Source organism: Ambystoma mexicanum, chromosome 7q, assembly GCF_040938575.1.
Source record: "Ambystoma mexicanum isolate Mex_15411 chromosome 7q, UKY_AmexF1_1, whole genome shotgun sequence".
Lineage (NCBI taxonomy): Eukaryota > Metazoa > Chordata > Amphibia > Caudata > Ambystomatidae > Ambystoma > Ambystoma mexicanum.
In genome coordinates this window covers 1,152,703,129-1,152,991,486 of record NC_090941.1, presented here as the reverse complement: position 1 = coordinate 1,152,991,486, position 288,358 = coordinate 1,152,703,129, and positions in this window count along the sequence as shown.

Genomic DNA, 288,358 nt, shown 5'->3' with positions numbered 1-288,358 from the left:
TTCATGCAACATGGAGGTTATTATCTAAGATCGAAGATGGCAAAGAATCTCAAAATTTTTAGCACTTCATTAACATTAAAATCAACACCTAATAGAATTCTGTTGGTTACTACTCTGAAAAGAAAAATACGGAACCAATCACTGGACTACTGTGGGAAAAAAAACTGTGAAGGTGATATCCGTGAGTTTTGCAAAGCTAAGTTATGTCGCAATGTTCCGATAGTTAAAAGCAGTGAGAATATGATGGCTGAATTAACTTCTAAAAAGGACATTATTCCAATTAATAACTCAATAACGGATACACAGCTGCTCTCAGTTGATAGCCAGACTAAACTGAATACTGCAACAAGCTTGAAAACACAAATTGAAGATCTGACAGATACCCAGTTGCTCTCAGTTTATGGTCAGTCCAAACTGAATAGTGCAACAAGCCCGGAAATGCAAACTGAAGACTTAAGTACACCAGAGGTGCAATCAAGCCCGGAAACTTTGAATTTAACAAAGCCGGAAAGCTCGGAAAAGGAACTATTAGCAGATGAGGTTCAAGACATTCCAGCCTCGCCTATAGCTATTGATCTAGACCACCGAAATGAGGGCTCAAGTATTAATTTAGAACAAATATCGTTCATAGCTTCCTCGTCCATGATTTCATCAAGGGATAATAGTTTATACCACTCACCAAGTCTCTTTGACAATTCTGTTCAGAGGATACATATGTCATTGGCGGGTCTAGTGACGGAAGGCCAATCGTCATGCAGACAAAGTGAAATAGCGATGCAGAACATTGACGCAGCGGATAAAACCCAATCACAATGCAAATTATTGGAAATCACTTTGAACTCCATGCATATGATGGTGGTCACTTTAACAACATTTTTGAAACCCTAGACCACAAAATAACACTTCAAGCAAAACAACTGTTGTAATGGAATGGTATCAGCCAAAGGTCGTACTAGGGAAAGAGACTTTGCGAATGTTCCAGAAATAAGACATGTAATTGAAGAAATCCCTTGTGATAGTGGTTCTGACAACGCTGTGCAAAATACTGAAAACAGGGTGTCCATAGATCAAGCCGAGACTCTGGATGTTATCCACATATCACAACATGAGATGGGTGCAAATGCAGATATGAGTACTCTGGCTAATACTGACAAGGCGCAGATTGTGCCAAAGGAGATGGTGAGCTCATCTGCTGATGTACCAATGATATATGATCTATTTCAAAATGCAAATGCTAAGAAAAAAGACATTAAAAGTGTTGACACAAATAAGAAAAAGTCAAAAAATCAAGAGACCCTACCATTACGATCAAGAGCCAACATTAAGCATTTAATAAAACGGCTGATGCCTAAACTAAAAGAAACCAACAAATCCAGTACGATGCAAAAGAAAATAAAAAAAGAAGTAAAAAAACGTCAGTACTATCAGCCCAGAGTACCAAATCCACCATAGATGATTACCCACCACTAAACCAACTGATTGCAACTATTGAAGTAACAAAGGCTTCAATTAACAACCCAAGTCCAACAGAATCCAGTTTAATATGCCATACCGTTGATCAACCAGAGACACGGCAGGAAGATGCCGCATATAAAATCAGTCCCAAAATAGGGGGGCTACAGATGGTGAAACCTACTGGCATTGTAATCAACAAGTTGTCTGAAAAATCAGATGTTCAACCAGTTACCACGAGTGATTACAATATGGAGAAGTCAGATCTAAAACAAAATGGGGAGAAATTTTTGATTTTGGAGGACGTTAGAGCCCAGATTGAAAATTCAATAAAGAAATATCTTGAACTACGGGGGGCGCTGTTGAGCAGCCAGCAAGATGGCTGCCTAGCTCTTGAGCTCCGTGCACAGCCGCTCTTCACCCGATGACATCTGCGGACTAATACATCCCTGCACCTCCTCGACCGTCCCCCTGTCCTCCCTACGACGGGGGCTACGTACTGCTGCGATCCTGGCTCGAATCGGATCTTGGGTGCCGGAGATCTTCGCTGCGGGAGCCTCGGAGCTGCCGCGACGCTTGGAGGCCCATCGGGGTTTCTCTGCCCGGCTCCCGCCACTCCATTACTGCCTCCCCTGCTGCATCCTCCCACTGGCCCGCCTGCTGGGACTCATGCCGCGGTGCCCCGCGGGCCGCGCTGTGGGCGCCGTGAGGTGGGCCTAGCCCGTTCCGTGGTCGGGGCCCTCGGGCCTGGGTGGCCGGTTCTCCCGGCCGGACTTCCTCTCCTTCACGCCGCTCGACACCTGGGCGGTGCGGCCCTCCTGGAGGGGTCGTGCCCGCTGCCGGGCTTGACTGCCTGCGCCCGGCCTATATCCTGCTACCGCTGCTGGGATCTGATCCGCCCCCGGCGGACCCCGAGGACCGGAGGAACGACACTCGCTCCCGGACTGGATGACCGCGTAGCGCACACCAGGTGAGGGGTTGCTGGGGCCGCTGCGCGTCGGGGCTGCGTTGGCCCCGAATCCATTACAGGCCAATTTCTATCTGGGCCTCTCCCCCCGCGCTGCGCGGCCCCGGCTGGCCCCTGCGCCGCCTTGATTGCTTTCGGGGCCCGTGCCCTGCGGCGCTGCGGGGCCCTGCACCCCGCCGGACCCGGATTGGCCCGCTGCCGCCTTCCTCCGAGCACAGCGGTCTCCGGATCGTTGCCGAGGCCCTCACTCTGGCGCTCATCCTTGCTGGGTGCCGCCGTCACTGCCCCAGGTAACACCCGCTCCTGTACTAAGGCCCACACTCCTGCTGGTTGAGTTCTCTGTGGTGCTCACTCGGGGTCTGTTCTGGCCTCCATCCTCATTATCTAGGGCGGCCTGGTCCCTGCGACTATTCTATACCTCCCCGCTGACACGGCTCCTGCCGCCACTGTCAGGATTGTTTACATCGGCGGACCGGACCACCATCATTGGCCTTGAACCTCTCCTGCATCCCCTCACTCGTGTCTTTACTCTGCCCACTTAGGGCCCCTGCAACACTTTCCACGATGTCTAACAGATCAAGGAATATCAATAAAACCGGGGCCATGGACAAATTCGCTAAAGCCGCTCCGAGACCTGACTCGGCCCACGCACCAGGCGACCCAGCCGACGGCTCGCTATGCGATGAGGCACCCACCACTGACCTCACAGCGATAATGGAATCCATGGCCAGAAACTTTGCAGCTTTCCACGAAAAGCTTGATGACATTAATGCCAACGTGGCCTCACTCAGAGCTAAACTGGACCAACAGGGGGCTCGAATCACGGAGACTGAAAATAGGATTGGCACCAACGAGGATAATATTTCTACACTGCAGGGCACTGTGTCCACTCTGGTCTCGGATATGAAGGCGGTCAAGGCCAAGTGTGATGACCTTGAATCTAGGTCGCGTAGAAACAACATACGCATCATTGGTGTCCCTGAAAACGCGCTGAGGGGTCGACTGGAATCGGCGGTCGAGGACCTCCTGAAGGAACTACTGGGCAACCCTGACATGTCCCCCTTCTTCACCATCGAAAGGGCCCATAGAGCACTGTCATCCCGGCCTAAACCCGGTGACTTTCCGAGGCCTATTATTGCCAAGGTTCTGAGCTTCAAAGACCGTGACTTAATCCTCCGCCTCGCACGGGAAAAAGGCGAGTTACGAATGGACTCGCAGGTGATCAGGATTTTCCCCGACTTTTCCACCGGAGTTCAGCAGGAGCGTCGCCAGTTCCTCGGAGTGAAGAAACTCCTCAGGGAAAGGCACATCCTCTATGCCATACTTTTCCCTGCACGCTTGAAGTTCACGTTCAACGGCAAACTTTATTTTTTTACAGTGCCGTCTGAGGCGGTCAAATTCATCGAGGCACATGTTCCTCTCCACCCTCCGGCAGATGACACTGTGAATAATGAGTGAATTTTATGTTTGCTTTGCGATGCTTTGATACTATGCTTATTGGTAAATCGTCTCATGCCACTCTTTGTTCACACCCATGAGTGACCACACCTCTGCATTCACTGGTATACAATGTGGACCTACGTAGGTTTAATCACAGTTCCTTAGCCCTCAGATACGTACTTTCTATCTTGCATGTTGTAGGTCCACTCATAGTGATCATGTTGATTCCTGTTCTCGTCAAATGCAATACCTCTCTACTTCACATCCAGGCCGGTACGGCCATAGGTAACGGCTGTAACATACATCACTAAACCGCAAACACTGTTTATTTTCTCACGGACGCCTTTGTGTCCCAAGCGTGCTAGCACACGGCAATAGCGCACCCCATTGCGATTGCACTGCTTCCTAGTTTTTTGTTTTTGGTTTGCCCCTGTTGGGCTCTTGCACTGGCTGGATCATGTTGGGGTCGGTCCGACTGTGCACCGTTGGGGATGGGTGGGATGTACACTGCTGATCATGGGTTGGTGGTGAGGGTGGGGGGGAAACCGGGAGTTATCTACAAAAGGCACACGAGGTTGCATGTGGCCGGCACTAATGGGCCACGTTCGTAAATCTTGCCTCAACCCTTGGGGCGCACACTATTGTTGGGTCCGAGACGTTCATTGAGAACACGTGTTACATAATGAGACTCCTGGCACAGTTATGGCAACCGTCTTAATGTCATGGAATGTCCGAGGGGTAAGCAATCACACTAAGGCGCGCAAAATCATGGCATATGCCAACAGACATAACTGCAAGATACTGTTCCTGCAGGAGACACACTCCAATGGCCACATCCCCCGAACAATGTCCCCGGCATGGGGATCTGCTAGATTTTTTACCTCCTACTCCACTCAATCCAGGGGGGTTTTAACCATGATCCATAAATCCATCAAGTTCACACTGCATAAAAACTACACTGACCCTGAGGGACGCTATGTCATACTACACTGCACTTTGGCCAACAAAGAATATCTACTCGTCAATACCTATTGCCCCAATATCGATTCTCCCGATTTTTTTGATAAGATCGCCACTATACTGCTGGGATATGTGGGAACTCTGGTCATTTGGGGAGGAGATTTGAATCTTATTCTTGATGCAGCCCTAGATAGGACTGGATCCAACCCACGGCCTCTGTCCAGTGCCGCCCGCAGGTTGCACTCTCACATTAAGACCCTCGACATTTGCGATGCCTGGAGGTCGCTACACCCACATCTTAGAGACTACACTTACTATTCGTCAGTGCATGGGAGCTCTTCTAGGATAGACTTGTTTCTTGTCTCGAAGGGTGTCATGGGAGGGGCGTTGGGCTCCCAGATCCTACCCCGTACGCTTTCTGATCATGCCCCGATCACACTCACAGCCAGACTAGGGGTACCCGTCCCGACGTTCAGCACCTGGCGTTTTAAATCTGACGCCCTGCGAGATGTGGTATTTAAGGCTGAAATACTCGACGATATTCTGTCTTTCTTCGAAATGAATACTCTCCGAGATACCTCTGCCGCCGTGAGGTGGGACGCCTTTAAGGTGTATATCAGGGGTATGTCTATCTCCCGGGAAGCCGGGGTGCTGAAATCTATCAGAACAGCGCTGAGCCGTTCAGAAAGCAAACTGAAACAATTTGAACTGCAAGGCGCCTCCGGTGCCGACCCCGCCACTCTTGCCCAGATTTCTGAGGAACTCCAAGCTTTCAACAAACTCGCCGTCAGCGAGATTCATTTCCTTGGTCGCCCTCAAGCGGCCAGGAAATATGGCGAGGGAGAGAGGCCCGGGAGAACGTTAGCGACACTAACTAAATGGGAATCTGGCCGAACGCAAATCACCTCACTTAAAGATGAACAGGGTAATGCTCAATGGGCTGACCAACAAATCCTGAACACATTTACCGAATTTTACAGATCTCTCTACTCTCAGCCTGCTGAGCACACTGAACAACACATGCGGGAACTCCTTGACTCGATCCCCACCACTGAGGTCTCCTCCGCTACCCGTGACGAACTAGACTCTCCAGTCACGCTCGACGAGATAGTTACAGCCATCTCTGACCTACCCAAAGGCAAAGCCCCGGGGCCCGACGGTCTGACCGCCGATTTCTATCAAGAACACGTCGCTATACTCGCCCCCAAGCTACTCGAGGTCTGGGATGAATCGCTCCGAGTCTCTATTCTTCCCCTCTCTATGCGCGAGGCAGCCATTACAGTGCTGCTCAAGCCCGATAAGCCCGACGACGAATGTGGGTCCTATAGACCCCTCTCCCTGATGAACCTCGACACAAAGATCTTCGCAAAAATTATAGCGAACCGATTCCTGCCCATTATGACATATCTGGTCCATGATGACCAGGCCGGCTTTGTACCGGGCAGGTCCACCTCCCACAACATCAGGAGACTGTTTAACGTAATGTCCCGCATTGACCAAGAGGCACAAGCAGTGGTGGTCACACTGGACGCCCAGAAGGCCTTCGATATGGTCTCCTGGAGATACACTTGGCTGGTTCTTGAGAATATGGGTATTGGCCCGAACATGATTGGGTTTATAAAATTGCTCTACACTTCCCCTGTGGCACGGGTTAGGATCAATACACTAACTTCTGATCTTTTCACACTGTTCAGAGGTACCCGACAGGGATGCCCCTTCTCTCCAATACTGTTCGCTTTAGCAATTGAACCAATGGCAGACTATGTCCGTGCTCACCACGCCCGCAAGGGTATAAGACTGAAAGACAGCCCCGAAATTATATCTCTATATGCGGACGATGTTCTCCTATACATCAGAGACCCTGCAATACACCTTGACTCAATACTAAGGGACATTACCCGCATAGGCACTCACTCCGGCTTCACTATCAATTACTCCAAGTCGGAGATCTTCCCGCTCACTAAGTCCACCCAGCAACCTGCCTCTGAATACCCCCTCCGTTGGTCACCGACTGGTTTTAGATATTTGGGCGTGCACATATCCTTGGCCAAGTCCTCTCTTCTCGCTGACAATTACTCTGCGGTAACGCGCATTGTCGAAACTAAAATTCTCAGGTGGCGAGCCCTCCCGCTCTCCATTGCTGGACGGCTCTCCCTCATTAAAATGATTCTGCTCCCCAAACTCCTCTACACATTTAGCAACGTACCCGTGTGGCCTGGGAATGACTACTTTGCCAGACTGCATACACTGTTTGCTCAGTTTCTTTGGCACGCGGGCGCAGTACGCAAAAAGTGGACGGACATGACACTTCCATACAAACTAGGGGGACTTACCGCCCCGAATGTATCACTTTACTGGCACGCAGCTCAGGCCCAGCATGCCACCCACTGGTATCCTGGGGCACCAACACGTCCCCATGTCAAACTAGAGAGTTTGGCGACCACCGGCATTGACCTAATGTCTGCGTTACTGCATTACCAATACATACCCGACTCTCCTATTGACCCTCTCTACACTACTCTCTTGGCCTGGTCTCGCATGCTTTCCCAGACGCCTGGTGCCTTCCCGTACTACAAGTGGCTTCCCGTGTGGGCCTTTCCTGGCCTGGAACCCACACACGACGCAGCGCTGGCCCGACACTGGGGGGAGCTGGGATACCATGCACTGACGGACTTCTATCCTGAAGGCAGGTTTATTGACCCCCGATCTTGGAAACCGGGTCACACCGGGACCGCGTTGGAAACTCTCCAATATTATAGACTGCGGGCCGCGTTTAGGTCCAAATGGCCCATATTCCCGGACGAGCCCCCAGACAACCCAGCCATCGCATACATTGCCAATTCAGGGGGCGCCCGCGGCGTGGTCTCCTCACTCTACAAGATATTTCAGGCTGCTTCCCCTACTCCCACTCTCAAGGCACGGGATGGCTGGGCCGACGACCTGGGCCTGGAAATATCAGATGGGGCCTGGGAGAACATGTGCCTGCACACCCAACGAGTCTCCCTCAACTTCCGTTTTCGTGCCATGCAGTACAAACTCCTAAATAGACTTTATTATACTCCGTACAGAACCTCTAGGTTCGCTCACACTGCGACACACCCCTGCCCCCGCTGCAGAGCGACAGAGGCTGACCACCTACACATGTTCTGGTCTTGCAACAAACTGCTTGGTTTCTGGGAGGGTATCCTTGAAACTCTCTCCGCCATCATTGGAGTCGTTATTGACCCGGATCCCCTGGCCGTCCTGTTTGGCGCTTGGGCGACCGATGACACTAGATGCTCAGCTAAATTTCTGAATATTGCATGTATGGTTGCCAAGAAATGCGTTCTCCAGAATTGGAAAAATCCCTCCCCTCCGGCTCACCGGAAATGGCTCCAGATGCTTACCTGGTCACGCAATTGCGAGGAGGGGTTCATATCCATGCTCCCTGCTACATCTCGCCCCCGTAACATCTGGACGGAATTCAACACTTACCTTAACAATAGAAGTACAAGTCCCTCCAACTCTGGCTTGTCTCCCACTCCTCTGTGACTACCCCTACTATGTGCACACTTACTTGTATATATCTCATGCGACCACTGCCTTGTATTGCTGTGACCAATGTACCTTACTAAATGTAATGTAACGTCTTTTACACGTGCTGAAATTGTGACCTTGTTGCCTGCACCATGTAACCTTGTGCCGCCAAAAATAAAAGTTTAAAAAAAAAAAAAAAGAAATATCTTGAACTACAAGAACTTGCCAAGATGCCACCTCAGAGCCTCATCCAGACTTGAAACATTGCTGCAGAGTCAGCAAGAGTCATACAAATGCAGACTAATAATGAAAAAAGTAGAAAACAAAAACTACAACCTCAAAACAACAACAAGATACAGGTAGCACTGTATGAACAAGAGGTACAATGACTGCAACAAAATCACCCGCTCTCATATAAAGAACAGCAACAAAAAAACAAACCAAGACAAATGACTGTTGGAAGTCAATCTCAGCAGGAGACCTTGGAGCATATAGAACCGTCAAGAAGTAATAGCTATTGTCATCAAATTAATGAGAGAGGGAATGAAGTGTTCACATCAATACAACAAACAAAAGTTGGTGGAATGGAAGATCAAATTGCAAGGGCAATTGAAAATTATTTTAAACTCAATGTGTCCAAACAAAGTCAACCAAATAGAGACATCCCAAAGGGAAATTGTGAACTATTACTATGTTCACAAAACAGATTCAACACCTTTGACATATCACAGCAGAAAGACAAACAGCAAAAGAGCAACATCAAAGGGACATCACAAAGCAATGCTATTAGCAACAATCTAAGAAAAAAGTGGAGTATGTATCATAGACTAATCTTAAAATGTCGTCCAGCTCCATTTCCAGAATATGTCCTAAACCACACAAGTATACTGGCGATCTGTGAGGAAGTGGACACTTTACAAGACATATCCACCACTGACATTGAACAGGTTGATTTCTTCAAAGAAAATGATCATTCCATAGTAAGGCTGTGGATTCAATCTAACTTAACCAGAAATGCTTTATGGCAAGCCAGAATGGAGATATTTGCATTAGGATTCATACTGGCCAGAGATCCTTTGTGTATGGACACGGAAGGAAACATCACGATGGAAAAAAAGGACAGTTAATTCGATAATCAGGGACAAGAGCACAATGCCAACATAAATGGCAACTCAGGCAGATCAATGATATCGCACTTACAGAACCAAGAGAGAGAGTGGATCCCTAAGTCATAACCAGTCAGCGAACAAGAGAGGGATGCCATCTCCTTGATTAGCTGGAATACCTGTGGCCATTTCCATTTGCTGGGCCCTAGTGCAAAAGTCTTAGCACCCCACGATATCATCATTTTGCAAGAAACATGGCTATCAAATAGTTCAACATGGGAAGACCATACTATTCTGCTAAACCCAGCTAAGTTAGTGAATCGTGGGAGACCTTCATCGGGCCTAATGGTGATAATCAAAAATCATAGGAGGTGACACCTTTCTCCCTGGCTAACTCCAAATCCTTATTTACAACTGGTTAGGTTGGAATTTCCAGGCGGAACAATGGCTATACTTAATGTTTATATAAATCCAAAAGGTATTCCTGATCATGTTTTTTTTCTAGAGTTAGAATTGTTATTAAATATCATTGTGGATTCCCCGGAGATTACGACAGTGATTGTAGCGGGGGACATAAATTTGCAACTCTTACCAGCCCATAACACGAAATTCAATTAAACCTGTTTTAGGTGGATGCGCCTGGTTAAGGATCCGAAATTGGTTATGTGTAATGGTTCCCTAGTAGGAGATATCACACCTAATACAACTTGGGGAAGAGGTGTAGTATCCTCAATAATTGACTATGTCTTTCTTGATCCTGACACATTCAATAGAGCCGTAAGTTTTCAAATTTCTCCACAGCCATATAGTGACCATAACATCTTGAACCTAAAATGGTATTTGCCAGATATAGTCGTTCAGGAGAAGAGTCAAACTTTTTCATAATTGCTAACAGTAAACAATGCCCGTACAAGACTGAAGTGGAACATGTATACTCTGTCTGACTTCCAAAAAAAATGGAATTCAGCGTGAAAGATAGTCAACAGACATCAACCGACTACACATCATTTCTCCATCTTTATCGTGATTCATACAGGGAGCGCAATTTAGACTTTTCGAAACCATGCCACGAATATGATGCTTTTGTATAAGCAAAAAAAACACCACTAAGAAAAAACAGAAGATTGATTCTTAGTACAAATTGTTTAGATAAAAATCAGAAATTAAAAACACTAAATTGCCAATATAAAAACTGGCTAAAAGCTCACTGTATGTATATGTTACAAAAGGATGGAGAGTCCATGTTAAGGAGTAGTCTCAATAAAAATACGGGACAGATATGGGCACTGATTAATACTAGTAACCATGCCTCTCAAAAAGCAGTACAACTTAATGGGGTCAACGAAACGGATTGGGTTACACACTTTAGTAAAATCTATCAGAAGGAAGAGTCTCAAGCGAATCTACTGTCAAGAGAATGTTCAAATTGTGCTTAGACAAAATCCAGTCCAATGGTCAAAAATCCTTACTCTTATCTTTAAACAGGTCATAACTACCAACAGAATACCAGCTACATGGAAGTCAGTGATAATCACCCGATATTTAAGAAAGGGGACAGAAAGCTGCCCAATAATTACAGACCGATTTCATTGCTTGATGTGTCAGGCAAGTTGTTTTCAAGATTCATCCTTAGGAATTCTAACCAATGGACAAAACAATCAGGAGCCAGAGACCTTCTCCAAACTGGATTTGTTTCCGGGATGGGCACATGCGTCAATCTCTTCACGCTAACAGCAGTTATTCAACATCATAAAGCAATCAAACAGCCATTATATATGACCTACATAGATCTGCGAGCGGCGTTTGATTCTGTCTCACGGGAGCTATTAATAAAAAAATGTACATGTCAAGGTTTCCCGAAATATATTATACATCTCATTGATGATTTGAACACAGACAACACCGTAAAGATAAGATTAACTAATTAAGTCAAATTAACCCAAGCAGTTACAACATTTAGGGGCCTTAGACAGGGCTGTACGCTCGCGTCAGCGTTATTTAACTTTTTAATCTTTTCATTTCAGATGTGGGAGAGGCTTTGCACAGATCCGCCGAAATTACTAACCAAGGGAATCCCATTCCTAATGTATGCGGATGATTTAGTCATCATGTCAAAAATCCCAATGGGCCTACAGAAGGCCTTGGATGTGGTGGTAAATTATACCAACACTAATTATTTAAGCATAAATCTTGACAAAACGAAAATAATGATGTTCAATGTGACCCAAAGTTATTAAAAAAATCGCATGCATGGAATCTTATGGGCCAGAACCTTCAAGTGGTTCAACATTATACATATGTAGGAGTTCAAATTTTGACACAAAATCAAAATCTTGCTTTTAAACCACAGCAACAGGACAGGGTAATAACAGTCATCCATCAAACTAAGATCATACAAAGGAAATATGGGAAGTTTACCTTAGTCCCAACGTTATCATTTTACTACCAAAAAGTATCAACTGTTTTGTTGTACTCCTCAGAAACAAGACCCATTATAAATTAGATGTTTTGGGATAATCTTGAGGGGAAGTATTGGTGGTGAGTCCTTCATCTACGAATATCAACCCCATTACCCATCATTCGACATGAGCTGGGGTTGATCTCCCTTAATATGAGATACACATGCTTAATAACAGCAATGTTTAGAAAATGTTTATTAGCCTGGAACTCCGACACAGTACCGGAACCTTAGCAGCTTACATTTTTGCATCCAAAGATAACTTTATTAGTAAATGGCGAAATCGAGTTATCCACATTCTAGCATCGATAAATTCAACTCTGATAACACTTTTTCAAAACCCAATGATGACAAAAACTAGGATATTTGCTATGGACTGGGAAAATACAAGAGCGAAATGCTCCTGTTATTGTGATTTTGATCCAGCTATAATCACAATAAAAAACCATAATTACCCAGAACAATATTTGATCAGGTCCCTATCCATGCAATACCGAAACAACCTGCTTCGACTTCGACTCAATCTTTGGCCAACAAGACAAGTGATGGCTCGGCGAAAACTCATCAATAGAGATCAAAGGAATTGTCGATTTTGCAACCACCAAGAGAGAGTAGAGACATTAAAACATCTGTTGACCGCGTGCGATGCACTCCTCACCCATCGAGTGAAATATTTCAAACAAATAACGGAACCATTTGGTGTAGCTACATCTGACACATTGTGGAGAACAATCTATTCTGGTATTTCTACATTAGTATCAATATGAGCGATTGCATTTCTATATGAGTTAAAACTGGATGAAAACAAATTTGAGGCAACATTACAAGATTAGGAGGCAATGAAAAAGTTTAAGAACAAACATTTTTATTGCCATTATATGATTTATGAGATATGTTTTGTTTTTTTATTTTTCGTCACTTGATTATTCTTTATTTTTATTTGTGTTTTCTTCTTAGACCAGTTGTATTGCATTGTATTGTATTGGATTGTATTGCTTTTTAGTTTTTCTTTTATCTTATCATTGAAGTGTTTTAGATTTTACTTAATTTTGTAATTTTGTATCTCAATATTGAAAAATTGATAAAAATCAGCTATATCAATAAAAAAAAAAAAATGTCCCAAATCCTTCGTAGTGTCACCACTGCGATCAGGAGGTTCTCCTTGCTTGCTCAGTTCCCTTTTGTTGGAGTCCCAGACCCTTCTCTGTGGGTCAGTGGACTTATTACTGCCACTGCGACAAGGAAGCTATCCTCGGATGCTTGGTCTCCAATAGCTGGGGTCTCCCACCCGTTCCTGGTGGTCAGTGGGCTTATTGTCGCCACTGCATCAAGGAAGCGGTCCTTGGATACTTATTTTACAAACTTTGGGTTCTCCGACCCGTCTCTGGTGGTCAGTGGACTTGCTGTCACCACTGCGATGAGGGAACTCTCCAACTTAAGTATAAGTGAAAAAATCTAGTTGGTAGTACCAAAAATGTAATTCTGGAGTGGTGAGTATTAAAATCAAAAAGTGATAGATGCAAGGATTTCAATTAAACATTAACACTACCGTTGCTCTCCTCAACATTCAATACCATAATTCTTTAGTATGTCTGTGCCATTACAGAAGGAGACAATCCATTAGAAAATGAATCTTGGTTCTGCCACCAAAAGGGGCAGTACAGTCTCAACTGCTAGGCCATGTACCCTCTGCATTTCAACACAAGCAACCACAGACATGTTTAGACCTTGTGGTCTAGCAGTTTGGGCAGGGCTGCTCACGGTAGTGGCAGGGCCAAGGCTGATTTGCAGACAGTGGTATGGAAGGCTGGCCAGAGCAATGCCAGTAGTTATGATTGATTCAAGACGTACATCCATCCTTTTTTAGTTTTGCCTACTAGGTGTAAACCAGAACATTTGCAGTGGAACACAGGTAGGATGGAGACAGTATGTGAGGAAAAACATACATCCTATGGGCGTGTTTTGTCATTTACCCACCCAATGACTCCCCATGGCTATGTGAATGCCTATGGCATAACTATCAACTACCTGCCCCTCACCTCCAAATCGTACCCTTTGGGAACTCATTGAGCAAGCTCTATCACAAAGTAGCACCAATCTTTGCACTGTATAGGACCTGTCAGTGTTATATCTAAGCATTCTTTTGAGTATTTAATTACTTAATTGCCTCTGTAAATGGGCTCCTGGTGTAGTACACTTCTCTAAATGCGCGTCTTCTGCCAGTTGATTGTATAAGCAATATCTGTGTCAATACCTCTGTTCCTTGCTCGGGAGTCCTGTCTAAAACAGGAAATCGCAAAGCCAGCAGTTTTGTCTTGTATTAGACAGACATTTGCCAGGAAATGACATCATATGCCCAGGTACTTGCACAGTTCCCCTGCTGTTCCCATCTTATGCCTGTCCATGCCTAATCAAAAGCAGGAGCTTTTGGCTTTTCCAATGCTCTGGTCAAAAATGGAAGAAGGACTTACCTTGTTGTCAAACCCAGCCGGGAGAGGCAACAGGTGCCGAAACCAGCGGGAGCTTAAAATGCTGTGGGCAGAACGGAGTCGGAGGACGCCAGCCAAGTGTGGAAGGAGTTCTTAATGAGTCCAGCTGCCACAGTACTGAAAGCGAAGCAGGAGAGAAGTGCTGAGCAGCATACCAGAGCGTGGAGTTGCTGTGGTGCTTTCGAAACCGGAGAGAGAATCCCAGTACATTGGAAAGAAGAACCCCAGTCCCAGGAAGTCCCAGTGGCATGCCCAAATCCCACAGAAGGTAACAGGAGATGTGAGTGACCCAGGGGGGTCACGGGGTGGTAGATAGATGGGTTGGGGACTCTAACACTTGTATACCCAGCATCCGAGGAAGGTTTCCTCATTGCAGTGGCAGCAATAAGCCCACTGACCACGAGAGAGAGGTCAAAGATCCCAAACAGAACAAAACCAAGCATCTGAGGTGAGCGTCCTCATTGCAGTGGCGACATTAAGAACACTGACCACCAAAAATGGGCCCTAGACCCAAGCCAAGCATCCAAGGAGAGTTTCCTCGTTGCAGTGGTGACAGCAAGTTCACTAACCACCAGACGGGTCAGAGACATGAAAGATTGTAAAATAAGCATCCAAGGACAGCTTCCTTGATGCAGTGGTGACAATAAACCCACTAACCACCAGAAATGGGTCAGAGACCCCGGCTATTGGAGACTAAGCATCCAAGGATAGCTTCCTTGTTGCAGTCGCAGTATTAAGTCCACTGATCAACAGAGAACTGTCTGGGACTCCAAAAAAAGGGAACTGAGCAAGCAAGGAGAACATCCTGATTGCAGTGGTGACACTAATCCCAGTGATCAACAAAGACGGATTTGGGACTTTGCTAACACCAGAACAGAGTGGTAAAGTGTACATCAAGCTGAAGATTGTGAGTATGCACATTTTTGCCACCACGGGAAGGTAGTCATTCTCCTGGGGAAGAGGCTAAAGCTCTTGAGACAATCTCTAAAGAAGCCAGGGGAAGGGAGGTATTCTACTGGCTTTATTGAAAACTGTAGAGACATATACCAGTAGAAGGGAGCCATTCTCCTGGACATGGAAATGATATAAAGGCTGTGTGAAACTGGAAGCCAGGGGAAGGGAAACATTCCCCCAAGCATTCTTGTTGCAAGAGAACATTCTTTTAAAATGTTATCTGAGTATCAGATGAAGGGAGAAACTTTCCTGGAGAAGGAACTTTCCGTTCGATTATCTTTTAGTTGTAGTGTGAGGGATAGAAACAGGTTGTGACACAGGAGGATGGATTTTGATTTGACAGACATTCTGATGGACCCTTTGTATTGGAGGACCGAGCAACCTCTGAACGGGCCCATGAGATTCAGAGCTCGCCCTCCGGCACCTTAAAACAAGATAGCTGCACCTTGATGTGGATGGGGTGCTGGATTCACATACTCCAACACCAATAAATAGAGACAACTCAAGGATTTGGCAAAGAGACTGCTAAGTTCATCAAGTTTTATTTCATGCCATTGCAGGCACAGAGCACACCCAGCGTCGTGGTCAAATACACAGACTCAACCACCCCAGACTCAAAACAGAGTTCCTTCTTATAACTCTCAGAGGGAGCATTCCGCCTCCACTCTCCTTCACAAGTCTAGGCAAACTCATTGTTAAGCATTAGCTCACTGGACAATTCTTTTTTAATTGAACTAAACCTTCAAAATGAAATACAATCTTGCTTTTTCCCCGGTGCTCTGCCCAATTATGGTTGATGAAGCTGAACCTTCAGATAAGTTTCCAGACAAGGCCCAATTACATGTCTGGTTTAAGCCCATTCGTCACATTTCTGGAAACATGCTATCCTTGACTATTTCAACTTTGGAACTACCTCATTCTAACACTCTGCATTACTTAATTTCGCTCATTTTAGCCACATTTTCAGTTACATGCATTTTCAGTAAAAGGCATTGGGCCTCATTACGACCCTGGCGGAAATCGAAAAACGATGGCGGAAATGCAATACCGCCATCGAATAGCGCTCGGTGCGATTATGACCCGTCACCGCAAAGTACGATGCCATTAGCGACACCGTAGTGAACGCCAACGCTAACTGCACCAAGTACGCGCGCGCGCGCCATGCCAAACCGTAATTAGCACCATGGCGCAACGGTACGCGAATTCCGACCCTAGCGGACATGCACCTAACGCCATCAAGCACGGCGGAAAGTACCATTCCGCCATGGTGAGAAGTACGGCATCGTGAACCAACCGTAAACGGCCCTACTGAGTGCTTGTACACCGCTCCCTGGCCACATTGTACAACCCCCCGTAGGTGCAATGAAGTCACACAATGCAACCAGTGAAATGTACTAGTCATCCATGCCTGCCAACGAACAAATGAATCTCAAGAGGGCCCAATGGGAGCTGCAGGGCACAGATGGCACGAATACAGAAGCCATACAAATGGACATGACCTCAGTCTCCCACCAAGAAACGCACGCAAACACAGGCACCTGTGACCAGCAATATTCCGATAATCACATCATTCCACCTATCCAACTGGCTGACCGGCATCTGTTACACAAAAGCTAATCCCCCGCCCCTGAGCATGACATCATCAAAACAGTCATAATGGCAGCCCTCATCCCTGACCTCACTGGGCTTCGTAGGCAAACGCGCCCAGCACAGTACCACGCAACTATACCCCGAAGCTGGAACCCAATGCAGATCTCCTCACAATACATCGCTCCCCAAATAGTAATATGCCACATCACTTGCAAAGAAGAACGCTACACGGTTCATATCAGAATAGAAATTTAATGCACAACAAATTCTCCAAGCCCATACAGCCATTAGGCCATGAACTCCAAAATATATTTCATTATTGTGGGCTGCATCCGCAATAAATGACCAGCTACTTCTTGTGTGACGCCCTGTTCCTTCATGGTACACAGGGGCTACATTCCCGTACGAAAAGGCAACATGGAAGCGCCTAGAACCGCAGGGCCGTCCCAATAGGGAGGCACTAGTCCAGCTGAAAGGCCGAAATGTTGCTCCTAGCCACTAGTACTGCGTAAGGGCATGTGGCCCATTGGCGATCGTCCCATAAGATCGTAATGCTGCTCCACTGATTAACACGAAGCAGCAGGTGTCGGGAGTAAAATCCATCTGCAGGAGTGGCATACAGATGGCAGTGGCAAAAGGGGAGGAGATACCTGTCAACCAAATGAAATGAAAAAGAATAGTATGGCCATCAGAACTACATTTGAATCACTCACTTCAATGATCACACCAAATCCACAGCCATATGCATGCTAGCCCACTCCAAAGGATCATCACCACCCAAAAACCACTTGCGAATCATAACTATCTATATCGAGGTGAAAACACTATCACAAACGAGTGTACCTGTGCATGCGTCTGTTAAAACAGAATCCATCTGATGGGATTGGTAACGTGCATAGACACAAGTGTCTGAAGGCGCGTCGAGACAGGGAGGGCTCAACAAGGCCAGATAGACGATGGTCCCACTATGGCAGCCCTGCATCACATAGCGCAGGGGAGGCGGATAGATTCCAAGAAGCCCTGTACATGGCAAACTCTGTATCAAATCATCTGTCCATGCATCCATACATCATTCCCTCATCCCGTAATGAAAACGCCTGTCTCCATACTCACATAACATGTGAAATTTCCATTGAGTCTGTGCGTTATGCAGCCTGCAAAATCCACTGTGCCCCAGCCCGTAATTCCAGTGTTGTGAAGTAACATGTATTTGGGAACGTCCGGCCTCATCGCCCACGTCGCTATTGCGCAACCCAAACTATTCATATCAATCATTGCATCCTCGCCATGGCCCCTGTCCCAAGGACATTGAACAATAGAACGTTATATTTGCAGTCAGACCTGTGGGCATCTCCTCGCCGCTAGCTGAAAACCGAAAGCGCCGCCCTTCGAATTCCTCATTTGCAACATCACGTCGAAAAGGCAACTGTGGCCGCTTGAAATCACAAATTAATCCATCTAGTGCGGCTGTGTGTGAAACCGCAACTGCCTTCACTCACAAATGGGACGCCCCGCCCGTCGGTGAAGCTCGGTACAGTGTTGCATGAGGGTCCACCGTTACTCGAGTACTACGTTCCACTGACCCTTCACAAGTCTGTTCGCGACTGCAAAGATAGTATGTGAAACAATGGGACCATAGCCGAATGAACATATCAACCAATGTTACACTGCCATCGGGTACAAATACATGATTGCAATAGCAAGATGCCATTCGTCGAATTGCAGCGTTGTGTGCGGGACGTGCTCGCCCAAAGGGGAGCGCAGCTTGCACAGGTGGAATGAATCACCACAGGTGGAGGCCATACAGCCTGAAAACACATAAATTGCACACCCAGCCTCCTCCCACAACCACACCCACTCCGAAATGCTACCGGCAGGACTAGCTATGTTGGCCCTGGGGGACCTGATAGCACTGCAAGTACTCCAACTTCAAGAAGAAGACGAACACCAACTACAACCGGCCGCACGGCGGAGACGCAGGAGGAGGAGGAGGGCAAGGCAGGGCCAGCAAGGGCCGCCAGCACAGCCACTACCACCACGCAGGCAGCCCGCAATCCCACGCCTCCGAGCACATCCGTTCAACCTCACTGATGAGCAGATCCACACCCTCTACCGTTTGGACCGGGACACCATAACCGCCATTGTGGACATGACACAGGCTGACCTTGTCAGCATGATAGATAGCCCAACCGCCATCCCACCCCTACTGAAGGTGGTGTCTGTACTCCACTTCCTGGCCACAGGCACCTACCAGCACACAGTCGGACAGTTGCATGGCATATCACAGCCACTGTTCTCACGGACACTATTGCAAGTGCTCGATGCCCTCCTGAAGCACGCAGACGACTACATCTCCCTACCACGCTCGGAGCAGGAAATTACCAACACAAAAGTGGGATTCCATGCACTTGCCGGCATACCGGGTTGCATTGGTGCCATCGACTGCACCCATGTGGAATTGGTCGTCCCACATGCCATGGAGGCCCAGTACCGCAACCGAAAACAATTTCATTCTCTGAATGTACAAATGGTGTGTGACTCCAACAGGATCATTACACATTGTTGTGCCCGATTTCCTGGATCAACCCATGATTCTATGGTCTTGAGGAACTCTACTATACCACGCTACATGGAGCGACACGCAGGGAACAGATCCTGGCTACTCGGTGAGTCTCATTTCATGCATGATGATGTGGGGTATGTGATGCGGCAATGACCTGGCAGGAAGGGGGGGGTGCGTACGTAGCAATGGCATTCCTCAAAATTCCTTACTTGTCCACATACAGGTGATGCCGGGTATCCACTGAAGAGATGGCTCCTCACACCAGTCCGGAACCCACGGGACCAGCATGAGGAGGACTACAACCATGCCCACTCACGTACCCGTGTAGTCATAGAACAGGCATTCGGCCTACTGAAGACTCGTTTCCGCTGCCTCAGCAGGTCTGGCGGGGCACTCCTGTACCGCCATGTGAAGGTTGCAAAGATGGTCATGGCATGTGTCATGCTACACAACATGTGCGTACGTAGAAATGTGCCCATGCCCCCTGACGCAGAACTGCAAGCACCTGAAGATGGTCATGATGAGGGTGGGGATGTGGCAGCACCTCAAGGAGTCTGCGAGGCACAGGAGGGCCGTGACATTCGTCAGCATCTCATAGATGCATGCTTCTAGCACTCACGCCTGGTGGCTGATACATGGACACGGGACTCGTGGCACTGTGTGTGTCTGGAACATGCACAATATGGACTGTACGCCTATAATGGCCTCGTACACAAAGATCAATGTCCACACATCTCATTGCATGATCGTGCATTGTTTATGGCATATGTGATATCATGTTAAACACCCTATCGACCCGCCACCCAAGTGAGCCCAACACACCCCCTCCACCCTCCTACCTCCCCCCCGAACACCAGTGTCCATAGATGCTCATTGTCAGTGGGCAGACGCTATTGCAAGCCCCCTCTGCGGGTATCAGGGGCACCCCTGCCTGTGGAGCGCAGGTTCCTCCCAGATCTACGTTGGGGGCTGCCCTGGACGGAACTTGCAACGGATGATGTCTCTGCCTGCTCACGTCCATGCATGTCCCTAAGGGTTTGTGAGAGCTCAGTGAGCACACGGCGCACTGCGGCTAGTTCGGCACATACGTCTTTGGACGTCGCATGCAGTTCCCCCCTCAGGCTCTCGGTGCTTCTCTCCATTTGTACTCTCAGGCTCTCGGTGCTTCTCTCCATTTGTACTCTCAGGCTCTCGGTGCTACTCTCCATTTGTGCCCTTAGTGTCTCTGTACTTCTCTCCATTTCTGCCCTAAGTGTCTCAGTTGATGTTTCTATGTCTGCCTTAGTGCCCCCACATTCATCGGCATGGTCCTTGAGGAGCGTGGCCAGTTGCTGCTGTTGCACGATTACCTGGTCGAGGGACTGTTGCCTCTGCTGGGCCATGGCCATTTGCGGTGGTGTCACAGAGGGGCTGGTCACCTCATGTTGCCTTGCCACAGGGCTTGTGGGGGATGGCCAGTCGTCGTCTTGTGGGTGCCCCTGCGTGGTATCCTCATGGTGTACGGGATGGAACAGACAGGGGGATTGAGACAGGTCATGGATGGATCTAACTTCGACATCCCCGTTTTCTGTGTCGGAGCATGCTGCCATTAATGCAGTATCACCTATGGTGCTGCTGCCACCAGAAGCAGTGCCTACTGTGGCATCCATTGGGGGGACCTGTGGTGGTGGTGTTGTGGGCATGCTGGCTGCTGGGGTGCCTGTTGAAGTCCCCTCCTGTGTGCTGCCACTTGATTTGTGCTGCTGCCGTGTCTTGATCCGTGCAGCTGAGGTGGAGGGTCTTTGGCCGTTGGTCTTGGCCCTCTTTGCAGGTGTGCTGGTAGGGGTGTCCTGGTGCTCGTCGTTTGGATCGGACCCTGTGGTGGAGTAAAGGAGGGCGAGCGTTATTAATGGGTCTGTGGGAATTGGAATGGCAATGTATCACATGCATTGGGGTGGTACCTGAGGGTGATTTGGGTCGGGCCTTGGAGGTGGTTTCATTTGTGTGTGGAGTGTGGGTGCAGTTGTTTGGCAGCCTGCAGTTAGGGTGTGCCTGCTGCACGTGTAGAGGGTGTTTTTAGGATTTTTAATTATTTATGTTTTTGATGTGAGTTTTAAAGTGTGCTATCAGGCCTATGTATGTGGACGTTCTCCTGGACATGTGTTCCTGTTGCACTATGTGGGCACGTGGTACTTCACATGATTGGACGTTGTGGTTTTGGCATTGTTTTATTTGGGCCACCTACCTGAATCTTCGGATGTCTGCACTCCTTTCTCCATCCCTCCGACTCCCTCTATGCTCTCCATTCCAATGGTGGAGGCACAGATTTCTTCCCAGGGGGTCAACTTGATGGGTGATTCCGATCCTCCCCCGGTAGCTGTGGCAATGTTGCGGTTGGCAGAAAGTATGCTACGGACGCGTATCCGCAGGTCGTCCCATCGCTTTCTGCATTGCTGTGGGTTGCGGGGTGCGGTCCCCACCGCACTTACCCGCTGTGCCACCAGGGCCCATATGGCCTTCTTGTTCGCAAGTGCCGTCTTGGTCATTTGCGTGGAGAAGACGGCGGCAGCATTCTCCTGGAGGGTCTCCGTGAGCACGGTGAGTTCCTCACGGGAGAAGTGGACCTGCCGCTTGCGGTCGCACGCTTTCTTCGCTACTTTTCCCATTTTTCTTGGTTTCACTAGGGTGGATGACGGGTTGGGATGTGTCTCAGGGTAGTATTTTTAATGGTTGTGTGGAATTTGTGGTTTTATAGGTGTACGGCGGGATGTTTCCCGTTCCGGGACCATGCTTTTACTTCCGTTTCCGTATATTTACGGTCACCGTACTTTCCGGTTGGCGCTCACTGCGGTGTCCGCTGAGATGGGTGGCGGTATTGCACCTAGGGCGCCGTACGGCGGCGGTGTGGGCCGTTTTGGGGTCATTTCCGCCATCGCGGACTTTGCACTTCCGCCATGGCGTGGTGCTCGTGCCCGATGGGTCGGAATGAGCCGCACTTTGCTCCATCGTGCAATGGCGGAAACGCTATTTACGCTATGGCGGTCCGGTCGGTTGATTTCCGCAAGGGTCGTAATGAGGCCCATTGTCAGAGCCCTTTTATGTCTGTGTTCAGAAAATCTTAATTACCCATTCTGTGCCTTGCCACCTTACCACATCATTATAATTACAATTTCGACTTTATAAACTCGACGCCCTTTTGAATACTAGTATATACTTACATTATGAATCACATTTTCACATAATTACATCACCAAATTAGTCCATACAAATTTCTCTGCTTAGATTTAAGTGGGGGGGCTGCCTCCTACTGCATTCAGATGGAGGTACCCTATTTTCATCTCAGCTCCTCCATTACATTCCCCCGTATTAAAAGTGCTTTGTTTGTAAAAACAATAACTATTAACCACATCCATGTCTACTCTCCTTAATACTTATCTAAAAACACAATCTTACAATTTGGCACACACTAATGTATTTTTATCCTTAAAACAAACGTGTGCATCATCTTCTTCCATTTAAACCCCACTTCCTGTAATCATTTGCTTTAAACTAACTGTATGCCTTAGAATATTTCACAGCCATTGTGAGACTCAAGAGGTTTGGTCAAGCTTTGAGGTAACCCCGTAGGCCATTGTCTCTTCGTATGCCATACCTTGTCTGCAACTCCCACCCCAACAATATACACTCTCTCCTTGATCTTATTTTCTGCCCATGCAATAAATATTGTTCTCGCTGTGTCTCTCCCTCTTTTCCACACTCTTCCTTCTTCCATATCTTTTGTTTTACTCATCTTGAGTTTGGCGTTGTTGGACCGTCTGTGTCCTGTCGCCTTTCTCCTTTTCTTTGAGCTGTTTTCACAGTCGGTCGCCCAGATGCTTAGACCATGAGTCCATTGTTGTTTTCCTTTTCACAAGAGGTTCAATTTCACTAGAGTGTCTCTCTTTCAAAAAGGGTTCATTGTCCAATGAGTCCAAAAGAGGGGACGTTTCAGCATGGGGACGCAGGGTTGGGGGAGTCTTTTTGCAGACACAATTCAGTGTTGGGTTTCTCTATGACCTCCCTCTTTCCTCACGCGGTTCGACGTTAATTTCCTAAGGCATACAGGTCCCTCGACGCATACCTGTAATATAAAACGGAATGAGTTTCTTTTGTAAATTAAACATGTCTCTTCTATTTTAACACATTTCCTATGAACCCATTACCTTAACCTCTCTTTTTCGCATTGGCTCATATACCTTATTCCCTAGGAATTGCGAGGCATTTCCTCTTATTTGACACCCCTGTCTCCTAGACAAGCTACACACTATTTTCATTTAAATATTGCCTTTTGTGGGACATTTTCACATTACAACCAAAATACCCCCATTCCTAGCTCTGTGTCAGCCGGCTACAACCAGAATTTGTTTTCAATAATATTTGCATGCTGTTCTTCATGGGACACATTTTCTCCCTTCAGGGTGCCACATGCAACCCTAAGGAGACAAAAACACTTAAAGAAAGATGTCTTCTTCTTTTCTGGTTTTCTAGGCATGTCCGTAGTAGATGATGGAAACGTCCTTGGGGATCCCTGTCATCTGTAGAAAGTCAAAATAGAGACAAAAGTCATTCGGGCACTGGCGAGGGGTCAGGTGTTCTTCCCAACTTCAACCCCCTTCCTCCTTTTCTGCTATCAAAAAATACTCTCTGGATCATTCTCCCCTATTTGTTGGTGCACATAAACAACTATTTTCCAACCACCCCGGGGGATACTTAGTTTTGGCTTGGTTCTTTGTTCAGCTTGGCTGCACATTCTTGCTGGTTAGCTGCACATACTTCCTCAGCTCAGCAGCCATTCTTCCTATTCTTTTCTTGTTGTTAGTTGGACCATGGTCTATGCTTGTGCTTTGTGTTCATCCTATGGAGATAAAACAGAGGCGTTTTGCTGCACACCGTCCTTGTCTAACTTGATCTAGCCTACCCCTGTCTTCCAAGACTATGGCACCAATTCTTACTATGTGCCTCCATTTCTATCATTCCCATTAATGTTTGCCTCTTCTAATGATTGCATACCCCTATCATAACAATCCTTTTGACATTATGAACATGAAAATGATTACTCACCTTCAATTTTACTTCTGTTTTCTGTGGTTGTCTGAAATGGCCATGTTGTTATTTATTTTCTACACTTTCCACACCTGTTTGTACCTGTCTTGGGAAAAACAGCTAACTTTTGAAGACATTGTGTCTCTTACTACCCTTTTCCTGTTACTCACCTGGATCCTCTTACCTTTAGTGCTGATAAATTGTGTGTCCACACCCTTTTAGCGTGAACTAGTACTTACCTTCTTCTTTTTCTCCCTAATTTTAAGGCCATGCAGACAATTTCATATGCTACCACGCAAGAGGTCCACAGCTTTATCTGAAAAATAAATCAAAATTGTGTCAGGCACTCAAAAGTTGTTTTTTACTTACCTCACTATATTTTCTTAAAATGACTTGTGTGAATTTCCTTTGCTTAATTGACCCAATTTTTTGTTAGCCATACTCCTTTTCTTGGTCGTCATGGCCTCTGATTCCTTTTATTGCCCAATGCTCCTTTTTGCTGTTGGCCAGGAAACCTCATAAGTGCAATTCTTTTTCCACTTTTTTGCTTTTTTGTCCGTTTTATGCATCTGAGTTTATCCCTTATGCTTTTATTCATTTGCCTAATTGTTCCCTTTCTCAATTTTCCCTTTATTCATCTTTTATTCAAGATAACCACTCACTTTCATCCTTTCCCGATTTATTTATTTATTTATTTATTCCTCTATCCAATCCTTTTGAGCTTCCTCGCCTCTTCTCTGACCGTATCTTCTTCCTTTTCCACTTATTTCTACATTCATCTGTCCTTTGAACTTCCTCCTCCCTTCTTTCACGTACCCTTTGCCTTTCATCTAACCTTTGCTGTTTCTGTCTGTCTTGTTAATAGGCTGCTCTCTGGTTTGCGATCGAGCTGCTTTTCTTGCTCTTCGCGATATAGCTGTTCTCGCCTTAGCCTTTCTTTCCTTCTTCTCCTTCTGTCCCTTAACTTCTCCTCTTTCTTCTTTCTCTGTGCCTCATCTCACTTCTCTCTCGGTCTCACATCATCACTTCCTTTACCATCGAGTTTCAACAATATCTGTCCTCCCATCCATTCATCCTTTGCGAATGCTATCTCTGGGACTGTGGGAACAATAGCACATTGAAGTTTATAATTCCATTCCTGATAGTACTAAAGAGTATTTTAAAGACAGTGAACCTGTAAATGGGCAGGACACCCCTGCCATTAGAAACACTGGGGCCAGTATAACTGGGGTAGATGAAAGGTTATTTCAACCTGAGGAAGTTGGTTAGGCTCACAATAGGCTTATCAAGTTAGCAGGAGGTCCAGTCCAAATGTGTCCCATACTGCCAGCTCTCATTAAATGTAATGACTTGAATGTTAAAATCACTCCGAGTGTTCATTGTGAAGTGCCAGGTAGGGTACTCTTGGACAATGGGCCATATTACGAGTTTGGAGGTAGCCATGCCATTTTTAGCGGCATGGCTACCCCCAAACTCGGGACTGTGTACCGCAAAATGGGATTCACCGGGATATTCTGACATTTGCGGGTTCGGTAAATCCCATTAGCGGGACCCAGACTCGGTACGTCCCTATTCCCACTTGGGCTCCCATAGGGCTCAATGGGAATGGTAAGATGCTACCAACAGACCCGTTAATGACAGGTCCGTTTTTAGCAACCTGTTCTGCTAGCGGGTGCCGCTCTGCACGTCTGGTCTGGCCAGGCGTACAGAGCAGGACCCGCTGCAGAACTCGTAATGTGGTGGCCCGGTATGAACGGTGCTGGTCCCTTACTGGCACTGTTCATACGGTGGCCGCCACAGTCGTAATGAGGCCCAATGGCTTGAAGGCACTTAGTGTAGTTTTCAGCACCCAAATGAAGCATATAATCATGTATTACCAGGTGTTTTGTCTGAATTTGTGGCAGAGGGCCTGTGTGTTGTCATTAATCCAAGATGGCCACTGCTACAATGTATTAATTAGAATTTTGATCTATAACTCTTTTCAGAGTGATCCTATAAAATATTTTCTAAGGACTTTTTTTATTCACCAGAAAAACTGAATAATGAAGGTACTTAAAATAGTTTGATTTCTCTTATTGTTTAGAAATTTGTTTTTCATAATTTCTAACATTTCTCTTCATCCTATTTTGTTATAGGGTCTGGTAATTGGCAAGGAAATTTGAAAATTATTTTAGAACAGTTGAAGCATGAAATTTGATTCTATCTTTAAGTAAAATATTCGTTTGCAAAATGTTGTTACCTTCAGATGTTGAAAGTTATTGAAAAGTAGAACTTCCTCCATTAGTCAAAAAAAATGAATAACTGACTTTTCCTTGTGTATCTAATATTGACAAAGTAAGAAATCTCCCCTGGTTAATCCAGAATGTTATGAAGAGATTTTTGAGTGTTTTAATTAGAGAGCCGAGTGGCATAAAAACGAGTACTTGATCATAAGTCTACGATCAAGCAACTTAGGACCTGAAGAATTGAAAAATGCGAATGCATCATGGCATTCGAAATGCTACAAGTATTGTATTCATAAGGCAAACATGGATCAAAGCAATAGATTGGATAGAGAGCAGTTATGTGAGCCAAGGCCATCTATCTCCAGACATGAAGAAGAAAAAGAAGTAGAACGAAGCAACACTACAAGATCAAAAATACCTACGAATGGCAGAAAAAAATGCTTCTTTTGCAATAAAGAAGGACAAAGAAGAAATATTTCATAGCAACTAATTCAGCAGCCATCCGTTTGAAGAGAGCAGTTGCACTGTCTAACAATGACACATTGAAGATTCGTCTTAGGGATTGTACAGATCCTGGGGTCCCTCTGGCAAGGAAAATTGCATATCACAAGCTATGTTGCGAAACACATGTAGTGAATCACGATGCAAGCTTACACTAAGTGAAAAGATGCAGCCAAATTCACTGTCTTACAAAGCATCAATTGTTGAATTTATTTCTTTAATCAGTGATGTTTTCTCCTAGAAGGCAACGTAACACCAATGGGGGAATTTGAAAAGCTTTACAGGAAAACTGAAGCTAACAATACTTTAGAAGAAGGACAGATGAAAACAAGAAAATAAATTTAAAGATTCATAGAAGAGGGGCTTGAATGTATTGGCATTATTTTTAGTAATCCCAAAAGGGTAAATGAACCACAAAGAGTCTCACTGAAAGTAACAGAAGAACTGTAGAAGAAGAATGGGAGGATATTGAGGAATATATGTCAACGCTTCTTAAAGCAGCTAAGATTTTACAGAGAGACGTACTAAAATCCAAATTCACTGGAAGTTTTAACCAAGTGAATTTGGCAGATGTTGTTTCAAAGGAAGTTGTTCTTTTTTACAAGTGGTGGTGTCAATGACAGATGGATATGAAAAGTAATTCAGAAAAGCGGAATATCGCTGTAATGAAAAGGGCTCATAAATTGTCACAGATGTTTATATATGAAAGACTATCACCATGACAAGCTTCCTGCAAAAGCTTTTGTACCATACGGCATACTTGCAAAATGCAATTCCAATGGGCTCACAATGCACACAGCTACCCACAGCAAATGAATTATTCAAATTTTGCATGGTATGGCAGCTTCTATAGATTACTCCAGAGTCCTTTAGTTTAAAATACAGATAGCCACAGAGCTAATAAAATGCATGAATGAGTGTGGAGAATGTTATGTTCCCTCAGATTTGGTCAGAGGCAGGTGCTGCTGACAATATTGACTTCCTCAAGGATACTCTGTATGTTAAAGGAACTTTCCATGGTACAGTTATGGTGGTCCATCAGGAGAAGGAGGAGTCAGATGTCCTAAACCCAATTGAAAGATCAGGGCCATCATCACTTTGATCACTGTAGAAGATTCTTCAGTCCTTGTCTGTGGTCATGTCCTGCAACATTCCCAAAGGATGTAGATCACAGAATCCTGTAAGCAGTGAAATTACCGATAATACAGAGAGGAATAAGGTTGTTTTATATTCCAATAGGCTTTAGAGTTTATTAAGTACTTTTTTGCATTGATTTGATAAACTATGCAAGTATGATAGCATGGTACTTTGCAGAAATTAAACAGATTGAAAGCAATCCCCCGGATGGCCGGACTCTTGGAATAAGTTTCAGAAAGCCAGGGGGGTACTAGCACCCGTTTGTGCTTTAGTTTCAGAGGAAGCTATAGAACATCAAAACAGGGCAATGAAAGTACTTGGGGTGTGGTTAATATTACTCAAAAGAAACTCTATCACAATTCTTTTTAGCCTCTCCTGAGCTGTCAAGGCTGTCTACCGAAAAGGGTTGCCAAATGTACAACAGCTCTAAAGAAGACCGGATTGAATAAGACAGTCGTGGCCTGTGGGCACCAATGCAGAAAGAGAACCTTCAGCTGTGTAAAAGTGCACACAAAGTTGTTAAGACAAAAGTATTAGACAACATAGTGCAGTTGATCTGCAGAAATGCTTGAGTAATTATGAATTCTCTGCAGTACCTCTTTCAATGCTCACCTTAGATGGCACAATGATTTTAGCTGAAACAAAAGCAAGCTGAGGAAGATACTGAAAGAGGGACAACATACGGAAGTCTCTTAATTTGTTACTGAGGTCATATTATCTGTAATAGAGCAAACGTATTCAGCAGCTGTCCTCAACAGAATGGTAGAATTGCAAGCACTGCAGATGCCATCATATATGAAGACATGCCATGACCTTGCAATTGAATTCAACAAGAAAATAGAACCTTATCTACTCAAGTATGATGGAAATCGTTTAGTATTTGATACTTGCCTCAAAAATGCACTCAAGAACTCCATTCGAACTAATAGAGCAGGAAAAGCGACACATGCAGAGTACAAAATCATGGATTCTACAAATATTGAAATTCTTTCCATGGAAACCCTCCTATTGCATTCTGAAGCTAAAGATGAGTTGACAGCTTATCTCTCAAATAACGCAATTCTGCAAGGACAGAGGATAAAGATGAGCCTAGTAGGCAGTTGGAGAAATGAAACCAAGTCATCAGATGGAAATGAAGTTGGAGACATTGAAAGTACACATGAGGAAGCAGACACAAAAATAATTGTTCTCTCCCTTTATGTATTAAGTTCTCATGCTACTACCCTCCAGATTTTTTCACCTGATACTGATGTTTTGGTCCTTTTACTGTGGTGGTCACCGTTTTTCCCATCTGACAGCATGTTTGTCACAGGATTTGGAACTAATAGAATATTTATAGATCTCAAACGTGTGTGCTGCTGCTTAGGGCCTACAAAAGTGCATGCTTCACTAGGCCTTTGTATTCTTTCAGGGTGTGATGTTACTGGGTGCTTTACGAAGAAAGGAAAACTATCTTTCTGGAACATCTTCAAGACTTCATAAAAAGAAATACTTGCAGCTTTGGTAAGACTTGGATGCAGGAACTTGAACGATTGATAGAGTGATTCATTTATCAAGTCTACTTGCCAGGAGCTAAGATTTCGGACATTGGTCAACTGTGTTGGTGGAGTTTCACAAAAAAAGAGAAGCAAAGTGAACATCTGCCCTCAACAAGATCCTCTCTAATACCATACAATTTAAGGACTCATTACCAGGTGACGGAGAAGCGACACGCTGATCAACAACACCTGAATCTCTCAGAGCCATCACAAATCATGTAGGAGAAGGCAGATAATCAATATTATCCTACTATGTGAACGCTTCCATGCGCACAACAATCAATCATGCAGCTGGCATGGTTTGCATGTGTCAAAGGATGGTGTGCTGTGCATTGCAAATGCTGAGCTCTGTCACTAAGGTGTGCAGAACTGTGTAAGTGTGATGACGACGAAGAGCTTTGTGATAATAGTGATTTTGTAGGTGATGAAAATAAACTCTGGGACTCAGAAGATGACCTGGAAATCCTTAATTTCTCTCTTCAAATGTAAATAGCTACTGTAGTTTTAATAAATAGCATATTTCAACGAGAAAGTTGCACATCATTTCAACCTTTCTAATTTAGTGAGCATACAGCGATGAAGTAGCAATAAATTGCAAGGCTATATCTCGGAAATGGTAAAAGATATCAGAACATTCCTTAAATTAACTTTTCTTTTCCCTTGATCATGTTTAACAAAAACCCCATTTAGCACATTTCATAGAACCACCCTAAAAGCAGTTTCAGCTCAAAAACTAAATTAGCATCCGTAGTGGCAGCCATCTTGAATTCATGACATCACGCAGGCCCTCTGCAACAAATTCAAACAAAACACCGGTTAGTACATGATTGTATGCTTCATTATCAATGCATCCCCAGTAGGCAGACCTTCCCAAAGACTAGTTTATTGTGACAGATGGCTCACAACCAACACTGCACAGTTGTAATGGTTGACTTCTAGGGTGGAGAGTAAATTTGGTAGTATGTCTCACTCACTGGACAAATAAGGCTAGTGTTTAGCACATGTGTGCCTTATGTTGCCCGGTGACATCTTAGTGAATGTGTATGTTGATGTGTGGTGGGGCTGGGAGTTTTGTTTTTTGTTTAGTGGACCCTCAATTCCAGCTCCCTCGACTCACCCTTTTCTCCTGGTGTGATTCTGCTAGATCTGATGCTTAGATGGCAATGGGAAGTGATGAATTCAGGATGAATTATATTTAACAAAATGGCCACCAGTCATCTTCTCATTTCTGTGAAGACGTTATTTCTGTACAGCAGTAATTCTGCCTATTTTTGCATACAATAGTACTACTTTAGGGGCACTAACTGCAATGCTGCTGTTCTTTGTGGAATTAGCATTCATTATCTTTTTCTCAGCAATTCCATTTGGTGTATTTACTGTCATCACAAAATCTGCCAGGTGGATTTACCACCAATTTTACCAACATACTCATTGCTAGGATACAAGGGCGCAATATAGTAGTGGTGGCTTGACAAGTCGTGATGCAATTTAGGCTTTCTGACAATATACCCCTCAAGAGTACGTAAGGACAGATTGTGGTGAGTATTGCCCGAAAATATGGTACACCCTGGTACTCCAACAGCTGGCTGCAAGAAAATGAATCAGACATTAACGTGAGGCTTAAGGCAATGGACGTTCCAAAGCAAGATACTGAACTGATACTTACAAACAAGAAAATCAGACTGGGACCGAATTGTTCCAAGTTAGATTTGTGAGTACCCTGAAAGCAAGAAAAGGAACTATTACCTGGAGTACAGAAATAGGAAGAAAGGGATAAACAAATAGTCTGCAGAAGCGTTTGGGAATGAGTTGGCAGTCTGGGAAACACAATGTTTTGTTTTCCTATACCCGCCGGCACGAGGCCGCCTAAAAGAGTTAATTGACCCAGGCACCGTTGCGCTGATGTCCCTTTAATCCTGCGCTGATGCGCCAATGTCCTTTGGTCCTTGCGCCGATGCGTGGTAGTCCTGAATATCCAAAGTGTCTTTTGACAGTTCCAGAAAGAAGATATGACACAGGTAAGACTTGTGGAATTAAGTAATTGCAATCCGTGGACGTTCCGGGTTTGGCAAGAGCAGGTAAGACTTGAAGGATTAGACAAATGCAGTCCGTGGCCGTTCCGTGTCTGGTATGAGCAGGTAAGGCTTGAGGAGGTCACAAGGCAGGCCGTGGATTTATGAAGCCAAGAAAACAAGGTACAAGGTATGTAGCTTTGAATAATAGACACATTCAGAAGCGCCGCCGTGTGCGGAGGTGCGGCTTAAATACTGGTCACCTGACCGTACGCACTGGACGGTGCCGTAGGCCTGAGCATCTTCACGAATACCATGGCCAACAGCGTCTCCACAGTAACCCATAGCGTTCTGCAAAAGGACGCGCAAGAAATAATGTAGCACAGGTCTGAGGCTTAGCAGACCCCCTCAACTTGGACCCAAAAACGTTTGTTCCCCTGGGTTTACTAGATAGTTTGTTCTTATGTGAACTCCTCCTATGATTATCCGACGAGGCATACAATGTAACCCTGAAGGATTAGACGAATGTAGTCCGCGGCCGTTCCGGTTCTGGTATGAGCAGGTAAGACTTGAGGGATTAGCCGAGTGCAGTCCGTGGCCGTTGCGGGTCTGGTATGACCAGGTAAGACTTGAGGGATAAGCCGAGTGCAGTCCATGGCCGTTCCGGGTCTGTTATGAGCAGGTAAGACTTGAGGGATTAGCCGAGTGCCGTCCGTGGCCGTTCCGGGTCTGGTATGAGCAGGTAGGACTTGAGGGATTAGACGAATGCAGTCCGTGGCCGTTCTGGTTCTGGTATGAGCAGGTAAGACTTGAGAGCAATGACAAGGAGGAAGCAAGGAGGTCACAAGGCAGGCCGTTGATTCATGAAGCCAAGAAAACAAGGTACAAGGTATGTAGCTTTGAATAATAGACAAATTCAGAAGCGCCGCTGTGCGCGGAGGGGCAGCTTAAATACTGGTCACCTGACCGTATGCACAGGACGGTGCCGTAGGCCTGAGCATCTTTGCAAATACCGTGGCCGCCAGCGTCTCCATGGTAACCCATAGCGTTCTGCAAAAGGACGCGCAAGAAAGAATGTAGCACAGGTCTGAGGCTTAGCAGACCCCCTCAACTTGGAACCAAAAACGTTTGTTCCCTGGGTTTACTAGACCGTTTGTTCTTACGTGAACTCCTCCTATGATTATCCGACGAGGCATACAATGTAACCCTGACACTCATAATGAGGCCCAAGTAATTTGTAATTTTTGGTAAGTGGAAGCAGTGGAGTGAAATGTCTTGGGCTGGGATAGTGTCTACTGCTGAATAATCATAGTAGTGAGAGTTCTGTCTGTATAATATGACAAAAAGTGAAGACCCAATGAATCTTTCCCTCGCCGATTCAATTGCATGTTTCATAAGAATCTATTTATCTACACAGTGTGGAATAACACAGCATCTGTTGAATCATGTTCTCCTTTTGTATCCATAGAGAAAATTGGATTGAGAAAGAAGAAACTGTGAGAGGGAAGATAAAACAGATTATTAAATGTGAAGCCAATGAAGATCGTCCAGTTGTGCCAAGTCTTCCTACCCAAGCTGACTGCCTTCTCTTAATGTATATGTTGGAATTGCTGTGCTCAGATTTAGATGCCTTCTGCAAGGCTCTGAAAGATATGTCATCACTGCTAAAAATAGGTGGATACCTTCTGATCAATATACTCCTGGGATGCACTTTCAAGATGTCTGGAAAATTCAAGTTCCCCGTTTTATGCCTAGAAAAGGAATTTGTAGAACAAGCTGTGATTGGCGCAGGCTTTGCGATTAAAGAATCTAAAGATATTCAGAGAGTTCATGAAACCGAATTGTCTATCATAGATTGTTCTGGCATTTTGTTCCTTGTTGCATATAAAGAAAGGAGCATGTATTGTGAATGAAATGTGGATACACCTTTCTCGTAGATTCTTGTGTGTTCTCCATTCATTGGGTTATTACCCTGGGGTCACGAGTGGCCACACAGCTGTGAAATTCTGCACTTTTAGAGACATTGGGATTTTATGGTAGGGACTGCAGGTGATAATGCCTCTGTGCTAATTCTGATGATATTTCTCCCCAAAATTGAGATTTTACCTCAAGCTTTTTACTGGAAGTAATACCTACACTTCACCACCACAAAGATTGGTACAGTGGTGCAGTAATCTATAACTATGCAATTCTGTACTTATAATTGGTCCATTGACATTTGTTTTTTGATGCCACTTATAATACAATTCTTCCCACTGTGAGCAGCCTAGATCATTGTTTTAAGTCCTGTTAGTGAGGATTTAATAATCAGGTGCTAGAGGCTCCACTTAAATAAATCTAGAACAAGAAGTTATCAAAATGCATTGTTATGTTGGTTTATGTGTTCTACACATTTTTGTTTCAAATTGTTTTGAACACAATGCTTCAAGTTCTCTGCACATACCTTAATTTCCACTCAGTATCAACTTCCCATTTCACTTCTGAAATAAGCTTTTCTTCATCAGTGGTGCCTGGAACAACTCTGCACATGTCATTTAACCATTGATGTGAGGCATGGATACTGAAATGAATGTATCTGTACTCAACATTCTAAAATCAGTACAACTCTACACTTTCACAGAATTGTCCCCCCTTCAGCTTTCCCATGTTGCAATGCACACATCATATTCATCTATTTGGCTGAACACATTTTGCAAAAATGTCCATTCTCTCTTTGGGTTTTATTCCAGCTAATGGTAATACTCCATGCCTCCCTCGCAGAAGGATCATTCCCGGACACCCTCTAGACTGTTCTCATATGACCACTTTTGAAAAAAACAGCCCATGATCCATATGACCTAGCCAACTATTTGCAAGAGTGGTCTACAAACATTTTAAGCCACTGCTCCCTTGAATAGAATCATTTTGAATGTGTCCACCATCAGACATGGGGAGGCAGAGCAGGGCAGGGCAGAGGTTGGATACTTGAGAAGGATTGTGTGCATTATGGCTACGCACACAGAGTTAAAGCATATTTTCTCATATGTTTTTATTTTTTAAATCCTTCCCCTTCTCTCTCATTTTCTTGCCCAATTTCTCTCCTAGAACCCTATTTTTCATGTTACCTCCCCTGTTACCATATCAGCCTCGAATCACCCTCTCACACTGTAAGGAGATCTACGTATGAAAGATATTTATTTTTCTAATGATTCTTTTTTACAGAAGAATGACAGAAATGTAAATACTACCACTAATCCTGGTACATGGAACATGATTTTTTAATCCATTTTGTTTTATTTACAATAATGAATCAGGAAATTAAAAGTGGTCTCATAACTTTAAATTCAGAGGAATTCACAAACAATATTTTAATGAATACAGGCAGTTTGTCTACAGAAAGGAAAACACAACCTGCTAGCTACTATTTCACTTTATTTTACATTCCAGTTTGCACAAACATTCATGCATAGAAACACAAATATTAATGACCATTATGACAAGAAGAGCATACTTATACTGTGCTTTGTAAATACACATTCACATTGACTATTTCATCCAAAAATGTAAAACAGTTCTTCAAATAAATAATGTTTGAAATAAAATAATTCACTTAATTTTCTCTGAAATCATTGACAAGTATCAGCATCAGAGAAAATTATGTGCTCTATTTGCTGATAGTAAGGTCTAAGCTTCCCTTTTGTTAACGCATTTAGAAGCTTGGGTTAATAATATTGGGCAATTGAATCGGCTACAGACAGGCTTCAGGAGGGGCCATGGAACAAATTTAAATGGATCATTATTGAATACTTCTCAATACCAGGTCTGGGCAAACAGTCTCCCTGATGTTGTGTGTCGTGTCGATTGATTTGTCAGCAGCCTTCGACCAAGTTGATCGAAGGGTAATTTGGGCAGAATTGGGAAAATTGGCTTGTTTGGGGATGCCGGACGGACTTCTCCAATTAATTATTGGCCTTCATGAATTTTCAGGCATCCATATAACATTAACTAAGCAGGACTCATTAACCAAAAGAGTCGCCATTAATTCTGGTTTAAGGCAGGGATGCATACTTGGTCCTTGCCTATTTAATTTGTACATCTCTGACATTGGTGAATATCTGGGTATGGCAGCCTTTGTATCCCCAAAAATAGGTACTTTTAGAGTCCTGTGGTTGGCCTATGTGGATGGCTTCCCGCTCTTCGACCATACGCCAATAGCTTTACAAAAATTACTCCCTTATTTTGGATTATTTCACTCCAGAAATGCACTTACTATAAACCTGGAGAAAACCAAAATTCTGCAAATAGTTTTGAAGAAAAGTTGTCGAAGTCATAAGTGGAACCTGAATAAAGTTACCTTACAGGAGGTAAATTCCCTAGTCTACTTGGGTTACCCAATTTGTGGGCAGCCACAGAACATTGTAATTAGTAACATGATGAAACAAACAGCCTCTCTGCTCATTAATCAGATGTTGAAAATGAATCAACAGTTTAGAAGATTCTCAATTAAGCCCGTTTTGAATATTTATCTGGGGAAATAGTACCCCAAATTGTTTAAGTAGCTGAGCTGTTGGGGGTGTGGGCTCTCGACTGGGTAGACAAACTGTGGAAGAGAGTTTTGGATGTACCAAATGCCATTCCCGTGGCTGCTACCCGCTACGAGAACTGGATATCTCCTCTCTCCAAGTCTCCACTTGTGTATAGGTGCGTTACAAATGCCATATCATATCATATATCATAAGGTGAGGTGGTGTTAGCTTTGCTTCGCTTGTATAGGAAGTTGTGATTTCCACAGGTGGAAACTCTTTATGAGAAGTTAAACCACCAGCTAACAGTAAACAAGATTAATTATATCTCTGAATTAAAAGTCCAATGTGAGAACCTTTTGGAAGAAATTGGGAAGGGAAATATTGATTAAGAGAGGTCGCCATGGGAGGTGTAAACTGTCCTTTTACAGTGGTACTGGTGAATTACAGTGGATCTATTTCATGCTTACCCCTCATTGAATCACTTGGCGTATGAGACAAAAAACAAGGGGTTGTGGCTTCCTTTCTTAACATCTTTCCCAACTATTGCAGACACAATAATGACCTCTGAATGTTTAGATGGAATCTCTTACATACAATGGAGGTTCTACTTAGATGGAAACACATTGTTAAAGAGGATGTATATTGTAGTTTCTGCAAGGATCAGACTGAGTTGGAAACACTGAAGCACCTGGTGTAATATTGTAAGGCACTGACCTCTAACCGCGATAAATATTTTGAGAGATGAATAGCTGGTATCCCCAGTCACGACGGAGATCTACTATGAGCGAGATGTCTGGGTAGAAGGCCAACATCTGTTGGAGTCGCTCTACTTAGTGTAATAAATTCATTAAAACTGAGAGATAAGCTACGTTACGTTGGAAGGCATATCCTTACTTTTTAATGGAAATTATAGGTCCAGCTGCTAAGAAATAAATATTTTGATCGTATGAGTTTAATTGAATATATCATCGGATATTTATTGAGACATATGCATTTTGGAAAATGTTTGGTATACAGTTTAAAATATTTTGTTTTGTGTTTCATTTTTGGTTGCAATTGTAAAGGTGTTCTGCTGTAAACTGTACACAATAAAAAAAAAATTTACTCTAACATGTGGTTCTCCGAATCTTGGACTAATTCTTATCTAAAATGTTGAACACTTTGGCAAACTATTAGTTCAAAGCTTGGGCACTGATACAATTGGATATCTTTACACTGTTGGTTTGGTTGCACATTTTGTAAATTATTTTATGTATTATTTGTGTTATTTATTATTTAATGGGTTCAGAAATCCTGTTTCTCTTTGGGATGAAGGGATAGCAGAGCTTATCTCTCCCCCTTTTCTTTTTTTTTATTGTTGTATGATTAGTTTACATAAAACCTTATACAACCTTATCTCTCCCCCTTTTGTCAAGGAATCAGGGTCCTCTTTACAACTCAGCATCCCAGTTTCATGTGTTAATTAAGGAATGGATTTCAGTTACTTTATCAGCTATGGCAGACAAAAGCCACACATGCTTATCATTCTACATTTCAATTTAGGATGGCTAAACCCTCCTGATATCCCAAATTGATGAAGAAAAGTCTTATTATTGTGAAGCAACCCAGGGTATCAATTGTTTTATGAATCACAAGGCTAATGCAACTTTTAGTGAGATAGCTTGTAAACAGGGACCCCCTTCCCAAAATACATTTAATTTCTGTATGGGATTTAATGAATTCTAGAGACCTTTGTATAAATATTCTGGGATCCATGCACTCACTTTTGGTTTATCTTTCAAAGGCTCAGTATGAGAAGGAACATCAACTGGCTTCAGGCAACACTGCCAGATAAGCTCCTTCATTCAGGCAGTCCAACTGCTCCTGAAATCCCTCTCAAGAAATCTGGTTCTATCTTGGAAAATACCTCTGAATTCAGTCCCATCTGGAAATGGCCTTCTTGAGGATGTTTGCAATCACCTACTCCCAGTTGAAACCCAATCAGCTTTGTTCCTGTCAGACAGGCTCTTTTGCCCTTCTGCATTCCCAAAACTCTATTTCCTTCCTATCTGTTTGAGCGTAAATACCCAGCAAAGCCCAACAAATAAAGCATCATTTGATGTAGCATTTTTGAATTGGGCAGTGCCTGTGATAGGGTCCCTTCATTTTCACACACACACACTAGGGACCTCCACCTTACTTCCATTGGCCCTATGAATTCTATGCGGCATAAAGGGATTTTTCAGCTTGTGTTAGCCCTCCCTCCCGTCATCAGCACAGTCAGACTACAAGAAAAGGATTATTTCCTCCAAAGCCTCTTACATGCAGAATCAAATCGTGGCGGCAAGTAATAAACTGAAGGAACATTTCAGGAGCATGAAGAATGTTATTCAACCCTCTTGCTTGTCCCCTGTCCTTATTGCCTTTCAAGACTTTAGCATTTCTCTGTCTCCAAAATAAAGGGCATCCAGTTTAACTTAGCAAAGGACTTACCCTGGAGGCAGGTAGAAGTCATTTAACAGTCATAAAGGACTTGCACACAAAGAATAACTTCCCGCATTCCAATAGAATTCTATATCCATGCTCCGGGGGAAATAGACAATACCTCCCTAGGTCTCTCTCCCTTTATGTTACAACCAACTTCGACTTGTCGAGAGACAGGTGAATACATCATTCATGACAACTGCCCCTCCTCCAGCCCAATATCATAAAGGTCAGAAACGCTATTCACTAAGACAGCCGTGTTACCCATTTCCCAAGGACGTGCAGCAAATGAAGGAAACAATGTGAGCTAAAGATGTAAAAAATGACCAGACTTGTGATAAAAACATGCATGTATCTATTAGCCATGAAGCACATGTGCGTACAGCCCTATGAAAATGCAATAGGTCAATTATGCCTTCATACGCAAATAGTTTTGCTTGCAACCACACAGACACGAAAAGCATAACGTAAGCAATGTATATGCTGAAATACAACACAAGCGAGATACGTATATAACTCACTAACACAGAAGCGCGACAGTAATGGGCATCTATCTTTTTCAAAATAGAAGCAGTGTCACTATCAACATGAATGGAAGGTTTCAAGGCTTCATGAAACTCAAACTGTAGAATTCACTGAAATACAGAGTTGTGCAGGTCACAGGCACTGGCTGTGCAGCCCCTTCCAGGGTAACTGAAAGATTAGGGAGGATTTGGACAGTTCAGAAGAGAACATAACATAACAATTCCTAAGGCACAAGACATATTTCTCTAAGATTAATTAAAGAACAACCGGCCTTTGAATGCCAGGTGCCAAATAATTAGAAGCTAAAACTTCATAACTTTGACTAAGGGCTCTATCACGAGTTGGGTAGTATCCCAGAGCTAACTGCGCCGGGATACAGGCCAACTCTATTAGCATTACCACAACTCAGTCGGGCGCAATTTGTGCCGTATCCCGAGTTGTGGTGGGGAGGTACATCCCCATTCCATTGGGTCCATTGCACCCAATTGGGGTTTCTTGGCGCTATTAGCGCTGCACTAATAGCACCAAAAATGGGCAGAAAGGGGTGATTTTTACCTCCAGCAATAAACTGGAGGTAAAACTCCCACGTTCTGCCCAACTCAATATTGGGCTGAGCAGTAAATACAGCGGTAATAGCTATTACTGCCGCATTTTACTGCACTGCACCGCCCAACTCACGATCTAGTGCTTAGAAAAGTAATAATAACTGCACTCAAATTAGCAAAAATCTTAGCAAAAATCTTAGCAAATCCAGGGTAAAATAATTCAGATCATTATCTCCTCACATGTGACCCACCATTCAAGAACACTGTCCATTCATTAGCCCCAGACACAGATAAACACCTGCATTGACTCCCCACATATTCCCACATATTCCCAGACGTATAGTTCTGTAGAAGGCCATCTACAAAGATGTTACTTTAGCACAAGGCCTCGGAATATAGGCTGGTTAACTATTTTAATTGAAAAAAAGCAGTTTGCAGACCTTCCTCTCCCTACCCCCTTTTTGGCTCATGTGTTTATGATTTGTCAGTTGTTCAAGGTTGGTTAATAAGATGCCAACCAATGAAAACCCTCAATGTCATGCCACCCAGTGTACGTTGCATTAACCAATGACTAGTTTAAAGGTGACCTGTATACTCTATTATCAATTTAGAGGTGGTCCCAGGTGGTGCCATCAGATACATAAGCAATTAAAAGGCTAACCTACGTTATGCATACATAGTCTATTCCCTTAACCAATCTCTCGCCCAATACGTTTTTATAATCAAGATTGTGATGTGACGTCAATAGTGATTACGTTGCATGAGGATAGCGAGAGCTCCAAGATTGTATTGCTTGTATGCTGTCTGTGCTTTATTTGGATTGCAGGTTTTTCCATTTACTTTGACTATTTCCGTTATTGAGTCAGGGATTTCCCAGCCTACTATTTCCGCTTAAACTGAGGTTTTCCAGACCCTCATAACATATGGTAGCGGGTTGAAAGCTTCACCAAGGCACCTGGACCGTCGACGTTGCCTGCAGTGGCCTGAGGACTTCAAGGTGACGGATGTAAGTACAGATCATCAGCCTGGCAAAACACAGGAGGGAATTGTCTGTATATTGGGAAACTGTGAAAAGATAAAGGATTAATTATAGTGGAATACCTGTGACAAAGTTGCAGAAGCCAGCACACTAAACCTTGCATGATGTATTAATGGTGGGACTCGCTGGGAAAAGATCACGGAAGAGTGCGGTGAAAACCCCCTTCAGGGGTACGATTTGAGCAGACTGTTGCCTCACCAGGTGATGAGAAGATGGCCATATTGTATTTGGGGAATATTCATATGTTTAGTGATTGCTGGCACCAGCGGTTGGGTGTAAAGTGGTTTAGTTTTTTGAAAAGTGGAGTTTTGTGCCTATTGGTATATATTGTTGAGGACGTCAAGCTGTGATTTGGTCCAAAGGGGCGTGGTCCGGAGCATGGGTGGTGTTTCTGGTGCCTGCCCAGATAATAATTGTAACAAATAAGGTGTTGGAAAGTGACGTAGAAGTGTTGAAAAGAAAGGGACATATTCTTGGAGGGATAGTGTGAAGGAGTGGTGAAAGGGGAGTAAGCAGAACAAGAACAGAGGTTTGGTAAGTATCGGAAGACTAAACTGTTACGTATAATCATTATGCATTTTTGTAGAGCATTGCCCTGGCAAAAGGTCAAAATTGTACCAGGTGCAGTGGGTGACAGGAACTGTGGGCTAGTTGTTTATGCCTTTGTCGCAGGAAGGTACTCTTTCGAGGTCAGTACTGCAACACATGCAACACATGCAAACATAGGTGCATGCTGCATACAAAGGAACAAAGTTAGAAAAACAATTAGCCATTCTAGAACTGTGGAAATGTATATGGAGGAGATGAAAGAGCCACCTGCGAAGGAGTGGATGCCCAATCAGCATGAAGGGGAGGGCATAGCGTCCGCAGCTGCTACTCCTCCTCAATGCATCAATCCGTCTACCAATGCACAGGGACTGTACCCATTGCAGGAATTAAAAGTAGTGGCAGGATACACTAATCCCATATATGCACCCCCCACTTACAGCAGTGAAGATTTTTTAAATGAAGTAAAAATAAATACACACAATTCAGTGTCTGTGTGCAATGAATACAGTGAATGCTGTGAGTTGCAGGGAAAACTTGACAGAGGCTGAGGAGGAGATCCGGAGACAGAGAGGCAGGCAGGGCACTAGGGAAGAGACAGTGATTTCCCCGAATGTGTGGGTAGGAGAACAAATATTGCTCAATTTAGATGGAAGAAACATGGGTGACCAAAGAGAAAGGGAATTTAAAGACAGGAGAAATAAGAGGACGAGAAAAGAGAACCCAAACAAGGAACAAGAGAGAAGAGAACCATAGAAGAAAGAAAGAGAATGCGAAAGAGGGTGTGAAGAGGAGAAAGACAAGACGTGAGAGGTAGACAGAGAAGAAGAGAGAGAACAAAAAGAAGAACATGGACGGGAACAAGAGGAGAAGGAAATTGAGAGAAGAAATGAAGAAGCAAAGGAAAGGGTGAAGAAACAATGGGAAAATAGGAAAAGGGAGAAGAGAAGGGAAGCAGAATAGGAAAAGGAGAGAAAAAGATATAGAGAAAGAAAGTGAAAAAAGAGGAAGAAAGAGATTGAGAGATAGAACGATAAAGATAAAAGAGTGGTGAAAGGTGAAGAAAAGAAATCAATGACATTGTTAAGGGGCATATGCTCCAAGAGAAAGAGCGAGACAAGGAGCAGGAGCGGAAAGATAGGGAAAGGAGTTTAGAAAGACTTCATACGAAAATGGATGTAATATGCAAAAGGTCTAACCTGTCAGATGAAGATGAGGGGGAAGTCCTGCAAAGGAGGATTGAAAAGTTGTACAGAAGCAGGAGGGACAGCGGTGTCCGTAGAGTAAAACAGAGTATATGGGGATCTTCACAGAAGTAGGAAGGGAGTCAAGTTGAAGAAGTGATGGGTGGATTGTATAGGACGATTCCCCTGAAGAGATTAGACTTTGAGGATGATGGAAGTGATGAAGTGACGATACAACGTTTATTGATGAAGAAACAGAGGAAGATGGAGAAGAGGAGGAGGAGGAAGAGACTTCACAAGCCCCTTCTACAGGTGTATGAACAGGGGAATACAGAATGTGTTTAGGTTTGGAAGGATCAGAGAGAATGCTGGAGCCTGTTCGAAGCCCTGGGCTCCCGGAAGTATGGTCAAGAAGCCTAGAAGACAGAATAGTTTATGTGAATAGGTTGAGAAATTTGCTGGGTTGGAAGAAAATCTATTTGATAGATAAGACACCCAAGACGTTTGGACTAACTGCAGGAGGACAGGATGTAGAAGTGATGCAATTCCCATTGCTAGAAAAGGGAGGAGAGGATGACTGCAATATATGCCACAGATGGATTAGAATAATTTAATAGCTACCAACATTGACATCGGGAGTAGGCAAATGGATTTATGAATTAGAAAGAATGACAGCAGGACTTAAATAAGCAGTGGGCTATATAAAGAGCTTGCTGGCTGCCATAAAAGGGAAGAGAGCAGACAACATTTGGAAATGAGCTGGTTATTCTGGAGTGATGGCCCAAAACAACACTTACGACAGAGCACCCTTTAACAATTGTAGGGCGAATGTATGGAGAGCACTAGGGTGCAATATCGTGATTCGTCAGATATGAGCTCAATTATGACATGCAAAATGCTTGACGATGAAGACAAGGTTTCTTATATTCAGAAGATTCAAGGAAAATGGTGGGTAGAAACACGAGAACAGTGGGATAAAAACATATCTATTTTTTTATCACATAATGTGTCAAGGGCTGCCTGAGCCAGTGCAGAGACAATTATAAAAAATAAATGGAATGGAAGCGAAGCCATGGCCAGAGATGCAGTTAACCACAGTCCACGAATGTCAGTTGAAACAAGAGAAAACCAGGAAGAAACTTGAGGAAAGTAAGCTGGAAGAAGCAGTACTAGTTCCGAAAGAATTATTAAAGTGCTCAGTGGAAGGAGCAGTGTTAACCAGTGGAGATGGGGTGATTACACAGAAGACAAAGCAGGTACAGCCAATGGCTAGTGGAGAGTTTGCAGGAAGGGGAAAATATAAATATATTCAGCGAGTTAGAGCAAACACACCCAGAGGCAGAGGGTTTGAATGTCAGGCTCCACAGGTAGGAGGACTTATTGGGGGATAACCTAGATTTGAAAGACAGGCTCAGAAACGGGTAATATTTCCAGAGTGTGTAGAAGCAGGCGAGGAATGCAGAAGAATTGGCAAGACCAAAGAGGCGGGATCCTCCACCGTATGGTACAGAACCACACAAATATTATGTCCAAGATCATACACCATATCAAACAGACGCACCACAAATTCAACCTGCACAACAAAGAAGGCCAATGTAAATGCAACAAGCAGCATTGCAAACACAGCAAGCCCCTATGCAGACATGGCAAATACTGATGCAACCACAAGCACCAATACAACAGAATACAATTACATAATGGAACGCAAACATAGTGTCCCAGAAGCCTACACCCAGAATTGGGAGTGTGACTGTGGTGGGTGGGAACCCTTTCACCAGCACTGGGAAGAACTTTTACCCACAATAGGGCATCCAACAGAAAGTCTTGGGGTGTTATATCCTATCAGTTACACCAGACCCACAAGAGGAACCGAGAGTCGGGGTAACGCTAGGTGACAAAACATTTACCTTCCTTGTTGATATGGGGCAACCAGGTCCTGTGTTAGAGAGGGAAAGTACACAATGTCAGGCATTGCTATGAATGCCCAAGTTTTTTCGCAGACGACAAGTATGGTTAATTTCACTAACAACTTAACTATTACTATAGGAGAACGTGATTTATCTATGCCATTAATGGATTCCCGCAAGACACCAGTCAACATACTAGGGAGAGATTTGATGAGTAAACTGAACATGACAATATATTTCACTGACCAGGGAATAATATGTTCTACTGCAGGGATTCATTACATAAATGCACAACAACGTACATTAGAATGTTATGGCCAGAAAGCACAAAGGGGTGTGCCATTAGACCCAGAAATCTTCCTTTATGGAGTACACATATTTTTAGCATGGCTTCCAAGAATAAGAGGCACACTGTTGTGACCACCCACAGAGTTTTTATTCAGACCAGAAGTACCTATGAAGAAGGAATAAGGACAAGTGATTACAATAGAGCTAGAAGCAGCAATAGTGAGAGAAGACAGGATGATTCTACACAGTATAATTGATGAAGGAATAAACTGGAGGACAGCGATACCCCTCGATGAGGCACACAGATTGACTGATTTGACAGATGAAGACTTCTTTACAGATGATTACTCAGAAGACGAGGTAGTGTTTAATATAAGTGTTACCTATCAGCAGACAATTGACAACAGAAAATTGCTGCAGAAAATAGCATTGGTAAAAAAGATACCAACTTTTCTACAGGCAGATTTGGCAAAGGTACCAAGCATATTGCGGACCAGTAGTCCATAAGATGTTGGCCTATTAAGAGGAATAGGGGCAATCAAAATTCAATTGAAACCAGGTGCTATTTTGCTGCAGGTGAGACTGTACCCAATGTCAAGAGAAGCAGATGAAAGTATTTATGATCCATTTCTGCTCTAGTGCAACAAGTAATACGAGTGGCACCGGAATCCCCATGTAATACAGCAGTGTACCCAGTAAAAAAGGTGACTGGGAGTTGTGGCGATTTATACAGTAGTTATGCCCCTGAACATTATTGTTGAAGCAGAGTTCTGATTGGTCCTAAACCCAGACACTATATTGTGTAATATCCTATCCAGAGCTAACTATTTCACTATGATTGAATTAAAGAATGTATCCTTTTCAATCCCTTGCGTAAAGATTCTCAAGATTTGACTTAATTTTCCTACCACGGTACCAAGTGGAAAAAAACAATTGCAGTAAATGCAGTAATTTCTGGGCCTTTACAATTACTGTAGGGCATGGGTCTTTGAATATAGCACATACGTCAGACCACTCTTAAAAAGGCTCAAGGAAGCACAGAAGAATAACACTGATATAGCCTAGACAGGTAAAATGATAGACACAGTTGACTTGAGTTAAAAAAGACAAATTTGCAAGAGCTGAAAACTCAGTTTGCATGACTTGAGCAAGAATTCCAACTAATGAACGCAAAACAGAATACTCTAAGGGTGGAAGGAGGCTATAAAACTGGAGGAAATGCATTGATCTCTAAACCCACCTCACAGGAATGGAATCTACTCTATCTGGATGATACTACCCTTTCTCAGTCAACCTTGGAAGAATTCATTAGGTTGGCATAAATGGGGGGGGTCTTTCAGAAAGAAAACAAAATGTGAGGGACAGCAGTCTGGATCATGGTGAGCATGAGAGTGAAAAGGACCATGAATAATGGAATATTGAGGCAGTTCACCCTCCAGAAATTGCTCTGCCGAAAGTTATGGAGCTGCCTCATGCAAAAAATTACTCTAGGGTGTAAAGAAAAGAAGGAAAGGGGAAAATCCAAAGTTGGGAAAGGTTCCTGGCCCTGATGGAGTTAGGCCGGAAATATTCAACTGGTTCCCTGAATGGTGGGCACCTGCGTTTGTCAAAGTGTTCAATGGAATTGCATCTGCCTTGGCTCTTCCATTATCATGGACAAAGAACCATATTAAGCTGATTAATCTCTGCAATTCTGGAATACAACAGAGTGTGAAACATCTCTTAATATCGTGTGTGGCCACTAAAGAGAAAAGGGTGAAAACATTTTCTCGTTTTGTTCATACTATTGATTCACTTGACTGAGATGAATTTTGGAACAGAATGTCCACCGGGAGGGAAAAGTTCTTATACGTAAGAATGTTGAATGAATTGGAATGCATTATTGAGTAATATACATTGGGGAAGGTATATTATTGTCAATATGTTATCTATTGACGACTGATGTTTAATGGACATCGCCTGTTTTTTTTAAAATTATTTTTCTCAAAGCGTCTTCTTTCAATTGTCTTTGTTATATATATCTAGTGTATGTATATTATGTATTTTTGACTATACATTCTGAAAAGTCTCTTGTTGACTAAACACATAATAAAAAAAATAAAATAGCAGAGCCAGTAGAGGGAGGAGATAGCGGAAATGATTGCACCAAGTATATTGAATATCATGATGAGATACCACACATTAAAGAAAATGCTGTAGGTGGGGGGCGGTCCTCTTTATTGATGGGCCATCGCCAGAAGATCAAAGCACAGGTGACAGGCACACAGGGACTGCAGTGATACAAGTAAGACTGAATGGCAACTCTGCGACAGTGGTAAGTGTGAGATTGCCCAAGCAACAGAATTGGTAGTGCTGCTTTTGGCATTTCAAACTCACAAAGAAGAGGCTATAACAATAGATGGTTAGCCACTCCTGGCTCTTTCTTGCATAAGCTACATCTAACTGTTGCTTTGGATTTATTATTTTTTGTGTATATTGTATTTGACCCCCCCGGCCTGGTTTTTGCACTTCTGTCTGTATACTGCATTTAACCCCTTGGTTTGGACTGTAAAGATTTTACGCTCTTAGAGCACGAAGGGCACGCGGAAATGTACTCAGGCCTGCGAACAAGGAGTGTGAAACCACAGGGGGCAAGATGGATTATGACATCCTATCTGCCCCCCTTGTTTTCACGCCAGTTAAAGGTACGATGCGAATGGCACTAGCTATGCCACTACCACCGTCCTCTGAAGAAATTAGTGACTCTGCACTGTTGGAACAAGTGGAGAAGGAACATTATCCCATCCTTACAGAGTCTGGAGTAGAAAATCCTCTGCAGAGTGAGAAAATAAATTCAGGTTAAAAGAAGGGGTGTGGGGGGAGAAGTCATTCGTGAGATGGAACAGTCCTTTATGGACACTCCACCTGATTTCCATTCAGGAGAAATATCATTAATAGCCATAGCTTAGTACCCCATGAGCCAAGAAAGTGGGGGCTAAAACTATCCCTTCTGCACAGGTTAATCAAGAGTTGGGGGAGAAAAGTGGGTTCTCTCAGGAGGCGGAGATATCTGCTCCGATAGTGGCGGAAATAAAACTTCATGCAGTTTGTCTTTATGAGATAGTATATGTGTTGGGAAAGCTTGCTTGGGATGTTGCTTTACTAGTCAAGAAAGGCCTTGACTTTGATCAAAGATATACTCCAAGATGCCAGGAAGACAAATCAACCAAATTGGGAACCTCAAAGAAACAAATAGTATGTTCTCAGACTAAACAGACATTAGGTGACTCTCAGAACACTGCAGAGCAGGAAAATGGCATTTCCAAATTGTCAAGTGAGCAATGTACAAATAAGAATTACGAGAAAAAAAAACATGTGCCTAACTCACATCCAGTCCTGAACTAGGGCATTAAAAAGCACTTTAAGAGGAATTGGAGATCGCTGCTTAATGAGGTAGATACTTGAAATGACTGCTTCGTGTGCGGACTGGATACTGATCCCGAAGTGGAATTTGTTATTGATTCAGGGACTGGGGTGGTGGCCAAAAACATAATATCTGAAGAAATGAAACATAAGGGGAAACAAAAAAATAAAAATAAAAAAAGGCAGAAATAAAAACAAATACTCCTATGCCTATAATAGAGTAAGGTAATGATGGCACTGCTCAGACCCCATGAAAGGAAGGTCAATAGCATATAGAGGAAATATATGAACTATTCACAAAGAAGTTAGTGAAAGTACCAAATCAGTTGAACTCTCTGGCAACGTGTAAGAACCAAAGTAGGACAGGTGACAGCTTGAGGATTGGTCCAACGACTTTTCAGGAGGTCTTTAATGAGCAGATGGGTATCACCCCCTTACCATCAGAACAAAATGGCCCCCAAATAATGGAAAAAGAGGGGCCTATTCAGAGGAACAACTTAATGCAGGGCTCGGAACCTACACAGCAAAATGTGAACTTAGATAAGATGAAAGGCTTGAATAACCACTCCTTATTGGAGGACTACATTAGAGCAACTATTACTCAAATACTATCTCAGTAACTAAAATCCAATGAATCCCTGCTAGTGAAGACTCTGCTCCAGCCGCAAATAATACAGGAAGAGGGCTGTTCCAATCAGGATGTTAGGACTAGGAGGGGATCACCTCAAAAAGATGATACTCTGCAAGGAATAATACAAGAGGAACAGGAATAGATTACACCAAATGAACCCCCCCCCCCGACAGTAGTATATGAGGAAGAGGTAAAAAATGGGGAACCACAGAATTGTATACCAATTGAAACAAAGTTAGACCAGAAAGGGACCGATCCATCAGAACTCCCAATGTCCATCTAATAAGAGTGATCTAAGATACATAGAATTGCGGGCCCCTTCCATTACACATAATCCAAGTATACGCTTATACTTGCTATTTGACTATGGGGGTCTTCAATCATTAAATAGAGAACGAGTTTGGCCCTCTTAAATGTGATCCCTGCCCTTAGACAAATATCATCAGCAGACTTAAAGCTGATTGATTTTATACACCAAGTGCGCTATGATCACGTGCGATTAGGGTTTCATTCACGATTTGTGTATGATGCAGTGCTACGAGAAGGAACACAATTACATAGGCTAGGATATGACATTTTAATCTTTAGTCCGGGCCTTAAAGTAGCAAACTGGGTGGAGGAAAAGCAACAGTATCTAAAGGGAAGTCAAAAATGGAAACCCTCAGAAAAAGAGAAAAATCATCACCCAAATCTAGCGGATCAACAAGGTTGGAGGTGGCTTGCACTTTTCCTTAGGGATTCCATTGCCCAACTGAAAACAGTGAAGCCAGATCTTTAAGCATGTGAATGACACTGAGGATGTCACCCTAGTGTCATGAAATTCTCGAGGTATGGTGCATTTAACAACCTCTTATGCTATATGTGAACATTTGAAAAAAACTAATATTGTATGTATTCAAGAATCTTGTATGACAAAAAAGGTCATCCTAGGGGGCCAGAGAACATACGTCAAGGGGCCAAATATCAGCCATTACAATTAGCTCTGGATGGAAGATCCTTGAAGGTATTCCCCCAATGGTAGGTATGATGGCAGCATTGGTGGAAATAACAGGTGGTTATTGTGTATCCACCTGCTTATATTAAACATTTATTGGAATCCGCTCCAAGATTTTGTGAAATTTGTTGAATGCATCGATGACCTTCTTACAGAAAGGACGGTTAGATACTTGGGATTACATATAATGGTGGTAGGTGATCTGAATGCAGAGATTCCGACAGGATCAACATATAATCCAGAGTCAGAATCATATTTGGGGATGCTCACAACATCTAATGCTAAGGGCAGATGTAAAATAAAAGGGGGAATTGCTGGCGCTCCGAGAAAGCATCTTCAAGGTCAATTCTGGCTCAACCTTTTAACCAATTGGGGACTCCACCATGTTGATGCCACATTGAATGGGGAACGGGAACCATTTACATGGTCAGACGGTAAGTATCATGTAATTTTACAATAACAGACACGGGGCTTAGTGATCATCGTCTACTTGAAATATCAATCAAAATGGGTCGGTAGACCAATATGGAAAATGTACCTACTGTATGTTTAGAAATGAACCCCACAAAAACTAGGATAAAATGGCATGAAGGTAATGTGGCAAAAATGAACATGGTGTTTGTCGCAGATTTTCAGAATAGCCATATTAAAAAAAGATCTCTTATATTTACATATAACAGATTTACTGGTTATATAGACAGTCTTATTGATAAATCAATTAAAGTAAGCTTGGGCAACACGGTTATGGTGATTCACCAACATGCTTATGATCCAGCAATCAAACTCCGGAAAAACATATGTCGAAAGGAGATAAGTCGCTTGAGGAAAAGTAGTCTAGCATGGTAAGTAAAGATGGGAAGAATAAATACCCAAAAACAAAATCTGAGGAACTGGCTGAAAAGTCATAAAGTATATATTCTGCAGCAGGATAATGAAGCAATGTTAATGGCCATTAAAGACACTGGCGTAACAGGGGCCCCCGCAGCCCCCGCGGTGCGGGGGGGCCCACCAGCACATGTCCTGGGAGGGGCCCCACTTGAAGAAAAAAAAGAAGTTGTAGAAAAAAAAAGAAAAATATTTTTTTTCACTAAAAAATGTCTTTTCTTTTCTTTTTGAATTCACTCTGCATTCATATAGAAATTATTTCTGTAACAGAAATAATTTCTTTATGAAGGCAGAGTGACTGCAAAAAGAAACCTTCTTTTTGAAGTCCGAGGCTGCGCCCTTCCCATGGCATGGAAGACCCTAGGCTGGAGGCCTCCAGGTCATGGGGTGGGGGGAGACCTATGACTTCAAAAAGAAATAGTTTATTTTTGAAGTATCTCTGCCTTCACAAAGAAAATATTTCGGTTATGGTTCAGTCCTTAACAGAAATAATTTCTTTATAAAGTCAGTGTGACTTCAAAAAGAAACAATGGGCCTCATTACGGGTTTGGCGGTTACTGTGCCGATGCTACCAGTAGATTGCCGCCGGACCCTTAATGATTTACCAGTGCCCAAACTCCCAGTAACACCGGGGGATTACAACCCCAGCGGTCTGGGAAGTCAGGCGCCGTCAAATGGTAAAGTCCCCATTTCCATAAAGTACTATTGGACTCTATGGGAATGGAGACCACAGAAGCACTGGTACCGTTAATAACAGTGCCAGTGCTTGCGTGAAAACTATGCTGGTGGGTGCCGTTCTGCCCGGCAGGTCTGACCTGCTGGGCAGGACGGCAACCGCCTGCAGAGCTGTAATATGCCGGCCCGGAACCAACGTTGCTGGTAAGTTTATCGGCAACGTTGTTTCCAGTCCATCATAGTTGTAATGAAGCCAAATTTCTTTTTGAAGTGTTAGGGCTCCCCTCAACCCCATGACGTGTGCGAGTGTATGCTGAAAGGGTGCACACTTAAATGTACAGGTGGCTGCCTGTGTGAGTGTATGGTGAAAGGGTGCACACTTTATTGTACGGGTGGCTGCCTGGGTCTGCCTGTATGGTGAAAGGGTGCCCACTTAAATGTATGGGTGGGTGCCTGGGTGTGTTTGCCTGTATGGTGAAAGGGTGCACACGTAAATGTACGGGTGGCTGCCTGGGTGTGCCTGTATGGTGAAAGGATGCAAACTTAAATGTATGGATGGCTGGGTGTGCGTATGTGTATATGGTGAATTGTGTGTGTGCTTGCGTTCTGGGGCGCAACAGAACCTACATTTCGGGGGCTAACCCTTCAAATGTTGGGAGAGGCGCCAACTTCATGGGCGGTGGGGGAGGGGCAAACCTATTTTTTTTCGGCATCTAATTTCTTTACACATTTTAACGATACTACTCTAGTGCAGCATCATTGTTACAAGCAGTTAACTCTCTCCATTAAGGTTGAAAGCACCCACTTATGGATTGCTGTGAGAATGAGTGGTCTCCTGTTCCCTCTCTACCCTTCCAATCACTCCCCTGGCATGCAAGTATTAAAGCCACATCACGATTGAATTAGCCTAAAAAATGTGGCATTTGAATGCAGGTACTAACAGTGAAATGCTTTATGTTAGTAATTGCTGGGTTCTTGTCAACAGCGAAACCGAGGTGCCGTTTAACATCTGTGTCCTGTTCTGTCTGGCAACTACTCTGAAGATCAGCCAGGTCGGGTCAACATAGCCCAACATTTCAGGGGGGTGGGAGTGCTGAATCCCAGTCAACTCAATGGTGTTGCAATAATACTTATGTTTAATGCCTGGATTACCTATTGGTAATCTTCATTACTCCTAGCCCTATTCTTCCTCGTCCCAGTGTATGAGACAGTACTTGTGTATAATGCACTCTGCCTCATACACAAGTACTGGGATGAGGTAGAGGCCCATGTAGGTAATGCCTGATTTAGCTACCTGTAATCTTCATTACTCCTAGTCCCACTCTTCCTCATCCAGTACTTACCTATGAGGCAAGGAGCCTCAACCGTAAGGTCTGGGGCAAGGAAGAGGGACGTGGAGGTCATTCTGGTTCAAGGAGCTGATTTTGGAGGTTGGGGTGGGAGGGAGAAGGATTTGTGGGGGGGGCAAGATTGTACAAGAATCATAATGGCTGTCCATGTCCAGGCTAAGTAGGCATGATATGTGGTATTAGTGGCTAGAGAGGCATTTTGGTGCAGCCAGTCTAGTCATTCCTCAGTTTGGTAAGTCATTTATAATGAGCCTGCACACAAGTATTTCTAGGTGCAACAAGACATGGGCAGGAAGATAGAGGGAGGACAAGACAAGTGATCTTACTAGGCCTTGTGTCATTCAGATCGTGCAAGTGCGAGAACGAGAAGTGCAAGGGGAAATGGAGGAGGAAGTGCAAGGGAGAGGGGAGGGAAATAATGGGCAGCAATTCTCTGAGTAAGTGCAGCCAGGGCACCGCAGCTCTGGGTAGAGCAAGGAGAAAAAGGGACTGTAGGGTTACAGTTACAGCCCTTTAGTGCATGGTGGGGCCAGAGGCAGTGCAAGGGTGACTGATCAAGAAAGAGGCTGGACTCAGTGAGACTCTGAGGGAAGACAAACAACCAGTTGGTACAGAAGGTAGGTCAGGTAGGTCAGCATGGGAGGGAGAGAGAGAAAGCAGAGGAGAAGAGGAAAGTTTTGAGATGCTTCCGGAACTTCAGGAGGTCCCGCTCAAGTTTGAGAGGGGCAGGGAGGCTATTCCAGAGGGAGGCACCTGCAGAGGAGAGAGATCTACCCCCCACTCTGTGTCTGGAGAAGCGTCTAACCCTTAGAGAGTTGTAGGTAGCTGAGCGAAGGGCTTGAGAAGGAAGATATTTTGGAAGAAAGCGTTGGATGTAGTGCGGGCCCCGGTTCCAGAAAGCCTTGTGGACAATGCAAAGGGTCTTCAACTTGATACTTGCAGCAACTAGGAGCCGGTGGAAAGATGTCAGGGCTGGAGAGATACGATCCCTGGGCTTGAGGCCAAGGATAAGTCTTGCAGTCCTGTTCTAGATTAGTTGCAGAGGTTGGAGAGTAGAGGAAGGCAGATTGAGAAAGAGGCTGTTGCAGTAGTCCAGCCTAGAGAGAAGCATGGCTCTGGAGACAGTGAGCTTCTGGGGGAAAGTGAGAAAGGGAAGAGTCCCTTTGAGGAGGAGCAGCTGGTAGTGAGACTTCCTGGCGACATCCAAGATGTGAGGAGAGAAAGAGAGAGTGGAGTCAAAGATGACACCAGGGTTGTTTGCCTCACAGGAAGTCGAAGGAAGAGGGCCCAAGGTGGGCGGCCAGAGTGAGAGAGGGAAAGCAGGGGCAGGAGTCCAAATGAGAAGGATGTCCATCTTACTGACATTAAGGCAGAGATCGTTGGGGGCACACCAATCCTGAATCGTGGATAGACAGTCAGCAATGAGCGAGAGAGGAGAGGAGTCTGAGGGGAGCCTGAAGGAAAGCGGACTGTCATCTGCATAACACTGAAAGTTAGAGGAGAATGTAGAGATCAGGTGGGCCAAAGGGGCCACGTAGAGGTTGAAAAAGAGTGAGAGGATGGAGCGGAGCGAAAGGGACCAAGTTGGACCTGGGAGGGTCAGTCCAAGAGGAAGGAGGTCAGCCACTCAAGGGCCTGATCCGTGATGCCCAGGTTCTCATGGATTCGATTGATCAAGATTGATCAGAATGGCATGGGTGACCATGTCGAAAGCAGAGGAAAGATCAGGGAGGATGAGGACAGAAGGAATGCTGGAATCAAGGTTAGAGAGCAGATCTTCATAGGTGTTCAGGACAGCAGTTTCCGTGCCTCTGGCAGCTCTGAAGCCAGACTGATGGTCATGGAGACAACCAACAGATTCTGTGTGGAGAGTAAGCTGGGAGATGGCCAGCTTTTCCAACAGTTTGCCCCGGAAATGGGTGAAGGAGATGGGGCGATAGTTTGCCAGGCAGGCAGGATCGGCAGATGGCTTCTTGAGGAGTAGGTGCATAAGGAAGGGAGTGCTTCACAGGAGAGGGGAAAATTCCAGTGGTGAAAGAGTGATTACAGAAATCAGTCAAGGCTGGAACGAGGGTGTCAATATGGTTCTTGATGGTTCTGGTGGAGCAGGAGAGCACCTGTTTGGATGACACTTTCATAGATCGGACTTGTCTAGAAACCTTGTCAGGTGTTGTCAGAGAGAAAGAGGAGAAAGAAGGAAGAGAGGTAGAGATGCCCAAAAGGGGGCTGAGAGAGGAAGAAGGAGAGGAAGAGGAGATGGAGGACAGGATGTCCTGAGTTTTAGCAGAGAAGTGAGATGACAGAGCCATACAGAGGCCCTGGGAGGGAACAGGAGAGGTAAAGACCGCAACAGGATTGACCAGTTCTTTTCAGATTTTAAAGAGTTTGGCCGTGTTGTTAGAGGCCACAGAGACACAGGCTTGACTGTGTGTTCTCTTCTTGATGAGTGTTATTGCTTGGACTGGCATTTTGGTGCAACCAGTCTAGATATTTCTAAATGTGGCCTGGCAAGCTTTACTATATTGTTATTACGTGTCTACATTGGTCTATATTGTGCAGCCAGTTGGACATGTTTTCATTGTAGCATGGCATTTTTAATAGCAAAGCATTAATGTTCCTGTGCACTGTTAGTGACTTGCATCTATTGGATTGGTGTTACCCTACAAAACAATTGCAAACCCTCTGGCTTTTTAGCCAGTTTTTCTCAGAAAGTGTGCTGTATATTACATTAAACACATATTTATATCTTTCTCCTAGTGCAGTGTGCAGCATATCCCGTCAGCGGCGCGTTCGTGCGTATTGCGCAAGTGTGATAATCTAGGCCGGCCCAGAGGATGGCACGACCCTTGATGTGTTGCTGAGAAGGGGGGGGGGCCTCAGCATGGCTCGCAGGGGGGCCCCCACATTTTGTGTTACGCCACTGATTAAAAATGGAACTGCACAACAATTCTGGCGTCTGATAAATAACACTGAATGTTCACAGATGAGTGTACAAACTAATTCAATGTCCTAAGAATCTTGGCCAGGCCATTATGGCACCCTGTATGAGGAGAGATCACCACTACATGTATCATTGATATTAGTGAGAAATCATCCTTGGGTCTGCCAATTTACAATTGCTGATATTACAGAAATAATTCAAAAATCTAGTTCTTCTAGAGCTGCTGGGCCCAATATACTAGCTAATATTAATTTTAAGGCAAACCCAGAGCTTTGGTCAAAGTCTATAATTATGCTATTCTTGAATCTTATTCTAATGAAACAGATTCCTGCCATTATTAATATTAATATAATATAATGTATTACTATTAATTGGTGTGCCTATGCTGATGATTTTTCTATTAATTGACAGCACACCCACCGTTTTGCAGTGGAAAATTAAAGCATTTGCTGAATACCTGACCAGGAAGGGTTTGGTTGTAAATCGTAAAGAAATATGCTGGAACTATTACCAATAGATTCACAATTTATCTTAACTAAAGTAGAGGCAAAAATATGGAAAGCGGTTATCTACTGGCTACACAAAAGTGTACCAATGGAGGCTATTAGATACGAATTTGGAAAACAATCATTACCTAGTCATGTAGAATGGAGTTGAATGTCATTATATAGAAATCGAATGATGGAGACGGATCAGAGTCTATACTATGATGTTGGTACCAAATTGAGACAGGGAAAGTGTGTTTCACGATGGTTGACATCATTGCAGACAAGCAGTATAACGGCCTTGAACAAAATAGATAAAACTCTAGATGATTTATTGAAAAATCGGATGAAAGTAAAAATGCTACTACAGTACTCTGACTGGTCATGCATGAATGAACGGTTAAAGAATTCACCCATATTTAATCAAATGGTATCAGATTGGAAGTGTTTGGGGTATGCAGAGACATATCTGGTGAGATTCCTGGTCTGGTCCTTACATGAGATTTCGATTTAATGTCCTCCTTACAGGCGAAATAATAGAGATCAGAAATTATGAAGGGGGAATTAAGCCATGCCGCTTCTGTAAGAGTAAAAAGGAAAACACTCATACATCTTGTACTGGAGTGTGAAAAACTTAAATTAAAAAGATTGAGTAGTTTCGATGGATTTGTTGCAAACACCAAAAGAGTTTATCCTGAAGTATTTTTGTGGAATATGCTACATGGTAATTCAGTCGCATTGAAACTGGCACTTGTACGGTATCAGAGGTGTGGGGGTTAATCTCATTAGGACCAAACAAAGTAATTTAGACTGAAGAAAGGCCATGCAATGACCTAGATATAGCATATGTATGAACACTATATTGTACATTAGAGTAAGACGCAATAACATCAGATAGGAAGTGTTGGCATTATGAGCCCTTGTCTCGTGAAATAAAAATGTATTGTACAGGTAACCATGAAAGCTAAGAAGCTGAAGGGAATGCAATGTGAAATGAGTAAGGAAACTCCCTCTCTTTCCTGACTGTTTGCTGTTTAGACAGTTACATAAAATATTTTACTCCGGGGTTCTTATACTACAAATACAGACAATATGAAATGGAAAGAATTAGTTTTAAAACTGTGTTTTATTTCATATGAAATACGCGATTTTATCCTTTGATAGGAGTTATGTGATTCCATGCTTTATTAGAGCAAGAAGAAAGATGTCATGTAAATACATTTAAGGTGAGTAACAAGAAGAATAACTTCTAATAATAATTGGGGCAAGTTTTGCTCTATAATGTTACTGTCCCAATAGGTAATATCCTATATGTCATGTGTTTTGGATGTTTTACGTTGGTTTAAAATTAACAGGGGTAAAAACCCAGTTTTATCATTTTATTGTTATAATATGTGTTATTCTACATGTCATATGTTTTAGATCTGTTATTTGTTTCTATACTGTAGGTAAAGCTAAAACTAAAACTCAAAACTATAAATTGCAAGCTTAGAATTTTTGATGTTTTAATGAGATGTTTTGTAAAATTGTTGTTTGTGATTATTGCCTGTGATTATTTGTAACAGATAAAGACTACATTTGAAAAGTTGTAATGTTAACAACTATAACAAATAAATAAATAATAATACACTACCCATCGCCCACATTATTGAGTTGCAGGGACGAGCACCACCATAGGAGCAAGAATTGTGGAGGCGAAGGGGGAGCTCATTGCCAATGCAATATGGTGGCAGGTGTGAGACAGGCATAGTATCAAGTGAAATGACACAGACAACAGATGTATGGTTTAAACAAGGTTTTATTAATGATCATAATGGTGTAACATCTAACTAAGCCTATAATATGGCATGATTTGCCCTGCCTAAAGAAATCTAAGGAATGTCTACATCTACAATTCCAAAACAAAAGTCTGTCTATGTCAAACCTCTGCTTGTCCTGACAACTTCAACTAAATCTAGCGGGGAAATGTTCTCAACTAAATATAAATGTTCAAAAGTAAATGCTCAGTTACTTGCAGCTCAAGTTCTTCTGATCCCTCTGTCTCAAGTTCAATACAGTTCCAGTATGGCTTTGCTTCAATATAGTGCGATCAAGTTTTAAGTTCACAGGCATCACAGTTCATATCAAGTGAAGAACCTGGCCTTCCCTTCCCCAAGTTCAAATGCAATATACAGTTCACACAACACTGTGATCTTGAGACTCCCTTCCCCAAGATAACTGCTCTCCAGTTCTTTGGTTCTCAGGGTTCCGTACCCCAAGACTTGTACTGAACAGTTAACTTGCTGTGTCTGCTCAAAGGTTCATAAGAAACATGAGGTCCACTTGACCCGCCTGTAGGTGGACTTAACAAATTGCTGATAGCTTGTATTTCTTTTCCACCATTCAGTGGTTTCTGGTCTAGGCTCAGTTGTTAGACCACATGGTCCACCCATCACAGGTCACACAACCAGTAACCACATACTTTGTCTTTGGTTTGACTCTCGAAGTTAGCAATGTTTATACATTGGGCAACTTTCTGGTTTAGGCACAGTTGACAGACAGCACGCTGCACCCATCACAGGTCGCGCAACCGTATGTCTCAATAATATTCAATAAACAACTCTTCAATTTCATCATATTGCTTCCATCTTATTCTTATGATGCTTTTCTAGCAGTGTGTTACTTAATATGTTTAATTGTCCCAAAATGTTCAAGTACACTTCAGCACTTCGTAGTTTAATAAAATAACAGCTTTCTTTTGGTTCAATTTTCCTTAAGTCTTCCATTCACTTGGTTTCACTCAAAGAGCAACTTTCCTGCAATTCAATATTCAGTATTTTAATATTGCATTGTACTCATCTAAATAGCACCTCTCATTCAGTTTGGTATTCAATGAAGGCAATAATAGGTTATACTCACTTGAATAGCACCTTTTGTTCGGTTCGATAATCAATAGATGCAAGACTTTCTTCCAGTCATGGACTGTTACTGCATTCATGGTCCCTTGGAGAGCTCGAGTGTTTCCAGTGTCCTCGGACACTTACTGGGCTCTGCAACTCCTCTTGGCAGCTTCTTCCCGAGCAGGAAAACCAATTCACCAGTTTGCTGGGTGCTTCACTCAGCACACGCCGGCCTGTGTGCTCAGCTCCATCTCCAATGCACAGCAGCATCTGCTTCCCACCCTTCCTTGCAAGGGTTCCCAGTCCTGCTCAGTCCCATCGGCAGGCCCTTGTGATTTTTTTTGCCATCTCAGTGTCTCGGCTTCTCGTTCCCCAGCATGGCAAACGCTCGACTCTCTCTCCCTTCTGCTGCTGCCACAGTGTATTTCTGAACTCCACCTTTTATACTCTTTTCTGTTACTAACAGACTGCAGGTGAAACAAGTTGTACTCAATTGCCTGACCTTGGATAAGTCTATTAGTAGGATATACCTGATCTTCATTGCTGAATGCTTCCAGGCCCCTCTTCTTTGTTTCAGTACTAGAGTGGTGTTTACAGAAGGAAGTGTGCACTAATCGTTGCTGCAGCTTCTTGTTCTCAGAATTTAGAGGGAAACTACAGGGGAAAGAAGGGTTTAGATTGAAAATATCCCATAAAGGCTAGGAAGGGGGAGGGCAGGTCCGTGTTAGGAAAGGGGGGATATCATGTGTTGCGTTCAGGCATCCTCTCTCCAATCCCCAAGGACCCTCCACCCATATGATCCTGCCTGCCTTGTCCACACCCAGGGTCACGATCCAAAAGCTATGGTCCTTCCCTGGCCACCTGAACAGAAGATCCCTGGAGAGTAGATGTGAGGTTACCTTCAGGTTTCTCACACATGACAGCACCGGGAAACCAGTTATGCCCCTTGGATTACTTAAAGTAGAAGTAGGTCGACTACACCATCCAGCACATACAAATATGAGAGTGTCTTGTAGTTTCGATCTTGGAGGACTGGTTCATCCCAATCTGGCAGAGCATGTTGTCGGCTTTATTGTGAATTGCTTGACTTGTCAGCAGTATACTGCTGGGCACATGCTGTGAACAGTGAGAGGAGACACACCCATCCTGCTGCACCCTTTCAGCACTTAAATATCGACTATGTAGACATGCTCCAAGTTTGTAATGGGTGCAGATATATGCTGGTAGTCGTGCGTCCTTTTTCCAAATGGATCGAATTCAGTCCATGCACACATCCTGATGCCACATGTACTACGAAGTTCCTCATATGTGAAGTCTTCACGATGTGGGGAGTGTACAAAGTGCTCCGTTCTGACAATGGACCACATTTTGTAAATGAAGTCTTTGAGCACATAACAATCTTGTTGGATATTGAGCACAAATTCTCTTCCACTTACCAAACAGTATTTCTGAGCGCCTCAATGACCCATTTGAAGAAAATATTGCTAAACTAAAAGTGACCCTGAAAAAAGGATGTCTACATTGCCTACCCTTAGCCCTATTTACATGACGTAATCAGCCTGGTTCAGGATATCACCTGACTCCTCATGTGCTGGTGACAGCACGCAAATGTACATGGAAAAGAAATGCATGATAATTTGGCTGCTATGACGGTGAGTGTTGCTTTTATGTCTCAACAGCTTCGTGCACAGCAGGGGAGGTCAAAGAAGACTGAAGAAGACAATGAACACATTGATCCTGCAACAGTTTTAAAACCCCTATTGTTGTATCAGAGGGACAAGATACTTATTAAAAATGTTGTGCGGCACTGGCACAAGCCGCATTTTAAGGGCCGTTCGTCATGGAGGAGGTGACACCAATGGCTGTGATAGTGCAAGGAAGGAGCGCCTGGTTGCACCTTGATGACATAAAACCCAACAAAGGAGACACTCCGCTGCCACAACTCCCTGAATCCGAAGGTGAAGAAGTGACGACATGCATCCAAACGAGGTCTGCTACGAAAGCCAAGTAACAGCCAGAAGAATGAGGCAGATAGTGCTTGTTTGTTCATAAACAGCAAACAGAAGAGACTTTGTGGACATCTTTTTTTATTATACCTGCCTATGACAAAGGGTAAGCACTTTCACAAGAAGAAAATTATTATATAGACTAAATGCTTCTTCTGCAAATCATACTTCTTATGATGTACTTTTACTTAGGGAATGCGTACCCTGCTTTAGGAGTTAGAAATATAACCCTTGCTGCTATTCTAGTGAATCCCAAAATGTGTTTTATTTTTTAGAAAAATTTTCCTGCGGTATTAACACAAGTTGTCCTTTAGACACTGACATTTTAAAGAAAGGAGAAGAGACTCTCTGGGAAAAGAGAAAATGGGACTATTCAATTCTTGGTTACACAAACCTACAAGGGTGAGGGATTGTTTAAGGGAATTGTAAAAGTAGATATATCTTGCACTATAATGTTGGCCTAAGCACATACACATACACATTGAACATATACATTGTACCACCCCATTGCGTTTTCCGAAAACGCCATCTTGGCTGCGTTGCTCATTCAGTTTTCATCCTGAACGCGGTGCGAAGCTCACAAAGTTACCGCTTCTGAGGTTTCCCTTAAACCTGCCCCCTCACAGGAATGCAAAGAATCACTGAGCATGCAGAATTCTGCAACAGAAAACCTTGAAGCACTGGCACGAAAGTAGCTAATCTGTAAATTAGTTGGCATTCTGTCTTTCCTGACACTTGTTTTCCGCAGTGAATTGTGAACGTGCCATCCAGACTATTAAAGCGAAGCACGATTTACAGCATATTCTGTTGCTAAAATGAAGAAGCAACTGAGTAGACATGCAGACTGACCTTTAGCTTAGCACAACATAGATAAAGTAGCACAAGGAATGTTACCTTGTACGGAAGAACACAATATAAGTCAGTCTGTGCTTGAGTGCAAATTAACTGTTGTTTATAACTTTCTTCCTCGTGACTGGCGTGTCCTCATTGTTTTACAGTAGCCTCCTAATTTTGGATTAACAGAATGGCGCCGGAACATGGCTCTTACGACCAGGACTCATTGCTTGGCACGGACGGAGTGGACCTACTGAGATCGTAGTATCGGGGTGACCCTGCACATCTTGAGATGCGACTAGAGGATTTTTGGGAAGACGGCCAGCCACAACAAGTTGAATTGATGATGAGAGATCTCTCTTTAGAATCAGGTGATTCTCTTTCAAACCGACAGTGCCTGATGTTGATTGAACTGTGATAGATATTTGTGCGTACACAAATATTGGCCTAGAACTGCTTGTTTAGATATGCCAGGTTTTAGTAAATTGTCATCCTGTTGGGCAACGCTTTGTTGTAGGGGAAGACAATTGAATGATTTGGAACATACTCAACCGGTGCCACCGCAAGGATCGCCGGCATAGGACATGTTTGTAAAATACAGTATAGGGGCTGTAGAGTTTAATACTATTTGGCATCGTCAAACCAGACATGAACCAGAACTTCAGTGGCCGAAATTGGGGAGTTTTGAGATAGCGAGAATTGGGTATTTAGAAACTGTGCTGTTACAAAAGAAAGCGTGACTGCCAGCATTTGATGTTGTTAGGGATTGGAAGAAGGAAGCAACATAACATCTTAAAAGCAGAAACAGGCACACAAAATTACTACACAAGCTAGCAACGCATTAGGGCATGAGCAGCAAAAAGAGGAAGAGGCCATGAGGAAAATGGATAGGGGTTCCCAATTAGAAGTGCAGAAAATATATTCGTCACAGGATTTGCATGTATCCGACGAATTAATAAATACATTATTAAATGAAAGGAGAATGTCTCCTACTGCACCGCCTCCATACGTATCACCACAACCACAGCCACCAGCACCACACGTGGAACCAGCATTGCCTACCCCAGCTACACAGTCTGATAGTTTTCCTTTGCATCCCAGTGCACATGAGTTACTCGTACTTTCATTACCGACCACTTCTAGCACTCCATTACTGACACATGATGATACTATTGACGATCCAAGAATTATAACTCGTAGTACGATATTGTCTGCGTGAAAAAGGAATTACGGGATTGGGCAGAGAAATATATAGAAGGGGTGACGAGGCAGTGACTTTTCATTCCCTATCAGACCATGGGGGTATTCCTGAAAAAAAGATACTGATAGAACAGATGGGTTTATGTTTAGCCAAGGTTTGGGGTGACTTAACTGATCCGACAGTACCACAAGAATTGAAGGATTTGAATTTTCTGTCTCGTACTAGAGATACCGCACTGAAAGTGCGCAAGCCTGTGTCGAAACTATTTTTCTATAAACATGAATTAGACCACCTACATCAAATAGCGTTAGACGAAGGCAATCTATTGCCATCGTATGTGCAGAAGAAATGTTTGCTACCATCAGAAGTAGTCAGTGAAGAAACACGCATATGTACGGGAGAAGCTCTTAGATGGAATTTAGACGCTTCCATTACACCCATTGAAGTACATGACACATTCAATCAATATTCTCCATCTATGCAGAGAATGGTATTACAAGATGGTAGAATATTTACAAGATGAATATTTAAAAAGAATTTGTGTTGTCCTGCTGACATTATGGTCATTTATAAATGTGCATTTTCTGCTGACACCGCACTGACTTCATTGTCACTCGATTTGGCTTTACTCCTTAATAAACGTTTGAATATTACCACAATGCAATTGCCGATGAGAGAGGTTCCTCCAACTCTTGTCCCGAAGGTAGAGATACCTGCGGTAGGGGGAGCACCTGCCAAGACCATTCCATCCCATTACATTTCTCAATTTGTTCATGTTCCCTTTTCACGACAGGAAGTAAACACTCTTAAGCAATTGATTCCAGATAGTAGCAATCCTATGGGATTTTACAAAGAAATAGAGTCAGTCTTGAATTTGTCAGTTTTCACTTCAGGTGATATCGATTTACTGTTTCCTGTCATCTTACCGACAGACGTATGGAAGCAAATTAGGACCATAGATGATCAAGCTGCCATGGGAGATACTTGGGTTGCCCTGGAATTAGCTTATAGATCTAGAAACTCTGGCGAAAAACCGCTGCATAGCATATTAATGTTACTGAACCACATAGTGACTAAACTTCTAAAGTTAGTACCTGAGAAGATAATTATTTGGGATAAGCTCACTGCATGCATGCAAGGCAAAACAGAGGGGGCAACTGAGTTCTTTAATAGATTTGATCAAGTGTTTTCAGATTTTAATGGTTAAGACTTGAGTACGGAGCCAGGAAAGAGATTATTTGTAGACAAATTTGTGCTAGTATATTGCCGGACATTCAGTCGCAGATCACTGCTTCTCAGTCAGAAACTTTGCATATGGATCAATACTATGAAAACAGGGGGAACAATGAGAAAGAGAAGATAAAGAAGAATAAAGGGGATTTTAAAACTAGGGCACTTCTGCAACAGATTGCTATAGGAGCACAGGGCGGAAAAATGGAAATAATGGGGCCAGTACATGTGAACCAATGTGCCTATTGTAGGCAAGAAGGTCATTGTAGGGCACAATGTCCGATCCTCCAGAAAAGAGCAGCAAATGGGATGACCAGTAGAAGATCGAGAGCAAGTAATGGCATGCCCGGTCTGAATAGAAATCAATTTGCTCAGAATCAACAGATACAGCCACAGGATAATATTGCAAATAATCAGGGAAGTCAGCGACAGAATAGTGGTAATGCAAACACTTTTGACACCAATTCACATTCCTATTTTACTGCAGATTTCACATCTGATGATGTTTTGCTCCGCTAGGACAGCCTGAAGCAGAATCTGGAACCTATTCCTATTCCCCTAGATCAGAAAGGACCCTACGTTGAAATAAAAGGCGAGAATAGGGAGCATGTTTTTCTAGTAGACACAGGGGCACAGAAATGTTCCATTGACCATCTGCGAGTTCCAGATATCCCACTGTCATGGCAGAATAATGTTGTCGTAGGGTTTTCTGGTGCACCAGTAGTGAGTCCGGATTCTCAACCACTACCGATAGCTTTGGGTCCATTCACTGACTCATGACCGTTTTTATTGACTACGAATTGTGGTGGGAATCTTCTGGGATTACACATTTCACGCAGTAATTTACTGTTTGCCCGACGGAGTGTATTTGACCATTTTACCCCAGCTGAATTCAACTTCACAATTTATGACTTTACCTTTACTGAGTGAATTACAGCAAGTACCTATGCATTTATAGTCAGTAAACAACAACGATGTAGGGATACTGAATGTTGAACCTGTACGAATAGTATTAAAGTCCGGTATTACATTGCCACGTATTCCGTAGTATAAAGTATCTGTAGAAGGTGAAGAGGTGCTTAAAAATATTGTTTGAGATTTGATACATCAAGGCGTTATTGAAGAGATTCTGGTAGTATAAGTAATAGTCCGGTTCTGCCTGTCTATAAGAAAGGTGATAATGTTTTAGCCTACAGTTTTGTTATTGATTTACGCACGGTTAACAAGGTAGTAGCACCACAATTTCCCATTGTCCCTGACATCACCACCATTTTAACTATGATTCCTGCTGTGGCTACACATTTTTCTGTAATAGATTTGAAGAATGCATTTTTTAGCATACCCATTCATCCAGATAGCAGATACTTGTTTGCATTATCGCTGGGAGGACGCTCTTTTACTTTTCCACGCATACCACAGGGATACACTGAAAGTCCTAGTATCAAAAGTAGAGCACCCAAGGAACAACTCAACATGCTTGAATTACCTTCCACTTGCACATTGATACAGTACATAGATGACCTACTTATAGCAGCAGATTCCAAGGCCGCTTGCAAGGAGGGCATTGTTTTGTTATTAAAGCATCTAGCTGAACATGGGAACATGGTCATAAAGCTTCTTTGAAAAAATTCCAATATTGTCAACATGAGGTCACCTATTTAGGAGGGTAGATGGCTTGCGCCTGAATGTATACAAAGCATCTCTCTTGTAGGACTGTTCCAAATACTCAGAAAGGAATTACGGCCTTTATCAGAATGGCTTCATATTGCAGGCAATGGATTCCACATTTTTAGCTTTTGATTAAGACAATGTTGGCATTGACTAGAAAGGATGTAACTATGCTGTTACCTTGGAACACGGATTGTTAAGAAGCTTTTGATCTGCTCAAAACTGCATTATGTTCGGTGCTTCTTCTGGGCACACCAAATTACAGAAATGATTTTGTTCGGTTTGTGCATGAGAGGGATGGATGTGCCTTGGCTGTTCTGACACAGGAACATTGGGGAAGAAGTAGACTGAGCGGTTATTTTTCTTCCACATTAGACCCTGTTGCATGTGCTTTGCCTAAATGTCTAAGGGCTGCAGCTGCTGCTGCCGCCTCAGTGAAACAATGTGACGGTATGGTCTTGGGTCACTCCTTGATCGTATTCGTATCCCACTCAGTGGATGTTCTGTTAAATAGAACACAGACCAGCATCTCACATCTGCTAGACTCATGAGGAATTAATTGATTTTATTTGCACCTCACATCAAAATTAAGAGATGCTGTTCTTTGAATCTGGCTGAACTATTGCCCGCTTTAAACGAGGATTGCCCCTATAGTGCATCCCATGACTGCCTGTATGCTATTGAGCAAGATACGAAAGGCAGAATCTATCTAAGCGATAAACCATTACCATCGTCAGAAGGAGAGCTGTTTTGTGATGGTTCTTGTTTTAAACTACCTGATGGCACTTCTACTGCTACCTATGCAATTATCACTCTAGACAGCATTATTGAAAGCAAAAGTATTCCACTCACCTCCAACCAGGCTGCGGAGATAGTCGCTTTGACTAGAGCTTGTGAGATATTCCAAGGGCTCAGCGTTAACATATACACTGACAGTCAGTATGCCTTTGGAGTCGCTCACAACTTTGGTAGATTATGGGCTGAAAGAGGATTTTTAACATCTCACGGTACAAAAATTCAGCATGGTTCCTTGATAGTTCAACTGTTGTCTGCATTAGCGCTTCCCAAACAATTAGCTATATTGAAATGTGCAGCACACCAGAGAGTGACTGGCGACATTGGAAAAGGGAATGCCTTTGTAGACAAGATAGCTAAACAGACCACTATTGTCCCTCACTCACGGATGTACGTGTTAGATTCCACTTAGTGGGTTGCTGAAACTGGGGTGATGGAGGAGGGCGTTAGTAGTGTGAAAGAGATACAGGCTGAGGCCCAGAAGGAAGAGATTGAAAGTTGGGCTTCAGGACCTATAATATTGGACAAGAAGGGATATTGGGTAGATCGGGAAGAACAGAGATGGATGCTGTCCAATGCATATGTGACAGCGATAGTTACTATGGCACATGAACCAGCACATATTAATGTGAAAAGCATTTGTAAACATTTGGATGAGGTTTGGTATAATGATAGCATTCCCAAAGCTGCAGAACAACTATTTCAGAACGGCATGATTTGCTTACGGCATAATATTGGAAAGGGTACACCGGCACCTAAGGGTAGTTTTGGACCTCCCAATACGCCATTCGAAGTAATACACTTTGACTGATAGAGAGATGCCAAAACTACAAATATGTGTTGTAGTGATATGCGCCTTTAGTTAATGGGTTGAAGCCTTCCCTCTGAAGGATTACACTGCCATGTCAACTGCCAAAGTAATGTTGAAGGAGTACTTTCCAAGGTTTGGTCTGCTGAGAGTAATTTGGTCCGATAATGGACCCCATTTTATAGCGGCTATCATGCTACAAGTATGTGAGGCGCTACAAATAGATAAGAGATTCCATTCAGCCTGGCATCCACAGAGTGCCGGTTTAGTGGAACGCCACAACGTTGTCCTTAAGAATAAACTAGCAAAGATATGTGCACAAAGTAAATTGAAATGGCCCGGCGCTTTACCCTTAGCCTTATTACCAATGAGAACAGCAACGCAATCTGGAACGAACGGGACTCTCTCCTTATGAGATCATCATGGGGAGACCTGCTAATGTATGGAATGACCCCAGACCTAGGAAATTAAACAAAATTGTGTATCTGCTATTAACTGATTATTGTGACCAATCGACTCAAAACTTGCGTTTGATTCACCAACAGGTTTCAGCTGCTTTGCCTGAAAAATACGAAGGACCTGGTCATGCATTTGACCTGGGCACTTCGTTTTGGTGAAGGACTTCGGAAGGAAGTCCTGCCTAGTAGCTCGTTGGAAAGGACCCTATCAGGTGCTACTGGCTACTCAGACGGCTGTACGAGTAGATGGAAAACGTCATTGGATACATGCAGCGCACCTGAAACGAGAACCACTACCTTTACCCAGCGACAAATGGATTAAGGAGGGGGTTGTTGATAATCCGGAATGCAAAGATGTGCCCGTGGACAAGGGCCATTCTGATCAAGGGCTACATTGTGAGCCCAACCCACTTGAGAATTCTACACTTTCTTCAGATTCTGTTTCTTTATTCACCGATAACACTGTACCTGGAGTCACAAGGTACAACCTTCGACTACGGAACTAGATAGGGAATGACATTGCTGCTAGATTAGGAAAGTGTAGTTTGTATACTACACCCACAAGAAACCAACAGCTTTCCATCCAATCCCCTCAAGACACTGGAACACTGTTTTGTTTCAGAGTAACAGCAGGGCTGGGGAAACAACACTGAGACATTCATTGATCCAGAAGTAGACTACAAGCAATATAGGCCATGTGGTCAAGTGCCACTGAAGGATGAACTTATAAAGCCTGTTTTAGTGAGGCTTCTTAACGGACACTAAAAACTATGCCTATCTTTGGGGCACGTGTAAATGAGGACAGACATGAAATCGCTACTGGGGAGCCCATATCTAGAGGGCTATGGTCAACAGGGGAAAAATGTATTGTGATAACACTTGTAGCCTGTGTTATGATCATTTTAATACCTGCATTATGGTACTTGGAGAGTTCACATACGCTTAGTATACTCTTGTCTACTGCCAACCCCACTTTGGCTCCCCTTTATGTGCATTCTCACACTCTTCAACCGCATGATTTGAAACATCGAGAAGGTTACCACAATAACACACTCATACAAATTATGAATGCCACACATGTGATTTTGAATAAAACCAACTGTTGGGTATCTTCTCACCTACCACAACACAGTGAGAAAGGTTTGGGATTGTACATCTATACACTTCCACTGTCAATTTCGTGTTATGCATCCTTTAGAGCCCTATTCTTTGGTAAGTGGAACGACAGTGCCACTGGTAACTTTGATGGGACAAACATCAATGAATTTGATTGTTTGGTATTGTTACCCTTAGGATGCTCTGTCTTTGCAAATAAGAGTACAACAAATATTGCCTCCACTAGGAACTCTGAAAAACATTCTAGACGCTATCAATCTATGATCTCATTTAAAATGGCACCTGTAGGGAACCGGGATGCAGTCCCTCCCTCTTACACCATTAATCATGATCCAGATATAGTACCGTTCTGCTTGAGAAAAGAAGGATCCCGGTATATGGGCACATGTGATAAGTGTGTGAATACTGCTGTTTAATTAAATGAAAAAAGGCCCTTGTACATTGGGGGATGCATATATTTTGTTTCTGGTAGAGAAGCACATCCCTGGTTACCAAAAGATTGGAAGGGGACTTGTTATCTAGGAATATTGTTGCCTGGGGTTTATGTTACATCCACTGCAGATATACTGAAATATAGGCCTAGGAGGGGAAATGATGATGACACCTCTCTCCAGGTATTGGGAGATGTAGCAAAAGCCATGATTTCTTTTGGGGCCAAGTCCTTAACTCACGCTATTAGAAGATTGGCGAAAGTATTGGAGAACATTATTAATGAGACTACTCAAGTATTGTTCAACATGACATTGGAACAAAGAGCAATTAGGCTAGTGGCTCTTCTGCATATAATGGTGCTAGATGTAATGCTAGCTGAACATGGTGGTGTATGCAAAATGGTTGGGTCTGTGTGTTGTGTGTGCGTACCTGACTCCTCCCCCACGGTGTTCCAAGCAATAAAACGACTACACATACCTAGTACTGAAGTTCATGTTTCTGAAGGGAATTAGGACATAGGAACATGGGCTTGGAATCTGCTGAAAACCTGGGGTTGGAAAATCTTCCCAGTGCTTGTAATTTTCATTGGGATAATGCTATTTTTCTGTTGTTGTATTCAATGTCTACCCGTCTTAGGTTCTGCACTAGGTAGTTGTTGTCATGATCTCTGCTTCCAAAAGGTCAGGGTTTTCCCAACTCCCTTGGAAGCAGATTCATAACCCAGGTTCCGAGTGCCAACCAGTCCCAATTGGGACCTTTTGGACCCAGTCCTGGCGCCAGTGGCACCAGGCTCATAAATATGCCCAGTCCCAGCGCTGGAAGCGCCGGGCTCATAATGCTTGGGTGGACTTACCTGCAGCAGACCATGCTGCTTACTTGCCTGCCAGTTGAGCCTCTGATCCTCTTCTGTTTGGAACTACTTTTCCTGTTGGGTGGGGCAGGAGCCACTCCCTAGGTTCAGAACACTGGAACTCTTCTGGAAAGCAGGAACTCTTTTCTTACCTAGGCGTGGCTGTGGAAGGAGACACCTAAGCACTACAGGAGGCTATTTAAACCACACCCGATGGGTGAATCTTGCTTTGCGTTATTCTGCATCCTCTGCAGCAGAACGCTCATCGTGTCTTCTGCATCTGATCCTGGGCCTAAGGAAAAAGGCTTACCATCCTGAATCCAGTCTTCAGCAACACCTATAAAGACAAGAAAGAACAGGTTAGCATTACGGTCTTCAGTGACAGCTCTTCACTTACCTGGGCCATCGGCTGTCACCAACGCCTCGCGCTGCATTCTGAAAGACAAAGGCTTACCTACTCTTCGTGCGCTCCGGAGGTCTTCACACTGCATTCCGGCATCTGAAAGACAAAAGCTTACCAACTCTTCGCACGCTCCGGAAGCCTTCGGCGCTGCATCCCGCATCTGAAAGACAAAACAAGGTGCGTTTAAAGACATTGGGGAACTTTAATACTCACGTGCCATTACTCCTTTCCACATCTAACCCAGTGGATATTCCGGCACCCTGCAGCCGCTCCAAACTTGTACCTGCAAAATAAAAAGACAGTTAGAGCGCATCGTGAAGCAGGCAACAAGCGCTTACTTACGTGCTTCCAGTCGCTTCTATTCATCACACGGGCTCCATCTTCAACTCACTTCAGCCCGTCATCCACCATCGCCGGAACCCTGCAAAACAAGAGACATCATTACTAAAGACTTTAAAGACATTAGAATTACTCGAAACTTACCGTTCGTGCAGTAAACGACGGACAGCAGTCCTCTGAAGTCAAGAGGCCTGCTCCCCTTATCCAGTGAAGAAACTGGTTACAGCACCCTGCCCCGAGGCAGATGGAGAGCACGGCGTTCACTTACCTAAAGTGAGAGCGTTAACCTTCGGGGTTCTACAGGAGAAGAGAAAGGGAAGAAGAGAGAGACATTCAATCACCCAGTTCATTAATCCCATATTTTCTATCTGCAGACATCTTACCCTTCGAGTCAAACATACAGTGCACAGAGGTCCAGCCCAAAGAGCCAGCCGTGTGTTACACATCACCTTTGAAGATACGGTATACGCCCAGTCAAGACCGGCGCCTCTACGGGAATCAGGTGAGCGTTACAGAACGCAAAGCCTACCACAAAACTCCCGTCGAGGCGCTATGGAAACCTCGGATACCGACCAACTAGCCCAGTTACTTGGGGAACTAAGGCCAGAAGTGCATGCAGCCCGTCAGGAAACTAACGCTCTAAGAAGGGAACTGATTATTTCCAAGGAGCGAACAGATGATCTCGCTAGACAATTGCTACAGTCACAAGCCGGACAGACCCCGTTACCCACATCTAGGGGAAATCTTCCTTCTACGTCCTCTATGAATCCAGTGCAGATCAACCTACCTGGGAATGTACCTCTGGCTCCGCCCGAACGATTTTCTGGTGACCCAAAGAGGTTTGCAGTATTTATCAATCAGTGCCGGTTGCATTTCTTATGCCGGCCAGCAGTCTTTCCAACTGATCAAGCTAAAGTAGCTTTCGTGCTTTTGTACCTTAGTGGCAATGCGGCAGACTGGTCGATCCCTCTAGTAAATCAAGATGATCCGGTCCTCCATGATTTTCAAGCTTTTCAGCTCAGTATGGAAAAACTGTTCGCAAGACATTCACAGGGGCAGGCCTTGGACAATGAGCTTCTTTCGTTGCGACAAGGTAATCAAGACCTTTTGGCTTATATTGCGTCTTTCAACAGACTGATAGTGGAAACTCAATGGCCTGAGGACAAAAGGATTACGCTGTTTTATAGAGGTCTACGTGGAGAGCTCAAAGATGTGTTAGCCCAAGTAGTGAATCCCCCACAAGATTGTTCGGACTATATAGACTTAGTCGTTCAAATAGATCACAGACTGCAGAACAGGAAGGCCGATCGTTCCAAGTTTGATGCTCGAGTATTTTCCAAACCGCAAACTCCTTCCAAAGGAGTAGACTCCGGGGAACCCATGCAAATAGGGGGTCTGAAAGGTCCTCTAACACAAAAGGAGCGGGAAAGGAGAAAACAGTTGCAATTATGCCTCTATTGCGGAAACTCAGGGCACTTTCTTCGAGACTGTCCGGTGAAACCTGCTAAGAAGGCAGTAGGAGCTGCAGTTACCAAAGTTACAAACTCTGAGCAGGGAAACGACCTCGCCCGACAAGAATAGAGGTCCTCTTGCCGAGCGTGAAAACCAGTTCCGTGACCTCGCATTTCGTGATACCTATGGTCCTCATTAGCCCTGATAATCCGGATCGATTACATGCAATTGAAGCTTACGTCGACAGCGGTGCCATCGGCAATTATGTGGATCATGAAATGGTTTTGAGGATGAATCTAACTCTTTGTCCCAAGGCTGTAAAGGACGTCATTACTACGGTGGATGGTACGGAGATAGCCTCCGGGCCAGTAACGCATACCACTCAAGAAGTGACGCTAATAAGTCAAGATGGACACCATGAGAAGATCGTGTTCGATGTGATCAAGGCCCCTCAGTTTCAGATTATTCTAGGAATACCTTGGTTAGAGAAACACAATCCTCTGATCGATTGGCGAGCAAGAACGGTCCAGTTTCCAGAATGTGTCTCTACTTGTCACCCTCCACCTGGTGTTGCACTGGCAGTAATTTCTTCAGAGACTCCCCAGTTACCTCCCGAATACCTAGAATACCAAGATGTTTTCCGGAAGGATCAGGCTAACTCTCTACCTCCTTATAGGTCTTATGACTGCCAGATAGACCTGATACCTGGATCTACTCCTCCTTGTAGTAGAATTTATGCCCTCACCGAGCCTGAGAACCTTCACCTTCGACAATACCTGGATCAATACCTGGCAAATGGGTTTATTCGTCCTTCCAAGTCCCCTGCTTCTTCAGCTTTGTTCTTCGTTCCAAAAAAGGAAGGAGACCTTAGAACTTGTATAGATTATCGCTCCCTGAACCAGATCACCGTTAAGAATAGATATCCATTACCTTTGATCCCTGAACTCCTGGACCAAGTCAGAAAAGCATGCATATATACAAAGCTGGATCTTAGAGGAGCTTACCACTTGGTACGAGTAAAAGAGGGCGATGAATGGAAGACGGCCTTCCGCACCAAGTTTGGGCTATTTGAATATCAGGTCATGCCCTTCGGACTTTGCAATGCCCCGGCCGCCTTTCAATATTTTATGAACGATGTCCTCAGAGAGCTCATAGATGTGTGTGTTGTTGTTTACATTGACGACATCCTCGTTTATTCTTCATCGGAATCTGAACATCGGAAACACGTGAAAATGGTCCTCGAAAGATTGCGTCAACACAAACTTTTCGCTAAGTTGGAAAAATGTGTTTTCAACGTGACTGAAGTTGAATTCTTGGGATTCATATTATCACCTGGCGGAGTGCGTATGGATTCAAAGAAGGTCGATGCAGTTCTCAAATGGCCATCACCATCCTCCGTAAAAGGTGTGCAAAGCATGTTAGGCTTCGCTAACTTTTACCGCAGGTTTATCCCCGAATTCTCTCGAATAGTCCAGCCCATCACTGCCTTGTTAAAGAAAAACAAACGTTTTGAATGGTCTACCGAGGCGGAACAAGCTTTCCAGGATTTGAAGACTAAATTTATCTCTGCACCAATCCTAAAACACCCTCGCCCCGAACTCCCCTGCATCGTGGAAACTGATGCTTCAAGCCTTGCCATGGGGGCAGTTCTATCACAAAAGGACCCGGTAACCAATCAGTTGCATCCCGTGGCATTTTGGTCCCGCAAATTCTCGCCTCCTGAAATCAATTACACGATTACTGACAAGGAACTTCTGGCTATCAAGTCTGCCTTTAAGGCTTGGCGGCATTATCTGCTGGGGGCCCGACACACCGTTGCTGTGATTACGGATCACCGAAACCTGCAATATTTGAAAACCGCAAAAGCCCAATCCTCTAGACAACTCCGCTGGGCATTATTCTTTGCCGAGTTTGACTTCATAATTACCTATCGACCTGGTACAAAAAACGGTAAAGCTGATGCCCTTTCTCGGATGGGAGTGGAAGAACACTTGATCAACCCTAAACCTGTACCAATCATTCCCGAACAAAGAATTCTGGGTGTAATCGCCACACAATCCATAGAGGAAGTTAAGGATAAAGCCAGGCAACTTGTAACTCCAGCAGGCATACAGAATTGGCATCTGCAAGGAAAGGACTTTGCAGTAAATGACAACTTATTGTATTTCCAAGAACGATTATACCTACCCAGCACAGATTTACAGAAAGAAGTAATCTCTTGTTATCACGATTCTTTAATGGAAGGACATCCCGGTATAGCCAAGACCTCAGAAAAGATCAAGCGCTACTTCTGGTGGCCGTCTTGGAAAAAAGATATCAGAGACTTTATAATTCCTGTGGAGTATGCGCCCAAAGCAAGAGTCAAAAGGAAAGACCAGCAGGCCTCTTACGCCCTATTGACATCCCACCTCGCCCTTGGCATACGCTTTCTATGGACTTCATCACCGATCTACCTCCATGCTCCGGATACAATACGATTCTAGTAATCGTGGACTTATTCTCCAAGATGGCGCATTTCATTCCGCTCAAAGGCTTGCCAACAGCAGCCACTCTGGCCCGAGAATTTCTCGAAAACATCGTCCGACTGCACGGTTTTCCTTCGGTTCTAATTTCGGATCGAGGTAGTCAATTTATTTCTCATTTTTGGCGAAGTTGCTGTCGGTCGGCTCAAATTGATGTGAGACTATCGACCAGTCACCACCCTCAGACCGATGGACAAACCGAGAGGACCAATCAAACTCTGGAACAGTATTTACGCTGCATGCTGCAACAAACTGAAAAAACTTGGAAAGACATCCTTTGGATAGCCGAATATGCCTACAATAACTCTGTCCATTCGGGAACTGGGAAAACCCCGTTTTTTCTTTTGTACGGCAGTCACCCTCGAACCTCGGAGTTGGATCCCCTCCAAGATCTTGAAACACCAGCAGTAGACTACCTGCATTCTACAATCACCCAAGCCTTTAAGGAAGCTGTTTCTCACCTTCAAAGGGCTAAAGAACAATACAAGAAAGGAGCAGATCAACATCGGAAGGAAGCCCCTCACTATCGAGTAGGGGATCAAGTCTGGTTATCCACCAAATATCTACCTCTAAAAGGGCCACGCACATTCAACCCAAGATACCTTGGTCCCTATTCCATCACTACCATAGTAAACCCAGTAGCGGTCAAGTTGGACTTGCCCCCGCACATGAAGATACATCTGGTCTTCCACGTCTCTCTATTAAAACCCGTGCAACCTCAAACCCGACTAACTACATCTCCAAAACCTATCCTAGTTGATGGGGAACTCGAGTTTGAAGTCAAAAGCATTCTGGACGCCAAGATCTCCAAATCTAAACTATTTTACCTAATTGACTGGAACGGCTACGGCCCCCAAGAGAGATCCTGGGAACCTGCTGAATATGTCCACGCTCCTCGCCTAATCAAAAGATTTCACCGAACATTTCCTGACAAGCCAAAACCCCCGGAGAAGCCCGGTTTGGGAGGGGCCTTGAGGGGGGGTACTGTCATGATCTCTGCTTCCAAAAGGTCAGGGTTTTCCCATCTCCCTTGGAAGCAGATTCATAACCCAGGTTCCGAGTGCCAACCAGTCCCAATTGGGACCTTTTGGACACAGTCCTGGCGCCAGTGGCACCAGGCTCATAAATATGCCCAGTCCCAGCGCTGGAAGCGCCGGGCTCATAATGCTTGGGTGGACTTACCTGCAGCAGACCATGCTGCTTACTTGCCTGCCAGTTGAGCCTCTGATCCTCTTCTGTTTGGAACTACTTTTCCTGTTGGGTGGGGCAGGAGCCACTCCCTAGGTTCAGAACACTGGAACTCTTCTGGAAAGCAGGAACTCTTTTCTTACCTAGGCGTGGCTGTGGAAGGAGACACCTAAGCACTACAGGAGGCTATTTAAACCACACCCGATGGATGAATCTTGCTTTGCGTTATTCTGCATCCTCTGCAGCAGAACGCTCATCGTGTCTTCTGCATCTGATCCTGGGCCTAAGGAAAAAGGCTTACCATCCTGAATCCAGTCTTCAGCAACACCTATAAAGACAAGAAAGAACAGGTTAGCATTACGGTCTTCAGTGACAGCTCTTCACTTACCTGGGCCATCGGCTGTCACCAACGCCTCGCGCTGCATTCTGAAAGACAAAGGCTTACCTACTCTTCGTGCGCTCCGGAGGTCTTCACACTGCATTCCGGCATCTGAAAGACAAAAGCTTACCAACTCTTCGCACGCTCCGGAGGCCTTCGGCGCTGCATCCCGCATCTGAAAGACAAAACAAGGTGCGTTTAAAGACATTGGGGAACTTTAATACTCACGTGCCATTACTCCTTTCCACATCTAACCCAGTGGGTATTCCGGCACCCTGCAGCCGCTCCGAACTTGTACCTGCAAAATAAAAAGACAGTTAGAGCGCATCGTGAAGCAGGCAACAAGCGCTTACTTACGTGCTTCCAGGCGCTTCTATTCATCACACGGGCTCCATCTTCAACTCACTTCAGCCCGTCATCCACCATCGCCGGAACCCTGCAAAACAAGAGACATCATTACTAAAGACTTTAAAGACATTAGAATTACTCGAAACTTACCGTTCGTGCAGTAAACGACGGACAGCAGTCCTCTGAAGTCAAGAGGCCTGCTCCCCTTATCCAGTGAAGAAACTGGTTACAGCACCCTGCCCCGAGGCAGATGGAGAGCACGGCGTTCACTTACCTAAGGTGAGAGCGTTAACCTTCGGGGTTCTACAGGAGAAGAGAAAGGGAAGAAGAGAGAGACATTCAATCACCCAGTTCATTAATCCCATATTTTCTATCTGCAGACATCTTACCCTTCGAGTCAAACATACAGTGCACAGAGGTCCAGCCCAAAGAGCCAGCCGTGTGTTACACATCACCTTTGAAGATACGGTATACGCCCAGTCAAGACCGGCGCCTCTACGGGAATCAGGTGAGCGTTACAGTTGTTGTGTTAAATCGCTAATTAAACTTAGGCCTGGTGCCCTTCCTCCTGTAGATGTAACTAATGCCTTGATAGTGCAGGAAGCCACTATCAAACTATTTATGTCTATCAATAGAGAGGACAGTGTGACTCTGGTTGTTCTGATGATGATGATGATACATGGTCAATTGTTTCTAGCAATGTGTTGTTTAGGCCAAAAGGAGGGTTTGCAAAAGTAGATATATCTTGCACTATAATGTTGGCCTCAGCACATACACATACACATTGAACCGCGCCATCGCGGTTTCGAAAACGCCATCTTGGCTGCTTTGCTCTCATTTCTGAGTTTTCATTCTGAACGCGGTGAGAAGCTCACACAGTCACTGCTTCGGAAGTTCCCCTAAAACCTGCCCCCACACAGGAATCCTAAGAATCACTGAGCATGCTGAACTCTGCAAGATAGAACTTTACGTACTGAATAACCTATCATATCACTGGCACGAATGTAGCTAATCTGTAAATTAGGTGCCATTCTGTCTTTCCTGACTGTCTTGTTTTCCGCAGTTAATTCTGAACGTGCCATCCAGACTATTAAAGCGAAGCACGATTTACAGCATATTCTGTTTCTAAAATGAACAAGCTACTGAGTAGACATGCAGACTGACCTTTTAGCTTAGCACAACATAGATAAAGTAGCACAAGGAATGTTACCTTCTACTGAAGAACACGATATCTTCCTACATCCTTCTTGCTTTGCTTCCCAGACAGTAAATAGTCTGCAAGGTGACATGGAGTGTTCAACCACATGTTACCTTAGAGAATTGCCTACGCACATGGGTGTTTAGGTCACAAGCAATTAGCATGTGATGAGCTAGCCCAAATTCGTCATGATATTGTAAAACTGTATATAACATCTGTATGCCCCCAAGTTGGGGCTCACTTTTCCTATGCCTGTATGCTGTGCATTTGTAAAAGTCAGTCCCTGCTCGAGTGCAAATAAACTACATACCTTTGTTTCTCATGACCGGCGTGTCTTCATTGTTTTACAGTAGCATCCTTATTTTCGGATTAACAGAACTATGAACTATGGCTCATAATGAAATGTGATGTGTTGCAGTGACAGAAAAACATTCCTATAATGAATACTCAGATAAAAAGATTGAAACACAATGGGCCTCATTAGGACCCTGGCGGAGTGGGTTTCCGCCAGCGCTAATCGCGGCGGACCCGTCCGCCGTACTACGAGTTCCCTTAGCGCCATGGCGCCGTTCTCCGCCTGGTTTTACCAGGCGGAGAAAACCATGGCGCTACGGGACCTCGTTGTTAATTACGCCACCGTATTTTACGGTGGCGTAATTAACTCCTTCCCCACTCCCATTATACCCTATGGGGCAAGAATGGGAATGGGGAAGGGCAGAATGGGGATTGGGGATTTACCGCTCCGCCAAGGTCGGAATGGGGCGGTAAATCCGCCAACCCCCATGGCGCTATCGACGGCTTTCCGCCGTGCTTCGCGGTGCATTTAGCACCGCGAAATCCGCCAGGGTCCTAATGAGGCCCAATATATTGGAAGACTATAGATGTAAATAAGTATATGCCCTATGCTGATCACGTCACTAATAATTTGTGGTACAAACACATGAGCAGCATGAGGAGAGGAACATCTGACGAAAGTATGTGTTCCCTCGTACCCCACCCCTTTCAGAGTGCTTTCAGAACATTTGTAGCCACAGAAGTACGTGCACACATATCACATTGCCAAACACATCATGCAGGCCAGAAAGGCCTTGATGCTTTGGGTACAAAGGAAGATTCCGGTGGGTGGATAATTTCATAAAACAGTATCCCCAACAAGCGATGTTAATGAAGAACACAAGGTCATAAAATATATATTATCGGCCCAAGAAGAGGGGAAATAATAACTGAGCATCACCAATTTTTAAACTGCAATGACAAACAGGGAAAATAAATGTGTAGGTGTTGGGAAAGAGGTCAGGTACAAATAGAAGGACAAATATTTACTCGAGAAGAATGGATCGACGGACTGATAGGCTGTAAGGCAGAGGTGCTCATAGAGCAATCACAATCGGTTGTTCACAAAGTTACTGAGTGTCAAAAGACCCAGGATAAATACATACAAATTGTAACCTAGGTAGAGGATGAAATGGGCCTGGTACACATACTCCCAATGAAAAACACTTCCTTATGTATAAAGAATACTGGAGCAGTAAAAGTTGGAAACAACAAAGGGTGTAGAAAATGTATGATTTGCTCGGAATAAATGTAGGAACAGCTGTGTTAATGGAATATTAATGGGCTTGTGGCTCGAAAGCGTACATGAAGCTTCCTCCAAATTGGGGAAGTATATGTTCCTTAGTCACAATAGTCACACCAGCTCTAGTAGTTCCCCAAAGCAATATAAAGAAAATGCTGACTTTTCCAGGATGGATTCACATTTAAGGAAGAACAGGTACCTCACTCTTACATGCAATAAAAGGGAATATAATTTCTCAACAAAGTCAGAACAGGCCCTCGCAGACATACCAGATGGACACCTATTGTTCAGTACAACAGCAGTGATTATCTCTACTATTTTCTCCACAGATTGCAGGCTACTGTAGACGCAAATTGGCTATTAATCACAAGATGGGAGTTGTTGCAAACTATCAACACAACACTGAAAGCCTTTAACGCCATAAAATAGGAGTTGAGGGCAATAAGACTTATAACCCTCCAGAACAGGTATGTCCTTGATCTAATAGCGGACATTGAGTGTGGCGTCTGTGCACACATTTGGCCTGTCTTGCTGCACATACCCTCCCACAATGAGAATAATGGGACTCTCATAGAGGTCATTACTTTGTTAACAAAAGTACACAAAAGAATGAAAGAGGAGGTGGGGGACATTCTAAATAACGACTGGCTTTCTTATCTATTCTCATGGATCCCTACCTGGTTGGCCAATGCATTCAAGATATTAATAGCAATTTTGGTACTATTGCTAGTTACACTTTAAGTTATAAGGATAATGACAAATGGCTGCCACAAGGGTGACGGGAATGAAAATAGTAATAAACGTGGATGGTCAAGTATACAAATATACACAAACTGATAAACTACCTCATATCCACATAAGAGAAAGCCCTATCGTCCCTCCAGGTTCATAATGTACTTATCCCCAAGACCCTCATAATTACATTGGACAATGGGTATTTTGCAAACCGAATGGGAGGTACTGCTATATGATCAGGAGTGTGGACAAACACATAAGACATGCAGGTGGCTTGAGGGGAATGACTAAAGTATGGAAACCCAAGGACACCCTGTGTGGAGGAGGGCAAAAACGAGGGAGTTGTCAAAGATTCGACCAGAGGGGATAATGTCGAGAGACAGATGAATACATCATTCATGACAACTTCCCCTCCCACAGCCCAATATCGTAAAGGTCAGGAACGCAATTCATTAAGACAGATGTAACAACCATACGCCAATGAGGTGCAGAAAATGTCATAAACAATATGAGCTAAAGATGGCGAAAATTACCAGACTAGAAACACACATGCATCCATTTGCCATGAAGCACACGAACCAGGTCAATTATGCATTCAGACACAAAGAATATTGTTTGAAACCATATAGACACTAAAGCATTACATAAGCAATATATACGCTGAAATGCAACATGAACGAGATTCGTTTATAGCTCACTAAGATAGAAACACAACAGTAAAGGACAGCCATCTTTTTCAAAATGGAAGCAGTGGTACACATTCACATGAATGGAAGACTTCAAGGCTTCGTGAAACTCAAACTATTCAATTCACTGAAATGCAGATTTGTGCAGGATGAGGACAGCAGCTGCGTGGCCCCTTCCAAGATGACTGAACGATTACAGGGATTTGGATAGTTCAGAACAGAACATAAGATAACAATTCCCAAGGCAAAAGACACATTTCTCTATGATTAATTAAAGAATAACCAGCTTTTGAATGGGAGGGGCCAAATAAATAGAAGCTAAAACTTCATAAGGAACAGATCGACTATTTCTCTAGTGGTCAGAAAAGTAATAACACTCACTCAAATTACCTAAAATCTTAGTAAATCCAGGGTGAAATAATTGAGAGAATGATCCCCTCACACATCACCCAAAATTCAAGAACACTGTGCATTCATTAGCACCAGACAGAGATAAACACCTGCATTGACTCCCCACATATTCCCAGACATACCGCTCTGTGCAAAGCCGTCTACAAAGTTGTTACTTTGGCTCATGGACTGGGAATAAGGGGAGGTATCCTTTTTTAATTGAATAAAAGCTGTTTGCGTACCTTCCTCCAACCATTTCCATTTTGGCTCATGTGTTGATGATCTGACAGTTGTTCAAATTTGTTCAGTAAGATGCCAACCAATGAAACCCTCAATGTTATGCCACCCAGTATATGTTGCATTGACCAATGATCTATTTTAAAAATTACATGTATTCTCTATTACCAGTTTAGTTGTGGTCCCAGGTGGAATCATCAGATACACAATAACCAATGAAAAGACTAACCCATATACCGCCAGGGACGTAATACCCTGGTGTTACCAGAAAGTCAGGCGCCAGTAAAATGTGCAAGTCCGGTGGCACCCTACCGGGTTTACCGGCACGGTTATCGCCGGACTTGTCATGAGGTCCATAGTCTATTCCCTTAATCAATCCCTCACCCTTTTAGGTTTGTGTAACCAAGATTGTGATGTAATGTCAAGAGTGACGTATTTTTCATTTTAAATCCATTGCGTTGCACAATGAGGGTGAGAGCTCCAAGATTGTATTGCTTGTATTATGTTCCTGCTTTATCTGGATTGTTAATAAATCAGATTTTGCCATTTACTTTGATTATTTCCTTTATTGAGTCTGGGCTTTCCCGGCCTACCATTTTAGCTTAAACTGGGCGTTGCCAGACCATCATTACAGACTGAGCTTGTCTCATCTTTTTTTTTAAACTTTATTTTGGGAATTTACAAACATTTACAAACAAAGTAGCACCTAATAGCTGTGCCTCAATGATCACCCCATTCCCCCACCACCAACGTTCAATATTTAAATTGTTGGTTCCTCGTCTCAGTTCTGTGATTTGAGTTTGATTGCCCCTCGGCTTGGTTGATGACCACTTTAGTTCACTTTGGTTCGTTTATTGAGTTTGTGTTTGTGAAGCGGTATCGTTGGGTGATAAGAGCAGATATTCTATGTATGGGCCCCATATATTAGGGGGGCGTACATGCAGAGGTATTGTTCTCACAAATTCTGTTTCCACGTGTTGGCAGTATAGTATGTCCTTTCGCCAGGTTGCCAAGGTGGGGACCGGTCCTCGACCCCATGATATGGCAATTCTCCTACGTGATAGTACCAGGAGGAGAGCTGAAAGTTTCCTTGTCGAGGGTGACAGGTGTTTGGTTAGACCAAGGAGGGCTACAGTGGGAATAGGTGATAGGTCTTCTCCGATTATCGCAGCTGTTGTCTGCAAGACTTGAGTCCAGAATCGGGACACCTCGGGGCAATCCCAGGCGAGATGGAAAAAGTCTGCTGCCAAGGTGCCACACACCTCGCACGTTGCCGCTGATTCCGGTTGCTGTCTGCATTTTTTGGCCGGGGTATAGTATGTTTGGTGCACAAAATTGAAGTGGATTTGTTTGAAACGGGTATTCATTGCCAATTTTTGAGTGTGTCGGAGGATATATGCCCAGTCTTCTTCGGGTATTGTGGCTTGAATGGATTTTTCCCACTGTGTGTTTGCTCGGGTGTCTGTGGCTATAGTGTCTGTTAGGAGGGATCTGCATATCAGTGAGACTAGTCTGCCTTCACCTTTCGCTTGGATTGTATTGTGCAGGAGGTCCCATGTGGTTGGTTGATGGGGGAATGTCAGGAAAGGTGTCTGTAGAGTATAGCGAAGACTGAAATAGATGAATGTATCGAGGGTGTGTCACTACCACTTTCTCTAGCCAGCTGGGGTGTTATGAATAGGCCCTTGGTGAACAGGTCACCGATGGTCTGTATGTTTAGCTTGTCAACCCATTGGTGGAAGACCTTCTCTGCAGTTAAGGGTACTCCTGGGATGAATTTGATTGGCACTAATGGGGGAGAATCTGATTTGAACATCATATTTCTGTGCCATTTTTTTCCAGATTGTATACATGGACAGGACAGTGTTCATTGTGTTGTGTGGTACTGGAAGGTGACCAATAATGACTGCTCTTAGTAGGTTGGGAGATGCAAGAGCTTGTTCTCTCTTGACATGTGGTCGGATAAAATGCGTGGCATCCCAATAGCTGAGAAATTGTGCCTGGGCCACCCAGTAGTACCTCTCTAGGTCGGGGAGTATGAGGCCTCCAAGAGACATTGGTACTATGAGTGTTGCCTAAGCCACTCTTGCTGGTTTACCTGCCCATAAAAGACCAAGGATTAAGCTCCTGACTCTTTAAAAAAAAAAGGACTGTGGAAGGAGCAGTGGTATGTTAGCAAATAAGCAGAGGAGTTTGGGGAGAACCACTATCTTGATCAATGAGGCTCTGCCCCACAGTGTCAATGGGAGTGCTTTCCATCTGTGTATGAGATCTTGAAGTGACCCTAGTGCTGCCTCGTAGTTATCTTTGTATATATCACGGTGGTCGAGGGACAGGCAAATAACCAGGTAGCAAACGTGGGAGATTTCCCACTTGAACCCGTGATCGTCTACAAATGTATGGGTACTTTGTGTCAGGGGGAATAACACTGATTTAGAATGGTTGGTCTTCAGAGCGGATATGGTGCCAAACTTAATCACCTCGCGCATTGTGGAATTGAGGTTATTTTGTGGCTCTTGGACAAATAGGACCACGTCGTCGGCGTAGAGGGAGATCACTAGCCTATGGGGCCCGAGGGTGAGGCATCTGTAGAGTTGTTGGAAGCGTAGCCGTTAAGCTAGAGGTTCCAATATCAAGGCAAAAATTAGAGCCGATAGTGGGCAGCCTTGTCTGGTACCTTGTTGTAGACTTATATTTGCCGATTTTTTATTGCCTAGTATGGTGGAGGATTGGGGTCATTTTATAAGAGGGAGACCATCTTGATAGTAGTTCCAAAGGCCCATTTGTTTAAGTACTGTAAAGAGATAGGGCCATTCGACTGAGTCGAAGACCTTCTCTGCGTTGAGTAGTACAGCGATCGCTTGACACGTAGGGTCGAACGCTTCCATGACGCTAAATAGCCTTCTGATACCGAATGCTGTGCTTCGCCCAGGGATGAATCCTGACTGATCACCCAGTACTAATGCCGGCATGAGGGGCAGTAGACGTGCTGTCAGAATCTTTCCCAGTATTTTGTTGTCCAGGTTGATCAGTGAAATTGGCCTGTAAGAAGCACAGTCTTCAGGGGGTTTGCCTGCCTTATGTAGGATAACGTTGGACTCGCGGAGTGTCATCGGTAGTATTCCTCGTTCTAGGGCTTCTTCGTAGAAGGAGTGGTCCACAGTGGCTGTGAAGGCCTTATAGAATTCATCGGTGCGGCCATCTGGGCCTAGGGCTTTGGAGTTGGGTAGGTTTTTTATGGCTAATACAATTTCTTCTGTCGAGATCAGTGTGTTTAGGGGTTCACGAAGCTCGCTTTCTACTCAGTAGAGTTCAGTGTCATTTAGGAAATTTTGCAGTGTTTTGGGTTGCGTGGTGTGTTTGGAGCTGTACATATCTTGATAGAAAGAGCAAAATGTGGTAACAATTTCTTCCTCTGTGTGAACTAGTATCCCTTGTGTGATGCGCATTCCTTCCACACGGGTGGGTTTCTTGTTGGCTGCTATTAAGCGGGCTAAGAGGGCTCCAGGCTTCTGACCCTCGCAGTATTGATGGATTTGGTGTCTGCGCCCTGAGAACTTCAGCTCCCGGTCTGATGTGTCCCTAAATTTTAGTAGCTCTTCTTTGAGTTCGGCTTGGGTGTGCGAGTCATTCAAGTTCAAGTTTTTTAAGTTGGTTTTCACTGGTGGACAGTTCGCGTCTGATCAGTTTTAGGATTCCATTCTCTTTTGCTATGCACACCCCTCGTATGTAGCATTTTAGTGTCTCTCGAAGAGTGCCAGCTGGGTTGACCGGATCTTGATTAGCTTCTAGAAAAGTTGTGATTTCATGCTGCAGCTATCCCTACAGTGTCCTTCTCGGATTCTATTAAACTGAATTTAGCTTTTTTATCGATCAGAATGGCCACCCCTCTAGCATAGGACGAGTATGACGAGAAGTACCTGTGGCAGCCCCAGTCTCGAGCCCAGCGGTGTTCCGACTCCGGGAGGAGATGGGTCTCTTGTATCATGGCTATGTCAATTTTGTGTCTTTTGAGGTACTGAAGGATTCTCTGATTTTCTGCTGGTTAATTGCCCCATCTAATATTCCAATTGGATACTTTGAATTTGCCTGGTAGGTGTTGTTATGGTGCCCATCTGTGGTCGAGTGGTAGGCGGTGAGTCTCTATGACGTTGAGGTGGTGCACGAGGAACCTTTGGTTTTTCATGACTGGTGAGGCGAGGAAGCAAGATTTTGTCAGGTTAGTGGGTGGACGAGTCGTTATAGGAGCATTCTCTTAACTGTTTCTGTTTACCATCCCTTGATGGGCAACCCCCAACTGGCCCAAGACAGTATCCCACCCGGTGAATGAGAACATTAACAGTGCTGTGCTTGGGGCGCTATTGGCCTTCCAAGGGGAAGGGCTCCTTCACATTATAGGACTGTGAGTCTGTGGTGGTGGTTTTGGCGGTGTCCAGTCATACTTTCGAAAAAAAAGTTTCGACATAAAAAAGTTCCTAATACAAAGTTTCGAATAAAAAAGTTTCAAATGCATTTTTGTATGTTTTTTTTTTTTAGTTTCCTGTACAAAAGAAAGTTTGTTTTAAAAAGAAAACAAAACTACTGAAAATCCTACACAAAGTAGCTTACCTACAAATTCAGCACCACCTGGAACTAAACCATCTCCTGGGAGTTCGACAGTCCGGCTTCAGACCACAGCATGGGACTGAGACTGCACTCCTAGAACTTAAGGCCCAAATAGACACACTAAGAGATAAAGGTACAACCTCACTCCTACTACTCCTCGACCTCTCTGCTGCATTCGACCTGATAAACCATGCAATACTTTGCAATCACCTGGTCATGGCAGTCTGCTTCTCCCATGAGGCGGTTGCATGGATCCAGTACTTCTTAGATAACAGGACAATGCAAGTCTTCTCTCCTCTAGCAGCTGCAGACCACGCACCTATTTCATGCGGTGTACCCCAAGGATCATGTGTATCCCCTACCCTTTACAATATTTTCACAAAGCCCCTTTTCGATGATCTAGACGATCTAGGTATCACCTACACTAACTATGCAGATGATACACAGAGCCTCATCCCGTTGACGGGAGATTATGACAAGGATTTGGCCTTTGTGAACAGAATCTACCTCATCATCCGGGCATGGATGGCCTCCCACGGTCTATGCCTGAATGATGACAAAACTGAACTCCTCATTCTAGGCACCTCCTCTAACATCAAAAAACTAGGTCCCAACTATGATTCCTTCATAATTGACAACAACACCATTACGGTGACCAAAGTAGTTAAAACCCTCGGCTTCTATTTAGACTCCACACTCACCTTTGGTAAACAAGTGAGTGACATGGCCTCAGCCACTTCCTACACCTGCAAGTTAATCAGAGCAGCAAAACCCTTCCTCTCTCCTAATAAGTGCGTCACACTAGCAAGAGCATTAATCCTGTCGAAACTTGATTACTGCAACGCCTTCTACGTAGGTAGCAACAAATACATCACCGTCAAAATACAGACGCTTCAAAATAATGCCATTAGAGCTGCCCTAAACTTCCCTAAAAACGCCCATATTTCAGACCTCAGGAGATCTACTAACTGGCTTTCCACTAAAGACAAAATCCTCCTCAAAACAGCATCCCTTACACACAAATGCCTTAGCCAAGCAGCCCCACAATTCCTTATAGACAGATTCACCAGACAAACAGCCTCTCGCCCCTTAAGAAAAGCCAACTCCGACCTGTTACTAGTACCCAGATTCAAACTCACTAAATCTGGTGGGTGCAGCTTCGCTGTTAAAGCAACACAATACTGGAACTCCCTTCCCCCTGCTCTAAGGGAAGATCTCCCCTACTGGCAATTTAGATCCAATCTGATTCAACTGCTAAAAGAACATGATGCCTAACTTCACAACAATGTCATCTGGGATCTCATGTATATTTTGTATATTTGACCTGATTTATTTATGTTACACCTGTATTCTTGTAAACTTACTGTATATATTTCTGTGATTCCTTGTCTACAGCATTGTAACCGTAGCTGTACCACTATGTCTAATCTACAACCTGTAACCTAAGCTGAACAACCCTCTTGCTGCCTTCGCGCCCGAATACCCTTGGGTCTGGTGCGCTGTATAAATAATAAAACAATAAATAATAAAACAAACAAACAATACAGGGAGTTGGGGGGAACCCCTCCATTAAAAAAAAATGCATTTGAAACTTTTTTTCGATGCTTTTTTGTCAGAACTTTTGTATATCAAAACTTTGACTGTCGAAACAATCACTGTGAACTGTTTTGGCCTTGGTCGTTCTTGTTCCTGTGGTCTGATGTTGTTTCATGGCCGATTTCTCCTCATCCTGTCTCTGTGTGGAAGTCGTGGGTTATTATTAGCAGGTCTGCACCGGTTCTGTCTAGGTAATTGCTGGCCTCTTCAGATGAGTTGAAAAATTGGACCTTCCCGTTGTCTTGGATGCGCAATTTTGTGGGAAAAAGCATTGAGTACTATATCTTGTTGTCTTGTAGTCCACGTTTGACGGCTGTATAGGATATTCTTTGTGCTTGGATGGCTGGTGAGAAATCTGGATATAATTGAATGTTGTCCCCATCAAACTGTAGGTCTCCCTTTTCTCTGGCTAGATTCAGAATTGTATCTCGGTCCTTGTAGTTAAGCAGTTTCGCTATGATTGGGCGTGGGTTTACTCCTGGAATTGGTTTGGTATTTGGAATTCTGTGCGCTCTCTCTATCATGAATAGCTGGGACAGTGCCTCGGTTCCAAAGAGTTCTGTGCATATCTTTTCAACATGGTCCTCCATTTTTGTTCGTAGCTGTTCTCTAGATCTGACCTCCTTCATTTGGTCTTCCAATGTTGAAACCCTGGTTATCAGTGATGCTGCGTTGTCGTCATGGTCCGAGACTCTTTGTTCAACTGTGTCCAATATGTCCGCGTGTTTGTCCAGGCAGTGTTGCAGTTGGTCTACCTTGGAGGACAGTGTGTCGATTTGGAGGACTGTCTATTCAGGCCTTTAGATCTAATACGATCTCTCTAATGTCTGAGGCTTGGGAGCATTCCTCCTCTTGGGTTGCATCCTGTATGGGTGATCCAGTCTGCTGTTGTGCCTAGCTGACTTGGTACAGGTGCTGGGCTCATAATTCAGTTTACACTGAGATTTGTCGGTCTTTCCTATGGTAAGATTCAGGAGGTTGGGAGCTGGGCTGTGTTGGGACCTCAGTGGGCTGCCTGTGCTTGGGTTGCCGGAGGTGAGAGAGAGCTGGATCCGATTGTGCTAAGTTTGCCGCTCTGGTATTGTGAGTGTCTTGATAAGCAATGCTAAAGTATAGCGGGTGCTCTGGTAGGGTTATACCCGGGGGGCACAGACATTTGTAGGGTTCAGTGACCACAGTTTGTCGCTGGTGCTTGGCGGGGTGATCTTGCTGTAGCCTTTGCTTCTGCTTTATGGGATTGGCAGGAGGTGCTGGGAAAACTAGGACACGATTAGCCTGTGATGTCTGTTAGTTTAACTTGGCTGGATCTGTGGTAGATCTGTGGTGTCGTTGGTGGGTCAGGATGGTTTTTGCAAGTTTTGAGCTGGGTCTCGGCCTGTCCTGCTTGGTTGTCCGTATGGCTCTTATTTGCAGCGTGCAGCATGTTGGGGTTGTTCTCCAACACAGCCTCAGACGTGTGGGCGGTTGGGAAAGGTGCTACGTTTTGTTGATCTGGGTCCGAGGCGCTTGGTATGAAGGTTGCTGTTTTTTAGGGCAGTGGTTATACGGGCACCGGGGCTACTGTTAGTGAAGATGTCAGGGTCTGTAATTCCTGCAGGTCACACTGTGCGCCGTAGATGCGTGCTTCCCACCATAGTTACTCCTTCATTGTGACTTTATGGAAGTTCTAAGGACTTGTGGGCCAGGTAGTACTTCTTAGTTATTGGGATTCCCAGTTGTTTAGGAGGTCTGATTATGGGAGATCGGAGGGGGCTGTGTATTGGTGCCTGTTCGTAGTCTGGGAGGATAAGGGGTGGTCGACTTTGGGATCTGTCGCCTTCACTCCCCGTTCGTCGTTCCCAATGTTTGGAATAAGCAGGTTGCGTGTTTCCTCGGGGGAGACCTGGCCCTCTGGAGTGTGATATGGGGCGCCGCTATTAGGAGATTGTCCTTGTCATGCGGGAGAGCTGAGGCACTGATGCTGTTAGCCTGCATTGGTTGAACACCGGTAAAGGGAGCGAGTGCTTCTTCTATGCAGCGCTTTTGCTAGAACGCTCTTACCGCTTGACCGTGTCACTGGCCTCATGAACGGCAGTTACGCTGTCCCTCGCTCTACCAGGCTGGATAGGGAGAAGCTGAGGACGAGGAGCCTTGGGAGACTCCTTCGTTCCAGCAGTGCTGGGTCCGCCTGTACCCCTCGTGAGCATGCAGGTCTGCCCCGCTCCTGGGCGTCTCGCACCTGGCCGAGGTTGCTGGGCGAATCTTCCACAGCAGCCGTTGATGGCCTCTCGATTTTCCAATGCCCCGCCCGCTATGGTGCAGGCGCAGAGCGCCGCTGGTTCCCCATGTGGCCCTCGCTTGTCGCGGCTGGGAAGACGTCAGACCATGGAGGCCTGATCAGGGCTGCGACCTTTCCACGTTGCCCCGTTGGTGCAGCTGTACTGGCAAGGGGAGCTCTCTCTGCAGAAATTTTAGGCGCGATGCAGGCGCTGTTACTCGCTGATGTTTTCTGTCAGTGTTATGGGAAGATTAGCCACCACGGAAGCGAAGATTGATCAGGATTCATATGGAGCTACACAGAGCTCTTTAGGGAGCCACCATCTTGGTCAGCCCTCTTGCGCCCTCCTCGAGCTTGTCTTATCTTTACTTCTGCATCTAAAACCTACTCAACTCAAATTAGACCTTATACCGGCCACTGTAGCAAGCAATTTTGCTCCCCAACTCGTGTCAATATTCTCCCATGTGTTTAATCTTTCCTTTTCTCAAGGTACAGTATCTATTTAATATAAGAAGCTTTTCATTTTGCCATTATTAAATAAAATGTCCTTGGACCCTACTAGTTTTAATAAATTTAGCCCTATAGCCAACTCACCATGGATAGCAAATGTTCTGGAGAAAACCATTACAGTGGATTACAGGACTATACAGACCTCTCAGCTGTTTTGGATGACATCTTGGCCACAGCTGACAATGGACAGATGTCGTTATTAATTACGTTGGAACATGGTCTGGCCTTGGACACTGTGAATCATGACATTCTCCTGTCTCGGCTCCATAGTCCAACAGGTATGACCAATTTGACCTTTAATTGGTGTAACAGTTTTCTCTCTGACCACGAACAAATGGCCAACATTAGTTTGTATTTGTCGGAGCGCATTAGGCTAGGTTGTGGCATTCCTCAGGGTTCACCTCTTTCACCTTTACTGTTCAATCTCTATTTGCAACCTTTGAAGAGGATTTTACAAAGGTGTCAGCTAAAATATTTCACTTATGCAGATGGTACGCAGATCTTTGTCCATGTGTCTGGCCCATCTGACACATTTCCAGCCTTCGTAGAAGGTGTAGCCAAAGTTCATGAGTGGCTTACTAACAATGTCCTACAGATTAACCTGAGTAAAACGGAGGTCTTATTGCTGCACCCAAGATTGTTTCTAGATAACCCACGCTGTATCCCTAGTCCTCCTTCACTCTTTGAGCTCCCTTCCTCATATGCATCAAAAGTGAGAAACCTAGGGATTGTATGGGATCGGGATCTTTTTCAGATTAATGAAGTTTCCGTAGCTGTCTGGTTCCCTTTCGGCTATTGAAAAGAACTTTGCCGTTCATCCACAAAGCATATTGGCAACTGGTTACCGGTACCCTTATGCTTGTTTTCTGAATGATCAAATTTCAAGTCTTCAAAAGGTTCAAAATACAGCAGTGCACCTAAATCTTCAACTTCATAAAAGATGCCTAGCATGCCTTATCAGTGAGAACTTCATTGGCTTCCGGTCCAGCATAGGACACAGTTTAAAATCCTCTTTAGTGCTAGCTTGGCCAGGCCCCACCTCCCCTGATCATTCTGCTGAATTAGTATCAACCAGTAAGGGGTTTGAGGCCATGCACAGCAACCTCTTGGTTATCCCTTGTACTCGCTGTTGTGCTAGGGGATACCGCTTCACAGTAACTGAATCTACACTGTGGAACAAGCTCCCCTTGGAGCTCCGCAAGTCTGATACATTAATTACTTTTTGGAAAAAACTCAAAACCTTTCTCTTCTGCTGATTGATTCATAGTTGTTCTGTCTGGTTCATGTATTTTAAAATCTGCACCCACATGCAGGTTCTCCTGTCGAGTTCACTTGGGATTAGCATCTGATTAATATACAAATACAAAACAAATACAAAATTGGACTGGATGGAATATTCATTTTTCTCATAATTTTTAGAGCCTCATTACGAGTTGAGCTATATACGGTAAAAGTGTCAAAATTACCGCCACATTTACTGTACCGCAGAAACACAAGTCAATGGTAATACTGTGAGCAGTATTACCATTGATGGTAATACAGTCAGCTGAAAATCTGTTGACGGTGTTACCATCAACAGTAATACTGTCGAGATTCTAGAACAGTATTACTGTTTTATCATGAGTTGGGATCCAACTAAATTGGGCAGTAATACCGTCCAAAACACAGTGCAGTGTAATGCAAACTGATGCCATAAATGAAGCCACAGGTGCACCCACTCTACCCAAGAAGGCTACATAAGGCACACACCTTCCCCAAACACACTTCCAAACACCATTCTGCCACTCGCTATCAGTGGCGCCCCCAGACATTTTTCCTAGGGGTGGCCTCATGAGGCCAGAGGAAATCTTGGGGTGGCACACCAAAACAAACACATAACTGAATTTCAGGAAATCTATTTTGCCGATGTAGTTTATAGTCCAGTTGAAAACTACATATATATGAGAGTTAAGGAATTGCATATTGATATAGTTCCATTTATTATTTAACAGTTAACTAATTAATTGATCTGATTCACATAGACTAATGCCAGCATGGTTAACTTTTTGAGTTCCACAATCCTGTTTGTGCTATGTAAGGAATATGTGATGTGTACATGCATGTTAGGCAATTTATTGTTCTTCAAACAGAATAGTTGTTCAACTTTGACTTGAAAAGACAAATATACAGCTTTAATTTAAAAGAGCACAACAAACCGCACGGAATTCACTACACTGCAACAACAAAACCACACATAGCCTTGCTCAACAGCACATGACAAATACAGAGGGAAAACCACACCTACGCTCATAGAACTGTGTAAACCAAACTGAAGCTGCCAACAGCACATCACAGCTCTCTTGCGCTTTCTCCCTCTTAGTCCTACCAACTTATCCTACCCTCTTGCGTTTCAGATCCACCAGAGAACCACTCAGGTGGTGACAGTGTGTGGTAAGAATATCCTATAACATAACATTAACCAAGTGATCCTTCAGCCACTTGAATTATAAGCAGACTAATGTGTCCTTGCATCTGTTCCTTTCACTGCATTCCTGTTAAAAAGAAGTGCTGGAACATCCAACAGATGTGGCTCTTGTATGGCCATTATCAAGGCTTTCTCCAGGCACTATCATAATATGTCCAGGTAATAACCCCCATGCCAGCTGTTGTAATCTTCTGGACCAGTCGTATGGCCATTATAGTAGCGTCTGGCAAATGCTGATCCCATGACAACACAAAAAACAAATTGCTTTGTGTTTTCAATGCTTATTATCATTTGCATTCTTTTCCTGTTATAGAAGTACTCTACAATTAAAAGAATGCAAAGAAAACAACACACCTGGATGAGCTATACCCAGCTAACATGGGCATATCACAAGCTTACAGATCCCATAATAGATCTGGCATGTTGCGCTATATATCGTTGAAGGATTTCTTCTGTGCAGAAATGCTGAGCCCGAGGGGCGTTGCTAGGGGGGGGGCCAAGGGGGCTATAGCCCCTGATCTTTTGGTTGTAGCCCCGGATAGAATCTCAGGAGCTACAGCCAAAAGACTAGCTAGCCCCCAGTCCCAACAGTTCCGACATCAGCGTAGCCCCGGGTCTTTTCCAGACCTAGCAACTCCCCTGCTGAGCCCTGACTAGAGGAGAGATCCTAAACAACTGTTCATCTCTAACTCCCAGCTTGCTATGATCGGTCGGTCTGCTAATATATGCACTTTTTCTGGAGAGGCAGAAGGTTTCCCTCCAAACCAGGACTGCAAATGCCCGAGTGAAATTCTCTGCTTGCACAAGCCCCAAAACCCTAATTCCAGGTCCCCCCTTACATGTGGCGCAGGCAATTCTCTTGCTGTCTGGATTCTTAGTTAAGTAACACAGGTCAGGCAGGTGGCTCCACTTGAGGATGTCACCAGGTGGGGAGCCAACGGGCGTTTGTGGCAGTAGGTGGGGGGGCAACGGGCGTTTGTGGCAGTAGAAGGCAATAGGGCCGATATATTTTACTGTAAATAGGGGGCTCGTAGCAGGTGGCTCTTTTAGGCGGACCTGGTAGGAAGATACACATTAGCTTCGGCATGCTAAAACCCCTTCCGGCCTTGCCATGCAAGCGTCACACCCTATTGGTCCGCATTGGGCCACGCCTTTTTACTTGCAACAGCTGCCTTTCGTGTGTAACCAAGTAGCATAGAGTTTGTGTTGCAGTTGAAAGCCGCTCATTAAAAGAGCTTGTTCTTCAGTTTTAGAAAATAAACCGAACGTCCATACAACCGCAGGCAACTATGGTGACCTGGAGGTGAAGGGAGGGTGCACACTCTGGCATCCCCCCGCCTCAGAATGTGATTATAGCCAAATTAACCAGACCCAGAGTTTTTGATGCATCAGCAAAAGTAGCATTTTCTGAGAGGTTGCTAGCCACACAAAGGGAAACGCTGAACTTCTCAGCACCTCCGCACACCCACAAGTGAGAAGCAGCACCTTTAAAACACCAGCTGCGTTCGTAGTCCTGTACGTCTGGTGATTGCGCATTTTTTTAACGCATTACCACCCGAAATTACGCATGATTTGCACCATTTGTGGTCGCCTGTGCTAAAGGTAATTGGCAAGGCGTGATTTTGAGGACTCTTTAGTGCAGTTGGACTCCATGAAACAGCCTGATGTCATGAAACAGCCCCAGGCCAGAGACTAAGCTGAGGACCATAAACAGTCATTCCTTAAGGTTATAAATCAATCAACCACATTGAAATGTGAAAGGTCATGTTCATAACATTATCACTTATCAGTGCAAACTTGGAAAGACACAGCTGACCAATCGGAATGCGACTTGGATTCCAAGCTGTATATATCATGGGATAATCTGACTTCCAAAGTCAGCAGTATACAGCTCACTTACTGGGTACAGCGAGATAAGTTAGCCGCACAGTCCACTCGACCCTTTCCACCGGTTAACCGCGTATCGCTAATAGCTATGGGGGAATTGTGTCTCGTTTGCTTTGCTGCTCTGCCACGGTTTATAATCTGATTCTGGGTTTCCGGTTTTGTAATTTTCTCTATGCACGGGGAACTTTTTCTTTTTGTGCTGTTTTTGTTTATTTAGTTTCGATGTACAATGTCAAACCGTTAGGGAGGGTTACAGATATTTAATGAAATGTTACCCAAACCTGGATCGGGTCAGCTGGAGCGTGATTTTATGCAATCGACAGGTGAGTGGATAGCGGGGGTTGCCTCCATAGGCTGGTTGTGAACTCAACTTGGGGTTGGGGAGGGCTAAGATTTCTTTGATCCTCTGGGAATCGGAGGCCTCGCACTCATACCACTGATAGTTGTATATCGTGGAGGTAAGGGCAGCCGGGACTAAGCTTTCCTACAAGGTGGATGCGGTTGCGGGGAGAAAAAATGGTGGTGGTCTTTGAAGGGTTCGGTTGTTAGGCGCGAAGGTCACGATCACAACATTCTGCTCGCAAGCGGGTGCCGTTTGGCTTTCGGTTGACTGTTCAGGTTCCCACTTGTCCAGTGGTTACATTGGGCCACCATAATATGTTGCTCTCTGGCTCCAGTCCAACGCGTGCAGCGGCAAAAAAGCAACCAAAAAAAGCCTTTTTTTCCACACTGAGATGGGCATGTTATTGTCCATGCACAGTTCAGTGCGGAATTTTTTTTTGCTGTTTTGCTGGGTGGCCAATGGAGGGGCTAGCATGGGAGCCAGCATTTTTATAAGGCTGGCTGTGGCCCCCACTTGCCCCCCCCGTGGTGGCGCCCCTGCCCGCTATTGAGGAATGGGATATGCAGTTGCTCAGGGTGCACATCCATATACAGAAACAGGGAGAACAGCACAGGGCACAGGGAGTAGAGAAGAGAAGATGACAGGCCAGCACTCATACCCAGTGACAGGGCACTCCCTGGACCTACACAGACACCCAGCTGTTAACCCTCTACCGGCTGAACCAGAACACCGTAGGTGAGCTGCACACCCTAATTCAGGCAGACCTAGAGAGCAGAATTAACATCAAAACAGCTGTGCCCCCACTGCTCAAGCTAGTGTCTGTCCTGCTATTTCTGCGTAGCGGCACCTTCCAACACACTGTGGCCATGCTGCATGGCATTGCACATCCCACATTCTCTGTCATGCTTGGACTGGTGCTGAATGACCTCCTGCCCACCACTCCGGCACAGGTGCATGCCATGAAGGCACAGTTCTATGCTGTGGCGCACATGCCAAATGTCATTGGTGCAGTAGACTGTACCCACATGGTGCTGGTGGCCCAGGGGCACATGAGGAGGTATACCAAAAGCACTTCCACTCCATCAACATCCAGATCACCTGTGATCCCAACCTCCACATTACACAATGCTGTCCCTGCTTCCTGGGATCCACCCACTATGGCATGGTTCTGCGCAACAGTACACTGCCAGGATATGTGGGGAGGCACAGAGGGCAAAGGATGTGGATTGTGGGTGAGTACAAGTGCTAATACACAATTGCAATTTTGCTGCATAACACAATAGTTACACTCTTAACCTACCTATCATCTGTCTGCTAGCAAAAATGTTTCTCTCACCTATATCCTGCCTCTGCCCCTTACTTCCTCTGCCTCCACTGTAGCACTTCACCCATCATGTCATATCCCGAGCACAGCTGGCCATACCACGCACTTGCAATTAATAATGTCCAGTGTTGCTTGTACTTAATAATGTCCAATGTTGGTTGACTTTAATCTATGTATGTCCACTTATTTATTGGCCCCGGTGACTGTTGCATTTACTCCCCTCCACAACCCGGTCAGAATGTCCCTCAAACTCACCCCATTGTAAGAAGCTCACTGCTCCACGTCAAATCTGATTTCGTATCTATTGTAAGTTCTTTTGTGATCAAAGGAATAGCTTTCCTCCTGTATATAAACATAAATAAATACTTTGGATTTCTATGCTTGTAAAATAAATATCCTCTTTTCTTGAATGTTTTTTCTTTTTTTTCATTTATTGTCTTGTATATGCTCTGTGGGAATACGGTTGTTTTTGACTTGAAAAAGACAATGATCGGTCGAAACACTTGTCAGCAACTACAATTCAAGATTAAAATACTTTGCAATCATCAATATTATTTGTACTTTACTCTTGGCACCAATTGAACCTATATTTAAACATAGTGAATATGGTTTATATGTATACACAGGGAATTTGTGCGAGCAACACTCACTTGCAAACTTCTACACTCGATTTATAGTGTAGTCAGTGTGCTTTATTTAAAGTACGGATATGTAGAAAAATATGCAATGGAAAACAGCTCATTATTCACTGCGCAGCAGGCAGCCAAGTATCATTTCGAGTGTGTGCCACCTTCAGCCAGTTGTGGTCTTTCCCATTTCATGCCTGGACTTGTAGTTTCATGTTTTCCATTGTACATGTTTCTGTACAAGTCAAAGGATGTAATGGTAAAATCAGGGCTGTCCAAAGGTTGACACAGGACTACTTAAGCAGCTACTAAATAGTGATGAGGGATGTGTTTCATTTGTTGAGAGGGTGCGGTAAGGAGAGGTTACATGGGGTAAATGCGGTTATTCTATTGTCTTCGACAGATACTGAACTCAGACTTGCATGAGCAACTCTATTGCCCACAGGGTTATTCAGGAACTGTTGGGTGGCATTCTTCCCAAATAGCCAAATGCTGGTAGTAATGATGTTCAACTCACGAACATTTATTTGGCCTCATATACTTGCCTTTATTTACAGCGACACAATACTATATCCGCTTGGAAATGTAGATGAGAAATGTACTGTTGTAAGTAGAAAAACATTGAAAAAATGTCACATCCTGCTGTCAGAGTTGCTGTACTAATAATTGTACATTTGTAAAACCTTGATTCGAAATGAAACAAAACATATCATCATGATTGACATCTGGAATGTAAAACAACTTTAATTTATTCAGAGACATATAGCACAACACAAAGCAGACTTTTCTTTTCACAGAAATGTGGTTGAATACTACAAAGAAAGATGTAAAAATTAGTTCATTTTCTTAATGTGCATAATGATCCCTCTCTGGAGACAGGTTTTTAATAACAGTGGTGTATTTCTACAGTGACATGTTAATACAAATCCATAAATTAAGTTAGAGTGTTGGCAGATGTCATTATTTTAGAAATAATATTATTGAAATAAAAAGAGTTGGAAAAAGGCAATTTTCATATGCCTTACTATGTCATTTCATTAATGTATTTAGACTACGTTCTTCTCCAGTCATTGCAGAAGTCTGCAGAAGTCTCCAGGAGACTCCGGGAAGGGCATTTGCTCAGGTTTGTGCCAGCAGAGCAGATGTTTTTTGCATGACCTCCTTGGCGATAGTACGCAGCAAATGATGGAGATGTGACACACCCTAGAAACATTCCTTTGAACTACAAAGGTGAAAATGTGCTGAAGGTGAAAAGGCTGGGTTTTTAACCAACTTGAAGGGATGTGTATTCTGACCTCAGGTGAATCTCGGCCCCTTGCCACAAAAGGAAAGGAACTTAATTCAGAGTTAAAGTTACAGAAATCGTTGTTATCACCAGAGGACTTAGTTATTTATTCACCCAGCCTCTCTGACTAATCTGAGAGCTTTACTCAGAGAAAGGACCTTCAGGGATTTAACGTAAAATGTTGCTAATAAGCGTGTTAAAAAATAGAAATGTTATTTTCCTGAATCATTGATATAATTGTGATTTTTTACATCATTCCCTCATGGCATGCTCCAAAGCTCTTCATTCTGTGACTAGGAAGGGGTTTTCTAAATCAGTCTGTTAATGGACTTTCTTACATTTGCATAGCTATTGAGAGAAAGAGAGATTTTATCTCAGACACTGGTCTTTCTGAAAGATTGCAGCGATATTAAATGGGTGTATATTTTCAAGTTTTTAATTAAAAACATTTTTGCAGGTGTTCTTCACCCACCCAAACAAAAAAAAGTCGTATCAATTTGATTTCTTCGACTTGAGTCACAAAAGCAATGACATAAAAAGACATCAAACACAGTGCTTTAATAACAAGAAGACTAGAAACTTTCATACACATTTCAAAATCATTCATGATGTGCCTCTCCACCAAAAATCCCAACCTTTATAAATCCATTCTTTACTAAAACCATCAAGCACCAGAATTTGCAAATGTATTCCTAATGACTTCAATTCATTTTGACACATTTCTGCTTGTTGTACATAATTTTTCCTGTTGCAATGTTCAGACGCTGCTAATAAAAGCTCCTCAACGTCATTCTATGCACTAATTATTTATACTGAGTAATCAAATAAATTCAATTTATATGCTCTGCTTCTGCACTAGTTAAGTTTACAAGGTCATGAAAAGAATGCAGGTCTCTTCCTGTGCCTGTGCACTAATTTAGTTTATCGGACATCCTGATGAACAAGACTAAATGCCTATTTTGTCTCTGCACTAACACAGTTTACATGGCAATTAAACACTGAATGCTTCATTCTCTCTGTGAAAAAATGTAAAATCTTAATTAGCTCATAGATGATAATGGCGTCGTGCCCATCGCATATTTGCCGCATTGCATCATGACTGGTGAGGATTCAACTTTCTGCTTCCATGATCTGATTCGCTGATGTTCAGTGCCCTGCTCCCATCTCCTGCATGACTTGCAGTCAATAAGCCACGGGATTGTGTTTGCTGGCTGAGCCTACACCAGGCCAGATTGTATGGTTATATATAAAGATTTTAGGTGGCTGCTTAATCTAAACTTTAGATGCAAGATGCTGCATTAAAAAAAAATTATGTCGGCTCAACAATCCTGGGCTTGCTGATGGTACTCCTCTTCGGACGAGAATTGCCTACCATTTTGGTGATGAACTGCCCTTGTTGGTGGGACTAGACTGATATTCAATTGAATAATTCTCCTCTGTGAAGGGTGGAGTGAGCTAAGGCAGGGCTGTAGACCCTCCTGAGTGACATAGAACAAATTATTGGAACCATGTTCATCGCAGTAGAGGAGCTCCCATACTCTTGTTAATTTGTATAAACATTTGTTTAAGGGACTTCTTCCAAAGAAAGTTGACGACAATTTCCCAAAATACAACAATAGTTACATAGAGTCAAACCCAAATATATGTTTTCAAAATGGGAGTATATGTATCCAGAGTTGTGTAGATGAGAAAGCTAGGAGTATTTCAATATGTCTAAAGATGAATAAGAAATACTTTTCTTCAGAGAAATGAGCATGGGATAGGGATATACTGATTCTATGATGCTGCTGTGCACAGATACAACATGCCAGGGTCTAGGCCAAAGAGCAATATGAGTATAATGGAGTCAGACATCACTGATGAAGGAAAAGGTATTGCAGTATTGAAATGTGAAGATGAAGCCCTGTTGTTATATATGTGAATTCAGTGCATTGTAATACATTTGATCTAAAGTGAGGAGATGTTTCAAATTATAGATTTTATAAAGGCAAAACTTGTCGGAAATAAAATAGAGTGCAGAAAATAAACATGGACAAAAAAATATTTATGGCTTCCTGTTCTCAATGTAAGTGGAGAGTGTGACAGTGTGACAGTGTTACTGGTTATGACAAGCACTAGTCAATACAATTTAAAAACAATGAGATATGGAATCATGACATCCAGGCATTAAAGCATTTCCTGGCTGACCACATTGGAAGAAATATTTACTTAGGTTTTGATTAAAAGAAGAAATTACATTTCAGAACTAAAGCAAACTCTTTGCAAAGATAGAGAGTGCCCTTTCAAAAATGCACAGCCAAATATTTGCAATCCAACAACCCACTGTAGCACGGACGAGTACCAAATACAAAATGCAATACAAGCATGATAGATGACCAGTGAAAACCCAAGATTCAGCGTGCAGCTTTTTCCACTTTTCGTTCATATTACCCAAATATGAATTTATTGCACATTTCCTTCTTTACATGCAGCAATGCACACAATACTAGAATAATCAGTAACAGAATATTGAGCGTTATTAGTTCTCAGAGTATGCCTTGATTCTTTAATCACCAAGCCTGCATCACACAAAGCTTGGTTCACACATTCCTCGTCTAGGCATAAAAGGGGGAACTTGAATGTGTCAACCATAAAGAAGGTACCCCCAAGTGCGACAAACAGCATAAGGGTGCCACCTGTTTTTAACTGGCATGATATATCTTTCAGACCCTTGCAGAAGGCATCTAATCCTGGTGACAACAATTCCAAGAACTGTCCTACGAGAATGCAGTCAACTTGAGTCGGAAGACTTGGCAGAACTAGATGACCTTCTTTGGCTTCACACTTTAGAAACTGCGTCATCTTTCTTCTCAGCGTTTCTTCTTTCTCAGTCCACGTTTCTCTATGGATGCAAACAGAGCATATAATTCAACAGAGCATACATTGTACAATATGCAGACAATTAGATGTTTACTTTAGATGCAGGTTCATGAACATTTATTAGGCAGCATTTTCTGTTATATTACATTGATGGACCACTCACTACTATGGTGATCCAGCAGTAGAAGCTACCTCTGCACCAGACACATTTCACTCCACTGGTTCCACATCTAGCGCTACAAGATACCAAACCCTGTGTGTGCCTGTGTGTGTGCTCATGGAAACTCCTCCGAATGTCTGCGAGAATCAGACCAATAAATGATGCCAGAAGCAATTGCACCTTGTTTTGTGCAATGGGAATTGGGGTTCAGGCGGCTGCTCATGTTCAGAAAACAATCCATGTTACAAATCCTGTTATCAACCACATCTGAGTGCTGAGAATTGAAAGGATTAATGCATAATATTCATCTTTCCACAAAACTTAAACTCTACTATTAACAAAGAAGCGGCAGACCCAAGACTGTCTCAGGTCCCCATTGTTTCTCTTTCAGCAATTTCGCTTAGCACAATGCTTCGACCTGCAAAAACAACATAGTTATACAAAAACAAGAACACAATGCAACATTGAGAGATTTAAAATAATATTGCGCCCAACTGAGGTATACAAGTGTCATGTGGGCAACTACTGAATCACCTTAACGTGTTTGAGAGTGTAATTCCAAAAATTCCAGGAAGAGAGAAGTCCATGCACATCCGGTCCAGCATCTATCACCTGATCACCAGAACCAAACTCACAAAACAAAGTGAGTAAATGCACATGTAGCACCACACACTTACAATCCCAGGCACCAAACTCTGATCATGCCCAAAGCATGTACACCACACTAACACACCCACAGACACAATCCAACTGCCAGAGACAAATACAGAACTCACTCAATGAACACAACACAAAAGAAATAAGCAATATAAATCCTTTAATACAAGAGGAGATACATGCATACCTAGAATGAATGCATTGACATGTGAAGCCAATGGTGCGCATCTTGGATTAACTCAATGACAAGTCAAAACAGTAGCACTGACCATGTCTGATTCCGTACATTAAAATGTTAGTGGAAATGCACAACGGGGCTGTCAAGGCATCAAGAATCCCCGCACCTGATGCTTATACAACAAAGACTCATGAGCTACTCATGGTAATCACCCCCCAGCCATCTCAGTAAAAAATCGACTTAAATCATCCAGCCGCCAACTAATGTGCAGCTGCCATAACCATGTTCAACTCGCAGCAAACATCAACAGCAGGTACAGATGGACCTGATGAATAAGCTTTCTGTGGCACTAGTCAACACTGTTTGCCCCCAGGCTGTTGGCATACAGGCAGTGAACATACAGCTTGCAGAAAACACTGGCATGAAACACCCAATGCCTAAAAATAGAGAGACACCTGCTCAGCAACTTCCTCCAGCAAAACTGAAAGCACACCCGTTTCCTTGTCCCATGTAGACACCACATGCTCAACAATGCCGCATACCCTCATATCACTAGGTATTATCATGGGGTGCTATGGTAAGCATCGACATGTATCCCTTTGTCTAACAGGATAGTTTATTGCCTAGCCCAGCAAAGGGAAAGGGACCTGGACCATCATTTCCAATGCCTAATGTGAGTGGCGGTGACTGAAGTGCAGGTGTGCCAGTTGTGGGTGTAGATATCTGTGATATGGACAACATGGATCCTCCATCGGTTGATTCACAACTGCAAGGCATAGAGTTCTGTACTCCCCTGTTGCAGATGGAGGATGTTCCTCCTGACTACCCAAGGGACAGGAATGGCACCCATGTACCCATATATGGCTTCCAACATACATAAAAGTACTCAGTGGTGTCATTTCTGCATACCTTAAGTGCCACACATCCACCAACACGAACAGATGTTGGCTCTATGCAGACAAGACGTGGCACATGGCCAAAGCTTTGCTTGTCATAGTGTGTCTTTCTGGTGCATTTCTAACATGAATGTCAATGGGCCCTTTACTTCATTAGCTCATAATGTCAGTATCACTTACCTTGCCTCGCAACCCAACAGCGATGCTGTCTACATGAAACGTTCTCTGACCTCCCTAGGCCAAAACATTGCCCGGTATATCGAGAGGGATGTGGTTAGCAATGTTGGCACCATCGCCATATCCCAAGGCTGTTGCCATTGCCTCAGATTTAGTCTCCATACTTTGAGTGACTGAGTGACTCCTCTACCCGTCCTTTCTGACTTCTACCTAATCACAGGGACACCTCTCCCTTGGGTTGGGGTGCATGCTGCAGTGAAATGTGTGGGGTTTCAGCTCTGCTTTGCAGATATTCTATATTCTTCCATAGTCATGTGCGACACCATGGCTGCTCCAATGGCTAAGTGAGTATGCATGGCCCACATTCCTAATGCTGAAAATGAAGGTATGATTAGTAAAGGACCACAATAATGGGCAAAGAAGTGATACCATGTGTGGCAGAGGCAGCACGTAATGTGGCAGCAAGGGGGCAGAGGGGCTGGGTGATTCTCAGGGCATGTATTGCACTACTAGCACATGTTGATGTGTTAAGTGATTGTATGGGCACATATTCTGTGCTGCACAAAGTGTACACTGAATTTCCATGTAAAGTCCTGGATACATACAAATGGATTCAGGCCAGGAATGCATGAAGAACGTGGCAAAGTCCCTGCCTGACCTCCACCTCTGCCTTCTCTTCTGCACACAACACCACAATATGTAATTCTTTGGTGTCATAGGAGCCCCTAAATGAGTGTTTGCTTCTTACCATGCACTCCTATGTAGGAGCTGCTCAAAGACATTTACTGAGTCCATTAGTGTCCGTGTGTCCCATTCTGGACAGCTGCTCTTGGTTAGGACGCTGTCAATATCATCCATTGGGTGCATTTGATGATAACCAGGGTCGATCCACCACTTGTAGACGTGTGTGCTCCTGTTCAGCACCCAGTGCTGAATAGATAGACCCATGTGACAGTATTTATTATTATTTTGTTTCTCAATACCCCTCTAGACCTGGGTCTTTTCATATAAGGGCTTACAAATGCACGCCAGTGTTTGCTCTTGTTGTACACAATTGGAATTTGCTCTGTGACAGGTCTCTGTATGGCTTACGCCAGTAGCAACATTTCATCTACCCTCACCTCTGCTAATTTCCAAAACATCAACAAGCTGATGCAAGCAAGTAGTGTGTCTCAACATTTCTTTGGGGTGGGCTGCTCTCAGAGGTGTCTTCCGATGCTGTGGTTTATGCTGTGTCTCTTGTATCTGCTGTCTCTCAAATTGGAATGGTTGATGGTCTGGTTTGCTTGGTGTCATTGGCAGGGCTGAAGGGGATTTTGGTGTGGGCTTCCTCTGTTAATATCATGGCCACACAGGGCCTCCAGTACTGAACTTCTAGTGAGTTACTCTCAGCGTGGAATGATCTCTTCAGCAAGGATTGTCAGTGTGTCTCTGAATGGTGCATGAAATGCTGGCCTGGATCAGGGATGGGATAGACCTCATGGAGCTCTTGACATTACCTGATGGGCCTCTGCAACAGAGGGACTCTTTTGTGTGGGTACCCTTGTTGTCTGATTCTGTTATCCTCATTCCTTCCATCTCTCCTCATCCCCAACATTCCTTGTCGTGTTTAACACTTTGCTCTTATTGCCCAACCCTCTGCCGGGAGGGGAAAGCCGGCCCACATCCCTGGAAGGCCCACCCTTCCAAGGCAGATGTCTGTCTTGAGTCTGTCCTGAATTGGCCAGAGGTCAGAGCCCAGAACCCTACAACGTGCTCCTGCTTTACACTGGACATCCCCCAAGGTAATCTGATTTGCACTACTTCAGCAACCTCCAGCCATTTTACTGTGAACCTCCCGCGCTAATAACAATGTAAACATATACTCCGACAGGAGACGCTCTGCCCCTCACTGCTTACGGTAGAGGTGCATAAATCATCCAGCCCAGATAAGCCACACTGTATCCCAGTTGTATCTGCCATCTGTCTGCGTTTGTTATTCTACGCCTACACTGGTTACCACTACCGTCCTCGACTGTATGGGCCTCATTACGACCCTGGCGGTAATCGCCCGTCATTACCGCCATGGCGTAATGAGCGTTTACGCCATGGGACGATGGCGTAAAGAGCGCCACATTACGACCCATCGCGCACGAGCATTACGCCATGGCGGTAATGCAATTAACGCCATGGCGGAAAAGGCCCCTACCGGCATCGTTAAGCGAGCAAGGTGCACTTACGCCACCGTAAGTAGCGGCCACCGTAAGTAGCGGCCACCGTAAGTAGCGGCGGCCGTAATTAGCGGCGGCCGTAAAAAGTCGAACCGGAAATAGCGTCATCGCGCCGGAACGGGAAACAGCCCGTCGGCCATCTTGAAAAACACAATCCATCGCCATCCTACCAAACAACACCAGACCCAACCCTGACACCTGTCCCAACCAATCACCCACCCTACCAAGTACCCGAAAATGCCTAAATGTGTGAAAAAGGCATGTGACCGCCAGCGCCAGGAGAGATTCAGCCGGGAGGAACTCTGCATGCTTGCGGAGACCCTGCAAGACAACGCAGGTGTCGTTTTCTCCCCGGACATGACCAGGACAGCGATCGGGAAAAAGAAGGCCATCTGGGCCCTGGTGGCTGAGCGCGTCAGCGCGGTGGGGACCGTACCCCGCACCCCACAGCAGTGCAGGAAGCGCTGGGATGACCTACGCATACGGGTCAGAGCCGTCATCTCAGCAAACCGCAACCTTGCCCTGGGTACCGGTGGAGGGTCGGAATCCCCCCTGAAACTCCAACCGTGGGAGGAGATCTGTGCAACCACGATTGGCATGGAGTCCATTAAAGGCGTCGGAGGGATGGAAAGGGGAGCTCCGACATCAGGCGATGAAGGTAGGTGCCTCAAACAAGACATGCCATAGTCACAGCAGTCCAATCATGTGTAGCACAAGGTTGCCCTAGAGTGTAAATGCAACACATATCAACACTGCCCATAGCCACATGCGAGCACCACCCTGCATACACTGCTGGCACCCGCATACCTGCATCCACATTCCACACTAAAAGGAGACAACCTGCATGGCACTGCCTGAAATCTTCCTCCCACAATAATGTCAAACATTTCATTCCAAAGTCCGCAGACCCATCAATAACGCCCTCCCTCCTTTGCTCCACCACAGGCACAGATTCACACCCAGAGGACCAGGACACCCCTGCGCCAAAGAGGGCCAAGAAGGCCATCAACAACGTCCCTGCACCCTCAACCTCAGCTGCAGTGAGGCAGACCCCACAACAAGCAGGTCCCACTGCAGGCATACCGGAGGTCCCACCGGCAAGCACCCCTGTCGGCAGCAGGCCAGCAGCAGCTGCTCCACCTCCACCGACATTGCCTGCCACAGGAGGCAGGGGGTCAGCGGCCAGCAGCAACATCGGGGAGACAGCTGCAACAGCTGCATGTTCAGACTCGGACATGGAGCACGAGGTCAGAAGCCCCACTGACCTGCTACATTCCCCCTGTTTCTCAGACGCCAGCCCCCATGAGGGTCACTCACAGGGGCACACAGAGGTAGAGGAGTGGCCATCCACCCCATGCCCTGTCCACACTCCACAGGAGGGGAGCAGCCCCTCCATCACTCCACCAGCACTGGCCATGGGCCAGCACGGCCAGCAGTCCCTCCAGGACATCACTCAACGGCAGCATCAACTGTCCGCAATGCTGGATGAGCATGCCGCGGAATGTGTGGGGGCTAGGTCTAGCATTGAACAGGCCACGGAGACCCTAAGGGCCGAAGTGGCGCAGAGCACTGCCACCCTGAGGGATGCCATGCAGGCCATGTCCAGGGACATCTGTGCAGAACTTGCGGCCTTGCGTCGTGCGGTCACTGGCCTCACCCACACACAACAGGACGTGCATGCACAGGGGCAGCCAGGGACATCCTCCACTGCCAGTTCTGCGCAGAGCAGCCCCGTGCGACGTTCCGGTCGTAACCTGCGCTCCACAGCCAGGGGTGCCCCGGGGGCCGGGAGAGGGGGCTTGTGACGGCCTGTGGCCACTGTCACAGGCATCTGTTGACACCTGCATGGGGTGTGTTGGGGTGTGCAGGGGGGAGGTGGGAGGGGGTGTGTTGGGGTGTGCAGGGGGGAGGTGGGAGGGGGTGTGTTGGGGTGTGCAGGGGGGAGGTGGGAGGGGGTGTGTTGGGGTGTGCAGGGGGGAGGTGGGAGGGGATGTGACACGACAGTTCATAGTTTCAATACACTTTTTTCTTTCCAAAAAAGAAATGTGTGGACATTTTCATTGCGTATGTGTGCTTTATTGGTGTACAGTCCACAGTGTGCATGTCCTAGGGACACACAGTTCCCCAAGTGCAGTCTCCATGCGATAAACACCAGCCGTGTGTGCTAGAAGCAGTGGTCGATGATACTTTGGCGCATGGCACGCCCCTCCTGTGCTTCGCCTCCTCCATGGGGTGCCGCCCCATCTGCACCCTCCTCATCCTCATCGTCAGGTGGTTGCAGTTCTGCGTCAGGGGGCAGGGGCACATTCCGTCTGACGCACATATTGTGTAGCATGACACATGCCATGACGATCTTTGCCACCTTCTCATGGCCATACAGGAGTGCCACACCAGACCTGCTGAGGCTTCGGAACCGTGCCTTCAAGAGGCCGAATGTCTGCTCTATGACCACACGAGTACGTGTATGTGCACGGTTGAAGTCCTCCTCGTGCTGGTTCTGCGGGTTCCGGACTGGTGTGAGGAGCCACCTCTTCAGGGGATAGGCTGCATCACCTGTATGTAGGCGAGAATGTATGTGTCAGTCATGTTGTCTGATCAGGAACATGATGTTCCACCATGGCTCGCATCCAACTGTTACTTTGGCTCACTTCTACATGCACTAATTGATTCACACAATGCAACCAGTATGTGCTCATGGCTCCCATGGCCTGTTTTGCATGCCATCACCCAATGTATGCAGAGGGGTTGTGTGCATTGTGAGTGCCCTTCCTCTGTCTCCGTTCCCTGTGTTACTCACAGCCAGGTGGATTATGCATCATCCCCCCCCTTTCTGCCAGGTGGAGTATGCATCATCCCCCCCCCCCTTTCTGCCAGGTGGAGTATGCATCATCCCCCCCCCCTTTCTGCCAGGTGGAGTATGCATCACCCCCCCCCTTTCTGCCAGGTGGAGTATGCATCACCCCCCCCTTTCTGCCAGGTGGAGTATGCATCATCCCCCCCCTTTCTGCCAGGTGGAGTATGCATCACCCCCCCCTTTCTGCCAGGTGGAGTATGCATCACCCCCCCCCTTTCTGCCAGGTGGAGTATGCATCACCCCCCCCCCTGGTACGTCATTCACCTGCCCACTTCCATGACATTGCACTCACCGAGTAGCCAGGATCTTGGCCCTGCATGTCGCTCCATGTAGCGTGGTATTGTGGAGTTCCTCAGGACCATGGAATCATGGGTTGATCCGGGGAATCGGGCACAACAATGTGTGATGATCTTGTTGGAGTCACAGACCATTTGCACGTTGATTGAGTGGAACTGTTTCCGGTTGCGGTACGGTACCTCCATGGCACGTGGAACCACCAATTCCACATGGGTGCAGTCGATGGCACCAATGCAACCGGGTATGCTGGCTAGTGCATGGAAACCCACTTTGGTGTTTGCAATCTCCTGGGCAGTCCGTGGTAATGAGATGTGGTCGTCTGTGTGCTTGAGGAGGGCATCGAGCACTTGGATGAGTGTTCGTGAGAATAATGGTTGTGAGATGCCATGCAGGTGCCCCACTGTGTGCTGGTAGGTGCCTGTGGCCAGGAAGTGGAGTACGGCCACTACCTTCAGTAGGGGGGGGATGGCGGTTGGACTTTCTATCATGCTGACGATGTCGTTGTGTGTCATGTCTACGATGGCGGTGATGGTGTCCCGGTCCAAACGGTACAGGGTGTGGATCTGCTCAGCAGTGAGGTTGAATGGATTGGCTCTGATACGTGGGATTGGGGGCTGCCTGCGTGGTGGCACTGGCTGTGCTGGTGGGGCTTGCTGGGCCTGCCTTGCCCTCCTTCTCCTCCTGCGTCTCCTCTGTGCTGCCTGTTGTTGTTGTTGCTGTTGTAGCACATGCATTGCTATCAGGTCCTCCAGCCCCAACATTGCTAGTCGTATTGGTATCATTGTGGAGTGTGACTGGGTGTGGGAAGGGGTGGGGTGTGCTCTTTTTGTACTCCCCTGAGTCTGTATTGCCTTCACCTGTGCTGTTTCTGTGCACCTGTGGCAGCTGCATTCACTTAACATGGCCCTTTACGGTTGGTTCGCGATGGCGTTATTTGCACCATGGCGGTAAGGTACTTAACGGCCTGGGTGATGGCGTTAGGTGCATGTCCGCTTGGGTCGGCATTTGCGTACCTTTCCGCCATGGCGCTAAGTACGGTGTGGGCGGTCGCGTGCGTGCACCCTTAGCGCAGTTAGCGGCAGCGTTAACTACGATGCCGCTATTGGCTTCGTAGTTAACGGTCACGGGTCATGATCGGACCTGGCGGAAAACAATGGCGGTAACCATTTACCGCCATCGTTTTTCACTTAGCGCCAGGGTCGTAATGAGGCCCTATGTCACCTTACCCCATTTGCCAGTACTCCTTACTGGAACGCCTTGTACTTGTCGCAAGGCTCTCTGCTGTTCATTGTACATTGGTGTGCTGTTACATGCATGATATGTTACATGCATGATAAGCAGAATTGGTCACACTACTAGTTTATTTCATCGATGGCCCCTTGATAAGTCATAACAGATTATTTTACTACTGTGATTATTTAGCTTGCCCTGAAGTTAAAACAGCTTTTTTCTCTATTGTGCTTATTTAGATTGCCCTGAAGTTAAAACAGCTTTTTGCTCTATTGTGCTTATTTAGATTGCCCTGAAGTTAACACAGCTTTTTTCTCTAGTGTGCTTATTTAGATTGCCCTGATGTTAAAACTGCTTTTTGCTCTAATGTGCTTATTTAGATTGCCCTGAAGTTAAAACAGCTTTTTTCTCTATTGTGCTTATTTAGCTTGCCCTGAAGTTAAAACAGCTTTTTTCTCTATTGTGCTTATTTAGATTGCCCTGAAGTTAAAACAGCTTTTTTCTCTAGTGTGCTTATTTAGATTGCCCTGAAGTTAAAACAGCTTTTTTTGAATTGTGCTTATTTAGCTTGCCCTGAAGTTAAAACAGCTTTTTTCTCTTTAAAACAGCTTTTTTCTCTATTGTACTTATTTAGATTGCCCTGAAGTTAAAACAGCTTTTTTCTCTATTGTGCTTATTTAGCTTGCCCTGAAGTTAAAACAGCTTTTTTCTCTATTATGATTATTCAGCTTGCCCGATCAAGTTAAAACAGCCTATTCTCGAGTGTTTTACTGGGTCTGCCCTGAGGTTCAAACAGCCTACAGCCTATTCTCGAGTGTTTTACTGGGTCTGCCCTGAGGTTCACACAGCCTACAGCCTATTCTCGAGTGTTTTACTGGATCTGCCCTGAGGTTCAAACAGCCTATTTTCTTTCGTGCTTACCTAGTGTGTACTGTTAAGCTAAAACCGACTATTCTCTATTGTGTTTATTTAGCTTGTGTTAACTAAGTGTGCTCTGAAGTCAAAATAGCCTATATTCTAGTGTGTTTATTGATTCTGTACTGACGTTAAAACTGCATATTCTCTAATATGTTTATTTAGCTTGTTCTCACAAGTCAAATAGCCTGCTCGACAAACTTGTCACTGATCATACCAGGACTAGGCGTAACAGCCCACGCTATTAAGTTATATACCGGCACTACCATCCCAGAGGCCCTATTTCTTGTATCAGCCTACTAGAGTCTATAGGCCTCATTATGAGGCTGGCAGTAGCCAAAGGCACGGCTGCCGCCGTTAATGAAAATTTACCGGGTCCATGGAATGGCCAATTACTGGGTCATGCCAATCTTGGCGGACCCGGTAATTGTCCATTCCATGGACCCGGTAAAATGTAATCCCCATTCCCATTTGAGCCCCATAGGGCTCAATAGGAATGGGAAGGGAGCCTATTAATAATGGGCCTGTTGTTAGCTCCCTGGTACCCTCATGGGACCTGGAAAGGACGTCTGGTCTTGCCAGACGTCCTTTCCAGGTCCGCGAGGAAACTTTGTAATAGGGCGGAGTGGGTTTAACGGCACCGGCACCATTACCACCTGTCCTAGGAAGTTAGACAGTCCCGCCTAAGGGCACGAACCCAGCACCAAGGGAATTATCATACCACCCACATCACTCTACCAACTATCCTACCCATCAACCCACCCCTAAGAGGACAACAAATCACTTCTACAACCATACCCAAAGCAAGCACAAACGCTAGACCAGTGACCACGAAACCTGCTGGAAAAACCTCACCAATTCCTCCTTCCACCATCCAATGCGCTCTCATAAACACCCGTTCTTTAGGAGCACATGCCATCGAAATACACAACCTCATCATAGAATCTCAACTAGACATTCTATTTGTCACTGAATCTTGGCTTCAACAAGCATCGGGCCCTCTCCTCACATTAGCCATCCTGCCAGACTACACTATCCTCAGAACGGATAGGACCCACGCACATGGAGGTGGTGTGGCAATCATCGCAAGGACTACTCTCCAACTAAGATCATGCCAAATTGAAAGTATACTAGGTTACGAATTACTGCTAGCTAAACTCCCCATAAATGGCAAAATCATCATTAAGCTACTAGTCGTTTACAGAGCCGATAATACCAACAACCAACCAGAGATTGATATCCCACTACTACTAGCTCCCTACATCAAACCTAAAACCAAATGCCTTATCCTGGGAGATTTGAACTTAGGATTCAACGATAGCCATGACCATAAAGCGGAAGCGCTTCACTCCTCCTTGAAGGATATGAGTTTTACTCAGTTAGTAAACTCACCTACCCATACCAAAGGACGCATTCTTGATTGGGTCCTCTCTACCAACTTGGAGGTCTCCAATGACGCGATAACCCCACTTGACTGGTCAGACCATCATAGTATCTGGTTCACTATTAACACCTCTGAACCACCTGTATCCGCCTCTAAAATGTCCAATTCTTACGAAACTAGAAACCTTCGCAAACTCACACCAGAAAGCCTAGAGCCTCTGCTGCCCAAGGCATTTAACACCCTACCTATCAATGTTGACAGCCCAAGCACTCTAGCAGAGGCCTACCATAATTCTCTCACAACCATCATCAACGCAGTAGCCCCACTGACCACTTTAAACCAAACACTCAGAAAAACATTTGTGCTTCTGTTTAGTGAGGATCTTGTTGCACTCAGGAGATCGAAACGTGCCTTAGAACACACCCACAGGAAATACCCATCAACAGCAACTGAAACAGCTTAGCAGGAAGCAAACAGAACCCATAAAAAAGCTATCATTACCTATAAAGCTAATGCTCTCAATACCCGGATCAGTAACGCTGCATCCGATTCTAAAGAACTTTTCTCAATCCTAAAAGAATTGGAGAACCCAACACATAACACGAGCTGTACTAATTCCAGCAAAGAGTGGTGCAACACGATCCAAGACGCTCTCGCTGCAAAGATTAACCTCTTACAAAACAAAATCTTAGATAAAAAACAAATTCTTAGTGAGATACATGCCACCAACAATCACCTACCCACCCTCAATGATAACACTAAACCTACCTTTCAATTCACCCCAGTCTCTCAAGAATTAGTGCTCAATACCATATCCAAGCATAAAGCTTCCAACTGCTAAAATTGTGAAATACCTGTGCACGTACCTCAATGATAACACTAAACCTACCTTTCAATTCACCCCAGTCTCTCAAGAATTAGTGCTCAATACCATATCCAAGCATAAAGCTTCCAACTGCTAAAATTGTGAAATACCTGTGCACGTACACTGACACCCATTATAACCAAATTCATAAATGCCTCATTTGACAAAAACGTGGTGCCAGCTAGCATTAAGGAAGCCTGGGTTATCCCTTTGCTAAAAAAAAAAACAACCTTGACCCCGCTGTGCCCACCAATTACATGCCTATAACCATGGTCCCCTTTCATTTTGAAAATCCTCGACAAAATAGCGTTCAATCAAGTTCAAGCACACCTGGAACAGAACCAACTCCTTGGCACCAGGCAATCTGGCTTCCGCCCCAACCACAGCGCTCCTGGATCTCAAAATACAAATGGACGCCATTAGAGATACAGGAAAACTCTGCATCCTACTCTTATTAGACCTATCGGCAGCGTTCGATTTGGTCGACCACAATAAACTCTGTGCAACACTAGCCAAAGACTTCAATTTTTCCAAGAATGCCACCACGTGGATTAAATCTTTCCTGGCAGAACGCACTTCGAGAGTGTCCATAGGCAAAGACGCTGCTGATCCCATACCTGTCCTCATAGGCGTACCGCAAAGTTCTTGCCTATCACCCACACTCTACAACGCCTACACCAAGCTCCTGTTCTCAGCCCTGGACGATATGGGTGTCATCTACACTCATTTTGGAGATGACACCCAGATCCTCATCCCACTATCAGGGAACTACGACCAAGACACACTAACCATTAACAAAATCTACTCCATTATCCAAAACTGGATGGCCCTAAATAGTCTTGGCCTTAACGATGATAAGACAGAGATTCTGATTGTGGGCTCCCAACCTAAAATTAGTGCCCTTCATCCTGACTTGGGCTCTATCAACATAGACGGTACCATCAACCCTGTTCCCAAACACGTTAAAACTTTAGGAGTTTTCTTAGATTCCAACCTATCCTTAACTAAACGTATCAGCACACTTTCATCCTCCACTTCCCACACTTCAAAACGTATCTCCCTCAGCCGCCAAATCTTGACACCTTCGAACTGCATTACATTGGCCAGAGCGCTGATTCTGTCAAGACTTGATTATTGTAATGTATTACTCCTAGGCACCGCCACCACCAACCACAGCAAAATGCAGCTGATACGAAACAAAGCTCTGAGGGCTTCCCTCGGAATAAGAAAATCGGATCATATATCAAAACCAGAAGAGAGCACCATTGGTTGCCTATCAAAGCTAGAGTTATCGTCAAATCATTATGCATTACGTTCAAATGCCTCCACGAAAAAGCTCCCATCTACCTAAATCAGACAATTTCTAGAAAACGAATACCAGATCCTTAAGATCTAACAAGCAGTCACTACTGTCATTACTGCGATTCAAGAAGTCTAGAGCAGGGGGCACTAGCTTCCGATACCTAGCCCCTAAACATTGGAACTCTCTTCCAATCACCATTAAAAATTAGGAAACCCTTTCGGGGTTCAAAAAGATGCTGAAAACGTGGTTATTTAACCAATACTAATAACCTAGCCACCTCTACACTCGGCAAACCTGGCTTCTGACCCTCGTCTACTATATATATTGCTATGATTTCTCGTTCTCTTGCTTTTTTCCATATTATATACCGTACTGCCAATTTAACTACGCCCCATTCATTGCATGCATTTTTTGTAAGCTGTCTGTAACTTCGCTGTGATACCTAAGGGTATGGGCGAGTAACAAATGTAATAAATAAATAAAAATAAATAAAACTATTTTTTGATCCCATGATAGTAATTAATATTCTTTAAAATGCAGTATGTGGATGTAGGTTTGTGGGGAACTCCCCAGTCCAAACTCAAAGGGGTTGGATTTTCTTGCATACTATAAAATGGGTCCCTTTGAAAAACCGTTCCAGGATTGTCAGGTTCTGCTACACACGTTGTCAATGTGTATGTTTTGTCCATTTTCAGAGAATTAGGAGTCAAAGTGATGGTTTGCCATTGTTACTGGATGCTGTCTTCACAAATGATTAAGAGCTTGTGTTTGGTGCTTGTACACTGATCTCTTTGGTGGACTAGGGATTTGGAAGCTGGTCCAGATCAGTAGTCAAGTGTGGGCATCCATGAGTGTGTTTGTGTGCAGCCCATTGTTTATTGCCACGTACTGGCCATCTGTTGCTGCAATCGTTTATTGTGGCTTGGGTAGGGTGCACACCATATACACACACATAAAGTGATGTGTGCATATGGTTCTGTGCTCTCAGGAGGGCCAAGCTGGTGGTTACTGTTGGATTGATGGACTGAGTCCATAGTGATAATGAAAATTGGAAGGCCATTCCAAAAAGGTGCAAGTACCAGAAACTACAACTTGCCCTGATTCCTCAGGTTGTGCCTGGAAACAGAATAAAATACATAATTAGAAGAATGAAAGATATTGATATTTTATTTCTATCACGTTTGTAGACAAGTGTTTCAGAGAGTGACAAGGCAAGGGAGGGGAACAGGGAAGAACAAAACAACAATCGTACTAGGCCCAGTGTCACTGAGAACGTGCAAGTGCATGGGAAAGGGAGAAGGGAAAAGTGCATGGAAGGGGGGAGAACTGGTAAGTGCGGCGCAAAGGAGAAACAGATACATAATAATAAACAAATAAATAAATAAATAAATAATAAAGGCAACAAACAGTGATAGTGCAGCCAGCAAGTGGCAAGTGCTGGGTTTAGGCAGCAGACAGGGTATGTCTGATAGATAAGTGCTGGAAGAAGAGGGGGGACTATATGGGTACAGATACAGACCCCAGTGCAAGCAGTGGCCCGGAGGCCATGCGGGAGGGTGGCAGGGTGAGCAGGTACCAGGGCCCGGAAGACAGGGGGTAGGACAGGTACACGGTGCCGAGAGAAAACAGATCAGCAGAGGGGAGGGGACAAAGGCAGAAGCAAAGAGAAAGGTCTTGAAGTGCTTCCGGAACCGGAGATGGTTCTCCTCAAGTTTGAGAGTGGCAGGGAGGCTGTTCGAGAGGGAGTCATTTTAGTCCTGTCTTTACTTTACTTTATATATTTGTAATGCGCAAACAATGGACCCGAAGGCATTACAATAGTACTGGCCTATTATGTTTTCCTCCAAAGCTAGAAAATCCATGTGCTTATTCAAACAAACAACATTGTTTTTAGCTTCGTCTTGAAGAGATTTATGGATTTCTGGCATCTAAGATCCAGAGGCAGACTGTTCTAAGCCTTTGGAGCTGCGATATAAAAAGCCCCCTTTTCGGCCTTCATGGTCCTACCTCTGGGAATCATCAACTGTTCCTGGTTACTTGATATGAGATTCCTCCTATGGACTTTCTCGGTGAGCAGATCTTACAAAAAGAGGGACATTATACTCTGTCTGCATTTGAATGTGATGACTAATGGGCGGAAAAGCAACCTAGCCTCCACCGGAAGCCAATGCAGTGCTCCTCTCCTGGCAGAAACATGGTCTCTACTCGTCTAATCCCATGACCACACACACTGCCCCATTTTGAACCACTTGTAGCCTGTTACAATCTGTTTTACTCAACCCAGCAAGCAGGCTACAACAGTGGTCTATTTTAGACCCAACTATTGCTCTAGCAATTGTTTCAGCATTGGTTTGAGCGATAAATTGTTTGAGGTGGGCTAGGAGCTTGATATAGTAAACAGACCCAGACACAAGGCACCCAACATGAGCCTTCGTGTTGAGATGTTGATCGAAAATAACGCCTACAGTTTTTACCTTCTTTAAAGGAGTAATCTTGACTTCACCTGTTTGAAAGCTCTCATAGGATGGACCAAGCTTAGATACCATGGAGTGGGTTCCAACAACCAGCAGCTCCGTCTTTTCTATAGTCAGAACCAGATTGTTCTGCACCATCCAACTCTCAATTAGGGCATAAGTCCTGTTCAGCTCAGCTTCGTCCTGTACATGTTCCAGAGATGGGGATGACACACTGTGTGTCATCCACATAGTTTGTGAAAACAAACCTTACTTGATCTGAGAGGGCAAAGAAGGGGGCCATGAATATATTATATAAGCAGGGAGAAATACACGCGCCCTGTGCACTCCATAGTTTACAATAACAGGCAGGAAGTCAGCCTCCTCGTGAAATACTCTACTCTCCCTGTTATCTAAGAAAGAAGATATCCAGCGAGCTGCTGTCGGAGAGAAATGTGCCACTTCCCCCAACCTGGTGACCAGAATAGAATGGTTCACAAGGTGGAAGTCGGCCGACAAGTCAAGCAGCATCAGCATAGATCATTTGTTTTTATCCAGGCGTTCCAAAAGCATGGACTTCAGTTCAAGTAGTGCAGTCTCCGTTCCGAACCCCTGCCTAAAACCGGATTGATGGCGATCAAGAATGGAATACTTATTCAAGTGATCAGCAATTTGCCCATATGCAACACGATTCAATATTTCTAACACAAAAGGTGTTTTGGTGATTGGCCTTTAGTTGAGCAGCTCATCAGATGGTAAGCCTGTTGTTCTCAGAATAGGAGTGACCAACGCCTTTTTTAGATCCAACGGCATCAACCCTTCTGTAAGGAAGGAATTCACAAACTTGCAGATGGCTTCAAGCAAGGTGGGAGGATATGTTTTGAATATAATGGCTGAGCATGGGTCGCCTTTGCATTTTGTAGCCTTTAGCTGTTCCACTACTACAGACAACTCATCAACCGTTATGGTGGAGAAGTTGAATTGAGGAATGTATGAGCAACTATCATAAGCCTCCTGCGTGGCTTCATTGGCGGGCGTAGATTGGTTTTCTTTTTACGGTTTATGTTTAACCTAATACCATTGAACTTGCCCTGCATGGCTTCCTGAATTTCCAAACACCATGCTGCTGTTCAAGGAGTTTGTCTTTGCGTAAATGATCGCTAATCTATATGTTTTGGCTCCTCCTTTATAGGCTGCCAGTGCTCCTAGGGTGGGGTTAGATTTCTACAAGTAGAACAGTTTCAGAGTGAGGGATTTGAGTTTTTTCAGCTCCGGCAACAACCATGATTTGGTTTTTTTCCCTTCCTTAAACTTTCTCTGTTTAAGTGGAACGAATGAATTTGCAATATGATCTATATTTAATATAAGGGATTTTGACATCTCCTCAGAAGACTTTTGAGGGAATGAACTACTCATTGGACACAGCAGGGGTTTAATGTGTTCCTGTGTCAGCATCTTGTGATTTCTTCCAAGGATAACATGCGTCTTCCCACCCTTCATTTTCCTCGGGAAGTCCGCCTGTATAGTAAAAAGTATAAAATAATGATCCAACCACGGACATGATGATACTTGAAAGTCCTTATGTCTCTGGCCATACCTGCAGGGCTTAGCTGCCAGAGAACTTGGCTCATGCATACACATATGAATGTGCTGGTGCAGTGCACATTATCACAAAATGGCTTTATTTTCCTAATGCATTCAAACAGCGTGTCTTAAATGTTAATTAGTGCATTGCCCATATGCTGCTGGTTCATGAATTTTGTATGGTGTGACATCGCAGATTGTCTTTTATTAATACAGCATTCATCTGGAGGTATCTGTGTTTCCCACTATCTCTTGAAAGCCTGTGCTGCCACTAAGAGTTTCTGCATAATAATTTGTTAGAAAAGATTGCTTGGACATGCTTATTTAGTCCAAAGATGGTGGTGTGGTACTGTGCTCATTCTATCCCTATGAACATGGCTGGCCGTTTCTTTTTCTGCCAGAACACGTTGTTCAGGTTTGTTGCCTGAGAACACAATTTGTTATAGTTCCTCTTACATTTGGCTGTGTGACTTGATAAGGTTGAGTCAACTCAGCTATTCAGTGCACCATGTCTTGTCCTCGCCTCCAGGGTGACTCTCTTTTTAAAATTGCATTTATCATTCACTGCTGAAAGCTAAATTCCGGTGGGAAAGGGCTGTGTTTGTGCTGCCAATTCCTATGCAATGTTGCAACCTTTAGAATGAATTGCCTAGTATCTTGCTCTGAGAGGAGGATTTTGTGCTTGAAGAGAAGCTGACTCAACTCAAGTGAAATAATGAATGTTCTTCCTATAGACTATTCTAACTAAAATGATACGATGCTAATCGAGCTAAAAAACATATGATTATATTTTATATGCAATATACAATTTATATATTGTGTGTGTGTGTTTCCATAACAGCCTGCCTGCTATTCCATTCTCAGAGTTGGGCAGTCTTTCTCTCTGAGAAAGACTGATTACATTTGGAGCTCTCATGTAATGTGCTTAGCTTATGTAAACTGGCAGCACTCCTGGTTTCTATTATTCTGAAACCCTCTTCTATATTTCTTAAACTGGTGCAAACTATGGCAGTTTTAGGTTAAATATACATTTGTGTTTGCCTAAAAAAGGTGGTTGCCAGGCTATATTGGGCCCACATGCAATGATTTACTCTAAATGAGCGGTGTATGTGTATTTTGGCCTAATTGAAGTATGAATTCTGGTTCTTCACAGTGGCTTCTGCAATGTATATATTCAGTGCTGAATGGATGTGCCATTATTTAAGTATTCCCCTACAGTTTCATTCTACCTCACAAAACAAAGTGGGATTCTAGATTGGCAATGTCCTCTCTTTAGCCCATCACCTTAATTAGGACACTTTGTCATTTCATTAATTTTATCACAGTCTTCATTAGCCTTGTCCATTTCTATTTCATCACAACCTCTGCTGCTTTGGCACTAATCCATCCCCAGAATTATTATGCTAATTCACTCTATCTTGGACTTGCAGCTCACCATTACGTTAACACCAATTTACTTGTATTTCATTGTTAAAATCTACAGGCTCCCTAATAAACAAAGTTATTTTCAGAACTCTAGCTATTGTTGATCCCAAAGTTACATCCGTGGGTTGCCGTTTTAGGGGCCCCAAATTTAAATTGTACACTTCTTGATATCTCTTTCATTCTTTAATTATGTATTGTATTCTTTTTCCATCAGGGCGAGCAGTAGTTTCTTGTACTTGCACCCTTCTAGAATTACCTTCCAATGTCTAATAACACTATGGAGCCAGTCCATTAATCCAACATTAACTGCCAGTTGGCCTTCCAGAGCGCACAGAACCATATGGACACATAACATTGGGTGTGTGTATATGGTGTGCATCCTACCCAAGCAACCAAAAAGCTATTGCAGCAACAGATGGCCAGTACATGCCAATAAACAAACACACTCATGCATGCCCACACTTGACTACTGATAGGGTCCAGCTTCCAAATCATTGCCCACCAAAGAGATCAGTGTACAAGCACCAAACCCAACCTCTTTATCAGTTGTGAAGACAGCACCCACTAACACCGGCAAACCATCACTTTGACTCCTAATGCGCTGCAAATGGCAAACAACATACACATTGACAATGGCAATCCAAACCAAAAGTGGTCCTGGAAAGGTTTTTCAAAGGGTCCCCATGTTACAGCATAGAAGCAAACCCAGCCCCTTTAGGTTTGAGATTGGGAGTTCTCGCACAAAACGCACATCCACATAATGCATTTGAAGTCATATTGGTTACTATCTTGGGATTATAAACTAGTTAAACACAGCAATTAATGATGGGGTTGAGGAGAGATGGAAGAGGACAAGTGGATCAGACAACAAGCGTACCCACAAAAGAGTCCCATGTTGCAGAGGCCCATCAGGTAATCTGCAGAGCTCCATGTAGTCTAGCCCATCCCTGATCCAGGCCAGCATTTCATGCAACATTAGAGACACGATGAACATCCTTGCTGAGGAGATCATTCCAACCTGACAGTAGCTCAATGTAAGTTGTGTATTGGAGGCCCTGTGTGGAAATGATATTAAGAGAGGAAGCCCACACCAAAACCCCCTTCAGCCCTGCCAACGACACCAAGCAAACTGGACCATCAACCAATCCAATTTGAGAGACAGCAGGTACAGGAGACACAACATAAACAACTGCCCCAAAAGACACCTCTGACAGCAGTCCACCCAGCAATCATTTTGAGACACACTACTTGCTTGCATCACCTTGTTTATGGTTTGGAAACTGGCAGAAATTGGGGCCCTTTGTCGAATGATATTAAAAGAGAAAGCCCACACCAAAAACCCCATCAGCCCTGCTCATGACACCATCCAAACTGATATTCTTTGAGAATGCTATTCTATGTTAAAAGACGTGCTCTGTGAACCGTTGTTTTGTGTTACAATGGAAGGAAAAACAAATTAAGCTGTTTCAGCTTTACATTTTCTCCCCTGTGCTTTTGCAACCATGCAAACTGGACCATCAGCCAACTCAATTTGAGGGACAGCAGGTACAAGAGACACAACATAAACAACTGCCCCAAAGGACCCCTCTGACTGCAGACCCACCCCGTACTCATTTTGAGACACACTACTTGCTTGCATCAGCTTGTTTATGGTTTGGACATTGGCAGAAATCAGGGCTGCTTCAGCCAAATACAGAGACCTGCCACTTTGCTGCATCTCAGAGGAAACACCAATTGCGTGCAACAAAAAGAGACCAGTGAATACATTTGTAAGCCCTTATGTGTAAAGACCCAGGCCTCTAGTGGTGTTGAGAAATAACATGTTAATAAATACTGTAATTTATTGGGTCTATCTATTCAGAATTGAACACACACGCCTGTAGGTGGTGGACATACAGTGGTTTTGATCAAACGTACCCAATGGATTACAGACAGTGTCCTGACAGAGCATGTGTCCAGAGTGGGAAATACCAACATTAATTGACTCTTTAAATGTCTTTGTGCAGCTCATATGTTGTATTGCATGATAATAAACAAATACAAATTTGACTCCTATGACACCAAGAAAGAACTAATCCATATGTTATGTTACGTTACTTTGCATTTATATAGCGCCTTATGTACTATTGGTATGGTCTGAAGGCGATGGTAGGTGAAAAGGATATGTGTGCAGCTGGTGTGGTAATCGTGTAATCGCTGCTTCTAAGTGGTAGGTGTGGTGGTTGAGAGAACAAGAGTATGTGTACGTTCTGGCATGATTTATCCAGACCGATTGTGGCTGTGTTAGGCCTGAGGAGAACACCTGGCTGGGGGGGGGGTGTAACCAGCAGTGTTTAGTTAGAGTGATGGGGAGTATGAGGCAGATGTTGGTATGAGAACAGTTATACCGAATGGTGTTATAGTATCTCTGTGTTCTAGTTGAATGGTGGTGTAAAGAAGAGAGAAAGCGTGGTGATGTGATATGATGGGTTAGATGCTCTTTCGAGCGTTCCATGCACTCCAGATGATTCCATGTAAGTCGCGCAGTTCTATGCATTCCAGTCCGCTCCATGCACTCCAGTCTGCTCCGTGCACTCCTGTCCGCTCCGTGCACTCCTGTCCACTCCACGCACTCCATTCCGCTCCACGCACTCCAATCCGTTCCACGCACTTGAATCCATTCCATGCATTCAAATCTGTTCTATGTACTCCAATCATTCTGTGTATTTCCACTCCCTTCACGTATTTCACTCGTACCATCCACATACTTCCCATACCTTTCACATATTACACCAGATCCTTCCATATACGTCACCCGTTCCATCCAACATACGTCATCCATTCCATCTACATACGTCACCCGTTCCATCCACATACGTCTCCCGTTCCATCCACATACGTCACCTTTTCAATTGACATACATCACTCGTTCTGTCCACATACGTCACCATTCCATCCACATACTTCTCCCATTCCGTCCGCTCTACTCACTCAACAGCTCTATGTACTCATCCGCTCTACGCACTCATCCGCTCTAGGCACTCATCCGATCTATGCACTCATCCGCTCTAGGCACTCATCCACTCTAGGCACTCATCCACTCTAGGCACTCATCCGCTCCACACGCTCTACGCATTCATCCGCTCTACGCACACATCCGCTCTATGCTCACATCCGCTCTATGCACTCATCTGCTCTACACACTCAACAGCTCTGTGCACTCATCCGCTCCATGTGCTCCTCCGCTCTAGGCACTCATCCGCTCTACGCACTCATCCACTCTACCTGCTCTACGCACTCATCCGCTCTATGCACACATCTGCTCTACGCACTCATCCGCTCTACGCACTCATCCACTCTACGTACTCATCTGATCTACGCACTCATCTGCCCTATGCAGTTATCCGCCCTACGCTCTAGGCACCCCTCCACTCTTACGCATTCACACGCTCTATGCACTCACCCGCTCTAAGCACTCGCCCACTCTACGTTCTCACCCGCACTACGTTCTCACCCGCTCTTACGCACACCTCCACTCCAACGCACCCCTCCGCTCTTACACACTCATTCGTTCTTATGTACTCATCTGCTTCATACACTCGTCCGCTCTACCCACTAGTCTGTTCTAGGCATTCATCCATGCTACACACTCCTCCGTTCTTACACACACTTCCACTCTACACACTCTTCCGCTCTGGGCACTCTTCTGCTCTGCGAACTCATCATGCTCTGCACACTCATCCGCTCTGCGCACCCATATGCTCTGCGCACCCATCCGCTCTGTGCACTCAACTGGTCCCCACACTCATCCGCTCTATGCACTCTTTCTTTCCATACACTTATCTGCTATATGCCCTCATCTGCTCTACAAAGTCGTTCACTCATACGCACTCATCTGCTCTATACACTCATCCGCTCTATTCTCTCATCCGCTCTACACACTAATCCGCTCTGCACACTAATCTGCTCTGCACATTCATCTGCTCTATGCACTCCTGCGTTCTACACACTCATCCGTTCTACACACTCGTCCGATCTACACACTCGTCCGCTCTACACACTCATCCGCTCAACCCACTCATCCGCTCAACATTCTCATCCGTTCTATACACTCATCCGATCTACACACTCATCTGCTCAACGCATTCTTCTGCTCAGCGCATTCATCGTTCCATGCGCTTCATCCATTCTAATGATTTCAACCACTCTATTCACTTCGTTCATTCATCATGCATTATCGATTCAGGCCATGTCACTTGTCATATGCACTGGATCTGTTCTGTGCTCTCTATCTGTTTCATGCACTACACCCGTCTCATGTACTTCAATCGTCTATTCTGTACTTCAGAAAGTCGGTGTCATCTGTCTGTGTACTCATCAGTCTCTTGTATTCATCTTTCCATCCTCTTCTCTTTATTCACTTCGCCCATTTTGTTCATTTTGACCATTGCACTCGTTACATCCATTTCATTAATTTAAACCTCATTACTGTTTTCGTACAATTTATTCTTTTTATCTACTTCACTGCTTTGATATACTTTTACTCGTTCTATTCTGTTTGTCCTTTTAGTTTACATTAGTGGTTATTAGTTGTCGATTTCTCGCATGGATCTTGATGTTGTATTGTTATGTGTCTTATTGTTATTCAAGATATAGTAGTTTGTTGGGTTGGTGTTATTGAGATGCAGTTATTCAGTTTGGGTTAGTTTACGTGCGGTTGGTTTTAGGGGAAGAGCCAAGTTTTCAGTAGTTTGCGGAAGGACATTAGATCTTCAGTTAGGCGGATGTGGGGTGGGAGTGCGTTCCACAGCGTTGGGGCCAAGGCTGAGAATGATGATGGGCCGAGCCTGACTGAGTTTGTTTTAGGTATGACTAGGAGGCCGGCTGAGCTTGATCTTATAGTGTGAGGAGGGTGATTGGGTTTTAGCTTGTCTTGAAGATATTGAGGTCCGGTTTTATGCAATGCTCGCAGAGAAATGCATAAGGTTTTGAAAGTCACCCTTCGGGCCACTGGAAGCCAGTGTAGAGTTTTAAGGGCTGGGGAGATGTGGTCTCTCGGGCCAAGCGCTAGTAGCAGTTTCACTGCAGCGTTTTGTGCTGTTTGAAGTTTATTCAGTTGGTAAGCGTGGACTCCGAGGTAGAGGGTTTTAGCGTAGTCCAGTCTTGATATAACAATTGATTGGACCGCGGCGAGTCTGTTGGGAAAGGAGAGATATGTAGATGAGATGGGTCTAATTGTTTTAAGGTGGTAGTGGCAGGACTTTGCGATGTTGTTGACTTGGCGCAAGAGTGTTAGGTCTGAGTCAAGGGTGCATCCAAGGTTTTTTACTGAGTTAGAGGGCGTCGGTGAGTTGCCCATGGCTGATGGCCAGGGTAGTGGGTGTGGAAGAAGTTCGGAGTTGCCACATACCATGATTTCAGTTTTGGACTGGTTTAACAAGAGGTAGCTTTGGGCCATCCAAAGCTCTATGTCGAGGAGGCAGGAGGCGAGGTCTGGTCGGCAGTTGAGTTTTGAGTTGAGTTGAGTGTCATCAGCGTAGTTGTAACACAGGAAGTTGTGTATATGAATTATGGGTGGGAGGGTGATCAAGTAGAGATTAAACAGGAGGGCAGATAGGCATGCTCCTTGTGGAACTCCTGTGTTGACTGGTCGGGCTTAGGAGGAGTAGGTGGATAATAGCGTTATTTGGTGCCTATCTTTGAGGAATTAAGCTATCCATTTGAGAGCAGTTCCACGGATTCCTAGGGAGTGGAGGCGGTCAAGGAGGATTGAGTGATTGATTGCGTTGAAGGCAGCGGATAGGTCAAGAAGGATTAATGAGGCGCATCCCGTGGAGTCTGCCGTGATTTTAAGGTCATCCCAGATTGAGGTTAGGGTGGTTTCTGTTCCGTGTCGGGCTATGAAACCTGATTGTGCGGGGTCTAGGAGATTGTTGGCTTCAACAAAGGCATTTAATTGGGAGTAGGCGGTTTGGTCAATGAGTTTGGCAAGGAACCTGGTGTTTGAGATGGGGCAGTAGTTTTTGGGCGCAAGGTTTTTTTATTAGATGTTTGACATGGACCGTTTTGAATGCGTCGGGAAAAATACCTGAGGAAAGGGAGTCATTTATGATGGATATTGCATGCTCTCCTGCGCAGGTAGAAGCGAACATTTATTTGAGGGTTGTGGCCGGGCAACGGTCTAGCAGAGAGCCGAATGGTTTGCGGGCAGAGAGACGTTTGGGAAATTGGTCGGATGATATTGGGCCAAAAGAGTTGAACGTTGGTTGCGCAGTGGTCGCAGGCGGTGGGCTGGCCGGTATGGGTGGAGGGTTGCCTGGTGGATGTAAGAGAGCCAGTTTGGTGGTTAGCGCATTTGTTCTTTCGAGAGCTGTGGTGTAAAAGTGGAGAGAGAGTGAGTCGCACAGTGATTTAGAGGGGGTCGGGACGGGACGGTGGTAGTGCATGCCGGTTTGGTGAATTCAGTGATTATTTTGTGAAGTTCTTTGCTTGGGTTTTTGCAGTTTAGGTTTCGGGAGTTGTAGTGGGCTTTTTTGCTTTCCAGATTTCGGCCTTGTACTGATGTACTGATGAAGGTGATGGACCAAGGTGGCTCTGCTCTCTTAGGTTGTGTCTTTCTGCCATTTGCGTTCTAGGGATTTATATAGTTGTTTAGTGGTCTTCAAATCAGGTGTGAACCATCTAGGGAACAGGCCACGGCGGGCTGATGGTTTGCAAGAGGGTGTAAGCCACATTAGTGAGGTGTTGAGCCATGAATCAAAGGCGTCGGGGGTTAGTTGTTCATTGATTTGGCAGGTAGGTGGAGGAGATTGAAGGAGTGTGTCAGCTAGGTCAGGAACGACAATCAGTTTTTTCCAGCATTTTAGTAGATTCGGAGGTTCAGGTTCAGGAAGCGGGTCGGGTGAGCGAATGGCGAAAGAGACAATTAAGTGATCGGACCAGATGATAGGGGTGGGTGGGTTTAGATGTATCCAGCTGTGTGAGCTAAAGATGGCATTGAGAGTGTGTCCTGTATAGTGAGTCAGGCCGTTTATGCGGGGTTGGAGGTTAATCGCGTCTAGACCGTCAACTAGAGAGTGTGTCATAGGGTTGGTGGGGATGTCGAGCCATATGTTGAAATCTCCAAGAAGGGTGAGGTTGGGATGGTTTAGTTGCAGGGTGGCAATAGAGTCACAGTGGTTGTTTGAGAATTGTCTATCGTAGCCAGGGGGTCTGTAGATTATTAGGAAGCTGTGTGATAATAACAGGGAGAGGGATAGTTTAATGAGGAGTGATTCGCAGGAAGGAATGGAAGTTTGAATGTCGATGATTGAGGCATGGAAGTGAGACTTGAAGACGAATGCTATTCCCCCTCCTCTAGAGGGACGGTTCAGTGCGATGAGGGAGTAGTTGGGGGAAGGCTTCATTGGCGATTGGGGCAAAGTCGTCAGAGAGCCAAGTTTTGGTGATGAAAACCAGGTCTGGTTTGTCAGAGGCGAGGAAGTCAAAGATGCTGTATCTGTTTTTTGCTACAGATCGGGCATTAAATAGGATGCAGTTCACTTGGGTAGGCGAGATTGGTGTCGGAGCTGCAGCGGTGGGGGGAGGGAGGAGAGAGGGTGGAAACTGGAGAGGGAGAGGGGTTGGGTGGTTGATGATTGATGGGAAAAGTGGGTGAGCAGAAAGGTTGGCGGGTTTAAGCTGGGAGTGGATGGATGAGTGTGTTAGGGTGATTGAGTTTGGCATGGGGGATTTGAAGGTGGGGTGTGGGCGGTTAGGAGTTTTATTTGCAGTCGGTGAGAAATCGAGGGAGAATGGTTTTAGGAAGGGTGAAGCAAGCAGGGATGGTGGTGATTGGGGGAATGAGGTGGTGGGTCGAGACAGGGGAGGCAATGAGTTCTGAGAGATTGAGGGGGACCAGGTACGTTTCCTCTTTAGTGTCTTTGTTGCGATTGGTGTGTGCGAGAGGGTAAGGGGATAGGAGGGGGAGAGGGATGAGGCTTCTGTTCTTGCTAGGGCTAGGTGTGCGGTTTTTAGGGAGGGGAAGGGGTGTGGTCGGGGGGATGACGGTGGGGGTTAGTAGGAGAAGTGGGGGTGCATGATTGCAGGGCAGGGTGTGCCCGGTGTGATAGTGGGGGGAGCGGGCGTGATCAACGTAGGCAGGTCGGTGGTGGAGTTCGAGGGAGCAGTGGTCTTAGGGTGGTTGGCTCACCATCCTGCCCCTCTGGCTTGGTGTTTGGAAAGGGGAAGGGTAGGGGATGTGAAGGAGGGTGGGATGATTTGGGAAGGGGGGGACGGGAGGCAAGGCTGACCAGAGAGTGGGGGCAGTCCACGGTGGTCGTTTCCGGCCGACCCTGGTGGATTGGGTGCACTCATGGCTAGTATTTGCTATTAGGTGTAGATTCGGGTGCAACTTACACTTTATGTTGGACTTTATAAGTTTGGCTATATCACTGGGTGAGATTAGTCTTGGTTTCTGGGTTACACTAGGCAGGGTGATATTATTCACTTATTCTAGGTTTTAGTGTGCTAATTGTAACTAGGCTGCAGATATTAGGCCGTTTTGAAGTGTAGCTACACTTTAGGATATGCTGTTAGGCCGCCTATTTAATTGCAACTACAGCACAGTTACGCTGTTGGGTAGACTTTCTTCTAGCGGGCTGGAATACAGATACGCTATTAGGGAGAAATTGAATGTAGCAACGCACAGGTATGCTTTTATGTGGACTTTAAGAGTCGCTATTAGGACTACTTCTAAATTTGGCTTTCCATAGAGAGGATATTAGGGACACTTCTTAGGGACACTTCTAAACACAATTGTTTATATAGGGGATATTTAGCCAATTCAATTTTATGCAGAGGGGATATTAGACTATTATGCACACTTCTAAATTCTACATTACACAGAGATGATATTGGGCACACTTCTAAATTAAACTTTGCACAGAAGGGATATTTAGGCACGCTTCAAACTTCAAGTTTTGCACAGAGAGGCTATTAGGTACACTTTTAAATTCTACTTTACACAGATCGGAAATTCGGCACTGTTCTAAATTCAACCTGGGTGGACTATTGGGCGCCCTTCTAAGTTCAACCAGGGCATGCTATTAGGCACACTTCTAAATTCAACTTTATACAGAGAGGCAATTAGGGAATACTAGTCAGTCGAACTAGTGCACGCTATTAGGTACGCTTCTAAATTAAACTTTGCACAGAGAGGATATTAGGGACACTTTGTCAGTTCAACTAGGGCACGCTATTAGACACACTTCTAACTTCAACTTTGCACCGAGAGGGTATTAGGGACACTTTGTCAGTTCAACTAGGGCACGCTATTAGACACACTTCTAACTTCAACTTTGCACCGAGAGGGTATTAGGGACACTTTGTCAGTTCAACTAGGGCACGCTATTAGACACACTTCTAACTTCAACTTTGCACAGAGAGGATATTAGGCACAATTCTAAATTCATCAGGGCACGTTATTAGGCACACTTCTAAATTCAACTAGGACACGCTATATTACCTACAATCATTTTTAAGAAGGCCAATACGCTGAAACCAATAATTTGCCCATCACTGTTACCAGATCCACACAAGGAGAAACCAGTTACCTGGCTCACTAATAATGAGCCATGTTTCCGGAAATGTGGATTTTGTGATCTTGCTCACACTCGATCGTACGCTAATACAATTAACGTGTTGCATTGAAATGCCTGATTCAGTGAGCCACGTGCATCAGATTTTACGTTTCTACGAATATACAGGATCAACCATGGGTCCAATTAATTAATGTTTTGTGATAACGCGAGGACTACAAACGTTCTCACTCTATTTTGTAACAAGACCTATGTATTAAGCAACTTAACATGATACAGGCGACAATCATGACTAATGGTTAGTTCTTTTTAATCATTATGATAACAGTTTCAAGGTATATGGGAACAATCCCAAGAACTTTTTGAGATGAATAGGTTAATTCCCGAAGAGGGTAAGCTTTATAGCATGCGACATGGTTTCAATTGACAATATTGAATCAGAATTATGGTTACTAACAAGATATTTCTCTTGTCTTGTGTTTTTGTTTCTTTCATTTCTCCCCCTTTTCTTTTCCCGACCCTCAGTTTGCATTGCATATCTTTTACTTATATATTCCTTCATTTATGTAAACATTTTCTGGAATCATTTGACGATATGTTTTTCACGTACCCCATTGTATCCTTCCCACTGCCAATCCCTATTTTTCTGTCTGACGCACAAACTAATTTTGTTTTGATTTGATACATGAACATGTGACATTTTCAATGTCGATTTTGATGTCTTTCTCATTTGTTGAATTGTATTTGAATTGGATACCTATACGACCTAAATTACTATGATCTTACAATTGTTGCTAATCCTATGACCATACAAGGAATGCACTAAGCCCTGATTTGAAAAAGACTGATTTGGGGCTGAAACACGTGTCAACAACTAAGGGCCAATCTGCCATTAAATACTTTTTGCACTTCATTGGGCGCACTGTCCTGGATGTTTTACTTTTTCTCCTGATCGGACATGCTATTAGGCACACTTCAAAATTCAACTATGCATAGAGAGGCTATTAGGGACACTGGTCGGTTCAACGTGGGCACGCTGTTAGGCACAATTCTAAATTCGACTTTACACAGAGAGGATATTAGGCACAATTCTAAATTCAGCTTTATAGAGGGCAGATATTAGGCACACTTCTAAATTCAACTTTACACAGAGAGGATAACAGGCATAATTCTAAAATCAGCTTTACACAGAGAGGATATTAGGCACACTTCTAATTCAATTCTAAATTCACACTTCTAACCTCAAATTTTGCACAGAGAGGATATTAGGCACAATTCTAAGTTCACCAGCGTAGGCTATTAGGCACACTTTTAAATTCAACTAGGGCACGCTATTAGGCACACCTCTAAGTTAAACTATGCACAGAGAGACTATTAGGGACACTAGTCAATTCAACTAGGGCACGTTAGGTGCATTTCTAAATTCAACTTTACACAGAGAGGCTATTAGGCACAGTTCTAAATTCAACTTTACACAGAGAGGAAATTAGTCACAGTTCTAAATTCAGCCGGGGCATGCTATTAGGCACAATTCTAAATTCAACTTTACACAGAGAGAAAATTAGGCACAGTTCTAAATTCATCCAGGGCATGCTATTAGGGACACTTCTAAATGCAACTTTGCACAGAGAGGCTATTAGCACAGTTCTAAATTCAACTTTGCACGGAGAGGAAATTAGGCACAGTTCTAAATTCAGCCAGGGCACGCTGTTAGGCACAATTCTAAATTCAACTTTACACAGGTAGGAAATTAGGCACAGTTCTGAATTCAGCCAGGGCACGCTATTAGGCACAGTTCTAAATTCAACTTTGCATAGAGGGGATATTTAGGTGCACTTCTAGATTCAAGTCTTGTACAGAGAGGCTATTAGGCACACTTCTAAATTCAACTTTACACAGAGAGGAAAGTAGGGACAATTCTAAATTCAGCCAGGGCACGCTATTAGGCACACTTATATATTCAACTTTGTGCAGAGAGGCTATTAGGCACACTTCTAAATTCAACTTTGCACAGAGAGGCTATTAGGCACATTTCTAAATTCAACTTTACACAGAGAGGCTATTAGGCACACTTCTAAATTCAACTTTGCACAGAGAGGCTATTAGGCACACTTCTAAATTCAACGTTGCACAGAGAGGCTATTAGGCACACTTCTAAATTCAACTTTGCACAGAGAGGCTATTAGGCACACTTCTAAATTCAACTTTGTACAGAGAAGCTATTAGGCACACTTCTAAATTCAACTATGCACAGAGAGGCTATTCGGCACACTTCTAAATTGAACTTTGCACAGAGAGGCTATTGGGCACACTTCTAAATTCAACTTTGCACAGAGAGGCTATTAGGCACACTTCTATATGCAATTAAACTACAGATGGAAGAGATTACAACGGTTTAGCTTTCGGCGGATGAGTGGTAGGGTAGTATGGCGTGAAGTAGTTGCTTCAGTGCCCGCCCTTGCCACACTTACTTACTGTTGGCTTCTTGCTTCTCCTGCGGATACCTGCTAATACGACCTGGAGCCGTCTCTGTATGAGCTGTCATTTGCCTTGGGGTCCATAGCCAATGGGGCTGCCCTGCAGTGGCCAGTGATGTCCTTGTTGAAGGGCCAATCATGTCATGGGGCGGGCTCGGGAGGCGGGCTTCAGGCGATTCAGGAAGCGGGGAGTGGGAAGGTATGAGGGGATGCGGGCGGATGGTGCAGGGAGATTTCAGGCAAATTTGGACCAGAATTGGGGTCGCAGGACAAGGCACTATTCAGCAGGCAATCTTCGATGGAAAGGCTCAGATGGCGTGGATGGAGCAGGACACTCACCTTATTCCTCATGAGGAAAGAGGGGCCCGGACACTGGACGAGTCGTTAGACTCGAATGCTATGGTGATACAGCCAATCACGGCAGGGTGGGCGGAGTGGGAGGCGGGAGGTCGAAGGGAACCAGGAAGGGCAGCGGTATGCGTAGCAGAGGGGTCACAGGCCTTGGTAGGCCAAAATTCGCCAACAATTCAGGTCAGGTGGCGTGGATGGAGCAGGACACTCACCTTATTCCTCACGAGGAAAGAGGAGCCCGGACACTGCACGAGTCGTTAGACTTGAATGCTATGGAGATACAGCCAATCACGGCAGGGTGGGTGGAGTGGGAGGTGGGAGGGAGAAGGGAACCAGGAAGGGGAGCGGAATGGGCAGAAGAGGGATCACGGGCCTTGGTGGGCCCAAATTCGCCAACAATTCAGGTCAGTTGGCGTGGATGGAGCAGGACACTCACCTTATTCCTCACTAGGAAAGAGGGGACCCGGACACTGCACGAGTCGTTAGATTCATATGCTATGGTGATACAGCCAATCACGGCAGGGTGGGCGGAGTGGGAGGCGGGAGTTAGAAGGGAACCAGGAAGGGGAGCGGAATGGGCAGTAAGGGGATCACGGGCCTTGGTAGGCCAAAATTCACCAACAATTCAGGTCAGGTGGCGTGGATGGAACAGGACACTCACCTTATTCCTCACAATTAGGTGCTGTGTGCAGAGGAAAGCAGGAAGGGGGAGGTCAGGAACCGACTTTTCTCATGAGCTTCATGCATTGCTGCCCTGAATCCATATGTATGTATGCAGGACTTTACATGCACATTCAGAGTGCACTTTCAGCAGCATGAACTATATGCCCATCCAATCACATAACACATCAACATGTGCTAGTAGTGCAAATAATCCCCTGAGTATCACACAAACCGCCTTTGCTGCCACATTACTTGCTGCCTTTGCCACACATTCTATCAGAAGAAATGTTTCATTACTTGTCCATTATTGTGGTCCTTTACGAATCGTACCTTCATTTTCAGTATTAAGAATGTGGGCCACATATACTCACTCGGCCATAGGAACAGCCATGGTGTCCGATATGAATATGGAAGATCTGCAAAGCAGAGCTGAAACACCACACATTTCACTGCAGCATGCATCCCAACCCAAGGGAAAGGTGTCCCTGTGACACTCAACCAGCAACTCTGATTAGGTAGAAGTCAGAAAGGAAGGCAAAGGCAACATCCTTGGGATAGGGTGATGGTGCCAACATTGCTAACCACATCCATCTCGATATGCCGTGCAATGTTTTGCCCTAGGGAGGCCAGAGCACTTTTCATGTAGACAGCATTGCTGTTGGGTTGTGAGGCAAGGAAAGTGATATGGACATTATGAGCTAATGAGGCAATACCACGGCAAGAGGGCAGAAAAATAAAGAGCCCATTGAAAACCATGTCAGAAATGCACCAGAAAGAGACACTGTGACAACCAAAGCTTTGGCCATGTGCCACTTCCTGTCTGCACAGAGCCAACATCTGTTTGTGTTGGTAGATGTGTGGCACTTAAGGTATGCAGAAATGACACCACCCAGGTCTTGTATGTATGTTGGAAGCCATATATGGGTACATAGGTGCCATTCCTGTCCCTTGGGTAGTCAGAAGGAACATCCTGCATCTGCAACAGGGGAGTACAGAGCTCAATGCCTTGCAGTTGTGACTCAACCGATCAAGGATCCATGTTGTCCATATCACAGTTATCTTCACCAACAACAGGCACACCTGTACTTCAGTCACCTTCACTCACATCAGGCATTGGAACTGATGGTCCCGGTCCAGCTCCCTTTCACTTTACAGGGCCAGGCGATAAACTATCATGTCAGTCGAAGGGATACATGTCGATGCTTACCATAGCACCCCATGAGAATACCTAGTGATATGAGAGTACGCGCAATTGTTGAGCATGTGTTGTCTACATAGGAAAGTAAAATGTGTGTTCTTTCAGTTTTGCTTGATGCCCTTGCTGAGCTGCTGTCTCTCTATTCGTTGACCTTGGGTGTTTCATGCAAGTGTTTTCTGCAAGTTTGATTTTCACCACCTTTGTGGCAACAACAAGAGGCAAACAGTGTTGACTAGTGCCACAGAAAGCAGCTGCATTGAGTTTTTGTTGTATAAGCATCAGGTGAGGGGATTCTTGATGCCTTGACAGCCCTGTTGTGCATTTCTGCTAACATGTTAATGGACGGAATCACACATGATCAGGGTCACTTGTTTTAACTGTTCTTTGAGTTAATCCAAGATGTGCACTAATGGCTTGACATGTCAATGTATTCACTCCTAGTTATACATGTATTGTCTCTTGTATTAAAGCATTGGTATTGTTGATATCTTTTGTGTTGTGTTCAATGAGTGGGGTTTTTATTTGTCTGTAACAGTTGGGTTGTGTCTGTGTGTGTGTTAGTTTGGTGAACATGCTTGGAGCATGATCACAGTTTGGTGCCTGGGATTGTAAGTATGTGGTGCTACATGTTCATGTACACACTGTTTGTGAGTTTGGTTATGGGGATGAGGAGATAGATACTGGACTCTGAGCCCCATGCACGTGTATGTGTTTGCTGGGACCTTTTCTAGTCATGGAATTTTTGGAATTACGCTCACACACAGACGTTTAGTTGCACACATGACAACTATCTTTTCCTCTATTTGGCCCTACATTTTCTTCTTAATAATTGTGCATTGTGTTTTTGTTTCTGGCCTCCTGTGTTGCTTTTGCAGGTTGAAGCCTTGAGCTAAGCAAAACTACTGAAAGAAAAGCAAAGGGTACCTGAAGGCGCCTGGGGAGCGCCTCTTTTTTGGGAATAGTAGAGTTTAGGTTTTGTGGAAAGTTGGATTTGCTCATCAATCCTTTATGTTCTCAGCTGTCAGATGCAGTTGATAACAGGATTTGTAACAGGGATTGTTTTCTGAACATGAGCTGCTGTCTGAAACCCAATTTATTTCCACTACACAAAATGTGGTACAATTGCTTCCAGCATCATTTATTGGTCTGATTCCCGCAATCAGGGGAGTTTCCATGAGCACAGTACACACATGCACACACACCGGACAAGCACAGGGTTTGGTATATTGCAGCAGTAGATGTCGAGCCAGTGGAGTGAAATGTGTCTGGTGCAGAAGTAGCTTCTACTGCTGGATCACCATAGTAGTGAGCATTCACTCAATGTAATATGACAGAAAGCGTTGACCCAATAAATGTTCACTTGGTGCAAGCCAATGAACCGTCATCAAAAGTAAACATCTACTTGATGCAAAGTAAATAAATGCGCTATATAAATGCAAAGTAACATAACATAACATAACTTGTCTGCATATTGCACAAAGTATGATCTGTTGAATTATATGCTATGTTTGCATCCATAGAGAAACGTGGACTCAGAAAGAAGAAACTCTGAGAAGAAAGATGACACAGTTTCTAAAGTGTGAAGCCAAAGAAGGTTGTCTAGTTCTGCCAAGTCTTCCGACTCAAGTTGACTGCATTCTCGTAATACATTTCTTGGAATTCTATTCCCCACGATTAGATGTTTTCCGCAAGACTCTAAGAGATATGGCATCCCAGTTAAAAATAGGTGGCCACCTTCTCCTGAATTTAATCCTTGGGTGCACCTTCTTAATGGTTGGCACGTTCAAGTTCCCCGTTTTATGCTTAGACAAGGAATGTGTGAACCAAGCTTTGGGTGATGCAGGCTTTGAGATTAAAGAATCACAGAATAATGTGAGAGCTAATAACACCCTATATTCTGTTGTTGATGGTTCTAGTACTATGTGCCTTTTTGCATGTAAAGAAAGAAATGTGTAATATATTCATACTTCGGCAATATGAAAGAAAAGTGGATATATCTGCGTGTTGATTCTTGGGTGTTTACTGGTCATCTATCATGCTTGTATTGCATTATGTGTTTGGTACTGGGACGGGCTACAGTGGGTTTGTCGGAATGCAACTATCTGGCTCTCCATTTCTGAAAAGGCAATCTCTATCTTTGCAAAGTGTTGGCTTTTGTTATGAAGTGTAATGCCTTCTTTTAGACAAAACTAAGTACATACTAAGTACATACTAAGTATAGTAAAATTATAACTATATGTTTTCCAATGTGGTCAGCCAGGAAATGCCTAAATGCCTGGATATCATGATTCCATATCTCATTGTTTTTACATTGTATTGACTAGCACTTGCAATAACCAGCAACATTGTCAGACTCTCCACTTAAATCAAGAACAGGAAGCAATAAACATGTTTTTGTCCATGTCTGTTGTCTGGACTATTTTATTTCAAACCAGTTTATTCTTATTTAATGTCATAGTATCAACTATCTTCTCACCTTTCAACAAATGTATTACGATGTACTGAATTCACATCTATTAATGCAAAGTGTTGGCTTTTGTTATGAAGTGTAATGTCTTCTTTTATGTCATCTTCACATATCAGTACTGCAATACCTTTTCCTTCATCAGTGCTGGCTGACTCCGTTGTACTCATATTGCAGTTTGCCCTGGATCCTGGCATGATGCATCTGTGCACGGCATCCTAGAATCAGTGGATCTCCTCTCTGCCAGGTTCATTTCTCTGAAGAACAGTATTTCTTATTCACCTTTACCCATACTGCAATACTCACATCTTTCTCTTCTACATAGTTCTGGAAATAACATCCTTCTATTTTGAAATATTGAAAATAAATACTTACGTTTGACTCGTTGTTCTATTTCGAACAATTGTCGTCAACTTTCTTTGGAAGAAGCCCCTTAAACAAAATGTTTTACAAATTTAACAAGGATATGGGAGCTCCTCTACTGAGAATGAACATGGTTCTAATAACCTGTTCTATGTAATTTCTCCCAGTCGGGAGGGTATGGAACCATGCTTTATCTGCATGCACCCTTTAGAGAGGAGAAATATTAATTTGCAGATCAGTCTGGTCCCACTCACAAGGGCAATCGAGCACTGAAATGGTAGGCAATTCTTCTCTGAACATCAGCAACCCCAAACATGTTGAGCGAATGTATTTGTATGTAAATGCAGCAACGTGCACTTAAAGATTAGAATAAGCAGACACCTAAAATATATATACATCACCACAGAAATCTGTCTCGAAGTAAGCTCAGGCAACAAACGCAATCCCTTGTCTTATTGATGGCAAGTCACACAGGAGAGAGGAGCATGGCCCTGAAATTCAGCAAATCAAATAATGGAAGCAGAGAGTTGAATCCTCACCAGCCATTATGCAATGCCAGCGACAATGAGAATGTCATGGAACCATTATCAAGAGCCATTACTTAGAGCACCAATGTGCTCATTACGATTTTACATTTTTCCAGAGAGCGACAGAAGCATTCAGTATTTAATTGCCATGTAAACTGTGTTAGTGCAGAGACAAAATAAGCATTTTGCATTTTTTATTTGGTTGTCCCATTAACTAAATTAGTGCAGAGCCACAGGAAGAGACAAGCATTCTTTTGATGATCTTGTAAATTGAAGTAGTGCAGAAGCACAGAAAATAGGCTGAATTTATTTGATTACACAGTACACAAAATGAGTGCAAAGAATGATGTGGAGGAGTTTTCTAGCAGCACTGATTCAGGTTTAACCTGTCAGTTACATTATGCCTGAACATTGCATCAGGAAGAATAAAGAAGAACAAGCTGAAATGTCTCGAAATGAATTGAAGTAATTAGCAGAACAATTGGAAATGCTAGTGCAGGATGGTTTTGGTACAGAACAGATTTATAAAAGTTGAGATCTTTGTTGGAGAGGCACATCCTTGATGCAGTTTCAGCTTTGTATGAATGTTTGTATTCTTCTTTTTTAAAGCATGCTGCTTTTTAAGTATTTTGTATTTTTTTTTACCAGCTTTATTTTCATTACATGGTCTCAAGTTACAGGCATGCTTGTGAGAAACAGTATAAAAGATCTTATAGTTGTTCCTCTTTTCAGTCCTCTTTTCAATCTACAGGACGTCCGTGAGTTTTACCATTTATAACTTCCCCCCTCCTTTGTCTACAATAATACAAATAACATTTATCCCCTGTCGATCTTCCCTCCCCCCAACTGGGCTGATTCCGCTTTTCTGTATTTTGTATTGTTATGCTGTTGCTTTTGTGACTGAAGTGTAATAAAGAAAATATATTTATTTTTTAATTTTTAATTTTGATTGGCGAAGAACACTTGCAAAACTGTTTTTAATAAATAACTTGAAAATATACACCAATTTAATATCCCTGCAATCTTTCAGAAAGACTGGTGTCTGGGATACAATGGATGTTCTTTGTTCTCAATAGATATGGAAATGTGAATATATCCAATAACAGGCTGATTTAGAAAACCACTTCCCATTCACAGAATGAAGAGCTGGGAGCATTGCATGCGAGAATGGATGTAGACAACCCCAATTACATCAATGATCCTTGAAAATACATGTTCTATTTTTTGACGGCTAGATTACCAACATTTTACATTAAATTCCTGAAGAACCTTTCTCTGAGTAAAGCTCTCAGATTAGTCAGAGAGGCTGGATGAATACATAGCTAAACCCTCTGTAAATAACAATGATTTCTGTAACTTTCACTCAAAATGAAGTTCCTTTCTTTTTGTGGCAAGAGGCCAAGATTCACCAGAGGTTAGACTACACATCCTGTAAAGTTGGTTAAAAACCTTGTCTTTTCACCTTTGGGACATTTTCACTGATTGTGGTATGTCAGAAGGAGGAGCCAGACAAAGTGGTGGCATTTTAACCATAAGCTTGTATTTAAACAAAAAGGAAAGAACCTAACTCTCCCTATCACAGGAGGGGTTGCCCTACCTAACTGAATAATAACTCGGGTGCTCATCATCAATGTGGTTGCCAAACTGAAGAGTCTGTACTCTGTCCAACTCTATCCTATTCTGACCCTACCACTAATCAAAGATGTTTTAACCAACAGAAATAATGCCAGGGGAATGGCTCCCTTCTCCAGGTGGATCAGCCTCAGGGCTGCTTCTAATAGACCTGTAAACAGTTCTGAACAAACAAAGATGAAACCTGGAGAATGAATCCCTTCTCCTGGTCAAACTGGGTCAGGCTTAGGGATGCCTTCTGATAATCTTATGCAAATGCTTCTTATTCAACACAAGATGAAGCCAGGAGAATGACTCCATCCTCCTGCCCAGATAGGACAGCTTTAAGGGCTGTCCTTGGATAGTTTCTTGTACCAATCCTTGTAGGCCCTTGTAGTTCCTCCCAGGGGTTTTCTTTGGCTTGCCCAAATGTCCAACCATTCTTCCTTCTTAGCACTATGTATACATTGCAGGACTTCCTTTGTCTTCTTCTTGGTTAATTAAACAAGGGAGAACACTCCTGAGTTGTCCTTGGCTTCTTCCAGTAATCTCACCAACACTATTGTTGGAGAGACCACTCTAGTAACTTTCTTTATTCGGAAAGTCTCTCTTCTGTTTATTGTGATTAAGGAGACTTCTTGCGAGGCACTCTTCACTTTTGAGTTAGTTCTTATCATTATTCTGACTAGGGAAATGACTCCTGATCCACTCTTCACTTCTGGTATCTTTAACACTGTTTCTTTGATGAGGGAGATTACTCTCTATGCACTCTTGAATATCGGTATCCTTAAAACTTTTACTGTGATAAGGGAGATTACTCCCGATGCTCTCTTCAATCTTGGTATCTTAACACTGTTACAGCGACAAGGGAGAATACTCCCAATGCACTCTTCAGTCTTCCCCAAGCATCTACCAGGTCTCCTGTAGCACCTGTTACTGTCTGTTTTCTGGGGTCACATTGCCGGCTCATTCTAGGGTGTTGGGTTGACTTGTTCCATTCGTGCCTTCATCATGACACTCTCTCCACTCCACCACTGAACTGCTTTGGCTTTGCAGGGTCGCGGGCTATCAGTATCTGCATTGTTCAAGGATCACAAGGTTCACCAACCTGAGGTTGTGCCGCTGTTGACCTTTTATCTGGCTTGTGCTCAGGTTGGGCCTCACTTTCCATGGTCTCCTCACAACCGGAGAATTGCTCCTTCTGCTGACTTCCCTTTTCCCAGGTTTGAACTTCCCGGGGCTGACAGGCTTCATGCGGGCTTCCTCCTTGATGAAATCCTTCCTTGCTTTATATTTCCTGTAGCTTGGCCTCCTCAGCAGAATGCTACAGTCCTCCTTTTGTGTCCATGTAGTATTCTTCATGCCTGCTCGGGGCCACCTCTTCCCAGTAGTGTATAGAGCTGGAATAGGAGTAGTTTGCATAACTCCTTAAATCTTCCTCTTCTCAGTAGTTTTGGGAGAATACTTTGTATCACTTTTTATGTTCCTTTCATTCTTCCTTGTTTTAGTTGTGTCAAGTCTTAAGTGAGGTAAGTAGGGAACATTACATAATAAACAGTAGTGCGTTTGTGTTGGTCCTCTAGGGGCCTTAGGGATTTCATGGTAGTAAGAGGGTTAAGGAGTACCATCATGGAATGGGAGTCCTTGTCCTCATGAGGGGAGTGTCTCCCTGTGAGGTCCCACTTTATGCCACATCAATGAGGAATATTGCATAGTGGGATCACCTCCCTAGCTCACATGCAAGGGTTCCCGTGAGGGGAGAAGTGACGAGATCCAGCGAATCGTAACACTATGTAGTTCAAAGGAATGTTCCTAGTATGTGGCAAATCTGCCTCATTTGCTGTGTGCTATTCAGGAACTGTTGGGTGACATTCCTCCCAAGTAGCCAAATGCTGTAATTAATGATGACCAACCTGCGAACGGTGGTTTGGCCTCACATTCTTAACTTTATTTACAGTGACACAATATAAATCCGCTGTGAAATGCAAATGAACAATTTGCCATTCTAAGTAGAAAGACACTTAAAAAATGTCACACCCTGTGATCAGAGATGCTGTACTATTTATTGCAAATGTGTAAAACCTTCATTCGAAATGAAACAAAACATATGATCATGACTGACATTTGGAATGTAAAACAACTTAAATTTATTCAGAGACATATACGACTGCACAACACAGACTTTTCTTTTTAATTAGACAATGCTATTCACAAAAACGTGGTTGAAGACTAGAGTACAGGTGCATTATCGATATCAATGGACTGTCCATTGATTGACCATTAACACCAGATGAGACACAAACTCAAATTGCATTTCTTAGAAAATAGCCTTGAGTATCAACTTTTCAGTGGAGGCCAATCCACAGCACAATACCCCACTTCATGCTTTTACAATATCATAACCACCAGCTTGTGTCTGTTTATCCACTCACACTTTCATTGTGTGTTAACACTGCTAAGCATATCGTCATCTCCATGCCGCTGATGCACAAATGCAAACTTTCTGGATGATATTTGAGACGCATGTAATGGAACACTTCTGAATCACCAGTATGGCAAAAGTCTGTAAGGCCGTTCAAATCTGTGGCCACCCCCTGTCACATACACTCTTCACGAGGGCTCTGTGAGGCTGTGAGCTAGGATCCTGCCAGTTCTGCTGCCTCTCCTCATTCATTGGCGGATATGTGCAGGTAGGATAGTGTGTGTTAGCTTCCCATGCAGATTTGTTGGCAGTGTGATGCAAAAGGTGTTGCTACTTTTCGAACAATATGTCTTCTCATGTTTTGCAATTGTGAGAACTCACCAGAAATGATGACTTAAGGACTGTGAACATTTTATCAGTTCTTAATAAACTTTTGTCCACTGCAGCATGTATTTTCTTGTCCGCAGTCATTGACGGATGCCAAACAGTCACTTGATGCTGAATATATGGGAACCTCTGTCACATGATTTTGCGAAGCTCAGGTGTCTCCAGGTGTCTCTCAGTTCACCTTCCAAACAAAAAGAAACTCCTTCAATAAAACAAACTTTGCAAAACAGTCCTTCTCCTTAACAACAGAGTAAGTACATTCTGTAACCTGGAACACCATCGAGCTTAGCAAGTCCTGAAAATGATTAGTTCAACAAATCCAGTGCAGTCATAGTGACCATCACTTGCCAACCAAAGACTCCTTCCTGTGAGAGTGGTGTCCTGTGCTGCCAGCTCGTGTCTCCAGGCCTCATTTATTGCAACCGAGAGGTGTTTTTCTCAAGTATATGAAGCCATAACTCTGTGTCGGGTAGAATTTGGGTTCGCCCCCCCCCCTTGGAGCCTCAAAATATTATTTCATGGTAAGTGAATTTAAATTAGAAGGTTGCAATGGCATGGTAATAGAGAGCTCACAGGTGAATTTTCAGTACTCTTAGTGTTTCCTTTGCAAAGAAAAACACACAAGGCAGATCTTTGAAACAGAATTACTTTTTGGCAAAGCGGCACATATGGCGCTTTTGCCAAGAAATAACTCACTTTCACGTCAAGGCATAATACAGTTGTTGAGTTTCTGACGGCGTTTGTACAACTCAGTACCCACCACTGGTGTCGATGGAGTGTCCCGCATATGCATCTAACCTATTTATATAACTTTTTTTTCGTTGAAAACTTGACATTTCCAGTCTGAGGCCTTATTGCTCAGTCCACTGTTGGAGGCTGATTCTGACACCGGCATCTGTTGACACAAGTACACTTTGACTTTGCATATCTACAGCTTAACCAAGCATGGCAGCTTTTTTTGAAAAAGTGACATTGTCGGCCTTACAGCCTCAAAATGTTATTTCATGGTAAGTGAATTTAAACTAGGCTGCTGCAATGGCATGGTAATATTGAGCTCACAGATGGATTTTCAGCATTCTAAGTGTTTCCTTTACCAAGAAAAACACCTTTTAATTTCTGTATCAGCAGTGATAAAAAGTGTGAAAATGTTCATAATTGTTATGAGAAACACAATAAAAGACAGTATTCAGGGGAATTAGAACAAGCTGCAGTGAATGTTTATATACAAATGTTTAAAATATGCAGAGGAAAAAAATCAACATTTTGTGTCGAAAGGCTTTTTCGGTCTGATACCATGGAACTCTGTGTCGGGTAAAATTTTGGGTTTGTCTCCCTTGGAGACTCAAATGTTTATTTCATGGTAAGTGAAATTAAATTAAAAGGTTGCAATGGCATGGTAATAGAGAGCTCACAGGTGAATTTTCAGTACTCTTAGTGTTTCCTCTGCAAAGAAAAACACGCAAGGCAGCTTTTTGAAACAGAATGACTTTTTGGCAAAGCGCCATATATGGCGTTTTTGCCAAGAAGTAACTCACTTTCATTTCAAGGCAAAATACAGTTTTTGTGTTTCTGACAGCGTTTGTACAAAACAGAACCCACCACTGGTGTTGATGGAGTGTCCCGCATATGCATCTAACCTATTTATATAACTTTTTTTTCGTTGAAAACTTGACATTTCCAGTCTGAGGCCTTATTGATCAGTCCGCTGTTGGATACTGATTCTGACACTGACATCTGTTGATACCAGTACACCTTTACTTTGCATATCTGCAGCTTACCCCAAGCATGCTAGCCAATATATTTATTACTTGGGATCTTGTGAAGAAGATTTGACAGGCAATGCAGCTTTTTTAAAAAAGTGACATTGTCTGCCTTATAGCCTCAAAATGTTATTTCATGGTAAGTGAATTTAAACTAGGTTGCGGCAATGGCATGGTAATAGTGAGCACACAGATGGATTTTCAGCATTCTAAGTGTTTCGTTCGCCAAGAAAAACACATTTGAATTTCTGTGTCAGCAGTGATAAAAAGTGTGAAAATGTTCAAAATTGTTATGAGAAACACATTAAAAGACTGTATTCAGGGGAATTAGAACAAGGTGCATTGAATGTATAGCTACAAATGTTAAACATGTGCAGAGGAAAGAAATCTACTTTTTGTGTCGAAGGGTTTTTTCGGTCCGATGCCATGGAACTCTGTGTCATGTAAAATCTTGGGTTCGTCCCCCTTGGAGCCTCAACATTTCATTTCATGGTAAGTGAACTTAAACTTGAAGGTTGCAATGGCCTGGTAATAGTGAGCTCAGAGGTGAATTTTCATTACTCGTAGTGTTTCATTCACCAAGAAAAACATGCAAGGCAGCTTTTTGAAACTGAATTACTTTTGGCAAGAAGTAACTCACTTTCATGTCAAGGCAAAATACAGTTTTTGTGTTTGTGACAGTGTATGTACAACCCAGAACCCACCATTGGTATTGATGGAGTGTCCCGCATATGTATCTAACCTATTTATATAACTTTTTTTGTTGAAAACTTGACATTTCCAATCTGAGGCCATATTGATCAATCCACTGTTGGAGACTGATTCTGACACCGACATCTGTTGACTCCAGTACACCTTTACCTTGCATATCTGCAGTTTAACCCGAGCATGCTAGCCAATATATTTATCACTTGGGATCTTGTGAAGAAGATTTGACAGGCAAGGCAGCTTTTAAAAAAAAGTGACATTGTTGGCCTTATAGCCTCAAAATTTTATTTCATGGTAAGTGAATTTAAACTAGGTGTCTGCAATGGCATGGTAATAGTGAGCTCACAGATGGATTTTCAGCATTCTAAGTGTTTCCTTCGCCAAGAAAAACACATTTTAATTTCCGTGTCAGCGGTGATAAAAAGTGTGAAAATGTTCATAATTGTTATGAGAAACACAAAAAATAACGGTATTCAGGTGAATTAGAACAAGCTACATTGAATGTATATCTACAAATGTTAAAAATGTGCAGAGGAAAAAAATCCAATTTTTATGTCCAAGGGCTTTTTTGGTCCGATGCCATGGAACTCTGTGTCGGGTAAAATTTTGGGTTCGTCCCCCTTGGAGCCTCAACATTTTATTTCATGGTAAGTGCATTTAAATTAGAAGGTTGCAATGGCATGGTAATAGAGGGCTCACAGGTGAATCTTCAGTACTCTTAGTGTTTCCTTTGCAAGGAAAAACACGCAAGGCAGCTTTTTGAAACAGAATTACTTTTTGGCAAAGCACGATATATGGCACTTTTGCCAAGAAGTAACTCACTTTCATGTCAAGGCCAAATACAGTTTTTGTGTTTCTGACGGCGTTTGTACAACTCAGAACCCACCACTGGTGTTGATGGAGTGTCCCGCATATGTATCTAGCCCATTTATATAACTTTTTTTTGTTGAAAACTTAACATTTCCAGTCTGAGGCCTTATTGATCAGTCCACTATTGGAGACTGATTCTGACACCGACATCTGTTGAAACCAGTACACCTTTACTTTGTATATCTGCAGCTTAACCGAGCATGCTAGCCAATATATTTATCACTTGGGATCTTGTGAAGAAGATTTCACAGGCAAGACAGCTTTTTAAAAAAATGACATTACAGCCTCAAAATTTTATTTCATGGAAAGTGAATTTAAACTACGTGGCTGCAATGATTTGGTAATAGTGAGCTCACAGATGGGCTTTCAGCATTCTAAGTGTTTCCTTCACCAAGAAAAACACATTTTAATTTCTGTCAGCAGTGACAAAAAGTGTGAAAATGTTCAAAATTGTTATGAGAAACACAAAAAAAGACTGTATTCAGGGGAATTAGAACAATCTGCATTGAATGTATATCTACAAATGTTAAAAATGTACAGAGAAAAATAAAACAACTTTTTGTGTCAAAGGGCTTTTTCAGTCTGATGCCATGGAACTCTATGTCGAGTTAAATTTTGGGTTCGTCCCCCTTGGAGTCTCAACATTTTATTTCATGGTAAGTGAATTTAAACTAGAAGGTTGCAATGGCATGTTAATAATGAGCTCAAAGATGCATTTTCAGTACTCTTATTGTTTCCTTCACCAAGAAGAACACTCAAACAGCTTTTTGAAACAGAATGACTTTTTGTCAAAGTGCCGCTTTTGCCAAGAAGTAACTCACTTTCATGTCAAGGCAAAATACAGTTTTTGTGTTTGTGACAGTGTTTGTACAACTCAGAACCCACCATTGGTGTTGATTGAGTGTCCCGCATATGTATCTAACCTATTTATACAACTTTTTTTGTTGAAAACTTAACATTTCCAGTCTGAGGCCTTATTGATTAGTCCACTGTTGGAGACTGATTCTGACACAGACATCTGTTGACACCAGTACACCTTTACCTTGCATATCTGCATTTTAACCCGAGCATGCTAGCCAATATATTTAGCACTTGGGATTTTGTGAAGAAGATTTGACAGGCAAGGCAGCTATTTAAAAAAAAAGTGACATTGTTGGCCTTATAGCCTGAAATTTTTATTTCATGGAAACTGAATTTAAACTAGACGGCTGCAATGGCATGGTAATAGTGAGCTCACAGATGGATTTTCAGCATTCTAAGTGTTTCCTTCGCTAAGAAAAACACATTTAAATTTCCGTGTCAGCAGTGATAAAAAGGGTGAAAATGTTCATAATTGTTATGAGAAACACAAAAAAACTGTATGCAGGTGAATTAGAACAAGCTGCATTGAATGTACATCTGCAAATGTTAAAAATGTGCAGAGGAAAAAAAATCAACTTTTTGTGTCAAAGGGCTTTTTCGGTCCGATGCCATGGAACTCTGTGTCGGGTAAAATTTGGGTTCGCCCCCCCTCGGAGCCTCAAAATATTATTTCATGGTAAGTGAATTTAAATTAGAAGGTTGCAATGGCATGGTAATAGAGAGCTCACAGGTGAATTTTCAGTACTCTTAGTGTTTCCTTTGCAAAGAAAAACACACAAGGCAGATCTTTGAAACAGAAGGACTTTTTGGCAAAGCGCCATATATGGCGCTTTTGCCCAGAAGTAACTCACTTTCATGTCAAGGCATAATACAGTTTTTGAGTTTTTGACGGCGTTTGTACAACTCAGTACACACCACTGTTGTCGATGGAATGTCCCGCATATGCATCTAACCTATTTATATAACTTTTTTTTCGTTGAAAACTTGACATTTCCAATCTGAGGCCTTATTGCTCAGTCCACTTTTGGAGACTGATTCTGACACCGGCATCTGTTGACACCAGTACACTTTGACTTTGAATATCTACAGCTTAACCAAGCATTGCAGTTTTTTTTTAAAAAGTGACATTGTCAGCCTTACAGCCTCAAAATGTTATTTCATGGTAAGTGAATTTAAACTAGGCTGCTACAATGGCATGGTAATATTGAGCTCACAGATGAATTGTCAGCATTCTAAGTGTTTCCTTTACCAAGAAAAACACCCTTTTAATTTCTGTATCAGCAGTGATAAAAAGTATGAAAATGTTCATAATTGTTATGAGAAACACAAAAAAAGACTGTATTCAGGGGAATTAGAACAAGCTGCATTGAAAGTTTATATACAAATGTTTAAAATATGCAGAGGAAAAAAATCAACTTTTTGTGTCGAAAGGCTTTTTTGGTCCGATGCCATGGAACTCTGTGTCGGGTAAAATTTTGGGTTCGTCCCCCTTCGAGCCTCAAAAGTTTATTTCATGGTAAGTGAATTTAAATTAAAAGGTTGCAATGGCATGGTAATAGAGAGCTCACAGGTGAATGTTCAGTACTCTTAGTGTTTCCTCTGCAAAGAAAAACACGCAAGGCAGCTTTTTCAAACAGAATGACTTTTTGGCAAAGCGCCATATATGGCGCTTTTGCCAAGAAGTAACTCACTTTCATTTCAAGGCAAAATACAGTTTTTGTGTTTCTGACAGCGTTTGTACAAAACAGAACCCACCACTGGTGTTGATGGAGTGTCCCGCATATGCATCTAACCTATTGATATAACTTTTTTTCGTTGAAAACTTGACATTTCCAGTCTGAGGCCTTATTGATCAGTCCGCTGTTGGATACTGATTCTGACACCGACATCTGTTGACACCAGTACACCTTTACTTTGCATATCTGCAGCATACCCCAAGCATGCTAGCCAATATATTTATCACTTGGGATCTTGTAAAGAAGATTTGACAATCAAGGCAGCTTTTTTAAAAAAGTGACATTGTCTGCCTTATAGCCTCAAAATGTTATTTCATAGTAAGTGAATTTAAACTAGGTTGCGGCAATGGCATGGTAATAGTGAGCTCACAGATGGATTTTCAGCATTCTAAGTGTTTCCTTCGCCAAGAAAAACACATTTAAAATTTCTGTGTCAGCAGTGATAAAAAGTGTGAAAATGTTCATAATTGTTATGAGAAACACAATAAAAGACTGTATTCAGGTGAATTAGAACAAGGTGCATTGAATGTATAGCTACAAATGTTAAACATGTGCAGAGGAAAGAAATCTACTTTTTGTGTCGAAGGTTTTTTTTCGGTCCAATGCCATGGAACTCTGTGTCATGCAAAATCTTGGGTTCGTCCCCCTTGGAGCCTCAAAATTTCATTTCATGATAAGTGAACTTAAACTTGAAGGTTGCAATGGCCTGGTAATAGAGAGCTCACAGGTGAATTTTCAGTACTCGTAGTGTTTCCTTCACCAAGAAAAACATGCAAGGCAGCTTTTTGAAACTGAATTACTTTTTGGCAAGAAGTAACTCACTTTCATGTCAAGGAGAAATACAGTTTGTGTGTTTATGATGGCGTTTTTTCACCTCAGAACCCACCACTGGTGTTGATGGAGTGTCCCGAATATGTATCTAACCTATCTATATAACTTTTATTGTTGAAAACTTGACATTCCAGTCTGAGGCTTTATTGATCAGTCCACTGTTGGAGACTGATTCTGACACTGACATCTGTTGACACCAGTACACCTTTACTTTGCATATCTGCAGCTTAACCCGAGCATGCTAGCCAATATATTTATCACTTGGGATCTTGTGAAGAAGATTTGACAGGCAAGGCAGCTTTCTTTAAAAAAAGTGACATTGTCCGCCTTACAGCCTCAAAATTTTCTTTCATGGTAAGTGAATTTAAACTAGGCGGCTGCAATAGCATGGTAATAGTGAGCTCACGGATGGATTGTCAGCATTTGCCAAGAAAAACACATTTTAATTTCTGTGTCAGCAGTGACAAAAAGTGTGAAAATGTTTAAAATTGTTATGAGAAACACAAAAAAGACTGTATTCAGAGGAATTAGAACAAGCTGCATTGAATGTATATCTACAAATGTAAAAAATGTGCAGAGAAAAAAAAACTTTTTGTGTGGAAAGGCTTTTTCGGTCCGATGATATGGAACTCTGTGTCGCATAAAATTTTGGGTTTGTCCCCCTTGGAGCCTCAAAATTTTATTTCATGGTAAGTGAATTTAAACTTGAGGGTTGCAATGGCATGGTAATAGTGAGCTCACAGATGAAATTTCAGCACTCTTAGGGGCCGATTCATGGAACAAACGTGCGCCGAAAATCCATGCGCAAACAGGCGCAAGGGAGCGCAAGCATGAGAAACGCAGCGCACGCGTGCGAGTCAAGGAAGACCCTGCGTGTGTTTCCCCCTGTCCGTGCGCCCAATCCAGCCATGGCGCACGCAGGCATACACGGCGTGCGCTACGCGCACAGCAAAAGCGCACATAGCGCGGCGCACACAACCAAAGTGGGCGGAACAGTGGGCGTAACACGCGGAATCAGGAACAACGCGTGAAAAAGAAGGCGTAACTGGGGAAGTACTGCAGGGAACTACACGGAACGCCCAAACGCACGCGAACAACCCGAATACGAGAAACCCGTGCACGGCAAAAGACACACACAGGCGTCAACGCGTCCGCCACACGAAGGCAGGCGGAAGTGTCCCCACGCACAGTACAAAAGTTCACGCAAACAACAAACACGTATATACAGCTACGATGAATGTCCCATTTGTCGCAGCACTGATCGTGGGACACCGCAGGAGGAGGAGAATAGCCAGGGCATGCATTTTCGCACCACGAGCAAGCCTTTTTGGATGCCTGACGACCAGGTCTATGGCAGGTATAGGTTTCTACCCCACATCATCCTAGACCTGGTCAGGGAGTGGGAAGATGACCTTACATCCCCCACCCTTTGCTCCCAAGCATTGAGCCCCTTGGAGAAGGTGCTCAATGTCCTGTATTTTTTGTGGCCACTGGGTCATTTCAGCGGACTACTGCCATAGTGGGGGCGGTCTCACAGGCCACGCAGTCACGCTGCCTACACCAGGTACTGGCAATCATGACAGCGCGCCCCTCAGTCCGCAGGCACATATACATGCGCAGAACACCCGCAGAAAGGCAGGCCGTTGTCCTGGATTTTTTCAGGGTGGCACACTTCCCCAAAGTGCTTGGTGCCATAGATTGCACCCATGTGGCCCTACGTCCACCTAGGGCCACTGAGCACATCTACCGAAACCGCAAGCACTGGCATTCCATCAATGTACAGGTGGTATGCGATGCAAAGGGAATCATCACCTCTGTCTATGCAAACTACCCTGGCTCCACCCATGACAGTTTCATATACAGAATGTCCGCCCTGAGCCAGGCCCTGGAAGCTGGGCAGCATGGCGACACATGGCTCCTAGGTGAGTACAAATGCCCTTGCACATGCATGCAAGTCACACACAGACAAATACACAAACCCTAATAATCTCAACTATTATCACCTCCCCGGGGGACAGTGCCTACCCTCTGAGCAACCACATGATGACGCCAATCCGGAACCCCACCACACCACCCCAGGTAAGATACAACGCCGCCCATATTGCAACCAGGGCCATAGTGGAGCGCACATTCGGAGTGCTCAAGTCACGTTTCCGGTCCCCTGACCGCTCTGGAGGGCAACTACTCTATGTACCACCAGTAGTGTGCAGGATCATTGTGGCAGCATGTGTCCTGCACAATGTTGCAACACGGCAGGGCGTCCCGGTGGACATGGTGGTGCCCCCACATCCCCAACCACAGGCACAGGCGCTGCCCATGGGAGGGGACAGGGCACGTGGCGAGGAAGCCCGGACCCAGCTTGTGGCCACATTTTTCACCTAAACTCCCACCCCTGCGGAGTGCACACAGGCCTGGCACATACCAGGTGACAATCGATGATGACAAAGAGACAGTCAACTGTCACAACCCTACCACCCTGAGATAGTTGCCATGGAAGTGCCACATCATCTGCATCCCTAGCTACTTAAACACAAGCTATCCTGTGTGACCAAAAGGCACACATATGACATATGACATGATATGGCCTATACACAAGTATTTCAAGGTGCGATGAGGCAGGGAGGGGGAACAAGGGAAGACAGACAACGGTACAACTAGGCCAGGTGTCATTCAGATTGTGCAAGTGCAGGGGTAGGGGGAAGGGGAAAATGCAAGGGGAAGGGGGGGGAGTGCAGTACAGGGGAAGTAGACCAAAAAACAAATACACAGGTCAGCTGGTGGCAACTGCAAAGGTAAGTGCAGACAAGTGCTGGGAAGGGGGGGCTGTAGGGATAGAGAGACAGTACCGCAGTGCAGGGGTTGCCAGGGAGCCAGTGCAAGTGGAGAGTGGCTGGGCCAGGGACCGAGGTCAGTGAGAGTGGCCCAGTTGCAGATCCAGTGCAGTTCCAGTGAAGAATTCCGCAAGGGAGAGGCAGAGAGAAAGCAGAAGCAAAGAGGAAGGTCTTGAGGTGCTTCCCGAACCGGAGATGGTTCCCCTCAAGTTCAAGTGAGGCAGGAAGGCTGTTCCAGAGGGAGGGCCCTGCCACAGAGAGATATCTACCCCCAGCTAGTTGCTCTGAGAAGCGGATGACCCTGACATGCAAGGTGTGCATCACACACACCTGCAAAACAGGCCATGGCCATCACTGTTATGTCACTCAAACTCTCCCAAACCACAACATGACATGGCAAGCAATACCCATACACCAACACAGCAACAACAAGGTACACATTTCCATGTCCAAAATGTACAGTGGCATCAGACAATGATGCCTGACCAGGAATCAGATGAAATGACAGACCAACAACCTGCCACTAAAAATAAGTCATTTCCAAATGCATTACAAGAGTTGTAGACGTAACATAACAATGAATGCCTGTCTACATGCACATTGTGCATTGCAAAATCAACACTGCAGCTTCTGTGTGCTGTGTCCTACTCCTGCAACACACTGCTCAGCGCACAGCACAGTGAACAGCCATTGTGTGTGATGCACACCCTGAGCATCACATCTAAGCGACAGACCACATCAAAAAGCAAATTAGGCATGTACAGGATCCATAATTGGTCACAGAACATGTGCTGCAGGGACACAGTGGCCACCAGAAGGCAAACAGTGTACACGTGGATATTCAAGGGTGGGAGTACATGTAGTGCATCAGAGTGCAAGTGTTCGGGTCTGCAAGGACATGCACTCAACATATGCATGTGCACTCAAGTGACCATCAGTGTTCTCTACACATCACATGTGAACATTCACCATGTGTACACCCCAGCATGTCAAACCACAACTATCCCCTCGCACCTGAAAGGTAAACACAACACATGAACAGGCATTGATCAGCAGAACACAACATGTACATAGGATACCACCATTACAATGTCAGAGTTCCCATCACACTGCAGGGCAAGGCAACTATCAACAACAACCCCCCCCTCCCTCACAAATGACCATGACCCACTGAACAACTGCACCTGGGTCATGGAGCCTTCAACCCTCAATTCCACCTGGCCACAGGATCACCTTTACCCTTCGTCACCATCTCCCAGCTTGTGTGTAAAAAGATGCCTGCACCCTCAGAATCCACACTCATTTCCAAAATCACAAAATCCAAGGCATAAAAACAAACCCGAACACCCTCCAGTAGATGACTTGACGTAGCAGTACCTCACAAAGGCCAAGTACTACCACAATGATGCAACAACCAAGGTAGCACAGTAAAACAATGTCACAACAGGATGTGAACCATGTGTGGTACATAACATAGGATGATGCATCATGAACGGATGTGTATTGTCACAGGTCCCGTGTACAGGCGCGGGAGTGTCACGAAACAACCACCCCCACCGTGTCCCGGGTGCCTGCAAGGTCAAACTCACACAGGCCCCTGAGACCCTGGTGGGGAAGGAGGTTCAGGGATATGCAGTCGGGACAGGTGTTGGCACACTGCATAACTGGAATGAGTGGCAGGAGAGGGGAGGAGGAATGACACGTGAAAGTAGGGAATGCATGAAAATGTACTACCTGCATGAACACATACACAATCCAAACAAACTTGGACATCATTGTCATGGCCTTCTGTAGTCCAGGCTTAGGAGTGGTACGAACCAACAACCCCCTCTAGGGTTTTGGCGCCTGCAAGTTCGGGGCTTACACAGGCATCCGCAACTCCAGCGGGGGACGAGGGTTAGGGAACGTTGCTTGGATAGGTACGGGAAGCAGGAACACCGGGTAGAGGGTACAGGGTTCAAAATTGCATAGGATTCCGGGTGATTAGGGGGAAAAAACATACCAAATTGAATCACACATACATCCATGCATTAGTGCACCCCCCAGCAAGCCTATGCAGAGCAGTTTGAAAGAAAAACAACAAGACACTTAGCTCTGTTTTTGAGTGCTGGCCTCCTGCCTGCGCACTCTCAGGTCCGGTTACAGGAGCACTGCAATGCTGCAAAGAGAGCCACAGTCAACAACCTGTACGTGGCAATTACACAAAAACACACCACTAAACATGCCCCATAGCAACAAACTACTCTACAAACAGACTATCTGGTGTAGATGCTTCGTACCCATATATAACATAACCCCTGTGACGGGTCATACACAGTCAATGCAGTAAGTAAGCTGCCGGGGGTGCGTGGCAAATGGAACACCAATGTGTCACAATTCACACAACATGCAATGTTCCCTGGGTAAGCAGACAGACCCATATAGCAAGCCATGACTTCAGAGCAAGTTGCGTACCACCATGACCGAAACAAAGTTGGCAGTGCATGTATCAAAATGTACATGGAATTGAAATGCACTGCACCCGAGTATGTCCCTTGCTGTATGTCCCTGTGAGCTGCCCCTTTCCATGTCTCGGAAGGCTCCATGGTTGATACAAGTGCCTCAATGGACCTTGGTGTACCAGAGGGTATGTGCCACTGCCACTGCAGGTGTCCCAGACAACCTTACAATCAACAGCCATCAGTCCACCAACACATCTGAGCTGCATTGTGTGCTTCAACACCAATATTCGTCCAAGCTCACCCTCAGTGCTGTGACTAAGCCTGCATGTGCAACTCGCCTGGTGCAAGCTTTGCTGTGTTGTGGCCCCCCTGTGCTGCTCACCTTGCCTGGAGTTCCTTGGAACATGTCAGCAGTTCTAGGATGTAGGTCTGCAATCCCTGTGCCTCTGCTTGTGCACACATGTGCATGTGGGCACCAACAACGTGTCCAGAATTCAGACGTCCAATGGGCCATGTCTGCTGGCAAAGGTGCTCTGGAGGCTCATCCCCCTGCAGAAAGGGCATGAAACACATGATTAATGCTTCAAAGTCATCTGTGTGTGTCTCTTCAGGCATCCCATTAATTGATCATGTCAGAGAGTCACATCATAAATCACACCATCAGTCCGTCTTTCACATCCAAAGTGTGGAACACTATCTACAGCATGAATTGCAACAAGCACGTGTACAGTAAAGATAAGAAACATACTACACAATGCATAGCAATTAATGTACACATTAATCATGAAACACCCCATCTAGCAAAAGCTGAACAGTGGACAATAACACCAAAATCATCCCCACTAGGGGTGTAAACACAAGTCACACAGCACCAGACATGCCACAGATATGACAGTCCAAAGCCCTTGTGTAAATGTTTGTGACACCGAACCATCCTTGCGAGCCCATGGATAAGGGAGGCAGCAGTGGCATATGTGAGTCAAGGAACCCAAGCAGCAAACACATACACAAGACAAGCCTGAGGGGCCCAGCTGGAACAGACAGTGGATGCCTTCAAAAGCCACAAAGCACCGCACCGTCACATGAAAGCACAATAGACAAGCAATTTTAAACTATATTAACTATTAACTAATTACACTAACTATGGAAAACCTGCATTACTTAATTAAACTAACTATCAAACAGAAACTTAACTAACTAAACTAAAAGAAAAATCAAAAATGGCCACATACGACCCGGGGGGGAGGGGAGGCACCCAGTAGAGGGGAGGAACAGGGTGCTGCTCAACATCCACATGCGATGAAGCTGAGCCAAAAAAAAAAAACCTCCATGGGCTCAACGCCTGCACAGCCCAACCTATGTGGGAGATAGATGGTCGTCCGAGTCTGGCTCATCCTGGAAAGGAGGACGTGGCACAGTAGCCTGGCCATGCCTAGCCGCAGCTTGCCCCTCATCAGCAGCAAGTTTGCCGGACGGGTGAGCCTGGTTCTGTGTGGCGATGTGACATAGGTCTGCATGCAGAACCTCACGTGATACACGTGCTTCCTCTTGCAAGGTAGCACGTGTAACACGGAGTTCCTCCTGCAAGGCCTGGCTGGACAACCGCTGCACCTCCCGGCAAGCCTGTAGCCCAGCCGAGATGGTACGCTCAAGCTGTGCAAACCTCTCCTCTGCTTGCTGCCTCTGGGACATTATAAGGACACCCAGCGTGGATCTGAGGGAAGCATACTCCTCCCTCAGGGCATCCATGTGCGCCTCTGCGTGAGCAGCAATTGCTTGAAGCAGAGACGACATTTCAGCCTGGTGTGCCCTGTCTGAGGCTGCCATGCCCAGCCTGAGCGAGCGGGCCATGGACCGTGCCGCCTGCTGCTGGAGAAGCACCTGCCTAGCAGGGGGGAGCACAGATCGGGCCACACGCTCCATGCTCTCAGCGATGTTCTCCATTGCTGCCCCCTGCCGTTCTGAATTGGCAGTCATGTCTTGCTCCCACTCAGTATACTGCGGTTGCGTGCTGCGACCGCGTTGCCGGGCTTGACCCCTGCGGGACCCAAGGACCGGGGGTCCTCACTGTGTTGGCACCGCCCGCGGCTGCACGACTACTTGCCCCCGTCGACGTGATGTCCCAGGCACATCATTGACTGGTGTGGAGGGTGACCCTGCGTCCCGATCCGCCACGGGCGGAGGAACCAAGACTGTCTGATTCCTCAGTGCAGGTGTCGCAGACAGAGGAGTGTCCACATCAGAATCACTCACCCTGACACATGGACTTGATGCTCATCCAACTCAACATGGACGTCAGAGTCGTCATCAAGACTCATAGGCAGCCAGAGACAAGATGGACTGTAGCACTTGGGGTTTTCGTGGCCTACCACCCCACGACCCCCACTAGTGCCGGGTTGATGTAGCGGTACCAACCCTGTGTCTGGCATGACAACACCATCCTCCGCCTCCATTGCGTCATCACCTGAAAAATAGAGAGAAAAAAGGTCACTACACATGTCAGAAGCACACAACACACACACACCGACAGCAAACGCATCAGGCAGACATGTTACACACAACATATAACCTGCCATGCATGCTGGGTCAACTTTGATTTGCTTCTGTGATCAGATCTGTTGAAAGGTGGCAGTTTCCATGGAAGTGGGTCTATGCAGTGCAGAAAATGTGTACGCCACTCACTACCTACATGTACAAGGACTCCATGGTGTGTGCCAGGAAATGTGAACGCAGTGCAATGTCAAAATCAGACATCACGTGCATTGTGCATTCAATGTGTACCATATCTAGAAGCCAAGCACCCCTCCACCCCAGTACCAAAGCAGGGATGCCTAGCATGGTATCAAAGGGCTGACCATACACCTGTGTATTGACAGGCAGTGTTGACTGGCATCAACAGCTGAATGTGATTCAAGTGACACCACTGCAAATGATGCTGGGACAGTAAGCATGACACATGATGAAAACTCTGGATTCCGCACATGTGTTAAGAAGACACAACAACAGTTGGACAGAGTCATTGGCCATTGAACAGGCTGAGGCCTGTGAGCCACACAGATTGTCAGACCCTAAACATGTGTGCAACGCAGGACTGAGCCACAGTTGACATGGGAAGGCTGATGAGATGGCAGGCAATGTATGTAACCAAGGACTTGTATTACAGTGATCATCCAGTCAAGGACACATAGGGGCATGCGTGCAATGCACATGGAGCATGAATGGGCACTCATGTCCCTGAGGGACATCTGACCTATGCACAGTACAAGTGAGATACCCTGCAACAAGTACTAAGGCTGTACCACACGGCATATGTTTGGCAGATTCTACGCTGGAAGTTAGCATCTACACAGGACGCATGAACAAGAAAGTACACATTGGCAAGATTGAAGAACACCAGTGCAAAGGTGGAACTGGGGTGCAGAGTGGCGGAGGAGGGGCAAGGGAGCATGCCTACATGGAGTCCCCGCATGCAGGCAGAGGAGACATGCATGACGGAAGCATTGCATTACTTACACATCAGAACCATGTACACGTCACATGTAGCGGCAATCATGCACAACACATCCCACAAGTGAAACACACACGTCCTCAACAAACACGCATCAACACTCACTGGACTGGGCATCAAAGTCCAGCATCTCTCCCACTCCTTCGACCAATTCAGGTGGTATGAACTCCGCAACGAGTGCCTCATGCGGAGTGAGCTCTTCCTCCTCTGGTGCAGGCTCACCGCCAGTCACCAGAGTCAAGTTGTAATTAAAGGCACGCTTAGCCTTAGTGCTGCGTTTGATGTCATTCCAACGCTTTTTGCACTCTTGCGCCGTGCGCACCTCATGGCCGAATGAACTGACATGTTCCGCAACATGCTTCCAGTGGGTGTCACGTTGGGCAGCCGTAGTCTGACTATTGGCACCCACTAGCATGTCACGGCTGTGGCCCCGCACGTAGTCCACGAGGAAGTCCAGTTCCTGCTTACAGAAAGGCTTCTTCCTCGACGTGCAGGAGGTCGTGGCTGTGTGTGGGGTCCCAGCCTGTGCTGCAGGTGCAACCTTCCTCCTCTTGGACTGTGGCGCAGACCCTGACTGGCTAATGCCGCCCTGACCAGTATGGCCAGTGGGTTCGGTGGATTGAGCCAAGGGAGTGGCAGGTGGAGGGATGACCAAAGGCCTGACTTGTGTCAGTGGCAGCTGAGTGCCCACTAATGGACCCTGCGCAGCAACATCAGCTGTGGCAGGGTCATTGACCGCAACGGTCCTGGTTGGCAGACTCACAACCGGGGTGCTATTGGGTGCATCTGCCCCTTCACTTGCCAACACCCGGCTGTTCGGGGCAGCAGATGACATGACTGCCCCAGGGACACGTGTCTTGGTCTGAGCAGCCTGGCATGCCCCTATGGTTTCCCCCTGGCCTGTTGGAGATCTACCAAGGGCTCTTCAAGTGCCAACGCAGCCTGCGCTGGCAGACCCCGAGCCTGGGTGGCGGTGTCCACAGCTGCACCTGCAGCTACCACTACCCTTGGGCCCGTGGCAGTCGATGGAACGGACTGCCGGGTCACACGGGCGCCAGTGCCAGATGCAGAAGCTGCATCCCCCGGAACCACAGGGGGTGGTGGCATGAGTGCACCGACAAATGGCACAACATTGTGCTCAAGTGGCGCACCCTTGCCTCTTCCCCCTCTGTGGCTGCCCTGGACACCCTGGAGTCCCCCTACTCCCTGGTCACCACGGCCACGTCCCCGACCACGCCCGCCACGAGGAGGACGCCCAGCTGAGGAGCCCCTCACCTTTGGTGTCCTCCCAACCATGGCACAGATGTAGTAGTGCCGGCACAGATGGAGTTGTGCCAATGGGAGGTGTACACCACAATTGACCTGGGCAATTGGGGTGAAGGGAGTGGGAAGCAAGATGTTAACAGCCCCCCTGCACCTGCAAGGCTGTATGTGACCCCGGTGATGTAGTGACGGGTCACGCAATGCTCAGAAACCACAAAACTGCAGTTAAACCGTGCACGCAACCCTGCAGCCTACGTGCGTGGATTCAACCTCCCGCAGTACGCGGTGGCACCCAGTAACACGAATAACGCGTACGCGTGGGACACGCAGGCTACTATGACATCGAAAATGGGTGCGATACACAGGGGCACCCGCAGTGGGAAAAAGAGCGTGTGCGACTCACCGTCTGACTAGCGCAATGCACAAAAACACGCGTAGCCAATACCCCCGCCAAAAGAAGAGATACGTCCTTGATAGCTGTGAAGTTGTGATGGCGCACGAAACAACAGGGTGCAGCAACACACGTCGGTCTCCACGAAAGGCACGTACAGCGAACTGCTGGGCCCGCTCACCTTTAATCCGTGCTGAGGGAAACGCACGCGCGCGTCAAGTCACTTACGCGCATGGGCCCTTTCCTCGTATTACACACGGACGTGCAGTTTTCCACACGCGCTGAAATGCCCATGCACGCCTGTGCGCGTCACGTCACAGGGGCGCTTGCGCTTGAGGGGCCTTCTGTCCAATGAAATTGCGTATGCGTGCAGACGCGCTTACGCGCTAAGGGCCTTTCTTCGAATTACACGCTGACGTGCCGAATTTTCACGTGCCAAATCACTCCGTATCAAGCTGGGCACGTGTAAGCACACGGAAGACCATGCTCCTGTCCAGAAGGCTGAACTACTGCCCCCCAGAGCCCCGAGCACGCTCCCACCTGCCATCTGCTGCTGCCTGACTGCCTGCTGCGCACGTGCCCTGCCATTTGCTGCCTGCACATCAGCCAGGGGTGCTGATGCTGTGACCACCCATGCTGGAACAGAAGACTCCCGACTGGGATTCCATCGCTCCACAGCCCAGCCCCAGGACCCAGTTGCCCACCCACTCCTGCCTCTGGGGTTGTCATGTCGGGCACTGCAACATCTGGCACCACTGACAACCCCCGGCCAGAGAGGCAGAGGGGCACCAGCTTCAGTGCCACCGAAGTTGGTGTCCTGGTGGAGCAAGTCCTGGGGCAGTATGATGCCCTCTTCGGAAGTTCCCGCGCCGACAAGGAAGGACGGACTCGGATCTGGACTGACATTGTGACTGCCATCAAAGCGGAGGGGGTGGCAGTCCGCGACTTCCAACATGTCAAGAAGCGCTGGGAGGACTTCAGGTCCAGGACCCTGAACAAGGCCCGGCGCCTGTTGAAGGCAGCGGATGCCAAGGGGCGCCGGGGCCACTTGTCAGAAGAGCAGATGAGGGTCCTGGAACGCATATCCCCAGCGCTCCACATCCAGGTCCTTGAGAGGCAGACCAGTCTGGAGTCAAGCGGTAAGTGTACATGCATCCTGATTGTGAGCTGTGCGTGTGGTGATGTTTCAGTAGTGTGCAGGTTGCACATCTGTTTGTATGGGGTCGGGTATGGGTGGGGGTGTACAGGGCTGTGGGGCTAACACATGCGAGGGCTGTAATGTGTGAGACATGGATGGTGCTTGTGTGTGTAGGCTTGCATGCCAAATGCAGTTGTGTGGGCACACATGTTTGGATGAATGTGTATGTAAGTAGACATGTCCGTGATGTCACACATGTATGTTATTTTCAGCTGCATGTATCAGCACTGTGTACATGTGCATTTGTGTGTATTTGACAAGGGTGCAACAGTGATGCAACATGGATGCATGTGACAGCGGGATGTGGAAGCCTGATTGGCAGATGTGACATGGATGCCCATCTGAACACTGCGACACTTGGCAGAGGTGTACACATGCATGCAAGTGTGGTGGTGTGTGTACATGTGTGGTGCACTTCCTGTGTTGCATGTCAGGTCTGGCTCAGCTTTGCCTGCTCATGCTGTTGTATGTGTATGGATGGGGCTGGCAGTTGCGATATGGCTGTGGTATGGCTCATGTGTGCGAGTTGAAATGACATGTGTGTTGGGGATTGTGATGGCATGTCTGAGGTTTGCCAATGCCACTCATGTACAACTGTCATGTGTGTATGTGTCCATTGTACAGTGCCCTGATGCCTGTGTTTTATTTCTCCCTGTCTGCAGCGTCAACTGATGAAGAGGGCGGAGAAGGTGCTGTGGAGCACAGCGGCGGGGATCCCACCGCCAGCCGGAGACGCAAGGCCCGGGTCCCCTCCCATGTTGTCATCTCGTCGGGGAGTGAGGAGTCCGGTGCCGCGTCCCAGGCCGCAGCTGCCGGGGGGAGGTCCAAGAGGCGGAGGTTGGAGTTGGACTCCTCGGCCGCAGAAGGGGCAGCTGGGACCCCACAGGGCCCAACGGGGGAAGATGGCACGGAGTCATCCAGGTTGGTGGGGGGTTTGGTGGAGGAGGAGGCCATGCAAGCAACAGAGACGGGGTCTGGAGGTGGGGATCCCACTGGTGCTAGTGGTGCAGTGCAGGACCAGGGACAGGAGGCAGCACGGCCGCCGCGGAGGTGCCTGTGTGCAATCCTGTCCCTGCATCATCTTGCACCAGCATGGATGCCTACGTCCAGACCCGTTTTCAGGCAGGGGATGAGCAAACAACAACTGGCCTTCCTCTGCCTGAGGACGTGGCTATCCGGGTCCGGGTTGAGCCTGTCCTGACTGGTGTGGCGTTGCGTCAACGGGCCATGCGAGGTGACCGGCAGTCTTTTCATGAGGAGACTGCACGTCATCTCGAATGGCTGGTTCACCACATCAGCCTGCTGGGACAGGTCAACCAGGCCAGATTACTCCGTTTGATGGGGCTTGCTACGACCCCCTCCTCAACTGAACCCCCTACGCGCCAGTCGTCCTCCGTGCCATCTTCCCACCCATCAGTCACCTAGGTGCCCTGTGGAGCTGCCTCTGACGGTGCGGCCAGGCTGGTGGAGGAGGCATCCCTGTCACAGTCGGGAGTCGGACGTCCAGCAGGGGTGGCCACATCAACGACTGCACCCCAGCTGGCGGAGGATGTGCAGGCAGCAGGAGGCAGTGCACGGGCAGAGGCACAGCAGCAACGTGGTGGGAGCCAAGAAAGGCTCGGGGCCTTCAACATCGGAGGGGCAGGCATCGGCCAGAGGGCAGGGGGACCCAGGACAGAGAGTGTCTTCTGTGTGGCAGCGGTTGGGCCACGCCATAGATGCGGAGCGGCAGTGGGCGGAAGAGGCACGGCTCACAATGGTCAGGGCAGAGAACTCCATGCGGAGGGCCCTGAGGCGGGCCGAGTGCTTCGAGGCAATCCGCAGGGGGTTGGAGGTGGACACGTCGACGGCCCTGCGGACCCTCGGGGCCATGGAGGAGGACAGCCTCCGGGACATTGAGCAGGAGTTCGATGATTGTTAGGGAGAATTCTCTGTTAAGGCTGAATTTCCTAACCTAGTGAGTCCCCCAGCACCTTTGCTGGATTTCTGGAGTTTGTTTTTTTCCATCCTGCCAAGAGTGAGACTCTTTTCTCCCACTCTTGGACATGTATGTGTGTAATTCCTTTGAAATGTCAATGTGTTCGATGGGCTATGGGGTCTTTTACTCCATAGGGTCTCATATGTTTTTCTATGTGTGTTACACCGCACCCTACGTGCCGTAACACTGGGGCGTCCTAGCGGATCCCCACCATAGACTCCATACCCGGGGACTGACTACTGTCTCCCCGGGCATGTAAATTCACCATTGGCTTTACTAGACCTAAATTTACTAACAGAACTAGTACAAACCATCTTATTATGGACGTACTAGTAGGGGTAATTCGATTACTCCTAGATCTGTTACTCGAAAGGGCACTGTCCCGTCCCCCCTCGTCGAGTTTTGGCTGGTGGCAGTGGAAACTACTTGTTATGTTCGACCCCGAACATAACCCTATGGGATTCGTCCCATTGTTGGAGATTGATACTTTTTCTCGTTAATCTCTAACGTACCACTTATCTTAAATAGGTTTATCGGATGGTATTTTCTGCCAGAACTCGGTTTGTAAAATGGCGTCTGTGTTCGTCTCTGTGACTCCTAAACCAAAGGTTGAGCCCTTTGTTCCACTTTTGGCGGGCCTCTGGACAGAGACCCTCCAAAGTGGTGCCATTCTGTCTGGGTTACCACAGAGGTGTGGGAGGGGGTTTAGGCACCCTGGACCGAGTTGCCTTGCCAACTCCGGTCGCACTCTGGAGTGATTGGCCCAAGTGGTGAGCCTTCCCGCTCACCACTTAGCATGTGTTGTTTGACAGCTAGGCTGAATGAATGGGGTTTTCTGCATAAAAGCAGGGCTTTTGGGACTGGATCTTCAGAAGTCGCCACAGGACCTAAGAATCCGATGAGGGTAACGCTGAGCCGACCTGCACGACGACACCTCTGGTGGAGCCCTGCAGAACCGACCCACCACTTCCCGACGACAGGGGAGATCTCCCTGCCGGAGAGTCTCTTCCCCTGGCTGGTGGGAGCAACCAGCCCCCTTTGCTTTTTATTCGCCTCAGGGCGCAGTGGTCGAATTGCCCGTGCAGAGCACCTCGGCAACCGGATATCCACTACCCCTGTACCGCGACCAAAAGGTGGTGCCTGTGACGGAGCACTCCGCGCCCGATCTCTTCCCTGGTGGTGCACCGGACTTCACTTTTCTTCGACGACGAGATCATCTCTACTCTTGGCAAAGACCCGACGTGCATCCACCACCAGGAACTATTGCCCCCGCGGGAGCTGCCCTCCACAACAAGGTACCGTGTCCGCATGGCTTCCCTTTCGATCGGTTCGAGTGAGGTGTCTTAATCCTCTCCGTTCCGTTGGGACACCTCCAAGCTTTTCTCATTCATTGTTCTGAACTGGTTCAATCTGCCGATAACAATTCGCTACAAAGACGTGAATGCATCTCCACTAGAGACTTTTGGGACATTGCGCCTTGCCTCTCTCCGAGTGGGCCTGGCCTCTGAACTTTATGACCTATCGTGATTCTTGCCTTCTTGCCTTGCATTTTATCTGCGTAGGATTGAACTGTGTTGATTTCATAACCTGCCTATCTTTTTCTCTCCCGTCCTAACTAATATTCGAGTGTCATCTAGGTTGAGGTATACACCTCTGTCTGAAAATAAGTGGTACCAGTAGAACCTAGAGTTGTTGAAGTATTGCTAGGGGGATTGATCGTTTTCTGCTTCGTAGAGTAATTGTGTTTGATTTGTTTGCCGTGAATTTGCTATAGTGTTTTTCGTAGATGTTTTGTTATAAATAAATACCTTAATATCTTTACACTAAGCCTCATTGCGTGTTTGCTTGTCTTGCTGTGAAGGATTGCCCTATTTTGTATACTCCACATACTGCTCAACTTTTCTTGAGAGAGGTCTGACTGCTCAGCCACAGCTACCAAGTGAATCTGTGTGGTGCAGACTGCTACCAAGTGGGTTCACCGCCAAACGCCTGTAGTCCTAAATCTTTTGCAGTGGTCCCAGAGGGAACTGCACAGGTTTCCGCCTAACACTGGTGTACAGCGGTGGGATTTGTATCGAGTATACAGTTTAGAGTGCTTATCGACACTGTAGGATAACTAACCACAAAACTTTGCACAAAAAGCAACTTTCAAAAAACATGTCTACGATGGAAACTTACAGTCAAGAGTCCTTGTCAGGTGAAAATACTGAGAGTTTGCGAGCTCTCTGTAGGCAAGCAAATCTTTCTGTAAGAGGCAAGAAGTTAGAACTAATCGAGAGATTGCTGGTGAACCAAAGTCTGGGTACTGGTTCAGAGGAACCAATCTCCCCAGCCACTGTAGATAACAGTGATGGTGTTGATCTGAATCGTAATTCTGACGATAGCGATGAAGAGGCTGACGAGGACGGCGAGGCTAACGAAACTGTCTCCCCTGCTCCTCTACCCGCCTTACTAGCTGTGCCTACGGGGCCCATACCAGGTCCCACAAGTAACCCTGCTTATTTTGAACTTGAAAAAATGAAGCTCGAACTAGAATACAAACGGTTCTTGGCTCAATCTGAACGAAACCAAGAGCTCGAGTTCAGACGGATGAATGCCCAGGCTGAGCAAAAGCAAGCTGAGTTAAGACTCAGAGAAATAGAACTTAATCACGAGTTAGAGATGAAAAAGTTGTCTATGGAAAATGCTTCTCTCTCCTCTGGTTCCTCTAGGAGCTCCAGTCCCAAAAGACCCCGGATGCCGAAGGAATTAGTGGGTATGTATGAACCGAGATTGGATGTGTTGGATTGGTTGAAACTGTTTGAATACAATCATGGGCTCCAGGACATCACCGGGAATGCTTTGCTTCCATGGTTGTTCTCTAGGCTCCCTCCTGTTGCGACTGATGTGGTAATGGAGTTGGGGGAGGCGGATAAGACGGATTACGAAAGTGTGAAACTAGCTTTAATAGCTAGATTCGGGAAGACCCCTTCCCAGTATCTTAAGAGGTTTAGTACCCTCAAGCCCCCCTTGGGCTACCTGGGTGAGTGAAGGGTTGAAAAACATAGAGGGATGGATTAAGGGTTACAAAGTGAACACTTATGAGGGTATGAGAAATCTTTTTATGTTGGAGTCTATTTATGATGCCTGTTCTCCCGAGCTCAGACAGCACTTGGCTGATTCGAAGGAATTGGATTCCAGGGAGCTAGCTAAGGCTGCTGACTTGTGGGTTGCCAACAGGGCTACTCATAAGGATTCTGGGACAACTCAGAAAAAGGATGAAGGAAAACAGCCTAAAAAAGACTCAAAAGAGAATTCTAATAACTCACATTCCAAAGAGGGCCCCAAACAAAACCAGAAGGGTAAGCCACCAGGAAAACCACAGCAGAATAGTGTGCCTTCTGGTGCCAAACCGGAAGGAGGTCAGAACAAGCCACCATTCCAGAAAGCATTTGGTAAATGCTTTGTTTGTGGCTCGACTGACCACGTGAAAGGAGATCCCAGGTGTAAGGGTAAACCTTCAGGGGTCCAGCTTGTCTCCTTAGCCTTCGCTCCAGAGGAGGAAGTCCAAATGGCAAGTGGAAACTTTCTACTGCTAGCTGACGAACCCATTGAGTCTCAGCCAGCGTTTCTTTAGTATCTCTGGGGTTGTGGGAACAACAGAATTTAGATGTCTATAATTCTATCCCCGATAATACTAAAGAGTATTATAAGAACAGTGTCCAGGTGAATGGTCAAGAGACTCCTGCCATTAGGGACACTGGGGCCAGCATAACTGTGGTGGATAAATCGTTTTTTCAGGCTGAGGATGTTGCTAAGGCACCCAAACGCCTCACCAAGTTAGCTGGAGGGCCTGTGCAGATGCTTCCCCAATTACCAGTTCTCATCCAGTGTAACGACATGACTGTGAAGATACCTGTCAGCATACAGAGTGAGGTACCAGGACGCGTACTGTTGGGTAACGATTTAAAAACTCTCGGAGTTGTATCGCATACTCCCAGACCTCCCAGTAAACGGTTACAGGAGCTAACCAGACCTGCAAGAGAGAGGACCATGCGCGGTACTCTCCAGGAGATGATGACGAAAGATATCACTCTTGCTCCACTGGAATTGTCGGCCGCTGTCTCCAAGAAATCAGAAGCGAAAGGGAAACCTAAGACTTCTACCCCGAAACCAGCAGCCCGCATTCCAGTGCAGCCAACACAGACTTCCCCGCGGTTGTCCACAGTTACACCCGTAACTCAACCTCCAGCCGAGGCTGAGAGGGAGGTACAGCCCTGTGTGGTAGAATTAGACTCTGAGGAAGAGCTAATGGAAGGCCAGGAACTCATTGGAGATCTGGATCCTGTTGACCATCCTGAACTGCAGTCTTTACTGGCAGAAGGTGGACCCAGCAGGGCAGACTTCAGTAAGGGACAGAGAGAATGTCCAACTCTGGAACGTCTTCGCCACCAGGCAGAAGCTCAGGCTGAAGGGCAAGAGCCTGGGAAATACAGGTTGCACTGGGAAGATGGCCTCTTCTACAGTGAACCGACCGAGTCTGCACCTGGAGACTACAAACGACTTCTAGTACCCCAAGAGAACAGACCACAGTTCTTGCAGTTAGCCCACGAGATTCCTTTGGCTGGTCACTTGAGTTTCAAGAAGACTAAGGAAAGGCTCTCTCTCTACGTCTATTGGCCGAAGATGTGGGCCGAAGTAGAAAAACACTGCAGGAGCTGCCACACCTGCCAGATCTCTGGTAAGGTTGGCTCCAAGAATGTGGCACCCTTAGTGCCTCTCCCAGTCGTGGGAGTCCCATTTGAGAGAGTAGGGATTGACATTGTTGGTCCCCTTGATCCTCCAACCTCCTCAGGCAACAGGTTCATACTTGTTGTAGTAGACCATGCTACTAGGTATCCTGAGGCAATTCCTATGAGGACTGTTACAGCTCCGGCTGTGGCTAAGGCCCTCCTTGGTATTTTTACTAGGGTCGGGTTTCCGAAGGAAGTTATCTCTGACAGGGGGTCAAACTTTATGTCCCACTACATGAAAGCCATGTGGAAAACCTGTGGAGTTACTTACAAGTTCTCAAAGGCTTACCACCCACAAACCAATGGGTTGGTAGAACGGTTCAACCGAACCATGAAGAGCATGATAGGTGCTTTAGAGGAACCCCTTAAGCGCAAGTGGGACCTTCTACTGCCATGCCTTCTCTTTGCTTATAGAGAAGTCCCTCAGGAGGGCGTAGGTTACTCGCCCTTCGAACTCCTCTATGGTCATCCCGTCAGAGGTCCATTGGCCCTGATTAAGGAGGGGTTGGAGAGTGCTCCTTCCCCCAAACCAGTCAGAGTGACTGACTATGTGATAGGTCTCCGGAGGAGAATGTCGCACATGATGACGGAAGCAAGCGATAACTTGAAAGCTGGACAAGCATTGGTCAAGCACTGGCACGATCAAAAGGCTAACATGGTTGAGTTTGCTCAAGACCAGCTCGTTCTCGTTATGATCCCAACAAGGCAGAGGGCCTTGCAAGATAAGTGGATGGGACCCTTCCGAGTAGTGGGTAAACTCGGAGAGGTTAACTATCTGATGGACTTGGGCAATCCCAAGGAGGCTCCGACAGTCTTTCACACCAACCGACTTAAAGTGTATGTCTCACGACCTGATGTAGGAGCGTTGCTTCTAGCATCATCTGAGGAAGAAGAGGAGAGTGAAGCTCTTCCGGATCTCCTCAGAGGCTTGCCTTTAGACGAAAAAATTGAAGGAGTAAATCTCTCCTCCAATCTGACACCGAGCAACAAGAAGAGTGCAAATCTATGTTGAATCAGTTTGCCTCTCTGTTCTCGCTTTCACCAGGCTTGACCCCTTGGGGCCAGCACGACATACTCACTGGTGACTGTCTGCCAGTCAAAAGCAGAGGATACCGCATGTCAGAAAACGTACGAACCCACATCAAAGGGGAGGTCAGCAAGATGCTTGATCTCGGGGTAATAGAACCCTCTACTAGTCCATGGTCTAGCCCAGTTGTGTTAGTACCAAAGGCCGGATCTATAGAACTTAGATTCTGCGTGGATTATAGAGCTCTTAATGCAGTCACCAAGACTGATGCCCACCCTTTGCCAAGAACAGATGAGTTGGTGGATAAACTTGGCGCCGCCAAGTTCCTCAGCACATTTGACTTGACGTCAGGCTATTGACAAATAGCCCTGACAGACCATGCCAAGGAGAAAACTGCATTTTCTACCCCCGTTGGCTTATACCAGTTTAAGGTAATGCCTTTCGGATTGAAAAATGCACCTGCTACGTTTCAAGAGATGGTAAACCAGGTTCTGAATGGGATGGAGGACTTCTGCATGGCATACTTGGATGACATCGCAGTGTTCAGCAATTCCTGGGAAGAACATGTAACCCACCTAAGAGATGTTTTGCAGGCTCTTGGACGAGCCAATCTGACCATAAAGGCGAGTAAATGCCAAATTGGACAGAGTAAGGTAGTCTATCTTGGGCATGAGGTAGGCGGTGGAGAAATAAGGCCTTTGCTCAGTAAAATTGAAGCTGTGCAAAATTGGACAACGCCTACTACTCAAACCAAGGTGAGAGCCTTCCTAGGCCTCACTGGGTATTACAGGAATTTCATAGAGAACTATGGGACCATAGCTTCTCCACTGAATGTCATCTCCTCGCCCAAATTTCCTAAAAATGTTAAATGGAACGAGGAGGGCAATCCGCTTTTGAAAACCTGAAAAAGGCTCTTTGCCAAGCCCCAGTACTCAGAGCTCCTGATTACCGCCAACACTTCATTGTGCAGACAGATGCTTCAAATGTAGGAATAGGTGCCGTACTCAGTCAACTGGATGGGAAAGGTAGGGAGCACCCCGTTTGCTTCATCAGCCGCAAGCTGAAGGATCCTGAAACAAGGTGGGCAACAATCTAAAGAGAGTGCTTTGCCTTTGTGTGGGCTCTGAAGAAATTTAGGCCGTACTTGTATGGTTCTACTTTTGTCATTCAGACTGACCACCAACCCTTGAGATGGTTAATGCAAATGAAAGGGGAAAACCCAAAACTATTGAGATGGTCGATCTGCCTGCAAGGGTTTGATTTCACCATTGAGCACAGGTCAGGATGTCACCACCAAAATGCTGATGGTCTCTCTAGGATGTATGTCATCGACTAGAGGTATGAGATTCATCCAGGAGTGGATTAAATCCTCCTGTCCCTTAGTCTGGGGGGGGTGAGTGTTAGGGAGAATTCTCTGTTTAGGCTGAATTTCCTAACCTAGTGAGTCCCCCAGCAGCTTTGCTGGATTTCTGGAGTTTGTTTTTTTCCATCCTGCCAAGAGTGAGACTCTTTTCTCCCACTCTTGGACATGTATGTGTGTAATTCCTTTGAAATGTCAATGTGTTTGATGGGCTATGGGGTCTTTTACTCCATAGGGTCTCATATGTTTTTCTATGTGCGTTACACCGCACCCTAGGTGCCGTAACACTGGGGCGTCCTAGCGGACCCCCACCATAGACTCCATACCCGGGGACTGACTACTGTCTCCCCGGGCATGTAAAGTCACCATTGGCTTTACTAGACCTAAATTTACTAACAGAACTAGTACAAACCATCTTATTATGGACGTACTAGTAGGGGTAATTCGATTACTCCTAGATCTGTTACTCGAGGGGGCACTGTCCCATCCCCCCTCGTCGAGTTTTGGCTGGTGGCAGTGGAAACTACTTGTTATGTTCGACTCCGAACATAACCCTATGGGATTCGTCCCATTGTTGGAGATTGATACTTTTTCTCGTTAATCTCTAACGTACCACCGATCTACTTATCTTAAATAGGTTTATCGGATGGTATTTTCTGCCTGAACTCGGTTTGTAAAATGGCATCTGTGTTCGTCTCTGTGACTCCTAAACCAAAGGTTGAGCCCTTTGTTCCACTTTTTGCGGGCCTCTGGACAGAGACCCTCCAAAGTGGTGCCATTCTGTCTGGGTTACCACAGGGATGTGGGAGGGGGTTTAGGCACCCTGGACCGCGTTGCCTTGCCAACTCCGGTCGCACTCTGGAGTGATTGGCCCAAGTGGTGAGCCTTCCCGCTCACCACTTAGCATGTGTTGATTGACAGCTAGGCTGAATGAATGGGGGTTTTCTGCATAAAAGCAGGGCTTTTGGGACTGGATCTTCAGAAGTCGCCACAGGACCTTAGAATCCGACGAGGGTAACGCTGTAAGAGGATTCAATCCCGCACTACAGCCAAGTCAACGCCTAGTCTAGAATACTGAATGAAAACCCTTATTGATATATCTTTATGTCCAGTTCATGCGTTCTGGATGACTACCCCTATATAACACCCCTCTCTCAGAATCCCCCTGACCCCACTGAGCCAAGAAGTAGTTCTGTTTTGCAAGTTTAAAGGTTTATTTGATAACTTAAACAATATATTTTATATCACGCTTTATAATAAATTAATAATTGGGTATCACACTTAATCTGGTATGATAAAGATTAACAACGGAGAATCTGGCACTAGCACACTTCTTGATAATCACTAAGGAGTTGACATGAAATGGATAAGATAGCAACAATACTTTTATGGTTTCCAATGGATGCAATGTGGAATGAAATGCAGTACAGAAAATAACTTGATAGGATTTCAGCAAAAGACAATGTAATCACTTTCTTGGACAATTCACCCCCCCCTTTATGCAATGCAAGGAAATGGAAGGAAGCACACAGTTCTCAGAAATGCAATTAAATGTGATTCAGTTCACCCAGCAACTTAGACTACAGAAGTTGAAAACACAGGCCCAAATGCTTTTAAATGTGCTGGAAATGAAGAAAAAAAATATGCTAAAATGCTTTTAATTCCCTCTAGAGGTTCAGGGTGAGTGAAATCAAGTTAATATTAGTCCAGGCTCACTTTAGCAAGGATCTAGGAGTAATTGGTAGGTTAAACGAATTTTTGGCAAATGAAAGCAAAAACAAACTGCTGTTTTCACACGTGGAGAAATTTGCAAATCGCGGTAAAATGTCAAATCGCGGTTAAATTTGCGAATGCGCCGGGCGCTATTACAGAAGAACTACAAGGGCTATCAATATCGTTTTGGGGTCCTATGACAGCCTAGGATCTCAGCTTCCAGATGAAAGTTACTGCAAGTCTCTAGCGCAAACGGTCGCGGAGATATGAGCGATTGAATAAAGGTCGTTTTTCAGATTGAAATTTTAAAGTTCAAAAAGACACGTGCAGCTTGCAACTAGAAAATGACAAGTGACAGCTTTACAAATGACAGGTGACAGTTAGGAGGCAGTTCTACTTAGATTAAAATAGGATTGAATTATATTATTTTAACTAGGAGATTGGTGCTGCACAGTTTTCTATGTACTCACACTATATTCTTGAGTGAAATGGGCCTCGCAATGGATCTGGTCAGGTTTTAGACGGGACTCTGGTCTCTGCACTTCACAGTGATCTGGGTCTGCTCTCTCTCTGGATTCTGAAGATTGAGGGATTTAAAGTCTGGATCTTTCTGCACAGCTTTCTCTGGAGATTGATGGAGGTAAAGTATGGATTTTCCAGGCAGAGCTTCCAGCTGCAAATGGATTTGAAGGTCCCTATCTGTCCTGTCTGTCTGCTTTTATGTGTTTTTAAAATGGGTGTGTGTGAGCAGCATCACTAGCCAGCCCCTCTCCACTTATCATTGGCCAAGCTTTCATTTCTCCCCTGATTGGGGAACTAAGTTGTGTCAGAGTGATGTCATTTTACAGCCTGCAGAAAGTCCACTCCTCCTGTCAACTTACACACAAATCTAGATTTGAACCAAATATATATTTGCAGAGGTACATATTGTTTTAAAATCATATGCACCTCTCACATATCACAGGAGGTATCTCCTGTTCAAACTCTGCTCTTCCTGGGAGCTTGCATTCAGAAATGGCAATATTTTGCACTTTTTAACTGATTTGCAATACCGGACATTACCCCAAATTTACACACATGTGCGCAAGGAGTATGGACATTAGTTGATGAAGTGTCAGATTTTTCACATGCACACATTTTGAGTAATATCCTCTTTTCCGCCAAAACCCCCCTGAACATACCACCGGGTCCTAGCACGTCTTAAAATGTGGGCAGAAAAATCACAAGAATTATGGTATCATTTAAATAATTTTCACAAGTCCGTACTATGAGTTATTCATCTTTTTAGAGTTATGTTCTGGCCCCAAAGGGGGTTTTCCTCCAGCACAAGGTTGAATTTCTGGTTTTTCCAGTTCTGCCAAGCCAGCTTGCTCTCACAGGCAGTGCCCCTCCTCTGTGCTTCCAGGAGAAATCTCCATTTACGACTCCCGCCATAAAACATTTGCCTGAGTCAAGACAGGGCTTTGTTCAATTTCCTGCAGAGCCCAGGTAATTCAATCAGGGAAGTGTCATATCCCTTTTGGTGTGAGCAGCAAAAGGGCAGCTAGGCCTGGGAACACAGCTGTGACTCAAGTTTCACTCCTGATGGGGGTAGTTGCCAGGCAAATTGGAATCTCTTTAAGCCAGTTTTTAGCTACATGTCATTTCTGTTCCCCAGTTTCTGCATTCAAATAAACTAACAATTTCACATATGCAGCTAGAATGCTGATTCTAAGTTTAAAACTATGACATTTAAACAATTGCAACCTATGTGACACTCAAAAGTAGGTCACTCATTTCTCTTAAACATTGAGATTTTTAATGTCTTTCAGTCCAAATTTACTTAAACTGCTGAAATCCACAGCTCAGCCAGTCTTGTTATAAACCTTCAAGTCACTTCAGAATATAACTTTACATTGGATCCACCTCTCAGTAAGTCTTTCTTTGGCATGTTGTGGGTTCATTTATTCAGTTTTCTACAAAAAAGTAAAATCTGGTGGTTTTAAAACGCCGGCTTTTGGATAGTGGTGAGTACTGGTACTGCACCCCTTTTGGGATTTAAGAAAATGAATTCTCCACAGTTATGGGTTTGCTTTTGGCAATCAGCATTGCCACTCCCAATGGTTTCAGACTACTGTGTGGGTAGTCCAATGGTGGTTTTAGGCAGTGTCCTTCTGTGCCCATAACATCGGCAAAAATGAGTGGCAGCCTATTCTTCATGCATTTCCCTGTGCATTTTCTGGGAAGCTCTGGCCATCATGATGTTTTCCATGTCAGTACTGCACAGTTTTGAGGTAGGGCTCGGATGCATGGGTAAATACATCCCACAAGCCCCCCTTCTTGCGGTGGCCATCTGATCCTTCACTGGTGGGAACCGCAAGATCTGGGATGTAGTTCTCATCTTCTTCCGGTGGATGGCCAGTTCAGCATCTCTTCCTCCATCCGGTACTGGTCGATCGGTTCTCCTCGCCGGTCCTGATGGGAATATTGGGCGGTACCCCGGGCCCCCTTGCGTCATCCTCCCAGTCTCCGGATCATCCTCCTTGGCCCGTCTCCAGGTTTTCTTTCTCCTAGGACGACAAAGGAAGAGCGGCAATACCTATTCATAGACATTTTTCCACCACTGTTGAGATAGTGGGGCAGCATATGCATTTCATCATAACAAACATTACATTCTTATTTTGAAAAAAAAAACAGTATAACTAAGAGACAGTTTCATGCAAATCACAATATTTTAGAGACTAGATGTGGTATGTTTTATGGTTGGAACTGAATTAATCTGAGACAGTACCCGCTAGGATTCCAGAGGATTCCTCCAGTTGTTGCAGAGTGTGCCTGGGATGGCAACATTTCAACTGGTTTATGTGGACCCACTTGTCTTCCCCCGCTGCCAAAGGACCTTTGGGGATGTGGATTTTGTAGGCCACAGGGGAGATCTTGTCGATGATCTCAAAGGGTCCCTTCCATGTAGGCAAAAATTTGCGCTGCGTGGCCTGGTTCCTTTGGAAGTTGTATAGATAGACTCGGTCCCCCACCTGATATTCCTTTCTGGAAGTCTTCAGGTCATAGTGGGTCTTCATGCTATCAGCCGATCTTTCTAGATTCCGCTGAGCGTAAGCAAAAGCATATTGGAGGTGTTTCCTTAAATTCTCCACATACTCATGAGTAGTGGAGGCATTAATCAGTGTCTGCTCTTGGGTCCTATAGAGCAAATGCTGTGGAAGCACCATCTTGCGTCCAGTCATCAACTCAAATGGTGACATTTTGGTTGCAGATGAAGGGGTAGATCTGATGGCCATTAGGACCAGAGGTAATCGGATATCCCAACTTGGCCCAGAATCTGCCACAAACTTTTTTAAGATGCTCACAATTGTCCGGTTGTAGCGTTCTACTGCTCCAGAAGAAGCTGGACTGTAAGCAATATGTAACTTCCTTTTGACCCCCAGTATCTCCCACATCTTTGTCATTACTTCACTGGTGAAGTGGCTACCCCTGTCTGACTCAATCCTTTGAGGTAGACCGAAACGGGAAAAGATGTGGTTAATCATCAAGGCAGCTGCGGTTTCTGCCTTGCAATTTGGGGCTGGGAGACATTCCACCCACTTGGTAAACAAGCATGTCACAGTCAACATGTACTTATTCCCCCTAGCAGAGCGAATCACGGGGCCTACAAAGTCGATTTGTAAATCTGACCATGGCAGTGTCATCCCCCGCTTTTGGAGAGGCGCACGGTGCGTGAGGGATGATGGCTGAAATTGTGCACACACAAGACACCCCTTCAAGTATTGGTCGAGGTCCTGCCCCATGTGTGGCCAGTATGCAACCTCTCTTAAGATTTCCAATGTTGTGTGGAACCCCCTATGACCGGCGGTGGCCGCATCATGGGCGTGACTTAACATCAGGCTTCGGAATGAGGTAGGAACCACCCACTGATCGTGGCCAGCTTTGGATTTCCTTACCAGCAAACCGTCTTGGATTCGGAACATTTTTGGACATTTCATCAACACTCTTAGGTCCTCTTTCCCAATGTAATCGGTATCCGTCAGGGGAAAGTTCTCAGGGTCCTCAATGTGCTGGTAAAATTTACCAATTGTTGGATCCCCCTTCTGAGCGGTAATCAAATCAGCATCAGGGGTCTCCTTACTCCATTGTGCAATTGAAAGGTCGTTGTGAGCATTTGTCTGGGACCTAGTGATAGCAGTGACCTGGATTTCCCCCAACAGGGACTCAATCTCAATTAGATCCCCTTGGATGGCCCCAGTTTTGGCCAGCTGACCAGCTAAGTCATTTCCAGTTTTGTCTGGTCCCTCTACTTTGGAATGACCCTTGATCTTCTTCCAATAGATGGTCATCTCTTTCGAGGTGACCAGATCATCAATGCTTTGGATCAACTTCCCATGTTTCAAGGGTTTGTTGTTAGCACATAACATGCCTCTGGTTTTCCAATTAACCAGGTGCTCCACGAACCCGTTCCGTACATAATCCGAATCTGTGATTATGACCAGTTCGTGGAGTTGATGCTGGACAGCAGTGAGGATGGCCTGATGCACAGCCATCAATTCTGCCACCTGACTACTTCGTGGACCAATTTTGTATCCAGCGGAGGGTTCTGGGGACTCATTCACCCATGCATTCCCTACGCCAGCCACCAGTTCTTTCTCCCCGTCGTTGTCAACATGGTAAGAGCATCCATCCACATAGACAGTGGGCATTCCCTCACACTTGTCCTCTTCAAAGACTTTGTGTGGGGAATTAAGGTATGCCTCCGTGTTGTCCTTGATTTTTAGACTTTCGTCCTCGAGACAGTTTTCTCTAGCACAATCATGCAAGTCAGCCAGACCTTGCGCGAGGGGACTCTTCTTGTTTTGGCCATATCTGACCTCCACAGGAAAGCCTTGCATTGACAGAATCCAGGAAGTAATTCGGGAATTACTCACATTTCCGGTCCGGATTCTATCACTTTGGAGATATTGCAGAGGCTGGTGTGGAGTCTCCACTATGATGTGTTCCCCCTGGATAAACGGGCGGTAATTCTTCAATGCCCACACCGTTGCCAGGAGTGCCTTCTCACAATCGTTGAATTTTTCCTCCACAGAGGATAAAGTTTTGCTCGCATAGGAGATTACTTTATTGACCTTGTCATGCTTTTGGTATAATACTGCCGTCAAGCACGTATTAGAGAACCCCGTCTCCAGGAAGAACTCCTTGTTTCTGACAGGGTAAGCTAGGCAAGGCGCTTGTGAGAGGCTTCTCTTGAGTTGTCTTACTGCCTCGGCTTGTTCTGGACCCCATTTCCACTTGACCCCCCCCCTTCAGGAGATGAATCAGGGGTCTGGTAATCTCTGCGTAGCCCTCAATGAACTTTCTGCTGTAATTAGTCAGTCCAAGGAGGCTCCTTAGTTCTCGCAGAGTTGTGGGGTCTTTCAGTTTCTGAAGTGCTTCCACTTTCTTTTCCTGGGGACAGAGACCCTGAGGAGTAATCTCATGCCCCAAGAAATTAACACGGGTTCTACACCACTGTGCTTTCTGAAAGGAAAGTTTTGCTCCGGCGGCCCTCAACTGTGTCAGAACATAACGGATCTCTGCTATGTGTTCCTCCACAGTTGAGCTTTTAATGAGGACATCATCTACATAAGCCAGGTTACCCCTCGCACCCAAGTCGGGCATGGCCTTGTGTAGGAAAATGTTGAATTCATTGCCGGAGTTGAGGTATCCGAAGGGAGTCCGGGTCCATGTATACTGCTGGCCCCCAAAGGTAAAAGCCAGTTTGTATTGGTCCTCCCTGCTGACAGGCACGGTCCAGTATCCATTGGTCAGGTCTATTGCAGTGAATACCTGTGACCCCTGGATCTGGGCCAGCCCTTGGTCAATATAGGCCAGAGGCCATCGGGAAGTATGGACCCGTTTGCTGAGCTCCCTGAGGTTGGCGCAGAGTCTCCACTGGCCGTTTGGCTTTAATATTCCCAGCACCGGATTATTGAAGGTGCTGTGGATGGGACGGATTATTCCCCTGGACTCAAGGTTCTTAATTATTTCAGTAAGGGACTCCATTGATGCGAGAGGCAAGCGATATTGCTTCACAAACACAGGAGTCATGCCAGGGTCCGTGGGGATTGTGGTTGTGTGGATGTCGGTGCGACCACAGTCATATGAGTCTACCGCAAAGAGATCTTGGAAATCCAAGAAAATTTGTTTCAACTTTTGCTTTTGTTCCAGAGTCACACAGGCATCAGCTAGGTTGACTCTCTCTTCCACCATCTGCCGGAAGCCTGGAAAGACTTCTGGTTTGGCTATTTCAGCAGCCTCCTCCAGCTGGGTGGAGAAGTCCCTGGTCAGAGTGCTGATTTGGACTGGAGGCTTCAGGTGGAAAAGGCAGCCCTCATGGACTTGGAAAATCACCTCATCCCTCCTGAAGTCACAAGTCACATCTTCCTTACCATAGGGGCAGGAAGTGTACACCAGGAAGTTCCCCCCATGCCGGGTAAAAATCCTGTATGGTGTTGTATTGTCCTCACTGTCACTGTCAAAGCAGTCCTTGGGGATTGGCCCTAACAGTTCATTTCCAAGATCAATGGAGAAATGTCGGTCATCAACCGCCATTCCAATAATGGTGCCTGCGGCTAGAGTAATACTCTTTAAGTCGCTGTTATCCACCTCTATTAGAATGGTGTCATGTTCTATGTTGACTAATGGTGTTGGGTTTACCCCCAACCCTTGCTGTTGGATAGCAGCGTTTAGATGTATGTAAGCATCAGGGTTTTTCAAATGTTGTCCTCTTTTAACTTTCACTTCCAGGGAGAATTGTCGGGTCCTTTCCGGGATGGTGACTTCCTCTTTGATCTGAATTTCAACTGCATAAGGTAGTAATTGAGCTGACCTAAATGCTTTTTCTGGATCATCAAAGCCCATGGGATTATCCGCTAATCGGGACCAAGCTTTGAGGTTTATTAGGTCCAAACTAATGGCAAAGCGATTGAGAATGTCACTGCCTAAGTAAAAGGCGGCAGTGACGTCTCGCACGACCCAACAATTATGGACTATGCTCTTGTTGCCAATGGAGATTTTGAGCATACACCTGCTTGGCAGGAGATGTTTGGAATTAGGTGCTTCCAGGTCCATTTCCCATTTGTCTATCAGTTTGAAGGTGGGAATGGCTGGATCTTTTGGGAGTTGGCAAAACATGGCTTCGCTGATGAAGCTCTTACCGTTGTTCACACACACTCGAGCGAGAACAGAGTCCTTCCCATCATTTAATTGGGCAGGGATGAACAACTGCTCTCCAATTTGCTGAATATCAGCCAGGCTCTGAGCTGATTTCACATCTTTTTGGACTATAGGAGTGGGAGTTTCTGATTGTGGATTAGTAAAGAATTTCAGGGTGTTTCCTTCCAGTGTGGAATACCACCTTAAACTGGAAGGAAGGTTGATTTTCAGAAATAGAGAGGACCCCCCATCACCAGTCTGTTGTCCTACTGCTATTACTGTCACGTCAGGAATTTGGTTATTCTGGAAGTGGAATTCTACTTGGCCAGATTTTTGTTCAACCATGTGGCAGGTGCCGTTTAAACTAACATGGTTGACACTCTGTTTTAATTTTATTGGTCGGCTAGTCTGGGTCCAGAGGACCTTGTTTACACAATCTATTAGGGGTGACAACCTTCTCAGGAGGTCATTCCCCAGTAAACAAGGGGTGCCCTCTGGAGTCACTACTATGACCGGGTGTTTCAACTTGTGTCACCCAATTTTAATGTCCAAGTCTGCAGTCCCCTCAACTGGAATTTCCTTCCCGTCAAAGTTCTGGAGTTGTCCAGGAAGAGAGGTGAGAGGAATTTGGTAATTCCCTCCCCTTCCTGCATTCAGTTCGTCAAAGGCCCTTCTGGACAGAAGGGTAGCTTGAGATCCAGTGTCCACCGGTGCCAAAATTGTACCCTGTCCCTGTACTTGTACCGGGGCATAATATCTTCCCTCCTTCTCCTCAAGGGGGAACAGATAATGCACATTTTTGGACAACTGGTGTGCTAACTTTCTGGTTTTGGACATCGCTAGCGAAGAGATTTGGGCGGAATTCTGCGGAGAGCCTTGGGAATCTGAAAGAAAAAGTTGGCAACTGGAGACCAGAGCCATTGTGGGTTCCCCTGGCTCCGGTTCTGGGCCGCCCCCCCCTTTTTGGAGGCAGTCACCAGGATGGGTTTGAACCAGGGGATTTTCTTGCTGTTGGTTCTGGGATGAGATGGTGGGCGGCGGTAGCTCAGTCTCCACATCTCCCCAGTCTGGATTTGCATCCCCAGGGACCCATTTTTCTTTGGGAGGAGTTCCCCCCTCTCTGAAGGAGAAGATCCTTTTCCCAGGATCCCTCTCCCTCAAATTGGAATATCTGTACCTCCTCCTCAAACTGAGTCTGTTTGGGTCTTTTGTTTCTCCTACCCCCCCTCTGCTCCTTAGGAGGCAGACTTTCAGGGGCAAGAGATTTTGTTTCCGGTTCCTGGGTTTCCAGGGGCTGTTTACAAGTGAGGAAGGAAGCTTCCTCCAAGGCTTTACACCCCCCTTCCCCTTGTGCCTCCTCCCTGGGAACCGGTGTGTTATCGGGGTGCTGCCCCCGTCATTGTTCTGGAGCACCAGGTCCAGAGTTGGGTGCGTTCTGCGCCGGCACGCCCATCTGAGGGTTCTGCTGAGCCCTCAGTATGTGACCCAGATCCCGCGCCATGTTTTGAACCTGGCGCTCTAACTGGGAAACCCGCTCAGGCTGATACGGGGCCCTGTTTTCTCCCCTGGGCTGATCCCGGGAAGGGTAGCTGTCCCTCCTCTGGTAATACCCCGGATTGGGAAGATTTGGGTACCCCTCCACCCTTGGCCTCCCCTCTCCCGGATTAGGTTGTCTGGGCTCAGGGAATTGGGGAAAGAAGGGTGGAGGATTTTGGGGCTGGAAATTGGGTGGATACCTGGGGAAAAAGTTCTGCCCAGGGTTTGGAGAATTTCTGCCCTCCTGTGGGAAGTTAGGAGGGAAGTTCCCTGGGTTAGGTGCTTGGCTGGATCCCCCCCCTTGGGCTGGAGGAGTCCACACATAACCCAGGATGGGTCGATTTCCCTTGTAACGGGGACTTACATAATCAGGAGAGCGAGGGACCCCATTTGTGGGGCTGCCTCCCTGTCTCCCTGTCTGTGACTGGCCCGAGGACCTTCTGGGCCTAGCATTATTAGGTGCAGGTAGGTTTTTAGGCCCCCCCATCTCCAAATCCAAAACGGGGGTGACCTTTACCTCTGCCACCTTGGCAGCAGCAGGGGTGCTGTTGGCTTTGGGGTTTTTCGGGGCATTACTTTTGCTATCTACCGGTTTCTGCACCTCATAGATCCGGGTAGCCTGTTCAATGACCCAGTCTAAAGATCTTTTCTCGTGAAAATCCCTCACGAGCTGGGTCATTATGTATTTGGGCAAGGCATGAAAAAATGTATTAATGAATTCTCTACTGTCTGTGCGCACCCTTCTGGTGGTCTGCGCAAAAGCACGTTTCAGTTCCTGCACAAATTCTTGTGGGGCCTGATCCTCCCCACATTGTAAATTGTAGGCTGCCTTGCGAGCCTCTTGAGGATTTCTATGAATGGAAAAATGTTTCAAGATGGCCGCCTTATAGGTGGACCATCTTAAATGATTTTGGTCCTCCAGCCCCGCAAAGAAACTGGAGTATTCCGGGGAGAAGGTCCACTTTACATATTGAATACAGCTTTGGCTGTCCTTCAAATGGAAAGTCTCCATCATTTGCTCAAACAACTCTAAGTGCTCCCAAACAGAATACTTAGCTTTCTTATGGTAAGGCGTGATGACGCTCCTGATCGCCTTAATCTGCTTTAAGGGGTCCTTAAGCAAGGCCCTTTTTGCCTTATTGGCCTTTTTCGTTCGGGTAACCCTTGTCCATTCGTCCTCGGACTCAGAGGCACTGCTCCCAGAGGTTCCCGTCTGTTCTTCCAGGTTTTCCCGGATTCTGTGAGCCTGGGAATGGCTGGCAGAATGTGGGGACCTGGTCTCCTGTGTCCTGAGCAGTTCAGAGGAGTCTTCAGATTCCTCCTTGCTGCCAGGATTTGATGGGTACCCCCTCCACTGACCTAACTGGGCAGAGGTTTTCAGGATGCCCTTAATGGGCCTACTCTCCTGGGGTTCCCCATTGAACTGTACTGTACTTGGGTGCCCATACCCGGATGCCCACCCCTCCATTCCTGAGTGGTACTGGCCTATGAGCCCCATACTCTTAGCTGGATAGTAATATGCCATCCCTGTGGCCCTGTGCTCATGTGCGCCAGGGGACATGGGGGTGGTAGAATCCAGGGACTGGGGGAGATGAAGGCCCCTGGTGTTAGGGCTCCTGCGGTTATGGTCAGGAATCTCTCTTTCCCAGCGGACCTCATCTCTATCCGCCCCTGCTCCCTGTTGCAATGCAAGAGCCTGCATTTGTGCTTTCAGTTCCTCTGTTAAGGCCTTACTCGACTCTATCAGTTTCTCCTGCATCGCTACCTGCTGCTGGAGCCTCTCATTGTGCTGGCAGAGAGCCTCATTTTCCCTCCGTGCTTCCTGGTTGGTCCTGGAGAACTGGGCCAGTCTTTGCTGCAGGAGGGTTACCTCCTGAGCTGTGTCCCTATTGGCCTGCTACTTTCTTGCTAGAGCATCCTCCACCCTCCTGGTGTGCTCTAGCAAGTTCTGGTGTTCTTTTTGGAGGTCACCCAGTCCCTGGTGGGCCAGGTGATTTTCTTCCATTTTTCTTTTTAAGTGGCAGACTTCCTGGCCTAAGGTGTCCCTTTCCTGACTAAGAGTCTGCATCTGTACCGTCAGGTCGTCCCTTTGCCTTTAGAAGGCACCAGCTTTCTGGCGCTCCTGATCAAACTCTGCCTGGGTATCCAGGTCTTTCAGAATCAGTTTATTGCTCTCTGCCTTCTCCCTATCTAGGTGGCTTTGCAGGGTGACTACCTGCTCAGCACATGCCCTATTGAAGTCTAGCTGTTGCTCCAGCTTTTTCTGGCTTTGCAGTAGGGAGTCCAAACCTTCTTGGTGTTCCTTCTGCAAGGCCAGAAATCTGGTATCCTGTTCTGACTTTTCCTTTTGCAGCACATCCATATCCTCCTTTATTTTAGTGATGTACTGTCTGGTCTCATTTTCTGACTCCTGGCTTCTGTGCAGCCTTTGCTCAGAAGAGTCCAGATCAGATTGGGCCTTCTCTAACGCCATCTGTTGCCTTTTTGCCAGATCATGGCCTTCAGCACATTTATTCTGTATGGCTCCCATATATAAATATAAATATGCCGCTATCCTAACAATCTTGTCGTGTTCATCTTTGGCCTTAGGAGCCATATATAGTTCACTCAGGGCCACATGTAATGGACCCTGATCCCTCCATAAGTCTGACCCTGTTTCAGTGGCCTGTCGCGTGATGGCCTGCAACCAGGCCTCCTGGCCCTGCTCAGCCCATTCACCTCTCACAAATAGTTTTCATATCTACCAAGGTCGTCATTCTAGAGATTGGTCTCTGTCCTGACTTACAGAAGTTTGTATTTTATTTTTGCAGAACAGAACTTTTCTTGGAGTGTCCCTTTTGAGGAATGCTTTACAGCGTAACACAGCGTGGTGATCCGACCGGATATGTGTATCTGGTCAGCTGGCACACTGTATTAAGCTGCACAAGTGGTATTCTAACCCAGAATCCCGGCTACGAGCCCCCAATTTGTAAGAGGATTCAATCCCGCACTACAGCCAAGTCAACGCCTAGTCTAGAATACTGAATGAAAACCCTTATTGATATATCTTTATGTCCAGTTCATGCGTTCTGGATGACTACCCCTATATAACACCCCTCTCTCAGAATCCCCCTGACCCCACTGAGCCAAGAAGTAGTTCTGTTTTGCAAGTTTAAAGGTTTATTTGATAACTTAAACAATATATATTATATCACGCTTTATAATAAATTAATAATTGGGTATCACACTTAATCTGGTATGATAAAGATTAACAACGGAGAATCTGGCACCAGCACACTTCTTGATAATCACTAAGGAGTTGACATGAAATGGATAAGATAGCAACAATACTTTTATGGTTTCCAATGGATGCAATGTGGAATGAAATGCAGTACAGAAAATAACTTGATAGGATTTCAGCAAAAGACAATGTAATCACTTTCTTGGACAATTCACCCCCCCCCCTTTATGCAATGCAAGGAAATGGAAGGAAGCACACAGTTCTCAGAAATGCAATTAAATGTGATTCAGTTCACCCAGCAACTTAAACTACAGAAGTTGAAAACACAGGCCCAAATGCTTTTAAATGTGCTGGAAAAGAAGAAAAAAAATATGCTAAAATGCTTTTAATTCCCTCTAGAGGTTCAGGGTGAGTGAAATCAAGTTAATATTAGTCCAGGCTCACTTTAGCAAGGATCTAGGAGTAATTGGTAGGTTAAACGAATTTTTGGCAAATGAAAGCAAAAACAAACTGCTGTTTTCACACGTGGAGAAATTTGCAAATCGCGGTAAAATGTCAAATTGCGGCTAAATTTGCAAATGCGCCGGGCGCTATTACAGAAGAACTACAAGGGCTATCAATATCGTTTTGGGGTCCTATGAAAGCCTAGGATCTCAGCTTCCAGATGAAAGTTACTGCAAGTCTCTAGCGCAAACGGTCGCGGAGATATGAGCGATTGAATAAAGGTCGTTTTTCAGATTGAAATTTTAAAGTTCAAAAAGACACGTGCAGCTTGCAACTAGAAAATGACAAGTGACAGCTTTACAAATGACAGGTGACAGTTAGGAGGCAGTTCTACTTAGATTAAAATAGGATTGAATTATATTATTTTAACTAGGAGATTGGTTCTGCACAGTTTTCTAGGTACTCACACTATATTCTTGAGTGAAATGGGCCTCGCCATGGATCTGGTCAGGTTTTAGATGGGACTCTGGTCTCTGCACTTCACAGGGATCTGGGTCTGCTCTCTCTCTGGATTCTGAAGATTGAGGGATTTAAAGTCTGGATCTTTCTGCACAGCTTTCTCTGGAGATTGATGGAGGTAAAGTATGGATTTTCCCGGCAGAGCTTCCAGCTGCAAATGGATTTGAAGGTCCCTATCTGTCCTGTCTGTCTGCTTTTATGTGTTTTTAAAATGGGTGTGTGTGAGCAGCATCACTAGCCAGCCCCTCTCCACTTATCATTGGCCAAGCTTTCATTTCTCCCCTGATTGGGGAACTAAGTTGTGTCAGAGTGATGTCATTTTACAGCCTGCAGAAAGTCCACTCCTCCTGTCAACTTACACACAAATCTAGATGTGAACCAAATACATATTTGCAGAGGTACATATTGTTTTAAAATCATATGCACCCCTCACATATCACAGGAGGTATCTCCTGTTCAAACTCTGCTCTTCCTGGGAGCTTGCATTCAGAAATGGCAATATTTTGCACTTTTTAACTGATTTGCAATACCGGACATTACCCCAAATTTACACACATGTGCGCAAGGAGTATGGACATTAGTTGATGAAGTGTCAGATTTTTCACATGCACACATTTTGAGTAATATCCTCTTTTCCGCCAAAACCCCCCTGAACATACCACCGGGTCCTAGCACGTCTTAAAATGTGGGCAGAAAAATCACAAGAATTATGGTATCATTTAAATAATTTTCACAAGTCCGTACTATGAGTTATTCATCTTTTTAGAGTTATGTTCTGGCCCCAAAGGGGTGTGGTTTTCCTCCAGCACAAGGTTGAATTTCTGGTTTTTCCAGTTCTGCCAAGCCAGCTTGCTCTCACAGGCAGTGCCCCTCCTCTGTGATTCCAGGAGAAATCTCCATTTACGACTCCCGCCATAAAACATTTGCCTGAGTCAAGACAGGGCTTTGTTCAATTTCCTGCAGAGCCCAGGTAATTCAATCAGGGAAGTGTCATATCCCTTTTGGTGTGAGCAGCAAAAGGGCAGCTAGGCCTGGGAACACAGCTGTGACTCAAGTTTCACTCCTGATGGGGGTAGTTGCCAGGCAAATTGGAATCTCTTTAAGCCAGTTTTTAGCTACATGTCATTTCTGTTCCCCAGTTTCTGCATTCAAATAAACTAACAATTTCACATATGCAGCTAGAATGCTGATTCTAAGTTTAAAACTATGACATTTAAACAATTGCAACCTATGTGACACTCAAAAGTAGGTCACTCATTTCTCTTAAACATTGAGATTTTTAATGTCTTTCAGTCCAAATTTACTTAAACTGCTGAAATCCACAGCTCAGCCAGTCTTGTTATAAACCTTCAAGTCACTTCAGAATATAACTTTACATTGGATCCACCTCTCAGTAAGTCTTTCTTTGGCATGTTTTGGGTTCATTTATTCAGTTTTCTACAAAAAAGTAAAATCTGGTGGTTTTAAAACGCCGGCTTTTGGATAGTGGTGAGTACTGGTACTGCACCCCTTTTGGGATTTAAGAAAATGAATTCTCCACAGTTATGGGTTTGCTTTTGGCAATCAGCATTGCCACTCCCAATGGTTTCAGACTACTGTGTGGGTAGTCCAATGGTGGTTTTAGGCAGTGTCCTTCTGTGCCCATAACATCGGCAAAAATGAGTGGCAGCCTATTCTTCATGCATTTCCCTGTGCATTTTCTGGGAAGCTCTGGCCATCATGATGTTTTCCATGTCAGTACTGCACAGTTTTGAGGTAGGGCTCGGATGCATGGGTAAATACATCCCACAACGCTGAGCCGACCTGCACGACGGCACCTCCGGTGGAGCCCTGCGGAACCGACTCACCACTTCCCGACGACAGAGGAGATCTCCCTGCTGGAGAGTCTCTTCCCCTGGCTGGTGGGAACAACCAGCCCCCTTTGCTTTTTATTTGCCTCAGGACGCAGTGATCGAATTGCCCGTGCAGAGCACCTCGGCAACCGGATAGCCACTACCCCTGTACCGCGACCAAAAGGTGGTGCCTGTGACGGAGCACTCCGCGGCCGGTCTCTTCCCTGGTGGTGCACCGGACTTCACTTTTCTTCGACGACGAGATCATCTCTACTCTTGGCAAAGACCCGACGTGCATCCACCACCAGGAACTACTGCCCCAGCCGGAGCTGCCCTCCACAACAAGGTACCGTGTCCGCCTGGCTTCCCTTTCGATCGGTTCGAGTGAGGTGTCTTAATCCTCTCCGTTCCGTTGGGTCGCCTCCAAGCTTTTCTCATTCATTGTTCTGAACTGGTTCAATCTGCCGATAAAAATTCGCTACAAAGACTTGAATGCATCTCCGCTAGAGACTTTTGGGACATCGCGCCTTGCCTCTCTCCGAGTGGGCCTGGCCTCTGAACTTTATGACCTATCGTGATTCTTGCCTTCTTGCCTTGCATTTTATCCACGTAGGATTGAACTGTGTTGATTTCATAACCTGCCTATCTTTTTCTCTCCCGTCCTAACTAATATTCGAGTGTCATCTAGGTTGAGGTATACACCTCTGTCTGAAAATAAGTGGTACCAGTAGAACCTAGTGTTGTCGAAGTATTGCTAGGGGGATTGATCGTTTTCTGCTTCGTAGAGTAATTGTGTTTGATTTGTTTGCCGTGAATTTGCTATAGTGTTTTTCGTAGATGTTTTGTTATAAATAAATACCTTAATATCTTTACACTAAGCCTTGTTGCGTGTTTGCTTGTCTTGCTGTGAAGGATTGCCCTATTTTGTATACTCCACATACTGCTCAACTTTTCTTGAGAGAGGTCTGACTGCTCAGCCACAGCTACCAAGTGAATCTGTGTGGTGCAGACTGCTACCAAGTGGGTTCACCGCCAAACGCCTGTAGTCCTAAATCTTTTGCAGTGGTCCCAGAGGGAACTGCACAGGTTTCCACCTAACAATGATGCCCTGGCCCGGGACATCCAAAAGTGAGCCGTCAGACTAGCCCGCTGCCCTTGTACATAGTTATGTAGGTAGTGTTAGGTTTCCTTTGTTTTTTAATTTATTTTGGACCTTTTGGACATTGGCCACATTTTTGTATATAGTTTATTTTATTAGTTAGTGTTGTTAGATAGGTTTCATTTCTTTTGTTGGGATAATGGACCCTGGCTTGTTCGTCTGTACATAGTTCACTGTTGGATTTTATTTTTCTTTCACAATTTACCCATGGAGCAATGGCTTTCAATTATTATTTCCCATTGGATTTTCTTTTGTGGACAGTGACTTTGGACACCATTACTTTGGATTCTGATTTTTGGTTTTGCTTTTTTTCACGGACATGCTTCTTTTCATTTTTGTACATTCCCATTTCTGTTTCTTTATTTTTTAATCTATTTATGTTTCCTTTAATACATATTTTTTATCGAACTTCAATGTGTAGTATCATCTCATTGGTTTCATGCATATCATGATATGGGTTTTGAGATTCACTGACACCCATTGGGTGTATGTGAGGGACATATGTTTGTTTCGAAACTTGCAATTGGTGTTCTGTCATGTAATTGCCATTTCTGAGTGGGTGGATGCAATACTCGGGTGGGTGTTTTGCATTTGGAGGCTGACCATAGGGACCAGGGATCTAGATTGTGATGACATGTTGGCTGGGGAACATGAGTTGGGGCCTGCTGGCAGGTGCCCCACAGTGCTGGGGGGTGGGGGTGGTGGGAGACATGGGTTGGGGCCTGGTGGAGGCTGCCCCTGCACTGCTGGGGGGTGCGGGTGGTGGGAGACATGGGTGGGGGCCTGGTGGAGGGTGCTCCTGCACTGCTGGGGGGTGGGGGTGGTGGGAGACATGGGTGGGGGCCTGGTGGAGGCTGCCCCTGCACTGCTGGGGGGTGGGGGTGGTGGGAGACATGGGTGGGGGCCTGGTGGAGGTTGCCCCTGCACTGCTGGGGGGTGGGGGTGGTAGGAGACATGGGTGGGGGCCTGGTGGAGGCTGCCCCTGCACTGCTGGGGGGTGGGGGTGGTGGGGACATGAGTTGGACATGGGTGGGTGCCTGCTGGCAGGTGCCCCACAGTGCTGGAGGGTGGGGGTGGTGGGGACATGAGTTGGACATGGGTGGGGGCCTGCTGGCAGGTACCCCACAGTGCTGGGGGGTGGGGGTGGTGGGGACATGAGTTGGACATGGGTGGGGGCCTGCTGGCAGGTGCCCCACAGTGCTGGGGGGTGGGGGTGGTGGGGACATGAGTTGGACATGGGTGGGGGCCTGCTGGCAGGTGCCCAACAGTGCAGGGGGGTGGGGGTGGTGGGGACATGAGTTGGACATGGGTGGGGGCCTGCTGGCAGGTGCCCCACAGTGCTGGGGGGTGGGGGTGGTGGGTGACATGGGTGGGGGCCTGGTGGTGGGTGCCCCTGCACTGCTGGGGGGTGGGGGTGGTGGGTACATTAGTTGGACATGGGTGGGGGCCTGCTGGCAGGTGCCCCACAGTGCTGGAGGGTGGGGGTGGTGGGGACATGAGTTGGACATGGGTGGGGGCCTGCTGACAGGTGCCCCACAGTGCTGGGGGGTGGGGGTGGTGGGGACTTGAGTTGGACATAGGTGGGGGCCTGGTGGAGGGTGCCCCTGCACTGCTGGGGGGTGGGGGTGGTGGGGAGTCGGGGACATGAGTTGGACATGGGTGGGGGCCTGGTGGAGGGTGCCCCTGCACTGCTGGGGGGTGGGGGTGGTGGGGACATGAGTTGGACATGGGTGGGGGCCTGGTGGAGGGTGCCCCTGCACTGCTGGGGGGTGGGGTGGTGGGAGACATGGGTGGGGGCCTGGTGGAGGGTGCCCCTGCACTGCTGGGGGGTGGGGGTGGTGGGAGACATGGGTGGGGGCCTGGTGGAGGGTGCCCCTGCACTGCTGGGGGGTGGGGGTGGTTGGGACATGAGTTGGACATGGGTGGGGGCCTGCTGGCAGGTGCCCCACAGTGCTGGGGGGTGGGGGTGGTGGGGACATGAGTTGGACATGGGTGGGGGCCCGCTGGCAGGTGCCCCACAGTGCTGGGGGGTGGGGGTGGTGGCAGACATGGGTGGGGGCCTGGTGGAGGGTGCCCCTGCACTGCTGGGGGTGGGGGGGTGGGAGACATGGGTGGGGGCCTGGTGGAGGCTGCCCCTGCACTTCTGGGGGGTGGGGGTGGTGGGATACATGGGTGGGGGCCTGGTGGAGGCTGCCCCTGTACTGCTGGGGGGTGGGGTGGGTGGGGACATGAGTTGGACATGGGTGGGGGCCTGCTGGCAGATGCCCCACAGTGCTGGGGGGTGGGGGTGGTGGGGACATAGGTTGGACATGGGTGGGGGCCTGCTGGCAGGTGCCCCACAGTGCTGGGGGTGGGGGTGGTGGGAGACATGGGTGGGGGCCTGGTGGAGGGTGCCCCTGCACTGCTAGGGGTTGGGGGTGGTGGGATACATGGGTGGGGGCCTGGTGGAGGTTTCCCCTGCACTGCTGGGGGTGGGGGTGGTGGGGACATGAGTTGGACATGGGTGGGGGCCTGCTGGCAGGTGCCCCACAGTGCTGGGAGGTGGGGGTGGTGGGGACATGAGTTGGACATGGTTGGGGGCCTGCTGGCAGGTGCCCCACAGTGCTGGGGGGTGGGGGTGGTGGGAGACATGTGTCGGGGCCTGGTGGAGGGTGCCCCTGCACTGCTGGGAGTGTGGGTGGTGGGGACATGAGTTGGACATGGGTAGGGGCCTGCTGACAGGTGCCCCACAGTGCTGGGGGGTGGAGGTGGTGGGGACTTGAGTTGGACATAGGTGGGGCCGTGCTGGCAGGTTCCCCACAGTGCTGGGGGGTGGAGGTAGTGGGAGACATGGGTGGGGGCCTGGTGGAGGGTGCCCCTGCACTGCTGGGGGGTGGGGGTGGTGGGGACATGAGTTGGACATGGGTGGGGGCCTGGTGGAGGGTGCCCCTGCACTGCTGGGGGGTGGGGGTGGTGGGGACATGAGTTGGACATGGGTGGGGGCCTGGTGGAGGGTGCCCCTGCACTGCTGGGGGGTGGGGGGGTGGGAGACATCAGTGGGGGCCTCGAGGGTGCCCCTGCACTGCTGGGGGGTGGGGGTGGTGGGAGACATGGGTGGGGGCCTGGTGGAGGGTGCCCCTGCACTGCTGGGGGGTGGGGGTGGTTGGGACATGAGTTGGACATGGGTGGGGGCCTGCTGGCAGGTGCCCCACAGTGCTGGGGGGTGGGGGTGGTGGGGACATGAGTTGGACATGGGTGGGGGCCCGCTGGCAGGTGCCCCACAGTGCTGAGGGGTGGGGGTGGTGGCAGACATGGGTGGGGGCCTGGTGGAGGGTGCCCCTGCACTGCTGGGGGGTGGGGGGGTGGGAGACATGGGTGGGGGCCTGGTGGAGGCTGCCCCTGCACTTCTGGGGGGTGGGGGTGGTGGGAGACATTGGTGGGGGCCTGGTGGAGGCTGCCCCTGCACTGCTGGGGGGTGGGGGTGGTGGGGACATGAGTTGGACATGGGTGGGGGCCTGCTGGCAGATGCCCCACAGTGCTGGGGGGTGGGGGTGGTGGGGACATAGGTTGGACATGGGTGGGGGCCTGCTGGCAGGTGCCCCACAGTGCTGGGGGTGGGGGTGGTGGGAGACATGGGTGGGGGCCTGGTGGAGGGTGCCCCTGCACTGCTAGGGGGTGGGGGTGGTGGGATACATGGGTGGGGCCTGGTGGAGGTTTCCCCTGCACTGCTGGGGGGTGGGGGTGGTGGGGACATGAGTTGGACATGGGTGGGGGCCTGCTGGCAGGTGCCCCACAGTGCTGGGGGGTGGGGGTGGTGGGGACATGAGTTGGACATGGGTGGGGGCCTGCTGGCAGGTGCCCCACAGTGCTGGGGGGTGGGGGTGGTGGGAGACATGAGTTGGACATGGGTGGGGGCCTGCTGGCAGGTGCCCCACAGTGCTGGGGGGTGGGGGTGGTGGGGACATGAGTTGGACATGGGTGGGGGCCTGCTGGCAGGTGCCCCACAGTGCTGGGGGGTGGGGGTGGTGGGAGACATGGGTGGGGGCCAGGTGGAGGGTGCCCCTGCACTTCTGGGGGGTGGGGACATGAGTTGGACATGGGTGGGGGCCTGGTGGAGGGTGCCCCTGCACTGCTGGGGAGTGGGGGTGGTGGGGACATGAGTTGGACATGGGTGGGGGCCTGGTGGAGGGTGCCCCTGCACTGCTGGGGGGTGGGGGTGGTGGGAGACATGGGTGGGGGCCTGGTGAAGGGTGCCCCTGCAATTCTGCGGGGTGGGGGTGGTGGGAGAAATGGGTGGGGGCCTGGTGGAGGGTGCCCCTGCACTGCTGGGGGGTGGGGGTGGTGGGGACATGAGTTGGGGCCTGCTGGCAGGTGCCCCACAGTGCTGGGGGGTGGGGGTGGTGGGGACATGAGTTGGACATGGGCGGGGGCCTGCTGGCAGGCGCCCCACAGTGCTGGGGGGTGGGGGTGGTGGGGACATGAGTTGGACATGGGTGGGGGCCCGCTGGCAGGTGCCCCACAGTGCTGAGGGGTGGGGGTGGTGGCAGACATGGGTGGGGGTCTGGTGGAGGGTGCCCCTGCACTGCTGGGGGGTGGGGGGGTGGGAGACATGGGTGGGGGCCTGGTGGAGGCTGCCCCTGCACTTCTGGGGGGTGGGGGTGGTGGGAGACATTGGTGGGGGCCTGGTGGAGGCTGCCCCTGCACTGCTGGGGGGTGGGGGTGGTGGGGACATGAGTTGGACATTGGTGGGGGCCTGCTGGCAGATGCCCCACAGTGCTGGGGGGTGGGGGTGGTGGGGACATAGGTTGGCCATGGGTGGGGGCCTGCTGGCAGGTGCCCCACAGTGCTGGGGGTGGGGGTGGTGGGAGACATGGGTGGGGGCCTGGTGGAGGGTGCCCCTGCACTGCTAGGGGGTGGGGGTGGTGGGATACATGGGTGGGGCCTGGTGGAGGTTTCCCCTGCACTGCTGGGGGGTGGGGGTGGTGGGGACATGAGTTGGACATGGGTGGGGGCCTGCTGGCAGGTGCCCCACAGTGCTGGGGGGTGGGGGTGGTGGGGACATGAGTTGGACATGGGTGGGGGCCTGCTGGCAGGTGCCCCACAGTGCTGGGGGGTGGGGGTGGTGGGAGACATGAGTTGGACATGGGTGGGGGCCTGCTGGCAGGTGCCCCACAGTGCTGGGGGGTGGGGGTGGTGGGGACATGAGTTGGACATGGGTGGGGGCCTGCTGGCAGGTGCCCCACAGTGCTGGGGGGTGGGGGTGGTGGGAGACATGGGTGGGGGCCAGGTGGAGGGTGCCCCTGCACTTCTGGGGGGTGGGGGTGGTGGGGACATGAGTTGGACATGGGTGGGGGCCTGGTGGAGGGTGCCCCTGCACTGCTGGGGAGTGGGGGTGGTGGGGACATGAGTTGGACATGGGTGGGGGCCTGGTGGAGGGTGCCCCTGCACTGCTGGGGGGTGGGGGTGGTGGGAGACATGGGTGGGGGCCTGGTGAAGGGTGCCCCTGCAATTCTGCGGGGTGGGGGTGGTGGGAGAAATGGGTGGGGGCCTGGTGGAGGGTGCCCCTGCACTGCTGGGGGGTGGGGGTGGTGGGGACATGAGTTGGGGCCTGCTGGCAGGTGCCCCACAGTGCTGGGGGGTGGGGGTGGTGGGGACATGAGTTGGACATGGGCGGGGGCCTGCTGGCAGGCGCCCCACAGTGCTGGGGGGTGGGGGTGGTGGGGACATGAGTTGGACATGGGTGGGGGCCCGCTGGCAGGTGCCCCACAGTGCTGAGGGGTGGGGGTGGTGGCAGACATGGGTGGGGGTCTGGTGGAGGGTGCCCCTGCACTGCTGGGGGGTGGGGGGGTGGGAGACATGGGTGGGGGCCTGGTGGAGGCTGCCCCTGCACTTCTGGGGGGTGGGGGTGGTGGGAGACATTGGTGGGGGCCTGGTGGAGGCTGCCCCTGCACTGCTGGGGGGTGGGGGTGGTGGGGACATGAGTTGGACATGGGTGGGGGCCTGCTGGCAGGCGCCCCACAGTGCTGGGGGGTGGGGGTGGTGGGAGACATGGGTGGCGGCCTGTTGGAGGGTGCCCCTGCACTGCTGGGGGGTGGGGGTGGTGGGAGACATGGGTGGGGGCCTGGTGGAGACTGCCCCTGCACTGCTGGGGGGCGGGGGTAGTGGGAGACATGGGTGGGGGCCTGGTGGAGGGTGCCCCTGCACTGCTGGGGGTGCAGGGGGACATGCATTGGTGGGCAGTAGTGCAAGTTGACATGTGGGTTGGCTGGGGGGCATGGCCATGGTGGATGGGGTGCCTGCAGGACATGTGCAGGGTAGGCCCCTGTGGTGTGAGCCACCTGGAGGGGCCATGGCGGGTGTAGAGGGAACACCTGGGAGGACCCACACGTGCAATTCACGTGTGGTGCTCCCTGCGCACCCCTGTAATACACATACCCTGATGGAATCGCGTGTGATACTTTCCGCGCACCCCTGATATGCACGTACCCTGCTGACTTCGCGTGTGTGACTTCCCACGCACCCCTGGAATACACGTACCCTGCTGATATCACGTGTGAAACTTTCCGCACACCCCGAAATACACGTAGCCAGGACATTCGCGTGTGGAACTTCCCGCGCACCCCTGATATACATGTACCCTGCTGATTTCACGTGTGAAAATTCCCACGCACCCCTGATGTACACGTACCCTGATGGAATTGCGTGTGGAAGTTCAAGCGCACCCCTGTAATACACGTACCCTGCTGAAATCGCGTGTGGAAGTTCAGGCACACCCCTGGAATACACGTACCCTGCTGAAATCGCGTGTGGAACTTCCCGCGCACCCCTGGAATACACGTACCCTGCTGATATCGCGTGTGAAACTTCCCGCGCACCCCGAAATACACGTAGCCTGGACATTCGCGTGTGGAACTTCCTGCGCACCCCTGGAATACACGTACCCTGCTGATATCGTGTGTGAAACTTCCCACGCAGCCCGAAATACACGTAGCCTGGACATTCGTGTGTGGAACTTCCCGCGCACCCCTGGAATACACGTACCCTGCTGATATCACGTGTGAAACTTCCCGCGCACCCCGAAATACACGTAGCCTGGACATTCGCGTGTGGAACTTCCCGCGCACCCCTGGAATACACGTACCCTGCTGATATCGCGTGTGAAACTTCCCGCGCACCCCGAAATACACGTAGCCTGGACAGTTGCGTGTGGAACTTCCCACGCACCCCTGGAATACACGTACCCTGCTGAATTCACGTGTGAAAATTCCCACGCACCCCTGATGTACACGTACCCTGATGGAATCGCGTGTGGAACTTCAAGCGCACCCCTGTAATACACGTACCCTGCTGAAATCACGTGTGGAACTTCCCGTGCACCCCTGAAATACACGTACCCTGATGAAATCGCGTGTGGAACCTCCCGCGCACCCCTGAAATACACGTACCCTGATGGAATCGCGTGTGAAACTTCCCGCGCACCCTTGAAATGCACGTACCCAGCTGAAATGACGTGAGGTACTTCCCGCGCACCCCAGTGATACACGAAGCCCGCTTGCCGTGCTGGTACAGGGTTAGCGCAGCCCTTTGCGCTGGATTGGGGATTTTGATGGCTTTTCCCTGCGCGAGAGGCGTTCTTGGGGGCGTAACTGGCGCTGCTGCAGGGTCGCTGCACCACTGTGCGCCACGGCTGGTTTTGGTAGCTGGAATCCATGAATACGCTGTGCGCGGAAATGGGTTTTGGCGCCCGCGGCTGGCACAGGGATTCGCACGCGCACACTGTGCGCAAGCCGCGTGCGCCACTTGTGCGCTGAATTCTATGAATTACCCCCTTAGTGTTTCCTTCTCCAAGAAAACACACAAGACAGCTATTTGAAACAGAATTATTTTTTGGCAAGAAGTAACTCACTTTCATGTCAAGGAAAAATACAGTTTTTGTGTTTCTGATGGCGTTTTTACAACTCAGAACCCACCACTGGTGTTGATGGACTGTCCCGCATATGTATCTAACCTATTTATACAACTTTTTTTTTGTTGAAAACTTAACATTTCCAGTCTGAGGCCTTATTGATTAGTCCACTGTTGGAGACTGATTCTGACACAGACATCTGTTGACACCAGTACACCTTTACCTTGCATATCTGCAGTTTAAACCGAGCATGCTAGCCAATATATTTAGCACTTGAGATTTTGTGAAGAAGATTTGACAGGCAAGGCAGCTTTTTTAAAAAAAGTGACATTGTTGGCCTTATAGCCTCAAAATTTTATTTCATGGTAACTGAATTCAAACTAGACGGCTCCAATGACATGGTAATAGTGAGCTGACAGATGGATTTTCAGCATTCTAAGTGTTTCCTTCGCTAAGAAAAACACATTTAAATTTCCGTGTCAGCAGTGATAAAAAGGGTGAAAATGTTCATAATTGTTATGAGAAACACAAAAAAACGGTATTCTGGTGTATTAGAATAAGCTGCATTGAATGTACATCTGCAAATGTAAAAACTGTGCAGAGGAAAAAAAATCAACTTTTTGTGTCAAAGGGCTTTTTCGGTCCGATTCCATGGAACTCTGTGTCGGGTAAAATTTGGGTTCGCCCCCCCTTGGAGCCTCAAAATATTATTTCATGGTAAGTGAATTTAAATTAGAAGGTTGCAATGGCATGGTAATAGAGAGCTCACAGGTGAATTTGCAGTACTCTTAGTGTTTCCTTTGCAAAGAAAAACACACAAGGCAGATCTTTGAAACAGAATGACTTTTTGGCAAAGCGCCATATATGGCGCTTTTGCCAAGAAGTAACTAACTTTCATGTCAAGGCATAATACAGTTTTGAGTTTCTGACAGCGTTTGTACAACTCAGTACCCACCACTGGTGTCGATGGAGTGTCCCGCATATGCACCTAACCTATTTATATAACTTTTTTTTCGTTGAAAACTTGACATTTCCAGTCTGAGGCCTTAATGCTCAGTCCACTGTTGGAGACTGATTCTGACACCGGCATCTGTTGACACCAGTACACTTTGACTTTGCATATCTACAGCTTAACCAAGCATGGCAGCTTTTTTTTAAAAAGTGACATTGTCGGCCTTACAGCCTCAAAATGTTATTTCATGGTAAGTGAATTTAAACTAGGCTGGTGCAATGGCATGGTAATATTGAGCTCACGGATGGATTTTCAGCATTCTAAGTGTTTCCTATACCAAGAAAAACCCCTTTTAATTTCTGTATCAGCAGTGATAAAAAGTGTGAAAATGTTCATAATTGTTATGAGAAACATAAAAAAAAGACTGTATTCAGGGGAATTAGAACAAGCTGCATTGAACGTTTATATACAAATGTTTAAAATATGGAGAGGAAAAAAATCAACTTTTTGTGTCAAAGGGCTTTTTCGGTCCGATGCCATGGAACTCTGTGTCGGGTAAAATTTGGGTTCACCCCCCTCGGAGCCTCAAAATATTATTTCATGGTAAGTGAATTTAAATTAGAAGGTTGCAATGGCATGGTAATAGAGAGCTCACAGGTGAATTTTCAGTACTCTTAGTGTTTCCTTTGCAAAGAAAAGAAAAGGCAGATCTTTGAAACAGAATGACTTTTTGGCAAAGCGCCATATATGGCGCTTTTGCCAAGAAGTAGCTCACTTTCATGTCAAGGCATAATACAGTTTTTGAGTTTTTGACGGCGTTTGTACAACTCAGTACCCACCACTGTTGTCGATGGAGTGTCCCGCATATGCATCTAACCTATTTATATAACTTTTTTTCGTTGAAAACTTGACATTTCCAGTCTGAGGCCTTATTGATCAGTCCGCTGTTGGATACTGATTCTGACACCGACATCTGTTGACACCAGTACACCTTTACTTTGCATATATTTATCACTTGGGATCTTGTGAAGAAGATTTGACAGGCAAGGCAGCTTTTTTTTAAAAGTGACATTGTCTGCCTTATAGCCTCAAAATGTTATTTCATGGTAAGTGAATTTAAACTACGTGGCTGCAATGACTTGGTAATAGTGAGCTCACAGATGGACTTTCAGCATTCTAAGTGTTTCCTTCGCAAAGAAAAACACATTTTAATTTATGTGTCAGCAGTGACAAAAAGTGTGAAAATGTTCAAAATTGTTATGACAAACACAAAAAAGACCGTATTCAGGGGAATTAGAACAATCTGCATTGAATGTGTATCTACAAATGTTAAAAATGTGCAGAGGAAAATAAAACAACTTTTTGTGTCAAAGGGCTTTTTCGGTCTGATGCCATGGAACTCTATGTCGAGTTAAATTTTGGGTTCGTCCCCCTTGGAGTCTCAACATTTTATTTCATGGTAAGTGAATTGAAACTAGAAGGTTGCAATGGCATGTTAACAATGAGCTCAAAGGTGCATTTTCAGTACTCTTATTGTTTCCTTCACCAAGATAAACACGCAAACAGATTTTTGAAACAGAATGACTTTTTGTCAAAGTGCCGCTTTTGCCAAGAAGTAACTCTTTCATCTCAAGGCAAAATACAGTTTTTGTGTTTCTGATGGCGTTAGTACAACTCAGAACCCACCACTGGTGTTGTCAGAGTGTCCCGCATATTTATCTAACCTATTTATACAACTTTTTTTATTTTTTTGGGAAATCTTGAAATTTCCAGTCTGAGGCCTTATTGCTCAGTCCACTGTTGGAGACTGATTCTGACACTGACATCTGTTGACACCAGTACACCTTTACCTTGCATATCTGCATTTTAACCCAAGCATGCTAGCCAATATATTTAGCACTTGGGATTTTGTGAAGAAGATTTGACAGGCAAGGCAGCTTTTTAAAAAAAGTGACATTGTCGGCCTTATAGCCTCAAAACTTTTTTTTCATTGAAAACTTGACATTTCCAGTCTGAGGCCTAACTCAGGAGATCGACATGGTAGTGGTGTTTTCAGCCTCCTCTTATTCTAAGTTCCCTTCGCGCCAAAACGGAGAGGACCCAATGGGAGATCTGCTCACAAACACTCACACCATACGTGGACCTATCACGGACCACGGTGGTCCCAAGCATTCAGGACACTCCAGACCCAGGATGTGTATTGGGAACAGACATCCCAGCCCACATCCTGGAGGCACACACAAGGCATGCAGAAGCCCACGAAAGCTTTGAGTTTTGTGGGAAAGTGCATGACCAAATAAGGACTGACCCGGGTCGGCTCGACCTGGGGAAGGTGAAGGAGCAAGACGGTCAGTGGACAAGATAAAGAACCTCGTGGCATGGCCATTTTGGAGCCAGGCCACTCATTTCTGCCAAACGCGGTAAGAGCGGATAACATGGCGAAAATGGGTTCAAAACAGAAGAGAAACAATAGCTGCCACCAGTCCTGTCCGTGACACACCTGCATAGTTCATAATAAGTCCAGCAAGAGTTTCTAGGGCCTTTGGAATGACTAGAGACCCAAGAGCGCGGTGAAGTAAGTTACAGTGCACTCTTGTTTCATGTTACACAAAAGCTGCAAGATGAGGAAAGGACTAAGGGAAATGAAGTCTCCCAGTACTGACTGTCTTAAAGGCATGTCAGTTTCCCCATAAGAATTGAGCGAAAGCCCACAGGAGTGACAGTTGATTGTGTCTTGAGCATGAGTGTGCACATCCCATGATGGTCCCAAATTTACAAACCGATTGATAAGAACCCACCAATAATATACCTGGGTTTGACAGTGATGATGTAGGTGACTACGTGTCTAGGGGATTGAGGGTAGTGTAGTGTAAAACACCCTTGCTATCGGAACCACCAACTTGAGCCCTAGCCCCAACTGTGAATCGCTTGCCACCAAGCTCGTCATTTCACCAACATGCACCATTAATCGCCACCTCATCTACCGACCCACTTGCCCCATCGCCTCGTTTGAGTAAGATCACTTACATGTCATCAATCCCTCATTAAAACCAAGCTCCAAACTCATCATCTTATGTCAACCTGGGCCTCAACGATGCCTCTGACATACATGCCAAAAGTGTAGCCATGTCTCTCGATCGCGCAGGCTTCCTTCAGCAAATCAGTGACCCTTCCCACAGCCATGGCCGCACCCTTGATTGAATTGCTGATCTAAACTGCAACATCTCCTGCCCGACCATCATGACCTGCCCATGGTCAGATTACCACACCATCACCTTTGACATCCCTATGAGCAAACAGCCTCCCTCCTGCCACACAATGAAACCTAGTGGCCTAGCCCGCTGCACCAAGAACCTAGACAAGGACCACCTCCTACCATTCCTCTTAGACCGCAAGAACCCAATCAACAAACAACAAACCCTGTGGCCCTAGTTGATCTCTATAATGCCTCGATTAGTCAAGTAGTTGACATACTCGCCCTACTCAAACAGCGCAAAGCCAAACCTGCTCTAAAGAAAAACTCATGGTTCACCCCTGAGCTCCTTGCTTCGCTCACTCTGAAACGTGCTGCAGAAACTACTTCAGCTACCAAATTCCAATTCACTTCTTTCGCCAAAGAGTACAAAAAGGCCGTACGCACCGCCAAAGTAGACAGCTACAACAAGAGACTAGAAAGCGTCAATTCTAAATCTCATTAACTCTTCAGTAACTTACGCAAACTTGACTCTCCAGTCACTCATCCCACCGTTCATACAGTAGACGATGACTAGTACTCCAAGGTGCAAAAAGCGCTTACAGGAAAAATCGGCACACTCTGGAATAAAATCTGCTCCAAGCAACAAGCCATAAGAGTCAAACCACCATCCTCCTCTCACCTTGTGGCACCACATTCCCCATTCTCCATGCCTTTTAAATTTCACGCTGTCTCAGAACTGGAAGTAGCCAACATAATCAAAAGCCTCAAGCCACCCAATGCAAAGGAGACATTTGCCAGGCCCCAATCATCAATGACTGCGCAGAGTCACTCACACCATTCATCACAGCCATAATCAATGCCTCCTTCTCCACAAAAATGGTTCCAGGATCCCTGCAAATATGACAGTTCCTCCTGCTACTAAAAAGACCCTCCCTGAACCCCTCCATCCCCACCAACTATCGTCCCATCACAACAGTGCCCTTCATCCTTAAGATCCCGTCCATGCAGCCCACATCCAAGTTCAACACATTTTCTTTTATTGCATTCAAATTGAGACCATTTTTTTGAAATACAGCACATTTCCAAGCCTAGTACCTCTAAAAATACAAATACAAAAAAAGAAAGAAGAAGAGGTCCTCCACAAAAGGTTTAGCAAAGCCTTGTCCATAAATGACTTGCAGTGGTTCAATTAAGTGTTTCAGAAAAGATGTCAGATAGAAATGTAACCACTGCAATTACATATTTAGGCTTGCGTCCTTCCATCAAAGACCTCCACCAGATTTCCGAATCTAAAATCTGAAACTCGGACCAAAGGGATCCAAAGTACTTTGTTCGTGCCTCCCTAAGCGCTGGGTTATAAGAGGTTTCAATGTTTCAACCTCAGAATCCTCTTTACAGTAGCAACATTTGTTCCCTTGTGATAGACCACAAATTGCCCATATCTCATTCGTGGGATGGCGGTTCAGGCGAGTTCTCAAAAATGGATCCCTGACCTTCCTGTCATTTAGCTTCTGAGGGTCTGGAGGCAGAGAGGCAACACATTGGTAGCTGCCAGATGCCTCCAGAGTAGAAATCCAGTCCTGCTCTGAGTATTTTCTTATTCCATGTTGGGTTGGTCACTAATTGATCAAGTGAGCCTCCAATCCTCCAGTTGATTCAGTGTTTTCAGTCTCCAACTGTTCAATATTGGATTCCGAGCGACCATGAATTCTTTATGCAGCATTTCCAAAATGACAGGACATGAGGGCATAACACATTTCCTAAAGAGGGCTAGTCTGTTACATTCTACAATCATTTTCAATGATGAAAGCCCGAGTTCTCTCTGGATGACCACAATAGGTGTAGATAGGGGAACACCCAACACCTTCTTCCAGAATATACCTTTGAGGCCTGACCATAAGGACTCAGAAACATAGAACAGGGCTTCGGCTCCATATGACACAGCTGGGACCACTTCTGATTTATTGAACAGAAGTACCAGCATTATCGAGAAGCGGAAAAATGTATGATTTAGGGCACATGCTTGACTAGTGAGGCCTTTAGTCTTTGTTCTTAAATGTAGTACCATCGGAGCTTCTGATCTCAAATCACTTAGCCATACGCCAAGGTATTTGAAAGAGTGCACTTGCTCAATCCCCTCTCCATCTAAATAGCAAGAAAAATGATTGTTCCCTTTATTTGAGTTGCCAAAACTCAAAATATTGGGTTTATCCTTGTTTATTTCAACAACATCATCCATGTACATTAAGCGTGGTAACTGGACACCCCCGACCTTTGGTGGGAGAGATCTTGTTGACTCAAAAGACTCTTTCATATCTCCCAGAAAAATTTGAAAATCTGAAAATTGGGCACCACTGTTTAACGCCCCTCGAGGTGCTGATTTCATTGGATAGAAGGCCAGCTTTGTTCAGTTCCATGTCATTTCATCGCAGGATATTTTTCCGCTGTTTTTTTACTGCAGATTTTTTTATGAACAAACTCAACTAATTTTTTATTTTTTTATTTTTCGGGGGGTTCCCCCCCACCAATTCCCCCCACACCCTTTCATTTTTAATATATTCCTGAACACCCACACCCAATTTATATATTTTTCTAACCCCCCAAAAAAAAGTTTTTCAGAAAAAAATCCACAGTAAAACACCCCACGAAAAAACATCCCACGATGAAAGGACGTCGTACCATTTGTTCAACCGCACTCTCAGTGTAGTGTTAACATGCATTGCCTTGATAGGTTCTAGTAAGGATGTGGGGCAATGTTTTGCTTCAAGTTTGACCCATACTTTACGCCAGCCAATTTGATCAAAAGCCTGGACCAGATTTACCTTGGGTGCCAGATATGGACGGGATGTCCACACCATACTTTGGCAAGCGCTACGATACCAATGGGTCAACGTGCGCTATTCAAGTCACCATAACATAACATACACTGTCTCGACCCACACCTCCATGTAATTGGCCACTAATGGTCTTTGTATAGCCAATCTTATGAAGGCGTGGGTGGAGTTACTGGACTGGCCGGAAATCCCAGAGAATACATGAACTTCCCCCGAGGCCCAGAGATGAGCGCAGAAACCCAGATTCTCTAGGCTAAACCCGGAGACTAGGCAGATCTGGGCACACAGTCAAGACCAGACTAGCCCAAAGGGTGAAAGGGAAATGCCCACAGGGCTTGCTGGATTGGCCATTGAGGGCCAGTTTTTTTTGCCGGTGTAGGCCAACACCTTAACGAATTTATTGCACTGTGCAGTGACGGAACACATAATTGAGAGGGTTCATTGAAAAATGTGGTTACAAGCAGCTACGATTCCTGCCATTCTGACCCATACAGACTAGACTACCCATATATACACGGCAGGGACTCCTAAATATTGGTGCCTACGTGCAATGCTAGAGTTGCAGGTGTGTCTGTTACACCTGTGTTTAGCCTGTAGTTTTATCCATTGGCCTAAAGAGTTTTAAAGGTACTCATTCGTAGGGGAGGGTGAAATTGGCAAATGTTGGCTTATATTTGGTGGCCTTGGACCTTATGTGTCCTTCCGTGGTCCCGGCCTTCCGCCCACTCGCCCTCAGCTATCCGCTCCATCCCAGCACTTGCATTTGTGCACCACTGGCTTATGTTCTCACAGGCCAGATGATCACTCTGTACCATGCAATGTCTGCCAGGCACTTACTGTTGCACACAACTTACTCCTTGGCACTTCCCTCTGTGGAAGTCCTAGCACTTACCCCCTTCATTGTCCCTTCTCCCTCTCCCTGCACTTGCACGCTCTGAATGCTCACAAGGCCTAGTAGGACCACCCCTTTCCTGTTCATCTGTTTATTTTATTTGCTTTTGTTGCCATCTTCCCTCCCCTTGGCCCTGTGGGTGCATTGGAACACCATTTCTAGACATATAAGCCACTTTAGAACTCAAGGACACTTTTTGATGCTCTGTTTGTAAGTTGCTTTAACACTAGCTCGGGGCTAATGCTCCATTGTGCCACTTAGAAAAGGATCATATGTCTACATTTTCTCCATGGGAGATTGGTAGAAACCATAAGTAACCTGACTTGGTTTCTCCTAATGCTTAATCTGTGTAGGACTGACATTAACTATTTTAGATAACATTTTTCAGTGGGGCAAAATGAATCAAGTCTTACAAGACCTTTTTACTACTTGCAAATCAGGGAATGTTGCAAATTGGTTTTGCTCCAAACTTACTCTGCACAAAATACATTACAATTTAAGGCCGGCAAAATTGGAGCACACTGATTGTGTCCTTTTTCTGCTGCTTATAAAATACAAACACACAGAGCGCATGTCCCAGGTTTATGCAAGTAAGAAAATTGAGAAATCTTGCCACGATACTAAACAGCTAAATAAATAAACAGAAATGTCTTAATTTCTTCCTCTGTAGTAAAAGATGCCAGAGCCATTCCTTAGCATAAATGAGATAAAGGTAGGCCTGTGAACTTCTGAAGTTTCAGTGTAATACAGGTGTTTATAACAGGATCATAAAAACATTTCTGAGTCTCAGGAACGAAGAGAGAGAAACCGGGTGGGATGGATTCTTTCATTCCTTCCTGGTAACATTGTTGTTAATGTTTCCCAGTGTGTATTACTTTTCCGTGGATTCTATAATATGGCACCTCCATGCCATCTGTGACAACTCTTCTAGTTCACTTTATCCAATACACCTCCTGCTTGCTCAGAACCGCAGGGCCATCCAAAAACTACAAGGCCCACAATGCAAAGCGCTTTTCTCCAAACTGCCCAGAGGACAGTAGGTATTAGACGTGGCATGAGGCCAGTTGGCAGCCATGGTTTAATATTTCAAAATTATTTCAATGTTTAAAGTGGCAGAAGAAACTAAAACTACATTTCATTCTTTTTAAAAATCATTTTGTAGACAGCCTTTTGGTAACTTGAAAGTATTTCAAGAATGATTTAAATTTCAGGTGTCATTGCATCAAGTGGCACAGCGAGTAGAGCGCTCGCTTTGACATAGGTTTGAATCCCGGCAGGGCCAAACTCAGCCTTTCATCCTTCCGAGGTCGATAAATGAGCACCACACACTGTGGGTAATAATAAGCAGCGCTCAGATATCTGAGGGTGGTTCGTAGCGCTATATAAATGCCAAATTATTATTCTTATTATTCTTATTATTAATAATAAAAGTAAAATAAAATGCAATTGGTGCAGCACCCAAATTAATGTAAGCCTGTCAAGTTTACCTCATGAAAGTGGGCTGCAAAACATGGATCAGACTATGCCAAGGAGCTTAGAGAAAAGAGGTGCATCTTTCATATCAGAGAAGCTTCGTGCTTTGGGTCCCTAGAGGGATTGCCCTTTGTGTTAAGTCTCTCTGCAGCAGCATCTTTCTACCTTCTGGCAGTATTCACAGATGGTAGCATTTGTTTACAATATACATCACTGGTACAGTCACCATGCCAAGTGTGGAATAGCAGACTGGAGTCCATCAAGGCGCTTATAAAAAGAATTGGGGAGGAAAGTCCTTCCTACTAAGCAACATGTTGCCATTGCCTGGGGCGGGGCTCCAGAGCAGTACTTGTGTTCCTGCCACTGTGCCATGTTGCCATTGCCTGGGCGGGGCTCCAGAACAGTACTCGTGTTCCTGCCACTGTGCCATGTGCCATTGCCTGGGGCGGGGCTCCAGAACAGTACTCGTGTTCCTGCCACTGTGCCATGTTGCCATTGCCTGGGGCGGGGCTCCAGAACAGTACTCGTGTTCCTGCCACTGTGCCATGTTGCCATTGCCTGGGGCGGGGCTCCAGAACAGTACTCGTGTTCCTGCCACTGTGCCATGTTGCCATTGCCTGGGGCGGGGCTCCAGAACAGCACTCGTGTACTCGTGTTCCTGCCACTGTGCCATGTTGCCAGTGCCTGGGGCGGGGCTCCAGAACAGTACTCGTGTTCCTGCCACTGTGCCATGTTGCCATTGCCTGGGGCGGGGCTCCAGAACAGTACTCGTGTTCCTGCCACTGTGCCATGTTGCCATTGCCTGGGGCGGGGCTCCAGAACAGTACTCGTGTTCCTGCCACTGTGCCATGTGCCATTGCCTGGGGCGGGGCTCCTGAACAGTACTCGTGTTCCTGCCACTGTGCCATGTTGCCATTGCCTGGGGCGGGGCTCCAGAACAGTACTCGTGTTCCTGCCACTGTGCCATGTTGCCATTGCCTGGGGCGGGGCTCCAGAACAGTACTCGTGTTCCTGCCACTGTGCCATGTTGCCATTGCCTGGGGCGGGGCTCCAGAACAGTACTCGTGCTCCTGCCACTGTGCCATGTTGCCAGTGCCTGGGGCGGGGCTCCAGAACAGTACTCGTGTTCCTGCCACTGTGCCATGTTGCCAGTGCCTGGGGCGGGGCTCCAGAACAGTACTCGTGTTCCTGCCACTGTGCCATGTTGCCAGTGCCTGGGGCGGGGCTCCAGAACAGTACTCGTGTTCCTGCCACTGTGCCATGTTGCCATTGCCTGGGGCGGGGCTCCAGAACAGTACTCGTGTTCCTGCCACTGTGCCATGTTGCCATTGCCTGGGGCGAGGCTCCAGAACAGTACTCGTGTTCCTGCCACTGTGCCATGTTGCCATTGCCTGGGGCAGGGCTCCAGAACAGTACTCGTGTTCCTGCCACTGTGCTAGAGAATTTTTATTAGCAATTATGAGCACAGTGTGGGCTCATTAAATATAGAAGTTATATCAAGTCACACCAAATGATGCATGGCTCTTAATTTATTCTGTCCCCAGGGCGGGTGAAAACAGAAGATTTCTTTCTTGCTGGAGGAGGGCCCATTGAAGCGTATGGGCAGGGTTGGGGCATGGCGGATGAGTGCACAGATTCCATGGTGGGTGACACCCACAGAACGTATGTGAGCTGTGAGATCTGAATCATGGCTGCCTAGCCAGAGCCACTACGTATGCAGCTTGGTATTATGTACATGACCTGCTCCTACGTGGCTCCCACAAAATAAATGTATCAGATGTAGTTTGAGGACATGGGGTGATCTGCGGAAACTGCTTATGCCCATACATTCCATAGGAACACAATCCAGGACAGAGTGGGCCACAAGTTCCCAGGCCAACTTTTTTTTGAATTGTCAAGAAGGGCATTTTTCAAGACTATCCAATTATTTGCTTTGCCCAGCAGCCTGCATTCAAGTGAGGGATATTGCATGAGGAAGGCTACAAAAGAAAGATCAACACTGTTGGTTTAAAAGGAAAGGGGGGAGTCGCCGTTCTTTTTAGGGGGGTTTGCATTTATAATCATCTTTAGACTGCATGCATTCTTCACCGCTTGATTGCTGTCCTTTTCCAGTCATTAAAGATGGCTTGTATAGACACAAGCCATGTGTATTCCCTCATGACACACTTTATCGCTGCTAGGACGGCTTCAGGGCGCTGTGTAATGGTATCATACGCACAGTGTATTTTCTCAACAGAGGCTGAAATATACGTCTATGTAAGTATTTCTGTGAGATACAGAAGCCTAGTGGAAAATAAAATACCCCACTCCTTTGAACAGTTTCTTTTTCTGATGGCAAAGAGACGTGTACAAGTGCTTTCAGTAGAGGGGGAAGGTTGTTAGAACTCAGTGCGGCACCAGGCGTTCCCCCTCCTCCACAGAAGCAGGTACTCAAAGTACAAGGCAGCGTTTATGAGGTGCGACCCCTCCTTGGCATGACAATAGCGCTGACTGTCAGGAGTGGGACCCCCCAGCCAGAAGCCCTTGCCATTCATTAAGCGCCAAATCTCTGGGAACGGATTTCCATCCAGGAATCATTTCAAAATGCAGAGTTCCCTTTCACATGTAAACACAATTACAGCACACATACTATAAGAATGCACTTCACTCTGGAATTAAATCCTAACAACATACATATATGGAAATGAAAATAGAAACGCATGACCGTGGAAGGAAAACTTGCATGGTTCCAAATGTGTGTGAGGAGCATGTATTTGTGTCTTTGTGTTGCGACCTAGTTACTACTGACCAGACTCATAGGCAAACTAGAACTGCAATGCACTGTGACATGTACTCAAAATACCCTGCCTGCACTTTCAAATAAATGCTCACACTCCAAAGACAGAAAGCACAGGCATTAAGCTCACACATTCTCAGAGAAACCTGCGCTTGCCTCACATGCTATTATCTTTCAGTCTCTCGCCATTTCCCTATCAAATGAAGGTGGTTCACAAAGCAGACCCCTGCTGTCCAACACCCCCTACCTCCCCAGTCTACCTCTCCAGACAGGACAAAGCAGACCCCTGCTGTCCAACACCCCCACCTCCCCAGTCTACCTCTCCAGAGAGGACAAAGCAGACCCCTGCTGTCCAACACCCCCCACCTCCCAAGTCTACCTTTCCAGAGAGGACAAAGCAGACCCCTGCTGTCCAACACCCCCCACCTCCCCAGTCTACCTCTCCAGAGAGGACAAAGCAGACCCCTGCTGTCCAACACCCCCTACCTCCCCAGTCTACCTCTCCAGAGAGGACAAAGTAGACCCCTGCTGTCCAACACCCCCCACCTCCCCAGTCTACCTCTCCAGAGAGGACAAAGCAGACCCCTGCTGTCCAACACCCCCACCTCCCCAGTCTACCTCTCCAGAGAGGTCAAAGTAGACCCCTGCTGTCCAACACCCCCCACCTCCCCAGTCTTCCTCACCAGAGAGGACAAAGCAGACCCCTGCTGTCCAACACCCCCCACCTCCCCAGTCTACCTCTCCAGAGAGGACAAAGCAGACCCCTGCTGTCCAACACCTCCCCAGTCTACCTCTCACGAGAGGAGAGGGGTGTCAAAGGAAAAAGGGGCAGTCACCACTTAACTATAGCCCTGGGGTTTAGAATAGCATGGGTTTGAGGTGGCGTGCGTGGATGGCGGGAAGAAATGAAGGCCAAGATTCGTTGCCCAGTTGCGCTTTCCTGTGCCATGTGGGAGAATTGTGTTCTGAGGCATCGGTACCGTTTCGGTCGGTTGGTAACCCCAATAACATATACGGCATGCATTAGGCTTAATAGCTTGTGGGGGGGAGGGGCGGGAGGGAAATGCGAAATGTACACGGTATAGTAGGATGGACAGGGCGTTGCAGGGAGACAATGCTCGCTTTCGCTCCCCAAAGCGTATTTCCTTATACACTTGATTCGCGGTTGCGGGGGCGGGGGGCTAGAGGGGGGTGAAGGGTTGGCTTTGCAAATGTTTACTTTAGTAGGCGTCTTAAGTAGGGGTGGCGACTGCACCGCACTGTGGACTGCTGATCGTGATGGTTTTCTCAAAAGCAATTTAAATTACGTTTTCACAGGTTAAGCCGAGCAGCCACGGGGCATTACTGCTTTGTGGGCGGGGAGGGGGCAGAATGCCGGGGTTTTACCACGTTTGATTGCAGTATGCACAGGGTTTTACAGGCCGTTGTCTAAGTTGTACACAGCTGTCGGAGGCAAGTGCTTAACGCGCTGAGCTACCTCAGTGCCTTGTAATCCTGATGGATGCACCACCAGTGTGGCAGCTGTGAGGCCAAGCAGCCTGATTGAGGCCCAGTTACTAGTACTACTAAGCACCAAGCCCTGCATGCAGTGTGTGTTATGCAAGACATGGAATACAATCACTCATTCATCCAGTGAGTGCATGAGTAGCGCACACTATCTAGCTGCACAACATTACACTTTACATAAACCATTTAGGAGACAGGTAATTGTTTGTGAGTGTGGGGGGCGTGTTGCCCGCTATTCGGGCACGGGCAATGGTTTGGCATGATTTTCGTGGGTCTAGTGTGGTGCCATGCCGTGGGATTGCGGGGGGGGGCTTTGTGGTAGCTGCAGGTAGAGGCGCATTACTGGCATCAGTGTGGCACGCACCTAGCCATTGAAACATGGAGAGACACTGTGGATGGATGGCCGCAGTGAACATGGCTGGCGATTCGCCACGTGTGGAGCGGTGCATGCCATGGCATACAATGGCATGTTTTGCAAACTTGGATAGAGGCCGAGTTGAGCGAGTGTCTTTAATGCTCAGGGTGCGAGTATATATTATTGGGTATCACTTAGCATGAGGAGCCCCCCTGCTTCATGCGCAATGATTCTGTTATTGGTTCAGAGACCTGCATTTTCCTCCTCTTCCACTGGCTCAGAACGTGTGTGGCAAAGGGGCGGAAAGTTACAGTGGCATTGCGGCAACATGGCGTAGAAACGCCACAGCTATCTGGCAACACTGGCCTTTCACAGACTCTCCATGTGACCCAAGAGAACGTGGCCCCAGTGCTTTAGTAACAGCCCCTCTTATTATTCAGCGGTCCCCCAAGAATGATGAAAGGCCGTTCTGCCAGCGCGACACTTTCCACATGTTCCATTGCCTGCCGTGGGCCGGCCCCCATGTTGGGAAGACGGCCCGTGCACTTTAGGAGCTACGGAGGGGCCAAGGGTGGTGGCGGGGCTTGGGGTCACTTTTGAGCCTCATGCCCTGAGGGTGTGATCACCGAGTGGGAGCATAAGAGCACTGCCTCTCGGATTGGAGACTTTAGAAAGCTCACTCCAGCAAGTTATTTAAAAAAATAAATCTGCTTGCTCGTGAAGTTTGAGTGGGGGCTTAAGACATACCTGCCTACATTTGAAAATCAAAATTCCTGAGATTTATGCCCCGCTCACAGCCACACAAGACTCCGCCCATTTGGACATGGCTCCGCCCACACGCCCAACAGGTAAACTCGGTTGTTGTATGCTTCAGTTTGCTTACTATAGCATTGAAAATAATTCATTCGATGCTGTAGTAAGCAAACTGAAGGCGCCGCCGAAATAATGCTGCTTTCAATCCATGTCATTGGATAAGCACCATTTTTGCGGCGGCGGCTTCTGTTTGCTTACTATAGCACTGAAAATCATTCATTCAATGCTATAGTAAGCAAACTGAAGGCGCCGCCGCCGCCGAAATAATGCTGCTTTCAATCCATGTCATTGGATAAGCACCATTTTTGCGGCGGCGGCTTCTGTTTGCTTACTATAGCACTGAAAATCATTCATTCAATGCTATAGTAAGCAAACTGAAGGCGGCGCCGCCGCCGAAATAATGCTGCTTTCAATCCATGTCATTGGATAAGCACCATTTTTGCGGCGGCGGCTTCTGTTTGCTTACTATAGCATTGAATGAATGATTTTGGTAAGCAAATGAAGGTGGCACCGCCGCCGTAATAATACTGCTTTCAATCCAATTATATGGATTGAAAGCACTATTACAGGGGTCGGGGGTCGCATTGAGCGCAGTTTCCGGGTCCCGACCACTTCTCCACCCGATTGGCTACCGGCGGCAGCCAATCAGGTGGAGAATATGACGGGACCCGGAAAGAATCTCAAAATTCCTGAGATACACGGGACTTTTCCGGAGACCCGGAGAAATGCTTAAAATTTCGGAGTCTCCGAAAAAATTCCGGAGGTTAGGCAGGTATGGCTTAAGAGCTTCCCTCAAACACGTGTCTAGAAATGTGGAACATGCCTGGCTGCTCCAGTTGGGAGAGTTTGAGAGTGGGTTATGGGATGTGCACATTTACTGTGCATGTTCTGTGTGATCTATTAGAAGCGCTGCTCTGTGTCCAGTTTTGAGACGGGCTCTCGGGTTGAATGGAGTTTTAAACTAGATGGAGTGGAATCGCTAATGCAAGGCGCTGGCTGCCTTTAACCCCCAGCCGCTCTTACTTTTTTCGCACCTAAGAAGTTAACCTGACTTTTGCGACAGTAATGCGGCAGCAGCACCTTTGAAGTGCATGACCAGAGGTTGAAGTGGGTGGGAACCCAATGGTACGAGGTTACTCAATTCGGAACAGAACCACGTTTCTCACTTGATGTGTGTTGCCGCCTCTAGTAACGGACGTAAGGGGAGTAAATGGAGTAATGGGATGTAAACTGAAGGTAGGCGTAAGGTGGAAGTAAAGGAGGTAACCCCCCTTGGTATTAGGCAACCCATCTTGCTATAGGCATGCATTACACAAGTGGTTAGGGTGGCGGGCAGCCACTTTTATCTCAAGAGGGGTAAATGTGAGCTGCAGAGCTGTGGCATCAAAGCCACTAAAATAAGTATCACCTAAACCGATGGCCCAGCTTTGTGAGGGTCCGGTTCATACAACCTCACCATAATTCGCAAGGGACAATATTAGACTAACCACATGAAATATATTCTGTGGGTCGGCCATCATTCCAAGATGTACAGGCTACTTTACTAGTAGTGCACTAGAGTGGGAAGGGGACAAATGGCACCAATGAGGATTCCTGGATGCTTGGCATTAAAGTGAAAAAACATCTCGGGCCTATAACAGTGATCAGAAATCCCCACATGTGATAAACCCACCTTTTGGTATAGGCCTGTATTACACAAGTTACACATAGACTTACATTCAAGGATATAGTATTTAAAAAAATACATTTGTTCATGGGCCATTTAGGCGGAAAGGGCTATAAGAAACCACAAAGGACTGGCAGTCACAGAATATGATGGCGGCTGGGCATAACCTCCGGTGCCCCACAGGGGCATTTGGGGTGTGGGAGAGGAGGGATAAAAAAGTAAAGTGATAATTAAAGTGAAAAGTGAAAGTAAGTAAAAAGTAAAGTTGATCAATATAACTAGACTAACCATATGAATTTGATGCTGAGGGATGGTAAGCTTTCCAAAATGTACAGGCGGGTACTCCAGTATAGTACTAAAGGGGACAAAGGGCACCAATGAGGATTCCTGGATGCTTGGCTAGTGCATAACATCCCAGGACTATGATAGGGATCAGAAACCCCCACGTGTCATAAACTTGAACTAAGTAAGCCTTCCTGGTAACAGCACCACAATGCCTGAGGTCTGCTTTGTGCGCTTTCTAAATGTAAAAACACACATATATATATATATATATATACATATATATATATATATATATATATATATATATATATATATATATATATATATATATGAAAAAGAGGAGAGGGGCGCACTCCAGTTCCCTGCACAGTAAACCTTTTCAGCTACAGGTGTTCTCCTCCGACCGGTTTCTGTGCCAATACACATCAGGGAGGCTGTCTTAACCTGCAGCTCACAGCAAGTGCAGGTGTTAACACTTAGTGATGATTCTGCTGCAAGGACTTCTGGTAGCTGTAGTCATCAGGTTTGCAAGGAACAAACTCACATCCAATCCCATAAATGGGGAAAGGGGGGAATCTTCAGAAATCTTATAGGGTGCTGCACTGAGGTAACATATGCCCAACTTTGGAGTGCCTCACTGTAGGCCACTCCCACCCCTTTCCCCATTTATGGGATTGGGTGTGAGTTAAGACAGCCTCCCTGATGACGTGTATTGGCACAGAAACCGGTCGGAGAACACCTGTAGCTGAGAAGGTTTACTGTGCAGGGAACTGGAGTGCGCCCCTCTCCTCTTTTTCATCTTTTTAATATATATATATATATATATATATATATATATATATATATATATATATATATATACCAGCTTGGGATAAGGAAGTGTAGGTTGGAGCTAGAGAGGTGAATCGCAAAGTAAAACGATAGCAGGACAGATGCCTCACCTGTAGTGTCCCCCAACGGAGTGTTTATGTATTCTGGTATTGTGGTTGTGTAGTGTACTCAAATAGATAAGGCAGTGAGCAGGTTTGCCACCTCAGGCATCGCCCAAAGCAGACTAGGTCTGGGCAAACAATGTTAAGGCAGGGCGTGCAAGTTGGATCCCCCTCTCGCTAAGGCAAGACTTTGTGGGGAGAGGGGTGCTCTGGCTGGCGCAACTGTGGGGGGCAAGGGTGGGTATGCAGGAATGGCAAGGGAACAGCACAGGGTGGTAGTGGGCTGGAAAGGACAGAGGTGGAGAGGAATAGTTAACAAAAGGGGGGAGTATAGAGGTCAATGTTAAACAATGATGGAAGGAAGCGGTTCGATTCCCAAGGAGATTAGGGACTTGCTGGTGGGAGTAAACAAGTAAAGGTGAGGAGGGTTCACCGTCACATGTTGTGGTTGGTTTGGGCAAGCAAGTAGGTCAAACCAATCACCCAACATTCTCCTAAGAGCAGAGTATTAGAAGGATGTCACAAATGGGAAAAGATGGTAACAAATGGGCAAAGAGGGACTCCAGATGGTAAGAAAAACAAATGAGGGGAGGGGAAGGGACGCCATCACAGGGGAGGTTGGCTCGTGCAATAAACAGCGAAGCATGGCTGGGGGGAATATGTGAGAGGTCAAGAGACAATATGACGGCGGTGGGGGCATAACCTCTGATGCACCAAGGGTTATGTGGAGGGTGGCGGGATAAAAAAGTAAAGTAAAAGTAATGCAAAAGAAAAGTGAAAAGTGAGAGTAATTTGAAACGTGATATAAACTGTAAAGTTAAGATGTAAATTCTAAAGTTAAGGAACGGAAGTTAGTAACAAGATAGGACTGGATGGGGCACCAAACATACAGGTAATATATTGGATTATGAACTCTAGGTCATGGTAACACAAAGTTACGTTATGAATGCTATCACAGGGGTGGTCGGCTTGGGGCAAACAAGGAACTAAAAGAGGGCGTATCAAGAGACCAAGTAAGGGGTGCAAACCACCGGGGGGAAGGGAATGGGGGTAGGAAGTAAGAGACAGGGATGTGATCTAAGAAGTAATAAGGCATGGTAGTCTGAAGAGACCTATGGAACTGTGTAAGGGGACAAGAGATCGGGGGGGAATGTGTAAGATGTCAAGAGACCTTGGAAAGCGTAAGTGGTCTAAGTGACCTGGGTACTGTGTAAGAGGTCAAGGGTGGGGTGGGTGGACACCGCTATGTTAGCTGGCAAGGAGAGTAGGGCGGGGTGGGAAACAGCCACAGGGACACTGAAGGGCGACGGAAACATATTATCGCTAATGTGATTATGTCAAATACCACTGTTCCGCAGTGTAAGCGTGGGGCTGAAAGGCACTACGGCCCACAGCCACCCCACACACGTGTAACACCCAAGCGTTACAATACCAGTATTTAGACAATGTACTCCCAATGATGGAACGTCTTGAGGCTCAAAGGCACTACGGCCCACAGTCACCCCACACACGTGTAGCACCCAGGCTTTACAGTACCGGTATTTAGACAATGTACTCCCAATGATGGAACGTTTTGAGTCTCAAAGGCACTAAGGCTCACAGTCACCGCAAGAACATGAGACACCAGGGTAAATAAACATGAAATCACTTTACATGCAGTGTTCTCTCTATGCTGGATGACCTAGAGGCTCCCAGGCTCATGGGCCAGCATCCGCCCCAAGGTCATATGCCAGAACCTGTACCAGCAAGCACAAACTGCTATTTTTCCTGTAGTGTACTCTTCAGAAGTGGTTCGCCCGGAGACTCCAAGACTCTAGACCCACAGTCACCTCTCCGTCACCACATGATGTGCACGCTTCGATGAAGAGTCGATTAAGAGTCCCGGATGTAACGTTAAGCAGACTGGGCAATTCAATAGGAGTGATTGATATTTCTGCAATGTGACTTTCTCTAGGTCACAGGAGGTTCGTAATTGCTGCACAGCGTTCCTTTTTTTTACACTCCCAAATGATACCTACACCGCGCCAATTTGCAAACTTCTTTAAAGTTCAAATTAAGTTCAAAGTTCAAAAAGTAATGTAGCGCAGTGTTCACACCTTTCGTAATGTAGACAGTAACAAGTGACAAGTAAAGTTCCCCCGGCGCACAGTAAAATCTTATTTTTTAATTTTTTATTTTGGAGGATAGTGTGTAGCCTCTCACCCAGTTCTCATTACTCACAAGGCACAACTGGAATCCTTCCACCTCAACGTGAGGTCGTGTAGCGCTTACCTTCCCAAAGTAATGCATGAGCAGATCTACAGCATCCGAGCTTTCTCCGCTGCTCCGCAAACCCCCAAACACCTAAACACACTGCTGGCACACCGAGCGCAAGATAATAATAATGATACAATATTTTTAATATACACAGTAGCAAAAGTATTCCATATTACATGCCATACATTAATCCAATATAAAATACAATATCACAATGAGCTATTGAGCAGCGCAAGAATGGGGACCTAAACCTCGTCGCTTCGCTGCGGCCGTTAAATATCCTGATATAAATATCCTGCATTTGGCTGCCATTCACCGAAATTGGCATCACATATGCTTTCCGAAAAATCCCTCCGTGGAATGCTATGATATGATATAATATTATTTTTATATAGCGCCTATACACAATGTGTTTCAAAGCGCTTCAAGACAATGGGCACCCTGACAAGGTGACAGAGGACAAATCTTATCTGCGACATTGGCCCGGTGCGAAAAACATCCAACATTTAGTGCCAGGCGCCATCTTGCTGGAACCTCCGGAAGGAGACAGACCATATACTGGGACACACGTGAAACCCTGCAGGAAAGTCAGAGAGATGACGCTGCAGGCTGTGAGCACAACAGTAGGGGCGGGCTGCCCATTTTGGATGTCGAAGCCCATCAACGTCCCCGGCGGATCACGCCACATCCTCCCGAGGGAGAGACATCAGAGACACTGTGAGGGACGACCCCCCTCCACCTTGGCCGTGTTGGGAAATGGCATGTGTGGGACCAGGGGGACACAGTCCACACAGGTGAGGAGCAGCGCAGACCAGCAGCGAGTCAGCGAAGAAACGACCCCCGACCCATACATTAACTATAACAGCAAACTTATATGAGAGCCGGACCAGAGGGGGAACCACACACACGAGAAGCCAGAAAAACTGCTGCGCAGATTGAGGGATGAAACAACAGCCGAGCGGGGCATAACGTTACCCACGACAGATCCCGACACACAAGAGTTAAGGAAGCGATCGCCATCGACAGACCACCACATACAGCAAGTGAAGTAACAGTAAGGAAAGTGCATACCCAATCAAACAGGACCCCAGGCCGGGATCAAACAGGCACCCGCACTCAGTGAGACACCCGGGAGGCAGCCACACAAATAGTGAAAGCCACTTGAAACATTCCCGATGGGATCTCCTGGACAACACAGAGCACACATATTCTGGCACCAGAGATACACGTGGAAGCAAGGAGACCCCCAAAATCGTGAGTACAGGTTGGGGCCACTCCAAAGAGAATCAAGTGGGGAGTGATACAATGCTGTAAGACAAGGAGTGACCCACAGCTATTAAGGGGGTCCACTGATAAATGGGCAAAAATAACGTGCATATTGAAGAACAGACGGGTGCTCACACATAGGAGGAAACAGTAAGACCACAGAGGGCAAAGAAGGTACCTGGCCATAGAGGCACAAAATAAGAATTGGGCATGACACCGGCCGAGTAGATCAGGGAATATTCACTGGAGCCAACTAGTCGATCACTCACAAAATGGTGAAAGGCCACAGAAGATGGAACCATACATTGGCGCCAAGCCTAAAATGACCAAGCAGGCCCAAGACCAACAAGAGGGGGACCCAAGCACACAGGAGCTCCTTATCACTGCTGGAGCAGTGACTCACTGCCGGATTACCTTGTGCAGGACTGCACCAAGGTACGTGTGCCACAGCAAGCCTTTTTGGGTTACTCTTAGCGCGCTAGGCGCGGTAACATCCACGCTATCTTTCGTTTTGAAAATATTGTTACTCAATCTGCTTGCGCTTACTGCACTGCCCATCTGCAGCAAAACTGTGGCTGACCCCCTGTCTGAGCCACAACCACTTGAGAGCCATTGTACAACACAAGGCTAAAGCCATTCCAAGAGGGCCGCCCGTGCCATCTGAAGCCTCCCCTCCTTTGTGATTATTCTCCCGACCAGAGGCGCCGGATGATTGGCTGCTCCACCCTACTTCTCCACCGATCAGGCACCGGGAGGCGCTAGCCGGCCCTTTCAGGAAAGGCCCTGAGGGCAAGGCCAACAACTGTCCAGAGACTGTCCTGAGCTGATCAGATCCCAGGGCCATACCCCCTGCTTGTTTTGAGGCTGTGAGGAACTTATATTTGCCTTAGGCTATACTACCAGCTCCCTTGAACCCTATCCTCTTAAACAGCTCTCCTCATTGCCTTTCTAGCACCTGCCTTGCGCTGCAGTCACCGCACTGGACGCTAAGGGTGCTTAAACTTCCACAACAGTGCACCACCCTAGTCTGCCCTATGTTCTCCACACACTGTTGGGCATCCCTACTATGCTTACTATGCCCTCTAATCCTTTGGCAAAACTACATTGTTGTGTTTTCTGTTCATACATTTTGATCTTGTGTCCCATTGCATTTTAAGTTATTGCCTTTTTGGCTCCTCCTGCTAATCTCGAATCTAGGTACCCCTGATTCATGCATTTAATTTGTGTCCCATTGCATTTTAAGTTAGTGCCTTTTTGGCTCCTCCTGCTAATCTTGAATCTAGGTACCCTGATTCAGGCATTTAATTTGTGTCCCATTGCATTTTAAGTTAGTGCCTTTTGGCTCCTCCTGCTAATCTCGAATCTAGGTACCCCTGATTCATGCATCTAATTTGTGTCCCATTGCATTTGTGCCTTATGGTTGTTAACAGACCACATTGATTGTTGTGTTGTGCCTTATGGCTACCCTCTGACCACATTGAATCGATCTGTGTTGTGCTTCTGGTTGCTAACAGACCACACCTGCTACCCTGTGTACTAGCGACGCCACCCACATCATGTATTGGTGCCTATCGACTCTCATCCACCTACTGTATACATACAGTAGACACTGGACTAGTCAACCCAACCCACATTCTAATCAAGACACATTCACTAGCTCATGTATGGTAACCACCACCCTCTCCTCGTGGCCCAGCACCATGACACCTGCAAATCCGTACTTGGATGATCCAGCACTCTGGATACGCCACCTTGCTACTAGACCAACACCTAACCAACCTTGCACCATCGCTATTAGAAACACTAGACTGAATTCTAGAACTAGACTACCTACTTATCCATGCTCTCACCGCCCTAGCCTACTGAATAGAAACGCTAGATTGAATTCTAGAACCAGCCCACCTACCTCTCCTTACTCTCACCACGCAAGCATTTTATCCAGAAACTCTAGACTAAGAGCCCGTAGCATGAAACACTCGCATATTGACCATAACTTTGGCAATTCCCCTATTGACTCAGACAATCTAGCTCACAGCCTTCGGCATAGTCGACCGATACCATCTGAAAAATCTCCCAAAAAAGACAAACTAATCAAAGCAGCCTTAGTGAATGCTAGGTCTCTTCCTGCCCATGCTCTCGACATCGCTGACTTTATAACTTATGAAAATCTTGATCTCCTCGCAGTCACAGAAACTTGGCTCAATGCTGCATCCGGCCCATGTCTGGCCCTCCCCATACCTAATGATTATGCTATCATTAGATCCGATAGAAACACCACTCAAACGAAGGAAGGCGGACTCGCCCTTATATTCAGAAATACCTTCGACATTAAAGTCATCCAAGACGCTCAAATCCCTCCTGCTGAATCCCTATCAATTAAACTACCTCTTTCACCCAAACACACGGCAACCATGCACCTTATTTACCGTCCACCAGGACCCATTTCCTCTTTCATAGAGGATATTGCATCACTTATAACCATAAATACCAAACCTAATTCTCAAACCATCTTACTTGGGGACCTTAATCTTGGTTTCAACGACCCTAAGGACTCTAACGCCCATGACCTAGCCAACACCTTATCTGAACTGGGTCATACGCACATTATCCATGAACCCACTCATATCAAAGGCAGAACACTAGACTGGCTCTCCCAACTCAACTGCTCTATTGACCTCCTATCCAATGACCCTTGCATCTGGTCGGATCATCATAAATTACCCTTTGCTATCAAAGCCAACACACCCCTCCCGGTGCCTATCATCGCCCCTGCCACCTGCACGAGAAACAAGAAAGATATTACTCCTGACAAACTCATACCTATACTACTCCCTATTTTGAATAATATTGATTCAGATGCTGACCCCACAGTCTTAGTGGATACCTACAACCAGGCTATACTCAAAGCACTGAACTCCATTGCCCCTCTAAAATTGCGGAAACCTAAACCACAGCGTCACCTTAACACCTGGTGCACGTCGCAGTTAAGAGAATTACGCAAAACTAAAAGAACCGCTGAGGCACATTGGAAAAAACACCCCACAGTATCCAATAAGACTGAGCTAACCCTAGCCTCCCCTAGCTACAAAGAAGCCATACTTCTTGCTAAAAAAGATACCTATAATAAAAGGATTACACAAGCGGAATCCAACACAAAGGAACTCTTTAAGGTTCTGAAAGAACTAGAATCCCCCATTGCCCCCATAGACAAATGTGTTACTGACACACTATGGTGTAGCAATATTCAGAAGGCCTTATTAGATAAAATAGCTCGCCTACAATCCAAAATCAATGCAAAAAAATCCTTCCTACTAGCTGACCCGGACTATAAACAACTACCGAACAAACCATCTACCTTTAAATCAACCTGTAAACCTTTCAGCTTTTCACCCCTCTCAACCTGGGAAGTAGAAAACATCATCAGGAAACTTAAACCCTCAAACTGCCAAGGTGATGCCTGCCCTGCCCCGATCATCAAAGCGGCCGCGCACGACCTGGCACCATTCATTACCAACCTCATCAATGCCTCCTTCAAATCTGGAATAGTACCTGACAACCTTAAAGACGCTTGGGTCATTCCACTTCTCAAAAAAACTACTCTTGACCCAGCCAACCCGTCTAACTATAGGCCGATAACGACTGTACCATTCTTATTAAAAATATTGGACAGAGCAGCCTATTTACAAATACAGGCCTACTTAGAATCAAACAACCTCCTAGGACTTAGGCAATCAGGCTTCCGACCGAGACACGGTACGGAAACTGCATTAATAGACCTCACAACCCAGCTCCAAACCCTGAAAGACAATGGCAAACTCGCACTCCTCTTACTGCTTGACCTGTCAGCAGCTTTCGACCTGGTCAACCACCAAACACTCTGTCACCATTTGAAATCTGCAACACACTTTTCAGACGCAGCCACAACTTGGATCAGTTCCTTCCTGGCGAACAGAACCATGAGGGTCTTCTCTCCAACGGATTCTGCCGAACCCTCACCAGTACCCTGTGGAGTCCCGCAAGGCTCCTGCGTGTCCCTGACACTTTATAATGTATTCACAAAACCCCCCTTCGATATCCTTGACTATCTGGGTATCACGTATACCAATTACGCGGATGACACCCAGATACTCATTCCTATCACGGGTGATTACGAAACTGACAGCACCACCCTTAATGATATCTACTCTGTAATACAAGCATGGATGGCACACCATGGACTGTGTCTCAATGACGAAAAAACCGAGTGGATCATCCTGGGCACTCATGCCAAACTCAAAAATCTTAATCCCTCATTCAAAGCCTTTACCATAGATGGCAATCTCATCCCTGTGTCAAATAACACTAAAACCCTTGGTATCTACATCGATGCCACCTTATCCTTCTCCAAACAAACCAATGCAGTAGCATCATCAGCTGCATACACCTGTAAGCTGATCACTGCATGTAGACCATTCATCTCCGCAACCAATTGCATTACTCTTGCCCGAGCATTAGTCCTATCCAAAATAGACTACTGTAATGCTCTTTACTTGGGCACTAGACACAAAAATATCAACAAATTGCAAGTAGTCCAAAACAATGCCATCAGGGCTGCCCTCAACATTCCCAAAAAGGCACACGTATCTGAGACCAGACGTAAACTACGCTGGCTCCCTGTCGAGCATAGAATATCCCTTAAAACGCTGGCCCTTATACACAAAGCCAGGGCCAACCTTGCGCCAGCATACCTTACTAACCAACTTACACCCCACACCTCCTCAAGACCACTCAGAGCAGCACAAACTAACACCATGACCATACCGAGATTCAAACTTCATAACTCGGGGGAGCTAGCTTCCCTGTACAAGCTTCCAAATTATGGAACACTATCCCTTTGCCCTTGTAATTTAATGTATATTTGTACGCACTTGCAATACTATGTTTGTACCTATCTGTAACTGTAACGTAACCATTGTTGACTGCTTTAAATTGTAACTGTAACCAGATCTAACTTACGCGCCCATATGCCCCCGGGCCTGGCTGCGCTTTATAAATAAATAAAATACAAATACAAAATACCAGCAGAGACAGGTGTTGTGACCCTGGAGAATCTCATGACAGCTATTCAAGAGACACGGAAGGCACTGAAAACCAAGATCCAAGAAGTAGGGGTAGGCGTGTCATTGGTGCGAGCGGACCTGGGAAAAGTGAACGTCAGCAGAACAGCAAATATGTGACTTGGAGGATGTGGTGAAAACCATGCGCAACAAAATCCAGGGCCTTGTGGGGGCAACAAGAACCCTTGAAGATAGAGTGGAGGATGCCAAAGGACACTCTAGAAGATGTAACATACGGCTGGTGGCAGTGCCGGAATGAATGGAGGGGGACAGCCCAGAACTCTTTGTAGAGAAAATAGAACTGGAAACACTGCGTCCCCGTGGCCTCTCCAAAATGTTCACGGTGGAGAGAGCGCATTGGGAGCCCGGACGACCCCACCCCCAGGAGCACCACCCAAGCCATAATGGCTAAACTGCTTAACTTTAGAGACTGAGATGCGATCCTGCAAGAGGCTTGGAAAACTGGGAAACATACAGTTGGAGAATGCACGGATCCTGAAATTCCCGTACTTTACGCAAGAGGTACAATGACAGCAGCGATCCTTTGACTCAGTAAAAATGAACCTCTAAGAACACGGGATCAAACTACTGTGGGACCCGATGGCAACCAGGGGAAAGAGCGCAATCTATGCAGTACCAAGGCAAATCTGGAAACAGATAGTAGGGAAGTTGCAGAACTCCCATCCATATAGACCGGACCTCCAGCTAAGTTTTGATCCAGCGATCATGGGAATATTGACTAACCCCGACTGGGCTAAACTACTGAGTAAAGAGTGTACAAAATTAGGGGATCTCTACAAAGAGGGGATACTGATGCCATTCCAATAATGGCACCAACGGTATGACATGCCCGGAGGGGCTTTCATAAGTTATGCCCGAATTGTGAAGAAAATAGCTGACCTATGGAAGGAAGCCCTAGTAGAACCAGAAAGTAGTTCCCTGATGCATCAGAGGCTACACACTACCCATAGCAGAGGTCTGATATCACGCTTATATCTGGTTTCACTACAAATTATTTCCACCAAAAATATCGCCGTATATATGGTTGTCTGGAACGGCCATAGGCGATATTTTTGGGGGAATAAATTTTCGGGGTTTTGGGAGTGGGGTTTGCGGGGGGTGTCCCCCGCTCCTTTAAAAATAATGCAGGGGTTGCTGGGGTGTCCCCCGCAGGTTCCTCCTAATTTTGGATTAACAGAATGGCGCCCGGAACATGGCCCTTACGACCAGGACCCATTGCTTGGCAAGGTCGGAGTGGACCTACTGAGATCGTAGTATCGGGGTAACCCTGCACATCTTGAGATGCGACTCCTCAGCAGTCTGCTGCTTACGATATCCGGACGCCACGCTTTGCCTAAAGGTCCCGGAGCCAAGGCAAGAGATTCGGACTAGAGGATTTTTGGGAAGACGGCCAGCCACAACAAGTTGAATTGATGATGAGAGATCTCTCTTTAGAATCAGGTGAGTCTGTTTCAAACCGACAGTGCCTGATGTTGATTGAACTGTGATAGATATTTGTGCGTACACAAATATTGGCCTGGTAGAACTGCTTGTTTAGATATGCCAGGTTTTAGTAAATTGTCATCCTGTTGGGAAACGCTTTGTTGTAGGGGAAGACAATTGAATGATTTGCAACATACTCAACCGGTGCCGCCGCAAGGATCGCAGGCATAGGACATGTTTGTAAAATACAGTATAGGGGCTGTAGAGTTTGATACTATTTGGCATCGTCAAACCAGACATGAACCAGAACTTCAGTGACCGAAATTGGGGAGCTTTGAGATAGCGAGAATTGGGTATTTAGAAACTGTGCTGTTACAAAAGAAAGCGAGACTGGCAGCATTTGATGTTGTTAGGGATTGGAGGAAGGAAGCAACGCAACATCTTAAAAGCAGAAACAGGCACACAAAATTGCTACACAAGCTTGCAACACATTAGGGCATGAGCAGCAAAAAGAGGAAGAGGCCATGAGGAAAATGGATAGGGGTTTCCAATTAGAAGTGCAGAAAATATATCCGTCACAGGATTTGCATGCATCCGACAAATTAATAAATACATTATTAAATGAAAGGAGAATGTCTCCTACTGCACCGCCTCCATACGTATCACCACAGCCGCCAGCACCACACGTGGAACCAGCCTTGCCTACCTCAGCTACACAGTCTGATAGTTTTCCTTTGCCTCCCAGTGCACATGAGTTACTCGTACTTTCATTACCGACCACTTCTAGCACTCCATTACTGACACATGATGATACTATTGACGATCCAAGAATTATAACTCGTAGTACGATATTGTCTGCGTGAAAAAAGGAATTACGGGATTGGGCAGAGAAACATATAGAAGGGGGTGACGAGGCAGCGACTTTTCATTCCCTATCAGACCATGGGGGTATTCCTGAACAAAAGATACTGATAGAACAGATGGGTTTATGTTTAGCCGAGGTTTGGGGTGACTTAACTGATCCGACAGTACCACAAGAATTGCAGGATTTGAATTTTCTGTCTCATACTAGAGATACTGCACTGAAAGTGTGCAAGTGTGTGTCGAAACTATTTTTCTATAAACATGAATTAGACCACCTACATCAAATAGCGTTAGACGAAGGCAATCTATTGCCATCGTATGTGCAGAAGAAATGTTTGCTACCATCAGAAGTAGTCAGTGAAGAAACACGCATATGTACGAGAGACGCTCTTAGATGGATTTTAGACGCTTCCATTACACCCATTGAAGTACATGACACGTTCAATCATTATTCTCCATCTATGCAGCTTTTTGAAACAGAATGACTTTTTGGCAAAGCGCCATATATGGCGCTTTTCCCAAGAAGTAACTCACTTTCATGTCAAGGCAAAATACAGTTTTTGTGTTTCTGACGGCGTTTATACAACTCAGAACCCACCACGGTGTTGATGGAGTGTTCCGCATATGTATCTAACCTATCTATATAACTTTTTTTTGTTGAAAACTTGACATTTCCAGTCTGAGGCTTTATTGATCAGTCCACTGTTGGAGACTGATTCTGACACCGACATCTGTTCACACCAGTACACCTTTACTTTGCATATATACAGCTTAACCCGAGCATGCTAGCCAGTATATTTATCACCTGGGATCTTGTGAAGAAGATTTGACAGGCAAGGCAGCTTTTTAAAAAAAGTGACATTGTCGACCTTATAGCCTCAAAGTTTTATTTCATGGTAAGTGAAATGGGAGTGGGGGTGTTGGGAGACATGAGTGGGGGCCTGGTGGAGGGTGCCCCACAGTGCTGGGGGGTGGGGGTGCTGGGAGACATGAGTGGGGGCCTGGTGGAGGGTGCCCCACAGTGCTGGGGTGTGGGGGTGCTGGGAGACATGCGTTGTTGATCAGTAGTGCAGGGTTACATGTGGCTTGGCTGGGGGACATGCCCATGGTGGATGGGCTGCCTGCGGGACATGAGCAGAGGTGCAGGGTAGTCCCCTGTGGTGTGGGCTGCCTGCAGGGGCCGTGGAGGGTGTAGAGGGAACACCTAGGAGGACCCACATGGCCAAATCACGTGTAGTACTTCCCACGCACCCCTGAAATACACGTACCCAGGACAATCGTGTGTGGAACTTCCCATGCACCCCTGAAAGACACATACCCTGCTGAATTTGCGTGTGAAACTTCACGTGCACCCCTAAATGACGTGCAAAGGGGTACGCGACAAACACGGACACCCGCTGTGTGAATAATAGCGTGTGCGTGTATTTCGTGGGTGCGCGGGAAGTTTAACACGCGATCGGGCATGGGGGAGCGTAGTACGTGTATTTCAGGGGCTCGCGGGTTGTTTAACACGCGATCGGGCCTGGGGGAGCAGGGTACCACTCACCGTCTGCCTTGCGTGTAGAAGAACGCATAGTCAACACACACCTGCTGTGAAGTAATGGCGTATGAACCCCAACGCCTGCATAACACACGCACCGTACCCCACGAAAGGCACGTACTGAGCAATGGAAATCCACGTGGGATCTTCAAGCCCTGCCAGGGCAACGCCCGTGGGTGACACGTCACAGACGTGCTTACGCGCTAAGGGCCTTTGGTCCAATGGAATCGTGTATGCGTGGTGACGCGCTTACGCGCTAAGGTCCTTTGGTCCAATGGAATCGCGTATGTGTGCTGACGCGCTTATGCGCTAAGGGCCTTTCCTCGAGTTACACGCTGACGTGCAGAATTTTCACGTGCCAAATCACTCCGTATCAAGCTGGCCACACGTAAGCACACGGAAGACCACGCTCCTGCCCAAAAGGCTCGATTACTGCCCCCCAGAGCCCCGAGCAGCCTCCTACGAGCCATCTGCTGCTGCCTGCCTGCCTGCCTGCCTGCTGCCACCGTGCCCTGCCATTTGGTGCCTGCACATCAGCCATCTGTAGGGGTCCAGTTGCTGTGTCCACCCCTGCTGGAACAGAAGACTCCCGACTGGGATACCATCGCTCCACAGGCCAGCCCCAGGACCCAGTTGCCCACCCACGCCTGCCTCGGGGGTCGCCATGTCGGGGCAAACACCATCCAAGACCACTGGCGACCCCCAGCCAGAGGGGCAGAGGGGCACCAGCTTCAGTCAGAAGGAAGTTGGTGTCCTGGTGGAGCTTGTCCTGGGGCATTATGATACCCTCTTCGGATCATCACGCGCCGACAAGGAAGGACGGACTCGGATCTGGACGGACATCGTGACTGCCATCAACGCAGAGGGGGTGGCAGTCTGACTATTCCATCATGTCAAGAAGCGCTGGGAGGACTTCAGGTCCAGGACCCTCAACAAGGCCCGGCGACTCTTGAAGGCAGCGGATGCTAAGGGGCGCCGGGGCCACTTGTCGGAAGATCAGATGAGGGTCCTGGAACGCATATCTTCAGCACTCCATGTCCAGGTCCTTGAGAGGCAGACCCATCTGGAGTCGAGCGGTAAGTGGCCAAGCATTGCTGTGTGAGACAGGGCATGTTGCAGTGTGCTGGTTGTCTGATACTTGCCTGTATGTGTGACATAGGCCATGTACGCGTGTGTGTGTGCAGGGACATCATGGTTATGCATTTGAGAACAGTAATGTGTGAAGCACACGGTTGGTGTATGTGTTTAAATGCAACATGGGGAGCCCTATGTGGAATGGACACATGAGAGCATGCCAGTCTCTGTTCCTGGACATGGGTGGGGGTGAGGGATGGGTGCTGATGCCATGTGCATGTATGGTGTCCATGTCTGTGTTTCTGACCTGCGTGTCTGTGACTTGTGAATGCCATGGATGCATGACACATGTCTGTGACAATGTTCAGAATGTTGCAGCCTAGTTATCCTTGCATCCACTGTGTCTGGGGTGTACGAGTCCAGATGGATGAAAGTACGGTGAAGTGTGTGCATGTGATAGGCATGACCCATGATGCATGTGAGTTTATAAACAACATTGTATGTTTCAAGAGACCCTTGGACATGTTTGCTAATGTCCATAGCATGCGCCATGCCTGTTACTGCATGTGTTTTGCCTGCACTGACCCATGTGTTGTGGAGGGACATGATGGACGGGATCTTTGACAGTGCCACTCATCTGCTATTGCTTCCTGTCTAGGGGACCATTGTACAGTACCCTGATGCTTGTGTTCTATGTCTCCCTCTACACAGCGCAAAGTGAAGAAGAGGGCGGAGACGGCGCTGTGGAGCAAAGCGGCGGGGATGCCCCCATGGCTGCAGCGCAAGGGGTGGGTGAGCCCCCACAGGGGCTTGCAACGGCGGAAGACGGGGTGGAGCCATCCAACGTTGGTGGTTTCCACAGAGGAGGACGAGGCCGCTACTGAGCCGCACATGGGGCCTGGTGGGGGCATCCCTGCTGGTACAAGTGGTGCAGTCCAGGGCCAGGGGCAGGAGGCAGCACAGGTCGCCGTGGAGGTGCCTGTGCATGTCACTGTCCCTGACACTGTGACTGCACCACCATGCACCAGCAGGGATGTCCCGCCCCAGGCCCCTCCGCAGGTAGGGGGGATGTCCATGTCATCTGACTTCCCTCCACCTGCGGACGAGGGGACCCCTGGCCGTATGGAGAAGGTCCTGATTGGTGTCGCATTGCGCACGGGTGTCATTCGTGATGAGGTGCGTGCTTCCCGGGGGGAGCACGCACGTCATCACGAAGAGCACCGTGCCAACGTGGCCCAGTTGGGAGTGGCCATGGTCGGGGGTTTCATACATGTGTCGGGCACTCTGGCGACCCTCTCCTCCTCTGTGGAGGCTATGCGCCAGTCATTCTCCATGCCGTCTTCTGGCCCAGATGCCACCAGGGCCCCCTGTGGACCTGCCCCGACGAACGCAGCCAACTCGGTGGGGATCCCATCCCTGCCACAGTCGGGAGTCGGAGGTCCAGCAGGGGTGGACACACCAGCAACTGGATCCCAGCAGATGGAGGATGTGACGGCATCATCGGGCAGGGCACGTGCACGACGGCGTCGGTGGATTCCATCAGCCTGGATGCCGTCGTGCTGGCACAAGCAGTTGCGTCGGAGGCAGCGGCAGGCTCGACGTGGGAGGCATCATGGCTCGGGGCCATCAACATCAGGGGTGCAGGCATCTGCCGGAGGGCAGGAGAACCCTGGAATGGGAGTGTCTTCCATATGGGAGCGGTTGGGCCAGCAGATAGGTGTTAGGGAGAATTCTCTGTTTAGGCTGAATTTCCTAACCTAGTGAGTCCCCCAGCAGCTTTGCTGGATTTCTGGAGTTTGTTTTTTTCCATCCTGCCAAGAGTGAGACACTTTTTCTCCCACTCTTGGACATGAATGTGGTTAATTCCTTTGAATGTCAATGTGTTCTATGGGCTATGGGGTCTTTTACTCCATAGGGTCTCATATGTTTTTCTATGTGTGTTACACCGCACCCTCCGTGCCGTAACACTGGGGTGTCCTAGAGGATCCCCACCATAGACTCCATACCCTGGGACTGACTACTGTCTCCCAGGGCATGTAAAGTCACCATTGGCTTTACTAGACCTAAATTTACTAACAGAACTAGTACAAACCATCTTATTGTGGACGCACTAGTAGGGGTAATTCGATTACCCCTGGGTCTGTTATTCGAGGGGGCACTGTCCCGTCCCCCCTCGTCGAGTTTTGGCTGGTGGCAGTGGAAACTACTTGTTATATTCGACCCCGAATATAGCTCTATGGGATTCTTCCCATTGTTGGAGGTTAATACTTTTTCTCGTTAATCTCTAACATACCACCGGCTTATTTATCTTAAATAAATCTAACGGTTGGTATTTTCTGCCAGAACTCGGTTTTTAAAATGGCGTCTATGTTTGTCTCTGTGACTCCTAAACCAAAGGTTGAGCCCTTTGTTCCACTTTTGGCGGGCTTCTGCACCAAGGCCCTCCAAAGTAGTGCCATTCTGTCTGGGTACCACAGGGGGTGTGGGAGGGGGTTTAGGCACCCTGGACTGAGTTGCCTTGCCAACTCAAGTCGCACTCTGGTGTGATTGGCCCAAGTGGTGAGCCACCCCGCTCACCACTTAGCGTGTTTTGATTGACAGCTAGGCTGAATGAATGGGGGTTTTCTGCATAAAAGCAGGGCTTTTGGGACTGGATCTTGTGAAGTCGCCACAGGACCTAGGAATCCGACGAGGGTAAAGCTGAGCCGACCTGCAACGACGACACCTCCGGTGGAGCCCTGCTGAACCGACTCACCACTTCCCAACAACAGAGGAGATCTCCCGGCTGGAGAGTCTTCTTCCCCTGACTGGTGGGAACGTCCAGTCCCCTTTGCTTTTTCTTCGCTTCCAGGGCGTAGTGGTTGAATTGCCCGTGCTGAGCACCCCGCCAACCGGATAGCCACTAACCCGTACCGCGACCAAAAGGTGGTGCCTTGTGACGGAGCACTCCGCGGCTGGTCTCTTCCCTGGTGGTGCAACGATCTTCAACTTTCCTTCGACCACGAGAGCATCTCTTCTCTTGGCAAAGCCCCGACTTGCATCCACCACCAGGAACAACTGCCCCCGCCAGAGCTGTCTCTCCACATACAAGGTACCGTGTCCGCCTGGCTTCCCTTGTGACGGTTAGCGTGAGGTGTCTTACTCCTCGCCTCTCCATTGGGTCACCTCCAAGCCTTCTTAACTTTCTGTTCTGAACTGGTCCAATCTTTCTGTGACAATTTGCGCCAAAGACTCGAAGTGCATTTCCACTGTGATACTTTTTGGGACATTTCGCCTTGCCTCTCTCCGAGTGGGCCTGGCCTCTGAACTTTGCGATCTACAGTAGACCCTGCCTTACTTGCCTTGCATTTGTTCGTAAAAGTGTTGGTACCGAGTTGATTTCATACCCTGCCTTTTCTCTCCCGTCCTAACGAATACTAGAGTGCCATCTAGGTTAAAACATTCACCTCTGTCTGCAAATAAGTGGTGCCGTTAAACCTAGACTTGTCGAACTATTGTTAGGGGGATTGATTTACTTATAGTAATTGTAATTGAAGTTGTTTGCCGTATTAGTGCCAGTGTGTTTTTCATAGATGTGTTTTTATAAATAAATAACTATATATCTTTACACCGAAGCTCTGTTCCGTGTTTGCTTGTTCTACTGTGTAAATTGCCCTATTTTGTATACTCCACGTACTGCCTAACTCTTCTTGAGGGAGGTCTGACTGCTCAGCCACAGCTACCAAGTGAATCTGTGTGGTACAGACTGCTACCAAGTGGGTTTACTGCCAAACACCTGTAGTCCTAAATTTTTTGCAATGGTCCCAGAGGGAAATGCACAGGTTTCCGCCTAACAATAGGTGCGGAGCGGCAGCGGGCAGAGGAGGAACGGCTCACAATGGTCAGGGCGGAGAACTCCATGCGGAGGGCGCTGAGGCGGGCTGAGTGCCTCGAGGGTATGCGCAGGGAGTTGGAGCTGGACACTGCATTATCCCTGCGAGACCTCGGGGCCAGGGAACATGCCCGCCTCCAAGCCATTGAACAGGAGTTCGATGATGCCCTGGCCCATGACAACAACCAGTGAGCCGTTGGACTAGCCCGCTGCCATTGTAAATAGTTATGTAGTTGTTGTTAGGTTTCCTTTGCTTTTTATTTTTTTTTCAACCTTTTGGACAATGTACCACATTTTTGTATACAGTTTTTTTATTAGGTAGTATTATTAGATAGTTTTCATTTCTTCTGTTGGGATCATGGACCCTGGATTGTTTATCTGTATATAGTTGAGTGTTGGATTTTATTTTTTTATTTGGAATTTACCCATGGAGCAATGGTTTTCGGTTTGGATTTTCCATTGGATTTACTTTTTGGAACTGTGACTTTGGACACCTTTCCTTTGGATTATGATTTGTGGTTTTACTTTATTTTACAGACATGCTGCTTTTGGTTTTTAATTCCCATTGTCGTTTGTTTATTTTTGATTCCATTTATGTTGCTTTTAATACATTTTCTTCATCAAACTTCAATGTGTAGTATCATCTCATTGGTTTCATGCATATCATGATATGGGTTTTGACATTCACTGACACCCATTGTGTGTATGTGAGAGACATGTGTTCATTTACATACTTGCCATTGGGGTTGTATCATGTAATTGCCATTTCTAAGTGGGTGGATGCAATACTTGGGTGGGTGTTTGGCATGTGGAGGCAGCCCATAAGGGCCAGGGATCTAGATTGTGATGACGTGTTGGCTGGGGTACATGAGTCGGGCCTGGTGGAGGGTGCCCATGGAAGCTGGGGGGTGGGGGTGCTGGAAGACATGTGTGGGGGCATGGTGGAGGGTGCCCTGCACTGCTGGGGGGTGGGGGTGCTGTGAGACATGAGTGGGGGCCTGATGGAGGGTGCCCCTGACTGCTGGGGGGTGGGGGTGCAGGGGGACACGAGTGGGGGGCTGGTGGACGGTGCCCCTGGATGCTGGGGGGTGGGGGTGCTGGGAGACATGTGTGGGGGCATGGTGGAGGGTGCCCTGCACTGCTGGGGGGTGGGGGTGCTGGGAGACATTTGTGGGGGCATGGTGGAGGGTGCCCTGCACTGCTGGGGGTGGCGGTGCAGGGAGACAGGGGTGGGGGCCTGGTGGAGGGTGCCCCTGGGTGCTGGGGGGTGGGGGTGCTGGGAGACATGTGTGGGGGCATGGTGAAGGGTGCCCTGCACTTCTGGGGGGTGGGGGTGCTGGGAGACAGGAGTGGGGGCCTGGTGGAGGGTGCCCCTGGATGCAGGGGATGTGGGGGTGCAGGGGGACATGAGTTGGACATGAGTGGGGGCCTGGTGGAGGGTGCCCTACAGTGCTGGGGGGTGGGGGTGCAGGGAGACAGGAGTGGGGGCCTGGTGGAGGGTGCCCCTGGATGCTGGGGGGTGGGGGTGCAGGGAGACAGGAGTGGGGGCCTGGTGGAGGGTGCCCCTGGATGCAGGGGGGTGAGGGTGCAGGGAGACAGGAGTGGGGGTCTGGTGGAGGGTGCCCCTGGATGCAGGGGATGTGGGGGTGCAGGGGGACATGAGTTGGACATGAGTGGGGGCCTGGTGGAGGGTGCCCTACAGTGCTGGGGGGTGGGGGTGCAGGGAGACAGGAGTGGGGGCCTGGTGGAGGGTGCCCCTGGATGCTGGGGGGTGGGGGTGCAGGGAGACAGGAGTGGGGGCCTGGTGGAGGGTGCCCCTGGATGCAGGGGGGTGAGGGTGCAGGGAGACAGGAGTGGGGGTCTGGTGGAGGGTGCCCTAGAGTGCTGGGGCATGGGGCTGCAGGGAGACACGAGTGGGGGCCTGGTGGAGAGGGCCCCTGGATGCAGGGGGGTGGGGGTACAGGGGGACATGAGTTGGACATGAGTGGGGGCCTGGTGGAGGGTGGCCCACAGTGCTGGTGGGTGGGGGTGCAGGGAGACAGGAGTGTCGGTCTGGTGGAGGGTGTCCTGGATGCTGGGGGGTGGGGGTGCAGGGGGACATGAGTTGGGGCCTGGTGGAGGGTGCCCCTGGATGCTGGGGGGTAGGGGTACTGGGAGACATGCGTTGGTGGGCAGTAGTGCAAGGTGACATGTGGGTTGGCTGGGGGGCATGGCCATGGTGGATGGGCTGCCTGCGGGACATGTGCAGGGGTGCAGGGTAGTCCCCTGTGGTGTGGGCCACCTCAGGGGCCGTGGAGGGTGTAGAGGGAACAGCTGGGAGGACCCACACAGCCAATTCACGTGTGGGACTCCCCGGCACCCCCAAAATACACGTAGGCTGCTGGATTTGCGTGTGGAATTTCCCGCGCACCCGGAGTACACGTACCCTGCTGAAATTGCGTGTGGAACTTCACGCGCACACCGAAATACACGTACCCTGCAAATTCGCGTGTGAAACTTCCCGCGCACCCCGAAATACACGTACCCAGGGCAATCGCGTGTGGAACTTCCCGCGAACCCCGTAATACACGTACCCTGCTGATATCGCGTGTGGAAGTTCACGCGAACCCATAATACACGTACCCTGATGAAATTGCGTGTAAGACTACCCGCGCACCGCTGAAATACATGTACCTAGGCAAATCGCACTGCTGGGGGGTGGGGGGTGAGAGACATGAGTGGGGGCCTGGTGGAGGGTGCCCCACAGTGCTGGGGGTGGGGGTGCAGGGAGACAGGAGTGGGGGCCTGGTGGAGGGTGCCCTACAGTGCTGGGGGGATGGGGGTGCAGGGGGACATGAGTTGGACATGAGTGGGGGCCTGGTGGAGGGTGCCCCTGGATGTAGGGGGGTAGGGGTGCAGGGAGACAGGAGTGGGGGCCTGGTGGAGGGTGCCCTACAGTGCTGGGGGGTGGGGGTGCAGGGAGACAGGAGTGGGGGCCTGGTGGAGGGTGCCCCTGGATGCAGGGGGGTGGGGGTGCAGAGAGACAGGAGTGGGGGCCTGGTGGAGGGTGCCCCTGGATGCAGGGGGGTGGGGGTGCAGGGAGACAGGAGTGGGGGCCTGGTGGAGGGTGCCCTACAGTGCTGGGGGGTGGGGGTGCAGGGAGACAGGAGTGGGGGCCTGGTGGAGGGTGCCCCTGGATGCAGGGGGGTGGGGGTGCAGGGGGACATGAGTTGCACATGAGTGGGGGCCTGGTGGAGGGTGCCCCACAGTGCTCGGGGTGGGGGTGCAGGGAGACAGGAGTGGGGGCCTGGTGGAGGGTCCCCTGGATGCTGGGGGGTGGGGGTGCAGGGAGACAGGAGTGGGGGTCTGGTGGAGGGTGCCCCTGGATGCTGGGGGGTGGGGGTGCAGGGAGACAGGAGTGGGGGTCTGGTGGAGGGTGCCCCTAGATGCAGGGGGGTGGGGGTGCAGGGAGACAGGAGTGGGGGCCTGGTGGAGGGTGCCCTACAGTGCTGGGGGGTGGGGGTGCAGGGAGACAGGAGTGGGGGCCTGGTGGAGGGTGCCCCTGGATGCAGGGGGGTGGGGTTGCAGGGAGACAGGAGTGGGGGCCTGGTGGAGGGTGCCCCTGGATGCAGGGGGTTGGGGGTGCAGGGAGACAGGAGTGGGGGCCTGGTGGAGGGAGCCCTACAGTGCTGGGGGGTGGAGGTGCAGGGAGACAGGAGTGGGGGCCTGGTGGAGGGTACCCCTGGATGCAGGGGGGTGGGGGTGCAGGGGGACATGAGTTGGACATGAGTGGGGGCCTGGTGGAGGGTGCCCTACAGTGCTGGGGGTGGGGGTGCAGGGGGACAGGAGTGGGGGCCTGGTGGAGGGTGCCCCTGGATGCTGGGGGGTGGGGGTGCTGGGAGACATGCATTGGTGGGCAGTAGTGCAAGGTGACATGTGGGTTGGCTGGGGGGCATGGCCATGGTGGATGGGCTGCCTGCGGGACATGTGCAGGGTAGTCCCCTGTGGTGTGGGCCACCTGCAGGGGCCGTGGAGGGCGTAGAGGGAACAGCTGGGAGGACCCACACAGCCAATTCACGTGTGTGACTCCCCGGCACCCCCGAAATACACGTAGGCTGCTGGATTCGCGTGTGGAATTTCCCACGCACCCGGATTACACGTACCCTGTTGAAAATGCGTGTGGAACTTCCCGCGCACCCCGGAATACACGTGCCCAGGCCAATCGCGTGTGGAACTTCCCGTGCACCCCGTAATACACGCACACGCTATTTTTCACACAGTGGGTGTCCGTTGTTTGTCGGTACCCCTTTGCACCTCATTTGTCCTAGAGGGCCACAGTATGGATCATTCATCATAGCTGTATATGGGTGCTTTTTGTTAGCGCACATTTTGACGCACATTTATTTCAGGCACAGGCACGCTAACGTCTGCTTTCCTGTGGCGTACTTGTTTGGCCCTGTGCACGTCTTTGACCGTGCGCTGGGTTGCCCTATTCGATTCCATGAATACGAGTTGTAGGCGAGTGTGTGGGTGTTCTGCGCACTTGACTCCTGTTCTTCCCCCGTGACGCCCATATTTTCACGCGTTGTTCCCCATTCCGAGTGTTACGCCCCGTGTTCCGCCTACTTTTGTAATGTACGCCGTGCTATGTGCGATTCGCAGCGGCCGTGGCGCACGCCGTTGAATGACCTGTGCGCCGGCGTGCGCCGCGCACTTTTTCAGCGCACATCCAATATTTTTCTCGGGCACGGACTTCCATGAATCGATGTGCGCTGGTTTCCCTGCGATTTTCGCAGTTGCACTGCGATTTTCGCACTTTTACTGCGAATCGCACGTTTTGGCACCTCTGTGCCGGAATTTTCGGCACACATTAATTCCATGAATTGGCCTGTTTGTGTCGAAGGGCTTTTTCGGTCCGATGCCATGGAACTCTGTGTCGGGTAAAATTTGGGGTTCGTCCCCTTTGGAGCCTCAAAATTTTATTTCATGGTAAGTGCATTTAAATTAGAAGGTTGCTATGGCATGGTAACAGAGAGCTCACAGGTGAATTTTCAGTACTCTTAGTGTTTCCTTTGCAAGGAAAAACACAAAAGGCAGCTTTTTGAAACAGAATGACTTTTTGGCAAAGCGCCACATATGGCGCTTTTGCCAAGAAGTAACTCACTTTCATGTCAAGGCAAAATACAGTTTTTGTGTTTCTGACGGCGTTTGTACAACTCAGAACCCACCACTGGTGTTGATGGAGTGTCCCGCATATGTATCTAACCTATCTATATAACTTTTTTGTTGAAAACCTGACATTTCCAGTCTGAGGCTTTATTGATCAGTCCACTGTTGGAGACTGATTCTGACACCAACATCTGTTGACACCAGTACACCTTTACTTTGCATATCTGCAGCTTACCCCGAGCATTCTAGCCAGTATATTTATCACCTGGGATCTTGTGAAGAATATTTGACAGGCAAAGCAGCTTTTTTTTAAAAGTGACATTGTCGGCCTTATAGCCTCAAAGTTTTATTTCATGGTAAGTGAATGTAAACTAGGTGGCTGCAATGGCATGGTAATAGTGAGCTCACAGATGGATTTTCAGCATTCTAAGTGTTTCCTTCTCCAAGAAAAACACATTTAAATGTCTGTGTCAGCAGTGATAAAAAGTGTGAAAATGTTCATAATATTTATGAGAAACACAAAAAAAGACTGTATTCAGGAGAATTAGAACAAGCTGTATTGAATGTATATCTACCAATGTTAAAAATGTGCACAGGAAAAAAAATCAACTTTTTGTGTTGAAGGGCTTTTCGGTCCGATGCCATGGAACTCTGTGTCGTGTAAAATTTTGGGATCGTCCCCCTTGGAGCCTCAGAATTTTATTTCATGGTAAGTGAATTTAAATTAGACGGTTGCAATGGCATGGTAATAGAGAGCTCAGAGGTGAATTTTCAGTACTCTTAGTGTTTCCTTCACCAAGAAAAACATGCAAGGCAGCTTTTTGAAACAGAATTACTTTTTGGCAAAGCTCCATTGAAAGCCCTTTTGCCAAGAAGTAGCTCACTTTCATATCAAGAGAAAATAAAGTTTTTGTGTTTCTGATGGCGTTTGTACATCTCAGAACCCACCACTGGTGTTGATGGAGTGTCCCACATATGTATCTAACCTATTTATATAACTTTTTTTTGTTGAAAACTTGATATTTCCAGTCTGAGGCCTTATTGATCAGTCCACTGTTGGAGACTGATTCTGACACCGACATCTGTTGACACCAGTACACCTTTACTTTGCATATCTGCAGCTTAACACGAGCATGCTATCCAATATATTTATCACAAACACAATTCTCTTAAATTAGCATGGTATAATAAAGAGCATGGAACTCTCAAATTGCACCTTTTTTAAAATTAGAAAAGAGCCCTAATCAAAATCATCCGGAGATTTCCCTAGCGAGATCATCTTCTGAAGACTCTTTACATGAGTCCAAGGAAGCATGGAAGACGCAACGTTGGCAAGAACTAGAAGAGGAAGCCAGAAAACCCAATAAATGCTATTTATGACAATATTTGGATAGAGTACCTGTTCCTTAAGAGCTGAATCCTCAGAGTTTCCCTCTGCCAAGGCCTGGACCAACCACTTTTCGAATCTGTTTGGTCGAAGAGCAGACGGTTCAGTGTCAATAAATGAGAATGGTTGTGACCAGCTAGATGCATTACATATTGATTTTGCTCTGGAGTTTCAGGTGGATGAAACACGAGAAGCTTTGTTTTCAATTGCTCCTGGCAAGTCTCCTGGCCCCGACAGTGTTGATAGATGTATTTAGGACGGTGCATCTAATATGGGATCCAACATTCACAAAAATGTTTAATACATTTCTGGCCACATGCAATTTTCCCTCAAGCTGGAAGCAATCGATAATAATCCCAATATTTAGAAAAGGTCAATTGATCCAATGGTAAAATGGTTGTGTAGGGCATTATATTCCTGCACAATCAAATGGGCCACATAAAATCATTGACTATCAGAAGAACAATATGGCTTCAGTGCAGGGGTTGGCAAAGCTGAGCAAAATATGAACCTTAGTCTGCTGCTGGATAAATATGTGAAAAGATATGGAAGTCCTGTTTAACTTGGATTTATGGATCTCTCCCAAGCTTTTTATAGGGTAAATCGGGAAAAACAGTGTCATTTCGTACATTGTATGGGCCTTCTGGCACCTGTTTTAAAAGCACTAATTTCTTTGCATACTGGTTTTAAAGCAGCGGTTAGACTGAAAAACACAGGAAAGCAAACTGCTTTGTTTGACATCCTATGTGGGGTCAGACAAGGTTGCGTTCTTGCTCTGCTTTTGTTTAATGTGCACGTTTGCAGTTTGGCAAGCAAACTAAACAAAGCAACAAAGGATACACCAAGAGTTGGGGGGAGGAGTACTTTGCGTAACAGTGAGAAACATAGTATACATTTTTTCAACACTTACACTTGAGGTTGGTTTCTTAGTTGGTTGTGAGGCAGTTTGTGGTATCGTAAACATGGTTGGGGTCGGTGACCCATCACTTTTCATATCAATTGCGCTGTCATTCTCATTATTTACCACTATCCCAGGCTGTGAGATTTCTCTCGTGTGGTTCTTGTGTAAGGTAGTGAGGTTTGGAGATGCATTATGATCCCATATTAGTTTTACCACATCCCATATCAGTCTCCCCCTTCCCGTATTTGTGACCCCCCTTCTTTTATGTCTCCCCAAATAAAAGATGCACCCTAGTATATACCCAGTCCCAACATTAGCACAGAAAGAATAATTGCTGTAAAGTGCCAGCCGCAAGTATAGTCATACGCACTAGTGGCCCTTATTTCATTCCTATTGCTATCCATCTCATTTCGCTCTGCTGCAAGTGGCGTTCTCTCCCCCATCATAGCTCCTATGGAAAGGGATATAACGGGACGGGGTTAATAAAGTTTGAGCTTTGAATAAGATGTGAGATCAGTGGAGAAACAGAAAAAGTATGTAAAGGTGGGACTACAAGTGAGAAGAGTTTTCACATAACAATATATACTTTATACTATATAAATATAATCTTATCCTGTATATTTACATTCAAGCTTTTACATTTTCTGCCTGTTTTACTTCTCTTGTGTTTTCTGATATAATTCCTAAGTCACTGCCACCTCTTTCATTTTTTTGTGGAGTTTCTGGCGACACACTATTGTGAGCTTTGCTTATGTCAGATAAGTGCACCGACTACCTCAGCCCCTTTACTTTTATTGCTAAAGGGGTACAGTATATTACCTCATAGGGACTGTGGAACCTCAGGGAGTTCCATTTCCTCACAAAGCTGTGAACATACACCAGTTCGCCAGGCATTAGTGATTTTGCTGGGCTGCCTACAGGTGCAATTGTCGTGTCTGTTTCACTCTCTCGTGTGAAAGGTGGGGCAATTTGTTTGTCAATACATCTTACTGCTCTGGTGAGTTGGGTGAGGTATTCTCTGAATTCCTCACATAACACAGCCGCTGTTCTATGTGCATCTGACAATCTCCTTACAGGGGACAGTGGCGTTTGCATGTGCCTACCTGTCACATTTCATGAGAGGACAGGTGGTGGTCCTTGCTGGGCTGTGTGCGCAATTGTAACAGGGCCAAAGGCAGGCAATAGACCCAATTTTTCTTTAGAGAGTGGCATAGTTTTGATAACCTGCTTTTAAGAAGGCCGTTGATTTTCTCAACCTTTTTTCCGTTTGCTTGCAGGTGATAAATTGAGCACATGTTATGTTTTATTCCCAATAAGGTTGTTACTTCCTTAAACAGGTCATTTACAAAATGTGTTCCGTTGTCAGAGTGTATTACATCGCATATGCCCCAATGCAGGAACCCCTTCCGCACTAGGAATTTTGCTGCACACCTGGCGTCTGGGTGGGCTCGGGGCCCTCCCTCCAGCCAGCACAAGAAGGGACAGACCACCACAATCAGATATCTCGCTCCATTGCATCTCTCCCCCATGTCTGCATAATCAATGTGCAGCTCACGGAAAGGTCCCACAGGGTGTGGCAATGTTCACCATAGTGTTCTAAGGGTCATTCCTGAGTTAAATGCTTGACAGGTGGTACTGTGAGTATTGTGAGTTTATTGAGATACTCCTGGAGGTTTGGGATGAACCAATCCTCCTGGATATCTGCTGCTGTGTGCAGTTTTGAGGTTTGAGGGGCTGGGAAATGCAGCTGTTGAAATGCTACCTGTAATAATTCTACGAGAATTACTATTTTCCTTGTAACCTCCTGTCTCCATAGGAGATCAGTCGGCGACTGGGTGCATCCCCTTTTTGTCCATAGTTCCTGTTCGACAAGTGGGGCTCTCTTTTGGAGTTCGATTATCTGAGATATAGGTAGGGCATCGTATCCCTCCTCTGTGGGCGCTTCTTGTTTTCCTTTCAACGTGCATTTTGTATTCATTGGTTTTAGGAGGCAAGCTGCTTCTTTTGCAGCAGAGTCCGCTGCTACATCCCCTAGTGAGATTTCGTCATTGTTATTTTTATGAGCTTGGCATTTTACCAAGGCCACTACTGAGGGTTCTGCAAATGCTTCGATTAATTCATTCAGCAGTTGTGCATGTTGTACCGGGGACCCATCAGCCCTTCTGATCCCCCTCCTTCTCCATCATGATAAACCAGCATGTACCATAGTGGTAACATATGCAGAATTATTGCACATCCCTTGGGTAAGTGTTTTTGAACCAGTACCTCATATTTCCCTTCTTCTATCCTCACTACTACTGCTCCGACATACTTTTCAGCTGTTTCTTGACAGATGGATGCTGATCCATCCACAAAATATACTTCACCCTCCTCGAGTTCATTCTCGCTTGCTTTGCGAATATCATCATCTTCCCCCTCATAAGTGACAAAATCATGGTCTTGCACATCTTTCACTGTATATGGCTCTGTAGGAAAAGTGTCAGGGTTATTGTTTTACAGCATACTACGTGTACGTTTGGACTTGCTATTATCACTTCGTACGCTCATGCTCTTTGTGTGGTCAGGGCGGATTTGGACCTTTCAAGTATGGCGAACAGGGAGTGTTCACCGTGCAATGTGACGGAGCATCCCATCACAATTATCAAACTCTTTTCTGTTGCAAAGGCAACTGCAGCAAGAGCTTGTTCGCAAGCAAAGTACCCTTGCATTACTGAATCAAGTATGCCTCTGTAGTACGCTAATGGTTTATTGCCCATGGTTGTTTTTTGTGTCAGTACTGCTGTCATGATCGTCCCGTTTGAGTGTGAGAATAGGTAGAATTCCCATTCATAATCAGGTGTGGCTAGGATTGGGGGTGTACTTATAAGTTCTTTAAGTGTCTCAAAGGCAGTGTGCATTTCATGTGTCCATGTGATGGGTGTCTTGTCTTTCTGTGCTTATTTTAGCCCTTGTAATAGGGGTTGTGTATAGGCGGCATAGTCTAATATCCATGCCCTTCAGATTCCGAGAAACTTCTGCAATTCCTTCACAGTATGTGGTCTTGCTGAGCCACGCACTGTTATCGCTCTGTCGGGTATTATTCTCTTGTCATATTTTGAAATCAGTTGGCCCAAGTACAGCACCTCAGTCAGGCAATACTGCAATTTGTTTTTGTCCATTTTGTACCCTTTCTTGCCCAGTAATTTAAGCAACATGACAGAATCCCTCCGACAATTCTCTTCTCCTTCACTACATACCAGGAGGTCATCTACGTACTGAATTATTGTGCTCTGAACATCAATATTGCCGAGATCTTCGTGCAATATTCTGTTGAAAATGCTTGGCTCTCACAATACCCTTGGGACAATTGTCGATGCTCATATCTCCTCCCCCCTAGTGTGAAGACTGTAAGATACTGTGATTCTGGGTCGAGTGGTATTGAGAAAAATGTATTCTTCAGATTCACCACAGTGAAATGGGTGGCCTTCTTTGGAATGCTACACAAAATGGATGCCAGATTTGGGACAAGCGGAAACTCCTTTTGGACACTATTTAATGGGTGGAGGTCCTGGATCTTACGCCACAACCCTCCTTTCGCTTTCTTGATGGGGTACACTGCGGTGTTACATGGTGATTTTAAGGGAACAATGATACACTGTTGCAGCAGTGCATGTAATGTTTCTTTAATCCCTTCCTCTGCCTCCCTGGACAATGGATACAGTCTCACTGTGGGCAGGACCGCACCTGGATTAAGTTTTATTTTTACAGGGTTCACTTCTCTTAATAACTCCATATCATGGGGGCTCGTGGTCCACAAATATGGCGGTACTTGTTGCAAGTCTGTGTCACAGAAAGATGGTGGTGCACTGACAACAGCTGTTAGGGGTTCGTTACCCCTCTGTACTGTACCATTATATCACAGGGCATACACATTTCCAGTATGATCTCCACATCAGTGTCATTGTCAGTGAACAGCTCCTCGTCCATTAATTGTCATAAGGGTACATTCGGGTCAATACACAACACTGTACGCCACTCAAAGCCATGGGTGTCCAGGCCTATTGCTACTATGCGTTTTGCTGACACTTGGACACCATACAGATCGAGGGACAGAATGGTACCAGGCACTGTTTCGCGGGTGGCCGCTGGGTAAAACACAAAATCAGAGGACACCCTCCATTCTTTTTGTGTTTGTTTTGGCACTGCTCTTGCTAATACTTGTATTCCATATATATACATGTCTGAATTTGTGGGTAACCCACGCACCTTTACTTCATTGGCTATTGTGTGTATCAGCAGCATTGCTGGGAGTGTGCACATGCCCGGGGTAGAACCTATTATCCCCCTGTCTGTAAATGCTATGGTCAGGTTGAGCTTGCTGAGTAAGTCTTGCACCAGTAAGTTTACAGGAGAATCTTTGTGGTACAGTAGGGGTGCTCATATGGTTTTCCTCCCTATTCTAACATCCAAATCTTCTGTGTAAGAAACCATGACCACAGCCCCAGAGAATCCTTGTGTCTCGAGAATTTTGCCAGATAACGGAAAATCACCTTCACATAGACACGATTTTTCCACCCCCCAAGTCCACCATAAAGATGAACTGTTTGTTCCCTATCTCTGCCCCCACCAGTGGTTCTTCTTCTGGACATAAGGTAGTGGATAGGACTGGACATGCAAGTGCTCTCTGTGGGCTGTCCTAATCAGGGTAGGTGCCTGTTCCAGGGCAGGAGAACATATTTTCACTTAGTACACATGCTCCTTGATACATGTATGCGTGTACCTGCAAAGGTCACTCTTATGCTGCAGCTGGCACAATGCATGCAGTTCTATAGTATGCGTAGCAGAGGTATCATCTTGTGGGAGTTCACTATAATGCTGAGGTTGTCCCTTAGCACCATTTCCAGTCTTCTTCTATATGTATTCTTGTTTCCAAAGAAGGAACCCTTGAAGGTGCAAATTAGGTTATTTTTCCTCCAACATTGTTGGTGATCCATTTGTACACTTGTGCCAGTGTCTAGTTTTCCTTTCTATTTATCGGGACAGGACACTGAGTTAGTGGAGTTTTGTTTTGAGTTACCATTATTAGGTTCTAAAACAGAGATCTGGGAGGACCCGAGCAGAGGCCATCTGGATTCCACTTCATTTGTTATCAGGTTATTGTGACAGTTTAGCAAGTTCCCTGCATTCCTGTTGACCATCAGGTCACCATGGTACTCTGAGGTTCCAGTAGCTGACTTATTACTCCGTTCTCACAGATGGAGGGCCAAGTTCCTCCTGAGCTGACATTTTCTCTTTGTCAGAACAGGATGGCACAGTTGCAACGTGAGCATTTGGATTCCTCATGACGTACTCTGATCTTCCTTGAGGGGAACTTTGAGGGGAGCTGTGAGCAGAGGTTTTGTCATATCTTGACCTGTCTTGATTTACTAGATCATTGGTTAGGTCCAGTGGTTTCTCTAATAGAATTTGGTCTTGGATACGCTCCTATATAATGAGACCCACTGCTTTCATTTGACCCTCCATCTTTGAAAAGCCAGTCCTCATAATCTCTAATGTCTCTTTTAAAAGTCTCATCATTGGCAGTTGTTCTTGAAGGATCTTAGCGCTACTCTGAAAGTGTTTTGAAGCAGGCATGCAGTTACAATTGCAGCAGCATCTCGACACGTGTACTGGCCCTCTTGAGGATTGCTGAATTTCAGCTACATCTGATCTTAGGGCTGTGCCTGTAAAGGTTAAATTATGAGCAGCTTGAACAGACTGAAACTGAGCTCATTCTGATCTGGTGTCCCCTGGTATATGACCTGGGCCTACCGAAAGGGCCAAAAGTTCTGCTACTAGAGCTGAGACCGTAGACAGATCATTGTTGGAATTTTCAGAATGATTAATCATTATCTGTTGAGGGGGCAGTTGACCATTTACATGTTTTGTTGTTTGTGCTGATGGTTTTGGTGCTACAGTATCTTTTGTTCCTGAAGTCAAAACTGTTGTTTGAATTTGCTGATGGCCATCTCCCCGTTGAAGTAATGACATTTCCCAATGGCTGAGAAAAGGATTACAGTATTTCGTCCATTCTATGGCCAAGACAATTAATCATCAGATCTTGTTTGAGTGTGGGGTTTGTGGTACGGATGTCATCTTCGTGTATGCACTTTTCTCTTTAATAAGCTTAGAATCAACCATAGCCAGAAACTCTTCTTCAGAGCTAAAAGACTCAATGGGATTTGAGAACAGATTTGCTGTGCACGATGTATCTGGTGAAGTAAGTTGACCTCTGATAGCGGTAACATTCCGATGTTGATCCCCATCCATGTCTCCATTTTGCAAATAGGTGCTTGTGCCGTTTGAGGCACGAGGCGTGTGGTATGAGAATGTTAATGAGCTATGCTGTTTGAGCTTGTCTCCAATAGTAGGACATTAATGACCTCCATGGGAGTCTCCACACCCTCTCCCTCTGCAGCCACCAATATACATACACCTTCTGCAAGGGGACCGAAGCAGCAGTATCAGTACAATCCAGACTGAAATTGCTGCCTCCCCCGGCATTTATGTCGGAACATGAAGGTTTCATTACTTATTTCTGGCAGCGAAGGACCTGCTGCAGTATTTGGTGCGACGGACTGGACGCTGCCCAGCTCAGAGCATCTTTGGATTGGGCAAAACATGCTCTGAACTAAGTGCAAATGAGCACCTTGTACTAACTTTTACTGGGACTGCCCTGATTTTTGCATGCTTTGTTACTGTGGATGGTCCTAGTGATTTAGGCTTTGCTTGATTTCTAAAAAAAAATCCCATAATTGTTTCCCCCTTATTTGTTTTGAGCACCACCCCACCAACAATGATATTAAGTATGGGGTTAGCTGTAAACTCTGCTAGGGACTTAGGAGTTAAATAACACGAGTTAGTCAAACATAAACTAGTCAGACAAAGTGCTTGAGAGAAAGGCAGAATGATTATACACTGCCAACATAATGCATAAAGCATGAATCTTACAGCTCAGCTCAGCTTTCTCAGTGTGACCCCTTGCCCCACCAGCTTTTGTTTTTTGTTGTTGTTGTTTTTGTTTTACTGTGAGGTGGGTGGGGATTTTGGACCAGATGCCGGCAAGAAGGAGAGCAGTGCCAATTACAGTGTCTCCGGTATCTCTGGTTTTCCAGGGCTTGTCAGGGCTGGTCACCCCCCTGCTCCCCTCTCGAAATAAAAGAAGAAAACAAAGAAGAGCAAAAATAAGGGTGGCTAGAATTACTACTTTAATCATTTTTTCACTAGTTTTGCTGTCTCACCATGTGCCGTCGGTGAAGTCTGTGGGATGCGGAAGTTGAGGCAACAATCACAGGGCCCCCTCCAATCTCTGCCACTGACACACACCCATTTCCACCATTTCCACTGCTTTCCGACGTCACCTGGTTACGATCACTGCATGCTCACCATCATCCCCCCTCCAGTGGAGAAGAAGGAAGAGCTCGCCTCAGCGTCGCCACCCGCTTGCAATCTGGAATGGGAGTGTCTTCCGTGTGGCTGCGGTTGGGCCAGCGGACAGATGTGAGGCGGCAGCGGGCGGTAGCGGCGCGGCTCACCATGGTCAGTGCGGAGTTCTCCATGCGCTGGGCGTTGAGGCAGGCTGAGTGCCTTGAGGCAACTCGCAGGGAGTTGGAACAGGCCATGACTGCATCCCTGCGAGACCTCGGGCCAGGGCAGAGGCCGGCCTCCGGGAGATTGACATGGAGTTCGATGATGCCCTGGCCCACAACATCACAGAGTGAGCCATAGGATTTGCCTGCCGCCATTGTATGTAGTTAGTTAGTGTTAGGTTTCCTTTCTGTTTTTATTTCTTTTGGGACGCTTGGACAATGCCCCACGTTTTTTGTATATAGTTCTTCATTAGGTAGGTTTTTTTTTATAGGTTTCATTTCATTCGTTGGGCTCATAGACCCTGGTTTGAATCGTTGTACATAGTTGAACTGTGGATTTCTGAACAATAATTTATTTTAAATCACCATGGATCAATGGATTTTACAATTTATGTTTCCTTTGGATTTGCTTTGGTGGACGGAGAGTTTGGACTAACTTTCTTTTGGATTACTTTGGATTGAGACTTCATTTCTTTTTTTCATTTTTGGACATGCATTTTTTTTCTTGTTTCAAATAATTGTCATGGTTTCATTCCATTAGCTTCATTTTGTGCAAAATACATTTTGATTTATTACTTCCATGTGTGGTATTCGCTCATTGGTTTACTGCATGTCACAATGTGGGTTTGCACAATCACTGGCACCCAGTGTGTGTGTGTGACGGACATGTGTTGATGTGCATAGTTGACTTTTGGTTTGTGTCATGAAATAGGCCTTTCAGTGTGGGGTGGATGGGAAACTTGATTGGGTCTCAAGACTGGGGGGTGGCGTGCAGTGTAATTTTGGTGGACATGAGGCCCATGAATGTGCATCTTTTTGACATGTTGGGGGGGGACATGAGTCGGGGCCTGCTGGCAGGTGCCCGTCAATGCTGGATGGGTGGGGGTGGAGGGGGACATGGGTCGGGGCCCTCTGGCAGGTGCCCGTCAATGCTGGATGGGTGGGGGTGCAGGGGGACATGAGTCGGGGTGATTCTCCACGCGCACCCCCAAATACACGTACCCGGCTCACACAGGGCCTATCGCGTGTGTTTCTCCACACGCACCCCCAAAATACATGTACCCTTCTCGCACAAGACCTATCGCGTGTGATTCTCCCCGCTCACCCCTCAGAATACACGTACACCGCTCCCCAAGGCCTATAGCGTGTGATTCTCCACGCGCACCCCCGAAATGCACGTACCCCACTCGTACATGGCCTATCACATGTGAAACTTCCCACGCACCCCCCAAATACACGCAGGCACCCCATCCACCCTGGGCATGCCCCACAGGCAGCCCACGCCACATGGGGGTGCTTTTTGCATGCAATTTACCTGGCGCGAGCGGGGTACATGTATTCGAAGGGGTGCGCAGAGAGTTTTACACGCGATTTTGCTACCGCGAGAGGGGTACGTGTATTCTGAAGGGTGCGCGGGTAGTTTTACAGATGTTTTCATGGTTGGGGGCTGTATGCTGGTCCACTGGCCTGTGCGCCATGTACGGGATTTGTGCGCTGTTCATGGCGCACGGGGCGGGGTTGGGGTCTTAACTGGCGCTGCTGCAGGGTCGCTGCGCCACACTGCGCCACGGCTGGTTATGGATGTAAAAATCCATGAATACGCTGTGCGTGGAAATGGATTTTGGTGCGTGCGGCTGGCGCAGACTGCCGCACGCGCACACTGTGCGCCAGCCGTGTGCGCCACTTGTGCACCGAATTCTATGAATTACCCTGTAAGCTTTTCAGAGATGAGGATTTGGAATTCATAGAACCAAGAGGCCCTCAACACAATATAGGTAATGCTATAGAAGACCCAGTCACATTTTTTATTTTTTTTTATTTTATTGTGATACTAGTCAAAATCTGACTTTTTACACATACAAACCAATGAATACTTAAAACATTATCATAAACCAAGTTACAAAGAGGGCAAAGCCGAATAAAAAAAAAGAAAAATACGCTTTCATACATAGACAAACGAAACAGAACACCAGGAAAAGAATATAGATATCATTTTGGATGTGCACAAAAGCATTCCCTTATCCATTCTCAGATAGTAAGTTCATATCTGTTAGAAAGCAGATGACTTCATAAGTAAGGAAGGTTTCTTGGCCTTGCACAAGTCTTTCCCAGAACAGAGTGAAGTTGAGTAGTTGCGGGTTATGCACAAGCTTTGAAATCTGTTCTGTCTCAGAGTCCACGTCCCCATACACTCTGACAGCAAGTGGATCGTAGTTTGCTTAACACCATCTTCACATCATCATCTTCACATTTATCACAGATGTTACATGGTTACATGGATAGGCTATTGGGTCTCTAATATGCTTTAATTCTAAGGTAAGAACCAGATTTAGTCTAAATCTTAATAAGTCTGATATTATTCTTTGATTTGAAGATTTCTTTTAGATAAGCCGGCACCGATATCGATTTTCGTCCAAGATGCCGACAATTTGGCCTCTCTCATTTTAGAGATAGTTCTAATCCAGCCCATTCGGGTTAGAAGTTTCTTTATCATTTCTTTACCATTAGAGGATCCTGGATTAGATTATCTATGGTAGTGCCTGCTGCTACTAATATGTTTTGATAGACAGAGCTTAATCTATTTAGAAATATGTTGTCTCTCTTTTCCACCTGATCTGCTGCTTCAACATACATAGTAGCTTTTTGGGGGCACAAAATAAGTCTATGTAGACTTAACCATTTCCATTCCATTAAAGACATCAAGGAGGCAAGGCCTAACTCATATCGAAGACTTGACATTGGTATACAGTTTGGCAGTAGCAATACCCTTTTCCACAACTGAGACTTTATTTTTTCCCAATTGAGGGCTGCGAATAACACTCTTACCCATAACTAAGGGATGGGAGAACCTTTGACCCATAGAATTTTATCAAAGGAATTAGGGAGAATGTACAGTACTTACTGAAAACTTTTTTTCATTTGCGCTCTGAATTTTCTTTGTTTGGGTTCTATTGTTGTTAGGAGATGAGACATAGATGGGTAAGATAGAATCTGACACCCCAGATAGGTAACCTCTGTGTCTATTGGAACCACAGTGTTATTCAGTTGCCATGCATAGGATTTAGTTATTTTAAGGGGATGTTTAAAGATTACAATCTTAGACTTAGCTGGAATCATAGTCAAGTCATTAAGATTAGCGTAGTCAGATAGTGCTGTCATTAGACTCTGCAGCCCAACTTGAGTGTGATCCATGACCACTATGCCGTCTGCATAGGCAAGCCACTCTATTTTACCTCTTTACCTCCCCCAAACCTAGGCGCCACCAATCCTTTCTCCCGCAACCAATTTGACAGGTCCGCCAGAAATAATATGAATAGAAAAGGAGCCAAAAGACACCCCTGACGAACCCCCCTCTCTGTTTTAATACTCTTCGATAGAAGATCAGATTTTGTGAGTCTAACTCTAATAGCGGAGTCTTCATGAAGATGTATAAGGATATTAAGGAGGCCATCTGGTAAACCCCAATTTTTTAGTTTGAGCCACAGCCTCTTCCCATTGATAGTATCAAAGGCCTGGGAGAGATCCACCCAGGCAGCAAAGAGGGGAATACCAGTTTTAACAAGGACAATGACAAAATACAGGTGAGGATTAGAATATTCAATGGAGTTGATAAGCCTCTCCAGAAACGGGTTTGTTCCTTGGGGATTATATCATTAGAGGCCGCCCAATTCTCTAGTTCCATCAACATTAGACCACTGAAGATCTTACCATCTGTATCCAATAGGGAAATTGGCCTGTAGTTAATTGGCAAAGATTGATCTCCCTTCTTGTAAGCCGGAATAATAATTGCTTGTTTCCATGTGTCCGGAGTTGTTTTTGTGGCAATAATATTGTCGAACAGAATCTTCAGTAAATGGCCCCATAGAGACGGGTTATTTTTTAATACTGAGTTCGATAAACTGTTTGACCCTGGAGCCCTTGAGTTTGAAGATTTGTTTATCAGGCGCATAATGTCCTTTGCATCAAATTGGAGAGTTCATATTGCGTCTTGTTGGTAGTAATAGGTCTCAGAGACAATCGGAGCGTAGACCTTTATGAAATGGCCCACCCAAGCCTCTTCGTCTACTACTGACTCTAGGGTTAAATTACTGCAGGGTTGTACATGATTTACAAGTGTCCAAAAGTTCTTTGAGTTTTGAAAGGAAATAGCCTTCAACATTTCTTCCCCATCTTTTTGCAGGAGCATATATCTATGGCTTCTAACCCAGTTCTTATATTGTTTCTCTAGCTGTTTAATTTGGCTTAGGCATACCTTCTCATTTCTCACTGTTTTTTTTTATTTAATTTTTTTCGGCCCTTAACTGTTTCTTTTTTCCCTGGATCTGGTTATCATAACTGTATTTATGCCTTTTATTTAGTTTGTCCTTTCCAGAGATTGGTCGGTTCAGAGACCATATAAAGCCAATATAGTTACTGGGTTTACATTGATGTTTCAACTCTACAACCAGTATTCAGTCAATAGCTTTCTCCAGATTGTAATTCAGAATTTGGCACCCTTTTTCAAATTTTACAATACGATTTACACCCAGATTTATCTCCAGGGGTTATGAATAGTACAGATCTAATGATCTCACATCCATTCCTATAGTAAAGTCTAACATGGCATGATCACTATCTATAGTATGGGTGAGCTTTAGTGATGCACATTTGTTAAAGATGTTACCGGAAATGAAAACATAATCAATAGTAGAGAAGGAGTCACCTCTCTCCCAAGATGGAGCACATGAGATATTCTCCCTCACATTCTCGTTTAACATAGTTAAATGCCAGTCCGACATAAAATCCACCCACACTTTCCCATTCATAGACTTCTTTTTTTAGAAGAGCTGAGATACATCTGTGTTGACACACTGTGAGTTAAAGTCGCCCAGTATTATCAGTTAATCTCTGGGAAATTGTGTTAAAACTGTAACCAGTAAGTCGGAGAGCTGCTGTAGAAAGAGGCCTAGGGCAGTCTCCACAGGATTCCAATATACTCTAATTATAATCCAATGGGTTGGACTCGACTATTCTTTGATCCGGACTCTAACAACCAAGAGGCCCTGGAATTTATTTGATAACGAAGTACATTCCTTAAACCACTCTTTGTTACATGCTAACAGCATTCCTCCACTTGGACGACCCATCCCTTTGTGTTCAGCAGTTTGTTGGAAGACATAGAAACCTATGATGCCCACCTCTTCCACTAACCATGTTTCTTAGGGAGATCAATCCAAACTTCTGAAAAATGAAATCTCTTTGGTTGTCTCCCACGAAGGAGTTGTATCCTCTGGAGTTCCATGATAGGCATCTGATTTCTTGCTTTGCTAAAGCCTTTGTTCAGGCAGGCCCATCTTCTGGAAAACGTGTGCTAGGATTTCTGCGACCATATCCCAAAGATTTCCAGATCCCCTCCTCTTTGAGTACTCCTTTTCAGCGACCATATTTGAGGCGGCACTGGGATTGATTCTTGATACAACATAGCCTCTTTTTTGCCATTCCTCCATTGACTCGAGCATACACTCAGATGCTAATCTTGATTTCAACTGTATTTCAGTTACTGTCGTGTTTGGGTAGTTTAGGAAACGTACTCGATCGATATCACTGGAGATAAGAAATTTCAATAAATTCATTAATTTCATCTCTTCCAAGATGACTGGTCGGTTAATAGGACATCTTGATTTGTTGTCATTGGACTTAAATAAGAAGATTCTCTGTGACGGGGAATTAATTGCCACATTTTTCCCAGTCGACCCTGGAAGATCATTACAGTTAGAATTAGGGAACTTTATCCCCCTTGAGTTCATTAGCTATCAATCAGCATTTGGAATACTTGATTTTCCGGAAATATGCCCACAATTTCCCTTTCCTCTTCCTCCCTAGCTTCATCTTTATGCAAGTCCTTCTTTTGCACATATGGTATGTTCGTACCCAACCTATGTTCATGGACACCAGGTGGTGCCTTCTTCTTTGTATGCTTCAGAAAAAAGGGGGCAATTTTCAAATAAGGTGTACTAGTATTCACTTTTTACTTCAGAGGAAGGAATATTGGGGCAATTTTCTTTGGGGGAGCCAGAAAATCTGTCTGACTACTCACCAACACCTTTCTAGTAGGCGGGGAGGTATTATCCAAATTCTTATCCGTTTCTGACTCTACCCCTTTCAGTTTTTGGTTTTTGGCCGAACCTTGTTTAGGGCCTTTCCGATTGGACTTCACTCCGATAGGCAGAGTCCGTTTTTTCAGACTTTTAACAGAGTGCTTTGTGTTAGATATACGGGGTTCACACTCCTTTTGGTTTGCACTCAAATTTTTCTTCTTTTGCTCCATTTGTACTTCTTCCATTTTCTTTTTTCTTTTTCTTTTAGATTTTCCATTCAGCTTCCTAGCGCATTTGGTTAAAGATCCCTTATTACCGGTCTGATTTTCTGCCGGATCAGCATGTTGAGACTTCTCGTTATTTACACTTCGAGCAATTTCGTCCTCTGCCAATTGAGCAAGGCGCCTACATTCTTCCATCATAGAGGCAGATAGATAGATATCTTCCCAATCATCTGCCATCTGACGCTCCTCCAAATTCCTGGGCTCATCATATTGTTTTTGGCTTTTTTGGGCCTTATCCCAATTTTCTTTTAGAAGAGATAAAATCTGTTCAGTTTCAACTCCCTGTGCCCATATAGTGTCCATTTTACTTAATTGAACTTCCTGAAAGGACTGCCATAAGTTTCTTGAAACAATTCTCTCCTTGTTTGTAGTTGTTTTAAAAGCCACCATATTTGAGTCCAAAGACTCCATATCCTTTGATAGTTCCAGCAATATTCCAGAATGCATTTCCACTTTTGATTTGATATTTTCAAAGACCTTGACCAGTGAAGTCAATACAAAGTTCAAAGCTATAATGGTTGGGGGACTCAGGTCTTCCTCCACATTTGATGGCAATGTTAGGTTCTCATTTTGATATTCAAATGCTTGGGTAGTTGTTTTACATTTTACTGGAGCAGTATTCAGAGATGCATGCCAGCTATCCAATATTGGATTCTGCTCCATTGATAAATCCAGGTTTTGAAACTGAGGGGAAACAGCCGATGAGTGCGCACCACTAACAATTTGGTTGTCAGAGTTATATAATGCTTGATTTGATTGAAGATGTTGATCCATTGATATTGAGGCTTTATCTTTTGTTTTAGCCTCAGTTGGTCTGGCAAAACGATCTTCAATAGTATTTTTCATTGTTGCAGCTGTGACCGTATAATTTAAATTGGCCATTAGAGTAGTTTGTGCTGAAATACTTAAATGTGAAGCATAAGGTAAGTCTTTTTTTAATCTATCTTAATAGCATAAAGACCCGAGCTAGTAGGTACCTCAGAGTCTTCTGGGAAAGTACTCATTGGCGGTAGAAAATGAGCCCCTCCCGCTCTAAAATGGGTTAATGGGGGGTTCATTGCTACATTTTGCTGGACCACTGGGGTAGATATAGCTTGTGGTTCTAGAAGCATTTGTTTATCCAGCATTGGTCCGCTTTGTAGATTGTATATGTTTGACATTTTCCTTTCTCAAAACCGGCGTCCAGCTTTCTCAGATCCTGCGCTTATTGATTCACCCTCACAGATTCCAGCTGAGTCAAAGGTCTCTGACCCGCAGTCCTCAGTCAGATCTTATATGAGTGGAATCAGATAGGTAGGCCCTAGAGAGGAGACCCCAAAAAGCACAGCACACAAAGGAGACTCTCTCGCCTCGCCATTGCAGCGTAGCGTAGATATTACACTATTAGTCGAGATCAGAATAGTGTATTGGGAGCACAATATCATCGTTGAAATAAACCCAGCTAACCATGATATCAAAGGATAGATTTCCAGCAGCCTCTTGCAGTTCACAAATGGGTTAAAAGCAACGTATGGTAAACGCCGATCCGGCTTACCTTTCCTTTATAGCCTTTAGAGAAGGTGCGATCCACCAGATCATTCGTTTTACAGAGCTTTTCGGATGAGTAGATTCAGGGCGCCTCCTCCTCCCAGCACTAACAGCACTAACAGCTATAACAGCAGCTCCAGGCACCTTGCTCCTGTCTCCGCATAGGTAATGCTATAGAAGACCCAGTCACATTTTTATTTGTTGTCTTACACTTACAGTGCGGTAGCCTTTCATCCTCATTCATTTGCTTTGGCCTTATGTTTTATTACAGCTTTACGACATGCGTGTTTTTGTGTAATTCCTTCACTATAGTGACTATTGTACTTCTGTTACTTAGTCCCCATTCCTCCATCCCTGTGTGTGGAACCACTCATGGGAATGGGGATGAGTCCATTCTTTAAAGCAGTAAATAGCTCCTCTTTCATACTCCTCCCCTCCAGCCTCACTCCACCAGTCCTTTTCCTTCTGTGCAGGCAGTAACTGATGCCTAATTTAATCAGGCAACGTGGGAGGGGGTATGGAGGGAAGGAGACATTGGACGAGGAGTACAGTAGTCACTATGGCAAGTAATTGTCAGTGACTCCTATGTCCTGTTCCCTTCCTCAACACCAGTAGGAGATTATCACACAATAAGATACAGATGAGTGTAGGTCCTATGCTGATCGAGCCAAAGATATTCTGTAGTACTCCCTTGCCAAAGGCCGTCCAGGTAGTAATGCTTACAGAAAGCTGAGAGAGAGGCCTATTCAGCAGCCCTGGCAATGGCCACCCCGGGAAATATGCCTTTAGAGGGCAAATGCAGGTGCGTTCGCCCTGACCGCATGCAGTGCAGCACCTTTGGGGAAGCCATATTCACACCCCAACTGCTCTCTGAGATGCAGGAGGCAATCCATCTGGCTGGGGCTGCATTAGAACCCAGATGGCATTGGCACAATCCCCCACATGGATCGAGAAGCCGCTCCGATGTGTTAAAATGTGAATGCAGGGGGCATGTTAAAGCTTTTTTTTTTATTTCCAGCCCTCTGTTGATGGGTGGGAGGCCTTTGGAGCTGTTAGGGGCCAGACAATGACATAAGGGTATCATTTGGAGTTTTGGGGGCTGATTACCCCCAAACTGATCCTTGACTATTCACAGGTCTCTCAACCATTTGTGACCTGCACGCATTTGTGATACACTTTTGGGACAGTTTTGGGGAAGTTCAAACAGCGTTCCTTTTTAATTTGTTTAATTTAATATTTTTAGTTCTTTGAAACTTTTTTCTTTAGAAGAGAACATAAACAGGTACATACATGTTTTTATTCATGTCAATATACGTTGTGCTCATTTTAAATACGTAATTGTTTTCATATTCCATTTTCAACGTTTCAGTCGTGGTGCATTAGTTATACAATCAGTCAAAATCATCATTTAACCCTCTGCCATTATTAATACAGAATACAAAATCAAAGTATCTAGATTACATTCAAATGATGTGAGACTTGTAAACACATATTTTCTTTTGAGAATGGCCTTTTTGGAGAGTCCACCATTGTTGAAATTAGTGAGGTTTCATTTTTTTCCACTCTGAGTAAAACAGTACAGATTTTTGCTGTTTATTAGTTGTTTTTTTTTTTTTAAATGAAGCCAACACCAGCTGAAATCTTGCAGCAAAGATACCTATAATAGCTAATTCCACAAATTTGTCTGAAAGCTTTTAAGACCACATGGATTGCTCCCTTAGGGAGTATTAGTACGTGTAAGGGGCTGTGTACACATTACTCAAATTGGTACATTTATGACAAAAACAGGATCTGTGCAAGCTTCTGCCACACACTGAAACAGTTACAGCAGGTGCCTCCTTTTCTTACTTTCCAGCCTCTTTCTCAATCTGCCTTCCTCTTGAAGTGGGAGAATGGAACAACAGACTCCCGCCAATCCCCTCTCGCGCTTGGCCTAGAGGATCACGGCCTAGGCACCCGCCACGAGATGAGTTTGCCCATCTACCAGACGACCAAATACCTTGGTACAGGAACCTACGGATGTGCCCACCTACCTGCCCTACCTGCCCAGCAGCTCGCCCTACCCAGGCCGACACCTGCAACATGGATCAACTCGACTAAAACCAACACATCGTTAGAGATGCCATGACGACCTAGCCAACGGTCACACCTGTACGACCATGCACACTGGACACTCACACACCAACCTACACGAAGAATATCCTCAGCGTTATGACGTAGGTGACGGACACATCCACGGACGTGCATCTTTATTATTTTTCACATAGGCTTTTAAGATGCAGAAACGCAAGACGCACGATGAACTTATCCAAATGGCTTGCTTACGCTTCACATAAACCCTATAACCTAAAGCACCTGTGCAATTAACGGCTCCATTTATGCACCTGATTCAAGTAGGCCGCAAGCAAGAGCTTCCATGAACATTAAAATGAACAAGAGTCCGGTTGCTGATCCTGCAGAATGAGCTCGGCGAAAGGCAGACAGCCATGCCACAATGTTGCAATCTCGCACGCCGCACACCAACGTCAAGGTCACACCTGCAAATTAAACAAGGCACACAGTGGGAAAACAATATTAATTGTGCAGAATTCGGCATCAAACACAGTCCCGCCTCACGTGACCAAGCAAGACCTGAACGGATGCCAAGGCTTGGAGAATGGAGGCGCCTGGACCTCTCGTTACGAGACACAAGCAGATACAAATAAAAGACTCAATGGACATCTACGACAGTGGGAGTAGTCGGCCTTCCAGTCCATGAATAAGTCCTCGCATTGTCTACACGTACCCATAGTCAAACATTGTTGCAAATGACAGGTGCACCGCGAGCTGGGAACGGCGATGGTCCCAGGCTGGGAGGCTCGCGGGCGCACCAATCAGAACATCGGGCTCTTATCACTGACGCCATTAACATTGACCAATCCTCAGGGGTCTTCATGTAACAATTCTCATGTATCTAATTGCAGGGACAACCCAGGTATACCACCTGACTGACCCTCAGCCACTAATATCCTTCTCTATATGTATGCTATACTAACCCTACCACTCAAGTAACCAATCCAGAGTGGAGATAGGTTTTTTGATAACTTTTCGAGGTGACACAAGTAGCGCGTCATATCAAGGTAAAAAGGGCCTGCGAGCCCCACGATTGTGTGTGTGTCAGGACGGACGCGTACGCTCCTTGACCCATCCCTGCCGTTTGTATAATAAACAGCAGAACCCCCTTGCTCCTTGTGTGCGCCTCATACTCATTTTTGTGATACGCGGGAGGAGTTGGGGCCTCCCTGCCCGGAGGTCCGCGGACGGCCCAGCCGATCCCGGCAGAATTTCCCCCCGACAAGTTGGAGGCACTGCTGAGATCTGTTTAAGGTCTGCTTTTATTTTTATTTTTCCGAGTGCTCCCGCTGCGAGGAGGCCCGGCGGCGCGGCCCCCTCTGCCGCTGCCCCCTTCTGAGGACTACAGGACCATCGCGGAACTGCGAGAAGACCGGACGGCGCAATCCGGATATTGGCCTTCGGGAGCCGGTTGAGAAGTATCCCGCCCGCGGTTGGCGAGTGTCCAGACGTGGTCCAGACGAGGGGAGGTGGCGAGCCGCTTGGAGGGGTGCACGCAGTTGAGCGGCCCCGCATCAGGAGAACTTGGTGAGTATGCCACACCCAACAAGCAATGTGGAATTGTGAGGGAGGGGGGAGGAATTAACTAAGGGAGGAGGGAGGTGTTGCACATGTGCGCGGAGAAGGTTTGACAATTTAGTGTTGGCTATGAAATGAATGGTAGCCGAACGAGTGCGAGAGCAGTAGGCTACGCTACGCGAAAGAGGGGGGCGGAGCACGAAAACATCACGTGCAGCCACTCGTAGACACTGATTGGCCTAGGTCGCGACTACGTGTACGGGTGTGTGTATGTGCGGTTTCCTACGATTTGGTGATTATTGATCAATGAGTAGATGAGGATCCCTATTGATCGAGCAAGAAACTCGATAGGTAGATGACGTTTCCCTGTAGGCGGTAGCTAGGTGGTTGCCCAATACGGAAGATAATTGACTGGTTAAGCCCTCCTGTCGAGGGGCGTATCACACGCGAGGCGACGCAGCGTGCGCAGTCCGATTATATATTGTTGATTACCTTGTTCCAGGCGTGACAGGAAGACAGCTGTGGGTTAACGGGGGTAGAGTGCAAGTATATTAAGAACTAAGACCGGTGACGTCACCAGTAGGGCTTTCAAAGGATATCCCGAGCACAAGGCATCTCTCTTTCGGAGGGTGGTGGGGAAGAGAGTTGTGGTAAGGGAGTGGAAACGGAGATAAACGATAATGAGGCGATCGGGGAAAAAACTAAACGGGGGGCGTGGCTGCGCACGGAGAACGCCGGCCACGGCCAGGGTAGAAGAGGGAGGAGGAGCAAATGAAAATAGGACGACTGTATAAGAACGTCACAAGGGGTACGCAGCCGTAGGGGGCTACGTTCGCCTCGGCCGCAGGGGGCTGTAAGGGTGTTGTGTAAAGGAAGACAAGGAAGAAAAGAATATGGAAATGTAAATACTATATTTTAACAATTTTCCTTAGCGGACTATCGCAAGCCCCCATATTCACGGGGCCAGGTAAAGGTAAAAGGTTCTATATTGTAGGTGTTAGTAAAACAACAATTACCAAACAGGGGAAGGATAGCAAGTGGAGCGCTGCTATGTCACACGGAACAGGATCGGGAGGGTGGGGGAACACCCTCACTACCCCATTACAGCACATATGCAAAACACTGTCACCCCATCGGGAGAAATTGATCAAGTATAGCATTGAATGGACACAGGGGACGGACAACAAAATGACAACACCATGGCCGCCTAATGGTAGCTTCGATCCATATACCCAACATTCACTATTAAACCATCTGCATAATACATACAAGGGAAAGAAATTGACAAACCATGTGGAGATGTTTAACTTATGGCGGATGTTCCAAGGGTCCCGACCAGGACCAAATGGAATGTTCACTATGGGGGAAACACCGGAAGAAAAAGAGATTAAGGAAGAAGGAGAGAGTGGGGAGAAAGAGAGTGAAGGCCCAAAGAACACGGGGAACGGACAAGAGGGAGGAGAAAAGAATAACAACCCAAAAGAAAACGAACTAAAAAAGGAACAGGGCGACGATATAACCCTAGCAAAGGTAGTGAAAACAGAGGGAGGGGGGTTGTACCCTTTAAGAGAACTAGGAGAAATAGGAAGAGAACAACTAAGGGCGGCTGAGGGGTACTCAAACCCAACATACAGCCCACCACCATATGCGGTGACGGGTGTCCACAAGGAAGGGGAACGGACTAGTACGACGGGATCAGCCTATAGGAAGATGACAGAGGGGGAGGGGAGGACTGGAGAAGAGCAAACTGAGGAAATAGGAAATGACGAGTGGGTAGCTGCACAGATACTATTAAAGTTACGAGGTACATTAACTGGAGAAGAGAGGGAGGTAGTGAGGAAGATGGACGAGGATAATACCAGGGAGAGCGAAATAAGGGGAGAAGAGCTGATAAGACGAAAGGAAGAGGTTTTGGAGGAACGGCTAGCAGAGCTAAGGGATGAGCAGAATGAACTAATCAAACAGCTCGAGAGGGAGGAAAGAGAGAGAGCAAGGGAAAGGAAAGAAGGAAGGAATGAGTTGGAAAGAATAAGGGAACGAAATGAGGAGCAAAGGAGAGAAGCAGAAAGGGTGAAAGCAGCAGCAGAAAGGGTATCAAGAGCAGTACTACGAGAGAGGAAAAAGGAAGAAGAAGAGAAAGAAAAAGAAATGTCAATGTGGAAGAAGAGATTACTATCAGAAACGACAAGGAGATATGAAGAAGGGAGGGTGATAGAGAGTATATTAGAAAGGGAGAGGGTGAGAAAGGAAAGGAAGGAAGAGGATGAAAGGGCATTGGGAAAGATGAGTAGCGAAGTAATGGAGGAATTAAAAAGGAAAAGGGAGGAAATTGGAAGAGAGATGAAGGAGAGAAAGGGAGGGGAAAGAGAAGATAGGAGAGGAGAGATTGAAGAAAGGAGGTATGTGTATAGAGATAAAGAAGTAGCAACAACATCAGCACAAGGGGGAGCGGGTAGTAAAGGAGAAAGGGGAGAGACAGACCTAATAGACTTAAAAACAGTAACTATCAAGGGGAGAAAGACAGAGTGAGGGCAGCCACATACAGATGACTTTTGTAGTGAGGAAGAAGAAGGAATGGAGAAGGAAGGAAGAAACAGTGACAGGGAAAGCCTAGATAAACTATACACCACTCGGACCAATATAGACTCACCATGGATATGTATGAGAAAGGATGAACTGGAGAAAAGTGAGGAGGAAGAGCGAGGTATAGCGAACAGACAGATACATGACACCACACCCTCACCATCCTACCCTCAGACAACCACCCCACGCTCACTACGTACAACTAAACTTGCGCCTTTCACAAACGAAATGACACCTTATGTAGGTAGGCTTAGAGACCTCCCTAGACGTAGGCAAGAAGGACGAACACACACGCCCACATTAGCTACAGGAGATGATGAAAGAAGGGGAAAAGAAAGAGAAGAAAGAGCTACGAGCAGGGGAATTACGGACAGAATAGAAGATATAAGAGAGAGGGAAGAAGAGGAGGGGTGTGGGGACTCAATTTTATGGAACTCAAGGGATATAACGAGACACAACTTAATGCCACTTCTGGAGAGGGGAGGGGTGAGACCACAATATGTCCCTTGGAAGCATGTAGACAAAGAAAATATAAAGTGCAGGCTCCCATCATTAAGTGGAGGTGCAGGTAAATGGATATATGAAATGGAAAAACACACCGCAGGACAGAAACTGGCAGTGGGGGATGTAAAGGGCCTTCTAATATCAATATTAGGGGATGCAGCGGATGACATTTGGAAAAGAGCGGGATTCACTGGGGTAACAATAACCAACACATCACACGATGGGGCACCATTCGCAAACTGCAGACATGCATTATGGCAGGCACTAAGGGTACAGTACCCAGACACATCAGACATAGGAGCAATTACCTCACGCAAGATGCGTGAGAACGAAGATCCTGTTGATTATATCCAGGAAATTCAAGAGAAGTGGCGCATGGAAACTAGAGAACAATGGGACAAAACACCAGCAATATTTTATCATATATTGGTACAAGGGCTCCCAGAAGGAGTTCAGAAACAACTGAAGAAAGTGGTGGGAATGGAAGCAAAAGCATGGCCAGAAATACAACTGACAATAGTACATCATTGTAGGACATGGCAAGGTAAAATGAAACAAAAGGAAGAGGACAGGAAAGCGGAAGAGGCTAAACTCGTACAGAAAAAACTTACTAAATACACAATGGAAGGGGCACTAATAACTACACCTGCAACAATGACCCAAAGCCCCACACAAGTAGTGGCTGCACAAGACCCATCCCAAATACAACCCTCCCAGACTATAACACAACAGATGCCGCCACTCCAACCATACACGGCCAACTTGGGAGGAGGATACTCAACGCAAGGAGCTGGGTATTATAACTATAACAGGGGAAGGGGAGGAATAATGAGAGGGAGGGGATACGGATATAACACACAACAACAGGTGGGAGGACTTAGAAATTACTGCCCCACCGGTCAACCAGTATACCAGGACAACTCAGGTAGCTTCCCATGGCAGAGTAGGGAACCACCAGTGTGTTGGAGTTGTGGCATGATAGGGCACATGTCACGTACGTGTAGAGTAAGACCAGGGACACCATTATGGAACGAGCAGGGACAACTAAGGCCCACACAGGAACAGCAGGGGATACAGCAACAGCAGACGTTGCAACAGGGAAATGACCAGCAACAACCAGCAACACAACAACAGCCACAGGCATTTTCACTGCCACAACAACAGGTGGTGGCAACACCACAACCCCAAGCACAACAAACACAACTGGGTAGGGTGACAGTACTAGGACACAACCCTTACACGGGAAACGGGCAATCATTGTACCCTCAATAGGACAGCCCACAGACGACCTTGGTGTGTCCCATCCTGTCAGTAACCCCTAATAGTGCGGAGGAACCACGCATAGAGGTGACGATAGGTGACAAAAAGTTATCATTTCTTGTTGATACCGGGGCGACCCGGTCTTGCATAAGGGAAGGTAAGTTTAAGATGTCAGGCGAAGCCATGAACACCCAAGGATTCTCTGGGGTTAGGGGGTTGGTTCCCTTTACTGATAACGTTTCCTTATCAATAGGGGATTATGACATGTCAGTGCCACTTTTATATTCTAGGGCCTCACCAGTAAATATACTGGGGAGAGACATCATGAACAGGTTGAATATGACGATTTCCTTTACGGAAGACGGCATAATTTGCTCTACCCCAGGGATCAACATGCTCACAGCACGACAAATCATGCAAGCATACTGCGGACAGACAGCGATTAGGGCTGAGCCAATTGATGGTGAACTATTCCAATACGGGACAGACATGGCATTTGCCTGGATGCCAGGGATAGAAGGAAAGATCTGGAGGAGGCCAGCAGCCTATTTGTTCAGACCAGAAACACCAGCCAATGAACCAGAAGGAAAGGTGATTTCAGTAGACATAGAGAGCATTATAGCAACAGCTGATTACATTGCAGTGCATGCCCAAGACAGCGAAGGAAGAGCATGGAGAGCAGTAATAGCACTAGCAGAGGGATGTAGACTAACACAGGTGTCAGACGAGGAGCTCTTCTCAGAAGAAAAGGAGGAAGGTGAAATGGTGTTTATGATGAGTGTGGAGATATGGCTAAGAGTGACGTATAAACAAGTAGCACAAAAAATTGCAATGGCACTTGAGGCACCCGCATCCACCCCAGTTCCCTTCTTAGAAGAGGATATGGCAAGGGTACCCACGTCACTATGGACTACTAGCCCCTATGACGTGGGATGCATAAAAAGTATCAGAGGTGTAAGGATAAAATTGAAAAAAGATGCAATACTCCCCCGAGTAAAACAGTACCCCTTATCAAAAGAGGCAGATGAGGGCATATATGAAACCATTACGGCCCTCATAAATAATGGCATACTAGTACCATCAGAATCACCATGCAACACAGCTGTATACCCAGTGCGCAAGGCTAAAGGGGGGTCTTGGCGCTTCATACAGGACCTCAGACCCTTGAACAACATAGTGGAAGCAGAGTACCCCATAGCAGCAAACCCGGCCACAATATTGTGTGGCATTCCAGCAGAGGCATCACGATTTACAGTGATCGACCTTAAAAATGCTTTTTTCTCAATACCATTGCACCCCGACTCACAAGATTTGACAAGCTTCACATACAGAAACACAAAGTGGAAACACACTAGATTGCCACAAGGATACTGCGAGTCACCCTCAATATTCAACAGAGTAATACAGATGGATTTGGGTAACATTGAAGTAGGAAGCACAGTGTTGCAGTATGTAGACGACATAATAATTTGCAGCACAAATGAAAAAAAATGCAGAGAGGACTCGTTGAAGATGTTGACAATATTGGCTGAAAAAGGTTACAAGGTAGATATGGAAAAGTTACAGTACTGTCAGGAACAGGTACTTTACATTGGTCAGCTCATATCCCAACATGGAAGAAAGATTGCACCACAAAGAGCACAGGCCATCTCAAAAACGCCATTGCCACAAACAGTGAGGGAACTACAGCAGTTTCTAGGTCTGTGCAACTACTGTAGAGCATGGGTATTTGATTACAGCTCATACATAGGACCCCTGCTTGAAGGGTTAAAAGAAGCAAACAAAGGGGAGAAAAAGTTGGGGTGGACGATGGAAATGAGAGAGGCTTTTGATGAATTGAAAGATGCGATATCAACTGTTCCAGTACTAGCCACCCCAGATTATGAGCGACAATTTTTCATATTTTCACATTGCGACTCAGCAGTAATGAAAGCAGTGTTGGCTCAAAAAACAAGCATGGGCTACAAACCAGTAGCGTTTTACAGCGGCCACTTAGACCCTGTAATGTTGGGTCATTTCCCTTGCGAACAAGGCCTCGCCGCAGCTGCTTTTGCGGTAGAAAAGGCGTCAACAATAACCATGGGGTGCCCAACCACACTATTTGTGGAACATGCACTATTTGCAATATTGAATAAACCCAAATCCACCCTAACCACGCAGAGGGCATCAGGTTATGAGATAATATTATCCAGAGCTGAACTATCAATTGTTAGATGTAGCACAGTAAACCCTGCAAGGTTTTTAGCAGAAGTAATTGAGGAAGGAGATTATGCACACGATTGTACGCAAACCACTGAAATGTACTCATGTGCTAGAAAAGTTGAAGAAAACGCACTAGAGGGAGGTGAGCTCCTGTTCATTGATGGGTCATCAACAATTGACCAAAAGGACGGGATAAGGAGAACTGGGGCAGCGGTGGTGAAAATGATGGCGGTACCGGTGTGTGTGGCAATGAAATGTGTGCAACTACCACAGCATTACTCTGCTCAAGCTGCAGAACTAATTGCTCTGATCTTGGCGTTGAAGAAAAGCTTTAATAAACGAGTGACCATATATTCTGACAGCGCATATGTTACGTCTACTGTCCACTCAGGGCTGTCAAAATGGAGAAGAAGAGGGTTTAGAAGAGCTGACGGCACTCCAGTGCAACATGCTCTCTTACTGGCTGAACTAATTGAAGTAATAAACAACCCCCAGGAATTAGCCTTGGTCAAATGTACTGCACATACCAATGGAGAAGATCATGTCTCAAGAGGGAATCCAGCGGCAGACGCACATGCGAAGTATGCTGCGTACTTTGGTGAGATAAGGAACCCCCCAGAGTCAGAGAGAGGGAGAGGGAGGGGAATGGCTAAGGAGATATTGATAAGAGAAGGGTACACCCATCTCCCCGCCACACAGATAATGGAGCTACAAGCAGCTGCACCAATGGCAGAAAAAGAAATATGGGTAAAAAGAGGATGCACAATGTCACCAACTGACGCACTATGGCGCCAGGGTAACACTGGAAAAATTGTAATACCACTGGCACTATTGAATACCGCCCTGAGCCAACTACACCACCCAGCCCATACAGGCAAGGAAGTAATTGCAGCACGAATTAGGGAAGACTGGTTTTGCCCCGAGTTAAATTCCCATGTGTCAAATTTCATAAGTAACTGTCTCACATGTCAACAGTTTACGGCCGGTCACACTTTGAAGGTGATAAAAGGTACTATACCCCGGCCAGAGGGACCCTTCCGACATCTCCATATTGACTATGTTGATATGATCAACGTATGTCAAGGAAACAGGTACATGATCGTAGTAGTATGCCCATTTTCGAGGTGGATTGAAGCAGGGCCATGCTTCCACCCAGATGCATTCAGAGCAGCTAAATTTCTAGTAAGGGAGGTCTTCCCCAGGTGGGGGGTGTGCGAGGTACTGCGGTCAGACAATGGCCCGCATTTCGCAAACGAAATGTTCCAACACATCACGTCCTTATTGAGCATCAAGCATAAATTTGCATGTGCATACCACCCACAGGCCAACGGTATATGCGAGCGCCTGAATGGCCTACTAAAGGAAGCAATTGCAAAAATACAGCAAACAACAAAAAAGAGTTGGTTGTATTGCCTTCCGTTAGCCCTATTCGAACTAAGAAATAGGCCGGGCTCCGATCACCACCTCACCCCGCACGAGGTGGTTACCGGACGCCAAATGCGCCTTCCTCTGACACCAACATCAAGAGCATTCTCAGACCAAGATAGCACTGCCACTGTTTTTGGTGATGAAATGTATAAATATGTGTCTTCTTTGATTACTAGTGTAGTGTTTGTGTCTCAACAGCTCGAGCGTACACGGGGCGGGTCTAACAGCGACCAACAAGAAGACGCGGTTAAAGAACTGGAAAAGGAAAGACTGTGTAAAATTGCTAAAGGTGACCACGTGCTACTCCGCAATTTCAACAGGAAGTGGAGCGATCCACGTTTTACTGGCCCCCATCTGGTAGAGGAGACATCAACGAGAGCAGTAAAGCTACAGGACAAACGTGCCTGGAATCACCTACATGACGTAAAGATCTACAAACTCCTGACCCGCCCCAGCGCCACCGACAGGGCCATCGGAAGAACAACAACAGCGTCACCAACGGAGGAAGAGAATTCTGCCATTGCCGACGGCTTAAGTGTCCCCATACCCTGCCAACCCCCAGATTCCCCAGAGACAACTATTGGACCCACCCACCCCATGGTCACCCGATCAAAGAGTAAAGAGACTTCCGCCAGCTAAGCCCCAAACCCTCTGCCCATTGATCCCCTACCCCCTGTAGTAACAACAGAACTGAAGGACATTGTTTTGCACATATACACATGTAAACACTTGAATGTTCTCTCTTTCTTTTCTCTCGCACATGCAGGTACTGCGTATTATTGTACTGTTAAGAAAGTAAGTTAACTAACAAATTCACTGCCCAGGAGTAGATGGTACCCTCAGACGATAACTACCCAGAAGAATTGTCACACCAATTTGTATATGAAGTAAGAAGACCAACGTACCTGAACAAAAGAAGGGTACGTGTCTACTACACAGCATTTCTCTTGGCCATAGAATATTCAATGCCCCACCTCCACCCATACTTGCCTGCCCTAAGAGATAGATCACTTAGAGTGGCATGGGAACAGCTCTTCGCCTGGGCACTGAATGACTATCTGATAGGGGGGGCTTAAAAATAAACAACAACTAACACTAATAACTAGCATATTGAGAATTTTCAGGCGGGCAACTTTAACGTCGCAAGAATACGCTGCCGGACTGCAGCAAGGTAAGAGCAAAATGCCGGTGAAATTAGCTTTTGTAATAAAATTGATAGGGATTTTGATGATCACCGGGTTCTTGGCTGCCTCTGTATGGCAGTACAGCTATGCTACGAATATTGTTGCTGTACCCAAACCTAATATACCCCCACCCCCAGCTGCAACAGGTGTTACGTCAGGTGGTATTAGTATAATCCCACACAAAGATAATAAGGTTAAACACAGCACATATTCAGATAATAAAGGTATTGACAACTACATACAAGATTCAGCGCACATCTCAAACAACATGTGGTATCAACACATGACCCACATAGGCAAGCAGACAACAGAAGACAGCTGCTACGTTTGCTCATTAATTCCATATGCCATGAGCGCTTCTCGAACTTTTGTTGCCACGGAAATAGATGAAAAAACAGCACAGTGCACAATATACCTGGCACTGTTCCAAACGAAAGGAAGGTTTCAAGGGACAGTGGTACAACTGGTGTGGAAAACACGTGACTCATATCCATATGAAAACAATTTTCTCAAGACTTATTTAAGTTACCACAAGAAAAGTTTACACACTGAAGCCTTCAGATACATGACGAGTGGTCCCGAAAAAGGAGAAACAAAGAAGGTAACACTACAGTACCTACCATGTGATTGGTATGCCACTGAAGTTGCTGGTAAAACAGGATGTTGGGAGAGGGCACTGGTGACGATAACAGGGAAGGTGTACTTGGACAACAAATGGGAGATAGGAGTGGTTGGCAGCAACATGATAACAAAAGAAACTATTTCCACTATCGATGGGCACAACCACAGATGTTGGACGACTTGGATCAAGTACGTACCCATGCTCACGTGGATAGAGAAGGATGAAGACCCAATAATAATACTGCCACTAACTGCGCCTAAGGTATGCTACCAACATAAAGGAGAGGTGGACGTAGGATATAACACCAACTGTGCAAGCGTGATGGAGTTACCTGAGGGGGGAGCAGGAACAGCAGTGATAATGGACCACTACTGGGCCTGCGGAGACAAAGCATACCACACACTGCCCCCTCTGTGGAATGATATATGCACAATAGTGCACGTTAATGTACCGTCACTAGTGGTACCCCAGAAACACGTGAATATGGCCAATTTCCCCAAAATGGATGAAGGGAACGAGAGGAAGAAGAGGTCTGTACAACCTCAGAAGGGGCCGGAGAACAAAATCAACAGCAATGATAATGTCCTGAATAGAAAGAAAAGACAAGGAGAACCTCTGACGGGAAATTACCTATGGGGAAGATCAGAAACAGCACTCACCTCAATTCCGCCAGAACACAGACTGTTTAGCAGAGCAGCAATGTTCTTCTCCTCGATAATACATCCGGGATTACAGGCTTACGCAAATACAAAATGGCTCCAGATAACTAGATGGGAACTAATGATGACCATCAACTCTACAGTGAATGGATTTAACGCCATAAAAGAGGAACTGCGCGCAGTAAGAATGGTGGCACTTCAGAACAGATATGTACTGGACCTCCTCACAGCAATGGAAGGAGGGGTTTGCGCAAAGATAGGACAATCATGCTGTACATTCATCCCTGCCAACGATGCTGACAACGGTACACTGACAGAAGCAGTTTCACAATTGGCCCAGATGCACTCCAAAATGATGGATGAAAGTAAAGGTGTAACAAAGGATGGGAGCTGGTTTTCAATATTATGGTCATGGATGCCATCTTGGCTGTCAGATGGACTGAAAATTATAGTTGGATGTACGATTTTGGCTGGAGCTACACTGATCATAATAAGATTTTGGAAAGCCCGGAAGGCACGCACCACAGATGAAATGTTTGAAATGGCCGGTATGCACCCCTTGATGCCAGCAGATGACGGCCAACACACAGGCATGATAATACAAGAGAGAGAGAGGCTGCGTAACCAAATCACCACCAACCACCTGGACCCACCCTCTGTGAAGCTCGAAAACCCAAGAAACCCAAGGAGCTACATAGGGAAATGGGTGTACTGCACTCCTGGAGGAACATGTGCATACATGTATTGGTCATTTGAAGACCATGTCAACCACTATGGACATTTGGGTGGAATAACTAAAATATGGAGAGTGAGAGGAGATAGAGAAAAGGATATGTTTGTGGTCGACAAGTCGACCAGAGGGGGGACTGAAGTGGGAGAATGGAACAACAGACTCCCGCCAATCCCCTCTCGCGCTTGGCCTAGAGGATCACGGCCTAGGCACCCACCACGAGATGAGTTTGCCCATCTACCAGATGACCAAATACCTTGGTACAGGAACCTACGGATGTGCCCACCTACCTGCCCTACCTGCCCAGCAGCTCGCCCTACCCAGGCCGACACCTGCAACATGGATCAACTCGACTAAAACCAACACATCGTTAGAGATGCCATGACGACCTAGCCAACGGTCACACCTGTACGACCATGCACACTGGACACTCACACACCAACCTACACGAAGAATATCCTCAGCGTTATGACGTAGGTGACGGACACATCCACGGACGTGCATCTTTATTATTTTTCACATAGGCTTTTAAGATGCAGAAACGCAAGACGCACGATGAACTTATCCAAATGGCTTGCTTACGCTTCACATAAACCCTATAACCTAAAGCACCTGTGCAATTAACGGCTCCATTTATGCACCTGATTCAAGTAGGCCGCAAGCAAGAGCTTCCATGAACATTAAAATGAACAAGAGTCCGGTTGCTGATCCTGCAGAATGAGCTTGGCGAAAGGCAGACAGCCATGCCACAATGTTGCAATCTCGCACGCCGCACACCAACGTCAAGGTCACACCTGCAAATTAAACAAGGCACACAGTGGGAAAAACAATATTAATTGTGCAGAATTCGGCCTCAAACACGGTCCCGCCTAACGTGACCAAGCAAGACCTGAACGGATGCCAAGGCTAGGAGAATGGAGGCGCCTGGACCTCTCGTTACGAGACACAAGCAGATACAAATAAAAGACTCAATGGACATCTACGACAGTGGGAGTAGTCGGCCTTCCAGTCCATGAATAAGTCCTCGCATTGTCTACACGTACCCATAGTCAAACATTGTTGCAAATGACAGGTGCACCGCGAGCTGGGAACGGCGATGGTCCCAGGCTGGGAGGCTCGCGGGCGCACCAATCAGAACATGGGGCTCTTATCACTGACGCCATTAACATTGACCAATCCTCAGGGGTCTTCATGTAACAATTCTCATGTATCTAATTGCAGGGACAACCCAGGTATACCACCTGACTGACCCTCAGCCACTAATATCCTTCTTTATATGTATGCTATACTAACCCTACCACTCAAGTTACCAATCCAGAGTGGAGATAGGTTTTTTGATAACTTTTCGAGGTGACGCAAGTAGCGCGTCATATCAAGGTAAAAAGGGCCTGCGAGCCCCACGATTGTGTGTGTGTCAGGACGGACGCGTACGCTCCTTGACCCATCCCTGCCGTTTGTATAATAAACAGCAGAACCACCTTGCTCCTTGTGTGCGCCTCATACTCATTTTTGTGATACGCGGGAGGAGTTGGGACCTCCCTGCCCGGAGGTCCGCGGACGGCCCAGCCGACCCCGGCAGAATTTCCCCCCGACACTCTACTCTCTGCCCTCTGCAACTAATCCAGAACAGGATTGCAAGACTTGTCTTTGGCCTTAAGCCCAGGGATCGTATCTCTCCAGCCCTGAAATCTCTCCACTGGCTCCCGGTGGCTGCAAGGATCAAGTTCACGACCCTTTGCATCGTTCACAAGGCTTTCTGGGACCGGGGCCTGCACTACGTCCAACTCTCTCTTCCTAAACACCTTCCTTCTTGAGCCCTTCGCTCAGCCACCTCCAACTCTCTGAGGGCCAGATGCTTCTCCCAGCAGAGACTGGGGGTAGGTCTCTCTCCTCTGGAAGTGCGTCCATCTGCAATGGTCTCACTGCCCCTCTCAGACCTGAGCAGGACCACCTGACGTTCTGGAAGCAGCTCAATACCTCTCTTGTCGCTTAAACACTTTGTATTGTAAAAATAAAGGATTTATTTAGATACAGGTAGGCCCAGATAAATCTAGGGGTAAGTAGGCACTAACACATGGTATGAAATCAGAACGACTTGAGTCGAAGGTCAGGATTTCTGGGAATCACCTTTTTAGAAAAATTATTTTTATCTCTGTGTGAGCTGTGACGCAAAGGGCAAACATTTTCAAACTATTTATGAGAAATGCAAAAAAGACTGTATTCAGGGGAATTAGTACAAGCAGCATTGAATGTATAACTGCAAATGTTAAAAATGTGCATTGGAACAAAACAAATCAACTTTTTGTGTCGAAGGGCTTTTTCGGTACGATGCCATGGAACTCTGTGTTGTGTAACATTTTGAGATTGTCCCCCTTCGAGCCTCAAACATGTATTTCATGTTTACAGAATTTAAATTAGATGGCTGCAATGGCATGGTACTAGTGAGCTCACAGATGAATTTTCAGCATTCTAAGTGTTTCCTTCGCCAGGAAAAACACATTTTTATCTCTGTGTCGAAGGGCTTTTTCGGTCCAATGCCATGGAACTCTGTGTTGTGTAACATTTTGAGATTGTCCCCCTTTGAGCCTCAAAAATGTACTTCATGTTTACTGAATTTAAATTAGAGGGCTGCAATTGCATGGTACTAGTGAGCTAGCAGATGGATTTTCAGCACTCTAAGTGTTTCCTTTGCCAAGAAAAACACATTTCTATCTCTGTTTCGAAGGGCTTTTTCGGTCCGATGACATGGAACTCTGTGTCGGGTAACATTTGAGTTCGTCCCACTTGGAGCCTCAAAAATATATTTCATGTTTGCTGAATTTAAATTAGATGGCTGCAATGGCATGTTACTAGTGAGCTCACAGATGAATTTTCAGCACTCCAAGTGCTTCCCTCACAGAAAAAAACTCAATTTTCTCTCTGTATCACCAGTGATGCAAAGTGCGAACATTTTCAAAATGCTTGTAAGAAACACACTAAATGCAAATAAAGACTGAATTTAGTGGCTTGAAAACAAGCTGCATTGAATGTGTATCTCCAAATGGTTAAAAAATGCACAGAAACCAATATACATTTTTTTTGTTGCATATATGCATCAGCTTATTTCGGGAAAGCATCACGTGCAACAGAGATGTCATATATGCAACCCAAACTACACATATGAATCACACATGAATTTCTCATGTTTTATTTTCAAATGTCTAAATCCCTTCAGAATTACTTGGCAAGGCAACTCTCAATTTCCCACTGTCAAGTATTGGCATTCCCCAAAGTTATGTGGTTCTCTTGTGGATGTCTTTATTACACAATTGCAATATTCACTATCTTGATTGGCTATTCCAGCCTTGGCATACAATGCTCATATCTCTTTCACTGTTTTAGCCGTGCGCCCATAAGCTTCTTTCACTTTCTCATACTTCGGGTTGTTATTCCGACCTGGGCACATTATGTTCCTAACCGTTTTCCCCCGCTTTTGTGGGGCTGTGTGCCCGTGAGCTTCTCTTTTGTTTTCATACTCTTGGTGGCTATTCCAGCCGTGACATACAATCTTTGTAACTCTTTCTGACTGTTTTCGGTAACGGTGTCGGTTCTTTTACTCCGTGAAAGCAAAGGTTCCTGGCATTACTGGTGTCCCCAAATCGACAGCGGCTGTGTTCCGAACGGTGTTGCTTCCAGCGGAACAGGTGCTTGTCCAGTGGAGCTCAGCGATCCAGGCTCATCTCCAGTCTCTGGTCTCACCGTCGGTTGCTGGTCCCAAGGCCCACCACTGTTTATCAGTGGTCACTCCACCAGAGAAGACTGTTGTCTTCCTATTGAGGATCATTCCTAGACTGGAGCCTCTTGCTCGGTCAAGGCACCCGCCCGTCCAGCATCCAGCTAGCGTTTTTCTCTCCAATCATGGCTTATGGAACAATTTTTACAGTTAAGGGAGCACATAGGGTACCATTGCGGGCACCCCGTGAGGTAGCCGCAGAGATTTGCTGTGACCCACATTTTCAATTTTAGAGACAGAGATGTACTCCTTCAAAAAGCCAGAAGACGTGGGCCCCTGAAAGCAGATGGTCCCACAGTGTTCTGTGCCTGAATTACACCAAGGCAATACAGAATCAGCAGCAAATTGGCTAGGCCATCAAGAAGGAACTTGGATTAAGGGAAATTACAAACATGCTACTCTTTCCAATGGGGCTTGAAAGTCTTTTTTCATGGTAGTGCACTTGTTTTCAACACACACCAAGATAGAAGTGGGACTGGCTGGAAAGGAAGGTTGGAGATGCAAGGACGAGTGGTTTAGGCTCTTAGGGAAAACGGAATTCTCAACAGAAAAGGTGGAATGCACAATAAGATGGGGAGGCACCTGAAGGAAAACAAGTTGAGGGTTCTTTGACAAATCTGGACAATTGGTCCCTTCTCCCCAGAGGTGAGAGAGCCACCCCCTTTAAGGTTAGTGAGGCGAGCCCGCTAAGCAAGACCCTGCATAGGGGTTTGGACAAATGGGGCCTCACTGGGAGTGACTCCCTTCTTGGGGACAAGGTCTGCCATTCCACAATGGAACTTCCAGTCCAAACCACCTTGTCTACTTATATGGATGTTGGAAAAACTTTGGCACCTCCTGTAAAGACTATACTAAACAAAAATCCTTCTTTGTCTCTATTGGCTTCGGACTGTCCTTTTACCCTTTCATGCATGGAGACCCCATCAGTGTGGATCAAGGAGATGGTTAATCTAGCAGTGAGACTGACACTGTTTGTAAGGAGAGGGATCAAGGCATTTGGTAAGGAAAGGGAGGATGGTTATAGGTCTGTCATTGGCAATGTCAGGCCGGGAAGATAGCTCCGGGGAAACGCGCTTCTCTTGGAAGCAAGACAAAGTAGAGCAACACAGGCTGGAATCCCAGTCAAGCGCTTAGAGAATGGTCTCTGGTTTAAGCATGTAATAAGAGATTCATTCTTAATGTCAGAATGGACTAGGGTTGGTCTCCTCTGAATGGCAACTGCTTTATATATAGCGTTATTGAGGGAGGAGGGGGGAGAGTGGGTCATTCACCAAGTCCAGCCGGTGGTCAGATATTCCAGGCCATAAGGATTTGAAGATTCTTGCAAGACATGGGTCAAAATGGAGGCTTTGCATTTGGTTAAAAAGAGGCTTGGATTGGCTGATGTGTAAAGGAATGAAGATGAAGGTTGGTAGGTTGCAGGTCAAACTCGGAAGACCCTTAGGAAAGAATAATCCTAGACAAGCAATGCTGCTTGACATATTTTGCCCACTGGTCAGGATCTTGAAGCAGAAGAAAATGGTTTACTCATTATAGAACTTTGGGAAGGTTCCGCCAGGACCTTAAAGTGCAGTGGTTTATTGAGGCTTTGTTGGCAGACACACGTAGGCTTAGTAGTACCAGCGGCAGAAGATTTATGTACGGCCTTGTGGGAGTATTTTCTCCAGCTTCTTGGTGTTTCTGACCAGCACGAAAAGTCTTGGGTGGTAGGAGGGCAGATGTCAGCCAGGCGTAGGCAGAGTCACAAGGCTCATCTGAGATAAGGGCGGGGGTGGTGGGATCGGGCAGGGGGTTTAGCCATGGCAAGCAAGAGATACATTTTGAAGAGTATGGCGAGGTGACCGCCCCAGACCAAGGGTGCAGCTTTAAACATTGGCTTTGTCCTCACAGGTGAATAATAGGTCAATGATGCTGCCCAGATTGTGGGGGGGGGGTGTTAAGAAGGCAACCAGCTCACAGAGTGTATGTTGAGTTTTAGCACAGGCAGGAGGTTGACCAGACTGATCGACCAGACATTCATGTCACTGTGTACAATGGAGTTAAGAAGGGAACCTAGAGTTAAGCCTCATTGGCAGCTAGGTTGTGTGCAAAGATTGTTTAGGGCAGTCGAGGACGAGGATGTTGCAGGCTAGAAAGGAATGGTCGGCGATTGTGACGACTTCACCTGGTGGGCAATTGCTGTCTGGGTGCGCCATACTGTGTGGACTCATTGAGTGGGGGGATCTTCATGCTTGGACCCATTTATAGAGTCAGATCTTTGTCCTGCTCGGGTTAACAGTGTTGTAAGGAACCTCCACCTCACTGAGCTATCTTTCCGGCGCTCTGTTTAATGAGATGTGTGTTCTTTTACCTGAACCTTTGGCCCCTCGCTGCCATACAATGTCAAAGAGAAGTAGAAAAGTTCTGTACGAAGTATCCAGGGCCAGGGGGTCTTTAATGGTGTGCGGTGTACTCACCTGGATGGCACAGCCTTCACTTACCCAAAGGATGCCCCTTACTGTCATATAAATGTTATCTGACATTGTTTTGCATTACAGTAGTTGCAGTCTTCCCGTCAATATAGGGTTTGAAAGAAAGCAACAACTGTGCTAGTTTTACTTAACATATTCCTATAGGGGTTTATGTGTTTGTAACAGTGATTTATTATGATTCGTGTACTTTCCAAATAATCTCTTTAAAAGAGAGCATTTTTCAGATCTATAGATTGAACACATCTCTATCATCCAGACATGAGAAAACACGTGACCAAGTGTCTATGTGGCGGGCTGGTCTCAAATCCCGGCTTCAGCAGTCAGCTAAAGTGTGTTATCCTGGGCAAAAGATGTTATGCTGCTGTGTCTTATCTGTGGGAGTGCTCATTGAGCAGAAGGTGAGAGAGAGAGACTGTGTGCGTGTATCAACAAAATGTAGGCGTACACAGTAGGAAATCAAGTCAAGGTTTTGTTCTCTCAAATGTAGGCACGAGTGAGTGACACAGAAGGGTAAGAACACGTCATTAATAGTGTTAAATGTAGGTGGTCTCTTAGTCAGCACAAGCACGACCTCTGCACATACATCCCTTTGAGATTTACTACATTTTGTTTAGGCTAAAGTTAAAAGCAACAGTCTCATTTTCATGCTGTCCCATAGTGTTTTTAAACCAACTAGAGCCAGGTGGGCCACTCATGTTGTAGCTTCCATCCTCCTAGGCGCCTTGAAGGCAAATTAATTGTTTTATTCAAATCCAACACAACATAGATAATCCATGTAATGACCCACTTATACTGTCCACAGAACAAACTCAAATGAAAAAATAGGTGGCGCGACCTCCTAACTAAAGCATACTCAAGTTCAAAGGGTAGGCAGAGCAAAGTTAGCCCTGCTGAGGGTAAGGTGCTGGGTGCACTGCACAGCCCCCACACACTCTTAGACATAGTTGCACTTGCTAAGTGGTACAATGTCATGCAACACACACGTGCACAGCACTGGCTTGCTTTGCTAGCAGCAACTTGAATTCCGGTACTGACAGTTTGGTGTATTCTCAACTAAAAGGCCAGGGTGGGCCAAGTGGCCCGGTGTTAGAAATGGCACGAGTACAGAATAGACTAGCCAGCAGGCATGAAGGTGTAAGTAACATGTCCAGCAATTATTAAAGAGGTCGAGTGCGCAAATGCGTGCAGAAATAACTCGTCATATCAAAGTTACACGGCAACAATCATGCGCTCAAAAACACCGTTTCCGAGGAGCACCCCATTAGCTTTTAATTTTTTAGATGCGTTTATAAGTCTTTAGTAATAAAAAAAAGGCAACTTTTGAAACAAGGTTTGGCCTTTTGGTGACATTGCTGAAGGGCGAGGACATTGAAATGACACTACATCTGCAGCACATTGTATTTAAGCTTATTCGTGGAGCCATCATGTTTGGCCTCAGCAAACACGTGTGGCGCGCTTATGCCGCAGTGCAGGTGCACCCTCCCGGAAATGTCACCGGAAGAGTTTCCCGTTGTTTCAGAGATGTTGGGGGCAAGCGCATGAAACCACAGTGCCAGCGTCAACGTTCTTTGACATGCAAGAGATACACGTGTGGCATTGCCAGTAGCCCAGCCCTAAAATGAATTGGCGCTTTCCAACAGGTGAATGGAGTCTGGAGACCAGCAGACAATCTTGAGGGCTGAGCTGTAGACATTCAGTGCTAACGGCCGCATCTTTTGGGATACGTCCTTGCAGCCGTGAGCGTTCACAGAAACCCATAATTGACTTTGAAAGTAACACCCCGGACCCCCAGGAAGCTTTCCACCCCCAGGGCAAGAACTGGGCGAGGCTTTTGAACACATGAACTTGCACTTTTGTTTAAGTGCAAATGCTGCCTATTGACCCTGCATTTTGCCAATGAATGCAAAGACAGTGGGAGCCGCCTCATTCTTTAAGAAAGAGAGGTCACACTCCAAAGGTGCGGGAGGCAGTGCCCCCTGCGATGCTTTCATGCCCCCCCCTCTTTCAATCACACCCAAATGGCGAGTCCTTGAATACCTGCTCCAAATCCCCAGCACGGAGCTTAACAGGGCGTTTTAATTGCTTTTGTTTTTGACATTACTGTGCAGAGACATCATGGCGGAGCTTTGGAATGTTACCTTGCCTCACATACTGGGAAGTATGTGTGAACAGTTCCCAAACTAAGATATTTAGTGCTGATGGGAATAGTAAACAATTCGCCAGATGGTGTTTGTGGAAATCCACTTAAATAAATGACATTATAAAAAGGCACTTCGGGCAAAAATCCCATCTCGTTTCATTGCCCCCTTCTTTCCTGTTGAGTATATCTGGGGGTGATTCCTTGTTTCGTTCTTTGCTTTAAAGCAGAGAGTTTTGGTTTTCATGAGGCAACGTTCATTTATTTTCCCCTTGTAGCTTTTCATGGTGACAGCTCTGGTGTTTCTGCAAGACTGTCTTCTGCTAGTGACCCACTGTCTGCAGTCTGCAGACACGATGAATATGTCACTAGGAGTAGCGCAGAGAAGCCCTAAAAGTAGACACCCTCCCTGTAAAAGTTTCCATTATGAAATCTCAAAAGGGAAATAGAAATCACCATGCTCAGGCAGGTTGCGCACATGTGTGGCAAACATGTAGCCAATGCTATTCAGGAATGAATGCAACAGACAGTAAGACAAGTAGAACCGGTTCAGATTCTGAACTACATCTAGCCGCTAAAGGTCCTTTCAACTGATCTTAATGTGTTTGGGGGGTCCAGATGGGACCCGTCTCACCTTGTCGTCTGGCTGGTGTGCTACAATTCTCGCAGTGTGTTTTATGGTGAGCGTGGCCCCCACATACTCCTCTGGCACACTGCCTCAATACCCCAAAAAGAATTTCCAAATATTTCCAAATATTCCCACAACACGCCCCTCGCCCACAAAAATATGCTGTTAAAAACGCAACGAAATATAAGTTTCACCAAATGCAGTTAAGCGGCCACGAAGAGGTGGGTGGGTACCGGCCAGATGGTTGTGTTGCCGGGGCATCCCTTTACCATTATTGGGTGTTCAACTATAAAAGCACTTACGTCAGGTGCTTACAAATAAGGTGTTTGCTTGCTGATAACCAGTGTTATAACCCCAAATCCTGGAAAAGGTTGTGGGCAGATTTTGGTTCGGAGGGGATGGCTAACAAAAGTGCACATACAGCCTTACTATTTCGGACAAATATGGTGAGGCTATTCCTAGCGCAGATTGTGGATTGATTTATTTATTTCATTTATAACGCGTACAAAAACTCGGAGGCATCGAGGCGCGGTGCACAGGGTTCCAGTTACATCTGGCCAATTGGCATTTGGTAGGTAGTGCATACAGATTGTGGTTACATTCTAGATAATAAGACAGACAGACTTGACAGAGTGGTGGTGTGTTCCCAAGAAGGTAGTGGGGGCGGGGAAGGGAGATCAGCATGGAGCATGCACGATTAAGTAAACAACCAGGTTTTGAGCGCTTTGCGGAAAGCCCAGTAAGATTCTTCCGCTCTCAGTGCATGTGGTAAGTCATTCCATTGTTTGGCTGCAATGGACGGAAAGCTGGACTGTGATCATGCCCACAATCCAAACAGTGAGCCCACCATACCTGCTTATAATGAAGGGGAAAATAGGCCATACATTTCTGATGCCAGCCGTTGGCAGCTCACCTCAGTGTTTCATTGCTGTAGTTGGTAGAATTTGCGCTCCAGTAAGATGACTTGTGTGTTTGGGTTTGTCCGAGTCAGGCGAGTGGCCGGGAGAGTTTGGGAACAAAATGGCTGTTTCCTTGCTTACTGCTTATAAATCTAAGTGCAGCATAAGAGAACATTCATGTTCATCCCTAGGTCGCTGTCAACGGCCACTGAGGAAGGTGGAGGTAACGAGGACATCCATGGAAGACACCACCATATTCCTAGAGTGTCCGGGATGCATTTGTAGATGAAACCAGCAACTAGAAATGCATTCCTTGCACTAGACATGATCGCCATGCACAGCTGAGAACAATTGCCATGAGCCTTGAATGGAGCTGCATGTCATTAACATAGAAGTAGGAGAGGTTCTGGTTACTGATTCCCACCATGAGAGGCAGCATGTCAATGAGCAAAGGGGATAGAGGAAGGCTCGAGGTCGGACGGACTCCATGTGCTAACTTAACTGATTGCCTAACTGTACAATGCACAATGTGCCTGCTGTGCCAGCATTCTCCCTTGATACACTGGCGAGTGCCATAGAACAGGGTTACCACCAGTCACTACCATTGCACTTTGCTTGTTAAGCAGTTGCATTGAACTAGTACAATATCTTGGCAGATTCCTCCTTAGATAAATGGTTCTTCTTCAAAGATAGGGTTAGGGGACCTCAGCGGAGGAGTTGGCACATCCCAAAAGCACATTGATAAACTTGCTTTTCTTGGCGGGTGTGCAGATTCTCTCTAAAGTGTAGTGCCTGATAAATGTAGGGTATCATTATATGTGTTCTCCTACTGCACAGTTTCCAAACGTCAGCACAGGATGTGTCCTGCTTCCAAGAGCTACCCTCCGGCCTAGTTTAAAGTTTCAATATGAATGAGTTCTTTATCATGAAACTGCTCAACATTGCGATTGTATTCCAACTTCTCTTTGAAAAGTGGGCCAGCAATTCTCAAGTGGATCACGGGAAGAAACCCGCCATTTTACAATTCAGTGCCAAAGCAAAAAGTGAAGATTACATTACACTTGTGTTGTTCATGGTAGAAAACTTAAGGATTTTCTTTTGATAAAACAAAGCACACAGCTTTCCACAAAGGCTCTGTTTCCATGGCGCTGGCTCCCCCCCACACCCCACTTCCAGGAGGCACATTTCACACCTCTTTGACACAACCATGCACACTCAACAGTGGCTGGTGGTAGTTGCAGAGCAAGAGGCACCAGTTGTCTGCGATGTGCATGGCAGATACTTTGGGCATTTCCTCTCAGTTTGCATAAATCACTGTAAGTCATTTTTGCAGAAGTAAATAAATAAAACACCAGTTAGTTTAATACTCGAAGGCCTGTATCCGCGTGAGCAGTGAGAATAATGCTGTCACAAGGCTTTGCCTCTTTCCCTCCCCCTGCTTCTCTCATGTTTAACACGGCTTCAGCAATGCTGGGGGGCATTGGGGAGCGAGGGGGAAGGGAGCAGTATGGAGACACATAGCAGTATTGGTGCAATTAGAACGTTAAAAGAATGCACCATCATTGTAAAGAGCAATTGATATTTTGGTCACCTGAACTGGAGGGCTAGAATGGATGTAAACGTGCAATATTGACACCTGACAGGTTTCACTATATTTTACTGCAGGTGAGAAGAATGGGTAGAAATGCTGTCATTCATTTTTGCGACAGCTTGCTTGAGCTGTGTCCTGCACATGTTCTTGCATTTTCTTTTGGCTTTTTGTCAACACAGTGCAGTGGCAGAAGCGTTTTACATATAATTCCTCTGGCCTGATATGTGACAAGCTGTGCTGCTGCGATAATGAACAGCTCTAGTGTCCTGGTAATTCTTGCCAAGATAGCTTGGTGAGATAAGTGCTCACTTCAAAAAACCTGCATTCAGCCTGCACACAGGTTGGCATTCTGGCATCCTCCTGGCATTGGCAAATTGTTGTTATAATGACGCCTTTTTATTGCACTCAATTAATAAAGCACTCACAAGTGGGAGGAATTCAGCATCTATTAAAAATGTGATATAATGGGGCAATGGGATGGCGTCTGGGCCTTTCAACTTTTTCAAGTGAAAGGGTCTTTGAGCCCTAGGGGGCTCCCAGCAACTGGCCCCATGTTGCCAGTCAACACATAAACATTAATTTCTCTATTTCTGTTCTGGGGCTTAAATTGTGCGCTTTTCAGCACTTGCATTACAAGCTGTGATTTCTCTTCCCACGGGATATACTTAAGTGTTATCACCTCATTGCCATCTAACACCTGTTCCTCTGCATCAGCCCCTTGCTGACAAAGAAGGGCTTAGTGCTCTTCAGTGGGTATTTAATGTTTAAGCTCCCTGCTGGCTGGCAGTCTTGTGATAATTGACAGTGATTAACCTAATTTTTGTAACCATTGTAATGTTTGCACCCCACACCAGTGAGGGACTGTTTCCACTCCAAGCAGACGCCCTAGATCCCATTCAACCTGTTTTAGTCCAGGAACAGCACTAGATCTATTTGTTTTATCCCATGGCTTATACTACTAGCCTTTGGAGACAACATTTGAATTTCCCTGGGTTTGCTGGTGGCTAGATTTTGGATGTTGGAGCGTTTGAGGCAGCAATCAAAAAGCGTGCAGACTGACTCTAGACCTTGGCGGGTGCCTGGGCACCCGATCACCAGGCCCGGACTGGCCTATACGGCAATAGGGCAATGCCCAAACCAAAAATGCAAAATGCTGGTGTGGGCCCATTTATTTGTTCAAAGTGGGCTACTTTTTTGGCCAATGCGTGCTAGTTTCATGAGTGACTTCACTTTGCAGTCGTTTTGCTGAATAAATATTCTTTAAAATGCACAATTTGCATCACATTTCATCAAAAAAACTCCCACTTGGGTACTATTTAAACAGTCACAAAAGGAATGAATAGCCATTTGCAACTGAGGGCCACTTTTTAATTTGTGCCCGAGATAATCGTATGCCCCAGACTGACCCTGCTGACCACCCTCTAACCACGCGCCCCCTCCTACGAACAGAAACACTTTTCTGCTTTCAAAGAACTGTACTGACAACTAGGTGTTGTATACTCAAAGCTAGGGGTCTCTACTCTGAATTTAGCTTAATTCACAGGCAGCTCATTTCTGCTAACATCCCCAGGACCCTGCCCCTTTCACCAAGAAAACCTACTAATATGCTATATTATTTGCGCTTCGGGAGTAGAACTCTTTTTTCACATAGTTGTCTGAAACGCGCAACCTTACGTTGTATTATCGCAGGAAAGAGCGGGTGTTTGGGCTGCGCAGCTACATTTTTGTTAAAAAAACAGAATAACAAGATTCAAGAAATGACCGGCAGACGAAACCCCCGATTAGCTTGCCTCAAGATGGTCAGACAACAATGATGGACATGATGATTAGGAGAGGACCATATGGTGGCCCTACAGATATCCATCAGTGATGCCCCCCATCTACTTCTCTCCTTGTGTTGACCGACCCACCATCATACCTGGCAGAGGAGAATCAGAAAGTGCATGCACCACAGCAATAGGGGTCCTTAAACCAGTAGCTAATGAAGTGAGAAGAAGCCGTTTGACACATGCTCCTGCAAAATTGACTAACACATTGTTAGATGATCTGAATAAAGTGGTTCTGTTTAAATGCATCAGAATTCCCTCTTTCCCATCCAAGGAAACCAGCAGGGCATGTACATCCACAGACAAATCATTTGATAGCGATGGAATCACAATGTGTTGGGGAAAGATGGAAAGTGGACCCCATCTTTGAAGTGAGAGTGGGCGGTCAAAATGTAGCAGAACAGCTTCTGGGTACATAGATAAATAAGGTTAAGAACAGCATGACTCATAAAAGGAATCTTGACTCTCATTGTATTGCACTGGCTCCCGCTGCAAATCTGAATCATCTTTAAATCCTGTTGCATCATCTACAAAGCTGTCACCCTGAAGTCCCCAAGCTATCTCACTGAGAAACCCAGCATCTGCGGAGGCCTGTGATCCATGTGAAGTAAGGACATGTGCAGACTTGAATTCTGACGGTGCAGGAAGGAAAGAACCAGAAAACAGGCCTTCACTGAATATACTCTAAGTCTCTAGAACCTCCTCCTGGTCAACATCAGACTCACCTCTTCACTTCTACAGTTCAGGAAAGCGCTCAAGATCTTCCTCTTCCAGGAATGGTTCCTCTCTGACACCTAGGTCCACACACCCTCCACTCCCCACCCTACCTGAGACTTGGTGATCTGCTCCCCACTGTCTCCACCCCTGGCAGCTTGGGGATCCCTTTCAGCCAATTACCCGCCGTCTCATCTATGTTACCTCCCTGCTCCCTTATTTGCTGCTTTCCTCACTTCGTTCTTCACCTTGGATTGTAAAGTGCTCTGTTGCCCCCCAAAGCTAGATCCGTTCTCATTAAATACCCCCCAAAAAAACAACAAAGAACCTACAAAATAATAATAAAGACAAATATAGCAGAACCTCTAACTCCACGTACTATTGGCAGAAACATTAGCCATGAAGAAAACTATTGTCAGGGGGACATACCTGACCTTAACAGATCTAAGGGGTACAAAGAAGGACCTTGCAGAACCCTAACAACCAAGGCTGGATCCCAAGGAGGTGTGAGAGACTTAACCAAAGGTGGAGCCATGGAAACATTGTGTAACAACATAGAAATTACTGACTCAGACTCAGGAGATTCCACCCACAGTGCCGGTCTGTCTAAATTGCAGCCCCCTGCACCCACCCTTAATGTATAAACAAAAAGGCCCAGGTGGAACCCGGACTGCAAGAATGTAGCAATGTCTCTGGATCGGCAATTCAATTATGTCAGAAAATATACCCCAATGCCTATCGTAGGCCTGCAAGGTGGGTGGCTTTTTAGACACTGGACCGGTTACAAGGTAGGAGAGGAAAGACCCTGAGATTTCAGCCATTCCCTTTCAAGGACTAAGCTGCCCATTACCAAGTGTTGTGAGGCATTAGGGCTGCTGACAGACCGAGGGAGGTGAGACCGGAATGAGCAGTAGGAGGGCCACAGCTAAAAGAAGTAACAGAGGGAACCAAGATCTGCATGGCCAATACGGTCCTGGATGTCCTAATCCACCTCAAGATACTGCACAGCAGAGGAATCAGAGGAATTATATACAGAAGCCCCAGAGGCCAGCAGATTGTCTGAGCATCCACCAGACAATCCCCACCTCTCCTGTCCTGGAAGAGAACCTTGGAAGTCTATGATTGAGGAGAGATGCAAACACTCTGCCGGTTTTTCCTCTTGAGGTAAGCCTGAGCCACTAAGGCTCTGAAATCTTTACCAGCTTTTGTGGGGTGACTTTCTTTGGAAAGCGCTTATGTGCGCGGTGTAATCCATCTCCCCGCTTATGGACACGGTTCTGCCTCCCGCACCACTCTCCCGATTGGTTAACACTGCGAGCTGTGTTGTGCAGGCCCTAGACCCCTGCACACTCGCAGTTCAGGTACTCTGCTGGTGTTTCCTCTAGTGGTGAGCCTGAGCCGCTAAGGCTCTTAAATCTTTACCAGCTTTTGTGGGGTGAATTTCTTTGGAAAGTGCTTCTGTGTTCATTGTAATCCACCTCCCCGCTTTCGGATACGGACCTGCTCCCTCCTCCCTCTCGTGATTGGCTAACACCACAAGCCGTGTTGTGCAGGCCCTAGGCCCCTGCACGCTCGCAGATCGGGCACTCCGCAGGTGTTTCCTTTTGAGGTAAGCCTGAGCCGCTAAGGCTCTTAAATCTTTACCAGCTTTTGTGGGGTGAATTTCTTTGGAAAGCGCTTCTGTGTGCATTGTAATCCACCTCACCTCTCTCGGACATGACCCTGCTCCCTCTCGCCCCCTCTCCCAATTGGCTAACACCATGAGCCATGTTGTGCAAGCCTTAGGCCCCTGCGTGCTCGCAGATTGCGCACTCTTCTGGTGTTTCCCCTTGAGGTAAGCCTGAGCCGCTACGGCTCTTAAATCTTTACCAGATTTTGTGGGGTGAATTTCTTTGTAAAGCGCTTCTGTGCGTGTTGTAATCCACCTTCCTGCTTCTGGACACGCCCCTTCTCCCCACTCCCTCCTACCCCCCTCTCCCGATTGGCTAATTGTCGCTCTTACACAGACCTTCCCAGGGCAGCCCTCTGCCTGGTCAGCTGCAGTGGCTAAGGACCCCAAGGCAAAGGGCGGCTCCTGAAGCAGAGGCTCCAGACAGTGTCTGCAGGTGTCAGCAGGGGAAGCAGCAACCCACTAACATAAACAAAGCCTAAAGTACTAAATAACCCTCCATGCCACAGTGACACATACAACCAAACAAGCACTCCGTGGACTTACCTAGCTTTAGCTCAACGCACTGAGCCCAAGAGAATGACTAACAGTGCCCCATTTTAGTCCCTGCGTGCAGTGTCATTCCATGACCCCCCCTCCAACAACAGCCAACAACGAGGTAGTTCCAAATTCATAATCCCACCCGCAAACCAGCAGTAGCAGCCGGCTGCAGTAACCTGATGCACCATACGGGGATCAGCCTGCCGTCAACCATCATCAACGGATAAGGCAGGAACAATTTTACACTATTTTCAGATATCATTGTATGAAACCTAGGCCTCTCAAATGTAGGTGTATCCCCCATATCTGCCTATAATATTGTGAAAGCTTCTGTATTGAGAAACCTAGGCCTTCTCTGCCTATTATATTGTGCGACCTACTGGCAGGTGTCGCGGGAGGATAGCTCAGGGGCAACGTGCACCCCAGGTTCGATCCCCGGGTCCGTGGTTAGAAACCTCTGGGTATTAGGTGCGTTATAAATAACCTATCATATCATATCATAGTTGTGGGATCGATCTATACAGGTGCGCTAGTTACCACTCACAAAATATTATTGTAAGACAACTAAATTTCCAAACAAGATCGGTGGCAGCGAGTACACTATTCCCTCAAACTTCTCACAAAAGTTTGCAAAACAGTTAGCACAGTAGATTGAGGTTCAGGAAGGTTTCTCATACTCAAATCATAGCACATACCATGTCACAGGTCAGGTAAAAAATGGAGGGGTGGGTTCAAATGTTGACAGGTTGATTTTGGAGAAAAATCGTGAAAATTACAAAATAAAAAGAGGAACCACAAATTAGCAAAATATTCAAGAAATTATATGAGAGTTACTACAATATATAACAATGTCCCATCAATAAATTTGAATCACTATTGCACATACATTGTGCTGTTAACATACATGCAAAGCCATGTGCAACTCTTGAAATTAAACAGACCCAGCAGCATGGCCGGCTAATCAGGGGGAAGTGATGGGGTGCCACATAAGCCACCCTCCACAGAGGCCTGGGGGTAGGGCACCAAGTGCACCTCTCAGCGGGTCTGCAGGTTGAAGGTGTGGCAAGTGACCAATCCAAGTGCAATGCACTCCACACCCCTGCTGGTTCCCCCATGCCAGCAGGATTGTGGTGTGTGAGTAACCATGACACCGCGCAGTAGTCACACCAAGCCCAGTTGGCCTGCCCCATTCAGTCATGGCAGACGAGCCCCATGGAAGCACATGACCCTCTGCACCTACATGGGTGCAGCTGTTAGGCAGAATTATATGCAGTACTCTTTGGGAACACCACACACAATTAGGACTACAAGTGGCAGCACAAATTCACCTTTGGTACAAGCGTGTACTACACAGTAAAAGTGGTAGCAATGGCTGAGCAGCCAGACTTATCTCAAGAGCAAGTGAGCAGTATCTATAGTTACACAAAGGACAGCAATTACTATGATTCAAACAAACACTGAGTCAAGGTTTCTGAGTAAAAGAATATACATTTATTTACACATTAGTTGTATAACATTTCACTAAAGTAAAGCAGTTTAAAAATCACACTCTTAATACACCACACCACTCCCAATAGTTTCCAGACAAGTTAGGTTCACAAAATGAAGTTGGAGCAAAATGGCACTCTGGTAATTTAAAAGGGAGGTAAAGACAAAGTTAGGCAGAAATTGAGTAACACCAACAGGTAAGTAAGCAGGGCAATCTAGAAACAGGAACTACAGTGATGGGATCAAATCAAATAAGCTTAGGGCCAAAGTCAATCAGACAAAAGTCTTTTGCTCAAGATCACACAGTTCAGGGTAGTTCTCGGTTAAGTCTTTGCCAAGAGTTCCGGACGAAGTTGGTCGGCAGAAAAGTTAGTTTAAAGAGTAGAGAAGGACAAGCCCTCGGATTGGAGAAAGATTTCACACACTTTCACCGCGCCTGAACGAAACGAACAACCAGATTTGAACAGTACCTTTCAATGGAGAAGAAGCTGTAGCTGAGGTGGCTGAGGTGGACGTTCCTGGTAGTTCCTACAGGCTCACGGTTCCTGAAGTGACTGTCGGACTGACATGAAGTAGGAAGACTGGAGGGGCCTGCACTACCCAGGGACGAAACCAGCAGCCGAGCAAAGCAACAAATAAAAGGTGTGCTCCATAAAACCCAAGCATGGTCCGACCTTCCTTGCGATCCAGCCCACTGTAGCTCTGTACAGTGAATTCGACCAGGGGAGGGAGTCCTGGCTTGCAGTTTGGGCAAACTGGTTGGTCCCACCAGCTCAGGGGAATAAGATTCCTGGAGGATCTTCTCTGTTGTCGGATTTGGAGATTCAGACCTGCAGCAGGGCTTCACCGGGCGGTTCAGTAGTGGTAGGGGTCTTCTTCCGTCAGCTCCTCGTCAGTACTTTCGTTCCAGTGGCGACTCTGCCTTTCCAGACCCAGAGACCTGCTTTTTATGCAGTTTTCCCCCATTCACACAGCCTGGCTGTCAATCACACAGCACAGCCAATTATGTCAGAGTGTGACAGGGGTCTCCAAGGAGACTCTGTGCAGGGTGTCCTAAACCCCTCCCTCACATCCTGTCCCCCCCAGACATACAGGCGCCTAAGGAGGGCTTCTGCGTAGAAGCCTGCAAAAAGACGGTGAACAAAGGAACCAAACCTGGTTTGGCGCGCAGAGAAAAACACGAGAAAGTTATTTTGAAAAAGAAATGACGAATAAACCCAGCCGGAACAATATTAAAAACAATATGGTTAAGCGGGTTTAAGTTCGAGGCTATCAAGATAGCCTAAAACAATACCAAGATTATTTAAGAGAACCGCGGTAGCAAAAATAGGGCAGTTAGCACTGCCACCAGCCAAGTCTTGATGAAAAGGGAGCATAACAAGACTCCAAGAGAAACAGACAAAAAGGGATAAATATTAACCTTTCCCACTACTCCATGGAAGATGGTGTGTACTGGGTCTGTGGTTTTAAAAGACTAATAAAGTCAATGGCAACTTTACATGTTCTGGGAGACAGTAGTCAGTCCCAGAAAATGGAGTCTGAGTTGGGAAGTTTAAAAGACAACCCTGTGTCACTGCACTGAAGGTGCTGTGTAACACACAATAAAAAGATGATGCCTGTGGAGTAGGTGAGGCTCCACAGTCTATGAACACAAGAATGTTAAACACACACAGCAAAACACATTTAAAAGTGGGAAAAAGGGCTCACCCTCTTACCAGGTGAAAAAAATAAATCCTAGCAATCCAGCAAAGCTGCTGAGGGGGGTAAGGGAAATTAGCCATTCTTGAGAATTATCCCTAACAGCAGAAAGCCGAACACATAACAAGACAGTGCACCGCTGCTGGCTGCACAGCAGTGTCCCATAGAGCCATGGCCGTGGCATAGACGAAGTCACCATACCCACAAGGTGTGCATCACCGGGGTGGGGATGTGTGGGCATGAAGACATTTGACCGTCCCATGTGATGCTATTACTAAGACTGTGCCTGTATGCCAGCCTTGACCATGAGAGGATGCTACAATATGCATCAACCTGCAGGACCATATGCATGCATAGAATCCCCAATCAGCTGCCCCTGCATGGACATCCCGCCTTCACCACACACAGGCCAAAGGCCAACTGGACATGGGTCACACACACGGCTGCGACCATTCCCCCAATACTTGGCCACATGCAATGTCCCCTGAACAACCATGCCCATCTGGCCAAATGGGTGGGTCACTATGTAGAATAGCATATGCGACTTACATGCCAACCCACATGAACGCACCATACCTGACAACATTCCATTTGTCCCCTACAGGCACTGAGGCAGCACAGGAAAAATCTGAGGAGGATGATCAGGGCCG